This window comes from Notechis scutatus, chromosome 2, assembly GCF_049901735.1.
Source record: "Notechis scutatus isolate UNSWTSFEM ecotype Mainland chromosome 2, rNotScu1.2, whole genome shotgun sequence".
Taxonomy (NCBI): Eukaryota; Metazoa; Chordata; class Lepidosauria; order Squamata; family Elapidae; genus Notechis; species Notechis scutatus.
Genome location: NC_142010.1, coordinates 188238355 through 188526712, shown reverse-complemented (window position 1 = coordinate 188526712; position 288358 = coordinate 188238355). Strand labels below are relative to the sequence as shown.

At 39.8% G+C, this 288358-nt stretch overlaps 1 protein-coding gene, 1 non-coding gene and 1 pseudogene across 8 annotated transcripts; all 3 read right to left on the bottom strand.

Moving 5' to 3' along the window:
• Positions 1–52308: 52308 nt before the first annotated feature.
• Positions 52309–55921, bottom strand: LOC113415032 (proteasome assembly chaperone 2-like; annotated as a pseudogene).
• Positions 55922–116038: 60117 nt separating this feature from the next.
• Positions 116039–274480, bottom strand: ELAVL2 (ELAV like RNA binding protein 2). Of its 7 annotated transcripts, none has more exons than XM_087957623.1 (9): positions 273898–274480; positions 259358–259473; positions 206959–207049; positions 204681–204924; positions 155184–155287; positions 139577–139730; positions 127423–127648; positions 120355–120393; positions 116039–118488 (listed from the first exon to the last, which is right to left on the bottom strand). In XM_087957623.1, the coding sequence occupies exons 3-9, from the start codon at positions 207028–207030 to the stop codon at positions 118161–118163; spliced, it is 1167 nt and encodes a 388-aa protein (XP_087813749.1). In that variant the 5' UTR covers positions 207031–207049; positions 259358–259473; positions 273898–274480; the 3' UTR covers positions 116039–118160. The 7 variants fall into 7 exon arrangements, with proteins under 7 accessions (XP_087813749.1, XP_087813745.1, XP_087813746.1 ...); XM_087957619.1 differs by having other exon boundaries at positions 116039–118491; positions 273898–274479; XM_087957620.1 differs by having other exon boundaries at positions 116039–118491; positions 259358–259470; positions 273898–274479.
• Positions 181695–181801, bottom strand: LOC113429146 (U6 spliceosomal RNA). The gene has a single exon (XR_003371263.2). It is a non-coding gene; the product is annotated as a U6 spliceosomal RNA (small nuclear RNA).
• Positions 274481–288358: the final 13878 nt, after the last annotated feature.

Sequence of the window (288358 nt, the reverse complement as noted above, 5' to 3'; positions counted from 1 at the left end):
CTGGCATACCGGTAGCGAAGATTTTGAGTAGTTCGGAGAACCGGCAAATACCACCTCCGGCTGGCCTCGCCCACCTGCCCCCTCCCTTTCCTGTCCTATATTCCCTTGTTTTTTAGCTCCGCTAATTTGTACAGCAGAGCAGATTGTTGTGCCTTAGCTGAGCTAAAAAAAACAGCTCACCTCACTAGCGCTGACACAGAGGGAGGTTTTTGAGTGTTGTGTGCATGCGTGAAGCGCTCTCTCGTAGAACCACTAGGAAAAAATGTGGAATCCCACCACTGTTCAGGGAGTTATTTATTTATTTAGTATTCCTCCCCCGCTTTATTCTTTTTACAAACAACACAAGATGGTGAACAACCTTCTCCCTGATATTTTCCCCACAACAACATGAGTGGGTTTTATGGCTAAGGCAGGATTTGAACTCACAGTCTCCAGCTTTCTAAAGCTAGTGCTTTAACCACTAGACCAAACTGGTTTTGGAATGTAGTAGGATCTTCTTGTATAAAAAAAAACTCCACCCAGGTCAGAACTATTATATGATGACGCATGGCTCTATAGCCTCACTATGCAAAAACTAATGGCAATCTTTTCAGAGCTTTACTTATAGGTCTTTTGAAAAGACGGGGAGAGCAGGACAGGTCCAGATAAAGGATCTCTACCACCTCCATCTTCCTCTGGATCATTTGCAGTTCTACCTTCTTAGCAATTTGAAGAACCATCTAAAAGGGAATACTTTGTATTTTGATGTGAACATGCTCAAAATCTTCCATATGATGGGAAGAACTTTGCTATCAGATGTTCGACCATTGTGGAAAATTATGGGGTATGACTAACTTTGTGGGGGGATGACTAACTTTTGTGGGGGATGACTAAAATTGTGGGGTATGACTAACTTTTCTGCAGGGGGAGGGGATCCTTCAGATCTTTTTGCCATCCAGGCTGTCCTGAATAATTATCTTATTTCTTGTGTTCAGCTGTAATTCCACTGTCTCTATCAGGCGCTTAGGGTCAGAAATCAGCAATTGTGAGAGCATGCATATTTCTGAGGACTTACTCTAGATTGTGAGGAGGAATTGTGTTCAGAGAGGTACTGGGAAAGAATTGATTGATTGATTGATTGATTAAATTTATATAGTCGATAGTGAGATAGGCAGTATACAAATTAATTAAATAAATTAAATTAAATTAAATTAAATCCAACCAGCAAGCTGTCCAACAAGATTTGGTCAGCAAGGTATTATGGAATTCTGGAAGAAAGGGAATAATTTAAAGTAGTACATTTAAAATGCTGTCTGTGTTTGTACTAAGTCCCTTTTCCTCAATCTTACATTTTAGGAACCTACGCTTCCTCAATTATGGAGAATTACTGATCATATTCTTTGGTGTGTGCTTATGAATTCTGCTCCATAGTTATAGCAATTGCATCCTGCCAAAACTCACCTTATAAGAAGACACAGTCCTGATGCTTCAGCTATGTCAGTCACATCAAGTTGTACATCATAGGTTAAAATCAGGGTAGTTAGCTAAAAGTAAAAACAAACAAACACCAAAACAGGATTTTATAGGTTTATTTCTCCACGGTTAAGGTAAAGGTAAAGGTTCCCCTCACACATACGTGCTAGTCATTTCTGGCTCTAGGGGGGCGGTGCTCATCTCCGTTACAAAGCCAAAGAGCCAGCGCTGTCCGAAGACGTCTTTGCTAGGTTGGCAGAACTGGCACAAGTAACAGGAGTTCACATCGTTACGTGGCGCTAGGGATTTGAACCACCAAACTGCTGAACTTTCTGATGGACAGGGTCAGCGTCTTAAGTCACTGAACCACCGCATCCGTCCATGGTTAAAGGACTGCAATATATTCATCCATATGTACCACAAGCGACCATTAACCTCCAAGCACCGATTCCAACACAGTAACTGCATATATTTCTTTGCAGATTAGTTCTTGTGAGCAAACAACATGGCTGAAAATTACTAGGTACAGATTTCAGCATCTCAAAAATAAAAGTGAATTTGTTTTAAATAGAAGTGGGAGGCTTGGGTGAAGGTTTGGATTGTCACCAATATGGAAGTACTAGGGAGACTATATCAAAATGGGACAATGCACCCAGCAGAATGTCTATGGAGATTTTCAGTCATCCAAGTCATAGTTGTCCCAAAAGCTGCTTTTTCAAGAGACAATTGGACTTTCTTTGGGTCAAAGAGGCCATTTATGTTACAAATGAACAGCCCTCTCTAAATAGAGGGGGAGAGATATGATACCACCTATTTCCTTTCAAGGTTCCACATCCATTTGCACAATTCAGGTGACCCTGAGGGCACTGTTATACCTCCAAGTGGCCTCAATGACTCTCAGAGAGAGTGCTAATGACCAGATGACTGCAAGGAATATAAATCCTTCCATTCTTCGCCATTCAATCAGAACTGAAGAAGTGTCTTGGATGTGAAGCGAAAAGCCTTCAAGGAAAAACAAAGGATGTCCAGTTGCCTTTTGAAAAAGCATGTTTGGGCAGAACTAAGAGTTAATAAAGAATAGATTTAGGGATATCAAAAAAAAATATTCCAATCTGAAATAAAATATCATTGTCTCTAATACAGTCCAACAAGAAACATTTCTTGGCAAAGGTAGATGACAAGAAAACAAAGACAACAAAAATCTGCTATGAGTCTCTCTAAGACTTTGATAGTCACATCTTTGGGGGAAATTTGAGAGTCGTGGTTTTAAATAGCACCAAGCCATTCGTTTTACCATACTTAATGTGTTTTGTTTTTTTCACAGCACTATTTGAGATATTAATCAGTAAAAAATGCAGATCATCTGGCCTCTGAATCAATCATCTGTCTTACACATCTTACACTATCATACAGTGAATATGAATATGAATAAAGATTGACTGCTTTCAGCATTCTGGAAAAGAAAATCCATGCACTCTATTGAATCCCAGAGTAAAATAATGAAGGAGGGGTCAAGAATAAGACAGCCTTTTCTGCTTCTTATTATTTTATTTAGGTTACATAATTTCCATATAACATGAACTTCTGAGCTCATACTTGTTTATTTGTGTTCTGAATCATATTAACTGAATTATAATAGACATCGTGAGCAGTAAATATATCAGTTAGAGAAACTTGGATTCCATCTTTTTCTCAATCTGGTATATCCTGTAGATGAGCTAGTCTTCGATCTCCATAATTTTCCAGTCAACACATTTATTCAAGAAAATATTTAAATAAAGTTTAAGGGGTTCAATTCTGAGAGGCTTTCTTTACCTTTATCCCCTTTTTAATCTGACCATTGTCTAGGCTGTATCTCTTCCTCCTGTCTTCCAAGGTTTTTCTCACAGCCCATTACATTTAGGTGGCCACTATATCAATAATAACCAGATGCTGGGTCCAGCATGTTATACTGAGAGGGATAGATTAATCTAGCACAGATGTATGCAGAGTAAACATTCATCTCCTAACTGTGCCATACATGGATAAACTGATGTCTGGCCCTTGCATGCCACCAGCAATCCATTGGCTGGAAAAGCCAAGTACTAACAAACTTTGCCAGAACTTTAGATACTAGCAATTGCTTGACAATGCTCAAGACTAAATCTGAGAGGACATTTATTTAAATAAATAAACAGATGCCTGGTTTTATGGCAACTCCTCTTCAAATACACACACACACACACACACACACACACACACACACACACACACACACAAAGTTTTCGCGGGTACTTACATGTATGGCCTTCAGCTTTGTTCGGGTATTTTCCCACGTTTTTTACAGTGTAAAAGTCTGACTCACAGACGGACACAATACAGAAGCCTGATGATGGCAGATGAGATTCTGCTGAAACGTTGCTACAACTTTAAAAGCACCACTACTATGACGTGGGAAAATACCTGAAGAGTTTGCACATTCATTTCATCTTTTGGCCATACTATCATATAACTGGAACTTACTGAAATCCGAATTTAAAGTTTAGGTGGAGCTGCAACTAAAATAAATAGTTAACCACTGAATTGTTACTCATGTAGCATATTACAGTTTTATGCAGGGGCTCGATGGCTCAGCAGTTAAAGATACTGAGCTTGTCAAAGCTGACAACCAGGGTTCGAGACCCGAGCGCCACATGACAGGGTGAGATCCTGTTCTTGCCCTCAGTTTCTGCCTACCTTACAGTTTGAAAGCATGCAAATGCATGTAGATAAATAGGTACCACTTCAGTAGGAAGGTAACAGTGCTCCACGTGCCTTGGCATATAGTCATGCTGCCCCCATGACCACAGAAGTATCTTTGGACAAAGCTTAGCTCCCTTGGCTAAGAAACAGAGATGACTACTGTGCTCTAGAGTTGGACATGACTGGACGGGGGAAACCTTTCCCTTTAGTTTTACACATGTCAAAATTTTACTGAAGACGGACTGATTAATTTATATGGTGTATAAATTAACATAAATCACAGTGCCTCTTGAAGTTCACTTAGCCACTCTTCTCTCCTGAAATATGGTTTTTGCATAATATTATTTGCCATTTATAAATTGTAAGGAATATACTACATTTTTTTCCAAAATATGGACAAAGAAGTTCTGTCCTGAAGGGTGGATGAATAACCTAATTTCCCAAACATGATTTCTGGCATATATATAACAACAGAGGACCTCTACTATCTGTGTCACAATAAAAATCACATCATTTCACATTAAAAGAAATCAACCCTCCTGAGATCACTTGTCATAACATTGGGAAAAGTACAAGAAGTGGGAAAGATCAGATCTTACAAGAGCATTTGACACGTTCCCCAGGATTTGTTTTCTAATTAAACTGTTTGTTTAAGTTCAGCATGAGCTCTTGTCAGTGGGTGTGCTCCTGAGTATATACAGATTGCTAAAAGAATACAGGTAGTCCTCAACTTATGACCACAATTGAGTCCAAAACTTATGTTGCTTAGTGAGATTATATTAGTTATATTAGTAACAAGGTTGTTAAGTGAATGGCTTCCCCATTGACTTTGCTTGTCAGAAGGTTGCAAAAGGTTGTTATCACATGACCCTGGGACACTGGATAATGTCATAAATGTGAGTCAGTTGTCAAGCATCCAAATGTAAATCACGTGACCATGAGGATGCTGCAAAGGTCATATGTGTGAGAAATGGCCATAAGTCACTTTTTCCAGTGCTGTTGTAAACTTCAAATGGTCACTAAGTGAACTGTTGTACGACGAGGCGTACCTGTACTGAGAAATTAGGCAGCAGACAATCCCACTGAAAAGGAAAATGTAACCTAGGATAGTTGTCTTGGATGAAGAGTGTGACTTAGTTCAGCTTTCAATGAACGTTAACAGATATTCATTAGAGTAGAAATAAAGAAAGATAGATTGAATAGTAAATGCATTGGATAGGAAATCTTCAAGAGAGGGGAGAAATAGAAAATGCCTTTTTTTGCTGTTATTTTAAATAGGGACTCATTTAATTAACAATAGTCTGAGATAGACATAGAGACATTGTATAATGACTTTCCTTCGTTTATCTCTTGCCATTTGCCCTTGTGACCAAAAGAACATGCACCCACCCACCCTTTATGCCATGCCAGTAAAACTCTTGTGTCATTTACCTTTAATTGGGCAAAACAGTGCTTCATAGGGCTGCAGTTTTTGAACTAAGTACTTCTAATGGGCTAACTTACAGAATGCATCCAAAATCTGCGACCCATGACTCCCAAGGGAATGAAATTTAGGAAAATTGTAGATGCTTCAGTGTTACTAGCTACTGCTGCATTGCTGTGCCTGCTGCTGCAGTCTTGTGAGGTTCTTTTTCAACATTTCATGGCAGTTTTCCAGCCATTCTTGCAATCCCCCACTCCTTCCCTGACTTAGCAGGAGCCCCTTACCTGTCTACTGGGAAGGGAAGGGAAGGTTAGGGAAGGGAAGGGAGATTTCTGATGCTCCCTGCTAGATTCCCAAAAGGAAACTCAATGGGGAAGCCAGGAGGAAATTGAAGAACACTCCTGATTCCACTGCTTTTTTGCCATTGGTCCTTCTGTTTTTCTCTGTAATAAAAATATATCTGAAATGATGACCAAACAGGGTAAAGGATGTCCAGTAGATTTATACAACTGCCCATCTTGCAATAATAATTCTGAGTAACTAACAGAGCATTAAAAACTCACAATACAACATAATATATTTTTAAAAGAACACATAAATGACACTCAAGGACAACATCAATCCTCATTAAACCACAGATTGCCTGATGGGCTCCACTAATCTCTTGACCACCAAGTCTGGGGAAATATCTTTTTTTTTTTTACGACTTTCTGAATTGCCAGCAGAGTTGGAGGCCACCCATTCTCAAATAGACTATATAGTCTTGAATAGAAACTGATACCACAAATACTCAGAGGACGGCTGGAAACAGCTTTTTCAAGGCACTGGATATGCAGAACAAGGGCAGAAAAACAATTCAGGAAAAAAAAACCCAACAGCAGCCTCAAAATAGAAGACTGCAATGATAATGGCAAGGACAGAAATGTGAGCTAAAGTGGAATATGAAACATATCCAGATAAGGTCCCTGGATCAATATTTCCAAATATGTCCCAACTCTTGAAACAGATGGTTGTTTCAGTGAGAAAACACTATTTTCATTCTGTCTGGCCTTGGTCAAAGCTGTTTCTTGCACCCAAAGAGACTATCTCCTGCCATGGTTGATAGACTAGCTAAAGCTCAATGACACCACATTTTATCTAATTAAATGACATTCCAATTAGCTGATTTGTTTGCAGACATCCTTAATTTAGTAGAAATCTAAAAATACTGGGATATTTCTAACAAGAGGCCTTCACTAAAAGTGCTATAATTGATAGGTTTGCTGTTTTCTCTGAAGGGCTCGAGTAAGCTTTTCAATGCTAAATTCCATAATCACATTCATCCTTGGAAATTAGTTTTGCGAAACCACACATTTAGCTCGTGCTGAGAAATCCCATTTTAGTCATTTTAAACATAATTTATAATGCATAAACTAAATTAGCTTTTGTCGCTAAGCTAGCACATTTTCACACACACCCCTTTAATTTTTATCTCTTAATATATTTTTGACCTTGAAAACGGTAATGTCTGTTGGATATTGAAGCCTCCGAACAAAGGAAATCATTTTTATTCCATCACTATGGTTACACTTTTCTTCTGTCTCAGGCGCTGAACCACTCAGAAAGTGTTGAATCTGGATTCCTCAGGAGGCCAAAAGAAATTTCGCATAATATCATTTAGTTCTGATTAAATGGAAACAAACACACACAGTGGAACTTGGAGTATAGCAAATTATCACGATATGGTTCACCCTGCAGATGAGTGGCAATTGACAGCCAAGGCCACCATCCTATGAATTGTGATCCCTTATGAATTGCGTTTTTCCAGCCGCCAGCTTGTGGGCCCGAGTTTGAGTCAACTAGTGCTACCAGGCTGGTGCGTTCCGGGAGGAGGGCTCAACGCATTGTTTAATTTCTTTTCACACAGTGAAAACAGAGAAAATTAAGAAACATGGCTTCTCTTCAAGACCGAGGATCAGTTTATTTACACAGAACAATGGGAGGCACCTATAAATACAAAAAAACCAACCCCAACTTATTTTATTCAATAAACAAAGATAAAGATCCAGCCATTCCTAGCCGACATGAAAAGCGCAGGCTGTTTTCTGATATAAGACACGTCTTTTCAGAAATGGTACAATGTTGATTCAGGTTCTTTTATGGTGGCATCAGTCTGAATACAAAGTACCACATTCTTCCAATCAGTTCTATCAGAGCAACTCCTTCAACTCCATGCATTACATCTGAAGGAAATATGAAATGATTACATCTCTCTCTTAAAACAGACCCTCCTTCACGCTGTTCTTTGCCTGCCTTGAAGAAATCATATCCTGTGGTTTAAGAGGTATCAAATATTTATGCAGGCTTATACAGAAGAAACATTTTGTTTCTCACTCCCCCCTCTATTTTTTTCTTTCTTTTTTTAAGGTCATTGAATCATGGAGGGAAATTATTTGCAAACATTGAGAAGCGTTCGGCAATCTGGATGTGAAGATTTGTTGAAAAGAAGGTGAACAAAGCAGACCAACAGAAAAACACAGATGTAAGTCTGGGTTCACACATAACACCAAACCATAGTTAGCTGTAATGGTCCATTTTTTTAGAAGTACATGGTTTGCTGCATATCATGGTAAGCCATGGTCCATATTTATCAATAAGAATGACATGATTTTTAACAATGTTTTTAATTGTTTTTTCCACCAGTACAAGTCATATTTACATTTTTAACAGCATTTGACATCAACATATGGTATTATTTTGCATCTTCTATCATCAATGCATTTATATATATCAACTCTAATTATTTTCATCATTTATACTTATTATTACACTCTATCTTTATCTATCATATCTACATACCATACTCTTAAGGTCTCTTCTACATAATTTTCACTTTTCATACCTTGTCGTTATTTTGTAACCATTCGTATCATCTATGCCATATTGAGTAATAATCGGATTCTTCTTTTTCCTTCATTTTTAGTGAAAGCATACTCATTTCTGCACAATCTGTTAGTTTTTGTAGAACTAAATCTTCTGTTGGTATATTAGGCCCTTTCCACCTTTGCGCATAAGCTATTCTGGCTGCTGTTAATATGTGTAAAATTAGATATTTTATCTTTTTTTGGTAGTAGTCTTTAATTATTCCCAATAAATAGAGTTCTGGTCTGAGTTCAATTTGGTGTCCAATGATTCCTTGTATCCAATCTTTAATTTTGTTCCAATAGATCTTGGCCTTGGGGCATAGCCACCACATATGGTAGAAGGTACAAGAATGACATGATTTATACAGTATACTAAGCCAAAACTAAACAAATTGGGATATTGCCAATAGCCAAATTATATTGGCAACAAGTAGAAGTGGATTTCCCTTTTTAGCATGGCTGAACAAATCTATATGGCATTTTTTTTTCTACATGCAGCTTTTAAAATTCTTCCCTAGAGAATGTTTGTAATCATAGAATTGTATTTGCTGCAAAGGAAATCAGAAGGTTCTTCTTTCTGTGTCTTTTAATTTTTTCTTTCTGCAATTTCTCTTTTCTTTTTCCCCTTTTCTCTCTTTGTTCTCTTTATACTGTATTTGTTTCTGATAGTTTTTATGGTCTCAGATTTTTTTAATTATAAATTACACACACACATAAACACACATATGTTTATGGTATGTGTGTGTGAATATGTAGACATTCCACTTATTTCAAGTCAAAAATATGAGCCAAACAAAAATCATATTGTGGAAATCAATAGGTATCACTAAATACAGTTATCAATAAATGGATATAATAGCATTACAACTAAGCCCCTTTTGTACAAAGTGCAATACATACACAGAGAGTGCAGGGTTTTGAACATAAAGTTTCTTGCCATCTTGGAAGTTGTAATTCTGCCCCACCGTAGTGATAACAATGGTGCTCAATTGAATACTAAGGGATTTGAACTCTAAAATGTTGAGCTTTTGATGAGAAATAATATGAACGAGACTAATGACATATTGTAGTTCAATTTGTAGATCAATTCACATTTCTTTGGTGTGAGTGTGTTTTGATGCAAAAAGTTATCATTCATTAAAAGAAAATGTGCAGTAGCACTGTGTTTATGATGGGTGATTAATATTGAATTTTAATCTTTAGGGTTATTTGTACTGATCAATTATTATAATAACAATCTGTAAACTATCTAAGTGATGAACACTTTTAGAGATTTTTGAAATGTCCCCATTGTTAAGCTGAACACAAAGAACACTCATTTCAAAAGACCTAAAAAAACATTGGTAACTATTTGTCTATGGAGATTATCAGTCATCCAGTCATTGTTGTCCCAAAGGTGCTTTTTTTCAAGAGGAAACTGGATTTTCTAATTTTTATCTGAAGATGTTTCACTTCTTATTCAAGAAGTTGGATCCATTGGTCACCACTTCAACTTTCATAGTAGGCAGGACATTTAAATTGTATATGTACCTACGCAAGAACAATTTGTGCACACAGCATATTTTTGACCTGGCTTTAGATATGTTAAGATCTAACTCCCAGACAGCACAATCATTGCAATTGTAATCCTAACACATCTCAAGGGCACCCAGTTGGCAAAAACTCATCTACTCTACAGGTAGTCCTTGAACACAATTGAGCCCAAAATTTATGTTGCTCAAGGAGATGCTCATTCAGCAGGTTTTGCCCCATTTTTCACCTTGCTTGCCCTAATTGTTAAGTGAACCTCTGAAGTTGTTAAGTTAGTAACATAGAGTTGTTAAGTAAATCTGGATTCCCCATTTACTTTGTTGGCCAAAAGGTCACAAAAGGTGATTCCAGGATTCTGTAACCATCCTAAACATGAACCTGTTGCCAAGCATCCAAATTTTGATTACAGGACTGTGGGGATGCTGCAATGGTCATAAGTGTGAAAAACAGTCATACTTACTTTTTTCAGTCTGGTTGTAACTTCAAACGAATAATTGTAAATTGAGGACTACCTGTATCTCATTATTTCATTACTATTTGATTATTCATTACACAATGAACAGAGAAACGATGTATTAAAAAGCAAGCCATGAGAATATGTGTGGGGTGTAGCAATAGTGATCAGAGCTGTCATTGCAAGGAAGGAATCACAAACTAGTATATCTCCAAATGAGCAGAGTTAACATCATAACCATAACAGAAGAATGGGAACTAATCCATTTGTTCTCTGGGTGGCTGCTCCTTGCAAGACCTCAGGATAGCTCAGAACTCAAGGAGATTAAGGGAAATCATCCCAGTCTCAAGTGTGGTAGAATCATTTAAAGCAGTGGTTGCCAACCTTTTTTTCACCCCGCACCCCTAAAGAAATTTCACTCGAACCTCGCACCCCCTGAAATTTAGACTTTAGGAACTACTGAACGCGTTAAATATATGGTAGGATTGAATCTTTTCAGCTATGTATGTGACGGCCACTAAATAACGATACTTAACTCTAAAATGAAAACAAAGTTAATCCATTGCATAATAAATAAAAATGCCAACATATAGCCAATATCCTATTATTTACCTGGACTTTTCTCGCACCCCCTGGAATATCGTCTCGCACCCCCAGGGGGTGCGAGGACCCCAGCTTGGGAACCCCTGATTTAAACGATACCCACTTTGCAAAACCCATTTTTAATCACTTTTAGAAATTACTTATTTAACTATCTTAAGGTTAACAGAGATCTTCAATGCAACATGTTTGCAAAGCTACCTGCTGAGTTTTACCTTCATTCCAGAATTTTTAAAAAAATTGACTATAAGCTTAAGAATTTAAAGAGTTTGAAATAAATGGCAAAAAGCTAAATAAGATTTTAATTCAAGAAAGTTGTAAATGAATTAAGGGTCTAGATAAATTTGAAATATAGGATTTTGGGTGTGAAATTTTGGAAATAATTATATAAGCAAACAGCTTCCTTGTGGAAACTAAATTGTTTAGTCTACTTTAAGTCAATATAGAAATCCTAAACTTTGAAAACTACAGGGGATTAAAGAATCCAGTCATAAATGGAAAAAGAAGAGCGAGCAAGAGCGAAGCTTGTTTTTGTCTATGATCAACATGAAGACAAAATGACAAAAAATGGTATGACATTTTAAAGAATGAGGAGAGCAACCAGCAGAGTGTTAGGCAAAATGTCTGCTCGACTAGACTATGTCCAAAAGGTGTAAAATAAAAAATGATACCTTGGAAAGTCTACAAGACTTTTGGAATTTGTTCCAAAGAATTGGAACAAATTTCATGTGATGCATAAATATTAGAATATCAAGAAATTGTTGAAATACTAAAAATAAATAAAAAATGTCCATTATAAGGCAGAGATGACAGTTAAAGTGGAAATAAAATTAATAAACCAAGAGAATGACCTGGATAATGACTTCTTCCTAGCTTTACAAAAGAGATTTGCTAAAGCCTCAAATAACTCTTTGAGATGGAAAAAATAAAAACCAAAAAAAGAACAAATCCTTTTTGAGCATAGATCAAGTTTACTAAAAGCAAAAAGAAGGAATACAAAGTGGGTTTGTTTGACCGGTTAAAATAAGACACATTTCTATAAAAATCTGTGAATTATTCCTGGACTTTTTGCTGACAACAGGACTGAAATGTTAAAAATGTATGGATTGATGGGTTAGGGAAAGAAGAGATACTTGCATGTAACTTTATAGGTTCTTTTTTATTCATTGTAATCCAATGAAATGTCAGAAAGAAATAATATATACAGGGGCTCGGGACTCTGCCTGTCTATCATCCAACTGGAGGAATATTTCTCAAAATAGAAAAGAATGGGACCAAACTGGATGTGGGGAGAGAAATCAACCAAAGAAAGATCAAATGCAAAATTGGCTGGTTCTAGTAGGAGAGAGAAAAATTCAAGGGGGGAGAGAAAAATTCAAGGGGGGAGGAGTTCTTGATGCAAACCTGTGGGAGATGCAGTTGGACCGTCGCTGATTATACTTAAGCCCTCTCCTTCCCAGTCATGTGACCCTGAAATGTCTACCCTCTGATTCGCAGTGCATATGCACAAGCTCTCGTAGATACAATATGAGGGGAGAGCGCAAGCTTAAATGCAACAAATGCACCTGTACCCTGATTTGTTCCTTTCACACATAACACACACAGAGAGAAGTAAGGTATCTGATTTGAAGACCCTGAACATACACACACACACAACAATTTATGTCGCTACTCAAAAGGAACTGCCAACTGCCAGAAAAGAGCCATACACTGCAAAATTTCCCAACATTATCCATTTGATTTTTGTCTGCTTTTTTCTATCTTCTGTCTCTCAAAGAGATGGTTGGTGTCCAACTGCCATGAGAACTCTTTTAATTGCTTTCTTGAAGAGGTTCCCTAAATTTAATATGTAGCTGCCTGACCTATCCTTGTCTCTCCCCCCAGGAATCATTGTTTGAGACACAAACTTTAATTTGGAAATTATGCAATGGACAATATGAATCAACATGAAGTATGACATAAAACGATAGAAAAATCCCTGTATCAAAATTATATCAACTAAAAATGCAATGGGTTCATGAAAATACTACTAAGAAAGTTCCTGGTTCATTTCTGAGAATTATTTAGAGTGTATTAACTAAGAAGAGTTCGACCGAAACAGCTCCTGTTACGTAAGAGGTTGCAACTGGGGAAAGAATTTGATCTAGCAGTTCAAGAGCTAGAGTTGAATTGGGGAGACCTGAGCTGCAACCCTACTTTAAGCGTGATAACCTGCTAAGTGGCACTGGGCTAGCCACTCACTCTCATTCTTCAAAAGAAGGCAAGGGCAAACCACTTCTGAAAATGTTATTAAGAAAAAGGCATGGGCTTGTCCATGGAGTTGCCATGAATCAAGACTGACCAGAGGGCATAAAAATAAAGATACAATGTTAGGAAAGGCTCCTGCTGGAGACCAGGTGAACTGACATTTCTAGGTCAACTTGTATTAGATTAGAAATAAATTACTTTCATTATATATTCTAGTCATGCCTAACCTTGAGCGTTTCCCAATACGATCAGATTGCAACTCTCTATTCTACTCTTGCATAACCTTGAGTGTTCCACATGCTATTAGATTGCAAGTCCTATCACTCTTAGCTAAACTGGCCATTGGCCAGGAGAGATAGAAATCATTAACCAACATCATTTGAGGATGCAAAATTAGAGGAGGCTGTATCCTATAGCTTCATTTTGGCCAATTCTTTCCAAACTGCGCTCAAAATGGAGTCCACAAGATCCCCCCCCACTCTCCACCTGAGAATTATTAGCAAGACTGTCCTAAACAAAATCATTAAACAGACTCATGTGAACTAAATTGAAATCACTGTTAGTTATAACCAGTATGTTAGGTAATAAAATATCACAATGCTCTTGCTCAGACTTTTGTCCAGCTGTGCTTTCCTATTTTTCCATGCCTGCCTACTTCCACCATTTTAGCATTTGGTGTTCATTGAGTAGATTCTTCCTTCCCCAATGTTTTAGCTGTCCCACCATTTTTTGAAGGGGTGGGGGTGAGGTGATGTTCTTCTATAAAGTTTGGTGCTCCACTAGCCCTGCTAGCATTTTCCTCGGTGTCCATTGATATGATTGTCTTTGGGATGAGTCTCCTTCTCATGTTTGAGAAATAAATTTTCAAAGTAGAACCTTCACAGTTTTGTGATGTATCTAATTAGGGTACAGTATTTGGGGTCAAACAATACCATTACAGTATCTCTTTTTATTGAGCTTATCTCATTGAGTTTCTCAAAAATACCTTGTGGGATACTATTGGACTATTAAAGTGTAATCTATATTGCTTTATGTTCATAGATTTTTTGGAGAAAACAGGACTAGAAAGGTATGAATTTTCAACGTATGGAAAAGGAAAACATGTATTCAGGCTCTCTGTAATTAAGCCTTCCCAATATCAACAGTGTAAGTGGTAAACATTCAAAATGTCCAAACTTTAAATTAAAAAAAAAAACCAGCCATCCTCTCATCAGTTACATCTCTTGAGAAATCAGATAGATAGATAAATCAATGAGATAAACTGAGCATGTCCTTTTTAGTGTATTATTTTCCCGCAAATTCTTCATGAACACAGTAGGGAAAAGCTGCATTCCTTAGCCAAAGTTATTGCAACGTGGGCTCATGAGAAATTAAAAAGTAAATAATATTCCTCTTGCAAAACAGAAATCAAATAAAATAGAAAGGCTGTTTAAATGGAAGAAACAACCTACCTTACGCCACTAGCTGTACCTTACAGAAAATAAGCAAAGCTACAAAATAATTTGGCCTATGAAAATAATTACACACAAAATAATTACAATCTGGGTACCTGAGGGTCTACTGTTATGTAAAAAATAATGAAACCATCAATAATCATTTATATCGGATGTGGTTTTAATTGTTTGATCTATTTTTGCAGTTAAAATGTATTTTTCTTTGGTTGTTCTCCTTCAGCTTGATGAAATGAAGCTCACTTTTTCCCCAAAGTGGAGGAGCTTCTGATAAAATCCTGGGTTAGTGGTGCGGCTGTCCAATGGCTGGCAGCTTCTTTGAATTGCCACAGCTAGGTGAAGGCCCCAAAGAAGACATCTTATGAGCACCATATCTACAGGATTTTGTCCAGCTCAGAAGATCTCAGAATGTATGAGCAGCCAGAAAGCTGCAAATGATGGAGCACCATGCAAAAGAGTAAAACAAAACAAAAGCAAAAAAATAAAGTTAAAAAATACAAATATCCTGAAATTCGAAAGGAATGTTTCACTCACCTAGAAATGAAGGCAGAAAAACCTCTTTTCTTTTGTAAGGAAAGAGAATAAGACTAACGCAGAGTTTGTTTTGGGGTAGCCAGTATGTTCAAAATGGTAAGTTTGGGGCCATTGATCTCCACCATGAGAGCTCATGACAATAGCTTGCATTTGTTTGTGAAGAATAACACTGAGGCAGACTCAAGCTAGAGCAATCTTATATCTTCCAATGGGAAATATGATCCCAACTTGGCTGGAGGCATGCAGAAAAGGTGTCATATCACAACTGGCCAAAGGTTCTCCATTTTTGATAGGTAGCATTTATTGTCATTTTTTACTTTTTATATATTATACTAATTTTATATATTAATCACTGTCCATCTTGAATACATATCGGAAGGAAGAAGCTTGAGAATTCACAAGGTTGATACTGTATGGAACAAAACTGTGGCTGAATCTGGATGTTTTGCTTCAGGTACCATGAAGCCTCGTCCCAGAAGGTAACAAGATGTGTAGTGTCCCAGACAATACTGCAGACTCTGGTCAAGCATCGCTTAAATGCCAGACGTGAACTGCCAATAATCTTTTCTGCTGTCCTCACCACTCTGCACCACTTTCCTGTCCGAAGCAGTAACACTTCCAAACCAGACTGTAATGCAATATGACAAGATGGTCTCAAACATCCCTCTATAACAGGGGTGTCAAACTCACAATGTCACGGCAGTGTCACATGATGTATCGGAACTTTTTTCCCCTTCGCTAAAGGGGAGTGTGACATATCTGGCCCGCAGGCCGGGAGTTTGACAGTCCTGCTCTATAGAAAGTGGTAAGGACAGGGGAAGGAAGATGTACTTTTCTCATATGATGTAGAAAATGCAGGCGCAGCTGCGACTGCTTTACCAGTGTCTCACTATTGAGCCACCAAGCCAACCTACTGCACACCCAGAAACTTAATGCTGCTAACCACCTCCACAGGTGTATCATTTTAAGTAAGTAGTCCATCAATCAGGTGTGTGGAGAGGAGCTCCAATCCTATGTATTTACTAAAATGGAACCTGCAGGGATTCAGTACCCAACCTGCAGAAACTTCCTTAGGTAGTTCACTTCAGTTGGAGGAGCTAAGAAACCTGGCCTAGCCAGACAAATTTCTTCAATATCAATAAAAAATATTTGGTGGAATGGAGAAGAATGTATAGTTTTTCCTCTTGATTTCTAATGTGGAAAGGATGATGAGGATTCCCTTAGGCAGAAACATTTAAGGATTGTAATGGAAAGTGACTAAGATTTCTTTTAAAATGAGATAAGGAGATATGGAGCCTATACTATCTGCAAGTGGGCCATTTTTTATTTTTTTTACACTAATCAGAGTTAACTCCTGACAACTGTATGAACAAGTCCATGCAGTCTCCTAGGAAACATTTTCAGAAGTGGGTTTTCCACTGTCTCTTCCTAGGATTGAAAGAGTTTGGTTTTCATGCATAAGAACAACTAGAACTCAGATCTCCTGTTCCCAGTTCAGCATCTTAAACAAACTGATCCCTCCCTCCCTCCCTTCCTTCCTTCCCTCCTTCCTGAAAATGTTGACTTCTGGCAACTGCCTGGCAGTTTTCTTGGCAAGATTTCAGAAGTGGTTTGACATTGCCTCCTTCTGACACCTGGCCCAAAATCACCCAGCTGGCTTCATGTCGAAAATGGGACTAGAATTCACCATCTCCCACTTTTGGCCAGGTGCCTTAATTGCTAAACAGACTCGCTACATTTTCATAAACCCTGAGATGGATGTCTTTTTTATTGCTGCTATCGATCTTCAGAATGGACCCAAGCATTCAACATGTTTTGTCAGATCCACCAAATTCAATTTGGAACTAGCCTTGAACAAGCTATGTTAGCATCGCTGGTTAGGATTCATTCATCAAGCATTAAAACTCCTGACATCCATGTTCAATGGCCTTATCTCCACCTTTCAGGGTAACAGCTGCCAATCAGTGTTGGCTGGATTGGGTTACATTAGTATTGCTAATTAATATGAGACAGCAACAATAGGGTCATGAATTTGGCAATGGATATTCCCCCTGGGATTTATTTCAGAAATACAGGCCAAAATGTGTGACTCTTTTTTCCTATCCAAACTGCAACCCCCTTTCAGGCATATATGATCCAACCAAGAAGCTGAAGACTTTGAATCCATTTCTTTCCCTCATTTTTCCTTCCTTTAAGTTTCTACTCATTATACTGTAAATTAGTTTGAAAATCAGCAGACTTCCTATGTGGGCTGAGAGTGAGAACAGTCTCAAGAGAAACCTTAATGGCAATTAACATAAAGGAAGATTTTTGTTAAAATGTCAGGATATTTTTCCTCCTGTGATGTGGAATAATAATATTTTCTGTCAACATGATTTATCTCTTCATAGACAAGACATTGGGACCAATTCTCATGGCAAAAATGGTCCTATGCAGCCTTAATCAAGGTTGAACAAACCAGGGTTTTTTGCCATTCTTTGTTAGTTTCACATGCATTCCATCTAAGACCATTCTAACCTGCACAAACTGCAAATAATAATATAAATAGCAAAAACGAGTTAATTGATTGGGGTGATTTTGCAAGATGCTTTTTCCCTCAAGCATACAGTTCTGCACACATTCATGAACCAAAGACAAAACTGAAAAATTAGGAAATATGTAAATTACAAACAGCAAAACTTTGCAAAATGTAAAAGTATGAATTAGGTAAGTGTTAAGTTTGGAGAATGAGGAGACCAGACATCTGACCAGTGACTTCAACTCTTTAATAATAACAGGAATCAGAATGGAACAGAGCAATGCTATGGGCAGCAGTAACCCTTTTATAGGGTTAGCTGCTGCCTTATTAACCAATGAAACTGCGAAACAGGTTCCAACTACTGACCAATAAGGACAGTCCCAAAAGTAACCAATCAGGGACTGGTTCTGGCCCAATCCCAAGTTGTTGTATAAGGACCAATCAAATGTGCAGGTTTTCAACCCCTAATTTGCATTTAGGTTATTCACTTTTATTGATTCACAACACCCCTCCCCCTTGGGTTCCGTTTGAGGGGAGCTGTGATAAAATCTCAAGATAGGCAGGCCGCTTGGTCTGCCTGGAAGATTTTCGAGGCTCCACCGGGTTTTGTCCAACGTCCGGTTCCGTGGAGCGTTTGGATGACCATTGTTAATTTCTATTTCGCTGCACGGTGATTCCGTGCTGCATTCACTGTGGATGCCTCTGCTGCTGCGTGTTTCTTCGGGGTTTTGCAGTTCGTTTTCCCTTGTATTAAAGTTCCCTGGCGACATGAACTCCCTCCCCGCTTCACGTTCCGGTGCTTCGCTGGGCTGTAGGGCTCCCGTTGACCCGCTATTAGTTGTATCAAAGTCAATTCCCTCGATACTCCCTCCCCCTTGAGTTGTTGAACTGGGAAGGTCATGGCCGCTGGGTGATAATCTCGATCGGAGTTGGTCTATGTGGCGTTTCCACACCCTCCCATCGTCTGTTAGCAAGCGGTAAGATCTAGGCCCGGTGAGGTGGGTAACGGTTGCGGGTATCCATAACGGGTCGCCGGAAAAGTTTTTGGCAAAGATTAAATCGCCTACCTTAAATTCCCGGCATTTGCTGCTGGAGCCGATAGGTTTTTCTGGTGCGAAAGCGGGTGGAGTCGGTCCAGGTGCGATCGTATTTTCCACCCCATGAGAAGTTCAGCGGGTGTTTTGTTGGTCACGCTGTGAGGCGTGATGTGCTGCAATAAGAGGATTCGATTGATTTTCTCGCCGATGTTGCCAAATTCCATTTTATGCAGGGTCTTTTTCACAAATTGTACCATGCGTTCTGCACGTCCATTCGCCGCAGGGTGCGCGGGCGAGGTCAGCGCATGGCGGATGCCCCGATCAGCCAGATATTGTTCAAAGGGCAATGCAGTGAACTGCGGGCCATTGTCCGAGACCAACACGTCCGGAAACCCGCGTGGCAAAGAGTCTGTTTAATTTATTAATAACTGAGTCGGTTGTAGTTGTGTGCATTCGATGAATCTCGAGCCAGTTGGAATAGGCGCGACAGTAATCAGGAAAGTGTGACCTTTGGTAGGCCCCGCAAAGTCAATATGAATACGGGACCACGGTCCCCTCAGCGCTTCCCATTCGGTTGGGCTTGCTTTCGGGGGCGTTGCTGACGTCCTGGCAGCGTTGGCACGTAGCGACCCAGGCCTCGATTCTTTTGTCGATTCCCGGCCACCAAGCGTAGCTGCGTGGCGAGTGATTTCATCCGCACAATACCCGGATGTCCCTCATGCAATACCGCCAGCACAGTCTGTTGCAATTTGGCAGGGATTACGACTCGATCGCCCCCACAAGATACAGCCTTTTTGGGAAAACAGCTCGGTTTGGCGGGCTTTGAAGGGTGCCCATTCAGGTGCAATTTGGTCCGTCGGCCACCCCCGCTCAACCCAGCGCAGTATGTGTTGCAGAACTGGGTCACGCTTGCTTCAAAAGCAATGTCTCTAGCCGTCAAGGGTGGTGCCTGTAGAGCTTCAATCTGTAGTGTTGAGAGGGTTGGGGCTGGATCCACAACAGCGCCTGGGAGCGGTGTTCTGCTCAATGCATCGGGCATGGAGAATCGATTTCCCGGGCGGTGCTGCAAAGTGTAGTTGTAGGCCGCCAGGAATTCAGACCAACGGGTCATTCTGGGGGACAATATATACGGGTTGGTTTATTACCCGCAATGATCCCCAGTAACAGTTTATGATCAGTGATTATTGTAAAGGCACGGCCATAAACATATTCGTGAAATCTTTAACTGCAGCAACAATAGCTAAAGCTTCTTTGTCCAGCTGACTATAATTGCGCTCAGCTTTAGCTAAGGTTCGCGAAAAAACGCGATGGGGGCTTCCGCTCCGTTTGGTAACACGTGGGCCAGAATTGCCCCAACCCCAAAAGGCGATGCATCACACGTGATAGTAAGCGGCAGAGTCTCGTTGTACTGCATAAGTACTGAATCAGAAGTTAGCAATTTCTTTATCTGTTGGAAAGCATGTTGTTCCCTTTTTCCCCAAACCCACGTTGCTTTTTTGTCTAATAGTCTATGCAATGGTTCAGCTACTGTTGCTTTGTGGGTAAAAACACATTATAGAAATTGATAAGTCCAAGGAACGCCTGTAGGTCTGCCTTGTTCCTCGGAGTGGGTGCCTTTTAATTGCCCGTAATTTGTCTTCGGTGGGATGAATTCCTTGGCTGTCCAGGAGGTATCCCAAAAATTCTACTTTTTCGGTACATAAGTGGCATTTATCTTTTTTTACTCTGAGGCCTGCATTTTGGAATCTTCGTAAAACCTCTCTGAGTCGTTTTTCTAGGGTGTCTTTGTTAGGTGTGGCGATGAGTACATCGTCGAAATATGGGACAACGCCTTTTATCCCTTGTAACAACCTTTCCATTAAACTCTGGAAGATTCCAGGGGCGACGCTTACTCCGAATTGGAGCCGGTTGCATTTAAAGGCGCCCTATGTGTTACGATCGCTTGTGCCTCGGCTGTGGTTGGGTCTACAGGCAATTGTTGATATGCCTGGGCTAAATCTAGTTTGGCTAAAACTTTTCCGCCGCCCAGAGAATGGAGTAAGTGTTGCACTACCGGTACTGGATAAGCACTTTGCTGCAGTGCGTGGTTTAATGTGGCCCGGTAGTCTCCGCAAATTCTTAGGGACCCATCAGGCTTGATTGGTGGCACTATGGGGGTTTCCCAACGGGCGTGGTCGGTGGGTTCCAGTACGCCCTGCGCTATCAGCTTATCGAGTTGTTCGTCGATTTTAGGCTTTAAGCGAACGGCACCCGACGCGCTTAAGGCGGATGGGTGCTATTTCAGGGTTCAAGTTAAACGAGATTGGGGTCCCCTTATACTTGCCTAGTCCGTCGCGAAAACGCCTTTGAATTCTCGCACGAGGTCTTCCTCCCAATCGACGCTTTGGCCTTGTGGACTCCGGCCACAGTGATTCCGAGTGGCCTGAACCATTGGAGGCCTAGAAGACTAGGCCTGTCGCGATCCACGACAGTCAGTGGTAGTGCGACGGTGCGGTCCTTGAATGAGACCTGAATCTGCGGACCCGACGACGGGGATTCGGTTGCCCTGATAGTCTTTGAGTATAACCCTTTGAGGGTTAAGGTCTTGGCGGCGAATCGTTGGAAGGAGCTGTTGGAGCGTTTTCCACGACACCATCGAGAGGGAAGATCCCGAGTCTACCTCCATCACGCAAGGTTTGTTTTCGATGGCAACCTTTACTCGGATTTTCCCAGCATCAAGGGATGTAGCGTGGCCTATGGTGATTGTTTGGTGGGTCTCTTCCCGCAGGGTTTCTTCACGCCTGGTGGAAGTGGTGGACGGTTTGTTTCTGTAGGAGTGGTTTAATTTTTTTCGGTGTGTGCCGAAGAATCCTGAAGATTGGCATTCGCCTGTCGGGGTTTGGAATTTTGTTTACTTCTGCAAACCTTTGCGATGTGACCTCGTCTCCCGCATTTCGGCAGAGCGCGTCGAGGAATTTGCAGCCGGATCGTGGGTGATTGGATCCACAACTGGCACACAGTCGAAAGGAGTGTTGTGTGGACTGGTCTCGCTCCGTTCGCAGTCGGTTGACCTCTTCCTCATCGCTGTCGGACGGGGACTCTAGGTCTTCATGGTGAGTTGATACCAGTTGTCTCTCTGAGCGAGGCGAGGTATCAGTGGTGAGTTTACGTAGCGGTGCGTTGGTGCGGCGCATTCGGGCTGCTGACTTCTTGGTTGCCTCTGCTGCCGAGGCTTCTTTAAGGGCATCGTTGAGACTGATGTCCCCCTTAGTCATAATTTTACTCTGGATCGTGCCGTCTTCTAGGCCCAGAACCAAACAGTCCCCGAGAGCTTCTTCTAAGTCCGCGAATCCGCAGAGGCCTCCAAGGTTTCGGAGGTCCGCGATGTAATCAGCGAGGCTTTTGCCTTTCTGTTGGTCCCTCCGGTAATATTCGTATCTTCTGACGAGGGTTGGCACCGTAGGTGCGTAGTGAGCCCGTAGTAAAGGCTCGAGGACGTCCCAGTCCATCTCTTTTACCTCTGCTGGCCTGGCAAGTGACTTTGCCATCTTAAACACGGTCGGGCCGCAGTGAGTTAGAAAGATAGCTCTTTTTTTCCCCGCTGTTGCATTTTTTAGGTTGTTGGTCTCCAGAAACATCTGGAACCGATCCATGTATGACTCCCAGTCTTCGGTCTCTGGGTCGAATGGAGCGGGTGGTACGACACCGCTGGCCATGCTGCCGTTGATGGTGCGTGATTAACCACGTGCTCTGTAGGTTGCTCTGTAGGTTTAGTCAGCTCTTCGGTCTCCGGATCCCATCCTCGTCGCCAGTGTTAAGTTTGGAGAATGAGGAGACCAGACATCTGACCAGTGACTTCAACTCTTTAATAATAACAGGAATCAGAATGGAACAGAGCAATGCTATGGGCAGCAGTAACCCTTTTATAGGGTTAGCTGCTGCCTTATTAACCAATGAAACTGCGAAACAGGTTCCAACTACTGACCAATAAGGACAGTCCCAAAAGTAACCAATCAGGGACTGGTTCTGGCCCAATCCCAAGTTGTTGTATAAGGACCAATCAAATGTGCAGGTTTTCAACCCCTAATTTGCATTTAGGTTATTCACTTTTATTGATTCACAACAGTAAGCTTGCCCAAAATGTGAGCATGTAGTTAAATAGCAACAGAGTAAGTATATTTTTGCCCAGCGACATAGCAGGATCACATTGACTTTGGCTGATCTTGAAAGCTATGCAAGATTAGCCTGTTTAATGTTGAACAGGAGATAATCAAGAAACCCCAGTCCACCTTGGGAAGTCAAAACAGCATTGCAAATAATTCCACTTTGCTGCAAAGGAGTTGTATGAAGTCACCAGACCACTGACTTAAATTGAAGAAGGATTTAATTTAAATACAGCTCACTGTTGGAATAGCAAACAGGTTGTACCCTGCTGGTTCAGCTTTAGCATTTTTTCAGGGGGGAGGAAGCATGACTGGCTGGGGAATTCTGGGAGTTGAAGTACAAATGTACTGAAGTTGCCAAGGTAGGACACTCTAGTCTATATTGTTCATGCAAATCATGATGAATGGGATTGACTATAATAGCATGGCTGAGTTTGTAGGAACTCAAAGAGATAGTTGGAGGTCTCAGTCTCATCCGCCAAAAACCTTTTTCTTGACCTATCCTGTTTTCCTGAAAATATGACCTACCCTGAAAGTAAGTCCTAGCTTGATTTTTACATGTGCACCCAATATAAACCCTGCATTAAATTCCCACCCACTCCAGGGTGCACAGGTAAAAATTAAGTTAAGGTGGGGATGGGGATGGAGGGGGTGGAACTGTCCTACTACTTATCTTTGGACAGTTGCAGCCAGGCCTCACATACCCCAACACCTGCCTTGCTGGCCCATTTCTTCTGCAGTCAGCAAGGCTTTCCTAAAGGCCTCTGTAGCTAATAACAGAGCCCCAGATCAATCTGGGGTCTGTTATTGGCTGCAGAGGCCTTCAGGAAAGCCTTGCCAGCTGCAGAAGAACAAGTTTTTGAAGGCCTGTGACAGTGAAAAGGAGGCCGGGGGCAATATGTGCAAGTGAGTGGATTACTTCCCCTGAAAATAAGACCAGATGTGTCTCCTGTCTTGGTATGTATAGTGACTTTGTAGTTATTGCCATCACTGTCTTTTTTTCTATGCTCAAATGGATATTAACTATAATTAATAATGGCTTTATTCTAGATGTTTTTGTGATTCATCAAGGCACTCCTGATTCTTGATAACTGCAGAAACAATTCCCATACAATGTTTTCAAAAGTAGTTTGCCATTGCTTTCTTCCTAGGGCTGAGAGAGAAAGAGATTGGTGCCAAATCACCTAGCTAGTTTTTATGAAAACTCATGGTATTCCAGTTTCTAATCTAGCACTTTTAATCACTACCCCAAATTGGGTATCTTTTTCATGTAGATTTTTCAAGATGTTTATTGACCATATTACTATTTACTGACATATCTTATTATTGGAACATCCCCAGATATGGGTGATCCTAAATTCCATAGCTGCTCAGTGTCAAGTGCAGGAAATCAGGAGTTCCAGGCAATACAAATGATGCTTAGTATATGCTAATTGTTCTCTATAAGAATCTGAACTACTAACTGAACTAAGCAAATTGGCGGTAGATAAAGGTCAATGGAGATCAAGGTGGGCTGGACTGAGATCTCTTGTGGACATGAAGGGATTTGAGACTGATGACATGTTTGACCTCTCCCTCAGGCTCTGCCTGGTCATCTATGAGTCTTGCTAAGATTGAGCTGAAAACTGTTTCTCCCACTCCAGACATTGAATAAAACTTACATGGCATCTTTGATCAGCCCAGATCAGAAGAATCTTACAAATGGTCCAAAGAAAATTTTATGCAGTTTGGGGGAGGGGGGGAATCTTATGTCTGTGAAATGGAAGGAAGGGAGGGAGGGAGGGAGGAAGGAAGGAAGGAAGGAAGGAAGGAAGGAAGGAAGGAAGGAAGGAAGGAAGGAAGGAAGGAAGGAAGGAAGGAAGGAAAAAATGACAGGAAAAACCAAATGTATGGCCCTATAAAGGATAAAACAAGACTTCATTCACTATTACTTTGTATAGATAGTATTACATTGAACTTTAAGGTAAGAGCACTCAATTTGTAGATAAATGTCTATATGATAAACAATGAAAATCACTAACCCTGACTCAAGCACAGCATTTGATACTCAGCCAAGCTCCCTATCCTTTTAAACATTGTCTTGGAAATAGCTCTTCCTCCTATCCTTCAAGGCCATTCTTCTTCCCTCTGTGCCTATCATCTATGCATCTAAATACAGTATATAATTCTAGAGATCTATCCTATTCTAGTTCACATTGCTTGGCAAGGATCGAGGTTGTAGAAATGGAACATAGATAGGAACTAGGTGGATATGCATCGATGCTAAAAGATATTGGATTAGAATACACATGTGGTTGGAAAAAATGACAAAACAACATATAGATTTAAAACCAGAGGTATTTTTATTGGGAATTTTGCCTGAAGGTTATAACAGAGAGATAACATATTTGATTATCAATGTATTAACAGCAGTTAGAATTGTATTTGCAAAAAATTGGAAAAATGAGAAAATTCCAATAGAGGAGGAAACAATCAAGAAAATAATGGAATGTGCGGAAATGAGTAGATTAACAATGGCAATTAGAGAACAGGAAGAAAAAGAGTATTGTAAGATTTGGAATTTATTTTATGAATGGTTAGATAAAAGAGTAAGAAACTGAAATATGTGGTAATAGTAATAACATATCATGATTTTGAATGAGTAAGAGAATGAACATAACTTAGTAAGGATGGAATATATTCTTAAAAGATAATAACTATAATGTCAATAATAATACAATTAATTAACTGACCAATATGATATAAAATGTTGATTAGAATGGTTATAAATATAAGTAAGCAAGATATATGTACCCAACCGACACACTGTATAAACTGAAAGATGGTTTTATTTGTTGTTTTTGTTATAAAAATAAAAACATATTTTTAAAAAATGATTATCATAGTGATACCACACTATACGGTATTCCCTAACTATGTACTCTTAATTGTCATCTCCCCTCTCTCTCACAATCCTTTTTAATAGACATTTGATCTTCTGGGGATCATTAGCAACAACATTTGTAAATATAAGCAGTGCAATCAAAATGGTTTGTGGATAAGGGATAGAAAGCAAGTCATCAATAACAACTAAATGATTTCCCCCCTACTTGTCACATTTTATCAAAGCTAAATCACTGAGCAGGTCTCTAACTGAAATGACCCTATATTGTTTTGTCTTTACCTCATGTCTCCACTTTTATTCCTCGTTGTATTTTGTGTTGAATTTTAAATAATGTCTTCTTGCAGGTTGCAAAATACAATGTGTAGTGAAGGGCAAATAACAGCAACTATTAATAAATAAGGAAGTGTATTCCAAAATTTATCCTGCTTTGCCTGCCAACATCTGAAAAAAGTTAAGAAATCCTATGGAAGAGACAGACCTTGAGCTTCCTTTCTATTTTTTCCTTAATTCTTCTCACATTCTAACATATGTATTTATTTCACTATTATCCCAAAGGTGCTTTTTCAAAAGGCAACTGGACTTTCTTTGTTTTTCCTTGAAGATCTGAAAAAGCTTCTTGGATGAGAAGTGAAACATCTTTGGGACAACCATGATCTGGATGACTGAGAATCTCTATAAACATTTCATTATTATGTCACCAGAAGGAATCTATGGTGGTTTCCAAAGTAAAATAAAATAACCCAGCTAAATAAATAATACCATGCTATTACAGATTATGATGGCAGTGGCAATGTTGTGTCTCTAATCAACAGTGATCAACTTGTTTTCATTACTTTCCGAACATCAGAAGATAAGGCACAATTCTGGGGGAAGCTTTCTGAAGATGAGAGCCATAACTGAGAAGGAGCAAGCACTGGTCCCTTTCCCTCAAATTTCCCATAGGGAAGGTTGTGTGGACCAGTGGTGAGATTCAATTTTGTTTTACTACTGATTCTGTGGGCATGGTGGATGTGGCATGGCTTGGTGGGCGTGGTTCAGGAAGGAGCCCTTCCCCACCCACTAACCTGCTTTCCAGCTCTGTTCTCCTGTGCAGGGCAACAAAAGAAGACCCAGCCAATCAGCTGGGACTCAGGAGGCACAGAATAGATGGGAGTGGGGCCAGTCAGAGGTGATATTTGCCAGTTCTACAAACTACTCAAAATTTCCGCTACTGGTTCTCCAGAACTGGTCAGAACCTGCTGAATACCACCTCTGGTGTGGACCAAATGGATGGGTTCTCCTGAAAGCAGATGTCCCTACTTTTTTTCCAGGGATTGCAAGCTCTATAGTGCTTCATAAGTCAACACCAGCTCTCCAGGACCTATTGATAGTTAGCGAAGCACGGTGTGATTCAGAAGCCTTGGCTTTCATCAATCAACAACTGGCTGATGCATTTTGTTCTTCAGAGTATCTGTATAAGTATCAAAGACTTGAGTTACTGCCTCATGGGCCTCTTTTGAGAAGCAACATGGCTCAAACACTAGCCAAAACTGGGGAAGCTCCTCTTTAGCCTCAGCATTCACCTATTTATTTTATTTTATTTATTTATTTTGTCAAGCAATTATAAGATAACAGGTATAAGTATAAACATAGTTATGGATACATGAAATTGATACATATAAGAAAAATAAAACATAAAAATAAACAAGAAACAATAGGACCTATTTTCTAGGAATATCAGGAAATCTAGGACAGCCTCAGTTTCCATAATATAACTCAGGCCCAATCTTTCATCCATTACCAAATCATGGCTAAATGTTACCTTATTATGGAATAGCCTGGCATTGACTAGCAAGTACTTGAGACAAAGGCCAGAAGCTCTTCACCTTTCTACTGGAATTAGAGTTGGATGTAACAGCTCAGTAGTTAAAGATGCTGAGCTTGTCAGCTGGAAAGCTGACAGGTCAGGTTCAAGACCCAAGTGCTGCACAATGGAGTGAGTTCCCATTACTTGCCCCAGTTCCTGCCTACCTAGCAGTTTGAAAACATGCAAATGTGAGTAGATAAATAGGTACCACTTCAGTGGGAAGGTAACAGTGTTCAGTGTGCCTTGGCATATAGTCATGCTGGCTACCTAACCATGGAAGTATCTTCAGACAACACTGGCTCCCTTGGCCAAGAAATGGAGATGAGCACTATTTCAGGGAAACCTTTACTTTTACCATAATGGAATTATCCAACCCATATCTAAAATGTTCCTTCTCTTCCTCAGTACTCCTCCAGATCTTTCCCGGCTCCCTCTATAGCTCCCACATACTCCATAAACAGACCAGGTCCCTTCATTCCTATCACTCATGTGATTGATTATTTGGTAAGTCATTCCAACCACCCATATTCAGTTCCCACATGCCTTCCTCAATATCTCACCTCCTGTTACCCTTTTCTCCATCCCAGACTCATTCCCAGCTGTTTTGGTAATGACAAAATCTCCCTTTCTCTCTCTCTCTCCCTCCCTCTCTGTCTGTCTCTCTTGATTTCTCATCTAATTCTGACAGACTGAGAGTAATACTGAAGCAGTCTTTACATAATTTTGCTGCTAATCACAATCACTCAGAAGTTTGGGATCGTGCAGCTGCCTGGACTTCCCAGCAAGTTATGTGGCTGCCATGAGAAATCTTGATCCATGATCATCATTCTCATGTTATTCCTAAAGCTTGCCTTTTCCAACTACACAACTCACACACCTCTAGCAAGTTTTTTCACCTCCAAGCACCACCAAAGCAAAAGGGAGAGTGGTATCCTTAATCTCCTCTTCTCTGTCCATCAACCAGCCATGCCATCAATCATCTGATATGATGATTGTTCACCTAATTCCTCATCTTCATTTTTCAACACCATGCTTTGTAAACTAGAGGTAAGAAACCAGCCTTCCACATGTTATCAGACTATGATTCCTGAAAGATCTAGCCACTATGGCCAAGGACTTTGGCTCAGAGTACCAAAGTTTCAATGTTTTCAAAACATTCCAGGTGCTATTCTTTGATTTATGGGTAGCTGTACATGGCTGTACACCATAATAGAAGGTAAGATGGAGAAATTAATGTACTGATAGATACATTTGAGTATCATATGGTTTGATGGCCATATGAGTGTTTGAACATTCACACATCAAAGAAAGTTTTATTCCTATATGCATATCAAAGTAACATCCCAGCAGAAACTTGCATTAAATGAAATAAATAAAATTTATTTCATTTGAAATATGAAATAAATATGAAATAAATAAAATAATATTTATTTATTCAAATAAATAATGAATTTATTGCCTTTCATTTCAGAATTCTGAAGTAGAGCTGTTACTGGCTGATTCTGGATTTTTTTTTTAAATTGTGGATTTTTTTTTTTAAATATAGAAGTTAAAGAACATTATTTCAGCTATCATTCCTTTCTTACCCCTTACCAGCAAAAGTAATGAACCATTGTAACACTTCCGTATTTATTTGCTGACACCATACAGTTTGTCAGCTGAATATTATCAGATTGTAATGTTTGCTCATGGAATGCTAAATTGACCTGAGGATAACCCATTTTAGCTCAGAAATACTGACACTCTGCTTATATAAGCCCTTTGTTTATAGAAACTCAAGGCACCTAACCACTTACTCAGCAATAGAAGTTATTTAACTAATAAAAGAGAATCTTTGCATGTCATTACTGTCATTAATTTTTAATTTTTCTCATGCTGCCTATCTTAATGATGTCATAGCAGTAAAATATTATGCCTTGTTAGCGGCAAAAAAACTGAGCCAGTTAAATAACTGGATGCTTTCCCAGGGAACCATAAAAATAAGATGGTCCCTAGATTTTACCAGAAGGATAGGTCCCCAAACTTGAGTCATGGGGGGAAATGCTCCTTGTCACCACATTGTGTCTTGGAGTTGGTTTACCAAGTCAACTGGTGATCTGTTTTTAATTCTGAAAAGTGTATATTTAGGAACAAATTAAATCTGTCAGAGTATATTCATGAACTGGAATAGAGCATGGTAACAAGGTCAGCCAATGAATAGGCATAGCAACTAAGTCAGCCAATGAGGACTGTTTGGAAACTGAAACTAGAAGTAGCCTAGGCGTGGCTCTATATTAAACGTGGCTCTAAATGTTAAGCTCTGAGTCTGTCTATTGAAAATGAAACTGCTTCTCTCCTCTGCTGTGTATAATGCTTGCCTGCTGAACTAAAGTGAAACTGATGTCTGTTTCCGAGCTCCTGAGATGCTGCTAAAGTTGAGTTGCTTGTAACATGTCTACTTCTGTTTGAGTTTGGTCCTTGTTGGAGAAATCTACAACTGGTATTGTAAAATTTACTTTATATGTTTATAAAGAAGTTAAATGAAGCCTCAGCCTTCTGTGTTTACTTTTCTGGTGCTGAATTTATGCTGCAATAGTCTGAACAAAATCTTTTCCTGATTGTGAATGTGTGGTTTAATCTGGAGAAGGTTTTCCAAAGAACAAGTCCTTTCGGAGAGCCAATTTGATGTTTTCCATAAGTTTTGGACCAAACTCTTAACATCCCTTATAATTTGCCCTGCTGCTGGGCAGATAGGAATTGAAAACCCAAAATTTCTAGAAGAAATTAACCAATCTCCAGTTGTATAGGAACTGTTTGCCAAAATGACTTTCCACTCACTGATGCCACCATCCAGTTCAGGAATGTGATGTTGAATGAATACCAGAAAGTGAAGTGGTGCCAATCTACTAGTTATGATGGACAGTGTTTTGGGAATAAGGTTATTTGTTAAAGAGTATCTCAGTAGAGGCTCTTATAGATAATATCAGGCTTGGTCAGCAAGGAAATAACAAGCCATATAACATATAGCTTTGTTCGGGTATTTTCCCACATCATTATAGTTGTGCTTTTAAAGTTGTAGCAACGTTTCGGCAGAATCTCATCTGCCATCATCAGGCTTCTGTATTGTGTTCGTCTGTGAGTCAGACTTTTACAGTTACAGTTACAACTTACAGTTGTTTCAGTTTTAAATTTGGGGCTAGCCTACTGCTGTGCCAGAATGGTTTTTTCTTCATCCTGATTGGTTGGGAGTCTTGGTCTGTATTTACTGGTCTTGGAGTTTGCTGTGTTCTGCTTGATTGGTGTTTCTAATATCTTCTGTCTGTTTTGTGGCTTTTTTTGTGTGTGTCTTGATTGGCTGGCAACATTGTGTTCCTGTATTGGAGGCTTTTAGTGCAGCTTGGCTCCGAGTAAATGGACAGCTATCATTTGTTAGGAAGCTAGGTTTCATCTGGGTGCCTGGTTGGGGTGTGTTTGAGCTGGAGGTATCAGGGGGGATCTGTTTGTGCCCAGGTGTTTGCCTGGCTAGTGGTGTGGAGATTTTTTTGTTTGTTTGTGAGTGCAGGCTTCCAAATAATTGACAGTCTGGTGGAATCATCTCTTCTATTCACCAGACTGTGACTCACAGACGAGCAGAATACAGAAGCCTGATGATGGCAGATGAGATTCTGCCAAAACGTTGCTACAACTTTAAAAGCACAACTATAATGACGTGGGAAAATACCCGAACAAAGCTGAATACCATACATGTAAGTACCCACGAAAACTTAAGAAAACACACACACACATATATATAGTATTTTTTAATTGTCAGCTTAAATCAATTTATTAATCAATTTTATATAGACATCCATCTTGTCCAAAGTGACTCTAGGTGGCATACACTAATTTGTGAATGGGTTGTATGTTTGTTGGCTTACAACAAGAAAAATACATTATCAGGCTTTCGCTTTTTCCAGTTAGGGATAGAAAAGATGTTAATAGTGAAGGCTTTGCTAATTTTCTTATCACACTTTGTATTTATCCACTCAAGAATGAGGAAATCTTTTCTGCCTAATACTTAATTTTCAATAAATGATTTTTTCCCCGTGCCTTTTGTGAAGGAGATCAGTGAAAATGGAGAAGGAATGGTTTGCGCTTGTATGACTTCAGGGTATTCATGGATGAAACTTTTGATAAATCAGGACATTGGCTTGTGAAACTTTACTTTCAATGTTTCCTACCTGTTAGATTTCTGTATCATGCTCAGAGCTCTGCTTTTCTATTAGCTCATTCCTTTTGGAATGCTGATCTCAGACTAGCTTAGCTTTGGCTTCAGAATTAATTCATTAAGTAGTCCTCTGACTGTCAGCCTTGGAAGCCATATTTTACTCAGAAGCTCCGAGGCTACCACTATTAGCGCCTGGGAATTTGGGAGGGTTTTTTCCATAGAGGGGTGGAAGATTAGACTCAACAACATTCTTTCACAGGAAGTCAACTACATGTTACCCTGCATCTGGAGGGGAGCGTTTGGAGGAATGACTCCAGTTGGGATGACGGTTGATTGGGCCATGTGATAAATGGTGGGTGTGGGGGATGGATCTTTGAAACTATAATTTGACAATTATAGTTTTGCCTTTCCTAATCTCATGATTTTGGATTATGGCTAAGCTTATTTTCTTTACTTGGCCTCTCCCATGGTTGGACCCAGGAACCAGGAGTATGGATCAAACTGGTTATCAAGAGCTGTTGAAAAATTAAGTGTGAGTAGATCAGACAAGATAGGATAATATTTGAAATGATTTCTAACTTTATGATTCTATTTGGTACTATAGTAATAGTGTTCTCATACTTATTACTCTGAGAACTCAGCCAGTTCTTACATACAGCCCATTTTTGTTTGATTCCCACCCCCCTTATTTAACGATTGCATAAAGAATACTGAAAAATGGCTGGTGCAGGTAATGATAAAAGCATCCTTCAACTTTCCAGACAATTCTTAACTAAGATAATAAATGTAGAAGAGGATTCAGATGAAAGCTTGGTATTTTATATTACTCTGCATGGTGTGCAAATTAGCACATATTTTCTGAATATGGAACGCCAAAGAATACCTTGAACTTTGCATTAATGACAAGATTTGTCATTATTAAGCACATTACCAATTTTTTAAAAAAAGCAGGGAGAAGAGAGAACATGAATTGAAATTAAGCAAATTGGATCATCTGCTCAACTCAAGGGAAAGGCTGTGAGCTATGTAGGGAAGATTCTGTCTCCATTGGGGGAAACTACAGTAGCACTTACACCAAGAGTAATGTACCATCAGCTGGGGAGGGAGGGATTTTTGACTGGCTAAAATAAATGTAAAAAGTAACATGCACCTTAATGTCACGGTATCAGACCTGAACAATGTCAAAATACTGTCCTAATTGAGAAAAAAAATATTCCCAATTTATTGCTACAACCTTTGCTTGACATAAGATCTTTAGGAAAGTTCAAAGCTTCTCTGCAGCTTTAAATTTTTTCAAATAGAGAACGCTTAACTCTTTAAGCAAAATATCTCAATGATAAATTGGTTTGATTGCCTCCTTTCTCGGTGGCTTCTTATTGTGCTATTTTTATTAAATACACAGAGAGAGGAGGCTAGGACCCCATTCTAAACTTAGAGCACACTTAGCTGCACATGAAACACTATTAGGAATTTTAAAATAAAATGTGTGACATAAATGTAGAAGAATTCACCTTATGAAAAGTTTGTGTGGCACTGTCAGTGCTTTTCTCTCATAGTCACAAGAAACAGAAAAGTATCCCAGGGAATAAATTGAATGTCCATGTTGGCTATGGGCTCTGTGTCTTCTAAAGGCATTTTCCAACATAATGACATCATATTCCACCAGAAAAACCAACAGGGAGTGAGAAAGCAGTTTTGTTAAGTTTCATTTCTTAAACCTCCTGAAAAGCTGCTTTACTCCCCACCATACAACACTTAAAGAATGAAAAAGATGGGATATCATCTTAAGATATAAACCAAGTCACAGACACCATATGTACATTAGTTGCTTCTAAAAATGCAAGCCATAAACTAAGAGCATGACTTGGAAAATGTTCTCTTATTGGATCTATAAAGGATGTTTGTTAAAGCCTTGAAAACATCTGTGTGATGGGAAGAAGAAAAATCAAGAGAAATCAAATCCTATAATATTTAATTGAATTTAAAGATTAAGAGTGTTAGAATAAAAAGGAAGGGACATAAACTTGGCTTATTTGATCAGTGTTAAAATATGTCTTCTTTTGCAAATTTCTGGCAATTATTTATGGACTTTTTGCTGAAACTGACTTTGAAAATTGCTGTTTTATTGTTTGCTTATAGATAAGCCTCGGATAATGGATGACGAGATATCTGTAACCTACAGGAAGTAAAGAGTTACTATATTTGTTTATACTTATAATGAAAATTGGAAGTCTCTTCTTCATATACAGTATTTCTTTTCTTTTTCTTTAGTATATATTTTCTTCTTTTCTCCTAGTCTTTTTATTCTTTTGTTACATTTTCTTCACTTTTATCTATATTTAGTTTATTTCTGCTTTTACTACTGGAATCCAAATTCCTAATTTAAAAAATGGTTCTATACTGTGATGCTATCTGATCTGCACAGCATCCTCAGCTGTTTCCCAGGCAAGGACTCACCTTATCAATGAGAGGCGCAGCCTATCACTTGAATAAATAAATAAATGTATTATTAAATATATTTATTATACATGTATTATCGTATTCTTATGATAGGTAAAACTGCATAGGTTTTAGAGTGGAAGCAGCAAGCAGATTTCCCCTAGTCTTTTTTTTTTTTTGCTTCTTAGAAAAACGTATCTTGTTTGAAAATCAAGTACAAGTTATTGAATGAGAGCTTAGAAATGAATAGGGTTTAACCTTCAGCCTCCAATTTAAACTGGGATTTGCAGGATGGAGGATTTTCCAGGTAACTAATTGACCCCAAAATAACATCTGTTTCAAGACTCATGTAATTTTCACAGAATGGGGTGGGGGGGAATGGCTAGTTTAGAACTGTGCTAAAGGTACTCATCATTTGCGGTGTCTACTTGTTAATGCTTTATTGTGTCTCATATTTATGTTCTCTGTACATGCTCAGTAAAGAGTATGGTTTTATGCAACTTGGAAATCCTTTGTAGCAGAATTTGAATACATTAGGGTCAGACTCAAATGTTATCTTGTGTAATATTATCTTGCTCTGCGCAGGACCTAATGATGATGATTATCTTGTATCTGCCACTTATTGTCACTTAGAGGTTTTCTTAGGGTGATCCTTTTAAGCCACAGTCTCTGAGCAACTCGGCATTTTTAACCTCCTTTGCCAGTTCCATATGGCTATTTCAGATGGTTATGTCTTTTATTTTCTTAAGTTTATTTGTGCAAGATTGGGCTACCTCCCAAAGAGCGGGTAGGGCATTCATTTCAACACAGAAAGTCAGGAGGTCGTACTATGGAATTTAAGGCCTTTTGTTGTTTTTGTTATGTTTGGCTTTACTTGCCAAAAAGGCTGTGAGAACAGAGGTGGTATTCGGCAGGTTCTGACCAGTTCTGGAGAACCGGTAGCAGAAATTTTGAGTAGTTTGGAGAACCTGCAAATACCACCTCTGACTGGCCCCGCCCCCATCTATGTTCTGCCTACCGAGTCCCAGCTGATCAGCTGGGTCTTCTTTTGTTGCCCTGCATAGGAGAACAGAGCTGGAAAGCAGGTTAGTGGGGTGGGGAGGGAATGGGATTTTGCAGTAACCGTCCCCCAGGAGTGGGGAGAAAATGGAGATTTTACAGTATCCTTCCCCTGCCATGCCCAACAAGCCATGCCCAACAAGCCATGCCATGCCCAACAAGCCATGCCATGCCCAACAAGCCATGCCATGCCCAACAAGCCATGCCGTGCCCAACAAGCCATACCCACAGAACTGGTAGTAAAAATGTTTGAATCCCACACGCTTTGTGAGAACCCTTTCTCTCTCACTTGCAAGGTGAACATAGAAGATAGGTGGTGATGGCAGTAATTACAAAGCCACTACACCAAGACAGGAGACAGAGATAGGTTAAGAAATGGGCTTCCAGAGGATGAGGATGATGGTCTTTTTTGAGTTCCTACAAACTCAGCCATGCTGTTACAGTCAATCTCACTTGTCATGATTTGCATGAACAATGTAGACAACGACAACTTTAATACCTTTGTACTTCAACTCCCAGAATTCCCTAGCCAGTTAGGCTGGCTAGGGAATTCTGGGAATCAAAATCCACAAGTCTTAACATTGACAAGGTTAGTTCCCTCTGATGTAGACCATTCCAGCTTTTGTGAGATGTTGTAATATCATAATTATCCACAAACCATGTTCTTACCCTTTGCTCAAAGTCGATATAAATGAATTAAATGATGTGAATGAATTCAGTTAAATTACAATTGGAATTCCTACTGATCTTCCCATAGATTACTTAACTGAGAAATATACTTCTTCTCACTCAGGGCTGAATTTTAGCAAACAGATCTATTTTTTTAGCTATCTTCTACAAGGAACTGAGAATTAGCATCAATTCTTGAAGGATGCATCTGGTTAAGATCCTAGGTTGGACAGGATTACTATTGATCTCCTAGTCCCCTGACTGCTTGTAAAACCCAATATAGTGCATTTTTCATTCTCTATTGATCCTGTGACAGTGGCTTTTAACTAGGACTCTTTTTTAAAAAAAATCAGAAATATCAAAGAAGTTCCTTGAGTTTATATTAGTTGCATAACTATTTCTGATTCAATACAGAGTATAGAATGGATAAGGCTCTGAAAATTGCAAGTGTAACACGGGGATAGAGACAAATATTTCTATTCCACCTTTCATTCAGAAACAAAAAGAAGAATATATCATGTTCCTGCCTCTTATTTTTTCTACATAGTTACAGCCTTGTAAGGCCTACAGCGTTAAAGTAACTGGCTCAAAATCTTCTAGTGACCTTTGGGTGTTGAAGGAGACTAGAATCTGGGTTTCCTTGCTCCTAGTTTAACACCTTAAGCATTGTAATTATAATGCTGATCATTATAACCAACAGGCTCTTTGTTGGATGTATGCACAAGTCCTATCATTTCTACCCCTGACATTTCCTTGTTGAGAGAAATCTATAGCTGAGTCTCTCTACCATCCAAAGTTTTGCCTTATAGTTGCCAAAGGAACAGCCACGTGCAAAATAACATATAGACTCTAAATGACATAGATCTTCCTTCAAACTGAAGCTTGCCCAATTCAAGAGTGATGGGGCAGATGAAGGACCAAACAAATATATGTTTCACGAATGAAGGCAAATATATGGGATAGGATAGCAATAACACTTAGACTTATATACAGCTTTACAGTGCTTTACAGCCTTCTCTAAGCAGTTTACAGAGTTATCATATTGCCCCCAACCATCTGGGTCCTCATTTTACCCACCTCAGAAAGATGGAAGGTTGAGTCAACCTTGAGCCGGTGAGACCTGAACGGCCAAACTGCTGGCAGCCAGTGATCAGCAGAAATAACCTACAGTACTGCACTCTAACCACTGCACCCCTGCAACTCTTAATATACAATAACCAATAGGCAGGCACCTCATAAATACGATGCCTAGAATAACCCAAAGTGTCAGGACTCCAACATGCACCCCCATTCAAATCATAAGTCTCTAGCCGCATCTCTCAGAGTAAAAAAGATTGATTTATTAGGAGTTGACATGTCTGCATTTGACATGTCTGCATTTGCAGCCGACTCTGACACATCATTTGTTTCACCCTTGACCCTGGTCTTCACCTCATCCCCTGGATGTATATTCTCCAATGAAACACATCCATAACCAAGAGTCATCAGTCATGATCTCCAGTAATAATTTTGTGTGCCAGAAGCTTTGGTTGCCAAAGTGATTGTCTGAAGCATTTAAGGAATGCACTGCTTTCCCCCACTCCCTTTCTTCTGGCAACTAAAAAGACCAAAGAAGTATTATTTTTAGTTGACACAAAGCACATATTCCAGTAGACAGAAGTTCCTTGAGGATGGCTCCAAAAGCTCGGAAGAGTAAACCTCTGGTGCTGGTGACCCACCCAGATCGCATCTTGCACATTTGTGTTTCTTCCCTCTCTTTCTGTACAAAAGGAGAGACTTGTAGTTAAGAGACACAACATTACGTTCAATCTAATAAATATGTCATCTAAGTAATAAACTATTTGGTGCAACTGATTTAAATTCTCAGAGTTCCACAAAGAATGCATTCTGAAAACTTGTTAATGACATCTGAAAATCTATATTTTAGGAAGTGCAACTAAATGGACATTATTCAAATATTCTTTTTCTAACCCAGTTTTAAATATTCTTGATAAGAAAAGAGGTCTGGCCTTTGTAGGCTTTGTAGGTTAACATCTTCAGCAAAAATCTCATACAATACATTATACAGACTGGCCACTTGTGGAAATGGCCATGACAGAGCACTTCAAATTCCTGGAATGTTTATATAATCTTCAAGATGGTCTTTCCTTGAGTGACAGACTTATAGTGACCAATTATATTGCAAGACAGTTAGTTGGAATTCCTTGGGAGTTTTAACATTTTTTTTCCTCTAATGCTAAACACTGGACAAAAATATTTTGTAATTGACCTACATGTGTTAAGCAGCCCGCTAACGCAAGAAAAATAAATCTGTCACACCCAATAACTGTATGTGAATGGATGCTATTTATAGGTAATTTTCTCTGCCTGCGTTCTCAGAACTCTGTGTCCTAATGGAGACGAAATGAAAATAACACATTTGTTAATATTTGGGATGCCATCAAATTCTTTGCAACTTCCGAATGCTAATAATACATATATCCAGATAAGTGCCATTTTTTTAAAAAAAGTATATTTTTCTCTGAAATACATGCTTCTTGTTTCTAACAGATCTCCTTGCTTATGATTATATACTTCTGGTTGTGTTATTCATGCAAAGAGGAGCAACTGACAAATTAATTTTGTTAATTTGAGAGGAACTGGGCATGGCTGGTCTAGGGAAGAAAAGGACCAGGGGAGACCTGATAGGAGTGTTCTAATATTTGAGGGGCTGCCATAGACAGGAAGGGGTCAAGTTATTTTCCAAAGCACCTGTAGGCCCAACACCTGTAGGCGACTCGGGAGTAAGGCTGCAGGGTAATGGCCCCTCCCTGAGGAGATAAAAGCCAGCTGAGAAACTGCAGTTCTTTGCAGAAGGCAAAGAAGTTTTACACTCAAGCCTGGTGGACATTAGGAATATCTGAGTTGGTGTTTGGAGACTCTTTGTATTTGAATTATTGCTTAGTCACTTTATCTGGTGTTCTTGGCAGCCTTGCAAAACCTTGGCAAAGCTTTCTTATCAGAGCTAATTGGTTTGAAGCAGCCTTTCACCCATGAAGGAACGGGATTCGTAAAGAAACATTAAAAGGTTGTGCTGTTACCTTTGTCTCGTGTTTGCTTCCTTGGAACCAAGTTTGGGTCAGAACACATGCTTGCTGGCTATGCCTTAAAGTCCACTGGGTGACCTGGCCAGACTTTTGGCCGGTCACTCTGTCACAGCTTCAAGCATCAAAGCATAGCACTTCTGAAAAAAAAAAAACATACGGGACAGAAATTTACCAGGAATTCAGAATGAACTTACAGTAAGAGAATCTTGCAAGATGGAAAGTATTTCTCACCTCCTCTCATTTTATTCTGTGGAAAACGAGAGAGGGTTTTCCATGCCCTTTCTGGATTAACATTTTCCATGCCCTTTCTGATTTAAAAAAAAAATGCTGTTTATCCTCTCCGTCTGCTCTTCCATCTGCCTCCCAAGATCATTTCCACCTACCATCATAACTTTAGAACAGTGTTTCTCAACCTTGGCGACTGGGTGGGTGGACTTCAACTCCCAGAATTCCCCAACCAGCTGTGCAACTGTCCAAACTCCTCCAAGCTACCAATATTTTCTTCTTCAAGAATGCCTATAAAGAGAGAGCAAACCCCACACCTTACTAGCATTGATGAATATTGTCTAGTTGGGTCATGAATGAAACATCCGAAAGCAAATAACCAAGCTCAGAGAGCCCCACAGATTCCACTGTCCAGAGTTTGCTTCAAGCCTCCAGCGGTGAAACCGCCCAATGACTTCAGGAGACAGGCTGTTCCCCTGCTTAGTAGCTGCTCTCTCTTCCTTATTATTTCAAGTTTGGATTATACTCTATACCTCATTAAAATGGTTATGGTGTATTCACAGTAGGATATATGTTTTGAGAGCCTCTAGATCCCTGCATCTAGGGAGTCCCTATTTACTTGTGACAGATACCTTCATGGGGAGAGAATGGAGTAAATATCTAAATATCCAGAAGGGCCAATGGATTCTGCTATGCAGTTCTCAAACTCTGTTGGATACAGCCAATAAATAAGACACATTCAAAAAAAAAATCTGAAGCAACACTCTGATTAAGACCTGCCAGCTGCACTTCTCCTCAAATAATGACATGTTCTGCAGGGAAGAAAGCCTTCACGGGAATCCTAGTTATTCTGGAAAGCAATGCACACGTGCAAGCCACTCATCCTGAACTGGCATCTATTTGCACTGAAAGTAACCAGCTCAATATAACCAATGTGGGTATAACATTAGAGTGTCTGATACTTTGAATAAAAGGGTAGAGATCGCTTTTGTTAAGCCACCTCATCTTGGATTCCTTTCTTATACCCTGTGCTTCCCCGAAAACAAGACCGGCCCCCAGAATAGGCACTAGGGCTTATTTTTGAAGGGTGTCTTATTTTTTTGCCCCTATGTATGGGAGGCCCACTTCTTCTGCTTCCTCGCATCAGGGCAGGAGGCCATGTGGTGTGTCAGTGCTGCCATTGCAAGGCAGGGGGTGTAGCTGCCACACATTGCCACACAGTGATTTCTTCCCCAAACCCCAAAAACTTTAACCTTAGACTGTTTACTATTGACCTCACCCCTTTCCTAAGAGCTCTGTAGGGGGGGGGCGTGCATAAGCACACCAACGTGCCTACCGTCCCTGTCCTATTGTTTCTTTTTATTTTTTTTATTTTTCTTATATGTATCCATGTATTCATAACCATGTTTTTACTTATACCTATTATCTTGTAATTGACAAATTTTTTAAAAAATACATTGCTCCATGCCGACTTATTTCAGGGTCCCTGTAGCCAGGCCATCTATGGCCCAACATCCTCGCCTCATGGTCGTGGCACCACCAAACCACTCAGCCTCCTGCTCCATTGTGGCCATGAGCAAGCAGAGGAAGTGGGCCGCAAGCTATGTGGGCTCCTGCTGCACATGGTTGTTGGTGCTGCTGCTGAGGCAGGTGTTGGGGCATGGATGACCTGGCTGTGAGGGCCCTGAAGTAAGCCTGTGTGGTGAGGGGCAGCTCAACACCCCCACCTCAACTTGTGGCCATAGCACTGTGAGCAACCATACAGAATGAGCAGGAAACTGACTGCTCAGGCTCTTAAGGAGGGCTTATTTTGGAGGTAGGGTTTATATTAGGTGCACACATAAAATGTGCTAGGGCTTATTTTTGGGATAGGGATTATTTTCAGGGAAACAGGGTATCACTTGCACATTCATGCTTTAAAATCACCAACCATTAATGGTTGAAGCTTTCGTGGTTGGTGCTTTCTTTGCAAGTAAGCTCAGAAGTAAAAGTTAAAAGAGAATTGGGAGTTATAGCAATAGCACTTAGGCTTATATCTCTCTTCAATGTAGAAGCATTCTTTGCGTATTGAATCCAACCATCTGGGTCCTCATTTTACCAACCTCAGAAGGATGGAAAGTCAAGTCAACCTTGAGCCCCATCAGGATCGAACTCCAGGATGTGGGCAGAGTTTGCCCGCAATACTGCACTTTAATCACTGTGCCACCAGAAAGTTATACAGAATAGTTTTGGGAGGCATAAGGAGATGGAGAAGAAACATATCCATAAGTTTCTTTGTAGCATTTGGTGGCCAGCCATTATTTCAATAATAAAGTCCTCATCATCAGGCCAATAGGTTTTAATACTTATTTCCATCTGCCTTGTATTCCTGGCAGGATATAAATGCATTTTAGAAGCAAAAAGACTTGGGTCAAAGACCTCTTGGAGTTCATACAAAAAAGAAAAAGACTTTTGATTTCAGTTCTCAAACAATTCAGAAACAAACAAACAAGCAGGCCAATAAGTTTCTTTAAAAAGAAAGACCACATGGAGGACTTTCCAAGCAAGCTCTCGCACAATCAAGTTAAAATTGCTGATTGGCAGCTCTTAGTTCCAAGCTGGAAAGCCATTTGATTCCATTTTCCAATTTTTTTCCTCCTTCTCTGTTAAATACATTTTGGAAATATCACCCTTCGTTTACCTATTCTTTTTCTGTAAAATTAATTTGGGTTGGGATGGAGACCAATATTTCTAAAAGCTGTTGGGGAGGGGGACTGATTACCCCGGGAAAGGGAAAATGATCAACCTAAAAACAAAAACAAAACAAAAAGATAAATAGGAATATGTCGATAGAGAGAGAAAAGTCACCAGGTCTTGGATGACATGGATGGAGACTTTGACTCAAGGGGAGAGCAAAGAGTGGGTCTGAAGGCCAAACAAAACAGCTTTGGCATTTTCTGAAGGAAAAATTAACCCCCAAAGTCTTACGTCTGAAACGTGGATAGGGAATACCCTGTGGTTCTTAATAAACAGTAAGCATGACCATTGGGAAGGGAAACTGGAAGGTGACCTCAACCACAGGCTGCTCACCTCTGCTCGAAGAGAAACATCCAAAAATTACTGCAGCTGATACTATCATGAGGTAGCTTTTTCTGTTTCTGAAAAGGTATTGGGGTGGTGGTGGAATGAACTATTCAAGCCAAAGATGAAATATTTGACAGTTTGTGAATTTGATTACAGCAACGTTGTTCTTTTCCCCCCCCTTAATTATGTTTTAAAATTAAATTTCATTTTATAAAATACAAATGAAAATAAAGATAGGGAAACAGTAAAGGCAAAGGGGGGGGGAAGAAAAGGGGGGCAGCGGGAAAAGAAGAAAAAAGCATGAATTTCCAACTACTTTCAGCAGAATAAAAACAGTAAGCTACAGCCTCCACTTCTTACTTTAACCTATTGAATGTACCAGCCATTTTTACAATAGCAGACTTCTCTACTCAGCAAATCCCAAGTCAAACTTTTCAATTTTGTCCTGTCCTGAGCAGAAAGTCATGGCAACATTACTCTGGCTTAGTTCATAATCATTCCCACTATTAAAGAACGACTATTCAAAATGTTAGAAATTAAGTATAATTTCCAGAAGAAAATTAAAAAAAACATACAGAAAGCGTTTGATTTTTCTTTCTTTTTTTAAAAAAGCGCCAGTCTTTTTATTATACATTGGAATAATTCCATTGAGTTGAATAACTACTGTATTGATAGACAGCTGAAGTGTTTATATATACTTAAAATATTGGTCAAAATAAGAACAATAAGCGAACAGCTGTGCGGTGGGAGGCCTGTCTTTCTCCCTGATTTCCTGGCAAGGGGCTCCTAAGGAAACAAAACGAAAGAGAGAAGTGTGAGTTGCCAAAACCCCGTTTGTGTGTTGGGACAGCTATTCCCTAAAAGGCTGAAACTGCAGTATGTAAGAAAGGGAAATCTTGGGTATGGCCAATGTATCGATCAGCGCGAATCAATATTCTACCCCTCTTTTCACCAGCCAGCCAGCGTTTCTGCTGAGGTAGTAGATGCACTGTGTGTTTCAAGCATTCAATATGAGCAATCAAGTTTTAGATTTAATAGCTGACGGAAATAGCACTCTAGAACAGATTGACCTTCAGGAAGCTCCAACTGGGCTGTTCTGTGCAATTCACAACACATTTCTTGCCACTTGCATTCATTTGGATAAAATTAACACTATTACAAAGAATCAAGGCCCAGCTCTCGGTGGAATAACAAGAGTAAATTAAGAATCGCTGTATTATATCCGCTCCTAGAAATGACATAGGTGAGCCGATGCCTTTGAAACTGTTTTCCTTTCAGCTGCTGGTAAGCTAGTTGTATTGACTAGAAAGTTACCAATTTGGGAGAACTTGTACTTCGGTAAAACTGAAAGGCTCCATGTCTACTTTTTTTTTTTTTTTTAATAGAAAGCAGCAATAAGACCTTTTTTTTTTTTTGCAAAAATTGTGGATTGGGAAGGGATATGTGACTATGGTAACAATTAACCTCAACTAACCAGGCACTGGATTTGAGTGGCATGGTGGCCTAGTGGGAAAATGCTTGCCTCCCACTCGGGAGGTTGAAAGTTCAATTATAGGTAGTGCCAAATGTTTCTTTCCTAGCGTGCAAAGAAAAAAAATCTGCTGTGAACTCTGCATAGGCATCAGGAAGGGCATCTGCCCTGTAAATGCTCACCTTCATTCAGTCGTCCTGACTCTACTCCGAATTAAGGGACTACATGTTGTTTAAAAACAAACAAACACACAGGCACTGGATTGATTCAATGCCTTAAAACAGCTTTAGCAAGAACTAAGGTACAGATGCATCTGAAAGCTCTTACATATTATTAAGAAAGAACCTGGAGTCTTTGGAACATTTTTAGTAAAAAGATCCACTTTGAAAATAAAATATGCCGGACTTCCGGTTTGAAGGGCTTCGGCTATAGACAGAAATCTGCGATCGTGCGTGGTTTCTGTCTGGGCTCACCACTGGAGCGCCCCGAGCCGGCTGGTTTCGGGGCTAAGCCACTCTGTAGAGGTGGTGAAGACGGGGGAGACTGCCTGCAGGGTTGTGGAGAGCCGCATCTCTCCTCCTCAGTTGGCCATTACTCTCTTTCCCGAAGGCGGTTGCAGCGGTGGTCAGAAATGGCCACCACAAAGGAGAACTCGACTGGAAAAGAATGTGCAGGAGGAAGATAAGAAGTGAAAGTTTTGGCTGACTGGGTTAAATTGTAAAAGCAACAACTAAGGTACCCTGGAATTTAAACTTACAAAAAATAACATCGCTCCCAAAGAAGAGTCGGAAGCAGCGAAGGAAAGTGAAAAGGGAAAGGTTTGGCTTTTTTTTCCTTCTCTCTCCTTCCCTATACTGACAACTAAGAGACTTAAATAAGAAATCAGAAAAATCTGCTTTGACATTAATAGGCAATTAAGCTGAAAATAAAACAAAATGCCAAAGGGATAACAAAGATTTCTGGACATTAAAATTTTTCTTTTCATAAGCAGGAAGGGAGAGAAAAAGAATAAGGGCAGGATCTGGAAGAGGGAGGAGACTGCCTGGAATTAAAAAGAATCTACAGTAAAACTTCAACAAGACTTCTAAAAGATACATTTTAACTGAAACTTTGCAACTAAATAGTAACCCCAGGAAGAGAAAGTGAAAAAAAAAAAGAGCAAAAAAGAAACAGCTTGCGTGTATTTGGATTATTTGGTGATCTTTGGATTCTTGGTTATTATATTTGAATGACTAAAATTAATCGGGTGGTTGTTTAAAAATTTATACAATGGCACCACTTCTGGATGAATTGAAAATGGAACTTAAAAAGTACAAAGAAGATGCACAAGAAGGGAAGGGTTCTTTTGGCTTCGTTTTTCAATTCTTAGAAATGGAGATTTGGAACTATGAGAAACAACAAGAAACGACTGCAAAACAAGAAGACTGGGACAAAGAAGAAGCCATCTTTAATGAACAAGCAATTTTATGTGGGGAAGAAAAAGGAAAGGAGGGAAGAGAATGGAGAATTTAAGACTTAAAAAAACAACCAAAGAAAAGAAAAATAATTCAAAAATAAGTATAATACTGGAAAGCAACAGAAAAGGGGAATACAGAAGAGAGAAATAGAAGTAGAGAGACAAGGGGTAAAAAGGGAGAGAGAGAAGAAGAGAGGGAAGAAGAAAGGAAAAGAAGTTACAAAGGACTGGAGCAAGATATAGAGAAACAGGGCCTATTTAGAGATAATGGGTGAAAATCTAACTGAAAAAGGGACTCTGTAAAGGTACATAAGATTGTATTGTTATATTAGTAATAGAAATAACTTTAGAAAATTAGAAACAACGTATGATTAAAATGAGGGATAAAATAGTGTAATTTAGTGAAATGTTTATGAATAAAATAAGTGAAATAAAATAAATGAGAAAATTGAATTAGGAAGGAATGGGAACATTTTAATTAGTTAATGTTTTATAAAATATAAGTGAAGGGGGGGATTAACTATGGAAAGCTTATAATTGTTCCCATAGAAGTATGATATTTAATTGAAAAGTAATGTTAAAATGTTAAGTTTTTAATGAATATTAATATTAATGATAGAATTGAATTGGAATGGAATGTTGTTTTAATTATATACATTTATAATTTTTTCTTTTTTTAAGAATATAGTGTGTATTTTAAGAATGTACCAAGCAGAATCCGAATGGAAGTTATGTATTATATTGAATGTTACAACTTTAGGGAAAAGATATAAAGGCGTCATACTCCAATCAGTAACTACAGGAGAAATTTTGTTTAATGAGAAAAGATAATAGATAATTGAAACAGGACAGACAAAAAATATAAATACAATGATTTGAATTGAGATGAGATAATTAAAATAAAATTGAGAAAATTAAAAGAGAGGAGAAGCTATGCAGAAAATGTAAAATAGTAATAAGATATGGAATAGAATATAAAAATGAGCATGAACCTGAATTTGTGTCTGTACGAAGAAATGTAACCCGGGATTACGCTACTTTCAAAAAAGATGTTTTATTTGTATTTTTTTTCTCTTTGTGAAAACTCAAATAAAATTTACAAAAAAAATTAAAATAAAATAAAATATGCCCATTCATCAGGAGGAAAATCACTGGCATGATTTTGATCTTGAACAGTGCAACCAACAAGTGTTTTCTACCCTGTAAGGTGGAACAACTCAATATTTGAAACAAATTTATCAATGGACTCAACGCTGCTAATACTTAATGTCTGAAGAGAAAAAAAAAGTCTTGTATGCCTTGAGGTATGTGAAAAATCATTCTCTACCAATTCTGGCATGATGAACCAATACTAGGTGGTGCCTTCACGTGGCCAAGCAAGCACAGGATGGCTACCATGGTTTGAGCAATAATAGTGTCTCATTTTCAAAGCTGTCAGAAGTAGCGTCTAAAGCCTGGAAAAAGTCTTCCGTATTCTCCCACCAATAAGCCCCGAGAACATTTCAATCCATTTGGAGGAACTATCAAGTCAACCCTCTTGATCATAATAGTTGGTGTGCTTTTACCACCATCCGTTTTCATCTGTTACCAAGGAGGGCCCCATAAATAGCATCAGACAATTTAGAACACCTTCTCTTTCTCTATTGTGTCTTTGTCTGAGGATGTGCTGGAAACACAGCACATCAGTTTTAAGTGGGCTGCCTCTTCACTTTCTGCTCAAGGGCTCTTCAGTCTTGTACTTGGGCTCAGCAGGGAGCCATCCTTCCAATATGCATTTCAAGTGCATTCATAAAAGCAAACACAACCATCACAAGTCACGGAGAAAAGTCGCTCTTTTCACGGAGTGTTATTTCCTGACCTAAATCAGTCTTTGCTTTGAATCAGTTTATGTTGCTAGTTATTTAGTAGATTGATTGCTGCTATGGCAACTGCACATCCCACTTGGCAGCCACACGCGTTAGTCCTTGATGAGTTCCCAGTGAAACGTTCCTTTTTTTTTTTTTTTTCCAAATGCATATTTTTATTTTATTTTTATTTTGCAGTTGCTCAAAATGAGAAAAATATTTCGGGAATTAATTTGCTTTGACATTGCCAATATCAAGCTCATTTTGTTTGGGGAAGGTAAAAATGAGCCTTGAGGTATTAACAAAATAAATAAATTAATTAATTAAAAATGGTGAATTGTTTTTCTTTCCAAACGGTGGCAAAGCTATCTGGGTGAAATTGAAAACAAGCATGGCCACATCAATACTCCTTATCTCAGGTTTGCAAAAATTCCAACCAACTGCCAAAAACAGAGCAGGATAAAACAGTCTTGTTTCTGAAATACCCTAAGCAAATACATTTTTCTTTACCTTCACACTAGGGAAAGATAATCCGGCTTTTTCTCCACTCCCTACAGCTTGTGCTAATATTTTAGTAAGAAAATACGCACTTTGCACATCAATCCAGTTAAAGCAAGAATGGCTAATTTGCAGCCTTCCAGAAAGCATTAGGCTACTATTCCCATTATAGTTTGGGTCATGAGGCTCCAGCTGATGGGAACTGGAATTCAACTACATCTGGAGTGCCACACATTGACAATTCACGAGTTAAGGTTACTCTGGGAGCAGCAGCATAGAATTGAAGGATTGTAGCCATCAGACCAAACAACACTACATTTCACAAAGAATCAATTTAGTGTAACTTAACAGACATTCCCAAAGAAGAGGTGTTGTTAAAGCATGACACAAATCCTTTCAGTGGGGAAAAAATGTATATTTCTTTAACAAAGCACAATGGTCTAGGTTTTTCCCCCCTCTTTCCAACAAGGCTAGATGGGAGTAGCAGAAGCCAATAAAAACCATGTAGAATTTAATCTTTATTTTTGTTAAGATATAGCAATTTCCCAATAATATACTGTTGAAAGCTACAGTTTCTGAATTCTGAACAGACAAGATGTCCATACATAAGATGAGAAACAAACATATCTAGTGTCTTACTCTGGTGAGATTGAGAAGACATTGGGTGAAGATTAAAGCTGGAGGACACACACCAGCTTTGGGATTCTAGTAGTAGTTCTAGTAGAAGTATCAAGATGCTCAACAGCTAAGACTCAAACAAGCTGAATCTGAAGACAACCCAGAATAACTGCAAGACAGGATTCATGGTTGTTGGAAGGTTAATTTCCAGGGGTATTAAATCCTGAATTTAATGAAGGTTCTAGAATTGTAGCAGCATCACCAGGACTATAAGAGGAATGATACTTTAACGTTGTATTCAGGCTATCCCACCAACCCCATGCAAGTTAATTATTTCTGTATCTTATTGTTAGAACTTATTGCAAGATACCTTAAACGTGTTTTGAGGAACTTTGAAAAGAAAGACCATACCCTTATTATAAAACACAGGTTTTTCATCAAAAACATTCAATACTTCATCTCTAAGTAGGATGAGAAAAGAATCGTACAATTCGGTGTTGACAATATTAAGCTAGATGGACTACAGTAGTTGTCTGATTAGGTATAAATCACTCTACTGTTCTGTGAATACCCAAATCTCACTCTATAGCTAGAAACTAACAGGGATTTAAAGAGATTGAACATTAGGCTGAGAACATCTCTTTACAGCCTCTGGCTTTGTCTTTTCTCCTCTCTTGGGAATATGAAGAAGACTGAAATATTTTTGTTTGTGCTACACTGATATTTGGATCTAAGAGAATTGGAGGATTCACTTATCTAAGAGCTGGGGTAGTTGTAGAGCCCATGAAGAAATATGAACTACAGATTCCATCAGTGGATTCAGAAGTATGTACAAAGGGGGTGTCTTCATGCATTATGCTGTCTCTTAGATAAATCACTCATTTATTATCACCAAAGAGTTTTCTGACCAAGCCAAATTTTATTTTATTTATTTTATTTGCTTGTCAAATATGTACAAGATAACAAGTATAGGTACAAACATAAACATGCACAAAGGAAGTAAATACAGATAAATGGGGAGAGTAAGACAGGGACAGTAGGCACGCTGGTGCGCTTATGCATGCCCTCTTTATGGACCTCTTAGGAACAGAGTGAGGTCCACAGTAGAGAGTTTGAGATTGAAGATGTGAGAGTTTGAGGCTGTAACAACTGAGTCAGGTAGGGGCATTCCAGGCGTTGACCACTCTGTGCCGAAGTCATATTTTCTGCAATTGAGTTTGAAGCAGTTTATCTTGAGTTTGTATCCATGTATTACTGTGTATTATTGTGGTTGAAGCTAAAGACAGGCAAGACGTTGTAACAGACAATTTTGTGTACTGTGCTTAGACTGGACCACAGGCAGCGCTGTTCCAGATTGTCCAAGCCCAAAATTTCAAGCCTGGAGGCATAGGGAAATCAACAAGGTAAAAGATAATGAAGGTACAGTAGAATGCATGAATTATGTATCATTTCAGCCAAGTCTGGTAGCTCAGTAAGGGAGCAGTTGTCACCATGCCTATGGTGGAGGGGCTTCTAACATAAGAGCGTTTAGCCAGTTGAAAACAACTATTAATTGCCAGAAGTGATCTATGCTGGAAAAGTGTGGAGTTGGCAACATAAACACAAAGGCTCATTCAAACCAAAGGTCAAAACTAAGAGCTGTTTTAATGTCTTGAGTATGAAATCTTGTTTCCATTGGAGTAGAGGGCAAAGATAAGAGTTAAGAGCTTCCCCAGATGAAAAGCAAAAACCATTTTAGGAATAAATGTAGTGTCTGCATGTCTATTATACCAGCTTACCATGAAAAGGAGGGGATGTCTAGTTTTTACACAAACTATTACTAATCCTGAGAATGAAAAACATAATATCTAAAAGCAATCCTTAAAATTAATAACTGGAGAAGACAATTTATCGAAAGGTATTCATAAAGGTATTTATTAATGAACCTAGACCAGGGGTGTCCAACCTTTCACCTTCCCTGGGCCACATTAGAAGATGAAAATTTGGTTTGGGCCGCACATAATTAAATTAAATAATTAAATTAAATTAAATTAAATTAAATTAAATTAAATTAAATTAAATTAAATTAAATTATTAATAAAATAATAAAATAAAATAGAATTATTATTTATTATTAATTATTAATTATTTATTAAAAATTATTTATTTTTATTTTATAATTTTCTGGCCAAATTTTGCGGGGGAGGGGGAAAGCCCGCCTCGCGTCTACCTCTCCTCCTGCAAATTATTTATTTTTTATTAATTTTCCGGCCAAATTTTGCGGGGTGGGGGAGGGGGGAAGAAAGCTCGCCCGCCTCACACCTACCTCTCCTCCTGCAAATGCAGCAGCGGCGGCAGCGGGGCGGGGGCAGAAGCAGCGGCGGCGGCGGGGCGGCGGGGGCAGAAGCAGCAGCGGCGGCAGCGGCAATGGGGGCAGAAGCAGCAGCGGCGGGGCAGAAGCAGCAGTGGCGGCGGAGGCGGGGGCAGAAGCGGCAGCGGCGGCAGGGGCAGGGCAGAAGCAGCAGCGGTGGCGGCGGCAACAGCAGGAGGTGGCGGGCGGGACTTTGGGCTGCGGCTGCCCGCCTTTTCTGTTGCTCGCCTCGCCCCACCTCGCGCCTACCTCTCCTCCTGCAAATGCAGCAGTGGTGGCGGCGGCGGCGGCAACAGCAGGTGGCGGGCGGGACTTTGGGCTGCGGCTGCCCGCCTTTTCTGTTGCTCGCCTCGCCCGCCTCGCGCCTACTTCTCTTCCTGCAAATGCAACAGCGGTGGCGGCGGCGGCAACAGCAGGAGGTGGCACGGCGGGACTTTTAGGCTGCGGCTGCCCGCCTTTTCTGTTGCTCGCCTCGCCCGCCTCGCCTGCCTCTCCTCCTCCTCCTCGCTGGATCTTTCATGAAGGTTGGGGTGGGCGTTGGGCCGCATTACGAGGCGACCTGGGCCGCATGCGGCCCGTGGGCCGCGGGTTGGACAAGCCTGACCTAGACAAAGACAAAGATAAGCTTCAGGTAGAAGCCAGGCTCAGTGGGTAAGGGGAGAGAGGTTCACAATACTTTTCAATATTTCTTTGCTAACGTTAGTTAAAATACCTGCGACTAAATGATCGCAAGTTGAATACAAGATATGTATAGATCTGTTAAAATTCATTTCAGATTCCAGAATGCATCTTGGATTGTATACAAGTGGGCTATAAAGAAAAGAATACATGATATAACAAAATAATAGAGAGCTGGAAGGGAACTTGAAGACCATCTAGGTCAACCCCAAGCAAGAAACCCTATACCCGTGATGGCGAACCTATGGCAGACGTGCCACAGGTGGCATGCAGAGCCATTTGTGCCAGCATGCAAGCTGCAGGCAAACTTACCTCACTGCACACGTGCGCACCTCACAGCTGATTTTCGGCCTTTTTCGACCTCCCAAAGGCTTGAGGGAGGCTTCTGCAAGCTTTGTAGGCCGAAAACTAGCCCCATTTCATCACTTCCGGTATTTTCGGAAAAACAGGAAGTGATGAAACGGGGCTAGTTTTCAGCCTACAAAGCTTGCAGAAGCCTGCAGAAGCCTTCCTCAAGCCTTTGGAGGCCAAAAAAGGCCTCAAACCGGCCAAAAATCAGCTGTTAGGCGCAGTGCAGGAAGTGGGTGGCGGGGGGTAGGTGGGGGGGATTGTACGCGCATGCGTAGGGGACATAGGGGGGCGCACATTGCCTTCTGGATGCTGGCACGCGAGCGTGAGCATGAGAGTATGCGCACAATTTTTCGCACAGGAGCCCAAAAAGGTTAGCCACCACTGCCCTATACCATTTCAGACAAATGGCTGTCCAACCTCTTCTTAAAAACCTCCTTTACAATTTCTGGTGGAAAGTCTTTCTACCGACTAATATAAAATATCATATAATATAAAAATAAATAAAATAAAATAAATAACAACAAGAACAATAATAATAATAGAGTCCATTTTTTTTCCATTAGGAAGTTTTGCTTAAGAGCTGCAACTTTGAGATATAATTAGTTGTAGTGGTTCATTAAAGTAATGAGCGAGAACAAATGCATTAGGGATGTTGTCTCTTCAGAGCAAAACTTCCACAAAACTACCAATGGATCTTCTTTTGAACAATTCTCGGTGACCCACAGTTTTGTAATACCGTCTTCTGAAATAAGGAACATTTTATCATCATTTACTGCAGGAAATGCAGATACTTGTTCCAAATCACTACCTATCTGTCTCTCCAAAACATTGCCCATTGTTTTGTTTTGTTTTTAGCAACAGGTGAAATATCGCAATGAGGTATCATGAAACTGTTGGTCACTGCACTCATGGATAACATGCCTGTTTGACAAGAGAACAACTTTGGATAATCCACAGTTCTTCACCTTATTATTTTTTTTTTTTTTGACCAAAAAAGGGCTATATTTGTTCTTTATGAATGGTGATCTAATTTGCAGAATGACCTTTTTTTATGTTGCTGTATATAATTGTGCCTTTATATCGATGTACTGTTCAGTTGCATCCTTTTCTGTGGTTGTACATATTTTTTTTTTAAAAAAGACAAACATAAACAAGCAAAACATAAAAACATCAAGCCATCTTCCATATATGTGTGTCGGTTGGTTTACAAATTGTTTTGTGCTTCCACTTCATAGTCTTCAATTACAATTACATTGTATATATTCTCATATTGTCAATCAAATATTCCTAAATACATTAATATCATTATTAATCAATCATTTGACTATACTATTATTCATTCATGTTTTACAAGATAATCCATATTTTATTTAATTTGTTTTGTGACAGTTCATATTATCATCTCAGATCTATCCTACAATCATTTTGTAAGATATAATAAAAAAATACATTTTTATATATTCATTATGTTCTAAAAATCTACATATTTCATCACCATGTTTTATTGTCTAACCATTGATAGAATAGATCCCAAATTTTATAAAATTGTTTATCATTTTGTTCTCTGATTTCAAATGTCAATCTACTCATTTCAGCACATTCCAATATTTTCTTAATAATTTCCTCCTGTGATGGTACTTTCTCATTTTTCCAGTTTTTCACAAACACAATCCTAGCCGCTGTTAATACATTTACAATCAGGTATTTCAATTCGTTACTATATATTTCAGGTAAAATTCCCAATAAAAATATCTCTGGTTTCAAGTCTATATGCTTTTTTGTCATTTTTTCCAACCATGTGTGGATTTTAGTCCAATATTTTTTGGCATCCGCACAAGTCCATCTGTGGTTGTACATCTTGATTATTTCCCAACTATTGATAAAGGGAATCAGTATAAAAGTAATCAATTTCGGGCATGTCAGGCACAGAAATGACTAAATCAAGAACCAGACTAAATCCATCAATACTGCACAATTGGTAGAGTTGGCACAAGGAACATGAAGCTTTTGAAATCAGAACTCATCTAACCATCAGATGATCATTCTGGCATGTTTAGTTTTTAACCTCCCCTCCCCTGTATCTCTAATCTTAGAGAAGGGGAAAGAAGGGACACAGGGATACGGGATTTTTTTCCCCATTATTTGTTCTTCCTTTTTGCTCATTCTGAAGAATTGGGGATTAGGTATTTCCTTGTGTAATGTCATTGGTCCAGAAAGTAGGACTAAATAATCTCAAGAAGTCTAGTTGAGGTGAAACTAAAACTGCTTGACTAAATTTATCTGAACCACAGAGACAGATGGACACAAGAATTTCTCCATGTCTATGATTCTTTACATATGAGTTATATTTTCCCTTAGGGAAGAAATGGCAACAATCCCCATGGCACCTCTTTATAATAAGGCTTCAGCTGGAAGGATGAATAAACCTTCTCAATAAACCTTTTAGGAAGGCCAACAATGTAGACCAGAGTCTATCTTGTGCTCTCTCTCTCTCTTGTTTTTTAATCAGACCACACAAACACACACACATACATCATGTGCAGAAGAAAGCTTTCTGCTGAACATTACATAGTTTTTATTTGTGTCCTCTAAAACCATCAGCCTTGCAATGAAAAGAAAAAGAAAAAAAAACCTGCCCTCATGGCAAAGGGCTAAGGCTACAATAAGCCAACGATACACAGAAACAAAAATAATATAAAGGTAAGACAACTAGAAAGTGAAAAACCTAGAAGTGTAAAGCAGATCTTGTAGAGATATTGTTGTGATGATCAAGAGGGGAGCCAAATGGAAACCTTTTACAGAATTGGGATTGTTGCCAAAATCTAGCTCTAGAAATCATGGACAGACAGACTGCTCAGGGACAGACTGTGAATCCCAGAGGCCACAATGAAGAATGTTAAACTGTAATCCATGCCTTGCAAATCACAATGATTATTGTGTTTCTCCAAAAGCAAGACCCTTTCTTATATTTTTTTTGCCACCAAAAAAGACACTAGGTTTTATTTTCAGGGGGGTGGGGATGGTCATCCACTGACTCATCTCATCGCCCCTGTCCTTTTTTTCACTGTCAGAGGCCTTCAGGAACTTCTTCAGCTTCAGATAGTTGCAGCCAGGCCTCACACACCTCAGCCCATTTCTTCTGCATTCGGCAAGGCTTTTCTGAAGGTCTCTGTAGCTGATAACAGAGCTCCGGATCAATCCGGAGCTGTAATCACCTAGAGGCCTTCAGGGAAAGGCCTTTAGAAAAGGCCTCTGTAACTGATAACTCCAGATTGATCCAGAGCTCTGTAATCACCTACAGAGGCCTTCAGGGAAAGCCTTTAGGAAAGGCCTCTGTAACTGATAACATAACTCCAGATTGATCCAGAGCTCTGTTATCACCTACAGAGGCCTTCAGGAAAGGTTTTAGGAAAGGCCTCTGTAACTGATAACATAACTCCAGATTGATCCAGAGCTCTGTTATCACCTACAGAGGCCTTCAGGAAAGGCCTTTAGAAAAGGCCTCTGTAACTGATAACTCCAGATTGATCCAGAGCTCTGTAATCACCTACAGAGGCCTTCAGGGAAAGGCCTTTAGGAAAGGCCTCTGTAACTGATAACATAACTCCAGATTGATCCAGAGCTCTGTTATCACCTACAGAGGCCTTCAGGAAAGGTTTTAGGAAAGGCCTCTGTAACTGATAACATAACTCCAGATTGATCCAGAGCTCTGTTATCACCTACAGAGGCCTTCAGGAAAGGCCTTTAGAAAAGGCCTCTGTAACTGATAACTCCAGATTGATCCAGAGCTCTGTAATCTCCACCTACAGAGGCCTTCAGGGAAAGGCCTTTAGGAAAGGCCTCTGTAACTGATAACATAACTCCAGATTGATCCAGAGCTCTGTTATCAACTACAGAGGCCTTCAGGAAAGCCTTACCAAATGCAGAAGAAATGGGTCGAGGTGTGCGAGGCCTGGCTGCAACTATCCAAAGATAAGTAGTAGGGCAGCTCCATACACACCCCATCCCCACCCTAGCTTAATTTTTACTGGTGCACCCTGGAGTGGGCCGGGTCTTAATCAGGGCTTATTTTGGGGGGTAGGGCTTATATTGGGCACATGTGTACAAATCAAGCTAGGACTTACTTTCTGAGTAGGTCATACTTTTGGGGAACATGGTAGGTACCTCTATTTAGTACACCATCCATGCACTAACCCAAACCAAAGACAGCAGACTTTCTGGCTTAGCACAATTTGTGAATCACTGGGGTGATGTTTCACTTTTGATGACCAAATAGCAAAGCTGGCATAAAAAGACCAGAGGTATCAGCATGTCATGGATTACCTGCCTTTCATACGAGAGTGCCAAGGTTTACATCAGATTTCTTGCACTTCGGAAGCCACCATTCATTCATACAATTCTGTACATGCCTACTGTAAGCATATGTGAATTGTCTTTTCATTAAATTCCTATTAAAAACCCACAACTTCACAACAAATGGCACGCTCCCGCTACATTCAGAGATATTGTCCAGTGATTGTATATCAACCGAGAAGACATTTTTTCCCCAGTGTCTTCCTGTAAGAAAACATATCATTGCTTAATATAATCTCTAAACCACAGGATGGGAGGAGAGAAGCAACAATTCCCCAAAGTAAACTGCTTTACTGACTTTTATTTTGATCAAATAAACCGCATAACACAACATACACAGGCACTGAAAACAATCCTTTGGAGAAATGTAATCTCTAAATAAGTACCCCCAGCTTTGCAGCTTGGTTTATGGAGGCAAAAAAGAAAGAAAGAAAGAAAGAAAGTCGGTCATGCAGCTGCCAAGTTATAAATAAGCGATATAGAGAAATGCAGAGATGGAACAGGATGTAGCTGTGACATGTTACTCTGTTACAGCACATTGCACATTGTCACAGCCAACCAGCCGGTATATAAAAAAAAAACGCACACAACAAGCTCAACATGATATTCTCCAGGTGTCAAGGGTTATAGCTCCCTTCCACCAGCCAACATGTGTATGAGAGCTGTAATCCAACATCTCAGAACAACAAGCACCAGGAAGGGAAACTAAACTGAAAATAAAAGAAGCTTGAGCCAGTTGTTCAGGCTCCTGATTTAGAAAGATGGTACAGAGAAGAGGGACAGCCAACGGAGATTGTCAGCCTCTTCGCAAGGCCTCTGCTAGCATGGAGAGAAGGGGAAGAGAGAAAATCATTGAGTCATCCAAGCAACTTGGCTTTTGAGACATGGTCAAAAAAGGGACAATAGGTGAATGCATTTGTGGGTTGGATCCATCTCCTCACCTTTTAATCAGAGGACTTCTGATTGACTTGTTCTCTAGAACCCCTAAGGACGGAAACTAATTAAGGCAGAAGTGGGCTGCACTTATGTTCACAACCGGTTCACTGGTTATGAGCACGTGCTTCTCATGCATGCACCCCTTTGGGACCAAAACAGAGCTTTAAACATGCAGCTAATCAACTCAGCAGCTCTGCCACAGCAGGGTTGGCGCAGAACTCAGCTGGGCAGCAGGGGAGGGGGAAACAAGCAAGAAAGTTAGTTATATATGGAAAGGGTGGCACAAGGGTGGGTGGGCAGGCCCAGCCAGCGATCACAGCTAAGGGTTCACCTGAAGCCACGTGACCAGGCAGCAGCCCACCACTGAATTAAGGAGAGTATCAACCTAGATCTTGGAAGCCCATGGAAGAAGCTTTGCCTTATCGTCAAGGATGTAGGATTCTCCTACCTCAGCTTCTCTTCTTCACCCCAATTCATCATGTTGCTTCTCTCTAAGTGTCCATAGATTCCAGTGTGAATGGTGTAATTGAAGAGGGATACATGCTGTTGAAAGACATAATAATAGTATTCCAATATTTGAGGGGCTTCCAGAAAGAAGAGAGGGTCAGTCTATTCTCCAAAGCACCACACAAGAAGCAATGGATGGAAACCAAAGGTGGTATTCAGCATGTTCTGACCAGTTTTGGAGAACCGATAGTGGAAATTTTGAGTAGTTAGGAGAACCGGCAAATACCACCTCTGATTGGAGATTTTTACAGTATCCTTCCCCTGCCACGCCCATCAAGGCACACCCACAGAACCAGTAGTAAAAAAAAAAATTTGAATCCCACCACTGATGGAAACTAATCAAGACTTCCTAGAACTAAGGTGAAACTTCCTAAGGGTGAGAACAATTAATCAGTTGAACTAGTTGCCACCAGAAGTTCGGGGTGCTGAAACATTGGAGGCTTTTAAAAAAGAGATTAGACAACCATTTGTCTGAAATGGTGTAGGGTTTCTTTGCTGAACAGGGGATTGGACTGGATAGAAGTGTTATTTTGACTTAATTGGGAAATGCTATCTCTTGCTCTCCTGCTGCTGCTGTATGCTGAGTTACCTTAAAATATATTTGATTCTCGTTCATTTTGAAAGGTGAATTGAATTTAGAGTCCAGAGGGCACTCACTTTAGGACTAAAATGAGTGTAGGGTGTATTCAACCACCAGGTGACCTGATAATCTGCACTAAAGGTCTTGAGGACCAATGGAGACAGAAGACCAGGACTCTTCTCAGAGGCCCTGTTGTGTCTGCTCCGTTTATGCTGATTCTAATACTACTTGTGCAATCTTTATGGAGTTTCACATATGCGTAAATGGACTGCACATAAAGAAAATAATGTGGATTTGGAAAAAGCTGTTTAAAAGGAAGAAAGTTCCCATTTACAAGGTGCTGGTGTTTTGTTCCTCTCCAACCAAACCTTTAACAATCCTATAATTGAGAGGGCAGAAAATATTACTTGGAAGAACCAAATGAAACCAAGTCTGCTTAATCCACGGCCCTGTTGGAAGAAACTGTAGGATGCCATGTAAGATGCCTGCAGACTTGAATAGCTTTAGAAAGTCCCTGTAAAAACTATGTACAAACAATTGTTATACATTCAGATGAGTGGCTCAGACGTCCCCAGTTTTATGTAAGGGACCCATCTCTGAATATCTTTGTATAACTTACTATTGTGTTTCTGGACATTGTCTCCCTCTCTCTCTCTCTCTCTCTCTCTCTCTCTCTCTCTCTCTCTCTCTCTCTCCTTTAAAAATGAAATCAGCATGTGAGCAAAATTGTTTTTAAGTGCATGAAGTTTGATTGCATGTAAAAATAAAAAAAAACCAAAAAAAAGCCACATCAAACACCAGAGTGACTGAGAGACGAGCATGTTTATGCAAATTAACGGTGGGATCTGACAGATTCAAGAATGTATGCCAGCAACTTTAAACTCTTTAGAGAAAATAAGAACAATAAATAATAGTTCAATGAAACAATTGCTAAGGGGGCCATCAAAAAAAGAACGGCCGTCTCCCCGCCATCCCTTCAATCTGAGCACTGACGCGGACTGCTCTTCCCTGACAACTTGTCATCTTCCCGAATGCAAGAAATATTCTTTCACAAAAGATGTTTAAATGGGAATACGGGCTGTTTTGAATACTTATGAACACATTGCTGCAGTTATATGCAATTAAATGGAAGATTCTCCCCAATTCCCCTTCCCTGCCCTGAACAATGCATCATTGTCCCATTGGGTTACAACAAGATGTAATTTATCATCTCAATTAAATTATGTTGTCCATTATACCCAGCTCTTTAATTGCTGGGGACTGATAAATCTACGGAGAGAAAAGTGGAAAAATTTCCAGCATGAAATATCCAAGGATTTTCCCACCGTGATTCTTTCAAGAGCGTTAGCCTGAATAATACATCATAGCTTTCAACAAGGTGTCAATGGGAGAAACCCCCTACCTAATAGGCCACACCTACCAGCCTTTATTTTCAATAAACTCTGGTTTATTACATTTTCAATTAGAGCCAGGTAAACTAAATAGCCGTTCTATTTTCGCCATCTTTCAATCATGCAAACGGTGCTCAGAATCACCTAGAGTGATTCTGCTCAACACTTAATGAAATGGCTTGCGGTTGCTAATGAGACACTTTTTCATCGGAGCTCTTTAAATGCAAACAGGATCTGCTGTCCCTTGTATTTCTTTTCAGAGTACCAAACTGACCCGTTTGTTTCAGTGGTGGGATTCAAAAAAATTTACTACCGGTTCTGTGGGCATGGCTTGGTGGGCATAGGGGAAGGGGAAAGATACTGTAAAATCTCCATTCCCACTCCACTTCAGGAGAAAGTTACTGCAAAATCCCCATTCCCTCCCCACCCCACTAACCTGCTTTCCAGCTCTGTTCTCCTATGCAGGGCAACAAAAGAAGACCCAGCTAATCAGCTGGGACTCGGGAGGCAGAGAATAGATGGGGGCGGGACCAATCAGAGATGGTATTTACTGGTTCTCCGAACTACTCAAAATTGCTGCTGCCGGTTCTCCAGAGCTGGTCAGAACCTGCTGAATACCACCTCTGCTTTGCTTTCTGTATTTTGACATCCTAAAAATTACTTTAATGAGTCAAGAAAAACCATGGAGACGTTGAACTTGCTGGAGCCTAGATTGGGAATCTGCAGCCTATATGATATTGCTAAAATAAAATTCCTAGCCTTCTTCACCCTTCCCCACAATGGAGATTAAGTTTCTTTTTCAAAGCCAGTGCAGCCTTTATTTATTTATTTATTTTAAAAAAGAAGCATCTGTAAAAAAGTGCAGCCTTTTCTCAAGAGGTTGGACAGAAAACAGGCAGAAAAGGCCTTCCAAGGCACAGGTGTTTTCAAACCATAGAATGATCGCAGAATAACTGATGAAGCCCTTACACCAACAATTATGTCTCAAATGCAACCAAGGTTTGATTTACTTTTATTTTTGTGTTTGCAGTGAAACTGTCTCAAAATCTCTCTCTTTTTTTAGGCAGAGGAGATGGTGGATCAGAAATAATCTTCCACCACCCAGATGGAAATGAAAGAGAACACCAGAGACTGTGGATTGGTAACAGGATAGCATCTTGTTTGTTTAAATTAAAAGTTCTTCTTCAAACCAGCTGAAACAGGGAGGCAAGTGGGCACAAGCTGCTTACCAATCCCACTGTAAAAGCTTCATCAAGTGGATAATTTCTTCTTTAAAACTGTTATTCTTCCAACATACCCCCAGTCTGTAGTATTAACATTCTGGCCGGAGAATTCAGGGAGTTGAAATCCACACATCTTAAATTTGCCAAGGTTGAAAAACACAGCTACGCCCTATCTGCTTTCCTTCTACTCCTAGTTGCTCCAAATTCCCGGGATATTTGTTCAGGTTGAGACAACTTCTGAAGGAAATTCAAGTGGATCAGATAAAAGTAATCAATTCCGTTGTAAAATGTGAGCCACAACAAATTTTTATTCCACACACCCCTCACCTTACCCCAAGGTGCAATTGCAGTTTTCTCATAAAAATATCTGATTATGAGAAATAGCCCTAGTAACTCAATAAGAAGGCTTTTAATGGCAATCAGAGTGCAAAACTGGACAAGTCTGGACCACATTTTCCAAACTCTCTCAAACTGAAACTTTGATTAAGCATGATAAAACAGAATAAGCCAAAAGCTAAAACATTAATGACATGTTTACAGTCATTTCTATAGAATAATGTTGGCTTGATCTGTTGGCAAAATAGAGTTACTTTACTCTGGACTAGTAGGGGTATAGTCTTTTGGCTGTGGGAGGCAATTGTATTCTAAATGAACAGCAAAATGGAATGCATAGCTAAAATACCTATTATACCTGGCTGTCTAGCTTCCAGAAAATTGCTTATTGCAAAGAGAAGGAAGCATACCAGAGCTTGTTAAATTGCTGGAATTAGCATGTTTAGATTTCATTTACAGTGTTTGCAATATGATTCAGTCTAACAGAGGCCATTAAGAGAAAAAGGTTTTAATGAACACCTTAAATATATTTCTAGATGGGAAGCACTGTCTACTCACCTACCTTGAGTGGAGAAAATCGAAAACTGTAATGCTATCTAAAAAAAAGTAAAAAAGCAAAAAAGAAATGCTACGTATGCAAAAACGGTGCTTTTTTGTTACTCCAAGAATTATAAAATAGCCACTTCTTTAGCAGTGCAAATATTGTTTATATTTCAGGAATAGTGATGTGGACAGACAAATCCACTATTGTGCCAGTTTCATTTAGTTTTTCATTTTTTCCAACCTTGCCTTTGTGTTTTGGTTCTGAAAAATCCCAGCATAACAAAACTAGTTTTGCATTTTGTGTTTCTCCTAGTCTGTACAGTTTTGCCTTTGCAATAATAATCTTTTGTCATATCCTTTCATTCTTGAAATATTTTGGGAGGATTTTGAAGTAGCACCAGAAAAAGAAGAGCACAACTTAATTCAGCAGTAGACTAGGTCTCTACTCCAGTTGAAATGCTTGAACTTTTTAGAATTGACAGCTGCCCTCCAAAACATAGGTAGAATAAATCTGTTTTAGTCAGTACATTTGTTTCTCCTATAGCTGTCTATTTCCCTCTTCTGTTACTTTCAGAATTTTAACTTTGTAAAATTTTATTTTTCCTATTTTTATTTTAACTTCTGAAGGAGTTCTTTCAGGTGATCAGGTTATGTCCAACACTGACTGAAAAGAAACACAATTGCAAGTTACTCTCAACTATTGGACAATGTATGCATGTATAAGGGACGTGGTGGCTCAGTGGATAAGACACTGAGCTTGTCAATCAGAAAGGTCAGCAGTTCAGCAGTTCGAATCCCTAGCACCGCATAACGGTGTGAGCTCCCGTTACTTGTCCCAGCTTCTGCCAACCTAGCAGTTTGAAAGCATGTCAAAAGGCAAGTAGAAAAATAGGGACCACTTTGGTGGGAAGGTAACAGCGTTCTGTGCAGCTTCGGCATTTAGTCATGCCGGCCACATGACCATGGAGACTTATTTGGACAGTGCTGTCTCTTCGGCTTTGTAACAGAGATGAGCACCGCCCCCTAGAGCCCAAAACAACTAGCATGTATGTGCGAGGGGAACCTTTGCCTTTACCTATGTATATAAATGTCTATTTACGCAATTTAGCAATAGCAATAGCACTTAGACTTATATACCACTTTATAGTGGTTTACAGCCCTCTCTAAGCGGTTTGCCTCCCCATATTGCCCCAACAATTTGGGTCCTCATTTTACCCACCATGGAAGGATGGATGGCTGAATCAGCCTTGAGCCTGACGGGATTTGGACAGAAGTGGCCTGCAGTACAGCACTCTAACCACTGCACCACCGAGGCTCTTTGTGCATGACCTAAGTCCAAATGGCGAGGGTTAAGAAGTGGGCTTCCATATATAATGTGCAATCTCCAATGAGCTTGGCCTGCCCCACAAGGATGCTTGTGGATTCTTAGCCAAGGAATTTCAGCTACCAGGATCAAGGAGAAGAGCCATCTCTGTTATGGCTCAACCTCTGGAATATCCTAGAGATCCTCCTTCACTCTTCTGGTCTTCTACAAGAGCCTTAAAATGTTGCTATGCTGGTTTGTTTGGGACCCTGATGGGAGTGTGCTATATTGGAGTTGTTGGCAGAGAGACGAATATCTATCCGCTGTACCATCCACGCTCCTGGTTTTAACTTTTCATTTATTTTGTAAATAAATAAACATTTGTTACTAATGTTCCTAATGCTGTTATATCAATGTTTTTATATTATTGTAAACCACCCAAGTACCTTAAAATGGTGAGGTGGGTAGCATATAAATTTACCAATTAAATAAATGGAGCCATCAATATTAATCCATCTATCAAGTGTGGGAAATCAGGGAATCCAGGCATTTCAAATAAACATAAAAGTTTATTGGAAGCTTAAGCTCTCTACAAGAATCTGAACTACTAACCACCAAAGCAAATCGGCAGTAGATAATAGTTCATGGAATGCAAAGTTGGTTGGGCTTGGATCTCTTGTGGGCATGAAGAGACTTGAGACTAATTATGTGTTTGACCCCTCCCTCAGACTTGCCTTGGTCCTCTCCTACACAGGTGATGGCGAACCTATGGCACATGTGCCACAGGTGGCACGCAGAGCCATTTGTGCAGGTACACGAGCCCCAGCCAAATGTACCTGTACTGCATATGTGCGTACCTCCCAGCTGATTTTTGGCCCGTTTGAGGCCTTTTTCAGCCTCCCAGAGGATCAGGGAAGCCTCTGGAGCCTTTGCAGGCCAAAAAAACATTTCGTATTTCCAGAAATACAGAAGTGATTAAATGGGCCCATTTTTCAGCCTCCAAACACTGCAGAGGCTTCCCTCGAGTCTCTGGGAGACTGAAAAAGGCCTCAAAGTGGCTGAACATCAGCTGGGAGGTGCACAGTGCAGGTAAGGGGGCGGCAGGGGGGATTGCACGTGCATGTGCAGGGGGCGTGGGGGAGGCAGCACACATTGCCTTCTGGATGCTGGCATGTGAGCGTATGCACGCAAGCGCACGCACAATTTTCAGCACAGGAGCCCAAAAGGGTTAGCCACCACTGTCCTACACTATCATAAATCAGAGTAGGATAACATGGCATCAAAATATGTCAAAACTTATCTTTTATATTCATTTAATTAAAAAAATGTTTTTAAAGAAAGAACTTGAAACATGGAGAGTCAATATACCAAGCTTTACAAATCAAGATACAAATCAAAACAAGCATAAGATACTGTTTAAACCAGTGATCCCCAACCTTTTTTATGCCGCGGCCCGGTACCGGCATCAGCTGGGCGCCGCCATCTTTTTTTGATGAAAAAGTGCTTCCGGTGACCTCACCGGAAGCACTTTTCATCAAAAAAGATGGCGCCAAGCGCTCCGGTGAGCTTTCTGGGTAGAAATGGCTTTCTACCTGGAAAAGCTCACCGAGCGCTAGCACCACCATCTTTTGATGAAAAGTGCTTCCGGTGAGCTTTCTACCGGAAAAGCTCACCGGAAGCACTTTTTCATCAAAAAAGATGGCGGCGCCCAGCAAACCAGCGGCCCAGTAGGACTTGTTCCACGGACCGGTACCGGTCCGCGGACCGGTGGTTGGGGACCCCTGGTTTAAACCATGAACTATTTTTATATATTTTCCTAACCTCACCCTAACTACACACAGACACACAACCAAGTCAGAAGTTCCTTCAAAACCTTTAAAACTTGAATGAAAAGTAATGCTTTCAGTGTGCTAGACACCAAGACATGGCAGTACTGAAACACTGATTTTCTTTCAGTTCAGTTTGCAGGACTTGGCTGTGAATGGAGGTTGGATAGGTATTATTTATGAAATGGTAGCTTGCAGTACTCATCAGTGCATCTTAAGCAACACACTGTCATTGGATTTTTTTTTTAAATAAATTTTATTACTTTTAAAATAGTAACAAAAAAAGAAAAAAAAAAGGGGGGGGAGATAAAAATACCTACATTATCCAGAAAGGAAAAAATGCATAACAAGTGCTTAAAAATAAGTGAAAGAAAGACAACAGGAAAAAATACAGAATATAATACATTGTTAGCATAATTAACAGTTGCAATTCTATATATCTAATACAAACATCATTCAAATATATGTGTTTATTTTTAATTTATTTATATGACTATTACTATTATTCTGTTTCTACAGAAGTTTGTTACCAATAAATCAATTTGATTTATCGAAAGGATAGAAGGCTGAGTCAATCTTGAGCCAGTCAGAATCAAACTGTTGGCAGTGGGCAGAGTCAGCCTACAATGCTGCATTCTAACCACTGCACTACTACAGCTCAAATAAAGAATTAGAAGTTCCTATATTGCTTAGATAATAGGAGAGTCTCTTAACTTCTATAACTTCTTAACTTCTATGGTATCAATGGATCTTAATCTATCAATTGTACAACACAAAATAATATTTAGAATTTAATGGATTCCATTACATTTGCATAGGAAATGATTGTCTATTACAATATTAAAGACAATGCTTCTTTAAAACATGCTTTTAAAATGTCTTGTGATTGTGTGACAAGTGTCCTGTGATTCTGTGACAAAAGCTAAAATTTTCAGAGAATAATATTCTCTTGAATTATATACGTAATACCTGAAATTTGACAACTGGACAACATAATGAATTTGCTGTGCCATTATAGTTAAAAAATCTTTGCAACATTGAAAGAATAAATGTATAGCTCCATTTACTCAATGGACTGAAGACATGATTACACTTGTTTCCCATGAGCAGATTATCTACAGATAAAGACTTTGATAGAAAAATATAAAGAAATATGGGATTTGTTTATACAAAATACTATAGGTTAAAAAAAGTATGATACAGTTGCATAACTGTCTTAGAAATCAATATACTGTAACTGAATTTTCGACTGCTGAAGAAGTTATCATTGGAACCCAGAAACAAAGTGTCAGTCTTTGTAAACACCATCACAAAGTTTCACCTTCAACCAATCAATTTCCAGGCTCTGGCAGGAAAGCTACAATTTCTAAGGATATAGATGGTGTTATTCACATAGATTTCTTGCCATTGGCACCAATATTTTTGAATTGAATTGAATTATTTATGGTCATTGTTTGTATATACACAGTATACATACAACGAAATTCACAATTTCAACACTATTAACATAGAGCGATATATTGCAATACTTTGAAACAATGATTAAGCCATTTGGAAGCAGAAGAAGTCAAGTTTGCCACCACATGACAATGTTAGGATTCACATGCCATAAAACACCCAAGTGGGCGGATCCATACCAGGGCGGATCCATACTGCTTCAAAAATTTTAGCAAAGGGTTCTCTGCCCGGTTGATGGGTGGGCGTGGCCTAGGTGGCCTCCTGAACCACAGCAGGGGGAACGTTTTTGCCCTCCCTGGGCTCCAAAGGCTTTCCTCGAGCCTTTGGGAGAGTGAAAATGGCCTCCCCGAGCTCTGGAGGCTCTCTGGAAGCCGAAAATGGGCCCGTTTCCCACCTTCCCAAACTTTTTTGCCCTCCCCGAGCCTCTGTGCATGCCCTGAATCCAAAATGGGCCATGTGGGGGCTCCTGGGAGGGGCAGGGTGGGGTGGGTAGGGTCAGCTAAGACTGGGATTTGTGAGTTCTCTGAACTGCACAGAATCTTAGCTAGGACCTCTCCCAAACCCCCCAGCAACCCACCCCGATCCATACACTTTCTTCCAAAAAGTAAGGAATATATTTGTGGCCATCTTAAAGGAAATCAACCCTGACTGTCCTTTGGAAGGACAGATACTGAAACTAAAGCTCAAGTACTTTGGCCACCTAATGAGAAGGAAAGGACTCATAGGAAAAGGCCCAGATGCTGGGAAAGATTGAAGGCCAAAGGAGAAGGGGACGGCAGAGGATGAAATATGAATTTGGGTTAACTTGGGGAAACAGGAGAGGACAGAGGAGCCTGGTATGGTATGGTTTATGGGGCTGCAAAGAGTCAGAGACAATTTAGCAACTGAACAACAACAATATTGGGGGCAACTGTTTGGCTCAGATAAAATGCTGAAAAAGATTATCCGGTCTTGGTTGAAAAGACATAGTGTGGAGTTCTGTTATTATTGGTAGAAGTGTATAACAAATGGTGGTGATTATATGGAAAACAGAATCAAAGAGCTCATTTCAAGGATTATTCTTGTTTCATTTGTTAAAATATTTTTATTTAAATTAAAACTATTGAGGTGGAAGCATTTGCTTCATTTAGTCTCTCTCTCTCTCACACACACACGCACACACACTATCAATATCTATCTATCTATCTATCTATCTATCTATCTATCTATCTATCTATCATCTATCTATCATCTCTATCTATCTATCTATCTATCTATCTATCTATCTATCTATCTATCTATCTATCTATCTATCTATCCATCTATCTATCTATCTATCTATCTATCTATATCACTATCATTTATCCATCTATTTGTCTATCTCTATCTATCTCTATCTCTCATCTATCTCTCATCTATTTTCGGTATATAATTTATCATTCGCTACTCCTGTGTATTGTGTACTTTTTCTAGAAGCACCTATTTGGAACCCATGGTGCTGAACTCAATCTCTAAGCTATCTAGTGAGATTGTTATAACTTCCAAGAGATCTGTTGGTATTTTAAAATTTTATAAAGTAAATATAAGTAAAATTAAAGTAGGGGACAGGTTTAAGATTTTCTGTCTGTAACTTAAACTCCACCATTAAATAATTGAACAGTGACTTCTGGATTATTACAAACAGATTTTACAAAATGACATTTCCAATGATTTTAATGGGAAAATGTATCTTCCTGTGTATTTAATTTGATTGAACTCAAAGTAGCAAACTCTAACAAACAAAGGGCTCAACTAATAAGTACAAAATAAATTTGCTTGATCAAAAGACAGATCTCTACAAGCTATCACTAACCACTGAATAAACAGAAGTCACTTTATGTGGAATCAAATGCCACCTCTGCAGAATCTTTAAGAACTCTCATTAAGCTTTATGCACTACAGAGACAGAATTGACAAACTGCCAAATCTTTCCAAGAGTTGACTTGAGCTGTTCCGCTCCCTACCTCCCTTTTCCATTTCATCTAATGGCAAATGGTAGTTACATTCAAGTCAAAAGTTATTTGATAGATCTGACTCAGAATATTTTTGCTCTGATATCAAAGGTTGAATTATGCAGTTTCAAAAGACGGGTTTCAAACAAGAAATTATCAACATGCTGTAGACATTCAAATACTAGAAAATGACATGGGACTGAGACTCTTGGTTATTATGCATATGATTCCATTCATTCTTCGGGTACAGTACATATTTTAGCCAAGACATTGCTACATATTTCTAAATAATTTCTTATATTCAAGTTGTCCGTGTAGTCATTCACTGACGGGAGAAATGAATTTCATTTTGATTTAAATGAGAAACAAGCAGGATGTTACATAGACCATGGTTAATACAGAAACACATTTCTCACTCACGTCCTGAATGAACCAGCTCTACAAATGACCCGATATTATTTCATGGAGGCATTAATTAATATATGGAAAAAATTAAAACTAATTGCTCTGTTAATTTACATGCAAGGCTAGATTCTAACCCATGAAATTTTCATAGCTGTACAAACTTGAGAAAAGCCATATCCAAATTTTGAAGTTATAAGGCAGCATAACATTCAGACACAAACTTGGAACTCTTGGTAATATATTTGTTTTCAGATTTATATTTCTAGCTAGACAAAAAAAATAATGTCACTGGATCCATTTGTATTAAAGCTCACTTTCCCAAAGGTTTGTCATGGTTAAATGGCATCTTGCATGGAAGCATCTCCACAAGGAATTTAAGTAGCTTCAGCTAGGCTATCTTTTTGAGTTTTTATCCATGATCAGTCTTATTCATTGACATTTGGTAAAGTTTATTTGTATCCAGAGATGCTGGAGATTTCTTGAAAACTAGATTGATGTTGATAATTCCGGAGCCAGTGCATAATTCAGTGCTCAACAGAGGACTGCAAAAATGTACTGGAGCTGCAAAAACCTTCTGAGCGATGAACACTTTGAATTTTCAGCCGGTTGCCATGAGAAATCCAAAGGACTGTTTTGCTTTACAGACCCATTTTGATACTTTTTTTTTTCTTTTTACTTTGACAACACATGAATTTATGGACGGGAATAGCAAAATGCTTAGTCTGCAGCTCATTTCCCTTGGAAGAATACAGAACTGTGGTATTTCTTATTTGTTCCTTTTTTTTTTAAAAAAAAAATTCTTCCTGCTCAGGAGAAATTGGAAATCACACATTCTATGCATCAAGAAAAGATGCATAGAAAATTGGAGCCCCTTTTGATGGAGGGAAAGATCAGGCTTTAAATAAAAGAATGGCTTGTAAATTACGTAGCTTGCTATACTAAAAAACCCATGGTTAGGGACACTCCTAAAAGAATGAAATGAAGAACTAGTCATGAAGAAGTGATATCCAACTATTCTGAGCCTGAGAGAACCAAGGCTGGAAACAGTGACATGGAAGAAATAAATAAACCAATAAGCCAGTATATAATAAAAAGCTTAATCGTTTAATATACATACATATGCACCTATATGCGGTGATACTCATTTCCTGCATTACATATTGCTTGATTTCTATGTTTGAAATATGTTACATAGTTAAGGGGGAAGAATGATATAGTTGCTTTAAGTATTACATTAATGTGATGTGACTCTGTGAAGCAGCTACATCTTTTTGTCAGGCTTATCTTGAAGCCCAAAAAGGCAACCTCAAGACCAGGCTGTCTTAATGAACTGTAGCAATAAAAGTATACCCAGCCCCATTATTAAGACTTATTTCACCATCCTTGGAACTGACTACTGCCATCTATGGATGTTAAACATTCGTTGGAAGTTGTGTCCTCATAAAAAATTCCTACAATATACGGGAGGAGCTCATTGGTTAGATCTCTTTGCATTCACAAGGAATATATGTACACATTTCCATATTTAAACAAAAGTCCAGATTAATATCAAGTGAACAACTGTTGAAGAAGTAAATTGTAGAGGTTTGCTTATTTTTTATTTATTTAATAAATATTGCCCCCCAACAATCTGGGTCCTTGTTTTACTGAACTCAGAAGGATGGAAGGCTGAGTCAACCTTGAGCCTGGTGAGATTCGAATTGCCAAATTGCAGGCAGATGGCAGACAGCAGAAATAGCCTGCAATATTGCATTCTAACCACTGTGCCACCATGGCTCAGAATATTAGGTAAGTATTATAACAAATGTGAGCATTGTAACATCACTGCCTCCTCAGTGGGATTGTCTAGAATTATTAAATAAGGTAGTTAAAAAAAAACCAATGGGAAAATTGTGGCAATTACTGTGTAAGTAGAAATGAATACATAACTAAGAGAACATTCACCCTACCCTCCAACCCCTACCACCAGTTCCTTTTTCCTTGAACATATTTATTTGAAAACATCGGGTGTGGCCCAAAATACTATACCCAAAGATGTGTTTTTCTAAGGAAAATTTGTGTCTAGAGCTTCTGCATATAAATGGAATTAGTATATACAATATTTAGAGAATATTTAAGATTAGGGTAGACCCCTGTGAGTAACTGCCATATTTCATATTTAACCTACACATACTGTCAACACCAAATGTGATCAGTGATTTCCTCCACCCACAAACCCAGCCATTCTCCAACAAACCATACATTGCAATTATTCCAGACCAATTAAAATGCATCATAGCGCTGGCAGCAGCATGAATTATTGGTCAAGCAGCTAGCATATCGTAAAATTTTATAGTTAAATTCAAGATTACTGTTGTCCATAAATATTCATGATTAAACTATGCTAGTTAATTTTCATGCATAGTCAAGCTTGGAAACATGGCTAAAATTTGTGAATCTTTAAGGATGATGAATGCTATATGACCATGTTGATATTCCACACATCACCTCACTAAAAAGCATGGTAAGAAAATATATTCATTAACTGCAAGGAAGAACAGGCTATCCAAAACCTAAGACAAAGCTTACTTTAAGGGCAGGGATACAGATAGGGAAAATCAGAAGCCTGAACAACCAGGGATTAAAATGGAGGATACAGAAAAGCAAAGATGCGAAATCAGATTTATGGCAGCTGTCAATCACTGCCTTAGAACTTTGATTTCCATTTCTGCTGTGATTTAGCAAATCTCTGGGGGACTTTTTAAAAAAAGAAAATAGTGTTTTGCTATATAACTTCACTTTGTTTTGTAGTTTCTGCTAGCTTAAATTATATAAGTAATGAAAACAGGAACATTAAAGTTGTCTTAAAGGTGAAGATGAAAAGAAGAACCTACCAGGAACGATTTAGTTGAACATTATGGTTCTGTCAGAGCCAGTTTTTTGCGTAGTGGTTAGAAATTGGGGACGGGGAGTTCTAGTTCTGCCTTAAACACAAAGCCAGTTGGGGAAGCTTGGGCCAGCCCTTCTCTCTTAGCCCTAGGAAGGAGACAATGGCAAACCACTTCTGAAATCATGGCAGGAAAGCTTCCAGGACTGTTCAGCAGGAGACGAAAGTGACTTGAGGGCACCCGCTAACCTCCTGAAAACAGGTCCTGGGGATGTGGGAAGGGGGATATTTATCCTACAATGTAAATCATTCCATCAATTTTTTAAAAAGGTCTATTCAAAATCAAAACCAGCCTATTCGAAATCAAAAAAGAAGAAGTCTTATTGGGGTGGGCAGTTTGTTCTGCCCTGTGGAGCCCCTGACCTCCGCCTGGATGATACTACTACCCTGGAACCTACCAAAAATTACCCAAACTGTCCAAAATCACATGAACCCATCAGACCTTCAGGGAAAAAAAATATTCCTCAAGCAGCAGCCGACCCAAGTCCATAACTGCCTACAGCAGTTCAATGATGTAGCATACATACACTCTGGAAGTTTGACCGAGAGGGAAGAGTCATGAAGCTCCATCTTGGAGATTATCATATCTTTGGGTTGTTGTTGTTTTTACTTATCCTCCTTTGTAGATATTGGTGTGCAGATGTCCACTTGATGGAGCCCCTAAACACTATGTCCATTGTTAGCATCCTTCCTATACTAGGGCCACCATAAGGTACAAGTAAAGGTAAAAGTTACCCCTGTCCAGTCATGTCCAACTATAGGGGATGGTGTTCAGTTCCTTTTCTTAAGTGAAGGAGCTAGCATTGTCTGAAGATGCTTTCTGTAATGTGGCCAGCATGACTATACACTGAGGAACACAGAAAGCTGTTATCAAAATGGTACCTATTCCCAATAAAAAAATATCTGGTTTCAAGTCTATGTGTTTCTTTGTCATTTTTTCCAACCACATGCAAATTTTAGTCCAATATTTTCTAGCGTCCTCACAAGTCCACCACATATGGTAATATTAGCCAGGTGTCTGATGACATTTCCAACATTTTTCGGATTTATTCTTGAACATTCTTGCTATTCTTGTTGGGGGAAAATGCCACCTGTAAAACATCTTATACAAATTTTCTTTATATACTGTTGACATTGTCATTTTATAATTTTGAGACCACAATTTTTGCCATTTCTCTAAATCAATCCCATATCCAAAGTTCTTCCCCCAAGCAATCATACTTTCTTTAACTTGTTCTTCCTCTAGTTTAATTTGAATATGAATATGAATGAATAAAATTATAGTCAAATGATTGTTTAATAGTGATACTAGGGTATTTAATCTTTGATTGATAATATGAGATCATGTAATGTAACTGTAATTGAGACTACGAAATGGATGCACAAAAAACTGGTAAACCAACCGACACACTGTTTGTATATTTATGAAAGAAAGCTGGATATTTTTATGTTTTGTTTGTTTTTGTTTGTCTTTAAAAACCAATAAAATTGTTTTTTTTTTTTAAAAAAAAGGTACCTATTTATCTATTCACATTTATATGCTTTTGAGCTGCTAGGTAGGCAGGAGCTGGGGCAAGTAATGGGAGCTCGCCCCATCATGCAGCATTCGGTGCTCAAACCTGGGTATCAGCTTTCCAGCTGGCAAGCTCAGCGTCTTTAACTGCTGAGCCATCACACCATACCTGAGCTGCAAAAGTCCAAACCACCTCTAGGGAGCAGAAAAGAGTCAGGTTCTGCCATCTGATGATAAAATACATCCTTACTTTAGGGCAGGAGAGGCAAATTGCTCTAAAGCGGAGAGAAGCCTCCGAAGAGTTGTTTCTTCAAACAGCTCTCTAACAAATATATAGGCAGTTATTTAGGTTTAATGTACTAAGGTGCCTTTATGTATGTTATGCAGGCCTTCAGTAAACTCTGTTTATATAGCAATACTTCCAGCAGCAATATTTTTAGTCTTTAGAAATAATCATATCTGACAAGTGTAGCAGAAATATGTGTTCTTTAGTATCACACTCCCTGCAGCCTCCTGCAGACAGCTACTTGGGCTCAAGAGTTAAATGTAAGTCCTTTGGAAAACCAAATACAAGCCTAAAGCAGGTGTGGGATGCTACCGGTTCTGCTTGGCTCTGTAGAACCGGTAGCTCTGAAGAGCAGCAGACACAGAACCGGTTCTGTGTCTGCTGCTGTTTGGCCCTCCTGCCCTCCCGGGCTCTTACCTGACCTTTATTTCCTGCTTTTTCAACCTCAGCTGTTTTGCAGTGCTTATCAGCTGTCTGAGAGGCACGGCTTTCATTGTATTACATGCGTAAAATAGAGAACCGGTAGTAACACTGGTTGAATCCCACCCCTGGCCTAGAACCCCTATGTTCCTGCCTTCCAAGAAGCATAAGTAATGTCTTGTGTGAATGATAAATCTGCATTTTATCTCAAGATGCATGCGCACCTAGAGTATCTGATGGAGAGAAGGAATGGACAACTTCATAATGCAAATTCTTATAGAGAACGAGCCTTTTACAGTATGGACCTGCAGGAGATTCCATTTCAGAAAATGAGGAAGTCAAACCATCTTTGGGGAAGAGCCATCAGATTGGTAGAATGTCTGTTTTTCTCTTGCAGGGTGCTTCCGGGTACAAATTAAAACTCCTGTCCAAAATTCAGAGGAGTTTTTCCAGTTAATAAACCAATGGAGAAGGAGAAGAACTAAGACTCTAAAGCAGCCTTCCATCATTACAAGATTACATACAATATACATTGGAATAGAATGGAATGGAATGGAATAGAATAGAATAGAATAGAATAGAATAGAATAGAATAGAATTCTTTATTGGCCAAGTGATGGGACACACAATGAATTCATGTCCCGTGCATAAGGTCTCAGTTGGACAATAAATATATAGGAAGTAATATAAGTGATATAAGTGACTATATTACGAAATAATTGGATAGAACAAAATGCACAGATAACAAATGGTGCCATGTTCCCACTTTAAAATAGTACCAGTCCAACAACAAGAAGACACATTGCCTTCTGGACAGCTGTCAATAAATGTGCAACACTGCAATTTTCCAAGACCACCTTCGACAAAGAAGATACTTCTTCCCGGACTCTCCATGGCAGCATTTCCCAACCTTGACCACTTGAAGATATGTAGACTTCAGCTCCCAGAATTCCCCAGATACTCACGCTGGCTGAGGAATTTTGGGAGTGGAAGTCCACACATCTTCAAATGGCCAAGGCTGGGAAACTTTGCTCTGTGGAATCAAGTATGACATTAAGAACAAGTTCCAAATTAGCACAGATTTGGGCAAGACCTACTTAGTTTCCAAGACTCCCAGTCCACAGAACATTGATCTAAGAAACTTGGGAAACCTGTTTTCCAAATTTCTAGTATGAGGTCATTGCTATAGATTGCTCTTGTATTCCATGGGGCAGGACTCTGTTCAGAGTTCCTAGACCAAGGAAGTATTCGGGTATAGCCCTCCCAAACTACAATTCACCACAAACATAAGGCTCTAGTACCACAAATATAAAAGAGGCCAATGGCCTTTATGTGCAAGGTTAAGTGATCTATATGCTGGTGATGTTTGGCGCTGTATCTCCCTGAACTACCATAGAGTAGGCAAGCAATACTATGAAGTTTTGACCAAGGATTAGGTGAAGCGAAGTAAACCGGGAGTTTCAGTGAGTCCTTCTACTAAACCAGGATGTCAAACTCAAGGCCCGGGGGCTGGATCCAGCCTGTGGGGTGCAGAGGTGGTATTCAGCAGGTTCTGACCAGTTCTGGAGAACCGGTAGCGGAAATTTTAAGTAGTTCAGAGAACTGGCAAATATTGCCTCTGACTGGCCCCGCTGCCATCTATTCTCTGCCTCCCAAGTCCCAGCTGATTGGCTGGGTCTTCTTTTGTTGCCCTGCACAGGAGAACGGAGCTGGAAAGCAGGTTAGTAAGGGGGGAAGGAATGGAATTTTGCAGTAACCTTCCCCCTGGAGTGCGGGGGGAATGGTGATTTTGCAGTATCCTTCCCTTGCCATGCCCGCCAAGCCATATCACACCCATCAAGCCACATCCACAGAACTGGTAGTAAAAATCTTTGAATCCCACCACTAGTGGGGTGGTTAGTTCTGGCCCGCTGGGCCACCCTGGAAACAGCAAAGGACCCACCCATGCTGCTGTGCCAGTGAAAACGGAGCTCTCCATTTTTGCTGGCAGAGGGTTGCAGGAGGCTGTTGCAGGGAGAGCACTTGGGTCATCACAGACCCCCCCCCATGATGCAAGTGATGTCATGCTGGCCATGCCCACCCCAGCCACACTGACCCTGACCCCTCAAGGTCAAACACAACCCTGATATGGCCCTTAATGAAATTGAGTTTGACACCCCCTGTACTAAACTAACAGTCCAAGCAGTGTCTTTCCAAAAGGGAAAATCAGGACAATATTTTGGAGGGGCCTGAAGGGGTCCATTAAAGGACAGTGGGAGCTGCAAAGAGAGTCATTAAGTTGAGTTGCGCTTAAAAGAGAGATTTTGTGCTAAAGGAACCCCTTGCTTCTCTCAGTGGAGATTTCCCAAGATCCATCATCTCTCCACCCAAATTGAGAGAAATCAGGTCTTCATGTAGATTCGCACGTAATATACCCCTTTGGTTCCATTGAACGGACAAATATAAACTGAGATGGGGACTGAAACTTTGCACCTACTGTTCCCTCCCTGTAAGGTTTGTAATGTAATGACGGAAGGTTCCCAATTCACAGCTTACAACTTTGCAGGCTCTAGTCCCCAAAGGAATCCTCTTTCCCACTGCAAATGAGTACGAAACCAGTAGGGATTTAACATAAGCAAATGTGAGAAATTCCGTGAGGCTGTTCAGAAAAGAAGCATAACCAGGAGTTCTAGATCTGTCTTTATTATAAGATGACAATAACAAAGTCTTCTAAGTCGGAAAATACCCCTCTCACCTCTCAATTTAGCACTCCTAAAAACTAGAGAGGATCCCCTTTGAGACACTTTTACCACCCCTGCTCTGTCAGACTCAAATTCTGTTTATCGGGTGGCTGTCTAGATCAGGGCTTTCCAACTTTGGCAACTTTAAAACTTGTGTGGACTTCAACTCCCAGAAGTCTTAAGGTTACCAAGGTTGGAGACCCCTGGTCTAGATCAGGGGTCCCCAACCACCGGTCCCCAGTCCGTGGATAATTTTTTACCGGGCCGCAAAGCTTGGGCGCCGCCATCTTGTTTCGACAGCACTTCCGGGTTTTCGGTTGCTTCCGGGTTTTCGGTTGGAAAATGCTTCCGGGTTTTCAGTTGGAAAGCGGCGTTTGGGTGCTCGCGCCTTAGTTTCGTCGGGGGGGGGCTTATGAACGAAGAGCCGTCCGATTATCCTCTGAATTTGGCGGTGCTGTCTCACATTACTCAGGTACCGGTCTGTGGAAGAATAAATAATCATGAAACTGGTCCCTGGTTTGAAAAAGGTTGGGGGCCACTGGTCTAGATTATGGTCCTATCTCCCAAAGTTATTATCCACATAGAGTGGTGGTATTCTACCAGTTCGGCCCAGTTCTGCAGAGCCGGTAGCAGCGATGAGCAGCAAAGACCAAACCAGTTATCTCTGCCGCTCTGTTGTTGGGCCTACCCGCCCACCCAGGCTTCCGTACTCACCTTTATCCTCTGAATTTGAAGCGCAGCTGCTTTGCGCAGCACAGAATAGCAGCTGCTGAAGCGACCGGGATCGTGCAGCTTTGCAGGAGGTGAGTTAGAATGCCTCTGGGCCTATCAAGCCACGCCCAGCAAACCGGTGGTAAAAATATTTGAATCCCACCATTGCCCACATACCATTACAAGAAGGCAATAGTATCATGTTGGAGCAAATACTTCTGAGATTCAGGAGTTAGTCCATCTAGTTCAGGGGAGAGGAGGATGGTTAATCCAACTTTTTCAGCTGGTTTTTCTTCTCTCCCGTGTTGGAAGAATGGGCATTAACACCTGCTATGTAACTGGCCATAGACTACATTTCCTCTGGAGGACTCATTTTCAAGTGTTCTGATGAGTCCATGTAGGCAGTTTGACCTTCACACTTCACTGCAGGTTCAATCACTAGCAAGATTTGATCGGATCCCAATCACATGTTGTTTATTGACTTGATTCAGCGTGTACCAGCTGCATTCCAGTTGCAACTGTTAAGTGGTTCTTGGCTGTCTGCCCGGAGCTATTCACTGAAAGGGAGAAAGCCTCTCTTGCACTTTTTTTTAAAGCCGGTTTTCCGAACTGCATAAGCAATTAACTAATGGTTTGGGTGAACCGGTGAGAACTGGCTGAATCCCACCTGTGCATGTGATGTCAGGCAATCCTTCCTCTTGCATTTACAGTGGAGAAAATGGTTGAGAACAGGCTTCAGGGAATGATGCACCACTAGTACGCGGAGCTGAAATCCAGCTTTTACCTTTCTGAAAATGGACCAAAATGACATTGCACTGGGCTTTCATCCAGGCTACCAAGGTCCTCCTCTGCAATTTCAAACACAATCTCAAGGGGAGAAAGACTGCTTTTTTTAAAGGCTTGATCCTATAAGAATAGATGGGATGGCCGTTGAGCATTAGAATCAGGACCACCACTGACTTTAGCTAATTGAGTTTTGATGTCTCAGTTCCATCACTCTGTATAAGCAGAACTTTGGATGGGGGGGAATGAGGAATTTGGAATTTTCAATTGGTACTCAGAGCCTGGTTTGAGAACTAGAACTAGAATAGCTTTATTGTCACTTTGAATGTACACTAATTGGCATATATTAAAATCAAATTTCGTTGCATACAGCTCTCAAAGGGCCTCCACCTCTAAATATACACTACATAAACATAACTAAATTTATACAAAATTATGCATATACCCACATATATTATATGACATGGAGAAACAACAGGGTCTAGTATAGATGTATACGTGTACATGGCGAGAAAAGTGAATCTTGCAAATTTACCAGAGGGATGGCATAGGGAACAAAGCTGTTACAGAATCTGCTAGTCCTGCTAGAAATACTTTGAAACCTCCTCCCAGAGAGGAGCAGCAGAAACAGACCATGAGGTGGGTGTGTGGAGTCTCACCTGACTGGTGAAATGGATGTCTTAACAGATAACAGATATCAGAGTTGGAAGGGACCTCATAGGTCATCTGGTCCAACCCGCCACCCAAGCAGGAGACCCTACACCATTTCTGACAAATGGCAGTCCAGTCTCTTCCTGAAAGTCTCAAGTGATGGCGCTTCCACAACTTCCAAGGGCAAGGTGTTCCATTGCTTGATTGTTCTGTCAGAAAGTTTTCTCCTTGTTTCCAGGTTAAATCTCTCCTTGTTCAGTTTCCATCCATTACTCCTTGTTTGGCCTACAGGCGCTTTAGAAAATAGCTTGACCCCCTCCTCCCTGTGGCAGCCCTTCAAATATTGGAAGACTGCTATCATGAGACATGGTCCTTCTCTTCACTAGACTAGCCATGCCCAATCTATGTCACAATCTAATCAAAGTGATAGATGCCACCTGTAAATAAAATAAGTTGGCAATCTCTACCACCATGGTGGCATCAACGTCATGACAGGCACATGCCTATATCCACCTTGAAAATAAATAAATCTATAACCAACCAACAATGAAACCCAATCTTCAGGGAGAAGTCTGTAAACATTATTTATAAGGTGTGGCAGATGGGCTGCCTGTGATCTGACTATGGGAACCCTGGGGGTGTATAATGTAATTTCTAGGGAAAACAGAGAAGCATGGGCATTGAGCTCCTGAGGAACAAAAGGGGTAGACCAGACAGATGATAGACTGAATTGTCCCTCGTTTCTTCATATGAGACATCTGGTGTATTGTCAAACTATCTCAACTAGCTTCTCATGGGGCTTCAGGTCTTTGGGGAATCCATTGCACAATTCCATTGGTGAAGTTTGTGAAGGTGGGCTCTTGCTTGGATAAGTTTGAGGTCCTCTAGAAGGATAAGCCTTCGCACAAAAGCTTGGATTGTACTGCAGCCAAGATTACAGCTGGTCCCTTAGCAAAGCTGCAGTCTACCAATTTGCATTAGCTATCTCCAAGGAGTCTGCGCTATGGGCTTCATACCAGAAAAAGCTAGAAGGCAAGAAAAGAACTCAAGGCAAAGCATGCATGAAAGAAACACGCGGGAGATAAAGATTCCCCTGAGATAACTATCTTTGTTACCAAACAGTACCCCCAAAAAGGCTAACACCAGAAGCGTACATTGAATTTGTGTCAATAGTTGCCGTATGCTGTGCTGCCAGCTTGCACGGAAGCCATCAGAGAAAGGATTAAATTGGAGTTATCATAAATGCTCCAAGCTAAAGAAAAAAGAGCTCAGAGGTAAGAGGTACAGAGCCACACGATCATTTGTAGGAAATGGCTTCTGTTGAGTCCAGCAAAAGAGAAGCCAGATTCGGGGTGGGCACTACACCAAAGTTACATTTTTAACACTAAGAAGGGTTATTTTAAGCGGGTTATATCTTCTAGGAGAAAATAATTGCAGATGCCTATTCTTGAGGAGTGCACGGATTTCATGAGAGACGGCTATAATGAAGGCATCTCACAAACCTGAGCTTGTGGTTTACTTGTTAACAGAACTGTTGCTGAAATAGTGTACAAGCAGGATTTTTCCATTCTCTGTACATGGCAGGAGAAACAGGGAATTAATAGAGGATGGTGTTTTAGAGGACAACCTTTGCCTGAACTCCGGATCCATGAATCTTCTTGCAAATTTTGGACAACAGCCTTTTGGACAAGAGGCCCCATAGCCCAAAATACTGATGGAAACAGTCAGTGGTGAGATTCAAATAATTTAACAACTGTTCTCTGCCCTAATGACCAGCTGGGTGATTGTGGCCATATTGGGCATGGCCAGGGGGTTTGACAGGCAGCACTCGGCCTCCTGCACCCCCCTGGGAGCAAAAATGGGCCACGGGGGGGCATGCCACACCCCCATGCCCCATTTTGGGCCTAGTAGGCCTCCCTGCAGGCCCCTGGGAGCAAAAATGGGATGCGTGAGTATTCCTAGAAGGGGAGGGGAAGGGCCAGACAGCAATTTAAGAAGCAGTTCGCCTGAAGTGGTGTGAACCGGTTGAATCCCACCACTGGAAACAGTGCAGAAACAGGCTTAGTAGTACTGATAAAGGAGAACATTGGTAGCTCAGGGTTGAAATGAAGGGTCCTTGAGGCTCTCTGAGCTTGGCTGTCATCTTGTAGATGTTTCATTACCCAAACTAGGTAAGATCATCAGCGCTAGCAATTTTAGCTTTTCAGTTTTGCTCAAGTCATTCTGGGCAATGAATGACTAGGAGAGATGCAGATAGAAGTGACTTCATCTCATCACTGTACCCATTATCCCAATTCGGGCATCAAATTATAGGAGAAATTTGTCCAGAGAATTGTTCAATAACAGGCTTGAAGCAGATTCTTTTATGGAAACGTAAATTATGACAGCAGAGGCTACCCTAAAAGGAGGTAGGGATGCAAGCCCCATATTTCTTATTTTTGTTTATTGTTATCCCACCTTTATCATTTTTATAACTCAATGAACTCTCTCCTGCTCTTATTTTCCCCCCAACCAACCATGTGAGGTGAAATGGAGAGAAAGAGAATGGATGGCTCAAAGTCACCCAATTTATTTTTTTATATCTAAACTTAAATTTATATGAATTGCAATATGCATGTGATTAGTTCAGCAGACTAATTTATTGGATATAGCACATTTTGGTTGTATGTGCATGTTGATAAAATGATAGGTATATGATAGTGTTGTAAAGACAATAGCTTAAACTAGATTAAAGCAAACCTCTTTGAATAAGTTATTATCAATATATTATTGTTCTAGGAGTTATCTCTCGCTAGCCTTGTTTCCCAGTGCTGTTTCTGTTTGCTAGTGCAACACTATTTGTGTCTAAATGTGTAGAGCCCAGGAGACAATTTATTTTTCTTTGGGAAAGTATATTTGGGAGAAGAGGTAATTTAGTAGCTTTACCTAACCTCTATTTCTTTCAATTACACTGTCAATCAGATTTCACATTTCTCCCAAAAAATTGTGGCATTTCTTCATCCTTTGAAATGACTTTACCATTTAAAAATTACACAAGGTATGTATTTGGATTATATATATTTTCTTTTTAAAAGAACCATTTGCATTTTATATAAGAATAAAGTATGGGGAAGGTTACACAACATTGAAATAGGCAAAAAGAAGATGGTTAATTTATCAGCCTCCATCCTGATAACAGTTTGTTTTTTTATTACTGCATCATCACATATTTATTTCTGCTTTAATGCTACATTCATTATCACATTCTTTACACATCTTCATTGGGCTCTTGAAAACAGAGACCATAGTATGTGTTTCAAGATGCTCTAAATATCTAATGATTGACTAACGTTTTACAGATAGTCCTCAACTTACGACCATAGTTGAGTCCAACATTTCTGTTGTTAAGCGAGACATTTCTTAAGTGAATTTTGTCCCATTTTACAACCTTTCTTGCCACAGTTGTTAAGTGAATCACTGTAATTCTTAAGTCAGTGACACGGCTCTTAAGTTGCTTCCCCATAGACTTTGCTTGTCAGGTCGTAAAATAGGATCACATGACCCCGGGACACTACAACTGTCATAAATATGAGTCAATCTCCAAGCATATGAATTTTGATCACGTGATTATGGAGATGTGATTATGGTTGTGTGAAAAATGGCCATAAGTCACTTTTTTCAGTGATGTTGTAACTTGGAACAGTCACTGAATGAATTGTTGTATGTCGAGGACTGCCTGGATTTAGAAAACGAGCCATCAAATGTAAAACAGGATTATTAATCAAAAATAATATGTTTTGTGGAATAATAGAAAAGAATAGCCTCCCATTCCACAAAACTACGGAGATAACAAGTGACATTGGGAATCAGGCATCCAATTCAATGGATTTATTGTTGCTTGTAGCCAGTTATGGGGGCACTAGAAAGCTAAGTAGGGATCAAATGCAACCCAGGTTGGTGGGGTGCAGAGGTGGCATTCAGCAGGTTCTGACCAGTTCTGGAGAACCGGTAGTGGAAATGTTGAGTAGTTCAGAGAATCGGCAAATCCCACCTCTGACTGGCCCTGCCCACATCTCTTCTCTGCCTCCCGAGTCCCAGCTGATCAGCTGGGTCTTCTATTGTTGCCCTGCACAGGAGAATGGAGCTGGAAAGCAGGTTAGTGGGGTGGGGAGGGAATGGGGATTTTGCAGTAACCTTCCCCCAGAAGTGGGGAAGAATGGAGATTTTACAATATCCTTCCCCTGCCATGCCCACCAAGCCACACCACGCCCACCATGCCACGCCCATAGAATGGGTAGTAAAAAAAATTAGAATCACACCACTGGTGGGGTGGGGTAAAATGTGGTAAGACTTCAAGAAACTGGATGTGTCATCATCAAACAGGCTCTATTTCTTCGACAAGATAGTGAAATAGGGGAATGGGAAGTCACTTATTTTGAACCACTAGAGATGACAGTGTAAATGCTTGGCAGCATTTCTTCTGGAACCATGGCTGAGCAATTAACAGAATACAGAGTTGGAAGGGATCTTGGAGGTCTTCTAGTCCAAACCCCTCCTGATGCAGAAGACCCTATACCAGTGTTGGTGAACCTTTTCACACTGAGTGCCGAAACGGGAGCACGCGGGGAGCACCAGAAACCGGAAGAGCAGCTTCCCTGGCACGCATGCTCATGTTGGGAAGCCGAGCTTTCGGTTTCCGGCACGTGCATGCATTCCAGCCACTTGGTCTTCTGGTTTCTGGCGTGCAGGTGCATGCGAAGACCAGATGGCTGGTGCATGCATGGGCACCGGGGAGCTGCTCTTCCAGTTTCTGGCACTCCTGCGTGCACAAAGACTGGCTGGCTGGCGCCCATGCATGCACCAAAACCCAGAAGAGCAACAGGCGATGGCTGGTGTGCCTGGAGAGATGGCTCTGCGTGCCACCTCTGGCACGTGTGCCATAGGTTCACTATCACGGTCCTATACCATTCCAGGCAAGTGACTGTCCGGTCTCTTCTTAAAAAGGCCTCCAGTGATGGTGTGCCCACAACTTCTGAAGGCACTGATGGATCAATTGATAAACCAGTTTAAGCAAATTAGTTGAGTCTTATGATATTACGAGGACATAGTTAGGCAACATATTTCACACTGGTGAGCCCCCTGAATGCGAAAGGACCTTAGTTAAGAATTATTAACAACATTCTGCCTTCATTCTGATTGGAATTAATGCTCTCTCTGCCCTGTTGCTTCTTTCTCCTTCATGTTATCTTCTCCTAATGATCAGGGTCTTTTTTTAAATAACCCCTTCCCATCTCTGAAAGTAATGAAGTTGTAGCTGTAGTAAAGTTGTAATCCAGACTAGATGTGTAGCGGCGGGGCTATTCCAAATTTCTGAAAACGATGCAATGTTGTGCATGCACGTGCTTGTGGGGACAACCCGGAGCAACTTTTGAAGCAGTAGCACAATCTTTGCAGATGATGGATTGGTTTCAATGATTCGAAAAAAGAGAATGAGCATTGTGAAGCACCCATTTTGAATGCTTTGTGCAGTTGTAATTGCCTTTCTTTGCAAGATATCCTTGTGTTTCTATTTCCTTGCGCATACATTTTCTCTCTAGCAACATATCTTATGTATTTGTTGTAGTTCGCTAGCAGCAGGTGTGGATGGCTGAGGTCTTGGAGAACGAGGACTCAGATGAAGGGCCTGCATGTGATGCAGGGATGGGGCCAGGACCACCAGGGTGTGGAATGCTGCCTTCAGAGATTGTGAAGGCTGGCAGCAATGATGCAGAGGACCCCAAGGAGCCTGTGCGCAGTGCATATGCACGCAGGGCTACTTAAAGGAAAGAGCAGCTGCAGCAGCATGGGTGACTTGGGAGTAAGGCTGCAAGGTAATGACCCCTCCCTCAAGAGATAAAATCCAACTGAGAAACTGGAGTTCTTTGCAGGAAGCAAAGAACTTTTTGCACTCAAGCCTTATGGACATTAGAAATATCTTGGTTGGTGTTTGGAGACTCTTTGCGTTTGAAATATTTCTTAGTAACTTTATCTTGTGTTCTTGGCAAGCCTTTCACAACCTTGGCAAGGCTTGTTCTTATCAGAGACAATTAGTTTGAAACAGCCTTTTAATTGTGAAGGAACATAATTCGTAAAGAATCATTAAAAGGTTTTGCTGTTACCTCTGATTCGTGTTTGTTTCCTTGGAACAAGGTTTGGGTTAGAACAGTATTATATCTGGTAATATGTCTCATATTTTATGACATACTTTCTCTATTATAAAAAAATCGGCATCCGTAAATTATACAAATGGCAATCAAGCCAGTATCCATTCAAAAGAGTGAAGGCTTCACTGTCTTTTTGGAAAACAAGTAAAGAGTAGACCAAATGTGCTACTTGGAAGAGGTAAGCCAGCAACAGACGGATGCTTGCAAGAAAGAACTGCAAATTTCAAATGGTGGCAACCTGAAGAGCAAATTTTCTCAAGAAGATTCCCATCTCAAATGTTTCTGTGGGCTTCACATTCAACAGAGAAGAACGATGTCCAGATTAAGCGGGGAACATCCTCACATACTGAATTCCACACAGCAGTCATTTCTGTTGATAGTTTTCTGTCAAACTATGTGATTGGAGAGAGATGTGTTTGTGTTCTGGTGTGTGTGTGTGTGTGTGTGTGTGTGTGTGCGTGAACATCCTTTTGAAGTTCTTAAATGCATCAGAAGATACTGAAATTGTACTTAACACCTTCCTTTTTAAAAATGTGGGTGTCTAGTTCAGATAGATCCTTAGACAATAACTTCACATCGTCAGTATCTCAAGCAATATGTCTGTGGAAATTCTCAGTCATCCAGGTCATAGTTGTCTCAAAGGTGTTATTTTTCTTCACATTGGCCAGTTCCCTTATGAAGAAAAACAAAAACAAAATATCCCACCCTTGAGATTTCAAGCAAGAGCATCCTGCATCGTATGAAAAAAAAAAAAAAATGCCCTGAAAGAAATCTGAGGATGATTCTGAAGTCCCCTGTAGTCTTTCTCATGCAAGACTCCCAACTTTTTTGGTCTACAGCACAGGTGTCCAACTCGATTGCGTCATGTGACGTATCGTGACGTTTTTTGCCTTTGTGGAGCCAGGGTGGGCGTGGCCTGTGCGTGACGCACCCAGCCCGCGGGCCGCCCATTTGGCAAGCCTGGTCTACAGCTTCCATCAACTGTATCCAAAAGATTTGAGTGGTCAAGCTTTAACAGGAATTATCTATTGTAACTGAAAAAACTCAGTAAATAAGTGAATGATTTTTAAAAAGTACTATGTGATCTTTAAATGTGCAGGTAGTCCTCGACTTATGGCCATTTATTTAATGATCGTGCAAAGTTCCTGAAAAAAAGTGACTTATGACAATTTTTCTCACTTATGACTGTTGCAGCATCCCCCATGGTCACATGATCAAAATTCATATGATTGACAAATGATTCGTGTTTATGACTGCTACAGTGTCCTGGGGTCGTGTGAACAGCTTTTGCGACCTTCTTACAAGCAAAGTCGATGGGGAAGCCCGATTGACTTGACAACGGTGTCGCTAACTTAACAATGGCAGTGATTCACTTTAACAACTGTGGTAGGAAAGATTGTAAACTGGAGCAAAACTCACTTGGTGTTGTAGCCCACCAGTGGCCAGCAGAGCTGTTGGCAGACTCGGACAGTGTTTTGGTCAGCCGGCAGCAGGTGCAGACAGTTGAGGAGAGCGAGGACTCAGATGAGGGGCCAGGACCATTAGGGAGTGGACTGCTGCCTTCAGAGATTGTGGGGCCTGGCAGCAGCAATGAGGAGGTTCCCGAGGAGCCTGTGCCAAGTGCGTGTGCACGCAGATTGCTCGGAGGAAAGAACAGTTACAACAGCACAGGTGACTCGGGAGTAAGGCTGCAAAGTAATGGCTCCTCCTTCAAGAAGATAAAAGCCAGCTGTGAAATTAACCTTCTTTGCAAAAGGCAAAGAAGTTTTGAACTCAGCCTCATGGACATTACAGTTGGCATTTGAAGACTCTTGTAAACTATTTCTTATCTGTTGTTTTTTGTCAGACTTGAAAAAACTTGGCAAGGCTCTTTCTTGTTGGAGCTAATTAGTTTGAAACAGCCTTTTATCTGTGAAGAAACAGGATTCTTAGCTGAAACTTAAACAAATTATACTGCTGCCTTTATCTTGTGTTTGCTTTTTTGGAACCAGGTTTGGGTCAGAACAGACAGTGAGGAGGTTGGGGAGGAACATGGGCCAGTCCTGGAATCTGGGGAAGTCTCTTACAAGTGCTCTGCGTTGGAGGCAGCGATGGGGCCAGGACCATCTGACAGTTATCAGCTGCCTTCGGAGTTGGACATCAGTGAGGCAGAAGAACAGCTGGAGCCTGTTCCCAGTGCCCCGCATGCACAGAGCTGCCAGAAGAAGGCAACAGTTAAGGAACAAGGGTCAACTTGGGAGGAAAGGCACAGGTGGATGGCGAATGGCCCCTCCCATAGGGAATAAAGAGGAGTGAAAGGGGAGTGGTGTTTGCAGAAGACAATTAGTTCGTTTAATTAATGTGAAGATTTGTTTGTGACTCCTTGCCAGGTATTTGCTGGTACAACGTTACGCTTGGAAGCTATCGCCCTGGCAACTCTCCAAGCCTGATAAGGTCTGTGCTTATAAATCACCCTTGAAAGATAGTTTGCCAGGACTTTGCTGGATGTGAATGATAGGAATTCACATTGGCCTAATAAAAAGGGGTTTTGTCAGGACGAGGAGCCTGCATCGTGATTTTGTAAGCCTAGGTCAGAACACTTGGCAACTGTCTTGCTTAGCAACCAAAATTTTGGGCTCAATTGTGGTCATAAGTCGAGGATTACTACTGTATTGTTTTTGTTTTATTGTCAATTATTTTGTTTGCACAACAGGCAAAAAGAGCCAAGGAGGCATTTCCAAAAATTGCAGTGATGGAATTGGGTGGAGGACTATTTCAGAAAGCATGTCAGTCTGATCCTTACAGAATTGTTCTCTTCATCTTGTCTATGTAAAAGAGAAAAGAAAACAATAGGACTTTAAAAAAATCTTTTTTTTAATGGCAGGCATAAAACATTTAACAGACTGGTTCAATTATTCATTAAGCATTGTCTGAATTTACATTTTTACAAATCTGTACGTTAGAACAGCTCAGAGGAGTGAGGTTTTTGTCTCATGTTTTAAAAGGAAGTGGGGGAAACCAGCCATCAGTAATCAGGACAACAAAGTGCTTTCTTCAACAGTGAGATTTCCCATTAAATAGCACTTACTTCAACTGCAAAGCTCGGTTGGAACAAGCAGCAAACAGCAGAGGGTTTACACTGCATACAAAGTGATTTCATCTTTGAACCAGACTTCTAAGAGAAATGAGAGAATTTGCATTTCTTACAAGCGTACGAAGAACCAAACAAAAATCAGATACAGATGGAAAATGTTACTTGCATTGAAAGTCTTTCTGGAAACAAAACGAAGACTTCAGATGCCTTCTTCCTTCCATGAAAAATTAATTGCTCAGAACTCTTTAGACAAGGAACCTCTTGACACTAAATACGGGGAATGAAGAAGATGAAAAATTAGATATTGCAGCAACACTGAATTGTATCCACAATGGGGGAAGGGGGAAACCTCCATTTATTTCATGAAATTTAAATGGACTGACTTCACTTTAAAAAAAGACAATTGTTTAATACACTTAAAAACATACAATGCTGATATTGTTGGTTTACAAGAAACATATATACTTTTCCAAATTAACATAGCACGTTAATTTGTTGAAAAAGAGAAAAAATTAAGAATATCCAGCAGCAGGAAAATGAAGGAATACAACTCCCCCCTCCATTTAATGACTCTGTGAACTTATCGGGGTGGAGCTGAACATTTATTGGCCGGGTGCCCTTCATGACACCAATGTGAAGTTCCCAGCAGATATTTTCTCTTTGCGTCCTGATATAGAAACATCGGGTGCTGCCTAGGATTGAACTCTCAACCTTCTGAGTGGGAGGCGAGCATCTTCAACTCTAGGCCACGGCTCTGCTCAAAGGAGTAAAAGAAATACCTGAACCAAACCTCCAAGATCACTGAAGTCAAGTAAGCCTTCTTAATAGCTTCCTTAGGCATTTGTTGGCTGACAAGTTTAAATGAGAAGTAGGAAGTAACTAACCTCAAAAACTGACTAGGACCAACTTCCACATTATTACAGGTAGTCCTCAACCTACGACCACAACTGACCCCACAATTTTGGTTAAGTGAAACATTTGTTAAGTGAGTTTTGCCCCATTTTACAACCTTTCTTGACTCAGTTGTTAAGTGAATCACTGCAGTTGGTAAGTTAGTAACCTGGTTGTTAAGTGAATCTGGCTTCCCCATTGACTTTGCTTGTCAGAGGTCGCCAAATGTGATTGCATGACTTTGGGACACTTTGGTCATAAATACAAACCAATTGCCAAACATCTGAATTTTGGTCACATGACCATGAGGGATGCTGTAAAGGTTATAACGGTGAAAAACAGTCATAAGTCACTTTTTCAGTGCCATTGTAACTTCAAACGGTCACTAAACAAACTGTTGGAAGTCGAGGACTAACTGTATTGTGCTTATTTCACTGTAAAGAGAAAATCTTAAACCTAACCCATGTGATAATGGGCATTTGGCATCATTACTGATCAATATTTATTGTACGACAGTATTAAAGTTGTATATTTCTTCAGTGGGAAGAACCCTATTTTCTGTCTCCAGTGCTGTTCAAGTATACTTGGCTCAAGGAGAGAGAGAGGGAGGGAGAGAGAGAGAGAGAGAGAAAGAGAAAGAGACAGAGGAGAGAGAGAGAGAGAGAGCTGTCCGTCAGCCCTCAGATGGAGAGTCAACAACCCCCAAGGTCTGGAGGTGGCTGATGAGGAAGAGGAGGAACAGCTGGGTCCAGAGCCTGACACACAGATGCGCAGAAGGCAGAGGAGAGGAGAGCAGTGGAAATCTATGGACCAGTCCTTGAGAAGGAAGAGCCACTGCTGCTAGTGAAGCCCCACCCTAGCTCTGGGATAAAAGGCAGGGGGCAGAGGTGAATAGATGTGGCTGGACAGACTTATTAGCCTGTGGTGAAAGAGAAACTTTTTGCTGCTGACGCTCCTAATAAAGGAATTGTTGTTTCAGCTACAGAGAGCTTGTGTTTGGGAAGCTGGGTCAGAATAGTAGTCCTCAACTTACAACTATTTGTGTAACAATCATTTGAAGTTGCAACAGTGATGGAATAATTATTGCTGGAGACATGAATAGAAAGCTAGACCTACACTTAAATCAAATTTTCTCAAGGGGAAAAAGGAGGAAAGTTCTATAAAAATGTTTTTCAGAATATGGACATATTGGCTTTGACAGGTGCCTGGAGATTACAAAATCCAGATGCAAAAAAACCCCTACACTTTTTTCTCAGCAAAATATTCTAGAATTGACAAGTGTTGGATCTCTAAGGCTCTTACATCACCTATCAAGGAAAAAGAGATTCTCTCAATGATATATGTGGATCAGAAAGCAACGTGATTCCAGGGAGAAAGAACTATCTTTTAAATAAAGCATGAATGACAGGATGTTATTCACTGAAATGCAAAGAAGAATTAAAATGCTTTTTAAAAAATAAATACAGTTCCTGGGATGTTAGTAACAACCATCTGGGAGGTTAGTAAAGCTTATATAAAAGATGTTATTAGAAAGTTTACAAGGAAATAGAAAAAACATGGGAATTACATTAGAAAAAAACAGAGTTAGAACAAATTTGTACCATTAATTCAAAATGATAGGCATTGGAAGAATTAAACAAAGTTAAACAACAATTAGGCTTACCAGAAACAGAAAAACTCCAAAAGGAGATAAAATGCGTGAAACAAACCAGGAAAAATTTTGGCATGTAAAATTAGAAAACAGAAGGAAAGTAAGGCAATAACAGAAACAAAGAAATTGTCATATATAAGACCAGAAATTATAAGAGAAGTTTCAGAATTCTTTAAGAAATTACATGTCAAGAACAATGTTGTTCAAGAAAACTTGAACACCTATATTGGACAGTCAGAATTTAGTGACCAACATAAGAGTAATATTTTTTAAAAAAATCTGCACCAATTCAAGAGATTTAAAGAAATTAAAGATTGTGAAAGTACCAAGCCCAAATGGGTTTATAACCTGATACTACAAAAAGCTAAACTGTTGAAATGAATGCTAATTAGTTATGCAAATTAATTAAATAAAAGTGACAAAAGCAATCCCAAAGATAGGGGGAAAATATATCTATAGTAATTTGATTTACAAGAAGAGAATGATCTGGAGAAACTTCGGTCTTACAGATCCATTTCTTTGCTTGAATGTTGATTATAAGATAGTAAATTTAGCAAATGAGGTGGCGAAAAGTGATTGAGATTGGAGGGCAGATGTGGAGATTTTAGTTTCAGCTCCCAGTGGGGGTGGAGAGAAAATTCAAAAAATTTGTCCCTCCAATTTTTTGTTTTGTTTTGTTTTGTTTTGTTTATTGAAAAAAATGTGTGTTAAGGAAGGAAAAGGTTCTGGGAAGTTCATCTTGAAACTGCCTCCTTTCGACAAAACCTAGCAAGAGCCAGGAGAGGATTTGTAGCAGTGTCGGGATTCAATTTTTTTTACTACTGGTTCTGTGGATGTGGTTTGGTGGGTGTGGCAGAAGGAGACTGTAACATGTCCAGTCAGAGGTTGTATTTGTCGGTTCTTCGAACTACTCATAATTTCCACTACCGGTTCTCCAGAACCTGCTGAATACCACCTCTGGTTTGTAGTCTCCCCAACAGCCAGCTGATCAGGAACAGACAGCTTTGAAACCAGATACCATTTCTGCAAGAAACTGTCAGAGCACAGAAAATGGCGCCTGCTCCCAGGAGGCATGGGAAACAGGCCCAAGCATTGCAAGGCTGGATGGGGGAAGAGAAGTCAGCGATGCTGCAGCGTCCCGTGATCCGTCATAAGGGTGAATGACTGCAGGGGCACTGTAGCTGCCATAAAGGACACATGAAGCTTGCAGGGGGACTGTTATAAGTTCAAATGGCTGCTAACGACCAGTCATATCTTGAGTCATACTTGTATATATCATCTCTTCTTTCATTTTATTGTTCTGATGCTCGGAGTCAGTTGGAATTGGACATCCTTGTAAGCCTATGTAATCAATCATAAATAAGTATTCCTTTTTTTAAAAAAATGCAATGTTACACTACATATTTGTTATTGTTACATAGATATTCACAAAGGAGCACACAGATGTTTTGTTTAAGAAAGCAAAATTAAAAAAAAAATCATTCAAGCAATTGTGTGAAGAGGATTTTTAGATTAACTTCCTTCTCTCCCTCCCCATAGAAAACTGGGCTGTGTTTTAATGGGTGGTGAGAAAGATGTTGGATAGCTTTAACCCTTGCCTTTTGATTCTGTCTCCATCAGTCTCATTCTCCGCCCCCCTCCCTCCCCCCCAAATTTGCTACTTGCATGGAGTCAGTTTCATTCATTGGAAATTTCCTCCCCAAAACAGCAACAGTTGGCCGGAGTTTGAGGATGGAATCAGAGCTATGATTAGGACAACAACATTAATATTCTTCTTCAACCTTAATCATTTGTTGTTAATTCAGATTGGCCCCTGGAGCTTGTGAATTTACTTTGGAAAAAGCCATTCTTACAATTGATCGTGTTATGAGTGATATAGTGTTGGTTTGATCTCCCATAGGAATGGCAATAAATTGAACTCATTTACTCTTGTTCAGGTCAACCAACATGCTTCTGATCAGTGAAGCACAACAATATGGCTCACTGGCATTCTTTCCAGAGTAGATGGAGGAAGAATAACAGAATAGAGTTGGAAGAGACCAACTCCAGTCCCACCCACTGCTCAAACAGGAGACCCTGTACCATTTCTGACAAAATGGCTCTTTTTAAAAGACTCCAGTGATGCAGCACCCACATCTTCTTGAAGGCAAGCTATTCCACTAGTTAATTGTTCTCACTGTTAGTGAATCTCTCCTTAGTTCTAGGTTGCTTCTCTCCTTGATTAGTTTCCATCCATTACTTCTTGTCCTGCCTTCTGATGCTTTGGAGAATAGGTTGACCTCCTCTTCTTTGGGGCACTGCCTTAGATATTGTAATGCTGCTATCATCCCTAGTCCTTCTTTTCATCAAACTAGACATTCCTAATTCCTGCAACCCTTCTTCATGTGTTTTAGCCTCTAGTCTCCTAATAATCTTTGTTGCTCTCAGTTTTTATTTTTACTTTGGGGGGGGGGTATGTGGTTTGGGATGTGAGAGCAAAAAACACTCATTTTTCTCCTTAAAATCTCAAAAGAATCGAGGGTCCCAAACAAAGACATATTTGAAAGCAGCTTTCAATAATCCACCTACTATGACTACTGTAATAATTCACCTTGCACTGATCATTCTGCATTCCGGGCCAAGACTGTTCTCATGAAAAGCTCCCGCAGGGAATTTTGTCTGTAACTTAGGCTGCTCCTGGGCATTGTAGCAGGATTCACAGCTGTTCCTTGATCATTACTCTACCTTTTCCAGCCTCTGTGAATTTGAGAATGGCTCTGCCTATAAGGTTAAAATCCCAGGTTTGCTGACCTGACTGTTATTTTCCCTGCTGGCCATTTTAGAAGACGTGATGGGCTGCTATAACTACACCAGCAATTTCTATGCCTGGCATGATAGCAAGTATCTTCCGGGTGTCTTGAAGCAGCTAATACACACCTGACACAAATAATGTGTGTTTTTAGGTTAGCACTGGAGGCTAAAGGATCCTGTCAGAGCTCTTCATTAGCGAAGACCAACAGGATGTTTTCGTGGCTCTGGAATGGCTTCTACGTGCATTTCAATCAGCCCATTCACAGCTCCTGAAATTATGCAGAAAATGTTAGATGTTGCTCTCTCTGGAATGCCTACAACAAGAATCACACTCATCACCCTTTAGGCACAAAGCAAGTTGAATTTCAGCATGGCTGCTGCATCTGTTAGCAGCACATTTGGTTCCGTCTCCCCTTGTCACCACTCTGAAACAGCCCTGACAAAGAGAAAGCAGGCCCACCGGGCACAACTGAAACCGAAGTGCAAATTAGAATCACACCTCCTTGTCTCATTTTGGTATCACTTCCCCTCTTGATAAACAACACTTAGTTTCACTTTCCAACTCATGGCAAGTAGCCATCACTATCATGCGCATTGGGGATCAGTCACAACAAATTATAACTACGTTTCTATGAATCGGGGCAGACTGAGGAGAGGGGGAAGAAGCATCAGCTGTTCATTAGATTTGGATGAACAATATTTCTTTAGAGACAGGAAACCTGCTCTTAGAAGAAAGAAGTTAAACAAAAGGAGTCTGAAACACGTGGATACTTTTTTCTGGACACTTTTTAAAAATCCAAGATAAATCATGTTATTTAAAATCCTGTTTGTATGTGACAATTCAGTTGTAAATATAAGTCTCTAAGTAAGAGCCCCAAGTTATCATTGGCAGTGTGGGCATCTATCACTTAGATGGTGATAAAGCTCTTCCCTCAGCGATAAAAAGCCAGGCTGGCATAGTGTTTAAGGCACCAGGATAGAAAACAGAAGACTGTGAGTTCAAATCCCACCTCAGGCACAAAGCAAGCTGGATGATCTTAAGCCTACCTCTGTCTCTCAGCCTTAGGAAGCGGGCAAGGGCAAACCCCTTCTGAAAAGTCTTGCCAAGAAAACCACAGTAGAGAACCAACCTGGAAATAAGGAGAAATTTCCCGACAGAACAATTTAAATCAGCAAACAATTTTTGCCTCCAAAAGTTGTGGGTGCTGCAAAAACACTGGACCTTTTTTAGAAGAGATCGGACAGCCATTTGGTATGGGGTTTCCTGCAGCGGGGTGGATTAGAATGGGTCTCCAACGTTGGCTGAGGAATTCTGGGAGTTGAAGTCCAGAAGTCTTAAAGTTGGAGACCTCTGGATTAGGAGACCTCCGAAGTCCCTTCCAACTGTTATTCTGTTACTTGTCAAGGGTGAAAGCTGACTTGAAGCCCCCCACCCACCCGAGAAAACCCTTAGGGATAAGTTTTTATGGACTAGTTGTGACATTAAAGTCCCAGCAGGTCATAAGAGTAATTGGGAGTTAGGCAGTATAATAATCACAATTGCATTTTTCGCAGTGGTTTTACATCCTTTCTCTCAAAGTTGCTACTCCGGAAAGTAAGAGAAGGTCTTTTCCTTGGTTACCAGCTCTTCCTGCTCAAACAGAAATTATCATTTCCATGCCACCAGTAGAATCACCTATTGTCCCCACCTTACCTTCCACATCCTGGTCTGTCCTGTCTTCAAGGCAATCTGCTTTCCACTGTGAGGGAAGGAAAAACCTAAAGTCAACCATTTTCAGGGAGAGGTCAACCATTCCTTAGTTCAGAGGTCTCCAAACTTGGTAGTTTTAAGACTTGTGGACTCCAACTCCGGGAATTCTTGAAGTCTACAAGTCTTAATGTTGCCAAGTTTGGGACCCCTGCCTTAGTTCAACAGGGCAGGTGGAATCCCTGGCTTTTGGAGGCCCATGGAACTCCATTGGAGCCAATTCCTACTGCAGAGTAGCTATTCTGCTCTGTAGCTTTCGGAGGAAGCCTTCTAAAACCGCAATGGCAGCATCTCCTCTGCACCGAGAGCCGAGTAACTTGAGGAGTCAATTAACTCTGCTTTCCAAAGATGCCCAGAAGCCCCACAGCATTGTGGGTACATGCAAGCCTGCTGCTGAAGTGAGATCGTCGTGTTCCTTCCATACGGAAGGCCTTTTGAAGCATTTTAAACAATCCTACTGGCCTGTTTTTTTGTTTTTGTTTACAGGAAGGGGACAACAAATAGGATGTGTTTCCCAGGACTAGCTATTTTAGATTCTTTCACTCTTTGACAATCCATCCCGAGTCTGAAAAGATCTATCTGAACAGTTTTGACAGCTTGAACTGGCATGTAGAAATAAAAAGTGAAAAAATGTGAAGGGATTTTTTGTTTTCTTCCTGCAAGCCATCTATTTGTAATTACTACAATCTTACATATAGGAAACCAGGGAATATTTACTAGGAGGAAGGTATTACTAAATCGTAGAGAGTTAGGATTACTTTGAGCATTCAAGCGATGTGTGCTGTATCAAATAAAAATGGGGCCTGTCATATCTCTCAAGACTATTTGTCAGTCATAGGGCCTACAAGAGTCCATCCAAATCCCCCGTGGCTCTACATTTTAGGCCCCGTTAGCTTTGCCTGGAAGACATTTCTCTTCTGTTATGCTTGTTTGCTAGGCAAAAAGACTGGAATGCAAAATTCTTTTCTGTGCCTTCCCATTGTTAACCTTCTCATGGAATGGAATAGCCTAGAATAGCGGCTGTTCTGACCTAGGCATCCCAAGATCATGAAGCAGACTCCTCATCCAGATAAAACCCCTTTTTTATTTAGGTTTAAGGGAATTCTTCTCCAGCAAAGTCCCGGCAAACAGTCTTTCATGAGATTTCACAACTACAGACCTTTATCAGGCTTGGAGAGTTGCCAGGCTGGTATCTTCCAAACGCCATGCTGTAGCAGCAATTACTTGGCAAGAAGTCAGGAACAGATCTTCACTCTAATGAATTGAACTAATTGTCTCCTGAAAACACCACTCCCCTTTCACTCCTCTTTATTCCCTATGGGAGGGGCCATACCAGAGGTGGTATTCAGCAGGTTCTGACCAGTTCTGGAGAACCAGCAGCGGAAATTTGTAGTAGTTCGGAGAACTGGCAAATACCACCTCTGACTGGAGAATTTACAGTATCCTTCCCCTGCCACACCCACCAAGCCACGCCCACAGAACCGGTAGTAAAAAAATTTGAATCTCACCACTGGGTCATCCACCATCCACCTGAGCCTTTACTCTCGAGTTGACCGTTGTTTCTTAACTGTTCCCTTCTCCAGGCAGTTCTTTGCATGCGCACACTGGGAACAGGCTCCAGCTGTTCTTCTGCCCATCTCCGACTCTGAAGGCAGCTGATGACTGTCAGATGGCCCTGGCCCCATCTCTGCCCCCGATGCAGAGCACTCATCAGAGCCTTCCCCAGGCTCCAGGATTGGCCCATGTTCCTCCCCAACCTCCTCACTGTTTGAGTCTGTCACAAGTGCCTCACCTCCTCAACTTACAACAATTCGTTTAGTGACTGTTCAAAGTTACAACGGCATTGAAAAAAGTGACTTATGACCCTTTTTCACACTTAAATGACCATAGTAGCATCCCCATGGTCATGTGAGTTTACATTTGGATATCTTGACAGATGACTCACATTTATGATGGTTACTTTGTCCCAGAGTCACGTGATCCCCTTTTGAGACCTTATGACAAGCGAAATCAATGGGGGAAGCCAGACTCACTTAACAACTGCGTTACTAATTTTACAACTGCAGTGATTCAATTAACAAATCTGGCAAAAAAAAGTTAACTGTGGCATGAAAGATCATAATGTGGGACAAAACTCACTCAACAAATTTATCATGTAACAACATAAATTTTGGGCTCAACTGTGGCCATAAGTTAAGGACTACCTGTACTGTAAGCGCCGTGGTGGCACAGTGGTCAGAATGCAGTATTTCAGGCTAATTCTACTGACTGCCAGCAGTTTGTTTCTCACCGGCTCGAGGTTGACTCAGTCTTTCATCCTTCCAAGGTCGGTAAAACGAGGATCCAGATCATTGGGGCCAATATGCTGACTCTATAAATTGCTTAGAGCGGGCTGTAAAGCACTGTGAAGCTATATATAGTTTAAGTCTATAGAATACAATAGAGTGGAATGGAATGGAATAATTTATTTGGCCGAGGCAGTGGTGGGCTGTTCCCGGTTTGGACCGGTTCCAACCATCAGCTAGCCCGACCCACCCCTGCCCTATATTTCTGTCTTTTTCAGCTCATCTGATTTGTGCAGCACAGCGGATTTCCGCGCCTCAGCTGTTCTACTTACCTGTGCTGTCCTAAAAGGTAAGCTGTTGAGGTTAAAATCGGTGTTTTTATAGTGCTGTGTGTGTTCACAGAACCAGTCGTTAAACTGGTTGCAGCCCACCTCTGGGCCAAGGGTGTACATGCGTGCAAGTGTTCTCAGTGTATATGCAAATCATCACAGAAAACATAGGTGGGAGTAACACTGTCTTATACTTACCCTGAGTCATGGACACATGTTCTCTCTCTATATGGGAAGACAAGAGTGATGTTTTTATGACAGATTATCCCAAAAATTGCACCTGAAGAAAAAGTCTGAGTTAGAATTCTCTTTCGATACGCAAGGAAATTGTGAAAGCCATTTATTTGGAAAAATCTTATGCTCTGTTACCAAGAGGTTTTTTTTTTTGGGTGTGTGTGTGTGTGTGGTCATTATGGAGATACAGCATGTGAGCTAGTTGATCTTAGATGTAGGTTTTACAAAGGCAATGTGTTTGCAGGCTCCTAGCATGCCATGCATCCCTCTTGCAAACACTAACAATCCTGAAAAACATGCAGGGATGACGCAAGCTAAGTTGACTTTCTATTAGATTCACAAGTAGGCAGACATAACAGTAAATACGTGCTCTGTTGAAGCATTGTAACTGAATAAAATATTGGGACGCTTGCAAAAAAGATACAGGGCTAACTCCTTGTCAGACTTTCCAGCACCAATTATGGAATAACACCTGAACAGACATTGGGCAAATAAGAGCTGTAGGCTTATCTTTCAAATAAGATGCTCAGTTGCAAATGCCATCAATTATTCCAGACTGTAGACTGCTCAAATGTGTGTTTCCCTCTCTCTCCCCCACTCTCCTTTTAAATTTTCAACCTTGAAATCCAGGAGTCACAAGGAAGATTTCTTGTTAGTGCCTAGCCTTTTTCCTGATATCTCAATTTCTCTTTCCCAGCATATGCCTGTGTATACATTTTGATGTGCGAGGGAATCAGAAAGAGCATTCCGTCAAGAGCCCCATTTGCAGTATGAAGTGCTACAGCTCATTAGCAAGGTTTAAACCAGTGGTACTCAACCTGTGGGTCGCGACCCCTTTGGGGGGTCGAATGACCCTTTCACAGGGGTTGCCTAAGACCATAGGAAAACACATATTTTTGATGGTCTTACGAACCGAGCCATAATTTTATGGCTGGGGGGTCACCAGAACATGAGGAACTGCATTAAAGAGTCGCGGCGTTAGGAAGGCTGAGGACCACTGGTTTAAACCATCATGTGATGTGAGGCAGGGAAGGAGAGCCAATCTGAAATTTGACAACAGGGTTCCATAAAGGTCCGTGCTTGCTTTGCTATGTAAGCAAAGCTTTCTTGTATATGTAAGTAGTCCTCAACTTAGGGCCAAAATCGAGCACAAAATTTCTCTCGCTAAGTGAAGCAGTTGTTAAATGAGTTTTGCCTCATTTTACCAGACTTCTTGCCACCATTGTTAAGTGAATCATCATAGTTGTTCAGTTAGTAACACGGTTGTTAAGTGAGTCTAGCTTCCTCATTGACTTTGCTTGTCAGAAGGTCACAAAAGGGGGATCACATGACCCCAGGGCACTGCAACTGTCATAAATACGAGTCAGTTGCCAAGTGTCTGGATTTGGATCACATGACCATTGGAGATGCTGCAAGGGTTGTAAATGTGAAGAATGGTCCTAAATCATTATTATTTTTTTTACAGTGTTGTAACTTTGAACAGTTACTAAACGAATTACCTGTAGTGGAAGCAATACTATTTTCCACATTTCCTCACTCATTGGCTCCACTGTGGGCAGAATATAGTCATGGACATATTGTAGGTGGAAAAGAGAAAAGGAGATATTGTAATTCAAGAGGTGAGCATCCGGCCTGAAGCTATTTTTGGGACAGATGGGAGGAAGAGGATTCCTCTGAATGAAGCCACAAATGAAATTGGTTCTATAAAGATGGGCTTCAAATGCCAGTCATAGCGCCAGAACCAAGCTCTTAGCCAAGCTGCAGGCGTATTTCAAGTGTTGTTGCTGGTTGACAAGCATAGAAAGTTAGCATCCACCCCACCCCCAGAACAATGAAATGTTCTAGGAAATGTTAAAAAGGCAGAACATTATATCTCCCTGGATGAAAAAAGGAGAAACATGTTTGTAAAGACAAAGCAGCTCCCTTCCCCACTTCCCCACTGCCCCATTCATCTCCAGGGTGATGGGATTAAGACATGGGCCTCAGGACATGGTAGGATTAGCCCTCTACCCATCTAACAGCAGGGCTCATTGCATTGTGAAATCTCCTGGGGACATTACATCAGCCCACAGTTCAACCAGACTTATCTCAGACAAACTCCTAGGATTTGCACATGACCCCTTCAGCAACCAATAGGTTACCTGCCATTCCACAGGAACAGGAAGCTCCAATTCAAAGCCCAAAAGAGACTCACTCACTCACTCACTCACTCACTCTATCATCTATCTATCTATCTATCTATCTATCTATCTATCTATCTATCTATCTATCTATCTATCTATCTATCTATCTATCTATCTATCTATCTATCTATCTATCTATCTATCTATCTATCTATCTATCTATCTATCTATCTATCTATCTATCATCTATCTATCTATCATCTATCATCTATCTCCCATGTGGTCATCTACTCAGAATCACATGTGCTTGGTGGTTCTGCTTCACCATTAAACCATCCTTCCAAGCAGCCTCCGTGTTTCCAGTGTCTTTCTTCCCACTTGGAACTGAACCCAGAGGGACATTTCTTCCAACACAAGTGTCTTCCTCCTGCTACTTTGAAAATGGAAGATCTCAGGGCGGGTTGGGGAAAGGGCAGACACATGTCCACATAAGTTCCAGTAGACCATGCCTCTCCTTTTTTAATTGCTCGGCTATGAAACAGCTGCGACCGCAACAGTTCCAGCTAATTGCTCTCAGCTACTAAAAAAAAAAAAAAAATTAGAATAAGGCAGTACCACGGGAAGATGCTTTATCAGTGACATATTAATATATTTTTCAAGCCTCGTGGCCTTCCTCTTTTCAAGCGGTCTGCTGACACAAGGCTTCTCTCAATATTCACTAATGCTTTCCTAAAAAGGGAGGGAGAAGAATAACATCCATTATTTCCAGTCTCGATAGATCCTTGGAGCAGTACTTCAAACTCCAGAGAGGTGACCCTACTAGCCTGTTATAGAAAAGGGGAAAAAAATGAGCAAGAAAGCTGGCAGCGTGTCAAGAGACTGATGGGAGACAGAAGCCAGCTTCACATCTTCACTGACACTGAAGTAAGACTCCCAGATTCATGACAGTTTTCATCGTAATCTGTCTGTCCATCTTTAAATGGGTGCAAAGTCTGAGAGTAAATAACGAAAACAAAGCAACATTGAATATGTTTTCGACTGATGACAGATCGTCCTTTACTTACCAGCAAAACACAGCCCAGAATTGTGGTTGTAAGTCAAAGGTATATGAGCAGACTTGATTTTAGAGCCATTTTTAAACTGCTCACAAAGCAAGTCCCTTTGTCACAAAGCGAGTCACATGTGGTTGTTAAGCAAATTCAGCATATCCAATGGGCATTTTTTTTTTTTTGCCATTTTCTGCTGGGCGATGAAATTAGCAAGAGTTGAAGAGCACAGGTTCCATCTCTGAGCTTATTATCTAACTTGCTGGGGACTTTAGAGCATTTGGCAGCATCTAAACTAAAGGGTCAGAAGTTTCAGCATTAACACTATACAGGTAGTCCTCGCTTTGTGTTCCCCCCTTGTCTCTTATAATTCCTTCCTATCCAATCTCTCCGATTTCAAAGAGTGGGGGGAAGAATAACAACAGTCACACACAGGACAACAGTATGCTCAGAGATGGGCCGTAAGCACCCTATACAAACAGTCCAGTGCATTCCCTATTGTGTACATGCTTACTCTCTTGTGATCCCTTCCCCTCCAATCTTACCACTCTGCAGGAGGTTAAGAAAGAAATGGGTCAGATACAGGAGAGATTGCCTACAGAACTTGCTTTTTTCCCTCACTTTCTCATAGAATGGAAATTGGAGAGGAGGTACATTAATTCCCTTCTGTTAATTATCCTACCACTGAGGTAAGCATTCTGAAAAGCAGGGAGGTTGAGAAATAAATAAAAGCAGAAAATGAAATTAATTAGTCTTGCCAGTTTTGAGCCAGCTATCCCAGCATTCCAAAGACAAGGAACAGGGAGAAAAGGAAAAGCAGTTGTGGTCCTATGATTTTCTACTTAGCAACTACTTCACTTATCACAGAGTTGCTGCTCACGATGATGGTTGCCAACTGAGGACTACCTGTATATACACACATATACATATTCATTTACACACACGCACACAAAATATGTGTGTGTTTGTGTGTGTATAGGTATATGTAAAAGGGATGCGGTGGCCCAGTGGCTAAGATGCAGAGCTTGTCGATCAGAAAGGTCGGCAGTTCGGTGGTTCGAATCCCTAGCACCGCTTAATGGAGTGAGCTCCTGTTACTTGTCCCAGCTTCTGCCAATCTAACAGTTCGAAAGCATATAAAATTGCATAGAAAAAAATAGGAATCACTTTGGTGGGAAGGTAACAGCGTTCCGTGCGCCTTCAGCATTTAGTCATGTTGGCCACATGACCATGGAGACAGCCACATGACCTTCAGACAGCACTGGCTCTTTGGCTTTGTAACGAAGATGACTCCCCTAGAGCCGGAGATGACGAGCATGTATGTGTGAGGGGAATCTTTACCTTACCTATAGGTATATGTACACACGCACACACTCTTCTGAGAATCTTAGGAAACTCTTTGGAAATGTTTATTCCATTTCTGGCCATGCCACTGACACATAATATGGAAATGAGATCTTATGGGCATAGGACTGGACATGCAACTATACAGACACATTCAGGCTTGAGGAGAAGACCGAGATCTAATCAACATTTGGTAATCACCATACATGACTTTTACTTTCAAACATATCCACAGAACTATAGTTTAGAAATTATGCCAATATATGGCTTCTGCCAACCATTATTAAGAAGCCATACATCACTGAAGCTGAACCCAGTTTACAGCATTAAGATAAAATTAGTGTTTTACTTGCTCCTGGCACATGTTCTTCTGCATCTTCTTGTATGTCCCCAAATTTAGCACAACAGAATGCTGGAAGTCCACCCCCACCTCCAAAAAAAATAATAATGAAGAAGTTGCAAGCTTTCAACATTTAAGAATTCTTAAAAGTTAAGCTGAACTTGTTAGTCAGAAAATAGGAAGTAAGAAAAAAAATGTAAAGATGAGGTTGGTATGGAAACCATATCTATACATGGCTTGATGAAAAGTCATTAACTGTATGTTTTAAACAGATTAAAAGTAGTGTCAGCATTCTCCCATTCCTGGCGTGGAAAGAAGCAAGCAAATGTTTGCAATTTCTCCATTTTTGGAAATACATCCTTCAGGATCCAATCTGGATCGGTCACTGGGACCAGAAGTTTTGTCTTCCGAGCTTTCGGACTCATGCTGTGGCTCATCTTCAGGGACCTTCTCTCTAGCAGAGTGTGGGCTGTTCTGTGTGTGATATTTATTTATATGCTGTTAACATGGCTCTGCATTACATCCTACAACACCTTGAATCTCCAAATACCTACGCAAGGGTCCTCTTTGTAGACTTTAGTTCAGCATTCAATACCATCATTCCAGACACTCTTTTAAGTAAATTAAACTAACTAGCGGTACCTGAACACACTTGTGAGTGGATCATAAGCTTCCTAACAGACAGGAAGCAGCAGGTGAAGCTAGGCAGAATCACATCCGATACCTATACAATCAGCACAGGGCCCCCCCAAGGCTGTATGCTATCTCCACTTCTCTTCTCCCTATATACCAATGACTGCATCTCAAACGATCCATCTGTTAAAATACTGAAGTTTGCTGATGACACAACAGTGATTGGTCTCATTCGAGACAACGATGAATCTACCTATAGACAGGAGGTTATACAACTTGCCTCGTGGTGTAACCGGAATAATCTGGAATTGAACACGCTCAAAACCGTAGAAATGGTGGTAGACTTTAGAAGAAACCCTCCCATACTACCACCTCTTACAATACTAGACAACACAGTATCAACAGTAGAGACCTTCAAATTTCTAGGTTTTATCACATGATCTAAAATGGACACCTAACATCAAAAATGTCATCAAAAAAGCACAACAAAGAATGTTCTTTCTGCGCCAACTCAGAAAGCTCAAACTGCCCAAGGAGCTGCTGATACAGTTCTACAGAGGAATCATTGAGTCTGTCATCTGCACCTCTATAACTGTCTGGTTTGGTTCTGCAACCCAACAAGACAGACACAGACTCCAGAGGATAATTAGGACTGCAGAAAAAACAATTACTTACCCACCTGCCTTCAATCGAAGACCTGTATACTGCACGAGTCAAAAAGAGGGCTGTGAAAATATTTACAGACCGCTCACATCCCGGACATAAACTGTTTCAACTCCTTCCCTCAAAACGACGCTATAGAGCACTGCACATCAGAACAACTAGACACAAGAACAGTTTTTCCCAAAAGCCATCACTCTGCTAAACAAATAATTCCCTCAACACTGCTCAACTATTTACAAAGTGTGCACTACTATTCCTATTAATCTTCTCATCATTCCTTATCACCCATCCCCTCCCACTTGTGATTGTAGGACTGTAACTTTGTCACTTGTATCCTTACAATTTATATTGACTGTTTCCTAGTATGATTTGATTGCTGATTGTACCCTACGACTATCATTAAGTGTTGTACGTTATGATTCTTGATTCTTAACGAATGTATCTTTTCTTTTATGTATACTGAGAGTATTTACATCAAGACAAATTCCTTGTATGTCCAATCACACTTGGCCAATAAAGTATTCTATTCTGTTCTGTTCTGTTCTACTCTATTCTAGTGCCTCTGTTGTATGTGGCTTCTTAGAGGTTGAATGGTGTGTGCTGATGGTTAGCTTTTAAGTCATTTGCTTATGCTGCCCAACCCTTGCCTCCTAAGTATTTGACAGGCTGGTGCTAAATCAGCACTCCTGTTGACATCTTTCAATTTATATCCTTCTTCTTGTGCCATATCCGTCATCAGACATTGGCAATCATGTTGGCGATCCTATTTTTATCAACAGCCGCATGAACAAGTGCTGCTGAGTTCTGTCCAAACCAATCCTTTAGATTTTGAAGCCTTGATGTTCTTCTTCTACCTGGACCTCTTTTGCCTTCAATCTTTCCTTGGAGATTAAGTGAAGCATGCTGTATTTTTCTGGGTGTTGCATCACATGTCAATTTATATCAGATAATTTATTACTATTATAGTTTCGGTGGTGGGAGCTTTCCAAAGTTCCTCCAAAAGTCTTTTAAACAGCATGTCCTCTTGCCACATGGACAAAAAAGCAAAACAAGATGAAAAATCAACACCCCAAAACATTTGCTTACCTGGAAGTTAAGTTTCATTTCTTCAGATAGAACTGGAAATCCAGATCCACAGCTAGAGTCCTGAACCCCAATAGGACAAAACTACAGATTGCTTCAAAAATTCCACATAATTATTTGCTTGCAGAAAGTATGAACTAAAGCAGACATTAAAAGCAAGTTTCTAAGACGAATCGTAAATTGTATATGAACAGTCACTGTAGTTGGCATGGATATCAACCTTCATATAATAGGGTTTGTTTTTTTAAAAATATAACACCTACCCAATAAATCAAGTAGTAGTCCTCCTTGTGTCAAGCCTTGGAAGCCATTTTTAATTTGGAAGCTTCAAGGTTGCCACTTTCAGTGCCTGGAAATTTGGGAGGGGGGATTTCATAGCGAGGTAGAAGATTAGGCACAACATCATTCTTTCTCATAGTCAAGGACATGTTGCCCTGCACCTGGAGGGGAGTGTCTGGAGGAATGTCTCCAGTTGGGATGATGGTTTGATTGGACTATGTGATGGACTGATGGATGAACGGGATGGATTTTTGATTTTCTTTTGGGAAGGGAAAACCCGGAACGCTTAGATTCGGGTTTTCTCAGATGTGCCAGTATGACAACCCTAATAAAATGGAACTTTGAGGAAATGCGTGTCTTGAAGTTTATTGGTTTGGAGTTGATTAGTTGGAACACTGACACCTTGGCTTATAACAGTTCATTTAGTGACCTTTCAAGGTTACAATGGAATTTTAAAAAGTGACTTATGGCCATTTTTCCACACTTACAACCGTCGCAGCATCCCTAGGATCATGTGGTCAAAATGGAGACAGTTGTGCCACTGACTTGTATTTATGATGGTTGGAGTATCCTGGCGTCACATGATCACCGTCTCTGACAATCAAAGTCAGTGGGGAAGCCAGATTCACTTAACAAGCGCGTTGACTAACTTAATGACGGCAGTGATTCACATACCAGCTGTGGCAGGAAAGGTTGTAAAATGGGGCAAAATTCACTTAACAAAGGTTTCACTTAGCAACAGAAATGTTGAGCTGGATTGTGGTCATAAGTCAGGGACTACCTGCATATTTCTTTCAGATAATTAGCTACGAATGGGAGGAAGGGGAGAGAGAATTGATTAATAATGATGATGATGACATGATGATGATGATAAAGGGGGCTGTTGAAAGCAAATGGTTGGAATAAAAATGCGAATGACTGCAGTTATCACTGGTGAAAATGTTTTTGAACTTTAGCCAATGCTTAGAAGAAGCTGCTTGCCTGTTAAATTTTAATCCCTGCTTAACACTTAAATATAACTTTTTTTTTTCTTTTTTCCCTGCTCATTTTCCTTTGCCTGTTGCCCTAACTCCATTTTTCATTTTCCCCTATACCTAAAAGGAGGGAGGGGCTTATGTATCTGCGTGTATATGAAAGAGGGCAGTTTGTGTTTGATAGAGATAATAGTTATTTGGATAGGCATGTATTTGATTGCTTTTCTTAACGCTAGGTTTCTGCAGATAAATCTAGAAGAACTGCGTATTCCATTTGGGGAAGGAATTAAAATCTAGCAAAAATTACTTTATCTAAGACTCAGGGAATTTGCATCTCACTCTGATCACTTCTAGAAGGGCCCAAAACCCCACAAAACAACTTTTCGGAAGGCAAGAGTGGAGGAAAAAAATGAAATCAATAAAAATCATTATGGACTTGTTAACAGTGTCCCATGAATATATACAAATTATGGGACTCTAACCCTAGCTGGATTCTATCTGTTTTCATTTCTCTGCTCCTGGGAAGTTCTGAACATTTCCTAAAGGCCATCCAATAGATGACCATCATATCAATGGATATGATGGTTTGGTCTAATGGTTTATAAATTCAGACATGATAGAAAATGAAAGTTACTATACGCCAATGGTTCTCAACCCGTGGTCCATGGACCCTCGGGGGGGGAAGCTATGTTGTCACAGAGGTTCCACAAAAGCTTGAAGAAATGTTATGATTTAAACCTTGAGTTAAGTCTTTGGGGTCCATGGCCACAAAAGGTATTTAATAAAGTGGGTTTATAAGCTATATTTTACCATTTCAAATGGTTGCTTCAAAAGCTTCAAAAACATTTCAATGCAGAGGCAACTTAATGTTTTTAAGCAAACATTGTTTCCTAATGCATATAATGAGACATTATTAGAAATTTTATAGACAAAGTAAATTAAGCAACTTAAAATTACAGTACAAAGCGAGGAATCTAAATCACCAGCTTAGGAAATGTTTTTCAGAAATTTCCATGTGCATTCAACATTCTGCTAATTTTAATAAAAGCTTCCCAGAATGAAGACACTCAACATTTAAATGCATAATATATAATTTAAATTAATACCAGGAAGCCTGCATGAAATATAACTACTCTGAATATGTGCCTGAAAAACATTTTGAAAGATTAGTAATGGCCAATTTAAAGGTCAAATTTGAAATCACATTTGTATCTTGTCAATAGAGTTACAAAATTCTTAATATCATAATTACAGTGGCCTAATTTTTTTCTCTTCGATCCAGAAAATTATCAAGCATATGCAGAATCAACTTATCTTTTCTTAAAAATGAAATGGAACTAACTATAGAAGTTCTCCTTAAAAAAGTGTATTCAGTTACATTCATCTGGTCACAAATCCTCATATTTTAATTTTCTTGAAATATCATATTATTACAATGCCAGCTGCATCTTCTGCTATAACAGCCTGGGATAAATGCAGTGTGTTTTTATATATATATATATATATATATATATATATATATATATATATATATATATATATATGTATATGTATATGTATATGTATATGTATATGTATATGTATATGTATATGTATATGTATATGTATATGTATATGTATATGTATATGTATATGTATATGTATATGTATGTATGTATATGTACATGTACATGTACATGTACATGTACATACTGCTCATGTGATTGAGGGGAAAACTGAGTATAGGAGAACAGACATGAACTAGCAAGAGATAGTGGGTAACTTGGTTGACAGCTGAACTTACAAAAGGCAACTTAGCTTCTCTGTCAAGAAACCTATGAAGGAGCATATTCAATAAAAATAAGAATTGGATATTTTGATTCTGGTTTCCAAGATTTTACTGGCCTGAAAGTAGTGCAGTGCTGGTACAGTATTCTTAATCCTGTTCAGTTTAATGGGGTTAGATAGCTGACTGTTTTGAGAAGTATTCTTCAAAATCTAGAATAGAAAATCTTCAATCTGTATTGAAAACTTTCTTTTGTCAGACATACTAAGGTTGTAAGGGGAGTGTTGCTAAAAAAGTCAGCAGGGTATTTCTCCAAACATTTGACTGTGCAATTTTCCTTCTAATTGTGATGTTATTAAATCATTTCCACCTGCTAAAATATTAAAATGCCCAAAACAGTAGTAAGCAGCTAAACACTGGGGGCAGTTTACACAGATTTGCTTTCCCCCCTTATTCTTCAACCCATAAAATGAATTTAGAATATTATTAATAATGAGCCCAAACCAAAAGGAATAAGCACACACAGTTTGCATATGTGTAAGTTTAGCATGTGGAATACTGTGTATAATACACAGTGAAAGGATCTGTTGAGGATCGCTGCAACATTTCTTATTTCGCTTAGTTTTGGAAAGCAAACTGTTTGTTTTACTATGGCAAAAATAAGAGCCAACCAGTTTAGTCTACTGGTTAAGGCACCTGGCTAGAAGCCAGGAGACTGTGAGTTCATGTCCCATCATAACTATAAAAGCTGGCTGGGTGACTTTGAGCCAGTCACTCTCTCTCATCTGACAGGGTTGTGGGGAAAATAAAAGAAAGTAAGTTATGTTGGATATGTTTGCTGCCTTGAAATATTTGCAAACATAATAAAGGTGGGATATAAATAAATGGCTAAACAAATACCAACCTCATACCTAACACCATTGCTCTTAATTTTAATATAAGTTATTTTAATATTAATAGTTTAATAATAGTGGGAGAAAGGTGTCATCTATGACTTTTTGTCATATTGTAAGCCGCTCAGAGTTGCTGTATTGGGAGATGGGAGGAGATAGAAGATGACTGACATACAAATTTAATAAATATATAAATGGCTGGGTTTTTTTTTTCTTACCTTACATTTATGTTCTATCCTCTGCTTGTAATCTGAGAATGAGCATGCTAGAAATTTAAAAATATAAGACAGAATATAGAAACAAATGATAATTGATTTTCATGCGTAATGAAAATAAATTCCAGGTAGATCCCAGCTCAGTGGTGGAGCATCCACAGCAATAGCACTTAGACTTATATACCGCTTCACAAGTGCTTTACAGCCCTGTCTAAGCAGTTTACAGAATCAGCATCTTGCCCCCAACAATCTGGGTTCTCATTCTACTGATCTCGGAAGGATGGAAGGCTGAGTCAACCTTGAGCCAGTCAAGATTGAACTGCTGGCAGTCAGCAGAGTTAGCCTGCCATACTGCATTCTAACCTCTGTGCCACCATGCTATGCTTGTGTATGTAGAACGGCAACTGACTCTGCTATTTCCTATTCCACTGATTTTAGGAAGTTGCTGCCAAAAGAAAAAGTCTGACAAGATACAAGCACAGTATGATTCTATCCAAAACTCTTTCATATGTCACCTATCAAAAAAAAACACACAAAAAAACGTTCAGTTACAAGAGCCAGGATTTCTATCAAATGAGGGGATCCTTCAGTGGTAAATTCCAAGAAGTGCTCCTCTACCGGTACAGAAAAAGATTGCCAAATTCTTGTAGAAAAACTGTTTCCTTGGCCTTCATTTAAACTTGGCTCTCTTAAGTAAGGTTAAAAAAAAATGCTCTCATCAGTGAAAGCCATTTAGAAAGTGGCATGAGAAACTCTAAGATGTATTAATAAAATACAGAAAAGGGATGATTGCTCAGCATTAGTTAAAGTTGATTATGGTCATAGACTAGCTCAGTGGGAAAGTTTTCTCTTTTGTACTTAGAAATTCCCTGGTATTACCTGGTATTAGGTAGGAGTCCAGTTTCCAACTATAGGGGGCAGTGCTCATCTCCATTTCAAGGCCATTGAGACAGTGCTGTCCAAAGACATTTCCATGGTATGAGGACCACATGACATCACGGAGCGCTGTTATTTTCCCAGCAAAGTGGTACCTAGTTATCTACTTGCATTTGCATGCTTTCAAACTGCTAGTTTGGCAGAAGCTGGGGCGAGGATGGGAGCTCAATCTGTCGCATGGAGTTCCGGTCTCAAACCTGGGATGCCAACTTTCTTGTCGACAAGCCTAGTGTCTTAACCACAGAGCCACTGTGCCACCCCATTAGATAGTGAAAGGGGAAAAACTCAATCTGAAACTCAGGAAAAACTGCATTTTTGTCAACTTTCTTAGTGATCCGGATTTGGAATAATTAAAAACTCAGAATTAATAGTTTATTTACTTTTTATTCAGTGTTTATGCCAAATGTATCCTTCTCCTGAATGTTACTAACAGTCAGGGTCAGAAACAGAAGTCCCACGAACACCTTCCACATTCTTGTTGTCAGGAACACTCCACTGGAGCTCACCCATGCCTCCCTGATGGCAAAGCTTTGTATTGCAATCTGTACTGCAGATTAGGTCATTCCAGATCAAGGTTATAATACGGGGTGAGGAAGTCAGAAGATGATCTTAGTCCTCTCAAAATTACAAGAAAGCAACTTGAAGGGTTGTGTCACTGACTGAAAGTCAAAAGTTGAAGTCCTCTATTTCTAAGCCTTGGGGGGAGGGGGTTGCTTTTCATTTTGGCTGGCATGGAAATTGACCAGGAGAAAACGGAAATGAAGAAAGATTGAAGACAAGAAGACACACAACCTACTGTTTCCATGATGTGTGTAAAGAAGCCCTGCCAATTTTACATAGTTCTGTGTTGGGCAGGAATGGGGACTGGAAGGAGAGGGAATTGAAGAGAATGCGGGATAGGCTGTGTACGTATATACTGTATGTGTGTGTTTATGCACACACACACACAGAGTGTACCAACAAGCTGTATAGGCTCTGGAGACAATTGATTATATAAATCACATTACATGTTTGAATTGGTTGCTGTTCTCTTCTAAATACTTCCTTACTTTATTCATGCATATCTTTGAACTTTCCTACGTACATTAAAATTATCCTTGACATCTGCAAATTCTAATGCGATGGTTTCCTTTAGATTATCAATTTTGTTTATAGGGTATATTCTGTATACTGCTAATTTATTAAGAATCGTCTTCTGTATAATTTATTTTTCCTTTCCTATAACTGCAATATACTGGCAATAGAAATACACTTAATTTACAGGTTAATTAAAAGTTACCCCTACCCATTAATTAGGAAGATTTGAGATACTAACCTACTGATTAAATGTTAAAGTTCTACTTATGCTTACAATAAATAAGCAACAGCAAGGAAGCCATGTAGTTGTGTATGTGTATGTGCAGCTGTTGATGCACATATAAATAAAGAGACAGAAAACATTACAATTTAATCTGGTTTAGAAAGGAAATCCTTTTACACTGTCTGAACCTAACACATTATGGTGAAATTCTCTCTTCATGCAAATGGAAAACCCAGAGGCAGAACAAACTCTAGGCAGAGAGAGAGAGAAAAAAAATAGCTAAGTTCTATTTCTTAAATTTCCAAGCCCATGAGCCAAGAAGCGTGCTAAATGTACCATCACTGCTTGAAGCGGTACATAAAACTTTGTTTTAATAAAGGACAAAAAGCTCAAGTTGAAAGGAGAGAGAGCTGTATGGAAAGTGTGAAGTGTGTAAAAGAAACAAACAAATTGGCAGATAGTCAGCTGTTGACAGGATCTGCAACTTGAATAATCCCAGCAGATTCTGTATTTTACCTCACTTTGATAATCTTACATCAGAGCTGAATATATTTTGATGATTTGATCCAGACCCCTATTCAATTGAGCCTTCTAAAAGAGAATGATAAAATATTTAGAATATTTAGTTTAATATACAAGGTTCCCCACATCAGATGTAACATTTATTCAGCAAATTAGTCAACAAATTTAGAGCATTATACATAATGTGAATTGTCTATGCTTGCCCAGTTAGAATTGTTAACCTACGATCAGAAATGGTTAACATTTCAAAAGTAGTAATTGTACCAGGTCCTATTTAGTTGATTATGTCACTAGCCACTGAGGAACTGACGATTCAGATGAAATATCATTTTCTTAATTAAGGCTTAATGGACACCACCATGCACAATGACTGAATTTGCAATGTGGCTTTTGCAAATTCTCAAAACAGTGACATTTCCAACATTGTAACTCATAACAGTAATGATTTTCAATGCAATTAGATGTTACATGCTTTGCAAAACCCTGGTTAAAAATTACCTGCTCAGCATAAAGAACTGTGTACCTGAACTCCAATCTGAGGCAAGACCAAGGTGGGAAACCTGGAACCAACCTCCCTTGGCATCATAAAGAGGATAGTTCTGAATATTCACTCTTTTTTTAAATGTTGGGGGCATTGAGAAAACTTAAGAGTAAAATTCAATAAAATCTTAGCTATTAACCAGGACCTACCAAATTTCTAGGCATAACAGAAAGTATAACTGTGTCCCTAGGCTGAAAATGATGCCCAAACCTGGTTAAAGCTGATGAAATCAACATGTAGAGTTTAAATAGGATGCTTATATCCATAGTTCATTTCCTTAAAAATTGTGTGTTATTTTATAGCAGGGCATTATAAAGTCTTCTTTGTAAGCTTCTTATTGAAATTGGCAGCAGAAATTCAGTTGATTGGGTCCATGGGTTTGGTTCAGGGAATACCTGTGATGGGGAAAACGTTTGGGACCAGCAAATTCATTAACCAAATAAAAATACAGCCAGATTGCCCTAGGTTCATGCCAAGCCTTATGTTTTTGACGATCCAGATTGTAGAATGTAGTATGGAGAATGCAAGCATTCTCAACTGTTAAGTCAGCCTTTAGCCTAACAGTAGCTTGCAAATTGCTTTCATGGGATATATTTTGCTCGAATGTATTTTCCTCTGAAGGAAAGAAAACAAAAACTTTGATTCCCAGGTTGTACATTACCAGTAGTTCACAACTGTTTAGCGAGTTGTGCATATGGAGGCCTATGATGTAAACATGAGTGAGATACTGAATCAATATGTAGTAAATGAGATTCCACCATTAGAATTTACATGTCGGGGAGAAAAGAATGAAACCTGATCATTTGGAAGTAAATCTTCTCATTCACTCCATTGCTAAAATCTGATTGGTGTCAATTGGGGTCTCTTAACCTTGTATTTCCTAAAAATAACTCCCTCAAACAAGAAATTTAGCTCCTCTTCAGAGAAAATCATTGGGCATCCAAATTATATATATGACATTAGACAAAAGTTGACTGCTTAAAGAAAAAGCTTTCCCCAAACTTTTTGTCCTTTCATTCTTTTAAAAGCTTTCATTTATACTTTTTGATCTTTACTCTGCTGGCAATTATTTTAGCATTCATTTCGTGGTTTTTAAGTGCCATTTAAGGAATCATCTCCATGTCTTTGGGGATTCAGTTACCTGAATTCAGTTCAACCAAATATGTACAGAAATGCAAACTATGACATCAGTACCATTAATTTCATGACAACTGGTGTTTCTGATTAGGTAAAGTTTTTCTTGTCAGTCATGTCTGATTGTAGGACAATGGTGCTCACCTCCCATTTTTGGCTGAGGGAGCCAGGATTTTCCAAAAACAATTTTTGTGGTCATGTGGCCAACATAGCTATATACCAAAGACACAGGGAATGCTGTTACCTTCCCAGTGAAGTGGTACCTATTAATCTACTTGCATTTGCATGCTTTTGAACTGCTAGGTGAGCTGGGACAAGGATGGGAGCTCACTCTGTTATGTGGAGCTCGGGTCTCAAACCCAGGCAGTCAGCTCTGCAGCTGACAAGCTCAGTACCTTTAACCACTGAGCTACTGTGCTTCTGATTATCATGATGCAATTTCATAGATACTTGATTATGTATAATACGTAACCTACCTATAATTTTTAGATTCCTGTATAAAGTATCCTAGAATCTCATTGTAGTTTGTAAGTCTTCTAGCTTTTTGAAATTCCACCATATATTGTCACCTCTAAGAGCTATTAACTTTCTTTTTTGGGGAGAGGACGTGGGGGGGGGAGGCAGAGACATATGACTTTTTTGGATTTTTTGGGGATTGTATGAAGTTAACACACAATTTCACTTTTGGAATGATAACACTGCTCTAAATCATGGAGAGGAGAATGTGCATGCAAAACTGAAGTTAAGGCTTGCCCGTACTTGTTTTAAGTGAAAACCACTATCCTTAATTTTATAGATATGCTGAATACTACGTTGCAAATTTCTACAAAAGCCCAGCTTAATGCCATGACTTCTATCACAATAGGAATTTACCTAGAACAAAATGGCTAGAAAAGAAACTCAAGCTCTTTTATCTCAATCCATCAAAGTTGAATTATGGTGCATTTGACTTTGTACAAAATATCACAGAACAAGGAATAGTAAATGTTTCTGGGATGATTAATTATCCCTATCTCAAATGAATGTCGAATATAATGAATTCTGTTTTAAATTCAGTGCATAGAAAATTCTATTTTATATAATCCTCATTAAGATAATTTACCCCTTTAAGTCTCACTGTATGGAAAGATAATTTCCAGATTTTCATAATTAATTAAAAGTAGATAAAAGTTGGGAGTTAATCCAGGTTGCAGAAATAGGGAAATTCTGGATTCTATCATTTCCCCCATTGGCAGACTCTTTCCAGGTTGAGTTTTCTTACTCTTCTCAGCGGTATACAATGAAAATCTGAAATAGTATTTTTCTCACAAGGGTTAGAGTTACAGCAATCACTTTTTTTTAAAGTATTAGCAATCTATATAAACGGATGCCATCTTCAATAAAAGCTTAATTTCTTAGTGTCATTCATCAACACTGGATGCCAATCAACGAACTTACACTAATGTGCTCTTGGAATGAGGAAAGAGTATATCAGAAAATGAAAAATAAAAAGAACATTTACATTAGTTCAGAGGTCTCCAAACTTGGCATCTTTAAGACTTGTGAACTTTAACTGCCAGAATTCTCCAGCCAGCATGGCTGGAGAATTCTGGGAGTTGAAGTCCACAAGTCTTAAAGTTGCCAAGTTTGGGGACCCCTGCATTAGCTAAACAGTTGAGTTTAAGATTGCTATTTTAATTTTAGCAGCTGCTAAAATGATGCACTTCACCAACTTAATCCACTGACTTTTTCATCGTTGGCTTGCCATTTCATTACAATTTGAAGAAGAGATCATAACCTAGTTCTTTTAGAATAATGTATGTGCATATAAATTAGAGCTGTCTGTTCTAACTGGATCTGATGTTCCTTGAAATGTTCCTCTTTCTTGATACAGAAGTCTCAAGTGCTAATTCTTCACAAAATAAGGCATCCTAGGAAACACAGCTTTTAAAATTTTTCTTCTGCTATGAATAGAAATACTGAGCAGGAAGCTTACCAGGCATGTAGGTATTCAAGACGCGAATTTCACATTGTACTAGGGCACCAAGGTGCTGTGGCATATCTACGCCATTTAGATTTTGAGGGGTGGCTCCTGCACTAGGTAGTTTGAATTTAACTTAAAAACCCAGAGGACAAATAAACCCAGGGAAGTACGCTCAAAAGAAATATGAACTATTAAAAGACCTCTGCACCACAGCGTTCTTTCCCTTCAACTTTTTGTTTATTGATGTACTGAACATGAAAAAGTACAAAGGATCCAAACACAAAAGAAAACATGTACAGCCTCTTTTAAATACTCAACAGAATATATTTTTTCTACTCCAACAGATGTGAATTAAGTCATACTGTACAACTTCAAATAAATACCAGCCTTACATTTTATTAAGTGCTCTGTTAAACAGTGTAAAGTGAAGCCAGATAGACATGCCTTCTCACCAATGCTTCGATCTTGCTACCGTAGAATATAGTAGCAGAGATAATAGCTACGTTTCCTCCCCTCCCCACAATATTATTACTATTGTTCTTTCCCAAAGCAGAGTGTTTGTGGTTAGTACAGAACAATTACTCCTCGCACTTCAAGTGAACGTCTTTCAGAAAAAGTCAATCGATTTGAATAGCATTGAATGGATCTAGCATGAACAATCGCTTTCACTTTCACACTCTTCTTCCAACAGTTTTATGTACTGTACTCTACTGAAAATTTATAACTACGATTTTTTTTTTTTTAAAAAAAGAAATAATCAAAAAAAGCAACTGCAAAGATCATGTACAAGTATGTTATGCATAGCACATTGCTTGTTCTAAGGGGAAGCATGTGAGCATCTCAGTTTATACAAAAAGCAGGACGTAACTATATAGTTGTCAGGGCATCCCGGTGAAGGCACAGCAGCCTTCAGCTTTTTAAAAATTTATTATAAGCTAGATGCTAATCAGAAAATATTTGTACTTTTTGACCTTAAATTTCTTCCATACATGGTAAAGACTTTATTATTTCCCCAAATAAGTGATTTTAAGCATCATACAAAGTTAGATTTCAATAGCATACAGGTATTTATGATTCTGGTATGAAAAATGTAAGGAATTTGTTCAAAACCTATGGTTATACTCATTTTTTTTACCACAAACATATTTATAAACAAAAAAGTAGCATCACCATAAACAGCTGAAGCTAGACTATCTACAGACAAAATTTGCAACGTATCTGATCCACTGTAAATTCAAGTCCTCAGGACAACAAAAATGAATAAGCAGACCTCAAGTAACAATCTTAATGCCATTTACAAAGAAAAAAAAATACAAAAACATTTGAACATCACTTGGCATGTTAAGTAAAGAAAATAAAAAACCAGAAGAAAACTCGAAGTATTTAGCTGAAAAGAGGTTCATCAACAAAAGATCTTATTTACATTACACAAAGCTCAGGTGTTAGCTTTGAACATAACTTTCAAAATACCTTCAAATATATCCAATGCAAGACTGTTTTTTCCTGGTCTGCCACTTTGCAAACCATGTGCAAACATCTTTTTTTTCTTTTCTTTAAGACAAAACAATTCTTCAAACAATACTGCAAGTACATCACTAAACACCATGAGCTCTATCTGAAGGGAATTCTATAGGAAGAACAGATTTTTCCCCCATCTCAGTTAATTTAAATTTCTTGCCTGCTCTTATATACTTTTAAATTTTCTTCTGTTTCAAAATCACAAGTTTAATGTGAGCCATCTATCACATAGTAACCAGGATGTTCAGAGACTGCACCAACGATTACAAAACCAAAACCAGCAGTGCATTCTCCCAGTGATTCCATTTCTTGAGTAACAAAGATCTCTTAAAGAATTTCTACATCATAAATCGCTCTAAAGTGTTTTCCCCCAACCACTGCAAATTTCCTGGTAAGTTTTAAAAGCTCACTAGGTGTCATATGAAGAGATTTCTCAAAGTATTCAAGTCAAAATATTTGTTCCAGGACCTGTAAAAAGTTTCTCCAAATTTTCTCTTTTTTATAAAAATAGATGCTTTGTTTTTTTTTTAAACCCACATCAAAGAGGCTCTTATCTCTTTGGCAAGGTACAGCTTTACGAAAAGTTCTCCATTAATCTTACAATAGGCTTTTATAATGCACCACCCCCCCTTCCCCAACCCAAATCATAATTACAAAATAAATATTCTTAAACTTTATAAATAAAAATGTAAACTTCAAAACACTTCTTGAACAGACTAAACAGCAAGGCATTAAAGTGTAACTGAAACACAACATAAGGTTAACTAACTCAGGAATTTTAACACAAAGCCTCAATATCTACTCACAGGTTCAAGGCAGTCGTGTAAAAAGAAAATTTCTTCCCTTAGCTCAAACATTTTTTAAAAGGTCCACCTTCTTCAAAGAAGGCAATAGAATGCATTGTGACAGGTAAAAACCCTGTACCTCTTGTCCATATTTCAAACATAAGATATTTAAGAAGTTTAATTCAAATACTAGCAATAAAAAAATCTCACAATATTTCTTAGGATGCTAGTCTGTTATTCCCCCCATCTCAACACTGACTTACAAAGACATTTACTAATGTATAAAGATTCTTTTAACTTGCCTTTGTCGAATAGTTTTCAAATATAAATTGGGCTGAGGACACCTCATTAGGCTTTGTGCGTTTTGTTTGTTTTAAAGGAAACCTGCAAGACTCTGTCTCCAAGGCGGTATCCATTCAGGCTGGCTATTGCCATGGCGGCCTCATCATAGTTTGTCATAGTCACAAATCCAAAACCTTTGCACTTGTTTGTGTTGAAGTCGCGGATAACCTTCACATTTGTCACGGCTCCGAAGGGTCCGAACATTTGCCACAGGATGCTCTCGTCTGCATCAGGAGCTAAATTGTACACAAAAATGCACCATCCGGTTCCTGCGTGTCCTGGGATATTGATCCCAGCCAAACTGGTCATTCCATCAATGGTCATTGGAGAAAACCTGCTAATCAACGCAGACGGGTAAAAAAAAAAAAGGAAGAAAGACAAAATTCTTTTTTTAGAAGAAAACTTTTCTCAAGATTAGAATGAAATTGTTTTTATATATCAATATGCTTTAAGAAACTTAAACCAACTGCCTTCCTGCCTAAATCTTATGGATCAATTGTTTCTTCCTTTAAGTGTGCATTTTTGTTACGTTATTTATAGATATGTGCAAAGGCAGTCTGGTGTAGTGATTAAGATGCTGACCTAGAAACCAGGACTCTGAGTTCTAGTTCTACCTTAGGCATAAAAGCCAGCTGGGTGACTTTGGGTGAGTCTCCTTCAGCCCAACCCATCTCACAGGGCACAAAACTGGAAGAGGAAGGATTATTAGGTATGTTTGTCACCTTGAGTTATTGATAAAAACAATAAAGGCAGGATAAACATATTTTTTAAAAAGCACTTGATTAGTGTTATAGTGCCATTTGACCAAAGGCATGTGCCACTTAGGTGACTTTAATACAAATTTACTGTGAACAATACAATATAGTTGCTGTGATGCTCTGTAGTTAAGTCCTTCTCAAGTCAGATTATTCTGCTTTTTGCCTGGGCTGAGGATAAACTGACTAACTCAATTATTTTCAATGCTGATATGACAGAAAAGCAAACTGCAGTCAGCTATCAGAAAGCCTAAGGAATATTGTGATTGCAACTTTTGGAATGCGATGAACCAAGGTTCTTGAGAATTTGCTTTTCATATGTCGGGAATAATATAAACAAAAAGATTATATAAAAACTAAGCTACTTTGAACAAACTACCTTTGTTCAAAACTCTATTGCCCCTCCCCCTCCCTGATGGCTCCAGATACCAGTTCTCCAGAACATGGGCTGTAGAGAGGTGCTGTTGAGAGAACCCATCTACTAAAAATTCATGTTGTGCTTTTAGATAGACACAACCAGACAGAAATCTCTATTATTTTAGCTAAGGACTGGCTAGCAATATCTTCTTTTAAAAAAGAGAAAGGAACACTAAGAGCTTTGCTTATAGTATTAGTATTCGATTTCAGGAATCTTTTGTTTAGTTCCTTTTAAAAACATTAGTAAAATACTAACTCATCTCTATGTAAATTATTTTTCCCCCCTAAAGGACAATTATATTAATAACAGAATGGTGAAAAAAAGTAAAAAGTACAAATGTATTGCCTTCATTTGTTCATATTCAGTCTGTATCGTGTTGTTTCACCATGGATTTAACAAATTATTTAAACACAACTGAAAGCTTTGTTCAACAGAAAAAAATAGCTTCAGATTTCTAATGTTACATCCAGGTTTTGGTTTATTTATTGTTGTGTACCTCCCTGAGTTGCCTTTGGCAAAATGGGTGGCTATATAAATTTGATAAAACAAACAAACAAATCCTATATGAAACATACATTCTTGAAACTCAAGCTCCAAATGACCTTATGGAATTATTATAACCCTTCTTAACTTTTTAGGTAATACAACATACTTGATATAGTATCCTTAATGTTACCCCAAATCTGTACCTGCTTGTTGTACAGATAGATGACTAAAAAAAAAAAAAAAAAAAAACCACACCTGGTGGTGGCCTCTTAATTGTTAAAATGTCCTTTGAGTAGATAAGACGTCCAAATTATCTCAAAGACTGATACAAAAGACTCCCAAATATGTCATTTAAATGGCAGATATTGGGTGCCCTAAACAATGCTAGAAAGCTGATAAATTAAGTGATAAATGGAAACAGATGATTAACTTCTGTACATGCAATGATCACTCAATACAGATCAAGTACCAATACTCTTAGTTCAAACAAGAAGAAATGATTAGTAAAGTTAATTATGGATCTAACACAATTTGTTATTACCTCTTTACTCCGTAAGCCATATTGAGCAGATTGTCCAACCTGCAAAACACATTTAGCAAAAGGTTTATTTAACTTTTCAATCTTTTACTTTGATTATGTTATGTTGCTCAATTTTCTGAACTGTACTGTATGCAAAATTGCAGTTGTGCAAGGATTATACATTGGCATTGCTTGAATTTTGCTGAAGAGATACTGTCCAAGATTTCTCATAAACACAGCTTCAAGTTGAGGTGACATGATGTAATTATGTTTAAAAAAGGCACTCATTCTTTTAATTCTGGATAAGCAAGATCATTAGGAATGTCTAAAGTGATAAGGTATGCACATTAATGCAGAACAGCGATCCTTTTAGAAATATGACCACTAAAGATGAAACAATTTTGCCAATATTTTCATGCCTTTCTCTGAAAACTCGTTGGAATGAACAAATGAAAAGTATGTCTGTGTGAGAAACGTAATATGATTCTGCATAAACTCTAATAGAAATTTTATTTCTCAAGATTTTAATTATGAATATATGATTATAAAATTATCTTGATGCTCTGTACATTTTAAGCTGGTAAGATTTAGCCAGAAACTGTAGCTATGTTAGAAATCTACAATTTCAGCATAAAAGAACAAAGGAATCCCACTTTTTTTTTAGTCTTAACATTTGATTCATAACAAAATATGAATTTCTTACAAACCAAGTAGTTAGTTGTTTGCTCCAATGTAATGCAAATAGGGTAATGCTGGATTTAAATAATTGCTGAGAAACCAAAGAAAGTCAGGCTATAATATTAACTACATTCTATGATATTAACTTTTATAGTATTTACTATATTCCTCAGTTAATTAAAGTGATTGCCATCTTTCAAGACAAGTTATGAGAATAGGACATATGCATTACAAAATTGGCTCCCATTTTGTTTTAAATTTACATTAAGAGGCATTTTAAGATGTCTTTCCCCCACTTCCAGAAAAGCTACAATGTGCAACTTACAAGAAAATGTAAATATACACAGCCTTTCAGAAGGAAAAAAAGCATCTGGTGCTGCAGTGCTTGGTTAGACTAGACTGTGGGCTGTTTAAAGTTGCTGCCAATTTTTCTTTTCTCTAAACTTGTACGCCACAATTATTATTGTCCTTTAAAACACCCATATGGTGGTTATATCAGGTGGAAATGCTAAAGGTTCAACGATCAGTCAGTATCCTGATTCTGAGAATCAGAAAAATTAGTAAGCAATCTAGTTTACTGCAACCGAGTGGGCAATGCCACATTTTTTATCCTATAAACCGAAACCTTTTCTTCAGGAACTCTCACATGGATGCTGAGTCATTATTTTTCAAAACCAGAACAGCTTTAGCAGTGACATAATATATAGTAATTTGAAACTCTTAGGTTATTAGGTAGAGGTTCAGTCAACATGCACACCACAAATTTTGAAAGAAAATATAGTATGCACTCTCAGACAATTCTCCCCACTTAGGAATCTCATCTTGATTTTTATTTCTGGCTACAGCCTTCCAAACAATAAAGAAACTGTATCGAGATCTTAAATATCCTGATATGGCATTGCTCCACCCCAAACTATGCTTTCCATACATACGGTCATTACCATCTTCATCATTCCAGGAAGGAATTCACCTATCTAAGAGATGTAAAATGATTTAAAAATTTGCTTAGGGCTTAATTTTGGGAGGGGGGAAGACTCTAATGACTAAAAACATATTAAACATATTCCATATTATTTATCAACTTATCACTGGAAGCAAACCAAAATTTCCTTTTTTTAAAGAATAATGGGAAGAAACAAATATGGAATATTTTGGCTTGCTTTTCAGTCAGCTTTACATGGCATAGAACAGTCGTGATTTCTGCAGTTAAATCTCCTAATAACAAATTCCAAATTTGGGTATAATTTCAGATATTGATAATTATGTACGATTTGTTTTGCTTAAGTAGATGCAAATGTTGAGCTCAATAAAACATTGTCTTATTTTTACAACAGTTTATTTTGGCCAGTCATTAAAAGTCTTCCATTCCCTAAATCTAAAATATGTTAACTATTAATTAACAATTGCACAAAGGGGATAGAAGACCACTGTTGATGAAGATATTTTTTTCCTTTCCCTTTTTTAAAGTTGATTGAAAAATGTGTGAGATGTACTGATATTCATTAATGGCTTGCGTGTTTTACAGGGTTCTAAACCATATTGTAAATTGTTCTGCTAATACTTGTACATAAACCAGCTCAAAAATGTCCATAAGATGATAAATCAAATTATTTTTGAATGCATAGAAATATGTACTTTACTAGTTTGGGAACAAAGATGCAACTTTTAACAATAAGGTGACTGGCAATATTTATGTTTTAATGCAAAATCTAATAATTATCAATTTCACCTCAGATTGTTGGCATGTGAATTCAAATCTTTCAACCAGTTGAATACAAATTATCACACATTTAGGTTCCTCGAAAGAATAAAGAATGGGAAGACATTCTCAAGAGGGAATACTTCTTTTGGACTGCTGTACTGTCATTCTTTTAAGACCGAGTCTTTTCCTCTTACAATATTTTAGTGAAGATAGAGCATTACTTTGCTTTAACAGTAGCATCGCTTCCATTTAACTACTTCCACTTTCAAGAGTTGTATTGTAAAACACACAGCTTCTAACAAAACTGTCGTTTACATCGATTACCAAGTAGTAAGAATTGTATAGAAGTTTCCATTAAAACCGTCTCCATCTATCTATCTTTGTGAATAACAGTAGCCAATAATTTGAATCCTACCATCTCCATATCCAGGATGTTAAGCAAATAGGAATGACTGAACAGCAAACTAGCACACATGAAATATGAATTGTCATTTAAAAAAACAACATATAATGGTAGTTTCATTAACAAATCATATACTATCTGTAGGTTTCAGTTGCACATTTCCAAAACAGATCCAGGCAGGAAAATATAAGGTCTTTAAAAAAAATGAATTATATTCGTACAAGTTTATATAATAATTTGTTTCCCAATGTGAAATAAGGTACATAAAAACAATGGCATTTTTCAATATTGTCTATTTAGAAGTGGAATCTAGTCGGACATTAAAATGCTATACTTTGGTTACTGTACATAATCTGCTAAGATTAGCTGACATTTTGGCATCTTCTTTAGGCAGCTGCAGGTAGATAGATACCCAATGGCATGAGTTAAAATTACTGATTTAATATTATTGGTTTCTGCAACTCAGAACAAACTTTTCACAGACTGGATTCAGTACTAGCTCTGCTCCTTCTCTTAAACTCCCTAGAAGGAACTTAACATTCTGATCAAAAAGAAAAAAGGATGCAATTTATTCTGTATTTTTGTCAGGAAATAAAAGAAAGCTCCAATAATGAAACATTGGAAAATACCCCCAAAGCAGGGGAAAAGAATAACAAATTTCAGCTGTAACTATGAATTTCATAATCAGTGACAAAAGATTGATTAACTAGAATGTGACCTGCCATCCCTCATTTCTCCCGGCCCAAAGATGAGATTTTTGAAAGAAAGCACCGGCTAGCTGCCAACCATCATTTTATATTTTCAAAGAAACCTGGGTAGCCATCTGGAGCCCAGAGGCATTCTGAGAAATCAAGAGAATACTAAAGCTTGGCATTTAGTGTTGTAACCTATTAACATCCCTTCACCACCTCCCCTCCAAACTTAACTATTTTTTTAAGATCAGCAAACAAGGTCAGCTCAAGAAGTCAGCTGTTCCCCTGTTCATTGTTGTTCTCAATAGTAATTTCCCAAAAAACGTATATCTGCCCACAGAAAAGGTTAGCTCCCCTGCCAGAGCTAACCTGAATCATAGCTTTATTAAACTATCAACACTCTGAACACTATCAACACTATCAACAATGGCAATCCAAGGAATCATTTTTATTTACTAGAAGAGACCAAGCAAGCAATAGATAACAACATATTGGATCAAGCATCATAGTGACTTGTTTTCTCCATGCTGGTGGAAGACCTAGAAGGCCCATATTCTGAAATATTAAAATGATATATGTATTTTAGTAAGGAGGATATCCATTTAAAGCCTCTAGTATAATTCACACACCTTAACGAAAAGATGAAGCATACTTCCAAGCTTCAACCTTTGGAGAAATTTTCTCTGCTTTATCAAGCACCATGCACTGAGATGACCATTCTTAAGGACACTTTTGAAAGAGACAGACAAATTCATATTCTTTGACTCTGCCGTCTCACTTCAATACAAGACATGAAGATTTCACCTTCTGTATGGTTTTATATTACTCGGGAAACTGAAATTGAATTGAATCCTAGAAAGTTTTAATTGAAATGAAGTATTCTAATATATATTAACTCCTAATGATTAGCTTTACAATGCAATCCATCACTGAGGACTGTTTTCTGGAAAAATATCCAAATCAACACATTTAATCTTGTCTGTACACATAGTCATCAATTAACAATAGTTTGTTGAAAAAAACACTGAAAAAAAAATAACATAGCCCTTTTTCACACTTACGATCTTTGCAGCATCTCCATGGTCACATGGTCAAAATTCAGACAGCTGGGAACTGACTCATATTTATGATTGTTGCAGTGTCCCAGGGTCATGTGATCATCTTTTTGTGAACTTCTTGCAAGCAAAGTCAATGGGGAAGCTAGATTCATTTAATAACCATGTTACTAACTTAACAACTGCAGGAGTCCCTTAACAATTGTGGCAAGAAAGATAGTAAAAATGGGGCAAAACCCATTGAACAATTGTGTTCATAAGTTGAGAACTATCTGCAAAACCTTTGCAGTAACTTATAACTTGTGGAGATAACTTTTGAGTGTTCTGAAGATCCAGACTTTAATTTCCAGAATGGCATTAAGAATAAAATCACCTAACTAACAGTTACACAGACTCAAGTTGTGGACTCAAGCTAACATTGCTATTTTATGTGAGATTCTGCTTAAAGTCTGGGACTTATCAGAGCCAGTGACAAATAAAAAGAATTACAAATTACGTATATACTTTTCCAGCTTCCGAGGCCCTCAAGCGTTCTTTAACTGCCTTTAAAACACTTTGACTAACAACAGTAGTAAGAGAATAGCAATGGCAAGCACAATGTACTTGCCTTAGTATACTAGAGCTAGAGCTAGTACACTAGAGAAGAATCAGATACCCATCGAAGACAAATGCAAAGATAAAGCTCTGTAAAATCTATGCAAAAACACACACACACACACACACATTCTGTGTGTGCAGCAATGTCTTCCTAAATTTCAGAGAGGAACCCGAACAATGCCTAAGTTAACATGAACTGAGCAAGCAACACCATTCTCATTTGGAATACATGGCTCTTTTATTCGACAAATCGCCAGAGCCGAACGGATTAAAAACAATCAATCAAGCAATCCTTAACATTCTGTGTTAAAATTGCTCTAGACAACATGATCTAATGTGCAGTTTCAAAAAGAAACTGAAAAGAAATGCAGTGAAATCTATTTCGGTGGAATGGAAAACGCGGTCAAAAACCTTGGGATTCGCTCCTCCACGTCTGAACCTGTAACACACATTTCCAGCATTTGGGGCCTATTCCCTTCAGAGTCATCTACCACCACTGCTGATATAACATGAACATCCTTTAGTTTAGACCAGGAGTCTCCAACCTTGGCTACTTTAAGACTTGTGGACTTCAACTCCCAGAATTCCTCAGCCAGCAAAGCTCCACAAGTCTTAAAGTAAGCCAAGATTGGAGACCTCTGCTTTAGACGAGAGGCCCATGGCATTGTGAGAAAGATCTAGTCAGGGTTTTTTAAGGCCACTGGAGATTGCGTGCCCCAACCCTTGGCACCAGCTATTTCTGCAAAAGTTCATTTACCTCTTTTTCATGTCAGTGCAGCAACAATTCCCCAGTGGCCTTACTTCAGGCACGAGGCAATCTGGAATTCTTCTTCTGACCATTGCTAACTCTGCCCTGGCGCTCAGTTCTGGAGCAGGCAGTCTGCCTATGGAGAAAGGGCAAGTCTACTTTTATTCAATATTCAGCGGCTTCACAGAATATCCTTTGAACAACAAAAACAGAGCAGAAACTGAATACTCCAGAAAACCACTGAATACTGAATAAAAACTTTTGGTTGCTTTTTTTTTTTTCAACTGCTCCAACAGAAGGGTCCACTAGTACGAATGGTAAACAAATTAATAGCACAACATGGCAAAGGAGCTGTTCGGATTAAGTTGTTTAGGTGAGAGTGCCATTGGACAGGTGTTTAAATAAGCACATTGTTGTTCTTTTTTTAAAGTCCCAAGGTTTCTTTAAAACAAAGTTTTTCTCAGCTTTCTGCTGCTCGATAAGCACAACTAATCTCTCTATTGCATTCACACATGAAAACAGCATCAAATTCAAAATAAGCCTGCTTATCATCCCCTCTCTTGATCTCCCCCCTCTCTCACACACAAATCTTTCATAAAACAACACTAAAATAAAAGCCCCGAGCAGTTAGTGAATGTAGATTAATACAGTATTTGTTTCAATTCACGCCATCTGTCTTTTTCGGCACACTAAAATATCATAAAGGAAAAAACGTATGGCTGATAGCACTGTGTGTCATCAGAAGAGAAATCCATAGAAAATAATGGAAAACTACTTGGGGGGGGAGGGGGAAATCAATTTCTAAACATTCCAAAAAAAGATGCAGAATAATTACTGAGATTCCACTGCAGGGGAAAAAAAAGGTTTTCCTTTGAAGTAAAGAAGACTTGTTATAGAAACAGGATTTAGACAGGTTTTCTACTCTGTAGACACGTCTTATTCTAACAGTTTAACAAATATCCCTAAACGCATCTTGCAAACTGAACAACGGATACTTTTCAGTGAAATATTACTACCTGCCTACATAAACCTCTCTTCTTTTTATAGCTACCAACAGATGGCAGTATCTCAAAGTATTTTCTGCGATGTCTGTCAGATATTAAATTGAACAACCAACAGTTCTCATGTGAGGAAAATATATTTCTACAGTGATACTGGTCAGGGGGGGAAATCCAGACTGGTTGACATAAGAAACAACGTACAATTCCACGTACCTAAAACGTTGAGCCTGCTGAGCAAGAGGTCCCGGATACCTCCTATTTGGAGACTGGTACAGCTGGGAGAGGATGGCCTGATTTGTTTTTTGGCTTGGATTGTTGGCAAATTTTACAGTGATGGGCTCCGTGGCCCCGGGAGGTTTCTGCCCATTCAAGCCCTTGATGGCTTCTTCAGCTTCAATCCGCTTGTCAAACCGGATAAACCCCACACCTCTTGAAACTCCTGTGTAAAAGCACAAATGAATCCGACCATTACTTCCAAGTAGCCTCCTCTCCAAAAGAACTCTATTTTTTTTTTCCAGGCGTAAGTAAGAATCATAGAAAGCAAAGCACAAAAAAGAAACAGATTCGACAACTGAAGTGGATTTTTATAAGAAACAATATAACTGTCAACCCTGGAGCTGACCTGACTGAGGCAATTTTGAGGCGTTCGGTGTTGCCACACTGGAGCTGAGGGATAGGGATGGTGGGGAATAGAGATAGTTGGGGTTTGTAGCCAAAACAAAATACCTTCTCCTGGGAACCAAGGACATTCCCACAGGTGTCCAGGGAGAGGAGGAGCAATGTCACCTTACGACCGAACGGGACCTTGATTGGACCATGTGATCGACTGTTTGAGAAAAGGACGGAACTTTCACTTTTAATTAAGTGAACACTGCAGGAATACCCAGAGTCGGTTTTCACCAGTCTGTTCCAATATGATATGCCAAATAAAACTTTGAGGAACCATCCTGCCTCGGAGTTCTGTTTGCTATGGGTGTATTACTTGGAACCCTAACATTAAACCAACTCTCTTAATTTTCAGTTCCAGCCAGAGCCACTCTCTGGCTGCTGAGCCTCAGCTGCTACCAGATCTACCTCTGATAGTAACATATAAATCATTTGCAAGGAAGCAGGAACACAACAGATGGGAACCAACAGGTGGGTAAAACCACATCTCTTTATAAGAGACACAGCAGAATGAAAACCAGGCATCAAAATACAGGCAAAAACTCTCTTATGCCCTCCCATACCTTTACTCCTAGTATTTAAACTTTTTAAAAATAATGGCTTCTTAGATATGCATTTGGTGATTGCGACAAGAATGGGTGATGCATCTGAGTTGGAATGGTTCTAACTGTTTTATTATTACAAGATGCTATATATTTTAATATTACCATGAGTTGAATTTATGCTAATAGTTCCTATTGTTCTTTACTATATTAGATCATTTTTTATTACAAGCTGCCTAGAGTTGCCCGATTGAAACAGCACAGTAACCGCTATAACAAATTAGTATCATACCCACCTTAATATTAAATCTGATTATAAACGTGGCTCAGGATTTAGTGTAATGTGACATATTCACATTAATTTTAATTTAGATACTGTCCGAGTCCAAATAACTTTAGGCAGTTCACAAACAACACGAAAACCGATACAAACCCAAAACAATAAAGGGTCCAGACACAAAATGCAGACAAAATAACTAGAGGGAGTACAACCAGGATTGCAAGGCTTCATGAAATGCAAACCGGCTAGGAGCCCAGATTTCAGGGGAATCTCATTCCAAAGGATGGGTTCTGCAACAGAGAAGCTGGCTTCCTGGTTCTTTATAGCTGACATTGTTTAATTGAAGTGATCCAGAGCATGTCAACTCTGCCAGCATGTACTGGGCATGCAGAAACTACGGGAGCTAGGCAGATCCTTAAAATAATCTGGCCCCATGCTAGGAAGGGCTTTACAGGTAATAACCGGTACCCGGAATTGCACCTGGTAATCAACTAGTGCAGCTCATGGAAGAGATGTACCATATGAACATACTGTCCATCAATGCCCACATCACTGCGTTCTGTGGTTGAAACTTCCAAGTGGTTTTTCAAGGCTAGCCCATGTACAGCGCACTGCAAATCAAACTTTGAGGGGATTAGAGCTTGAGTGACCCACTGAAAAACTTCCTGAACTAGTGCACCAGATGGAACTAAGCAAAGACTCCCTTGGCTAGAGCTGCCACCTGCTATTTTGAACAGGAGCTGTGAGTCCAAGAGTACCCTCACACTGCTCAACACTCTTGATTGGGAAATGCTACTCTATGGATGAAAAGTCCTCACATCCAGGCAGCTTTAACCCAACTAGAAGAGAATTCTTGTAGCGGATAGCGGGATCAGACATTTCTATTTGGCTATTCAACTTGCACAAGAAGCTTTAATTACAGAAAAAAAAAATCCATCAGGAAAATTAATGTTGTTGCAAACAAATATATATGGAGACACCCAGAACAGTGTGTGGAAGTAGATTTTCATGGATTCAAAGTACATCCAGGATTATTAATTGATTGACTGATTGCTAACAGTTAAATGCAACATCAGTCTGTGACATGAAACGTTACAGGAGAATGTGTGTATGTGAGCATGCATGGCTGGGAGCAGGAAAGGGGAATCTATCCTGAAATACCTGTTAAGAACTAGAGACAATACAGCCTAATAGTTACAGCACCATAGGGATCATTATTCAAATCCCAATTGATCACAGAGCTCTGGATAATTTTGCTCTACTCTGTCAGCCCATCTTATTTTGTGTAGCTGAACCAATTCTAATTTAAGGAAAATTCCCTTGACATACTTCTTGAGCTCTCTGGGGGGAAAAAAACTCTGGGTATTGTGCAATTAAAACAAAATATATATATAAATGCACTTGTTCCAAATATTGATATAGATGAAAAGCCTATGGAAACTAAATTCAAGATACTGAAACACAAAAACATCTAGATATATTGTTGATTTGCACCTGTGCTGTAAAATGGCAACTTCTCCCAAACCAGCAGTAAATTTGAAGTGAGAGGACTGAAATGCAGTGAATAAATACACACATGCATAATCAAAAATGTAATTATAGGTGTATTTAAAATAATACAATTGACAGTCCTTGAAAGCTTTTGGAATATTTGCATTTTAACTGTTGCTATTATTACAGGGGGAAAGATAGAGAAAAGATTTAAACATCTAAGGGAGGAAAAGGGCGTTGGTACTTACCTGATACGCCCGTTCTCTGTGAGCTGTGAAGAGCATCCAGAAGTGGGAGGTGCTTCAGTCTCTTCTGGAAAGGCTGGGCTTAAAACTCCGGGACGCTCCTCCTCCTCCACGGGACACCTCCTCAGCGTCCCCCAGTTTTGCGAAGACTGAGTGCCAAAGTCCGTGACTCATCACCTAATCTAGATCCCTGACTGGAATGGAACCCCACCAGACGGAAAGAAATGGGTGGGGCTGGATGCTCTTCACAGCTCACAGAGAACGGGCGTATCAGGTAAGTACCAACGCCCTTTCTCCCATGAGCTGTTCAGAGCATCCAGAAGTGGGACATACCAAAGTTTGGCCTGTCCTTAGGGAGGGACTCCGTCTGGATCGAAATCCACTCCTAAACTCTGTGGACCCTCTGCAGGACTCTTCTGCCAAATGAAGCGTCCGCTGAGGCATAGACATCAATTTTATAATTTCTGACAAAGGGCGATGGTGAAGCCCAAGTTGCCATTCTGCAACACTCTCGTCTATGGAAGCCCGTGTGGCCCATGCTGCTGGTGTTGCCGCACTCCTTGTTGAGTGGGCTGTAATGCCCTTGGGAACTGAGATGGACTGGCATTCGTAACGTTTAGCTATGGTGACTCTCAACCATCTACCGATGGTCGTCGCCGACAGCTTTTGCTCTAAAGTGGATGGGTTGAAGGATAGGAATAGAGCCTCAGGTTTTCGAAATGCCACCGTGCGGTCTAGATAGATGCTTAAGGCCCTTCAAACGTCAAGTCGATGCCATTGATGCTCCAGTCTATGAGATGGTTTCGGACAAAGTTTTTGGAGGCACCAACTCTTGCGCTCTGTGGAAGGCTGATTTTATTTTAGGAGTGAACGATGGATCCAATTGGAGAATCACTCTGTCCGCATGACACATGCACAGGTCTTTTCTCATTGACAATGCCTCCAATTCAGAAATCCTCCTTGCTGATGTGATTGCAATTAGGAAGGCCACCTTATATGTCAGGAATTTAAGACTATCATTTCTTAAAGGCTCGAACGGGCCAGTTGTAAGTGCGGTTAACACCTTGTTGAGGTCCCAGGTGGGATAGCAGTGAATTACAGGAGGTCGTAAATTTGCAGCACCCCTAAGAGAGGTGTGGACATGTGGATGGTGCACTATGGACCGGAGGTCACCCCAGGCTATCACCGAGGCTGAAGCCGCCACCTGTCTGCGTAAAGTATTTGGAGATAGGCCCTTGGTCAACCCTTCCTGTAAAAAGGCCAATAATTGTGGTATTGATGGGGCAGTTGGGTCGATCTTAGACCCCTGGCACCAGCGACAGAAGGTGGACCACGTGGCCTTATATATACGATTTGTTGAGGACCGTCTGGATGCTTGAATGGTGGCAATAGCATCCTCTGAAATCTGTTGGGCTGAAATTGGTTAGACTGAGCCATTGTGGGTTCGGGTGAAGTATCGGCCCTTGGGAGAGGAAAACCTTTGACGGTGGAATTTTCCAAGGTTGTTCTCTCTACAGGTCCTGTAAGCCTACAAACCACGTTCGCCTGGACCCGTAAGGGGTGACCAATATCAATTCCGCTCGTTCCTCCAATAACTTCTGGATCAACCTGGGCATTACCGGGAGTGGAGGAAACGCATATAGAAGTCTGGGAGGCTACTGACAACGCAGGGCATTGACGGTATCCGCCCCGAGTCAGGTACCTTGAAATATACTGGGGCAATTGGGCAATGAGAGAAGAGGCAAGTAGATCGATCACCGGTTGCCCAAACCTCTGCACTGCTTCCTGGAAGACAGACGCGTGTAGGCGCCACTCTGCCTGATCTATCGTGGCCCTGCTGAGCCAGTCCGCCTGTGTGTTTAAGGCCCCTGCTATGTGTTCTGCCTTGAGCGAAAACAGATTGGCCTCAGCCCACTTGAACAACTTGGCCGTCTCCAGCATCAGAAGTTTCGAATGGGTACCCCCCTGTCTGTTTACGTGGGCCTTGGTTGTGATATTGTCTGTCACGACCAGAACGTGGCGTGATTGGAAAAGGGGTAGAAACTGCGTAGGGCCAGGTGAACTGCTTGTAGCTCCAACAGGTTGATGCTTTGTGATTGTTCGGAAATAGTCCAAATTACCTGCACAGTGTGGGATTGGAAGTGAGCTCCCCATCCTACCAGGCTGGCATCGGTAGTGATCGTTGCCCTGTAAGATTCCTTGAAAGGACACCCCTGGTTAATCGTGTTTTCCGACCACCAGCAGAGCGATTGGAGAACATTGTGTGGTACCTTTATCTGGACGTTGTAAAGGTAGCAGGAACCACTGCAGCTCTCTAGAGTGGAATTGAGCCCAAGGCACAATGGAAATACAAGAAATCAGTTTCCCTAACAGTTGAGACAGCACTGCCAGGGAAACCCTCTTTAAGGCTCTGATCTCTCTGGCCCAAGACTGGATACTGTTTAACCTGTCCTGAGAGAGAAAGACCTTGCCCTCCACAGTATCTATCACTGCCCCTAAATGAACTAACCTAGTTGAAGGGATCAAATGGCTTTTATCCCAATTTATGGAAAAGCCATGACCCTGAAGGGTCTCCAGAGTAATCTTGATATACAATTTTGCTTGATGTCTGGAAGATGACAAAATTAAAATATCATCCAGATAACATTGTAAGCGAATAGATTTGATCCTGAGTAAGGCAGCCAAAGCCGCGAGGACCTTGGTAAAAGTCCTGGGGGCTGAAGCCAGACTGAATGGTAGGGCGATATATTCGTAGTGCCGATCACAATGGCAAAATCTAAGATATTTGTAGTGAGCAGGTCTAATTGGTATATGTAGATAGGCCTCTGTGAGATCTATAGAGGTCAGGACATCGTTCTCTCTACTGCTGAGCAGAATGGACTGGAGAGTAGTCATCTTGAATTTTCGATAAACCAATGATCTGTTCAGACGTTTGAGGTCCAGAATTGCCTTCCAGCCTCCCCCCCAACTCTTTGGGACCACAAACAATACAGAGTAACAGCCTTGACCCCACTGTTCAGATAGGACCTCTCTAATGGCCCAAATATGTAGAAGATGATTGATAGCCTCCTGCATCAACGCCCTCTTAATGGGGTCCGTGGACCTAGGGCTCCTAATGAAAAAGTTCGGGGGGGGGGGAGGATTGAAACTCTAGCGCCAAACCAAACCTAATAGTGTCCCTGACCCATGCATCAGAGGTGGAGCTGTCCCATTGATCAGCAAACAATTTTAGCTGCCCTCCAATGGGAACTACTGTGAAGGACTCACTTGGGGTGACGAAAAAATCAGCCTCCAGTGCCTCTGGGGTTTCGTCTGTTTTGGCCTTCCCATGATCTCTATCAGAAGATTCAGACCTATCCTGTCTAAAACTGGGCCTGTAGCCTGATGTTCTCTGAGATCTGGGAATGTATGGGCCTTGATAGTAGGGCCGAAAGGAACCCCTTCGAAACGACTGGGGCGTTCTGTTTTCAGATCTCCGAAAAAGAGGGGGAAGCACTTTTTTCTTGTTTCTATTCTCTATAAGGAGGGGCTCCAAGACACTGCCAAATAATTTATCCCCTGATATTGGGGCTGATGCCAACTTGCATTTATGCTTGGTATCCGCCTGCCAATACCTGAGCCATAGAAGTCTCCGTGCTGATACGTGAGATGCTATGGCACTAGACGAGAATTTGACTGCATTAAATGTGGCATCGGCGGAGAATTCTGCTGCTGCAGTAATTTTAGCTATGTCCTGGTGGGCTCTGACATTTGACGCTGGCAATATATCCCTCAATATAGCCATCGGAGGGAGGACCGTGTAAAAAAGGACGCCGCTGTAGCAGCCCTAATGGCCCAGGCGTCAGAAACGTGTGCCCTATGGAGTGCCAACTCTGCTCTCTTTTCTTTCGGTCTCAGGACTTCCTCGGCCTCGTTGGGAAAGGTTGAAGAAGAGGCCAGTGCCACAATGGGCTCATCCACCTCCGGCGTTTTGAGAAAATTTGAACACTCTGGTGCCAAATTATAATATTGTTTATCGTACGCTGTTGGGGCTGGGTATGATGCTGCTGATGCACATTGATTTTGTACTAATTCAGCAAACATACTAGGGACAGGAATAGTTTCCGCCTCATTAGCCGGTTGTGAGAATATTAGATCCTCAGATTCGTCCAGAGACCCTGTTGACAATGGATGAGGGTTTGATGTGCCTAGTTTAGCAGTGTCCTTTGCCTTGAACAGTAAGGATTTAAAGAGGTGCGGGCGAAAAAGGCCAGAAAAAGTAGGTTGGTCCGAAATTCCCCATTCTAGCGGGTCAGCCTCTGACAACCCCAAGTCCACCTGATGGATCGACCCCCCCTCCATGGCAGCATCCTGATCCTCAAAGTCCACCTCCTCCCGAAGACCCTGGCCTGGTATGTTGGGAATATTGGGGAATACCTGAGATTGATGTTGTCCAATATGCGCAAGGGATCGAGCGGACAGGGATCCCGCATCCGAAGCAGCCAAGAAGTGTCTAGTCCTGATGGTTTGCTGAACTCCAGCCGCAATGCCCCTTTGAATCGCCATCTCCATCCATTGCCTCATTTTGATGGGGATAGTCTCAGGTAATCTCTCCTCCTGTCTTAGGCCGGCGGCCATAGGGGTGAAGGTTGCCTCTGGGATTGGCCGGGCAGTACTCATTGGAGGAGATGTGCCTATGGAGGTTGCCCAGAAACAGCCTGCCTGGGCTGGGTAGATAAGTCCAAGGGCCCCATCAATGGGTTTGGGTTCTGATCAGATTGTTGTGTCATAGCCATCTTGTCTGCCTCCCTGGCTCGTTCCTGCAATTGCCTTTCCAAAGCTAGGTGCCGTCTATGGGCATCCTTATCTGCCGCCTTAGAGAGGCCTTTTTGGGGCCCACTTATTTGACTTGGAGCGGAAAGCATTGTCACCTTCCATTGTGGATGACTGATTGTCTTGCCTCTGAGTTTAATTTTTTTTTACTTATAAATTTAAATTATGATGATGATTATTATTATTGTTAATATTTGTACTTTGGGGTGATGCCTTCCCCTGCGGTTGAAAGTAGAACGCTCCTCCAGGATAGTAATATATATATGTATAACTGTGTATATGGTAAACAGTATCTAAGGGTCCCCAACAAGGGAAACCCCCAAGTGCTCCAAGCGAGAAAAACTCTGGATCCCTGGTCCCCAACAAGGGAAACCAGCTATACAGGCTCTGAGGTGAATCCTTTCCTGTCAAAACCAAACGTCCCGCAATTTAAATGGCACTTGCAGTTCAGTCCAAAGAAATGATCCAAAGGCAATTGCAAAGAAATGCCTGTTTAATGACTAGCCTGCTTTCCAACGTTAGCCAGAGAAGGGAGAGCTAAACCCAGGGAGAACAAAGTGGAAAGGTACTGCCTTGGTCCCCAGCAAGGGAAACCAGCGAGTAATGGCGCCTGTGATAATTAGGCGCGAAGTTGAGCCAGCCGTTGAAAAGGGCGGGAAGCAGAATCCCCATTGCTAATGTCTGAGCCGTCTAATGAGCCGCTGCTGCTGAGGCTCTAACTTGCGAGTTAAATGCTGCTGTCAGACGAAACGGCAAGGCGAAGTGAGCCGTGGCTGCGAGCGCTCCGCTCCGATCGCAGAGAGTGATCGGAAAGTTAGATAAGATAATTGCCTGAGGCGGTAGCCTCAAGCTGCCTGCGGAGTGGCAGGCTCCTCTATTTACAATGAAACTGTTTTTTTTTTTGTTTTTTTGAACTAATAGAGATAACCTAATAGAGGGACAAGCCTGAAAAAGCCAAATTAAATGGTGAAGAATTTTAAAAGCCGAAATAGCCCAGAGCAAACCTGAATCAGAAAACCATTCCAGTCAGGGAGTGCACAACCTCTTACCACGAAGGCTGAGCTAAAACTGGGGGACGCTGAGGAGGTGTCCCGTGAAGGAGGAGGAACGTCCCGGAGTTTTAAGCCCAGCCTTTCCAGAAGAGACTGAAGCACCTCCCACTTCTGGATGCTCTTCACAGCTCATGGGAGAAATAACTATTTTGATGACTTTAGACTTAGAATAACTAACCTTATAACCCCTTCCTAAGAGGCCTGTAGGGGGCGTGCATAAGCGCACCAATCGTGCCTACCATCCCTGTCCTATTGTTTCTTTTTATTTTTCTTCTAAGTATCCATCTCATGTATTCAAAACTATGTTTATTCTTATACCTGTATCTTGTAAGCGATTGACAAATCAAATAAATAAATAAATTATGCTATCACCACATACTTCTGCCAGCCTGTCTCCTGCAGCAAAACACTTTTATTCTCAAGGTAAAGAGATACTATCCTAAGAAGCCTGCAATCTCCAAACAGCCAAATTTCTCTTTTTATTTTCTCTTAGTCAAGGAATATGAAGGTTTGGCTGTTTAATTTGGAATGCAAGAAGGGAGCAAGGCAAAATGGACATAACTTAATTTTTCCTTTTTTCCATACAAGGAGGATATGTGGCTTTCCCCCCACTTTTTCTTGTTGCTTGTAAAGTGCTATTTGCTTTGTTCTGCTAACTTCTGATCTAATCTGGCATTATTAGAGGAAACTATCCTTTATTAGATGCCATTTTGATCTAGTAACAGACCTTTTCATCTCTCCCTTAAAATGATTATGATGAAGGCAGCCGCCGAGAAACCCAGCACAGCAATCCTAGGCTTCCTTACTTAAGAGAAGAAACTCCTGCTGTGTTCAGAGACTTATTCCCATCTATTACACACAAAAGTGTAGCCAAAAGAATTAACACTTTATGAAGCTACAATTCTATGTATATTTACCAGGGATCAATTCCACTGAATTCATTAGGATTTGTGTAGCACTGTGCTATTAGATAGATAAAGGGCACTATTCTATTTATTTATGAATATATCAAATGGTAATTTTGTATTATGACAGAATTTATACTGCTACATTTAATATAGGAATATTTACTACACGACAAAAGTTTATTTTGCAAGAACTATTTTTTCTAAAAATGTAATTTCTTTCCCCAGAGCTTCAAAATTTTGGAGATTTTTTTAATCTTTAAAGAGGCAGCTCATTTAAGTTCAGACAAATAGTTCTGAAAACTGGGCTGTAGCAACGTGTTCCATTAATCAATTCTTTCTATCAACAGTGATGACTAAGAAAGAAATAAGATATAAGCTGAGGTTTCTGAAAACCTCAGAAAACACACACACACACACACACACATATGTATGGTATTCAGCTTTGTTCGGGTATTTTCCCACGTCATTATAGTTGTGCTTTTAAAGTTGTAGCAACGTTTCGGCAGAATCTCATCTGCCATCATCAGGCTTCTATATTGTATTTGTCTGTGAGCCAGGCTTTGCCGAAGACACAAGCCTGAAGATGATGAGACTTCATCAAAACGTCACCTAGATACTTCCAATTTTACGCGGGAGAAAACCCGAATAACCAAAGATCCATATATATATATATATATATATATATATATATATATATATATATATATATATATATATATATATATGTTTTCTAAGTTTTACTACATGTATGGTGTTCAGAAACACATCGCTTTGTTTGTTCCGTCGTGGACACACACACACAGAAAACACACACACAAATATATATATATATATATATATATATACACACACACACACACACACACACACACACACACACACTATCTGTCTCTTTGCTCTGACTATTTTACCAATGTCAATTTGTAAAATCTACTGCTTACAAGGAAAGCTCACAAATTCAACCTCTAATATATGATGCAGGTTTAAGAAAATACTTATTTGAACCTACAAAAATTATTTGTAGTTGTAGGGTTGAAATGAGAGGTCCTTTGATGCACTCTGAGCTTGATTGTTTTTTTGCAGTTGTTTCATTATCCAAACTGAGTAACATCAATGCTAATCATCTGATGATGTTACCTAATTTGACTAATGAAATGTCTGCAAGAAAGCTGAACCATTGGAAACTGAATATCTTCCACTGAGACACAATGATTTTTATCGGGATCAGAATTTGATATGAAAGTTAAAAATATAGTTGATAGATATACTCTCCATAAATTTAATAATTTTTCACTTGGCAATAAGTTTGCTTAAAGCATGGTGGTATAGTTCCAGTAAATACCACATCAACTAACATGTTCCAGAAATTACCGATTACGAATCTGAACTCCAAATTATTGTATTTCAAACTCTATCTAGCTTTTCATCTAAATTTCCTTTTTAAAAAAATTATCTGTGTAGCTCATTTTTGAAAAGCAGATTTGTTTCATCATTCCTGTGGGAAACAAAATGTTGCATGCTATTTTTTTACTAAATGGGATCCAAGTGTTATTTTAAAATCTCCTTGTTTTATTAAAACAAGCCACAGATATACCTTTTTTTTGCTTGAAATTTGGTTTAAACTTTTAAAGGAACCCAATCAAAATTTAAGTGCTTACCTAATGAATATTTTCCTAACATTTTATAATGTCTATGAAAATAAAGCACTCAAATTCTTATATGGAGTATATTCCATAGTATAATCTGCCCAGTTTATTACATTGCTTCATTCATATCACATACAGAAAGATAACAGACCTATGTATTCACTGAGCTGGCAATACCTGGGTAACAAAAATCGAGTTTAATAAAAATGAACTTGTCAATATTTATGTATCAAGTCAATTTTCCTTTCAGTCTTATTTTTTAAAATACAGTGATTTGCTTTTCTTGGGATCTTGCATTATCCTAACATTGAAAAATGGGAATTGTAAGGTTTGTTTTAAAGCCTCAATGATGATTATGAGTTTGTATTTTACGTTTTCTTAGTTTAAGAAACTGCTAAGAAGCTCTACAGTACAAGGCTTTACTCCCCCCCCCTTTTAAAACATACCCTATTTTTTTTAGAATTTTATAAGGAACATTTTCTTCATTCGATGCTTGAGATTACAGCAACTATAAATTTATTACAAGGCATGAAACAGGCTTCAAATATGCAGCTTCAAGGTGGAAATGACTCAGCCTTGCCTGACTACAAACCAGGAGTTATTTTTATCCATGCATATTTATGAACAATTCCAGCAGAAAATTGTATTTTCTGCCCCACATAAACGTTTATATGTTCGATATTTTGGAGGCTGAGAAAGACAGGGCAGCACAGCTTTCTACTTACCAGTGACTTGGTCAACGAGAATGCGGGAAGTAATAATACGTCCATATTGGGAAAACAGCTGCTCTAGCTCTTTCTGAGTCATAGTTTTGGGGAGACCGCTGACGTACAGGTTTGCATCTCTAATAGAAGCTGAGCTTGGCCGTGCATAAGAAACCTGCACAATGAAAAAAAGCAACTTGATCATGCAAATGACCGTATAATTGGACTAGACGGTTGCCTACTTTTAAAAACACATGCGTTGTTAACTCTACTTTCAGATCATGCATCCTTGGCCTGTTTTGCCTATTACTGTGTCATGGAGGGAAGCAGGGCAGAATGCCATTTGTATAGGAACCTAATGGGATTATATTAAGCCATAAGGAGACCCGGTTTGTTTGGGATCAGCACGCTCTCTGTGGCTGTTGTTCTTTGTTGCCCTAGAGCAGGGGTTGGGAACCGTGGCCCTTTTATGACTTGTGGACTTCAACTCCCAGAATGTTCTGTCCTGCCAGCTGCCAGCGGAGATGGTGGCAGAATCGGACGATGAGAAGGAACCTGGGCCAGTTCTGGAGTCTGGGGAAAGTTCTGATGGATGCTCTGTGTCAGTCGCAGAGATAGACCCAGAGCCATCCAACATTTCCCAGCCACCAGAGAGGCAGCTGACTTTGGAGGCTGATATGACTGAGGAGGAAGAACAGCTGGGGCCTGTTCCAGACGCACATATGTGCACAGCTGTTAAGAAAGGGGAACAACTGAGGACAAGGAGTTGACTTGGAAGCAAGGCACATATGGATGCTGAATGGCCCCTCCCTGGCTGGGAAATAAATGGAAGGAAAGGGGAGTGGTTGTCGTAGGCGACAACAGTTCGTCTTTCTGAAGATTTTGTTCATTGTGTTTCATGCCACAGAGACTGCTTGCCAGAACTTAATTTGCAGCCTTTAGGCTGGGAGCTTACAGCCTTGCACTTATCTCAAGGAACTGATAAGGTCTGTTGCTTTGAAGGACTATTGCCCGGACTATTTGGTGAGTGAATGCAATTAATTCACAAGAGGTAAATAAAAAGGGGTTTTTCGTGACAAGGAGTCTGTTTCTTACTTCTGCTAAGGATTGGTCAGAACACAGAATTCCTGAGCCAGCTGGTTGACCACAAGTCATAAAAGGGCCATGGTTCCACATTCATGCCCTAGAGCAGGGGTGTCAAACTCTCGTCATCACAGCATCATCACAACTTTTTCTCCATTCGCTACACTGGGCTTGGGCTTGGGCATGGCCAACGCATGATGCATTTGACAGCCCTGCCCTAGAGTTTCCTAGGAAAATAAAAAAAAGGCAAAAGTAGATAAAAAACTTGGCATGCCACACATTAATGGTGGTACCAAATCCTACTGTGCCCCTACAGGTTTTTTTTTACTCTTTACCAGAAAAAAAGTTAAAAACTAGGAAGTGAGAAGGCAAATGCAAGCCTTGGGCTTGGTAACTGGCAGCAGAGTGAGTTAAAAAGAACTGATGAACAAATATTCAGGATTATATCATCTAGAATGCATAAATGCGCCAAATTATTGCTGGCAAATATGAACAACATGAAGGGACATTTTATCACGCTTGATGAACAAGCTGAAAAGGCTGAAAATTTTTGGATCCCAATATATACTTTGATACACAGAATTTTAAAGATTAATATTCCGTTGAAGCCAGAACTTTCCGATGAATGAACAAGCAGTTAGAAAAAAAAACCACAGATTATTTCAATATATGGTCTAACAGAAAGATTACTGTAGGCACAGAGAAGGAAAGATTCAACACCAGCCACTAAGGAAGAATAGTTGGTGAAGTTGACAGATTTTGCTGAAATGGATAAATTAACTTATTTGATTAGAGAAAAAGCACTGTCTACGTCTACTGCTGAATGGACGCCACTTACGAAAATTTAAATAAAAATGGGGGGGAAAATGAACTTGTGGCTTAGGGTTTTGACAGTTAGACAAGAAAGACTGTAGAAAGAATAATATAATGTAATTTTAGAAAGAGAAGTTAAAATATATTTGCGCTTATAACTGTCATGAAGAATACTGAAGGTTACTTTTTTATACTTCTTTTCTAGTTTAACTTTTTTCTTTTCTTATGGTTTTTGCTTTTCTTTTTCTCTGTTTACTACTAGTTTCCTTAGATTTCATCTACCTGTTTAAAAGTCTTAATAATATTTTTTAAAGGATTATATTGTCATATTCTTGCAGGGCAAAGAGTGGATACAGGGAAGCATACAGTAATATTTAAGTTTAGTTTTGTCACGTGCTATACTGTCAGATTCATCCCACCATAACTCCACTGCACAATCCCTTCCTTCCTTTACCTACTGGTGTTCTGATGCTACACTGAGCAGAGCGCGAGTAAGCAGTGGGATCCTACCTGTTCCACTACTGGTTCGATGATCGCACGCGCGCCCACGCACACCTAACGCACGCAATGTTCCCCAAACCAGCTGAGGCCTGCAGCACCAATCAGCTGAGAGGATAAAGAAGAGAAAAGTGCAGGGGCAGGTGGGAGGGCCGATCCTGCGCTTCTCTCTTCTTTTTCCTCTCAGGGAGGCTTTTTTTGCCTCCTCACAGATGATTGTTGGAGGCTTTTTACTAACGGTTCGGGTGAACCGGTCCGAACCGTTAGCATGCTACCACTGGCCCGAGTAGTGCTATTATTGCATACCCTCAAATGCCATAGCCGTCTTACTCCTTGCTTGCCGGGGAAATCAGCCCAGCCAGCTGGTTTTTTAAATTATCATAATTGCCAATTACCAGCGAAGAGCATAGATAGATAGATAGATAGATAGATAGATAGATAATATCCATTCTTCTGTAACATTGATTATTAGTTACAGCAGCCTTTCCCAAGCTGGCACCAATTTCATAAAGTTTAGGTTACACTTCCTTATTTTTTTTAAAAAAATGTATTTTGAACTGTGTGAAATAACTTCTCTAAATAAAGTCACCTTTTTAAAAATAAGATATAGAACATTTTATGCAATTGCTTTATATATATATATATATATATATATATATATATATATATATATATATATATATATATATATAAATATATATATATATATATATATATATATATATATATATATATATATATATATATATATATATATATATATATATAAATATATATATATATATATATAAATATATATATATATATATATATATATATATATATATATATATATATATATATATATATATATATATATATAAAATATATATATATATATATATATATAAATATATATATATGACTCACAGATACACAATACAGAAGCCTGATGATGGCAGATGAGATTCTGCTGAAACGTTGCTACAACTTTAAAGAACAACTACAATGACGTGGGAAAATACCGAACCAAGCAACACCATACATGTAAGTACCCGAAAACTTAAGAAAACATATATATATATATATATATATATATATATATATATATATATATATATATATATATATATGAATGAAGTTATATCAATTGATTTCACTGGCTATATAGAGGGGACACTCTGCTGATAAATCTACTATTAAGATATCATTAATTTCTGTCTTGTTATGAGTGAAGCTCAGGAAGCCAAAAATATTTTGTTTTAAGCTGAAAACTGAAGTATAAACAGATTTCAGGAAAGCTTTAGTCCCCTGCCCCTTATTGGCGCTTTTCAATTATTATTACAGAAGGTTGGCAACAAAATTACATGTATGTATGACAAATGCAAAAATATAAATAAGTGCTACCCATGTGTTAGCAATTGCATAAAATGTTCTATAGTTTCTTATTTTAAAAAAGGTGACTTTATTTAGAGAAATTATTTCACAGTTTAAAATACATTTTTTTTAAAAAAAAAATAAGGAAGTGTAACCTAAACTGTATGAAACTGGTGCCAGCTTGGGAAAGGCTGCTGTAACTAATAATCAATGTTACAGAAGAATGGATATGATAAATAATAAATATAGCAAATATATAAATCTGCTTTATCACACATTTTTTCCTATGTAGGTCAGATCAATTTTTTTAAAGTATTGCTTTTCACATAAAGGATTTCTAAAAGTCAATGCAACTCCTTAAGATTTTTATCAGTAAGATTTGATAAAGTATCTTTTCATCTATTTTAATCCAATTGAAATACACAATCCTTTTCACTGAAACCCTAACTTTAATTCAGAAGCAGGGCTTGGAACTCCTTAAGTTTGTCTTGAGTCTTCCTTCATCAAAATTTCATTTACAAAGTTATACAACACTCTTACGTGATTCGTTAAGGTACACTAAATTGTCTAAAGAACACTATTTGGCTTGTAAAATTGCTTGGAACTAGGACTGTCAGCTAATTTATTCCCAAGCAAATTGGTGCTTTAGAGCACTTTTCAGTCACTCAAAAAGGATATTCTGTGGCTCTAAGTCAAAATGTCAAAGTAAATAAGAGCTCCAAATACAAAAATATTTCAAAGAAGAAAGAACGCTGACCAAAATAGCACATTGTCTCTGACTATCACTGGACAAGTAATTCAGCAATAACTGCATTGTTTGGGACAATATAATTGAACTCCTTATTTAGCAAAGAGTATTAGTATCCTAAGTAGGAAGCAGGTGGAAATTCATTTCTAGTTTTATTTTGAACTTTTAGGTTTAGTTATGAACTGAAATTTAGCAACCTGAAGTGTATACATTTTTTAAATTTCTATCTTCAGAAATGGAAAAAAATGAATTAGGGTCAGTACTGAAGAAATGTGTATGTCCATGAAAACGGTATTACAGAAATTGTGCCCAACAGAAAACGGCAAAAAAAGAAAAAGAAAAACCAAACATGCACAATGATACAGTATGAATTCAATTAGTTCTTAAAAGATCAAGCAGCCCTGTGTTTAACCATGGCTTTGGAGAGTCACAACACTATTCACAGGAAGTTACAAAAATAAATAATAAAGCTGCTCTAAGTGCACAGGGAAAAAATAAAGTAAAAAATATAGTTTTGAAAACATCTCTTCCGTAAAGAAATGTTGCTTTTGAATTTTGGGATAGGAGCAGTGGTGAGATTCAGCTGGTTCGCATGAACCGGTTGTTAAATACCCCCCTGCTATCAAAATGTATCCTGGACGCTGCAATGGAGAAACAGGCAACAGAGCTGCCAGTGTGAGGGAAGGAGAAGGCCCCTTTCCCTCTTTCTTCTCCCTGCTCCTCCTCCTTCCCTCGTGATGGCCGCTCCATTGCCCATTTCTCTATTGCAGTGCAGCAGGTCCACTTTGACAGTGCCCCGGGGGGGGGGGTAATTTAATGACAGGTTCGCACAGGGTCAGGTTGGCCATTATGAGAGACTCGTCCCACATGTGCGGTAGAGCTGGAGGATGGGCCAGGCCTCCCACAACAGCCAACCTGACCTGGGGCAAACCAGTTGTTAAATTATTTGAATCCCACCATTGGGTAGGAGTCCCCTCAAAAGAAAAAGGGAACCGCTGAACTCTGGATAGCAAAATTACAGTTTTTTGGTGCCCCTGCCTCAGTCCTTCATTTCAATATATTGTCTTCCATTCTAACTAATCAATATCTATTTGTGAAATAAATATATTCCATTATACGCATCCATTATAAGCTAGCATCCAAGAAAACAGAACAATTTGTAATTTAATGATGAAGTTCAACATCATGTCATCATTTCAGAATTGCCATTTAAAGTCTTATTTTAAAAATTGGTTTTCATAATTTTGGTTGTTTGAAAATACATTTACACATAACCACAAATTGTTTCTATTTGAAAAAATATACATCTTCCAAGTAAGATGTACCATCTTTTTTGCACTATAAGACACTCCGGACTATAAGACGCACATTAGCTTTAGAGGAGGAAAACAAGAAAAAAAAAATCTGCCTCTGCCTCCCAGCATCCATCCAGTATTCATCTTGCTAGCGTCCTCGCAGCAAACAGTTTTAGTCAGCTTCAGCATATTATTGCAGCCGCAGCATGTGGCTTGTCAGGGATCCACTCTGTTGCATCCATCACTGGTCAACTGAGCTGAGCTGCTGCCTCCGCCAGGGAACACTGGAGCCTTCGCTGCTGAGCTGCTGATTGGTGGTTGGTTCAGCCTCCCAGAATACCACCACCAATCAACTGTTCTACACAGCGGGAATCGCCACCATCGCCTATTTTTTCCCGTTTGCCACTGATTGAACAGCTGATTGGCAGTATTCCGGGAGGCCGATCCAACTGCCAATTGGCTGTTTGGCAGCAAAGGCTGCAGCATTCCCCAGCGTAGGCATCGCACCAACCCCCCTCCCCCGCTGCAATATTTGCTCTATAAGACAGCCATTTCCACCCACTTTTTTTTTGGGGGGGGGAGTGCATCTTATAGTGCGAAAAATGCAGTAATCGCCTTTGCACATTTCACTACACAAAATTTTAATACATTTCGTGAAATAAGACTAATACCACTGCATAAATAAATATCAGTTATTAAAACAACCTTTTGAAAGTTTGGCAGTTTCAATTTCTTAGTGGATTTACCAATATGCTATTGATTGGAAAATTTTCCAATGCAAACTGAAAATTGTATGGAGTCACACAAATATGTTTAATTCACTGGCAAAAGTTTTTCCTGTTCAACTTTTTTGGGGGGAGGGGAAGAAGAAGAATCCACATTTTATTTAAAAAAGAATCCATGTTAGAAAAAGGATAATTGGATATAGATTTGAGTTTGTTTTAAACCAAATATATTCTAAGTTAAGTATGAAGACTTAAGTTTCATACTCACACCAGCCAAGCCTATGGAGATTCTCAATCATGAAAGTCATGGTTATCAGAACTGAAGAAGCTTCTTGGATGAGAAGCAAATTTTAGGGCAAAAACTAAGAAAAGTACAGCTGACTTTTGAAGAGCACCTTTGGGACACACTAGCCACAATGTAAGTCATAAGGTCAAAGTTGGAAGAACTTTGCCTTCATCATACTCTTAGCTTTGGTCTGCTTGTTAAATTGGAAACTTTCCCCCAATATATAGTAGATGTGCTATCAATATCAGTCTATAATTAATAAATTGTGTTAACCTAAAGATTAGCCAAAGCAACAATTACTGGGCTTCATCTAAGTAAAAATTTTGTTTCATCTTTCCACTATATGAGACAATGTAATCTATATATATATATATAAAAGTGAAATACCACTCACAAAATCATCACAAAATCTCCAAAACTGTAAAGCCTATGAACTTGAAACTCAGCATGTATGTTCTTCTTGGTTTCTACGTGCTCACTAAGAAATGATTTTTCAAAATGACCATCAGAGCATTAGTATTTTGTATATTATTATTAATACACTCTGATGCTAAGGAGTTCTACTCCCCCTCCCCACCTGAAAAGAAATCTCTTCCAAATGCAAAACACAAGCAGGGGAGAGGAGTTTCAGTTTCACAGCAACAACCAGCTTTTAGTACAGAACAGTTGAGCTAAGCCATGCCCAGGCTCCTTGCTGTCTCCTTCTTGTTCACACAGAAAATACTGTTTCAGTTTCCATGTTTTAGTTTCCAAACAGCCCCCAACTCTCTCACACACTGACAGGACGCTAGCCAGATGAATACCAATGGATGCTGGTAGGAAGAGGCAGGATTCCCCCCTCCCTTTATTTTCCTCCCCAAAAACTAAACCCGATCACCTAGTTTCGTAGCACGGGTATAGAGCTAGTGCCTGTTAATCAACAGCTTATAAACTGTGTTTTAATACATGCCTTTCACTTACTCGAGTTGTGAGCTTGGGTGAACGGGAACAAGAATTTGGGATTAAAATTAGCTTTACTAATTTTAAATTTCCCCCAAAGATAAGCTGCCAGTGCAATATTCTCCGTCTTAGTAAGGCTGTTAAGGTTATTCCGTTTATCTGTCTCTTGAAAGCTAATAGACCTGTGTCTAAAAGCAGCCAAGCTGCCAGGTTGATGGGGTGAAAGACAAGCATTCAACAGTCATAGTTAAAGGATCTACGCCTTTATCTGATGCATGAAATTAGCAGGAAAACTAAGTAAGATTTAGTATAACTGAAAAAACCATTGTGACCGATTTCACAATTCCTAAACTTCAGTAAGTAAGCATACCAAAGAAGAAATTTCCTGACAGAACAATTAATCAGTGGAACAATTTGCCTCCAGAAGTTTTAAATGCTCCAACACTGAAAGTTTTTAAGAAGAGATCGGATAACCCTTTGTCTAAAATGGTATAGGGTTTCCTGCCTAAGCAGAGGGTTGGACTAGAAAACCTCCAAGGTCCCTTCCAACTCTGTTATTCTATTCTATTCTATTCTATTCTATTCTATTCTATTCTATTCTATTCTATTCTATTCTATTCTATTCTATTCTATTCTGTTTCTACAAAAAACATGTGCTTTGTAACTTGGTGAGGATTTATAAGCCACCCCTTGTGTAATCAGTGTCTTGAACTCTAAGATAAGGTTGCTTAAAAGTCTGCAATACAGTGTAAACCTGAGGGCAATTGAGGACTCTCCACTAGCTTCTCTAAGTTCTGTACTCCCTCCTTACTTTATTTGGTGACAACACATGACAACTATTCTAAGAAAGGACATCTCTCCCACATTCCATAACAGCTACACACCCACAAGTTCACATAATTCAATATGTGCCTACTGTGGAAACAATCTTGGGGGAAAAAGATTAATATATGTGCAATTGCACCACTATATCCTTCTATATATTCTTCTACAACTTAGTAGCAGGGTAGAGACTTGAAATATGGTGTATTGAAACATTCTGGAAGGAACAAGATTAATTTTTATGTGTTATCAAAATCTAGCAAAAAGAAAAGTCATTGATTTGTGGGCATTACTAAATTTAGTTCAATCTGGAGCAAAATGAGAGATCTCCAGGATTATGTCTGTTAACTTAATTATAATAGGTGTATAGTTAATGTGATATTTTTGTGGGCAGCATACCACTTCAGTTCTTTCAAAATGAAAGAAGAAATGTTATGTAAAAAACTAAGAATGTGCTGTATGCTAAAGGCACCCAAGATATGATAATATAGCAGAAATATGGTACAGAAATTTTGATCAGCACCACAATGCAGGGAAAAAAATACAGATCCATTTTTGAATCTCTCTTTTCTCAGGAAGTAAGTATGTGATCAAAATGACCTGAAACTTTACACATCTCCCAACACCTATTTGGTAGGCAATCTGAATGAAAAAAATATATTCAAGTATACTTAATTTAGCTTTCTTCCCTCACAGTTCCTTGGTCTCAATTCCACACATATAAGCTGCTACCAACAAAGGAATGATATCTTTATTTACCCTTTTCTAGATTAATTTGAGCTTCAGGGAAACGTGGCCACTTGCATCTGGGAAATGACAGAGAAAAGGGATTATAAATCCCTTTCTGTTTTTACAACTGCATGCAAGTGCTTTGAAATTAAAAGACCTAAAGGCACTTAGTTGCATAATACCGTATAAAGATTTTATCTAGTTATAGCACAAACCAAATTATTTTCTTTAAGTTTAACCAATGTCTTTCCACAAAGATTTACTGGCAAAATATGTTTCCTATCTATCAGCAATGGATGAGTTATTAGATTAGACTACTTTTGTTAGCATTAACAATATAATCTATTAGTGGCAGAATCCAATTCTTAATAATAAAATTTCTGGATGAAAATGGATTTGAACATAGTACTAAGCAATGGCATTAAGAATATGGCTGCCTTCCTTAATCCTTATCTACTTCTCTTTCCTTGCTTACATGAAGAGGAAATAGGAAGCCTTAATTTCAATTTCAAATAACTTGCAACTTCCTTCCCGTTAGTACTAATTACAGCAGGCATGTTCAACCTTTGGGCTCACTGGGCGGCACTGAGTGAAGGGATATTATTCTTCACTGTGTATAAAATATATATAATTTAATGTATATAAATGCACATAATATTGTTAAAAGTTTACAATCTTATGGAGATGTTGTCCAGGGCCATATTTGGACTATTGGCTGTGGATTGGACACCTGCATTACAGCATTAAGATGTACTTTAATATGAAAGTATAAAAAGGGCATGTGTGCCTCTATTTTTTCCTATAAACGTGTACATTTATTCTTATAAATTTCTGAGAAAAAGGGTACTGTCAGCCATAATTCTGACAGAAGAGTAGCAAACAAAACTCTGTATTATTACTTCATCTATATTATTTAAAAAAACAAGAGCTTCCTTGCTTATACATACGAGGATCACAAATCTAAGCAAGCAATAATTTAAACCAAGCCTTGGATATATATTTCAAAACTGTTACCACTGTTTAGCATAAACAACTTTAAAACTTGTATTTAAACAAGCAAAATTGTTCATGTCTGCTTCTGTATCATTTTCTTTTCTGGAAATCATTCTGAAATCATTTTCTTTTCTGGACTGATATACCACTATTAGTTGGGATCTCTTTTTGAAGAAGACAAAGACCAACCAGTGTATCTATTACTATCCTTGTGCTAAGGAGGGGTTTAGTTTTTATCAGAGGGTGCTTCTTGAAGTAAGCTGATGGGAGAAGGTGGTTGAATAAAATGATCCTTAAAAGAAGGGCATGTTAGGAGTATATAACAAATAAAAGGCTATAAGAACTTTCTCGGGATACAGAACGATTTAGTATCTTCATTTTGCTCTGGACCATGGAAGCCTTTTGTGTGTTTGTAGTAACTGTTTGTTTGGAATTGGAAAACATTAAAATAAATTCTTACTTTTATTTTCAGGATCCATAGTTGAGTGGAACTATGCAAAACTTTAACATAAGTGGCTGTATATATGTAGTCCCCAACTTACAACAGCTTGTTTAGTGAACATTCAAAATTACAATTCACTGCAATATCTCTAGTCACTCTTGTCTAGGCAAAGAATCTATCGTACCAACCAAATTCACGGTTTCGTTCAATCTTTTTTTTTTTTTTTGCAAAAAGTAGGGAAATCTAGATTTATTATTTTTTAATTTATTAAAAGGAAGATGTGATTTCAGATACCAACAAGAGGATGATCTAACTTTACCCGTATCTTTTTGGTTGAAAATCTACAGTATATCTCAAATGACCAGAAAAACAATGAATTGTTTTAGGAAAGCGAAAAACAATCATGGCTCAAAAGCACTGAAAAAAGTGACTTATGACCTTTGCACCATCCCCATGATCATATGATTAAAATTCAGATGCTTGACAACTGGTTCACATTTACGACCACTGCTGTGTCCCAAGGTCATGTGATTCCCCCTCTGCGACCTTCTGACAACCAAACTCAACGGGGAAGCTAGATTCACTTCACAACCAGGTTATTAACTTATCAACTGCGCTGATTCAATTAACAATTGAGGCAACCGAGATTGTAAAATGAAGCAAACCTCACTTAATAAATGTCTCACTTAACAGAAATTTTGGGCTCAACTGTGGTCGTACGTTGAGGACTACCTGTATGATACAAAATAAAAAGTATTCTCTGGCAAATGATCATAGTGTATGGTTATCAGTCCACCGTAAATGGAGTTACTAATTTTTTTTTTCTCAAGAGGAGAATGGGAGGATATGGTCTTCTGGATGAATTAATAAATTAATTAAAACTCACCAATGTATCAATGTAAGCATTTAATACTGTTTATTTCCTTATTTAAATAAAATGATTATTGTTCTTCAGTTAGAACACTGCTTTAAATCTTCTAGTGTCTTGCTTAAAAAAACACAATCAGCAAAGAAAAGTAGTCATCATTATTCATCCTGAAATAAGGCTGAAAAACAGTCACTTGGCAATGATGTCCCAAAAACCTCATGCCAATGTCTCAATTGGTACCAATGTCTCGGCCAACTTACACAGCCTTGCCAGGTTGGGGATCAAAATAATAATTTGCAGCAATTCAAGCATACAAACAGATGACTCAGAACTTTTATAACAAGAAACAGAGAATGCTGAGTTACCTGCAATAATAACAAAAGCAATTGTCCCGCCCCTGCCAGTCACATTGGGTAACACAAATATTTTCTGTTCTGACATTTCAAGTTGCTGGTTTGAATAATGAAAACTAAATATGAATTAAACTATTTATGAGGTGAATCATCATGCACTACCAGGTTCGGGGGGAGCAAAAGTTTCTCAAATTCTGATGAGTACCTAGTAGTTTTAACATCAACGCTGTTATCAAACCTGCCAGCACAAGATGTCAGAATGAAGAATCCAGTTTTTCTATCCAAAGATTTGAGAGCCAACTTCTGTCACATCCCTATGGGGCAAGACTGAGTCATGAACTGGGAAAGTGACAGTTGACAGATGGGCGTGGTAAAAGTTTAAGGACTCAGTCTCTGGGCAGAAAGGCATGTGTCAACCCATGTGTGGATTCTCCAACTGATGTGCTGGAGAAAAGAATGTTAAAATGTGTACCTTATTTGAAGAATTCACGGTTCAGGCATTCAATATATTTCCTTCCTTAGCATTCCATAAATCCAGTTCAACAGACTTCAGTGCTTTACTGGACCTATAGCTTTCTATAGCCCAGTTAGGTAAAAGGCATTCAAGATTCTGATTCCTGCTGTTCTGATCATCAGGTAGTTTTCTGTCTCGATTTTGTGCTCTATGTCTGATTTATTTGCATTGTTTTTCCATTCAAGTCCAACTGACCTGTTCCAACAGACTCTGATATGCTCTGGGCCTGCACACCACTGAGGACGGCAGCTTGGTGGCTCAATTCCCATGAGTGAATAAACTGCAGAGGAACAGGAAAGGAGCCTCCCCCAACTGCCTACCGGCATTCAGGCGTCACACCAGTAAAGATAACACCACCCCAAAAAAAACCACCACCCTCCTTTCACAGAGGCAGCCAGCTACCTTGGTAATCCCTGGCTAACACATGCCATATGCTAAATAAAATAAATGCCACATCTGACAACTCTAGTGTTCTCTGTAAGCCTCATAGAACGACAGAATATTCAACAATCAGATTAACTAGAAAAATCGGAAGCAGATAATACTTAATGAAAGTTCTTAGAAATTATGCATTTTTGGAGTTTTAGCTGGTGAGGTTTAATATTTTTATGGGTTTTTTTTTCCAAAAGGCTTGAGTTTAACTGAAAAAACAAACAAACCCAATTTTAAATTACCCTGCATTCTAAAAGTGTTTTTATTTAAAAAAAATATTTTTATCCAAGTATTTTATGTGAACCCTTCAAAAATGCAAGCTGACAAAATCAACCAATTTGTATACAAGAAAGAAATAACAAGCGGCCATTTTTTAAAAGTCTCCCTATATACTATTTAGGAAGGGAAAACACCTTTCTTTTGACCCAACAAAAGAATCACATTTGCAAAAGGCTCTTCACTTTATCTTGAGACAACAGTCCTGTGGTATTTAATTACTCTGTCAAGAGCACTAAATGGTTTGGCACCAGGCCCTTTCACTCAATCTTTGCTGATTGATAGCATCAATAAAACTCACTCACTTTAATTAAACTTCCAAATAGGATCTCATTTTGCCACTTGCTAGGATCAATGTTCTATGATATAGAAAGAACAGAACACAAAGGTTGTGAAGGTGCTTCTTCCTCACCTTCACACTTCATTTCCTTCAGATATTCTAAAGGGGTTTTATCAATACATACATATTTTACAGCTCTCTTGACACAGTCGCTAATCAAAAAATATCATCACTGAATACTCTCATCTACCTATGATTATGTGACACATATGAGTACACACATGCATCTATGCAAATATATACATTAAGAGTATAGTATTAATTTTCTTGCAAATCTGTCTTATCGATCCAAGTAATAGTTCTATTTTAAGCAATTAACTCATTGAAAAAGGAATGCATATCTTTTAAAAATTATAATAAATATAGAATTCGCTTCAACAGGATATGAAATTGGTATATTTATTTTGAAAAAAATGTCGTTGCAAGTGCTAGTAAAATAGACTGCATCATGTTGAAATTCATTAAGTCATGATAGTTTTTAGGGTTTTTAGGCATGTATTGTATTGTGTTTGCCAATATATTTAACTTTCCTTAAAATACAATCCACGTTTTAGGGAATTAGCTCCCAAAGAAGCAAATAACTCTTTAACTCATTTCATTGAACAATAAAAATTGCTGCAATGAGAACCCAACAAGATAATGTTTTAAAAATCTTTGGATTAGAGGGAGTGGGATGAACTTTTCAAATTCTTCTTACTCATTCCTTCACGATAATGCGTTTATAACTTTTAAATACCAGGAAGTGGGAAGAAAACCTACTTAATTAATTTGATTAAAAATAACCATATTACTCTGACAAGTAACAATGTTACATAAACATTAATGGTGGTCAGTTCTAAAATAAAACTTTGAAAAGAATTATCTGACCAGCCTTAGCCCTATAGAAAACTAACGTGCTTTATAGATTAAGGCAGGAATGGATTACTTTACGGTCCTTAGATTAATTTTAAAAGTTCCCTGCAGGAAATCAGTTTTTGCCAAGAGCCATTTTTTTCTTCCCTGGAACTTGCTGTTTGGGAGATCGAGATACCAAGAACAAGGAAAACTGTATCTGAAAAGGGAACAGGTATTATGTACCCATTCCTTACGTAAGTTCCACCCACGACATGCTTCCCCGTTGATTTTGCTTTTGCTTGCAAAAGGTGGTCATGAGACCCAGGGATACAGCAATGGTCATTAAGTATGAACCAGCTGCCAAACATCTGAATTTTGATCACATTGATCATGGGGATGCTAAAAGGTCATAAGTGTGAAAAATGATCATAAGTCACTTTTTTCAGTGTCATCGTAACTTTGAATGGTCACTAAATGAACTCTGGTAAGTGGAGGACTACCTGTACTTGCACCTGATGTTTCCCCAATATATCGCTATTCACTCTTGCCTAAGTAAAGAACCTATGCCAACCAAATTCAGTGTTTCATTCAATCTTTTTTTAAAAAATGTGCAAAGACCAGGGACTCCAAAATCCAGATTTATTAACCCAGAAGAAGGAAGATATAGCCAGCTGTGATTTCAGATACCAATGAGATAACTTTCCCCACATCTTTTTCGCTTAAAATCTACGGTGTATCTCAAATGAGAAGAAAATCAATGTATTATTTTAGGAAAGCAGAGAACAATTGTGGCTCATAGGCTAGAAGTCTCCCGAAGCACCCCATTTGTCACCTCCAAACCTCTCTCACCGCAACAAGCACATTTCAATGACTGTTCCAAAGACATAATCAGCTGTGCCTCCTGCAGCCCTCAGGCAAGGCAAAAAATGAATTTATTTAGAACTCTTCTGTCTATGAAAACCATGAGACAATGCACAAGGGAATTCAAGAAGGAAAATTCAGCTGCTGGGAACATTTATCAGGGAAAATCTTAAATATAGTGCTTTATATTTTATATTATTGTCAATATTAATACAGTATCACGTAACTTGATAGATACTGGGATTTACTTTTGATATGGTTGCAAATAGATGCAAACTGCCTGTGTAAGCTCCAGCAAAGGCAATAACTTATGAACAAATTATAATTAGTTCCCAAACTATATAGCTTCTAGAAATACATAGGACAGGTTACTCAAGCTATTTTATTCTAGCATTAATTTTACTCTCAAAAGTTTACATACTTTTATAGTTTTGGTTTGAAGTCTCAATCCATTCAGAGTATTGATTGCTTTTTCAGCATCCTTAGGGTCAATGTAATTCACAAATCCATATCCCAAACTCTGTCCTGGAGATTAAGAAAAGATGAGAAAGAAAAAAACATTACATGAGTACATAAAGAACTTTCATTTGAATTTTGTACTAATAAAAATCATCTAAAGCTACACCACATGAGAAAAAACTTCAACAATATGAGTAGCACACTCACTGAAACAGGAAAAATGAAAACATTTAAAAGATAAATATGCTATAATCTTATATTTAACAATTAGTAAGCAAGTTTATGAACAAGTTAAAGATATTGCTTGCATTTCTATTTTTTATTATTCCAATTCATCCAAAGTCCATAATTTGCTGAAGCAGTAGCTATCCACAAACCAAGAGGAGGACTGACAAAAACAAAAAGAAAACACTAGTTCACCTTCTGCCGGTAACAAGATTCTGAGGGGTCTATAACAACTTGCCACACAGCCAACTTGCTGAGGCCAACTCACCATGCCCAATTTGCCACAGTCAACTTGCCGCAAAACAACTCGCCACGGGTTCAGAGTTACACTAATATCAAAGAAATGGTGGAATAGAATAATTAAAGAAAGGCTGCAAAAGGAAAGACCAAATGAAATGTGAATGACACAAGTTTTTATTTATTTTAAATAATGAAAGTGAATTGTTAAATTGTCTTGCAGTGAAGTGTCCCCCCTGGTGAGTTGGCCATGGTAAGTTGTCTCGCAGTGAGTTGGCTGCTGCAAGTTGGCCATGCGAGTTGGCCACAGTCAGTTAGCTGTGGCAAGTTGTCACATTCTGATTCTGAGGACTAGAGGCCCTTACAATCATAGAAAAACAGGAATATAGTCAGTATCTTAATTTTGTGAGTCATTATCCATTAGAAAAGGCAGCTAAAGTATTTTAATAGCAGGATCAGCAAACCTTTTCAGGTAGCGGGCCACATCACATTATTTATTTTGTTTGCTGTATGGTCATAGACCCCAAAAAATCAGGGTAAAATTTAAAAAAGGCTACTTGAAATTAAGTTGACAAAGAACAACAATTACAAAGTAATCACACTTTAAAGTCAGCATGTAGAGCAAAAACTGCTACTCTACAGAGATCAAATCTAACATCTGCAATGGCTGCAGTTGAATTGCAATCAAAATCTCACTATTTTCACATGGATCACTTGGTAGGAAAGTCATTCTTAAAATTACATGATTTCACCTAATTTCATAGGGACAAAGTAACAATTTTAAAAATGATTTAATTTAAAAATGCCCAGAGGTTCGATAAAACATATGGTTTTTAGATTTGCATTCTACATTTCCAACAAATGGTGGCAGACAAGAATAATACATTTAAATATAAATCAAAGGCAGAGTAAACTAAAGCAAGCTAAGGAAAGATTCATGAAAGAAAATACAGTCAATATGTCCAGCTATACAAACAAATTGCCTTATATTTCTGCATCACCTCAGGAAGCAAACAGCTACTCTGAGCAACACTGCATTGTCTAGCTACTTAGGCCTCTTCTACAAAAGATTCATCTTTTAAGATGTTTAGTGAAGAATATTTAAACCAAAAAAAGAAAAAAAATCTCATAAAATGTCTTAAAACCCAGATAGAACTTAATGGGGAAAATATACACTTTGCTAAACCAAAACCTACTGCTTGAAAAAAAAAAAGTATCTAGTGAAGTTGCTGGGTGTTATATCCTTTTCAATAATCCCTGCTAATCTGGTGCAGTTTTCTAAATAACCTATGAAAACATTTTCACACATAAGAGAATGCTAACACAGAATATATTAGAATTTTCAGTCTTTTTGATCTGGAAACTTTCAAATTCAATTTTCTCAATAATGGAAAATTACAGAATACCCAGGCACAAGCAAACTTTTTGGCTCTATTTTGAATCATCCTCCCCCTGCCCTTTTACAGGATAATACCTTTAAGGGTTTAACAAAAACTGATTAAAGTCAATGAAAGGCAACCTCATAATAAATAAGCTAATCTTTAAAGGATCAGAGGAACTCTACTTTAGTGCAATATACTACTATTCTCACTTCTGTGGAAGCTGATTATAAGCAGACAGAATTAAGACATATGTGGTTCACATCTATACATGAAAAAAAAGATGGCACAATATGTAAATAAGATGCAAGAATGATGTATAGAAAGTAGAAGCAAAAGCTATAATCTAAAAAATAGCCAGCGTATGCATTGTCTAATGATAAGTAATAATAACAAAGATGTAATATCCAAGAAAATAGTAGGTGTTGTAAGCAGAATTCAATTAAGGAAACAACAAAGCAAGGATACAATCCTTAATAAGCCCCAGGCAGACATCAAAGCATTAAAACAAGGAAGCTGTTGAACCACCAAGGTATCAGTGACATTGGAGGTTCTTGAAATAATAAAATATTGGGCCCTTGGACTCAACTTGGAAGATCAACAAGGGGCAGATATTTTAGAAATGAGTCAATTTTTGTGTGAACTGAACATGTGCCATATTACTGAAACAGATCAAATTAGTACTATGCTGACAGAAAACTGATATATTCTCCTCAGCAGCTGGCTTGTCAAGTTCCTAAAGAATCTATACCAGTAGAAAAACCTCAACTAACTACTTCAACAGCTTGCTTACAAGTAGAAACGGAAATGGTTTAATAATTTACTGAACAGGATTGACATCCTGCCCCAATTCATGGTGAAGGAACCCTTTACCCCCACTTAGGTATTCCAGCTAAACTAATTCTCAATTTATGACCATAACTGAGCCCAACAATTGCTGTTGCTAAGCGAGACAGTTGTTAAGTGGATTTTGCCACAGTTGTTAAGGGAATCACTGCCTTAAGTTACTAACACAGTTGGTTAAGTGAATCTGGCTTCCCCATTGACTTTGCTTGTTAAAAGGTCGCAAAAGGGGATCACATGATCCCAGGACACTGCAATGGTCATAAATGTGAGTCAGTTGTCAAGTATCTGAATTGTGATCATGTGACCATGGAAATGCTGCAACAGTTGTAAGTGTGAAAAACAGTCATGTCACTGTTTTCAGTGCCGTTGTAACTTTGAACAGTCACTAAACGAACTGCAAGAACTATTTGTACATTGTACACGGGGAGGCTTATTTCCCCATACATTCAGTCTCAAAATAAAGATGCTGGACAAGTAGTATAGCGGGGTGTCAAACTCATTTTCACTGAGGGCCACATCAGGGTTGTGTTCAACCTCAGATGGGGGTGGGAATGGCCAGGGTACGCATGGTCAGGGTGGGTGTGGCCAGCTTGACATCACTCATGTGCGGGCGCCTGTTGTGGCCCAAGCGCTCTGCCAGTGAAAATGGGCTCCTGAGCTCCGTTCTGGCTGTGACTGCCTCTTGCAACCCTCTGCCAGCAAAAACGGAGCTTGTGAGGGCCACATGTGGCCCTCCCAAGCTCAGTTTTTGCTGGTAGAGGCACCGCGGGCTGGTCCTTTGCCATTTCCAGAGTGGCCCCACGGGCAAGATCTAAGCACCCCACTGGCCAGATGCAGCCCGCTGGCTTTGAGTTTGACACCCCTGTAGTATAGGATACACACAGTGAATGTTCTGACCCAGCCTTAGCATAACCAACAAACAGACTCCTGGCCCCCAAAATCCCCCCTTTATTTAGCTACTGTGAATTACTGTCATTCACACACCGAAAAGTCCAAGCAATAAGGCAATAATCCTTCCAAGGTTTAACTGAAGTATAGACCTTATCAGTTCCTTGGGATAATTGCCAAGCTGGGAGCTTCCAGCTGCAAAGCTGTAAATTAAATTCCTGCAGTCTGAGGCAAGAACCACAATTAGCAAATCTTCTGACATAAATCCTAACGGTTGTCTCCCACAACCACCACTCCCCTTTTCCTTCTATTTATTCCCCAGCCAGGGAGGGGCCATTCAGCATCCACATGTGCCTTGCTTCCCAAGTTGACCCCTGGTCCTTGGTTGTTCTTCTCTACCCAAAGCTCTGCGCATACGCGCATGCGGAACAGGCCTCAGCTGTTCTTCCTCCCCACTTATCTCAGCCTCCAAAGGCAGCTGCCTCTCCGGTGGCTGGGAAATGTTGGACGGCCCTGGCTCTATCTCTGCTTCCGATGCAGAGCATCCTTCAGAGCCTTCTTCAGACTCCAGAACTGGCCCAAGTTCCTCCCCAGCTGCTCATCGTCCGAGTTTGCTGGCAGGTCACAACAGAGAGGAAGAAATAATGACAAAAAACAGCCAACAATAATTATAATTAAATATGCCTCAGAAGGGACCCAAGAGACTTCTGATTCAAACTTGATAATATGAGAACTGCTAACAAGCAAAACCGGAGAAATGCAGTGTGATCTTATTACAGGTTGGATGTTTGTATAGCTCTAGACTGTTTTGCTTTCCAGCAGGAAAATATTTCAATATGTTAAAGAAAGCATGTGATAAAGTAAATAGGCTTGAGTTGCAAAATGCCTTACAAGTTTCTGGATGCAAGAAGAGCATTCATGAGAATACATATCATGTTTAGCCAATGGTTTGATTTTGAGCAGGGAATGTAGGATAATCTCCTCAGTTCTTCAATGCGTTTTTGTTTACACAGAATGAGAATCATATTGCAAACAAATATGCAAAGGAAGAATGACTGGGTTGAAAGGAAGGGGAAGATAGAGACAATTGTAAGTGGATGAAAAGCATGGATTTTCAAAAATATGCCTGTGAAATGTTTAAAGAACAAAGCCAATAGATGAAGCAAGGTATGGATGTGATAAAAAAATAATGGTGAGCTCCAAAAACATACAAAAACATCTTCTTGTATCTTTCTGATTTGGTAACCATGTAATTTTAATAAATAGGCATTGAGAAATGCACTAAAAGGTATACATTAGATTTAGTTGCACTTTCTTCTCTTCCACTCTGTCTCGTGCTTTTAATTTTGTTTCTGTTTCTTACACTTTTTCTGTGCTTTGCACGTTATTGCTTACTCTTGAAAAGGAGCAGAGTGGCGGCTATGTAAGTATGTCCAATCATTAAAAAAAATACAGAGATATACAGATTTAAAAATCAGAAGAACATTAAAATAATCCAAAGCAGGAAGGAAAATATGTATACCTAATAGATTAATCCACCTAATCTAATCTACTTTAGATTAAAGCCTAGAATGGTAAACCCAAGCACACTTTATAAAGAAAGTTCTGTTAACATTCCTGAATTGGTTCTGTTCTTTTCCAAAATAACATTGTCTCGAAGCACAGCAGAACAAGCCCTCAAGTTGACCATGGTAAAGAAAGGACTTGTTCATGAAACACAAAACATAATGGGAAAGCCAGTTCTTCTATCCACCTGTATCTAACTGGAAAGCTACTTCAGAGAGCTGATGCACTGCTAAATGAAACAGGTAACAGAAGTATGGGACCCTGAAGGAAAATTATTTCTTCATCCTGCCAATAGATGGTCAGGCCCTTCCATAAAATGTTTTATTTATATCAAAATAACATTAATAGTAACATATTTACAGTATTAGAAAATCAAGGTGGACCTCTGATGACCCTTTGGAAATGAAGACAACTTTCCAAGAGTTGACCCAAAATATTTGCAAGTCTTTAGAAGACTTGAAGTATCAGTTACATATCACCTGCCAATATGCCATCTGAGCATGACATGTCTTCTTCTCCTCCATGCTGCATCGAGAGCCCAGGATGGGTTGACTCCTTCCTATGACGCCGTGGCTGAGTCTGTACTAAGATATAAAAGCCAGCCCCCGGGAGAGATCCCAGCTTTTGACTCAGCTCCTTTCAGTCAGTAGCTGTGTCTCTGAAAGTGTTCTGTTAGATAGCAATCACCAGCTATCTTCAGTACTTTTTTCCTCTCTTCAAACCCCATGGATCTGGGCAGCTGCTCTTCCAGAAAGCAGGGCTCTCTCTCTCTCTCCTGCAACGTTGGGAGCAGCTTTACAGAGCTCTGTGCAGGCAAGCTGGGCAGCGTCTGCAGACCTCCCCCACGCCTGCAGTTTGGAGCGATCGTAAACACGATCGGCAAACTGATAAGAGCTCAAGCCAGCTGATCGTGTAGCTGGTTGCTGTGTTTTTCCCTTGCTGACTTCGCTCGTATAGCCTAAGAAACGATTCTTCAATCTTGGAGCCTGTTTTCCTGTAGTCCGCGGCCATCTTGGATTCAAGCCTTCCACAAGGTGAGCGGCCATTTTGTAAGCCCGGCGGCCATTTATACCCTAAGGGGCTTAATAGAAAAATTTCTAAACAGCTTCTTTCCAACGCAAGAGCCTTTATTTTACAAATGGAGCAAGATAAGGCTCAGGCAGAGCTTCCCCCCCCAGTGGAACAGTCTCTTAAGCCCAATAGGAGAAAAAGACGTAGGCAACGCACCCAATCAGTCCAGAGGGAGGTGGCTGCTAAAATCAAAGCTAAGGCTCTAGCCCCTAAGAAGGCAACTCAGGCTGAATTGAGGGCAGAGAAGCGCAGACATGCAGCTCTAGAGAGGCAGTTCAACAGAACTATTCAACAGAAGTGAGTGCAACTACAGCATGTTTCAGGTGATACTCATGGGCCCCAACCAAGCCCTCCCAGGGGAGGAGAAGTTATCTATGAGCCTTTCCATTCTCCATCCTGGTCTCCTGAGGCTCTTGCTGTACAGTCAGATCCTCAGGATTTAAGCAGATCTGGGCCTTATTTCCAACAGGCTTCTGTGCCCTATGCTCCTCCCCCTCCCTCCAGGCCTCGGACCTCTCCTCAATCTAGGCCTGAAGCCACCTTTACTCCCACAGCAGCGGGCCTTCTGCCTCTACCTTTGAGCATAGACCAAGGGATATCCAAGATGTAGTCTCATCAGCCATTAGGAAGGGATTGGCTGAAGGCTTCAAGCAAATTCTTCAACCTCTGGAAAGGGTTCAGGCCCTTCTCCCTTCTCAATCTATAAGTTCCTTGCCTCATCATCCTGATTTACACAGGCCTCTGGACCTCAGGGTCCATTCTTCTCTACCAGAATGGGAGGAGGTTGATGAGGAAGGCAGGCCTTCACCATCTGAACACAGTTACTCTTCTCATTCAGAGGGTGAAGAGGGTGAGATTTTTGACCAAAATCTTTCAGAGGAAGTGGATTCTTGCCCAGAGCAGACATTCTCTGCATTGGTCTTCAAACCTACTCTCTTCAGACCATTACTCAGCAAGGCCTTGGTCACTGCCAAGCTGTCGCCAGAGGAAGTGGCTCCCGAGCCACAAGGAAATCCCTCTGGCCAAGGGGATTCACTCTTCTCCAAGCCTGTAGTGCATGCAGAGGTTTTGCCTTCTCCCATTTTGTTCCTGGACATGGTCAAGGAACAGTGCGCTTCTCCTTCGGCAGGTCCTCGCCCATCTTCTCTAGATAAGCGTTTCTACAATGTCAGCGCAGCTCTGGACAATGCCCTGGCAGTGCCTTCTGTTGACATTCCGGTTCTGGCCTCGTTCTCATCTTCTGGCACGCCCACGGAGCCAGAAGATATCCTGAAACCGGATGATAAACATTCCGAACAGACCCTCAAGCGCAATCACTTGGGCTGTTCGGGCTTCAACAGCAGCAGCCTTCTTCACCAGGGCATCCATACGGTGGCTGCGCCAACTCCAGAATAGATTGCCTGCTTCTGACCTTCGGTTTCACCCTTAATAAGATTATTGCAGCGGCGGAATTCACTGAGGATGCCACTCTCAGTTCCGCCAAATTTGCATCCAAGGCCATGGCATCTTCTATAGCAGCAAGAAGACTTTTATGGCTCTGAAATTGGCAGGCGGAGTCACGCCGAAAATGGAAGCTGGCTTCAGTTCCTTTCGCAGGCGATAAGCTTTTTGGCGATGCTTGGATCCTTATCTCATCGAAACCAGAGACAAACATAAAATTTTCTCTTCTTCTGGAAAGAAAGCCGACTATCGCCCTGCTCCTTATCGCCCTCCTGCCTTCTAAACAGAGACCTCATCTAGCTTCCCCCGTTCTCACAGGCCATACTCCCAACGCCAAGACCAACGGGCGGAAACATCTGGCAGGCAACAACCTTCTACTGGTAAACGGCCTTTTGGGGGGGGTCATTCCTTCCGTCGCTCTAAGTAATCCCTCGTTCTCCCCACCCATCGGAGGTCGCCTAGCCTTCTTTGCCTCCAAATGGGAGGAGTCAACAACGGACGCCTGGGTGCTCCGCACTATTAGGTCAGGGTTACAATTGGACTTCCTAACCCCACCCCCCTAAAAAATTTTTATCTGTCCTGTGTCTCGGGACATTTCCAGGCAAGCCCTCATGAATCAGGCCATTCAGCACCTTCTTGAAATCAGGGCTATTCAACCTGTTCGCCCGTCTCAATGGGGACATGGGCTTTACTCTCGCCTTTTCATCGTTCCCAAAGCCTCAGGGGGATGGTGAGTCATCCTTGATCTAAAATTTCTCAACCAATTTGTAAAATACAGGCGATTTAAAATGCAGACTCTGCATTCTATTTTAGAGGGCATTCGGGAGGGCGACCTCCTCTCTTCCATTGATCTCACTGAGGCTTACCTCCAATTCCAATTTGGCCTCATCATCACCAGTTTCTCCATTTCTGTTATCAGAATACCCATTACCAGTATTGAGCACTTCCCTTCAGCCTCTCATCAGCTCCAAGGGTCTTCACAAAGGTTCTGGCAGCATTGGTGGCATCTCTGCATTCTATTCCAGTGAGGATCCAATGCTACTTGGACGACATTTTGATTCTTTCCTCTTCCATCCTTGCGGCCCATTGGGATCTGCAAATTACCCTGTGATGTCTCCAGAGCCACGGATTTTCCATCAACACCAAAAAGAGCCAGCTCTCTCCTACAACCAAATTGCAACACTTGGGAGCAGTCATCGATACCATGTCGTGCCAGGTTTTCCTGTCCCCAGCTCGTGGAAAGAGCCTTGCAGAGATCATCAGCCAGATCCAGCAACATCAAATTGTCCCGTCGCTGCTGTCCAAACTTCTGGGGAAGATGGTTTCCTGTATTGGCATCGTCCCCTGGGCTCGGCTCCACTCCCGAGCCCTCCAATGGTTCCTGCTTCCCTACCAACGAGCAGGAACCAGCCACTCATCCATCAAGGTCCCACTCCCGCCACAAATTGGGAGATCTCTCAATTGGTGGCATTCCCCATCTATCTGGAGGGGACTCCTGTTCAGGGACCCAGGCAGGCTAGTGATAACCACTGATGCCAGCTTCCTGGGTTGGGGTTCCCATATGCAGGGCCAGGGCATTTGGTCCAGATCGGAACAGACCCTTCCCATAAATTGGCTAGAGCTCAGAGCCATTTTTCTGGCTCTCAACCATTTCAGGCAATCAGTGACTGGCTCTCATGTTCTAGTCCTTACGGACAACATGGCCGCAAAGGCTCATGTCAACTGGCAAGGGGGGATGAGGTCCAAAACCCTCATGAGAGAGGCTCTAAGGCTGGGGTTACGGGCAGAGAAACAGCTGTTATCGATCTCGGCGGACCACATCTCCGGTGTCGACAACTCCCAGGCCGACTGGCTCAGCAGGAGCCTAGTTAACCAAGCAGAATGGTCCATTCCTCCATCTCTATTCAGGGATCTTTCCCTCAGAGGTGGATTTTTTCTCCAGTCCTCAAAACGCCCAAGTCACCAGATTCTTCACCAGGTTTCCTTGCCAGGGAGCGGAGGGGACCAATGCTCTTCGGTGCAGATGGCCCAAGGGTCTCCTCTACGCCTTTCCCCCGCTTCCCATCATTCCGGCAGTAATTCGGAAGATGTTGGAGGAACGTGCGGAGCTCCTCCTCCTGGCACCCTATTGGCCAAGGAGGCCCTGGTTTGCAGACCTGGTCAACCTATCAGTGGGTTCTCCTTGGAGGATCCCTGCCCATCTATCTCCCTTCACCAGGGGGCCCTGCTCCACCCAGAGCCCCAGTGGTTCAAGCTGACCGTGTGGCACTTGAGCGGCAGCGGCTAGAGGAGGCTGATCTTCCAGAAAGGGTCATCCTCACTATCCTGGCTTCTCGCAAACCTTCTACAAGGTGCATCTATGATGCCACCTGGAAGGCTTTTTCCCGATGGTGCCTCAGGGAGGGTCTTTCTCCTGCTTCAGCATAGTTGGCAGAAGTTCTTAGCTTCCTTCAGCATGGGCTGGAGAAAGGCTTGGCCCCCAACACCTTACGCAGGCGGGTTGCGGCCCTCTCCTCAGTCCTTTCATGGGGTTCGCTTCCTTCCTTATCCCATCACACTTCAGCCAGGAGGTTTTTGAAAGGGCTTCCAACCTGCACCCTCCGGTGGTTCACAGGTATCCTTCCTGGGACCTTCATTTGGTCCTTAATGCCCTTACAAAGTCCCTCCTTTGAACCCCTTAGAACAGTCTCTCTGTTTCCTGACTCTGAAGGTAGTGTTCCTTGTTGCCATCACTTCTGCCAGGAGGGTTTCCGAGCTTGCTGCTCTTTCCATCAGACAGGACCTTTGTTCCTTTCATGATGATAGGGTTGTTCTTCGTCTAGACCCCTCATTTATTCCGAAGGTTAACACCTGGTTTCACAGGTCCCAGGACATTGTTTTGCCTGACTTCTGTCCTCTCCCGCACCATGACTTAGAGCGGCAGTGGCACACGCTAGAAGTAAGAAGGGCTCTTAGAATATACATTAAGCGCACTTGCTCCTTCAGGAAGTCGGAAGCCATGTTTGTTTCCTTTTCCCCCTCTCACTTGGGGCACAAGGCCTCTTCTCCTACTATTAGCAGGTGGGTCAGGTCTTGCATTGAGCAGGCCTACAAAGCTGCGGCCCTTCCGGTTCCCTGAGGTCTGACGGCACACTCTACCAGAAGTGCGGCCACTTCTGCTGCCTGGGCAACCCAAGCATCCTTGGAGGAGATTTGTTGTGTGGTCACGTGGACATCCCCGTCTCCTTTCATCAGACACTACCGTCTGGATGCCTTTGCCTCAGCGACTGCAGCCTTCGGCAGACAGGTGCTTCAACGAGTGGTTCCACAGTCACTGTGATGAGCCAGACGAGGACCCGTCCATGGACATGCAAGCTTTGGTATGTCCCATCCTGGGCTCTTGATGCAGCATGGAGGAGAATGGGCATTGGTAGAAGTTACCGTGAACGCCCTTTCTATCTATGCTGTGAGAGAGCCCAGCCCCTCCCTTGATTCATCCGGAGAGGGTAAGACATATTTCTGTATTTATTTTGGGCTTTCAGAGACACCTTTCAGTCTGTCAAGTATCTTCGCCAAAGCTGGGGTCTCTCCTGGGGGTTGGCTTTTATATCTTAGTACAGATTCAGCTATGATGTCATGGGAAGGAGTCAACCCATCCTGGGCTCTCTCGCAGCATAGATAGAAAGGGCATTCACGGTAACTTCTACCAACGCCCATTTTAGTTAAGGTTTTAAAACATTACAGAGTGCATCTCACAACCATTTTGTCATCTTATGTCAATTAAAACAAATAAAATAATGTGGCACAAATGTAATGTCATTAACTCCTGAGATCCTCAGTAAAACCCACCATCTCTATAAAGATGGTACATACAAGGACTTTCAAGACCACCCTTGTTACCTGCTCAGAAATATCCTAGTTGTTTTTCATCAAATACATAATTTTCTTGATCCCAATCTAACTGCCTGTATTATACTTTTGGCCTTCAAGATGCAGTGTTTATTCTATTATTCATCTCATGATTCATCAAGATAATCTCTATCTTTCCTAATAAAACAACATATTAAAATAGATTTATCTAATTTCACACTGACCAACAAATATTGTCAGGGAAGGAGATTAGTATTTCCCTTGATTAAGCTATCGCTTAATCAAGATGCTATCGCTTAAATACAGCATCACTGATGAACAATTTAAACTCCCCTGTTAAAACAACAATTTGAAACCATCTTACTCAATATGTTTAGATTTTATTATTTCTATTACATTATTCTATTTCTATCTTATTTGTCTTTCCTTTTTTTGCAAGATGCATTTTATCACAAAGTCTTGACTTTGCCATAACTCGTTATTCAGCAAGGTGATTCTCATATCAATTAAACAAAATACAATGGACAATAAAAATAAAGGTTAAAATATGGGTTATTATACACAATCGAACCCATTCCTAGAGAGTTATGGTAATGAGATTTACTTTTACGAGCTATAGCTGTGATCAAGTGTTAGGTAATAATAGCAGTAGAATTTAGATTTATATACTGCTTCACAGTGCTTTAACAGCCTTCTCTAAGCAGTTTACAGAGTCAGCATATTGCTCCCAACAATTTGAGTCCTCATTTTACTGACCTCAGAAGGATGGAAGGCTGAATCAACCTTGAGCCTGCTGAGATTTAAACTGCCAAATTACAGGCAGCAGTAGCTTTGCAGTACTGCACTCTAACCACTGCGCCACCGCAGTAGTGAAAGCTCCGAAGCCATTATGCCTACTAGCTTAAAATTGTGACATGACATAGCTACTAAATTTCAGAGGGTTTAGTAAGTTTGAAGTGACAGTCCAAAGATCCGTTTATATTACAACTGTAGTAAGTACTGCTGCTACAGATCAAATCAATCTCTTAATCATGGTTTTTTAAAATTTTTGATAGCTGCCTATCTCACGAAACATATGAATTTGCGTTGTCTGCAACAAAGTTAAAAAACAATAGTTAGCAAATTATAGGAGGCGAGTAGGCAGAGCTGGGGACAGAGTTAGGTGTCATCAGTTTAGAGTTGTTACGTTCATACAAATGACCTAAGTCAGCCCCTCTTGAATTCTGTTGACCTTTATTTGGCGCCAATTTAATCCTGAACATTAATTGACTAGATTCTTGTATATATAGGCTTTAGCAATAAATCTTTTGAACAACAACTATAAACTATGGTCCTGATCCTTTGTGCCTGGCACAAATACCAACAATTATTATAATTGTTATAAAAAAAAACTATAAAACACAGTTACATGATAACAACAGGCAAAGGGATATTGATAATATTGGAATCATATTTTTGAGCAGCGTCCTAATGTTTAGGAAATTCAACAGAACTGTTTACGCTGTGCAACATAGTGAAAAGTTATCTACATCAGAGGTCCCCAACCCCCGGATCTGTGGACCAATGGGAACCGGACCATGCAAGCAGTGAGGGAGCGTGCAAAGCTTCATTTATGCATGCATGGAATTAGGTTGAGCACACAAACCCACCATCTCCCCCCGCCCCCCCGCCCGTCTGTGTAGTCAAAAAGGTTGGGGACCGTTGGTCTAGATAAAATGGATACAAGCATCCCTACATTAAGAGAAAAATTGCATTAACGTCATTAAGAGTTCCTTGCTCAGCATAGCTGCAGATCTTATAGCTATTCTACAAGCTAAACTCAAATTAAAAAATACATAAGGTCATACTGAAGTTACTGTTATGATGTAGTTCAAATATTCCTGAAGGGGCTTTAGAAAATTGCTAAGGCCTAAAAATCAACCTTGGCAATGACAGGCTAATGCTGTTAGTAAAAACCAATTTTTATAATGTCAGATTAGTTTACAAAAGAGTATAACAACCCAGGAAGGGGGGAAAATGATGTATTCAGTTAATTTTTAAAAATGCAGGAAATGTAATCTACAAGGCACTAAGTAAATTACAAGTTAGACCCAAAATCCAGGTTTTGCTACCCAAAAAACAAAGAGAAAGAGAAAGCAACTGAGTAGATGGTATTTCCACAAGGGATCAGATCATTTTATAGCAGTTTCATTCTGAGGACATTTAGGGTTTTTTTGCAACACAAAAATGGATTAAGGATTTCTTGAAGAGACAAAAATCAGATGTCTCAAATTAGACCTGAATCACCTATGAAAGTACAAAAACCTTGTTTCTTCAGTTTTACATTTCAAGGACAGAAGGATAATTCAGCATCTCTGTTTACCACTTCTAGAATTTCACTTCTTCTTTAAGAAAAAAAACCTGTACATGCATGTTATCTGAAGTACTGTGAATATGCACGCCACACAGTATACAACAACTTCATGCCAATTATCTCAGAGTAATAATTATAAAAATATCAAACTTTGACAACTAAAAGATAGGGACATCATTAGGAATGTCAGCTGTCATGAATCAAATATGATTGCTGTATACCAGAGTTTGAACACAATATAAAAGTTCAGACATGGCTAAAGTCACCATTGGCAAACTATTTGAACTTCAATGCTGAATTGTCACCTTCATAAACGAGACTTCGAAATTGAATTCCTGAATCCAATGAAGTTACACACATCGTAGAACTCCTCTTAATATTGTGTCAATATCTAAGGCAATGTATTTTTATTCTAAGGGAAAAGCAGAGAACTATTTGGATACAAGCCACAGATGCACAAAATCAAGGCATTAAAAATCTACAAGCAAGAAGTTAAGTAGGATGATCCAACTATCTTCCTGATTCCATGCTATACTTTTTCTATGAATAAATGACAACAGCTTTGGTGGTGCAGTGGTTAGAGTGCAGTACTGCAGGCTACTTCTGCTGACAGCCAGTTGCCTGCAATTTGGCAGATCGAATCCCACCAGGCTCAAGGTTGACTCAGTCGTCCATCCTTCCAAGGTAGGTAAAATGAGGACCCAGATTGTTGGGGGCAATATACTGACTTTGTAAACTGTGGTATATAAGTGCTATTGCTATTGCCAAAGGAAATACAACTTAAGAAAATAATAGTGCAAAGGTAATGAGGTCAAGGAAAAACTGATGTCACCACCAGTCATGTTTCTCAAATGTCCAATGGTCAAGTCTGTCTTGAATCTTTATGTAAACATCCTATATTTCTTCTAAGCTTAGAAAACAAAACCTTTTCCTGATAAACACATAAAAGCCAAGCTAATCATACACCTTTTATATTTAAATTAAAAAGCATTCAAGTTTCTGACTTTATAACGTCAACATGAAAAGTTATAGTCATAAACCAAAATAATGTTAAGAGTCTAACCAGTTTTCAAAAAAAAAAAAAAAAAAAAAGGCTGAAAGCAAATCTTCTGGTTCATTAATATCTTTAAAGATGGATGTTTAAAAATTAAAAACAATTGTTGTATTTCTTAGAATTTTTAAAAATATTCTACCCACCAAACTTGCCATGCTTACATTAACAATTTTTAGAATAGAAGAAATTATACTATACCAAATCCACTCAGAAAATTATAATGCAATACTATGGTATGGTAAAAACAATGAACCTATTATTAATCTATTACTGAAGTTATTATATGGTGTTTGAACAAAGGAATGATCCTGTCTTACAAAATGAACATTTATTTACTGAAATAAAGTTTTTCATTGTACAATCATCATGCCTTCATGTTCATGAAATGTCAGGTATAATGAACCAGGATAACATATTAAGTTTCAATTAAGCTGATTTATTGCTCATGCCTGTACAAGAAAATCTAGTCAACTAATGGTCAGCACTAAATTGGTACTAGATAAGAGTTAGTGGAATTCAAGAGGGGTTGGACTTAGACCGCTTGTGGAAGCATAACAGTTCCAGACTGATTCCTCTTTTGACTCCACCTCTAAGTTCTGCCTCTCCTTCTCCTACATGAAATTATATTTGGAAAGGGGCAGTTAGATGGCTGCACTTTATTTTCTCCTTGTAATCTTCTGATGCTTTGCCACTGTTCATAATCTTTGTGTTACTACTTATAAGAAAAAATCAAGAAAAATATGCAGTTGGAACTGTATTTTCATTAGTAACTTTACTAGCTATCTAAGCTTCCTTATATTTAAGAGTAGCATGTGTATATGAATGGGTGGCCAGTGCAAAATTAAACCTGATATAATTTAAAAGTGAGCCAACTTGCATTAAATACAGTCTATATCAATGTTTCCCATATATTTAATAATTTTCTTTTTGTCTCATTACAAATATAACTTAGTACCAACTTTCTGAGGGTCTCTGGTTGCACAACTCAAGTTGTGTATGATATGCATGACTGTTTAGTCAATGATTGTTTCAAATGAGTAATATCACTTTTTAAAAAATATGGTTTGAATTCTAAGCCCATTTCAAGGAAATAGGCTGTTAAGACCTTTCTCACCAGGCCTTATATTAAACCCAATATAAGTGTGTCTGATTTGCAGCTTTGTTATATGGTGCCCCGCTCTTTCTGGATTATATTTATATTGATTATTGAGTTCTTTTATGCTGCTGTTTGCAAATGGGCTCTTCACTGTGTAGAAGAGAGGTAGCCACATAAATGTTTAAATAAATTGAATTATTTGAAGTTGTGAATAGCCAAGAACATCTTTATCTCTCTTTGACTATAGGTAAGGTATTTACTAAATTTGAAAGAAATGTAGGAAAAAATGTACATATTTGATAAAGTAACACCAATTGTTATAAACTATTTTTACCACTATAAAGACCATGAAATACTAATTTACAACTTAACAGTTGGTGGGGAAAATAGGACTGTGCCTTTAAATCTGTGACTATTCTGGTGACTTGGGATGAACATGAAGCTATTTAAGGAAAGTTGATATTTAAGTGTTCTCTGTTCTTGCTGGAACACTTATACCTGGGAATTGTTTGGAATGCTATTTTAAATACTTCAAAAGAAAAATATATGTTTACTGAATTTACATCAAGTGACAAAAGGCTTGGTATTAAGGCATGAAGGATTTTAAGGATCACCCAGAATTTCTTTTTTAAATAGCTTCTTCCCTGCCTTCCTATAATTAAAATCACTTAATCTGTCATTCAATATTCATTTAAGAGAGAAGAAAAATTAGCAGCCAAGTATTGGAAAACTATTGGCAGCATTACAGTATTTCCTTCCATTTTATGCTACTATAGCTTTTCATTTTTTTTTTAATCTTGGTTCAAATGTGTCCAAGTTAGCAATGAAAAATTTAAGACACACCACCATTGCAAACAGACAATGAGAAATTAGTAATATACTATATTGTTCTGTAGTTCAGCGGTTCTTAAAATATGCTCTGGGGACCCAAGATCATTTCAGGGTATCCATAGTCAATTTAAAAAAAAAAAACATTTCTCAGTTTTAATTTTTAGTACAGTAAATATTGATAGGTACAATTTGATGTATCAACAGATACATATTGAAACCAAAATGTTTTGAGAACTATTGCTCTAGATGAGTGGTTCTCCATCTTTTCTTCACTACAGATACCCTTTTAAATAACTTATGCGGTCACGGACCCCCAAGACTTAAGATCCAAATCATATCCCATTGCTCTAAGCCAGAGGTCTCCAACCTCAGTTGCCTGGAAAATTCTGGGAGTTGAAGTCCACAAGTCCTAAAGTTACCAAGTTTGGGGACCCCTGCACTAAGATCTTAACATGCAAACATATGAAGTTATCTTGAACTGAATTATGATTTACCAAGGCTAGCTACTCTATTAGAGAAGTGATCATCAAAGTTTGTTCAAGTTCTGTTATCTCAATCCTTTTTTAACTGAAATAACATAGACCTAGAATATATGTGATTGTAATTCTTCTGTCATTGTGTTTTATTTTCCCATCCCAAAAGCAGAAGGAACTAGATGCATTATAAAAATCCAACTTCTTATGCTGGAGGCATAAGGTACTTCATGAAAAGTAGGAAAGGTTACTTTGCCTTGTTTACCCCTAGCTGCCATACAAGGGTTGATGAGTCCAGTGAAGGAAGCACAGAAATTAGTATGCAATAGAATAATGTAAGAGAACGGTTATGATTTTTAATTCTTGGACTTTGCAACTTATGGCAAAAAAATTTCTTAGTAAATCTTTGGGGAAGATCAATCACTGCCATCCTTCAATCAGAGGATGTAGCATGGCCATTATTTTCAGAGGAGAACCTTTTGAAAGAAAGAGACAATTCTATACATTACATTATGCCATTGGCCCATCAATATGAGGATAGATGAAGATAAAGATTCCCCTTGCACATGCGTGCTAGTCAGTGGTGGTATTTAGCCAGTTCACACCAGATCGGGCGTACTGGTAGCAAGAATTTGGTGTGGGTCGCCAAACCGGTAGCAAGTTCTGGCTGGCAACGCCCCACCACCCAGTTGCCCTCCTGCCCGATGCTTGCTCACCCCGCCCGCCTGGCTGACATTTGCCTAAGGTATTTCTTTCTTTTTTTCCCTCCCAACAATCAGCTGTAGATATGATCAGCTGTGCCGGGATTCCCTTTGCTGAGGAGCCCAGGAAGGCAAAAATGGAGGAGGAGCTCAGGGGAGCAAAAACGCCCCCAAGGCTCCTCTGAGGCTAGGAAGCTTCCAAAATGGAGCTTGCAGGGGTGCTGTGTGCCCCTCCCATGCTCTGTTCCTTTTCTTCCAGAGCCCCAGAGGAGCCTTAGGGAAGCAAAAACGCCCCCAAGGCTCCTCTGAGGCTAGGAAGCTTCCAAAATGGAGCTTGCAGGGGTGCTGTGTGCCCTCCCATGCTCCCCTTGCTCTGTTCCTTTTCTTACAGAGCCCCAGAGGAGCCTTAGGGAGCAAGCTCCCCAAAATGGGTGGGGGATGCAAAAAAAAGCCACACCCACCCAGTCACATGGCCATGCCCACCAAGCCACGCCCACAGAACCAGTAGTAAAAGTTTTTGAATCCCACCACTGGTTCTAGTCGTTTCCGGCTCTAGGGGCTGGTGCTCATCTCTGTTACAAAGCCGAAGAGCCAGCGCTGTCCAAAGACGCTCCGTGGTCTTGTGGCCGGCATGACTAATCTGAGGATGGACTAATTAAGAGCTGATCTCCTAACTCTTTTAAAACAGAGTTGGAAGGAAGTTAACTGATGAGATTAGCATACACTGAAAGCCTACATTCACACAACACTTGTGAAGCCAATTAAGCAGAACATCAAGCTTCGCTGGTGATAATTTCTCTAGGAAAAAAAAAATGTTTAAAACAGATTCTTTCATAAAATGGAATGAATACCTATAGGGGGGTGGGAATGCAAAATAAGCGTTGGGGAGTTCAGCAACAACATCCTTCAACTATTCTAACCGAGAAAAAGCTGAGCCATCACAGCTGATTTGGATGCCTCAAAAGTCCTGTTCCAGTAACCTCATCATTAAGAAGCCTGACCTTGCCAGTTGTTCTTCTCTTCACTGTAATTTCTGATTTTTCATGCCAGGTCCAATTTCTTCAAACAGCCTCATACGGATAACAAAATGACTGGACAACATATGAGATTCATGGAAGCAAAGATTTTTTCCAGAAGGGAAAAATACCACAGAACAAGTAAAAAAAAAAAAGGCAAGATCGCAATATAAATGGCTAAGAATTTAAAGAAGGAAGAGGATGAAAGACGAACGCACACTGATGTGAAGGGGAGCAAAAAATTCTACTGGTATAAAGAGGCTTCAGTCCCAAAGACAACAAGAGAAACAGGGTTAACTTAGAATCATAGGGTTGGAAGCACTTTTAGTCCACACCCTGCTCAAGGCAGGCATCTTTATTTAATAAATGTTTGGTTTTTTTAATTTTAAGGTATTTAATAAGTGTTCATTGGACCACCATTTCTCCTCAAGCCAGGAGTTTCAAAATACCTAAGGTGCATGCCAGCTCTTTTAAAATCCAGGTTGCTCTCCTCAGCTTTAGCCTTCTAGAAATGTTGGGAAAACAAGAGTTATTTTCTGAGAGCTCACTGTGAAGGACAAGGCACCCATGTATGCCTTTTATGTTTAGCCTCTATTGTACTTTAAACATGGGCATGTTTTAATTCTGAGTGCCTTGTCTGGTTGCTCTTAATTACCATAATCCCAGCCTCTTTGATTGCATCAGGCAGGAATGTGATAAACAAGTAAGAGCAGTTAACTGTCTCCAAGACAGAGGCAACCAATTGGTAGGAAAATAAGAATTTACTTCCCTGGACTACGTGGGGAATGCTCAAGATGAGTCTATTTCCCTATTAAATGGAAGGTCATACAACTACTGATAGCTCTTCACAGCCCACCTGATCTATTGTACAATGCTATCCTGATTGTATTAAGAAAAGACTTGCCTTTAGTAAATTCCAGATTTCCAAGGCCAGATTAGAACACATAAAATACCTAATTTCTACAGGATTGCACAAGCAATGTTACCTTCACTTCTTAGTCTTCTCTGCTGTATTCCAGTTGAAAAAAAGCTAGCAAATAGGCTGATGCTCCTTCTTTTCCATTTTAATTCCAAACATAATTCAATTTTAAGACCTTCCATAGAATCATGTCGAAAATCTCGTGAAGCAAATAAAGACCATGCCACCATATTTCATTTTTAATTTGGTCCTCCTTATTCTCTGCATTTTGAAAAAAAATTATGAACATAATAGACATCTTTGAGAGAAGCGGCACCTGAATGGAGTGAGGCCTATGCAATTAAGAGACCAAAGTCAAATTAGACCATTACTTTCCACGTGGAATCGCCAGCAATCCAAGGTGTCCCTAATGAGCTAGTTACATTTCAAGTTAGTCTATGTGTTTGCCTGTTAAGTCACTGCTACATCTTTAGTAAAAGCAAAGTCAGGAAACGAATCTACTCTTACATCTAAGCACCATTCATGCTATACTTGTAAGTTTTTACATTAGCCTGTACCTGCTGAATCTCCGCCAATGGAACTCAATGAAACTCCAATAACAAATATGAAATGTTAAGTGTTATTTGGACTTTCATCCATTTAAATCTATTAGGATTATTCAATGGGATTTTGAGAGAGAAGAAAAGGCACATTCAAGGAGTTTATACTGAAAGAACAAAAGTTGGTTCTGTTATCAAAAACCTCCACTGAATAAAACAGCTTCATTAAAGGAAAAGATAAAAGGCATATAAGACATCACATAGCATCTTTGAGATTCTACCATTATATTGCCCATTGCTTTTGGTAAATGCCCAGTGTTTACATCAATATAACATTGGGGTTTTGCATCGGAAAAAGCTGTAATATGCATTTTTTGTTTGTATTGGTCTTGTTTGGGGGATGTGTATGTGCACATATACTTACATTCCCTGATCTCTTTCAATTTGAAATGCACAGCCACGATTGGAACTATTTAACAGATGTTAAGTTTTGAAGAAACTGATGAATAACCAAAAAAATCCTGTTTGTTAACAGAACCAACTTAATACTTTGTTCATGTTGTTGAAACACTTGAAATCTCTGACAGTCTTGATAATATTTTTTATTTCAGATCATCACTAAAAATGGAAAAGGACATGGAGTCAAAATTTGAAGGTGCTTTGTATAGCTCTTTTTTTATCTCTAATAAAATCTTATTTTTTTCTGAAACTGAAAAAATCAAAACTAGTGAAGTTTATAATTGTGAGTTTTAACTCTGGCCTAGTAACTCAAAGGCACTTTTATGTGGCATACAGTTAAAAACCAGAACAAAGCCTGAATCGGTTTAATGAGAAAGAACATCATGTGGGAGGGAAAAACACATATCACAAACAAAACTAACAGTGCACATCAAATAGGGATATTATCAATTGCACTATATCCCTTCTTGCTCCAAGTCTTCAGCTATAACACAGTGAAAAGCAGGAAGGTAAAAGAAAAAGCGGTCAAGCCAAGCATTTGGAAGAAATGCTTCATAAAGTTTCTTCATAAACTATGGCAGAAGAACTAAAGCTTCATTTCTATTTTGCAGCTTTAAAGCAACTGCATTCTATGGAATGCTTAGTGAAGCTTCATTTCTATTTTGCAGCTTTAAAGCAACTGCATCCTATGGAATGCTTAGTGACTGCTTCAAAGGTTTTTCTGCAAGCATGTTATTTATGGTCACACTTACTGATCCAGCCCAATTTGCAGTGCATACCTGGTAGAAGAAGATGCTTTAATACTTAAAAGGGAATCATTTCTTTTAAATATTTTTCATGACCCCAGAAAATTAAGAGTTTGGATTCTTAAGAGATGCCACCTTGACATAATCTCTCTGCTCATCAAGCAGGACAACTTTATTCTCTTATGAAAAATGAAACGATTGAACCTGTTTATCTTCTAGAGTAGAATCAGCCGTGCCATGCTCAAGCCGCAGGAATTATCCATAGAAAATTAATTATTATTGCCATCTATATCTAGTATATGCAGATCAGAATGCTAAGTGGACGACTTTAGCTATAAAGAAAACAAATGTGCTTTCCAATCAACTCTCAACGGACTACTTATTTTATCAAACTGGACTAGTAAAATGAAACCACAAAGTTAAATGGTGTCTTAATTCTATTTGTTGGGGTTGAGCAGCCAAACCATTCTACTTAGTAACGGGGACTTCTGTGTATGTCCCAAGGCCATTTCCAGTGCAAAATGGGATAGACGTATCATGTTGTAACCAACTGCGGTTAACTTGCCACAAAACACAAACCACCATACACTATGTGACTTATTGTACAACTCCCAATAACCTATACTGAGTTGTTGGGAGTTGAGCAGCGTAAAAAAATAATAATCACAATCATGTTGATGCCAAAGATTCCTTTATAGTCTAGTATATAGTAAGATGGTGCTGAAATCCCTTGAGAAGGCATCAGCCTTCAAAATCTGCTCTAGAAAACACTCTAGAGGTGCTGTGTCAACCTTCTCAAGACAAGCCTGAGCAAGAAGAAACAACTAAATCTTCACTGTAACTCAGGAATGGTCACCATTACAGACAGCTATTTAGGTTGTAGTGGTCTCTTTTTCCAGGCCTTCCCCTAAGTAACAAAGCTTTGACTTCGCTTTTATCACGTTCATTTGCTGATCTCCATTGCATGGATACATTCTCTGCACTGCTGCTCTGAGGATTTTTTTCTAACAGAATGCTATAATAAAGCTCTAAGTAGAACTGTCCATCTTAGCAATAGCACATATAGACTTATATACCACTTCACAATGCTTTACAGTCCTAAGCAGTTTACAGAGTCAGAATATTGTCCCCAACAATCTGGGTCCTCATTTTTACCAACCTCCTAAGGATGGAAGGCTGAGTCAAGCTTGAGCCGGTAAGACTCGAACTGCCGGCAGTCGGCAGAATTAGCCTGCACTACTGCATTCTAACCACTGTGCCACCACAGCTCTATCCAACTGTAATCTTGCAATTACACAGGATGGAACTTTGGCAATTTCCAGGTGTGTGAACTTCAAATCCCTGAATTCCACAGCCAACAGGATAATGATAGCGGTGGCACCAGACCCATTGCATGTTACTGAATGTATGAATGGTACACCATTGAAGAGTTTCTATTCATGCAAATTAATTTCCTCTGTGCATAAAAAGTCACGATTCCACAAGCAACCAAGAAAACATCAAGAAAAATCCCTACAAAGTGATTTAGTAATAATTCAGTGAGGAATGAAAAGGGGCGTTGGTACTAACCTGACACACCCTTTCTCTGTCAGCTGTGAAGAGCATCCATTGTTTGGGATGATGCTTCTGTTGCTCATCTGATAGGCTGGGCTTTAATTGAGAGGACGTTCCTCCTCCTCCACGGGACTCCTCCCTAGCATCCCCAGTTTTGGCGAAGTCGAACTGATGAAATATTTCTTCTCCGTCACCCTTTCTAATACTTGGCTGGAATAGCATCCCACCAGATGAATAAGGGTGGGGATGGATGCTCTTCACAGTTCACAGAGAAAGGGCGTGTCAGGTAAGTACCAACGCCCCTTCTCCAGATGAGCTGTTCAGAGCATCCATTGTTTGGGACATACCAAAGCTTGGCATGTCTATGGGAGGGCTTCCATCTGGTTCGGATTCCCCTTTTTCTTGGTCCCTATGGACCCTTTGTAACACTCTGTCAAAGGCAGCCTCCGTAGAGGCGAAGACATCATTCTAATAGTTTCTAAATAAAAGGCGATGGTGAGACCCATGTTGTCGCCTTGTAAATTTCCTCTATTGGTGCTTGTGGCCCATGTTGTCTAGGTCGAATGAGCAGTGATGCCCCTAGGTACAGGATGAGACTGTGTCTCATAGGACCTGGGAATTGTGCTCTCAGCCACTTACTGGTCATTGAGGAAGAGGTCTTGTACCCAATGGTGAGTGGTTGAAAAGAAACGAAGAGAACCTTCGTTTCCTAACACACATCGTGCGGTTGAAATATATACAGAAAGCTCGCCTTACATCTAGATTGTGGCATTGTCCTGCCAGGTTTTATGTCGGTTTCAGACAAACATACAGGAGTATCAGTTCCTATGGTCTGTGGAAACCCAAATTTATCTATGGGTGAAAGATGGATCTGGACTAAGGATCACTCTGTCTGTGTGAAAAAAACAGAGCTCCTGTCTAACTGACAAGGCTACTAGATCCAAGATGTAACTGGCCGATGTAATGGCAACCAAGAGAACCACCTTGTACGTTAGGAATGGAGACTCATGGTCTACATGGGCTCAAAGGGAGTTTTCTTGAGTGCGGTAAGAACCTTGTTGAGGTCCCACGTGTGATATCAATGCACTACAGGAGACCGTAAAATTGTAGCCCCACGCAAGAAACTTGCATATGCATGGGTGATGAGAAATGAACTGCAAGTCTCTCCTAGTGATGACCAATGCTAAGGCCTCCGCTTTGCCTGTTTATATGAACAAGATAATAATGAAATGTCATTTAAATAACCCTGCCATCTAACAGGTGTTCCCCTGAGATGAACAGCCAGAGCCATCAGAACCTTTTTAAGAACCTTGGGCAGATGACAACCCAAAGGACAGTGCAACGTATTCAAAACGTTGAGTATTATAACAAAAACTAAGAGGTTTGCTATGTGAGGATCTAATTAGAATGTGGGGATGGGCCTCCATTAAGTCAATGGAGGGTAGAAAGTCGCCCCTTCTGAAGCTCAGAAGTATGGAGTTCAGTATACTCATCTTAACCTCCTATAAACTAGGGACCGATTAAGTGATTTTAAAACTAAAATTGCCCCTGCTGATCCGGTGCCACAGGTCGGTTGCCTGGATCTCCAATAAATGAACAATAGCTGTCTCCATCATGCTCCATCATAACAGGATCCCCAGAGAGAGGACAAGTAATGCAAAGGTTCCAGGGAGAGGATGGAAATTCTATAGCCAGGCCTAATCTTCTGATATCTCTAACCCAAGAAACAGAGGCAGAGGCATCCCGTCTGTCCGTGAAAGGTTGAGCCTTCCACCAATAGGGGCACAGTCGTGAGGCCTATGTTGTGCCTCGGAGACCTCTATTTCATGTTCCTCAAGAGATTCTTTTGCTCTGCCCTCCCCTTCAGTATCTATCTCCAGATCAGAAACTATCCGACTGTTGGTGATTCATGCATCCAGACGGTCCCTGGAGTCTGGAGAGAAAAAGTCCCTGGTAGAGGGAACGAAGGAACCCTCCAAAAAGCTGGGAAGGACTATTTTGGGGTCTATGAAAAGAGAGGAACTTATTTTCTGCTTCTAGTCTCTATCAGAGATAGGTCAGGGGCACCACCAACCAAATTATCTCCCTATATTGGGGAGGAAGCAAGCTTCCATTAGTTATCTGCTTGCCAATGTCTGAGCCATAGCAGTAGGTGAGGAGTAACCTGAGATGCCCTGGCTCGAGCAGATAATTTAATAGAATTTTGTGGCGTCCTTGTGAGCCCTGATATTGGAATTTGAGATAATCTCCCTCAGATGCCGGAGCTACCTGAGAGACGATCTAGTAGAAAAAAGGGATGCAGCCGACTTCACTCTGATGGCCCCCACATCAGATCGACATGCCCTACACGGAGACAACTCAACCCTGTATATCCTTTAACTTGAGAGCCTCTTCTGCTTCTGTTGGAATTGCAGAGGAGGATGATAATTGCCATTATTGTTTTATTTACTATTGTGGTGATGAGAAATTTAGCAGAATCAGAAAACCAAATTAAAAATTTTCTATCATATCCTGTAAGAGGGGTATACGCCACTGCCCCTTGTTTCTGGATGAGGTCCAAGAACCTCTGTGGGACAGTTATGACTTCCTCTTACATTATTGGTTGGGAGAAGATTAAATCGTCTGACCCCCCCTTACAGTAACGATTGTTGGGCTGAGAGGAATGGAATATCAAGGCAGGCAGTAGGTGTTTTTTTTTTTTTTTAAACAACACAGACTTGAAAAAAGTCTGAGGGTGAAACAGTCCTGAAGGTCGGTGGTCTGGCTTAATGCCTTCAATGTCTGACATGCCCCTCCCTTTTTTAGGGGATCTGCCTCTGACAGATTTTGGTCACTGTCGTGAGTAGACCCTTCCTCAACCTGTTCCATCTGGTCTCTAGTTCTCCCTCATCCTGTGCATCATGTGAATGTGTAACTGGATTATATAATACTCCTCTGAAGGACTGCTGGTAATGAAGGTCCGTTCTGCATAGTAATTAAATCGAGTTAGAATCAAGGTCAGATTGTGGAGGCCGCCTAGCCATCAACTTCTACTGTACCTTGGCTGCGCCTCTTCAAGTTGCCATGTTCCTCCAGGCCTCCAATTTGTCAGGGATATCCTCTGGGAGGAGGAATTCTGGCGTGGTCCCACAACTGTCTGTCAGGCAAGTAGCGCTGCTGAAGGCCTGGGTGGAACCAGTCCCTCTGAGGCTCTCCTGGATGGCGTTGAGAGATGCAGGGATGGAGGCAAGGTGAAATATGGAACACTTCATAAATTTGTGTGTCATCCTTGCGCAGGGGCCATGCTAATCTTCTCTGTATCATTCCAATTTTAGTATATGTGCTGCTGAAGTGAGCACTCTGGAACTGGGACCAGCCTGGCTGGGGAAGGACTGAGACTTCTGTTCAACCTCCCTCATGCATTTTTTTTAAAGATACGCTTATCCAACGCATTTTGGCGTCTCTTGGCATCCTTTGTTGCCTTAGATGTCTCTCTAGGACGTTTTGACCTACTTTGAGTTGGTTTATTGTCCTCTGGGGTATTTTTGGTAGCCCTTGAAGATTCTGACCTAAAGCCCACGTGGTGAGATATCTATATCTATATATCTATATGTGTATGTGATATTAATGGACCGTTGACTGGTCCAGAGGCCTGATGTAAAGGCAGGGAATCCTCTTGATATTTGCTCCCTCCCTTTTTTTGGTAAATTCAATTTATTATTATGTTATTATTCATAATATTGATATCATTAACCTTAGATATCATTAACCTTAGACTGTCTACTATTGACCTCACCCTTTCCTAAGAGGTCTGTAGGGGCGTGCATAAGCGCACCAACGTGCCTACCGTCCCTGTCCTATTGTTTCTCTTATTCTTCTTTTATTTTTCTTATATGTACCCATTTCATGTATTCACAACTATGTATACACTTATACTTATTATCTTGTAAACAATTGGCAAATCAAATAAATAAATAAAATAAATAAATAAATAAATAAAAATAAAATAAATAAATTAATATTATATTATTGATAATATTTTTGTTATATCTGTGCACAGCTACTAACATAAATTGTTGTTCTGTTATCAAACTCATAATTAGATGACTGAATATGAAATCAAATTGTGAAGTCAAATAGAGAACACCTTTCAGGACCTGTATTGCAATTGGGTGATCCTGCAGTCACTGGCCCTCAACAGCTTCCTGCCCAGGCGGACACAGGCCTTGGCGCTCACTGTTACCGTGCTGCTATATTCTGTGAAGGCTGTCAACTTAAAAAGGAAGCCCGATATAAAGAGGTCCGCATAAATGTCCCCTGGACCCTCACGGAGATCCTTGTGAGGGGAAGTTGCCTCTCAACAGATAATGCCATGGAATTCTTATAAACAAAATGATGCCGGCGTTGTTTTAGTCGTCAAGATATAGCATCAACCACCACCTCTTATTGTGAGCCGATGCGAATCTAACTAGAATTTGAGAATTTGAACAGGAGATCAATAGCCCTTGCTTCTTCTATATACCTTGTGGGAGTATATCTGAAACTACAGAATCTCCTATGGAGAGATACCTGAGGGTAAGGATGCTCTGTCCTGCTTAGTGACCGGAAGGAGTGCTCTGTTTTTGGCCAGAGCATTATGCTGCATCCCTGCAGAGATACATTGGCTTATTGCTAATTCCATCCACAGTCTCATCTTTGCGGGGATCTTTTCCGGTAAGTCATCATCTTGACAGAATCTGGCCACTGTTGGAGCAATGTGGCCACAGACGCACTTCGTGTCACTTGAACTGATCTAGATGGGCTACCTGATCATGTGCAGCTGCGCTGCGTCTGGATTACACAGACAGATCCAGGGGTGGTTGCAGAGGGGGATTGGAGCCAAAGTAGGCCCGGAGGAGATGAGGTTTGAGAATTTTCTTCATCCTCCCACATGAACTTCTTCATGTGCTTTTCTAGTACCTTATGGCGCTTGTTAGCGTCTTTTTCTGCTGCTTAGGAGGTACCCTTAAAATGCTTCAATTTGTTTTGAGAATTTGACATGGCTCTTGAGCTACTGCCGTTTGCCATTGTGACCGCTTATTAAATTTTACTGTTAATGAGGCGGAAATGTTGGGCGGTTGGCACGCCCAGGGGCCTGAACCAGCAATGGCCAGGGAACCCTAAAACTATGCTCCCCAGTTTTGTATAATCTTATGTAAGAATATTGAATTCTTATTCTTGTTCCTATTATTATTTTTATTATTATTTTGTTATTAATATTATTTCCAAATTAGCCAAATTTGGAACACCTCATAGGCCTAGAGAGAAGGAATTGTTGAAATAAGATGTAGGCCTGCGACAGCTTCCTGCACAGGCGGACACGAGCCTTGTTGCTCGCTGTGGTGCTGCTGTTTAATTCTGTGAGGGTATAAGCCAACAGTTTCCTCCTTAACGAATAAGGGTCCAAAATAGAATAATTATATCTGAATATCTATATACATACATGCATGCATGCATATACACATATGTATTAGGGTGATTTCCCCCGGGTTCCAGGAAGGAGACCCCTGCTTGGGGAAAGAAAAGCCTCTCATAGTTCCAGAAATAAAATGCAGATCACTATCACATGGTTAGTGAGTCTGCAATGGCACCAGCCATTATCTCTTTAGGCGCGTAATGAGTTAAATCGGCTCAGCAGCACTTCCACGCCTTGTGGTGAGTCGATACTGCAGTTTTCCCTTGAATAAAAAGGTGCGGTGGGGCAGATGGGTGCTGATGCCCCCACCCCAGACAGTGTTCCCAGGGGAGAGAAAGAAACCTCGGACCCTTTTAAAATGGAGCTTCTCCCGTCGGGTGCGGGCGGCGGCGATCGTAGCAGCTCGGCTTGAAAAGATGGTAATGGTACGGGCTAAGAAATGTGAGTTGTTAGCCATGCGGCTGAAGCGTTATCACCTCCGATCGTCCTGGGGGCGAGAAATCATTATCTGAAGCTAAGGTGAGCTCCCTCGGCTCGAGTTATATGCCAAAGGGAGCTGCTTGACTCATTGAAACTAAAAGCCTTAAAGGATTCGTTTAGAGTTTAAAAGCAAACCTTTTTGTTGTCTCCTTTTGAAGCCTTTGCTATTCTGGCCAAGGGAAAGGAAATTAAGCTGCCTATATCCACGAAGGCTGAGCAAAAAACTGGGGACGCTAGGGAGGAGTCCCGTGGAGGAGGAGGAGCGTCCTCTCAATTAAAGCCCAGCCTATCAGATGAGCGACAGAAGCATCATCCCAAACAATGGATGCTCTGAACAGCTTATCTGGAGAATGTACAGTACTTCTACTTTTCCACTCTTATAATAATAGCCAGCAGATGGCTAGGCCGAAGGAACTGGTGTGTGCGTGCATGTGTAGAGGAGAAACAAACCCAAGCCTTCATGTTAGCTTTTATATTTGTGAAAAATACTATATCTTGTTTGTATTTGCAACTCAAAGTCCAAACAATTGCTAGAAGACTGCCAGTCTTCAGTAGTGTGCCATTCACCATTACTAAATCAGCCTTGCAAAGACATATCCCATATCCCAAGGAAAATACACTTGTTACCTATCCCTCGGCAGGTAAGAACAGTGAACTGTGAAGAATTTTCTAGTAGATAGTAGGAAGTAAATCTTACTATCAGCAACTTATCATTCAGAAATCTGCTTTAATTAGTTATGCTCTATGGTTTGTTCAGAGTTAACTAACATGCCATATAAGGATTCAATCATATGCTGCACTAAGCTATGGTTTATTTCCAAGTAAAGGCATTGTTCAGTGCTTCAAGATTAATATACTAATATTTACAAAAACAGGGAGAAAGAAGAAACTTAATTATCCAATTTTATCAATCCTCTAAATCCTCTGCATGAAAAAAGCATGAAAAATAAAATTTTAGATGGCTATATACTGCATATTAAGAAAACAGGTTATTGTCAAAGTATTGATATCCTTTGTAGGGGGAAAAAAGATTTCACCCAAGATGTTATGGTATCAGAATTTGAAATGAGAAAAAAGACACTTTAAGCAACAGAACTGAGTTTTCCCCTTGTCATATAATTTACTTAAATAATGGTGGTGCCAATTTATTAACACCACCATCAAATCAATCAATCAACAAATCCAAAATACAGTGAAAGATTAATTCGTTTCCAGCAGATACTGGGTAGTAAATTAGCTCCCTCTAGTGGTTTATGTAAGTAACCCATTCAAAACAAAAATCGACAGGTTTCTTTACAACAGAGATGGAGATTTCTTGTTACATAAAATTTAGACTCATCCTTTTTGGAGAAAATGTAAAAAAACATGTTTTACAAAGAGAAAAATATTTTGAAACAATTTATAACACTTAGCTTATTTATAGCACTCTATTCCCTTCGTATCTTTTATAAAGATACACTTATTTACAAATTAGCAGTTTCTGACTATTCTAAGATAGTGCTTCCTAATTTTTTCCCTTCATTATCCAAAACGATTTTCAGGGTTCAGCAAACAGCTGAAAGGTTGTTTTTAAAGGTAAGACTGGAAAATCTTACTTTCACATGTAGGTGTTTGCAAATAACCTCTCCAGTTCCCACAAGATGTTCCTTGTGAATTGTTAAATCAGAAAGATTCTACAGATTCTTTTCTTCAAATAACATTTTGCATTGATTGTTTATCCTAAGTTAGATCATTAACCTAAACTGGTTCATGTGTTGTTACCCAAAGAAAAACCACTTTTATCCAATTTTGGATCATTTATTACCCAGGTTTGGGAAGCACTAATCTAAATAGTTTATAATATTTTTTTAAAACTAGAAGAAAATAAAAAGAGATCATATTTACAAAGTTAAGAATGTCCCAGGGACTGGACAGTATTTAAACGTATCTAAACACAATATCTACATGGACATAAAGCTGTTTAGATTGGAACCAGAGAAGTTTATACAATACATATCTATCACTAGAGTAAACATTTGAAAAGGACAAGAAGGCTGCAAAACATAGTAAGTCAAAGAAATTAAAGTGATGGAAGATAAGAAAAAGAGCTAAATTTGGTTCATGTGAGCAATATCGATAATAAACTTACACCTTTTTATCTCTACCAACCATTCTTTTTTCCACCACATTTCTATGTCCCTTCCTACAATGCCTTCCTTCCTTTTTTTTCATTTTAAGAATCTTACCTAGGCACAATTTTTCCTCTTCCATTTGACCCATTCATTCTTTCATATACTTGTTTTGTGATTTGTGACATTCATTCTCTCTGTATGACTAAACCATTTCAGCTTACTTTGCATTCAATCACATTCAATCAGCATCTGTTTTTGGTCCGACCAAAACACCACTGTAATGTCACTGCAAGCATTCCTGGTACACCGATGACTAAATATAATGCATAATCTAGTAGACATCACTTGTTTTTGTCTTGTTCTTCCTTTGGTCAATGTTGAACTACTCATTAAGCATTTTGCTTTTTCCCTTGCATGCTTTACTTTCTTCATATCCTATCTTTCTCACATTTTTCAAGTGCATTTTCATATAAAACATGTTACAGTACAAGTCGATGCACTGTGTCTATCATAAGCTTCCTCTACATCATTAAATGTACAATAAACTTGATTTCTCACATTCATACATTTCTCAATGATCTGCAGAAGAATAACATCTGGTCTCTATTTTTCTTTTATTACTTTGCATAATTTTTTTTTAAATGAATTCCATCTGGATAGCTCTCTTCACAAACTTTGAAAACAATATAAATCATTCTGCATTTTCTTTCTGTCTTTTAATCTTCACCATTCCTCAATCTCTTTGACTGTATTCGTTACCATTATCTTCTATGATACCACTTAGAATACAATCTTATCTTCCTTGTTAGTCGCAAATATTCTCTTGCATACATTTTCTCATTCACAGCCTCATTTCATCATTGTCCATGTATCCCATTTCACTCTTCCCGTTAACATAGCTTCCCACGCCACGATTTTGCTCCACAATTCTTTCCACTGTGTGTTTTCTTCCACATCCTCCCCCCCCTTACATCCACTTTCGATTCATTGTCTTTGGGACACGGATCTATCTTTTTAATATTTTTTTCTATATACAATTCACAAATTCTATTCCTTCAGCATTCCTCTTTTCACCTAGAATAGGGATATCAAACTCGGGGCATCACGTCATCACGTGACATGACTTTTTCCCCCTTCGCTAAACTGGAGGTGGGGTTAGAGATGTTAAACTCGCGGCCCACAGGTCAGTGCGTGACGTGCGTGGCCCATGGGCCACGAGTTTAACACCCCTGACCTAGAATGTATTCTTATTTTTACTTTTCTTCCATGTCCATTTTCCAAAGTTCCACTCGATACTATCAAAAAAAATTCTCTCTTACACTCAACACCTATCACCCCCATGCGTCCTTCACTGTTTCCATTTTATCATAAAATGAAACCAATCTTAAAACATACATTCAAAACAAAGGTAACTTTTTTTGCACAAATATTTACCAGTCACCATTCTCATTCACACTTGGGATTTCTAAATGATTCAATCACTTTTTATGAACTCTCTTATTTTATTCATGTCATTTAACAGAAGAATCCCATTCCCTTCCCTGATCACATTTTGTTGTACATTTTTCTTGAAAATGTATCTCTCATTCTTCTTTATCAGCATTCAGGGGAATCATCATTTTAGCCATTGTCTATCCACTGCAGGATGAAGTATGAAGTGGAATATGCATCTACTAATAACGTGCAGATTTCTATATTAAAATGCCCTCAGATTAATCTGCATATACCAACTCATGTCTTCTAACACACTTTTTACTCATTGATTCATAATTAAACTTAGCCCTTCAGTTCTGTGCATATATTAACTCCACTCCATCTTCATTCAGAATTATTAAATCTTTCCCATTTCTGTTAACTTCAGATATACAACATAACTTCTGGGTTGTTTTTTCTTTAGCTTATTTCCTAAGCATTACCATTTATTCCTCTTATGTGTCACATAATAATCTTTCATATGATTATCATGATATGTGCCTAGAGTATTGACCTCCACCACTAACACTTTCACATTTTAGTGTGGGGGGGCAGAGTAGGTTACTAGCCATAGTTGTACCTATGTCATGTTGCATTTCTTGTTAAGAGAATGGACAATTATGACTCATTCTTGCCGATATGCCATAAACATAACCAAAGCTCGTATTATTCCAAGAATGTTCATCCTGTTCTTTGTAAGCAGTATCTCTAATCCCGTAACAGCATGTGTGAATGACCTTGGGAGACAGAGTGAGATCCAGCCAATGAAATGGTCAAATAAAAGGCAACTTAGCTTGCAGTAGAAATATGGACAAGGCTTAGGCAAGAGACTTGGAAGAAATCCTCCCTACTTCTTGGGCTGTAAAGGGGATGGAGGAAAGAAATATTTCAGACTTGCAAGATTCTGTTAATGTAACATTATAATAAAGCAGAAGTAGTTCATCTAGACATGTTTCCTGTCTGGCCTACATAGCAATAGCGTTTAGACTTATATTGTGCTGTTCAGCACACTCTTAAGCGGTTTACAGAATCAACATATTGCCCCCAACAATCTGGGTCCTCATTTTACCGACCTCAAAGGATGGAAGGCTGAATCAACCTTGAGCCACTCAGAATCAAACTCCTGGCTATGGGCAGAGTCAGCTTGCAATACTGCATTCTAATCACTGCGCCACCACGGCTACTCCATAATAAGGCTAACAAATCTAGAGATTATTTTTCTAACCAGGACAGCGTGTCTTGCATTCCACTGACTTGGAGATATACATAGTGGAGATTGATACACTGAGAAAGCAGAATTTTTCCCTTTTTTCAACATTTCATCCAGAATTAGGTTTGGCAATTCTCTAAATAAATGGCCCAAAATGTGACATTCCTGAATAAGGTATTTCTTAGTGTAACTTGGCTATTGGAAAAATAAAATATTAACCTCTATACACTCAGCATTTTAATATACATAATCATACTGGAAAACATGATGCCACACTAAAAAGACTGAAACCTAAGATATTATTAAATATTCTTCTGTTATGGACCCAGGATTATGAAACAGCCTCCCTATAGATACTAGAGTTGCATATAGTCTGACAGCCTTTCAGAAGCATTGAAAATCAAATTATTCCAGAGGGCCTTTGGTGTGTGAATGTTTTCTTGCTGGTGATTGCTATTGTAAGATTGATATAATTATGACTTCCATATTAATCATCCATTCTGGATGTTATAGGTTGTTCATCACATACATTTTATTGTAACAGCCGTAGATGCTGTTCCTAGTTTATATATATTTATATTTAATATGTATGTATGTATGTATGTATGTATGTATGTATGTATGTATGTATGTATGTATGTAACAGAAATAGAAGTGTGTGTGTGTGTGTGTGTGTGTGTGTGTGTGTACAAATAGAAGCATATATACATATACATATAGACCAGAGGTGGTATTCAGCAGGTTCTTACCAGTTCTGGAGAACTGGTAGCAGAAATTTTGAGTAGTTCGGAGAATCGGCAAATACCGCCTCTGACTGGCCCCACCCCCATCTATTCTCTCCCTCCCGAGTCCCAGCTGATTGGCTGGGTCTTCTTTTGTTGCCCTGCATAGGAGAACAGAGCTGGAAAGCAGGTTAGTGGGGTGGGGAGGAAATAGATTTTTGCAGTAACCTTCCCCTGCCACACCCACCAAGCCACACTCACCAAGCTACACCACGCCCACCAAACCGGTAGTAAAAAAGTTGAACAACACCAGATATATACATATATACATGCATACACACGTGTGTGTGTGCCTGCTTCTATTTGTGTTATACTGAGAACATTTTGAACTGTTACCCATAAGCCAACATGAATCTAAAAAAGCAGTGACATTTTTAAGAAGTTGGCATAGCATCCCTTCACTCCCTAAGTGTAAATAGACAAGAGACTAGCAGAAAATTAAATTATATTGTTACCCGTTTATCCCCTATTCAGAACACATTGTATTTGTTTACTCACATATATTACTCCATTGCCCTGGTTATTAGTAACACACACCCACACACAATCAACACAGTTCACTTCCTACATTCAGACCTGAAGATTTCCAGAAATGTTGCCAAGTTTCCCCTAAATCCCTATTATCATTTACTTTAAAGGGTCTTATGTATAATCTCAACTAGGCTGGCTCATTTTTCTTCAACTTTTCTTCATTACATTGCTTCGTTATGCATTACACGTTTTATTATATTGCTTCTTACTTTTTAAAGGAAGCAGAATAAGCACCACATTGTAGGACACTATAAAATGAATCCTCCTAGCTAGGGAGCAGCATGAAAGATTCTGCCACCAATATAGGTAATCCTTGACTTACAACCATTTGTTTAGTGACAATTCAAAGTTCCAATGGCACCGGAGGTCATGTGATCACCTTTTGCGACTTTCTGGCAATGGGGAACCCAGATTTACTTAACAACCTTGTTACTAAGTTGACAACTGAAGTGATTTACTTTACAGATGTGGCAAGAAAGGTTGTAAAATGGGGCAAAGCTCACTTAACAACTGTCTCATTCAGCATCAGAAAATTTCCGCTCAATTGTGGTTGTAAGTCGAGGACTACCTGTACAACAAAGTCAGTAAAAGAGAACACCACAGAAATCGGCAAATAAAGCTTACATGATTCTCAAACCTATTTTGCAGTTGCCCAGAGGATCTCCGGTTGTGTGTACCTCCAACTTGTTATTCAGGGATTGAGGGGCTTAGGGGAAATAAATGATGCCCAATAATTCCCTCAACAACAGTCATTTTCTCCATTAAGGAGCTTCCTTCCCTCAGAATGACGCTATAGAACACTGCACACCAGAACAACTAGACACAAGTACTGTTTTTTCCCGAACGCCATCACTCTGCAGAACAAATAATTCCCTCAACACTGTCCAACTATTTACAACATCTGCACTACTGTTACTATTAACCTTCTCATCACTCCTTATCACCCATCCCCTTCCACTTTTGACTGTATGACTGTAACTTTATTACTTATGTCCTTATGATGTATACTGACTGTTTCCGAGTATCATTTGATTGCTTATTGTACCCTATGACTATTATTGTCGTACCTTATGATTCTCGACTCTTGACGAATGTATCTTTTCTTTTATGTATACTGACAGTATTTACACCAAGACAAATTCCTTGTGTGCCCAATCACACTTGGCCAATAACGTAATCTATCTATCTATCTATCTATCTATCTATCTATCTATCTATCTATCTATCTATTATCATCTATCTATCATCTATCATCTATCTATCTATCTATTATCTATCTATCTATCTATCTATCTATCTTCATCATCTATCAATCATCTATCATCTATCTATCTATCTATCTATCTATCTATCTATCTATCATCTATCTATCTATCATCTATCTATCTATCCATCCATCCATCCATCCATCCATCCATCCATCCTTCCATCCTTCCTTCCTTCCTTCCTTCTTTAAGAACAAGATGGAAGACTTTTGATTATACAAAAGAAATAGAACAAAGCTATGCAGACAGCAACTCGGTTATCTATAGCAAGATCTCTATCTCAGGCCTTGTTCTTTCTACTGATCTTCAAATTTGTTAGGATTACAATATTCAGAAAACTGGTTAGAATTTCTGGAAGATGGAACCCCCAAAATACAGAGAGTACCAGGTTAATGAAGGATATTTTAAAGCTCAGAATAATCTCCAGGATTTAGATCCTGAAACAAGATTTTTCAGGAGATGCTCTACTACAGGGGTGTTAAACTCAAGGCCTGGGGGCTGGATCTGGCTCACAGGGTGCTTAGATCTGGCCCGTGGGGCCACCTTGGAAATAGCGAAGGATTGGCCCATGGTGCTTCTGCTAATGAAAATGGATCTCGTGAGGGCCACATGAGACCCTCCTGCATTTTCGCTGGCAGAGGGTTGCAGGAGGCCATTGAAGCCAAAAGTGGAGCTCGGGAGCTGTTTTCCCTGGCAGAGCGCTCGGGCCACCACAGGCACGTAACATCAGGCTGGCCACACCCACCCTGGTCACACCCACCCCAGTCCCCCAAGGTCAAACACAACGCTGATGCGGCCCTCAATGAAATCAAGTTTGACAACCCTACTCTACTACAATATTATGAAATACACCTTTGTGGAATTAAAAAAATAGTCATAATAAAGTGAACATGCTTAAGAACGTTTCAGAGAACCATAAAACAATTAATTATACTTATCTTAATTACAAAACACAAAAAGGTTCCAAGCCAATTACATTAATGTTATTCCTATTCCTCTAATAAGTTTTTTTTTAACTAGACTAATTTATTCCTTGAAGAGCTGTCAACATTTACTTGATTGGAAGTAGATATTTTGATCTTTAATTAATATTAATGTAACGTATCATTCATTGTGGTTTTTTTTTTTTTAGGCTGAGGCAATTTTAAAATGAAGTATCAAGATAAAGTATCAAGCTTGGTGGACTTAGTGGAGGAAAGTAATCACTCCAATTCTCAAAGTCTTCCCCACTTCAAAAACATGTCACAGGGCAATGATGGCTAACCTTTTTGTCGTCGCGTGCCAAAAGTGTGTGTGTGCGCTTACGAGAGCACGCACACATGCCTGCACCCATAATGCAATGCATGCACTCCCCCGACCCCCTTGCGCATGTGTGGCAGATACCTGAAAATCACCTGGCTGGTGGGAGCCACACGCGCATGTGCAGTGGAACTGAGCTGGAGCGACGGCTCAAGTGCCCACAGAGATGGCTCTGTGTACCACTTTCGGTACACACCACCATGCTATCAACTTCATTGTAGCTGCTAAAACAATTCTCTCCTACCAAAAAAAAAGGAGGGAAGCATTGTTGTTTTTTAAGGGGAAAAAGTAAGTTCTTATTTGGGGATTAAGCTTTGATGTCAGGCGAGAGGTAGACCAGATAGGAAACATGACCAGATAAGCTTTTTTTTTTTTTTTTCAAGGTTACATTAACAAAATCTTGCAAGTCTGAAAGTACTTGTCTCAGTCACATTTCCTTTAAAGCTCCCAAATTCTATCCAATCCACATTGGTCTTGCAGGTTAAGTTGCCTTTTATCAAGATCAGGAGTGTCAAACTTGCATCATCACGACAGCATCATATGACCTATTGGGACTTTTTCCCCCTTTGCTAAACCAGGTGTTGGCGTGGCCAATGCGTGATGCATCCAGCCCATGGGCCACGAGTTTGACAGCCCTGATCTAAATGTTTTTATCGGTCGTCTTTCATTGCCCTGTTTCGCCAGGTCATTGCCACATACCATGACACTTGTGGAACATCCTCTCTTCCTCCCACAGGCCCTCTATTCTTTTAGCCTTCTAGAAGGCCATCAAGACCTGCCTTTTAAAACCAAGCATTGGGGTAAATTGCTGGAGCCTTGGAGGGGGCTGTGGATGTATCCCAGGGAAATGAGTTAGTGCTGGATGTTTGTTTCTCTGTTGTTGTTGTGAGCCACCCAGAATTGAACTGTAAGAATGGATGATATGGAAATATTTTAAATAAATGAATAAATATTACCATATATACTGGGAGGTAAGCCAAGGAGTTGAAGGACAAAAACACACCATAAATATTGGATTTGGCTTATCCATGAATATACATACCTTAGTTTTTCCCCTCAGCTTTTTAAAAATACCTATACTCATATATATTCAATGATAAGCAACCTAATAAGCCAACCCCTAAAATAGTCATGTTTTAATTTTCACAATTTTTCATATTTTAATTAACATTTTGAAGGTTGGCTTATCCACAGATGGGCTTATATACAAGTGTATCTTAAACTCCTGTAGGAAAAGTGGGATATAGATCTTACAAATAAGTAACTAAGACAATACTAGAGTGGCTAATAAATTGCATATGGATGAGCTAAGAGGCTTTTAAAACATCAAATAATTTGTTTCCCTGTAGCTGAGCAATAGAATAACAATGGCAATAAAGATAGCAACAAAAACTACAATCCTATATCCAAGGAACAAGAAGAAAAAAACACCACTGAATTTAATCTGTAGGATTATATTAAGAATGAAATTGTCCTAGGGGGACAGAATAAAAATGTGTTTGTCCAGCATTTTATTCCTACAATGCCCAACCAATGGAACCAATATGCAGAATACTCCCACTTGTGCTAATTTCAGAGCAAACTCAAAACATAACACGTTTCAAATATTCTTTCTGATTCTTCTTTCCTCTAGATTTGAGCTTCAGAATGCTTTACAAGCAGGCTGATTTTTTTTAAAAAAAGAATTGAAATCAATTTTAATTTAATCAATGAAGTTGAAATTAATTAAAGCAATAGTTATAATTAAATTCCTCCATAAATATTTAACACTAATAATCACATAAAAACAAATTAATGGCTCTATCACAAAGGCGTAGGTACCCCGGACCCCCCCCCAAAAAACAAAACCCCCCCCACCACCCCCCCCCCCACCCCCCCCCCCCCAACCCAAAAAAACCCCCCCACCAGCCCAAAGCCGGGGGCCCCAACAAGCCCCCCGCCCGGGCGGCACCCCCCCGAAAACCCAGCGAAGGCCCCCCCAACCACACCCCCCCCAAAAGGCCAAGGGGGACCAAGCCCCCCCAACCAAAAAAAAACGAAACAGGGCCAAGGGACCCCCCCCGCCCCCACCGGGGCCCCAAGGACCCCCCACGGGGGGGGGGGAAGGGGGGGGCGCCCCCCCCCCCCCCCAAACCCCCCCCCCCCCGGGGGGGGGCCCCCGCGCCCGGGGCCCCCCCCCCCCCCCCCCCCCCCCCCCCCCGCCCCCCCCGCCGGGCCCCCGGGGCCCGGGGCCGGCCCCCCCCCCCCCCCCCCCCCCCCCCCCCCCCCCCCCCCCGGCCCCCCCCCCCCCCCCCCCCCCCCCCCCAATATGCAAATCACCTATCAAATCCCTAAATTCATCAGTTTTTCATCTCATGAAAATGTTCATTTTCATCTCAGTTGTCTGCTTTCCTTCAACCAGAGGTTCTGAGCTTTCCAAGTCTGCTAATCTGAGTACAGTTTACATGTGCAAAGATGGATTTTTTTAAAAAAATATATATCTGTGCTTATGTGTGAAGCAAAACAAGAGGGGAGAGCTTTATGGCCCTGCCATCTAGTAACAAATGGCTATTTGGTATTCCCTCAATTTAAAATTTAAATTTAAAATGGCTATTGGTATTCTCTCAATTTAAAATATTACACTCAAAAATTTAAAACATTACACTCAAGTCCCACTTCAGTGAAAAATGTTTGCTCATTGTAAATTGATGTGTTTTCATTATTAAACTTTCAGCATGCAAGAAATGTCAGAAATGTGAACAAATCTCAGTGGCTCATTTGATTTAAATCAGGGATGAGCAACGTTATTGCCTGCAGGCATCAGTCTGTTGCCAAGTGTGTTGCTTGCTGCTAACCAGGTTCCTATCTCACGCAACCTTTTCTTTAAATATATATATATACAGAATATAACTTTAATTTTTAAAAAAAGTACAGGGAACCACAATCCTCCTAGAAGTACAACTATGAGGCAATACTTTGAGGGCCTCCACAAATCTCCCATTAAAATGAGAAAGAACAATTGGGAAGGGTGTTAAGGGAATAAGTTTCGTCCTTTAGAAAATGGGTTAAGTGTAGGTTGAATCCCTTTTGCAAGCACCTATTTGAAACTGCATACACATAGTCCTTTCTTAGCAACCCTCCAAAGTCAAGACAGATCTTGCCAGAGCTATTTATAACCTGATTTCTAAGATCCGAAGAACTTAGCAGCAGTCACACAATTGCATTTTAGGTGCTTGGCAACCTGTTTGCATTTACACTCATTTGTAACATCTCACCATCACGTGACTGTGATTTTTGGAAAAATTGCCGGTTTCTGGCATTTACTTCTGGTTTCCAGCAAAACAAAAAACAAAAAAACCAAAGCATAATGGCTTTGTTTAATGACTGTTGTATTCATTTAGTGACCACTGGAAAAAAATAAAATCAGGTGTGGTCACTTGTTCAATGACCACCATAATTTATCTGTACAGGGTATATAATGTTGCCCTAATACAGAACACACCCACCAGAAAGATGTAAAACAAGGCATGTCTTGATGTTCTTCAAATTCTATAGAATGCCATTCCAGGATTGCATTTTTTCTACAGTGTCCATATGCCTAAAATTTCTAATAAACCACTTAACATATAATTCCCTCAACACTGTCCAACTATTACAAAGTCTGCACTGCAGATTACTGTTAATCTTCTCATCACTCCTTATCACCCATTCCCTCCCACTTGTGACTGTATGGCTGTAACTTTGTCGCTTGTATCCTTATGATTTATATTGACTGTTTCCTAGTATGATTTGATTGCTTACTGTACCCTATGACTATCATTAAGTGTCGTACCTTATGATTCTTGACGAATGTATCTTTTCTTTTATGTATACTGAGAGTATTTGCACCAAGACAAATTCCTTGTGTGTCCAACCACACTTGGCCAATAAAGTATTTTATTCTACTCTATTCTATTAACATTCCTTCATACACAGTGATGACATGGTTCTGAAGGCAACTTCTCATGGTTGGCCTCAGAAGGCTTCTCCTAAAACTATCTAACTATTGAGTTGTTAGCATATGACCAAGTTCACAATGGTAATATAGGGCAAGAGACCTTTGAAATATGCTTCGCATCTAGATGGCGACTAAGACATCCTTTTTCATACTTTGGTATAATTTCTACATGGGATCATAGGTAGGCATTAAACATTCTGGCTTTCTGACTCTATACCAAAGACAGATAACATCAATCTTTGCTGTACTATCCCGTGGAGCAGAGCTGTAGGGCTTATGAAAAATCTCCCTACTTGTACAGAAACAGCTTTTCTTAAGACATAATGTAGGAACTTTTTCTTTATAATGAAAAGCCCTAATCAAAACCTCTAATTATCAGTGGAAGACCTATAGATGGATCCCAACTTATCCCAACTCTTACTAAAAGAACAGCTAAGCATATCTCTGTACTGCGCTTGTGTAAACTACCTTTTTAAAGTTATGGCATTGCATGAATCAAGAGCAACAGTGGTGCAGTGATTAGACTGCAGTATTGCAGGCTAATTCTGCTTACTGTCAGCAGTTCGATTCTCACCGGTTCAAGGTTGATTTAGCCTTCCATCCTTCCAACATCAGTAAAATAAGGACCCAGAAGGTTGGGGATAATATGCTGACTCTGTAAACCGCTTAGAGAGGGCTGTAAAGCACTGTGAAGCGGTATATAAGTCTAAGTGCTACTGCTATTAGAAGTCACTGTGGCACTGCATGAGTTTGTACTCATAATTGTCCATGCTGCTATTTTCTAGACAACTTAGAGCTTCAGGATGGTCTTCAAGGTCAGCACTGTGTATGGCACACTGCAATAGTCTAAGTAGGAGGTGACCAAGATATAAGTATACATTTTTTTTAGATTTTTTAGATTAGGAAACTCCATCAGAAGATTAGAATTAGTCCTTATATTAGTAGAATTTAGGAGGTCCATTTATGTTTTTTCTTTCCTTCCTTTTTGTTTCTCTAATAGTTTCTGAATATTTTCCTCAAGACCATCTCCGAGGCTGTTGATATGTGTAGATAACATGAACGTGCCCAAAATTGTCTCGGCTACCGCATTCTAGATCAGTTAAAGCTTCTAAATGTCCATCAGTGGTAGACAGCACACTACAGTAATCCAGATAGGTGATGACTAGGGCATGAGTAACCATGGGTAGCCCCCCCAATCCAGAAATGGGCACAACTGGTTGTTGTGGTCCGCTGGCAGCCTACGGAGCTGGTAGCAGAGTCAGACAGTGGAGAGGAACATGGGCCAGTCCTGGAGTCTGGGGAGGACTCAGACAAGGGATCTGTGTCCGACACAGAGATGGGGTCAGGGCCATCTGAGAGTTATGTGCTGATTCCGGAGCCTCCAGAATCTGATATCAGTGAGGCAGAGGAACAGGGGGAGCCTGTTATCATTGTGCGCTTGTGCAAAGCTGCCAGAAGGCAAGAACAGTTAAGACAAAAGGGGTGAGTCGGGAGTAAGGCTTGGAGATGATTAGCCCCTCCCATAAGACATAAAAGAGGAGCAAAGGGACATAAGCCTTTGCAGGAAGCAACTTTGTTCATTCTGGTCGATTTAAAATCTGAAGCTCCGTGTTGACTTTGTGATCCATTTGGCCATGTACATTTAATTGGCAATTTAGTTGTTGGCAGCATTTCAAGGGATATAAAGGTGGGTGTTTATCAGCCTTATCCCGAAAGACTGTGGCAGTCTTCTGTTGGACTATTCATAAATTGTTTGGGACTCATTATGGGCTGTGAATGCATATAATTCACAGCTGTTGAAATAAAAACAAAGGTTTTGGGGAACAGTGTGGGATTGTTACTGTCTCAGGAAGCCTTGGTCAGAATACTGGTACATAAGATGAACCCATGTAAAGATTCTTCCAGCCATGGCTGCCACATGTTTTTCAAGCAGGGGCTGTGCGCCCAGAAGTACCCCAAATTTGGCATCAACTCTGAAGTGTTAGAGATTAAGATGAAAACTCACTGGATGTGGTGGGTGGGTCAAAACTCAAGAGTAACCAAATCTTACCAAGGTTGAGTTGAAGCCTGTTCTTTCTCATCCAGATCCCCAAAGCCTCCAGATATCTGGGCAGAACCTCAACAGCATCATTTGGGTCAGTCTAGGGCAGAGAGGTATATCTATGTGTACTGATGATATGTTGCCCCAGATTAATGGATGACATTCCCCAGAGCTTTATACAGATGTTAAAGAGAAATAGAGAGAGAGACTCGAGGCACCTTGTAAAGCAGAGGCCTCAGGCATAATCTCTCCACAACAACCAATAATGATAAGAACCAGCTCTGAAAGAAGGAGGAATACCACTGTAGCACGTGTCCTCTGCTTAACCTTCTGAGTCAGCCCAGAAGGATACCACAACTGATGCAGAGAGGTCAACGAGGACCAGGATGGATGCGCTATTTCCATCCTGCACCTGCCAAAGGTCGATAAGTCAATCAGTGCTGTGTCAGTGCTGTAACAAGGTCTCAAACTTGACAGAAAATAGCCCAGATAAAAAGGTTTGGCTACTCACACATACAATCTACCAGCCACCCAAAGCAGAATGGAAAATAATGGGATTTCAATAGAAGGATATGCTACGCGTTCGTTCTGCTGACCCAACCATTTACCTATTTAAACAAACACTTGAGCAAATTCCATGCCCCGATTTAGAATTTATTTACGAAATAAAAGTACAATTAAGTGCTCAACATGACCCTAAATGAAGTGAGAGAAAGCAAAGAAAATTGTGCATCTAAAGAACAAAATTACCTCTCTGCAAAAAGAAATAAAACTCAAAGCACCGGTTTAAACTATTTTGAAGAGGGAGGGAAAAAGTAGCATTTTAGAAGGTAAGGTCTAAGTAGACAAGAAGTAGGTATATGAAGAAACAAAACAGTAATCCAGTGTAGATTTCAAAGTCATCTTTTTCCCCCCTGCCATGTTTGAGAAGTAGCTTTAATTTCTTTCCATCTTATACTTCACTTGCAAAGTCAACAATGGTAAGCCCATATCGTTGTCAAGAAAACAACATGAACATATTCATAAAATGACCAGAAGCTTGACATGTTTACTTTCTATTTAAAATTGTGACTAGCGTTTAAGAAACAAAATGAAAAGGGGGCAAGAAGAGAAGAGACCTTAAATACTAAAAATATATATCAGATTCAGATCCTTTTAGGCATTGCAAAATTTAGTCTAAAACTCAAGTACGGGAAAACTCATGAAAAATTAAACCAGACAGGATGTGATCATGCGACATAGCGAACCATTTGGCACAGAAATATTATACATTAAACATGGTATCTCTGGAATGACACTTTTTATACCTCACTATGGATTGCCTGCCTCTCATACATACAGGTGACTTCCATCCAGGATTGTGCAGATTTAACCTGTAGCTTAGCAGGTACCAGACGTTATTTACTTTAAGCCAGGTAAAAATAAAATAAACATTGGGATGAAAAATAAAGCTGAGAGAAAAAGAAGTTTTGGTCTAAATAGATGGTCAGATTAACCGTCTTTTATTAGGTTCTCATTCCATCAATGCATGGCAGTATACAAGGCTAGATATCCTGTTTCCTCAAAAATACAACCTACCTTGAAAGTAAGTCCTAGAGTGATTTTTACATATGCGCCCAATATAAGCCGTACCCCCAAAATAAGCCCTAATTAAGATCCCGCCCACTCCAGAGTTAGGGTGGGGATGGGGGGGTGAAACTGCCCTACTACTTACCTTTGGACAGTTGTAGCCAGACCTCGCACACCACGACACCTGCCTTCCCAGCTCATGTCTTCTGCAGCTGGTAAGGCTGGCAAGGCTTTCCTGAAGGCCTCTGTAGCTGATAACAAAGCTCCAGATAGATCCAGAGCTCTGTTATCAACTGCAAAGGCCTTCAGGAAAGCCTTGCCGACTGCAGAAGTTCCTGAAAGCCTCTGACAGCAAAAAGGAGGCCGGGGGTGACGCGCACAATTGAGGTTAATTGGTAGATGACATTCCCCCCAAAATAAGACCTGGTGCCTTTTTTGGTGGCAAAAAATATATATAAGGGTCTTATTTGGGGGGAAACACGATAGAAAAAAAATGGGGTTTTCCTCACTGAAAACCATGGGACAAGGCATAAGGCCAGAGGTGGGCTGCACTTACGTTAACAACTGGTTTGCTGGTTGTAAGCTTGCACGCGCCCCTTGGGGAGTGAAACGCTGCTTCAAACATGCAGCTAATCACTTTTTGCAACCTTCTGACAAGCAAAGTCAATGGGGAAGCCAGATCCACTTAAGATGAGTCCAGGAGGGGTGGGCGGAACTCAGCTGGGCAGCATGGGCAGGGAGACCGAGACAGAAAATGAGTTATAAATGGAAAGGATAGCGCAGGGATGGGTGGGCGGCCGCAGCCAGTGATCACAACTACCAGTTTGCCCAAACTGGTGCGACCAGGCAGCAGCCCACCCCTGCATAAGGCCAGGCAATTAAGGTATCAATATGGGTGGTCCTCCTTCAAAATTACAGCGGCACTGAAAAAAAGTGGCTAATGACCGTTTTTCACACTTGCACTGTTGCAGCATCTCTGTGGTCACGTGATTGAAATTCAGGACTCTTTGGAACTGGTTCGAACAGGATGCAGTGTCCCAGGGTCATGTGATCACTTCTGACAAGTAAAGTCAACGGGGAAGCCAGATCCACTTAAATTTCAGTGATCCACTTAACTGTGGCAAGAAAAGTCGTGAAATTGGGGCACAACTCACTTAACTGTCTTCTTAGCAATGGAATTTTTGGCTCAACTGTGGTCATACATTGAGGACTACCTATATATTTCATGTAAAATGTGCAGACACTATCTGATCATTCTAACTTGATTTTTGTTACCTTCTGGTGATTGGGACTGGGCCCTGTGTATGATAGCAGTATGTCTGAAATACTTTTTCATCCACTCTGGTATTTTAATGGCAGCAGCATTTTATTTGGGGCATCTTTTAAACATTCATATCTTTCACATAATGTCTTCAACATTATGTCTTAGTTATGAATGAGTCCACAGGAGTGTGGAACGCTAAATGTTTAAGTGCCCTTAAACATTTTAAAGCATTACAAGTAAATCTATATCATACTAAAACTCTTGTGTCTATTTGTCACCTTCAATTGGAAGGTAAAGAAAAAAGAAAAAGCCAGATATGTAGGAACAAAATTCAATTTTGCTCTGAGGTCTTTGTTCTATTTTCTGTTCTATGTTACATATTGCATGACCTCCTATTTTGAATGGGTAACGCAAGGTCGACATCACTATATTAAAACGTTTAATTATTAAGAGGGAAACCCATATCATCGTATTAAAGTAAGGGACCTAGGCCATAATGAAATAGAGTGGGGCAAACAGATTTACATTATTTCTAGACTTAAAATATATTAAACAAAATGCTTTTAAAGCATCACCTAATTAGAAGAGCCACCAGTTTATTCAAGCCAGTTTTCAGTCATAAAGTGTATGTCTTATGAAGTATTAGATTTTTGCAACCTATCAGATTCCTAGACTGATTCTCGAGTCTGAAATTTCAGGAGTTTTGCCAAAATACAAAAAAAAAAAAAAAATCGAAGTATCATCTCGCCAAGATTCCAATGTGGAAATGAGTGAGAATAAATCCTGGACAAAATGAAATGCAGTCCTAGAAGATGCCAAGAAAATTCTGCAAATTCAGAACATTGAAACTAAGAGAGGCATCTACTCCTTGTTACTCTGAAACACAACATTCAAATTTTGAGAAAATGACCCAGATGAATAGTGCAACAATAGTAAACTACGGCCAACTGGAAACCACACAGAGAATTTGACAGATTGTGTAGGATCTGAAGGCTTAAGAATTCGTGATTTCACAATGTGAAAATCACATGAACAATCTATGCTTATGTCCAGAATAAAGTTAAAAGGGGAAGGGGAGGGGAGGGGAGGGGAGGGGAGGAGAGGAGAGGAGAGGAAAGGAGAGGAAAGGAGAGGAAAGGAATAGCAACTAACACAAATACTGCAACAGGAGTATGCAAAGTATTTCAGTCTTTCCAATGATGTATTGATCATTCATAACTCAAATCAAAATGTACAAATAAAACTTGGCTACTTTCAGTGATGTCCCTTACAGTATACTAGTGAGTATTACGGTATTGATTTGTGGCTTTTAACTAAATTGCTTTTCCTCCCACTTTTCCAGCTTAACTATTACAGCAAAAGGGAACAGTCATGTTATAGATACTGTTGGTTTAGACTGGATGGGGGATGCTTGGTATCAAAAGCCAATGGTAAAAAGCTGCTTTGATGGCATGGGATGTGCCTCCTCTCAGGACGTGACTCTCAGGATTGAGTCTCTCAGATAGGCTAGAAGATACAGAAGGATTTTGACAACTTGAATACTGGGCCCTATCTAACAAAATTCAATTCAATGGGGAAAAAAGTAAAGTTCTACATTTAGGCGAGAAAAACCAATAGAACAGGTGATATCTGACTCCATAGTAGTAACTGTCAGAAGTATCTTTGAGTCCTAATGAACAATTACTTAAATATGAGCCAGCAGTCTGCTGCAGCTGTCCAAAAAGTCAACACAATCCTAAACTGCATTAACAAAGGGATAGAATCAAGATCACATGAAGTGTTAGTACCACTTTATAAGGCCTTGGTAAGAACACACTTGGAATACTGAACCCAGTTTTGGTCACAATATAGAAAAGATGTTGAAACTCTGGAAAGAATGCAGAGAAGGCCGACAAAGATGGCTTAGGGGACAGGAGGCATTTGAAACATATGAAAAATGGTTGCAGGAATTGGGTATGCCTAGTTTAATGAAAAGAAGGATTGGGGTGACATGATGATAACAACAAAGTTCAAATATCTAAGAGGCTGGGAGCATCTGTTACTCCCAAATGCTCGTTAAAATGCAAATTATGTCATTCATGACAATTTACAACATTTGTGCAATGATATCATTCCACAAATTATGTAATGTGCATCAATCTGCATAATGATGTCATTACAAAAATGGAATGAGTTAACATAAATGTAACTATCTCATCAAGACAACAACTTCAAAGAAAATGGATTTATCCATTATTTGGGGAGAGGGTCAGGGAAGGAGGATATCTAGATTTTATCTAGGTCTAAATATTACAAGTTCAATTGCTTTTATTTTGTTGTTTTGTAGCAAATTTAAGAATGCTGACAAAGATAGAAAATAATCTTAACATTTAAAGTTACCCAGAGTTACTTTGTATAGAGATGGGTGGCATGTACATAAATGAAATAAATAAATGAATGAAACATCTTGCAAATAAATGAAACATCTTGTTAACCAATTCACCTCAACTGTACAACAAATCATCTACATATAGGCACTTTTACACTCCTTTATTTCCTATTCCTTTAAGAAGCAGGCAAATATTGTGTTGTCTTTGCAACTAGGTAATTTTATGCGAAAGACACTGTCAGCCCATACAACTATTTTTTGAATATATATTTAAAGCTCATTTCTCATATTGTAGCTCACAAGAGATATTAATCCACCTTCTAAGGTAATGTGCCATTCACAAGCAATGCTATTAGAAATGTTCAATAGAGGGCATATATTACATAAAATTGCAAATGCCTGTTGTTTACATACCTGTGATTTTGTCCCTTACAAGTTTGCAGGATTCTATTTCACCAATGCTCCCAAACAGACTTTTGAGCTCTTCTTGTGTCATATTCTGAGGGAGATAGTTGACTATTAAATTGGTTTTGCTGTCCTCTGTGTTCCCAGAATCAACTGGTGATGAGCAGTTGTTGTTTATGGTAGTAGGGCCATTGGCTGTGTTATTGCAAGTTGGCCCATTAGACAGTTGTGTTTCCATGGCAGCAATTACTTGCTAAAAACAGAGAAAATAGGAACTGTCAGAATTCATATTTCACCATCTATTAGTGATTCTAGCTATGAATTTAAAGCTTTGACATTATGCAAGAGTGCCCAATTGCCAAGACTGCAATTATTGTTCTATAATAAAAACAAAGCTGTTGTAATTCTCTAACAATAAAGCCGATTCAGAAAAAATAAAGCTACAAAGGCTTACTGAAATGTTTTTTTCTAAGCCAAAGCTAATTCAGTAAACCCCAAGAAATAACTGGTTAAATATTAAATTCTGATAAAATTTCAACGTTGTTCAAATAACTCCACATAAAGCTTTCAATAATTATTGCAAATGATGAACTGGCAATGACAATCAACAGTAGATTTCATAAAAGACATTATTAAAAATAAATGTACTGTTTTGGTTACTTTTCAAATATTAAAGTGGATTGGCCACATTAGTTATATTGCTGGCAAAATAAAGAGTTTTTCTCTTCCAAACTTTGTGATTGACAAGGATTAAGAAGTACTAAATGCTGGAATAACCACATGTACACTTCCTTGCCTCATCACCAATTATTATCAACTACTTTTGACCTCTATTGTTTCTCACAGTGCCCCCCCCCCCCAAGCAGTATAACTATGTCTTCAGTGAAACTGAGCTAATAGAAAACTGAAGTTATTGATAGAAGAGTAAAAGATTTTGTCATTTTAAGCAAGAGCTTTCCTAAATATAGAAAAACTTTTTTTATTTTAGGAATGCTACCACAGAATACCTGTTAGCTATCATTTCCAGATAAGAATGGAATTTAAATTTTAATCAAATCTGAAAAGACAGAACTCATTTTAGAAGTGAAGAACTAGTTTAGTGTGCCCATAATACTGCTTCAAGAAGGAACTCAGCCTCAGATTTCTCCTCAAGTGGCCTTTTGATAATCCATTTATTTTCAATCTTAGGTAGTTTAATGAAGTCCAAATTATTATATTGGTAAAGAAAATGGAATGACAGTACTTGGAAATTATAAATATTTCCCTTGAAAAAAAGGAAGGTAGGAGATTATGATCTATCAACCCGAGAATGACCAATTCTGGGATAATGAGGTATGCCTGCAATGTTTGTTTTAAGAGGTCCAAATGTCTCCTAATGAACACTTCTTTCAGTTCCTCTAACATATGCTCACTTATGAACCTCTTTCCTCTGATTTCAAAACAGAACTAAATTGTTCATGTACAAACTATCCAAAGGTATTTTAAGCAGTTTGTTATTTCAAATGTTCCTCCTGTATCATGCAGAACATATGGGCCACAATATTGCAGAGTGAAGCTTTCTAGAAAGTTATTTTAAGCATTATTAAACTGATCTTTTCTTAAAGGATAACTAACCATCTTCACATATCTGCATATTTATTTTTGTGCTTAGATGGCAAGAATGAAATCCAAAAGCAACATTCAAATGAACAGCTGTAATGGCCTATATAATCTGAAATTACAGTGTCTCAGTTACAGAACCATCTGCTCCTCAAAATAAAACCATACCAAATATTCTATCTTTTAAAGAAATTATACCCTATCCGTAAATAATGTTTTCACCTGTTGGAAAACAGGGTTTTTCAGCAGCTTTGAATTTTTTGTTTTTATTTTCCAGCCAAGAAAATGTATGACTCAAATGGAATTCTGTAATTTCTTTAGTAACCAAAAAAATACACAATGTAAGTCATTTCCAGAGTTATGGTTATTCAGCATTCAGACCATACCAAAGCATCTTTAATATCAACTCTGCTCTTTTTAATTAGAAAATTGTACTGGAGCAAAACTCAAAAGTTATGATGAGGGAAGATATAACATTAGAAGAAGAAAAATTGTATCGATATTTACATGTTTCAAGTATGCCATGAACCTTGCCCCAAGCCAGGATATAGTCTAATATCTATGCCAGAACTTATAAGCGAGCGTACAAAATGAATTCAAATATAATTTTAAAGTGTTTGGTATGGCCTCAGCACTAGTGCAACATGTTAATAATAAGCCTACAGAATTTAAGAAAAATCCCACAGACCCCAGTCCAAGGCTCTGCTGCCCACGAACCACTTCTAAGCAGAGAAGCCACATCACACAGTCTGACTGCCATGTTAGTTTGGAGTTGCCGTCTGCAATATGGACACAAAAAGTACCATATGTTAGATTAGCAAGATAATGCAACAAATCAGTTCGTACAAATTTTACATTGATGGTATTGATATTCCCAGCACGTCCATGCAGTGTGGCTTAATAGAATTTCAGGCAATTCCAATCTAATCTTTTCAAATTCTTTTTCTTTCAGGAATTAAGGTATTTTTAGAAGCCGGGTTTAAAAGAGCAGAACAAACTAATTACTTTGCATCCATCTTTATAAACCTATCTTAAATGCATATACACCGACATATGGCTACAAGAACTCTTATCTCTCAGCTTAACAAAGATCTTGGTGCTGAAAAACAAATGGGTTGGGTGAGGTATAAATAATGGCAAAAGTATTCAGCCGGATTATTTAAATTTTTTTGTGCCAGAGATTGCTTTCATTGTAACCTTTTATGAAGTTTGTGGCATTATGTCAGTTGATGTCCAGCTCTGTAGACTAATCTGTTTGCACAGTTATGCCATCAACATCATTTATAGTATGAACTCAGTTCAGTTTAAAGACTCAAGCAGTATTACTGAAATAATTGAGCTGATAAACATATAGAAATGTCTTCGATAATATGCTGTCCCGCACAAATTGTAAAACCAGACATCTGAATTTTGCAGAGCTAGAAAAGGACTAATGCATCAATCAGTATGCCACTTACAACATGTCATGATTTTAACATAACCTTCTAAAATGGGAAATTAACACGGATTATCTACAGTAATTCCATGAAGTTTCTGAGGCACCACTGTTCTGAAAACCAGTCACTAGGCCACATCTTAAATTCACATGGCTCATTTGATGGATTTATAAATTTATATGGTTTTTTATAATAAGTAAGTTATTTATAGTAAGAAATAAAATGACTGATTAAGGCAGACCTTCATATTGATCCACCCAAAAATACCACCCATTTTCTTTGGCCAAAACAAAATCTGCCAGATCCAAAGCTTGAATAATGTGTGCTTTATTACAAATTTATTTTAAGATTAAAGCATTACTTGCAACAGCACTGTATATTGATTCATTCAAGCAGTTAGATATTAGCAAGAGGGGTTTTTTTCTTCTTCTAAATGCAGAAATGCACGCACATTACTGTAAAACAGTGACTCTCTAAGGACGGAAGTTCCATGTGGAGTATGAATTAGATAAACTGAGAAAAATCCAGCCTGAAATGGAATACATTCCAACCAAAACTGAATTTATTAGTTGATTGTATAATACCTTGACAAGTTCTAATAAAATAGCAGTACAGGATAAATTTGTGTTCTATCATTGGCCATGTTATCTGGTCAATAAATCTAACTTCTCTGTATCATTCTCTCAATCCTCCAAAGAAGTAAATGTTATTGCCAATTTTCTTTGCCCACATGGGCCTCAGTGTTACAGCAAGAGAAGTTTAAATTTAGCACAGGATTGCTGTTCAAAGACATAAAAAATGCTGCAGAGTATTTTTTTTTTCTCATTAGGAATTAAGAGTTTTGTTTCGGGGGCTTTCAAGTCAGTTTTTGACAACTGGTGACTGCCTGGATGACTGCCTGCATTTTTCTTAGCAAAGTTTTTTGGAAGTGATTTGCCATTGCCTCTTTCCCAGGGCTGAGAGCATGAAACTGGCAAAAGGGCACCCAGCTAGCTTTGTGCCTGTCACAGCATTAGAACTCCCAGTTTCTAGCAGGGTGCCTGAAACATCACATCAAACCAGGGTTACCCAGATGTTGCCCAGGTAAAATCCACTTGTAATTAACCGGGGGAGTTAAAAATAGTTCACATGATTCAATAGGGAAAGCAAAAAAGTTTTTATAATTGGAAAAAGTTCACTTGGTAAGATTCTGTATTAGACCAATTTGCAACACCTTCTGTTACTTTGGTGCCATATAATTCTTTCCTATAAATGTAAAAGTAATATTCTAGAAGAGCAGCATGCTTCTTTAACATGCTCTCTTTTTAAATAAAGCCTAATCCTTGAAAACTGCAGGGAATTTTTTTCTAAAACAGAAGAGATAATTCAAAACTTCAATAGGCCTAATCTTCAATTCAGTCTATATGCATAGAAACAACACTAGTTATAACATAAGATTAAGAAAATTCATCTGGGCAATTAGCTGCTTTCAAAAAATACATTCTTTCACAACTAATTATTACACAAACACATATACAAACACACAACAAACTAAGAACTAAAGAGTTTAAGTTTGACTAATACTGAATTGGAATATATAGTTGGGAGAGAATGGGAGATATACCAAACATCTATAGAAGAAAGGATAAAAATGCCAACATCAAATAAAAATTTCTTCTTGAAATCAGCATGACAGTTACTTCTTACATCCTGGAAACCTGGATCACAAACTGTTAACTCTCCCTTTGAAATCTGATAAACATTTAAGAAACAAAGATATATTAGATCTGTAGTAGGAAGACAACAACATGTTAGGCAAGGTCAAGAATTCAAAAAAAAAATATCTATCACAATGGTAGAAGTGGGGGATTTGGTAGTATTTCCAAAAGAGAGGAGAAGAAAAGCTGGCACTGTCCTTTGGGTGATATATCTTAATATTTGAAAACACCAATAGTATCATTTTTATCATCCTATTTATAAAGCTTTAATACCAAAGTAGGGAAGGATGGATTTTGTCCAAATAGAAATTTAGCTGGATAGGAAATTAATACTATATAGCCAATAGTATATGACTCTCATAAATAAAAACCAAATTAAATATTTTGCAACTAACATACAAGCTAAGGATTAAGAACAAGGAGTCTCAGGACTCACTCTTAGCCCAAACTAAAGAAGCTCTATGTAGGATACCACCTTGAACTCCTGGATATCAACCCAATAAATAAATAAATTATACAATAATCTAAATCTTCTGACCATTTTATGTATCTGTGTATTTGCTTGAGGCACCTAAACAAAATGAAATTCAAACTTAAAGGAACATTAATCTTCAAGTCAGCATTAAAGACCCACCAGAGTCAAGGTTAATTTATAAGTCTTCAATTTATAATAAATTTTATTAATCTGCATTGTTGAAGCTCAGGGGTAATGCTCATACTTCCAGCAGAAAAACTGAATCCTTAATGTGCAAAAGAGGCTAAAAATAGGTTAGAAATCCAGGAAAACTACTGTTATCCAATATGTATAATACTAAGCAACTTGGATCAAATCTTGGATAAGCCTTATAACGGTGGCAAACTTATAATAGTTACCAAGAACATGCATGTAGAACTACAAGAATGCTGTGCTCTATCATTATCATCACCATAAATCAGAAATGGAAAACAATGGCTGGTTTCATATATAGGTGTGCATGATTAGACCAAAAACTTCAGCACAATATTCTATTATAGATATGATGTCCAGTTGTGATAAATCCACAAATATGCTGCAAAACAGCAATCTTTACCATTACATTGCCTTGGGTATCTCCATATTTTAATATTTTTTAGAAAGATGATATTCATCCTCTACATAATAATTCTATCCACATTTCTCTCCTGTGCAAGTTCACTTCCTATTTGCCATTTCCTCCTCTAACTTAGAATCTCAAAGACTGTAATCCTTTTTAGCATGCAAAAGTGACTTAATAAATCTGATTCTCCATTTCAATATATTTTCCAGTTCTACACTACTTGAGGTATGATAAGAACATACTGCATTGCAAAGGTGGGTGTTGTATGCATTTTAATGTAGGTAACAGTTTCATTTGTAATAAATGACTTTATTTTTAATGATTCTCCATATGGAACTAAAATGTCTTCAGTCACTAAACCCCAAGTGACTGTTTCATAGAGATATGCTACAAAACACTTCAAGTCAATCAGCAGCATTACCATTAAGATTTGCTTTTCGCATCAATAAACATCTATTTATATATGTCCTTGGAAAACGTTCAAAATCTTTGCTTTGTCTGTTTCCTTCCTCTATATATTTGATAACATCAGCAGATTTGAACCCCTTATTGCTCAACCTAACACCAAGTCATTTATCAGTAAGTTAAAAACAGCAATCCCAGTAACATACTGCTGTTTATAATCTTTTATAAAACTGTATAGTTATTCCACCTTTACTTTCTGTTAAACACTTAGAAATCAGTTAAAAATACCATCACCTGTTGCTGTAGGCTACCAGCATTTTTCAACAATTCTTGAAAAGTAATAACCAAAGACCTTTTGAAAAATCCAAATAGATAGTGACGAGAGGACATTATTTTTATTCACTGTATGCTGCCATATTCCAAAAAATATTTTAAAAAATTACTTAAGCAAGTCTTACATCTGCAGAACAGGTTTCTTCTGCATTCTTCAAAAAGACATGCTATACACTATGTGCTACAATTTGAAAAGCTAGCATTTTACAATACCTGCATATCTCCATTTTAAAATCAGCATTTATATAGGGAAATCCTCATTTCTCTAATAAAAAAACTTTCATTACATTGGATAGAAAGTTTTCTCACTTTTTAATTAAGAAATTTCAGAAGGATACCATTTAGACTTGGTGAATTGAGAACCATTTGTTAGCAAGATCTAGAATCACTTTTCATTATTACTACTTCAGTTTAACACAATTCTATTCAGTATTTCCCTCAGGCTGTTTTCTTACTATCTTTTTCTACCCTGTAGGATCTGGAGTGAAAACGGAACTCCAGAGATTTCTCCGAAGACTTCTTTAAAATCCAAGAGATCAACATTATTGCTTCATTTCTGTGCACTGGATATATTTTAAGATTCTTGATGTTAGTATCATTAGCAACTGCTGCTCTGCACTATTTACTTTCTTTTTCTTTTTAAATTCCCTGTGTTAAGGACTATGTCACTTTTTGTTCTCTTTGAGGAATATTTTATTTTTCTTCTAACAAAATCCTTGGCACCACACAAGAGTCATACTGATGATTTCTGGGTTTCCAGATACCTATTTATTGTATCCATTCTAATTGATCATCCATTCATTTGTGGCATTTCTTTTTGCGTTAAATGTGCCTTTCTTGATCCTTCTTCCCATGCTTAAATTTATCAGTATCAGAGTTATATAACCAATCCCTACAGGAGCAAACATCTTGCATAATGTGTTTTAAAGTCATAGAAAGGCAATTTGAGGTTTAACTCTGTTATCAGCAGTAATACGTCCAAAATTCAACAAATACATTTTTCTGCATTTTGAAACATTAGATGTAAAAACTGTAAATACTAAGACATGCTTCATGATAGAAACATTCTTTAGAGAAAAAAATCTGGAAAAGCCCTAGCCATATACCCAATACTGCTTAATTAAATTCCTTGCCTGCTAAAGTAAGTAGTCAGCTACTAAGAGACTACCCATTATTGATCTGGGGCACCTAGAAATGTAATCCCTTTAATTGTGACTAGATTACATATTGGTAATTCAATTGGTAATGCATGGTAATGGTAATTTAAGAAAATAAATTAATTCATTTTGTCCTTGTGATTTCTTGATGTATTTTGTAAAATTCTTGGACATGGTACCAAGTGCCCCGATGATAGTTATTCCACCATTACATGTTTCATCCATAATCACGTGGCCAGGTCGTAGTATTTCGTGATTTTTTCCAGTTCATTTTCTTTGATTCTGGCATCTCCTGGTATAGCGATATCAATAAATTGCATGCTAAATTGCATGTTTTTGTGAACTTTTGTCAACTGTGATACCTGGCGTGTTGTTCCAAATGATGATCTGTCTGTATTTGAAAGTCCCACAAAATCTTCACCTTCTCATTTTTGACAAATTATTACTAGTATCTCTTTTATTCATTAAAAATGAAACTCAAGTCAACTGAACATTTAAAAATGTATAACAAATATCACTGACTGGCGCTGATGGTTAATAGCAGGTTGCTGCCAGCATTATTATATACTTTATTCATTAAACATGAAACTCAAATTATTATTATTATTGATCATTGCAGAGTCAGCCAGATGTTCAGACTGGCATTTTTGTCTACCTATTGAGTCCTTACCAAGGACCTGGGATAGGCGAATCTGAATGTTTGACAGTGTTAGATATCGTCGCAGGATGGAAGCTGTTCCAAGTAAAGCTGCCTTCTGCAATTGACTGATGGCAAATTTGTCAATGCCGATGGTATTTAAGTGGTGCTCCAATTGTTTGGGGATTGCACCCAAGGTGCCTATTACTATTGTACTACCCTTGCTTGACTTTGCCATAATTGTTCTATTTCTATTTGTAGGTCTTTTGTTTTTTATTATCTTCTCCAGTTATTTCTCTTCTATTCTGTTGTCTCTATCTCTAGGCACTGTGTCACATCAACTATCCAGATTTTTTTTGTCTTTCTTATCAATAACTGTTAAGTCCGGGGTGTTATGTGGCAGATTCTTGTTATTATTGTGGTTCTTAATGTACATGATTGTGCATTCTTACTTTTTAAAGCAATATAAAAAGATTATAATCCACTGTATCTTTTTATTCAACTGTTCTTGTATTATAGGTTTATATACCCATTCCCACATTAATACAATTCATTCCACTGTCCATAGATGAATAATCCCAAAATAGGAATAAAACTTATTTAAAATAAATAAATACAATATCAATTTTTTTAAAAAAAATAAAATAATATACCATATGCTTAGAACCATAAACCATGTTAAAGTTCTATAACACAGGACATCGGGAGGAAACTGAACAGAAGGCACAACAGCACAGACTTAACCACAGTTATGGGTGAACAGATACATCATAAACTGGCACCAAATATGCACAAGGCTTGATGCCAACTGAAACTAAACAAAGAAAAAAAATTGTTTCACTTGGTGTTTCAACAAAGAATACCTTCTGGCTACCACATAACCAAAGCCTGGAAAACTTAGTATGCTCAAGAAGGAATCTCCACTAAATATACTTGCAAATCAGGCACACAGAGAAAATGTATATAATCTCAAACTGAAGTTGCATCATTTAATATATCGTTACAAGGAGTTGCAGGCATTTTCCTCTTTTAGGACATTACTCTAAACCTGTCATCTTGGAGCACTTCAAATGTAGTCTGTTTTGGCTTGGGGGTTTCTAACACTAACCCAAATACAATTTATTCCTTTCCAAAGTTCTTCGCCATGTGCATTAACCACCTTGAATCATCAACCTTGTTCTATACCTTACCTTTTTGGACAACCGGACAGATTTCCTTGAATCCCTTTCAACTTAAACATGTTTCTTGGTTTCTATCAGTGTCTCTAGGATTCATTTTAAAAGAATCTCCACTGTTGTTTTGATGCGAAAGGCCAGACGTGCTGTTCAACAGTAAATTACTACATAGTACAGGTAATCCTCAACTTACGACCCCAACTGAGCCCAAAACTTCTATTGCTCAGTGAGTCATTTGTTAAGTAAGTTTTGCCCCATTTTACGATTTTCCTAGCCAGAGTGGTTAAGTTAGTCACACAGTTGTCAAAATGAATCTGGCTTCCCCACTGACTTTGCTGGTCAGGTGGTCACAAAAGGTGATCACATGACCCACTGCAACCATCATAAATCTGGAAAAAAGATTTGGGTCAGCAATATCCAGAAATAAAGTTAGCCAAGGCTATTAAATTTGCTATCGATTTTGCAATGAATGAAGGAATGTGCATCCACTTTATTTCAATGGTGGTTTTTTTGTATTTTATACACACACACACTCACACACACTGTGCTAACACCAAAGTATCACTTAGCACAGCTTACATTTAAAATGTAAGAAAAAGAGGAAAAGGGCAAGTCTTAAACCCAATTTATATATTGTAGATATTTAACCAATCTGACTTAGCGAAAAATATACATATGTATACAGGTAGCCTTTGACCTATGACAACAATTGAGCCCAAAAGTTTTGTTTCTAAGTAAGACATTTGTTAAATGAATTTTGCCCCATTTTACGAGCTTTTCCTGCCACAGTTAAGTGAATCTCACTGCAGTTATTAAGTTAGTAATACAGCAGCTTTAAGTCAATCTGGCCTTCCGAGTGACATTTTTTGTCAGAAGGTTGCAAAAGGTGATCACATGACCCCAGAACAGAGGTAGTATTCAGCCAGTTCTGACAGATTCTTCAGAATCAGTAGCAGAAATTTTGAGTAGTTCAGAGAACCAGCAAATACCACCTCTGACTGGCCCCGCCCCATCTATTCTCTGCTTCCTGAGTCTCAGCTGATCAGCTGGGTCTTTTTTTCTTGCCCTGCACAGGAGAACGGAGCTGGAAAGCAGGTTAGTGGGGTGGGGAGGGAATGGAGATTTTACAGTATCTTTGCCCTGCCACACCCACCAAGCCACGCCCACAGAACCAGTAGTTAAAAAAAAAATGAATACCACCACTGCCTCAGGACATTGCAACAGTCATAAATACTATAATCACCCCTTTCCTAAGAGGTCTCTAGGGGGCGTGCATAAGCGCACCAACGTGCCTACCGTCCCTGTCCTATTGTTTCTTTTATTTTTCTTATATGTACCCATTTCGTGTATTCATAACTATGTATACACTTATACTTATTATCTTGTAAACAATTGACAAATCAAATCAAATCAAATCAAATAAATAATGGTAATCAGTGTGGAAAATGGTCATAAGTCTTTTCAATGCCACTGTAACTTTGGTCACTAAATGAACTGTTGTAAGTCAAGGACTACTGTGCATAAATTGTATGTTCCACTCAAATGAAGACGTTTCTAAAAACAAAAGACTTGACCCATCAGCAAATCGTCAAGAGAAATTTTTAGTGTTAGTATGTTTCTATTTAAAACATTTCAACTGAAAAACGCTTCTACAACTTAAAACATCTATTTTGAATGCAAAAAAAAGATGTTTTAAGCCCTTTATTAATGTATTATGCTTAAAGTAGCTTGTTCTAAGTACGGTATATTGTTTTGAGCTCAAAACACTTCCAAGATGTTCAGAATACCCCATTTCCCCACTCAAAACACATCCTTTCAAAATAGGACATTTTGTATTTAGGGCATTTTAAATGCTGAGTGATTCTGTTTTAAATATTCTGCGCATCTCCAGGTAGCCACTGGAAGCAACGATTTCTACAGTCGGGAGAACAGCTTGTCTTTTTATTCCAAGCAAATATATCTCCATCACAATGGAGACATAAAGGACTTTGAGTTCGTATGAAATGATGGCATCTCATAAGTGGGACATCATCAGAAAAGAGAGAGATTACATCAGTCACATCAGTACAATACAAGCGGGATCTCAACATTAGTTTTGGATAAATAATTAAATTATTTCTGTGTTTTACATTTAAATTCTATCAATAAAATTTCCATCTTGAATTAAACTGTGCACTGTACTGTTACATTAAGATCTACTGGGGGAAGCGCAAATGAACTTAGCTAAATTTAACCCGCTGAATCACACCTAGCTTCTTGGTGAATTTCAGAAAACTACAGTATAGAGAAAGTTAAAAACATTATAAAAGATAACAAATTTTCAACAAATAACAAATAAAATATAGCATTAAACCAAGGAAAATGTCTACCTTATTCTTAGGACAACAGAGAAACTTTGACAACAGGTTTTTTTTAATCGAATGAAATGAAGAACAAAAAAATAAATGTTTCACAAAGTAAGTCCTCGATTTACAATCACAACCGAGCCCATGTTGCTAAGTGAGACAGTTGCCAAGTGAATTTTGCCCATTTGACGACTTTCCTTGCCGAAGTTATTTGAATCATTGTAGTTTTTAAGTTAGTAACATGGTTGTTAAGTGAATCTGGCTTCCCCCGACTTTTCTTGTTGGTAGGTCACAAAAGGGGATCACGTGACCCCGGGACACTGCAACAATCACAAATATGAGACAGTTGCTAAATGGATGACTTTTGATTATGTGACCAATCAGGATGCTGCAATGTTTGTAAGTGTGGTCACGAGTCACTTTTTCCAGTGCCATTCTAATTTCGAATGGTCACTAAATGAACTGTTGTAAGTCAAGAACTATATGTACTACTTCAACAATGGAATATGAAATGCCACAAACGTGGCATCAATGGCTCGGTGGCGCAGAGGTTAGAGTGCAGTACTGCAGGCTACTTCTGCTGACTATCAGTTGCCTGCAATTTGGCAGATCGAATCCCTTAACAGATAACAGAAAACCACAGTTGGAAGGGACCTTGTAGGTCATCTAGTGTAACCCCCCAAGCGGGAGACCCTACACCAGTTCTGACAAATGGCAGTCCAATCTCTTCTTGAAAGTCTCAAGTGATGACGCTCCCACAACTTCCGAGGGCAAGCTATTCCATTGGTTGATTGTTCTCATTGTCAGAAAGTTTCTCCTTATTTCCAGGTTAAATCTCTCCTTGTTCAGTTTCCATCCATTATTCCTTGTCTGGCCTACAGGCGCTTTAGAAAATAGCTTGACCCCCTCCTCCCTGTGGCAACCCCTCAAATATTGGAAGACTGCTATCATGTCTCCCCTGGTCCTTCTCTTCACTAGACTAGCCAAGCCCAGTTCCTGTAACCATTCTTCATATGTTTAAGTCTCCAATCCTGGTTGCTCTTCTCTGTACTTTTTCTAGAGTCTCAACAACTTTTTTATAGTGTGGTGACCAAAACTGGATGCAGTATTCTAGGTGTGGTCTTACTAAGGCTTTATAGAGTGGTATTAGTACCTCACTTGATCTTGATTGTATCCCTCTGTTAATGCAATTTAGGATTGTGCTCATCAAGATCAGACAGGTGCTCTCTTACTATTTTTTTTGCTTATTTTAACTTTTATTTCTGGTCTGTCTTTTACAGTTATGTTTTTGATGGGTTGAGCTGTAGTTTCTTTTTGCATGAAGACCTATGCAAAGAATGAGTTAAGTAGTTCTACTTTCTTTCTTTTGCCTGTTACTGGTGGGGAGGTTGGCTGTGTTGTCATTTCTTGATTGGCTGATGGAGTTGATGTTTGCAGATTGGCTGGCTTTTTCGTAAGAACCTGTGTGGCTGAGGTATTGGCTGTGTGTCTCTCAGCCTCCTGTGTTGTAACAACCTGGGTACACACACCCCGACCCCCAAAGCAAGCAAACGGACACACACCATGAACACATAGCCAGGCCTCAAACTCGGAGCCAAACCAAAACCTGGAACATCACATCACAACCACCCGCTCAGGATATCACATCACGGAACTCAGGAGGTTACACCACAAAACCTCAGGATGTTACAACACAGCCAACGACCCAGGAGATTACGGCACAAGACCCAGGATGTCATAACAATAGAACTCAGAAGGTCATCACACAGCCCATGACCCAGGTCATTACAACCCAGATTACAGCACAAGACCCAGGATGTCACAACAATAGAACTCAGAAGGTCATCATACAGCCCATGACCCAGGTCGTTACAACATAGGAGGCTGATAAGACACACGGCCAATACCTCAGCCACATAGGTTCTTACGAAAAAGCCAGCCAATCTGCAAACATCAACTCCATCAACCAATCAAGAAATGACAACACAGCCAACATCCCCACCAGTATTTATAGAGAGACGGCAGCTCAGATCATGCTCAATCTTACACGGGAAAAGACCCGAACACACCAAGACCTGCGTGTGTGTGTGTGTGTGTGTGTGTGTGTGTGTATGATATATATGTAGGGTTACAATCCAAAAATAAATTGACATTGCTAGGCTAGGAAAAACTGTTGTAATATAATTGGACTCTTCCCCCCCCCCTCCCTTACACTGATTATGTAACTGCAATATCCTTTTGAAGTACCAAGTACTCCTTTGATAGAATGGGCTTTTAAATGCATCTCTAAAAAATAGCAAGTCATCATGCACTTTGCATAAGATGTGCTCGCTCAGCCTAATTTGGGGGGGGGGGAGAGAAATCCTTCAAATTCTTCATCTACTATCCCTTGTCATCTCCTATATTTAAGAACCAGATCCAGTTTTTCCTATCTCCTTTTTGCAGATATAAGCCATATCTCTTTTTTTCCTCTAAGCCAGAGTGCATCAATAAATAAAATGCCTTTGAATTGATAAAAACTAAAATGCAAAGTGTTCAGTAATAGAACTTATGAGCAACATTCACAATAAGATATTCTTTTAGCTTTCCAAGAAAAAACCTTTTGACTGCTATGACAAACAGTTCAAAGCAGCTGGCTGCTATATGGGAATAAAACGTTTTCAAAAGCCTGACAGAATTCTGTTAATACTAAAATGAAACAACGTAAGCCTCTGAATGAAAGAACTCTCTCCCCAGCAGGAAAAAAAAATGCAAATTGCATTATTTTTCCACTGGGAATTCTGCAACTAGTACATGAAATCACAAACCCACAGCACGAAAAAGGGTCATTTGTCAAATACCTTGGAATACCTGATATGTTATTCTCCAAGCTTTGGGATAAGAAGCAGCAAAGAGTTCATAAAGGACTCAAACGGAGTGCTTTAAGACACCACTTTATTTTCAAGATAACGGTAAGACACCTGTATAACTTTAAACTGGGCAGCAAAAATTAAAAGAATGTGAAAAATGGCTGAAGATTTTAAAAAATAGGCAAGTTATTTTATCAGTGAAAAGCTGCAATCTTCTTCCCCTCCAGCATTCTACTATTTAGAGGCTACTTGTATAAGCAATTAAATAAACTAGAACACTAGCTGTCATAATTATGCATCAATTCAGAGCCAAGAAAAACAAAAATATGAGGCCTACTCATCAGAAGGCATTCACCCTTGAAAGACTGTTTGCTGGGACTTTGCTGGATGTGAATGATAGAAATTCACATTAGCCAAATAAAAAGGGGTTTTGTCAGGACAAGGAGTCTGTTTCGTGATTTGGTGAAGCCTAGGTCAGAACATCTGATTCAAAGCCTACGATTTGGTTTGACAATGAAATATTGGCTAAAATGCACGGGGAAATGCTGTATGTTACAGAGAAACCATGATAGCCTCCAGTTTTTCAGACTACAGGTTTCATAAGTTAGACCCCGTATTGTTGCATATTTCGACTGCAGGACCTATAAAATAAACAGCTTAACATAACCTAGATGAATGCAGAAATCAGTAGTGTTTTGGATTAATCAAATTCCCTCATTAAAACAATGGCAAACAACTACTTGAATATCAACTTGCAGGGTTAATTTAGTATGTAGATCAGGAAAAAAAAAAAGAAACATCAAGTAATGGTGAAATTTTCACTTGTAATTGAAAATTAGTACTTCAGTCAAGATCTCATTTAGAGTTCTATGCTTATGTCAGATTTTCAAAATGGGTAACAGAGTCATTAAGAACTCCTAGAGCAAACTGTGTAAATTTCTACCTCTAACTATCCCATATGCCAGGGATAATTCTTTAAATTTTCTACCATTTTGAAATTTTCTTTACATTAAAAAAATATAAAGAGACATTGAATGATGTATGGAACTCAAAATAATGACGAAATAAAAATCTTATTATCTTATTATCTCAAATCATTTACTTGAGTTCTTTCTGACTTACATTTTAAAGCTAGTTTATAGCCCAATTTTTGTGCAAAAATCCCCGTTAATCTTGTAAGATTCTCTAAAAAACCAACTCGGGAAAGCAAAACTCCCCGGCGGGCGAACGCGCCCCCCCGCGGGCCGGTGCCTCGCCGGGGGGCCGCCGGGGGGGGGGGGGGGGGGGCCCCCCCCCCCCCCTTCTTCTTCTTTTTTTTGGTTTTAGTAATATATTTTTTCTTCCTTTAAAATAAGTTTCTACTCCCCATTATTTTTTTTTTTTTTTTTTTTTTTTTTCCCCCTCCTCCCCCCCCCCCCCCCCCTACTCCCCATACCCAATTTTTTTCTTAAATTTGTGAAATAATTTTTTCCTCCCCATTATCCTCCCAATTTACCCCCAAAAAAAAAAAAAAAAATTAAAATAAAAATAAGAGGTTATATTGAACAGATTGGGGTATACTGTAAATACGATGTATTTATCTGAATGTTGATTTAACATATGTATTACTATGTTTCCTTTTTATCCATTTTACCCTGGACTTATATCCTGCATTTTATTTATTTTCTATTTTGGATATAGTTGTAAGACTAATCAATCAATAAACTACCTATATATAAGAAAATATCTATCAGATGTATTGTTGAATATGTGAACAAAATTTAATAATAAAGTACGCAATCCCCCAGAAAGGCCTACTACAGAAAAACATGACTAACCAACATCAATTAGACCCCGTATTGTTGCATAATTCTGTTCTTCGATACCTTGTGAGCTTTCAAGAACCACACAATCAAGAAGGGACTATTTATACAATGTGGATAGAGGTGGTATTCAGCCGGTTCGAATCGGTTCTGGCAAACTTGTAAGAGAAATTTTGAGTAATTCGGAGAACCGGCAAATACTACTTCTGGATGGCCCCTCTCACCCACCCTTGCCATTACCTCTTCTATATTCCCTTGTTTTTTTAGCTCAGCTGATTCACACAGCAGAGCAGATTGCCACACCTCAGCTGAGCTAAATAACCCTTCCAGGTACCTTAACAACACCTGCTATTTTGAACAGATAAATAATGTTGCAAACGTGATCTCCTCATACAGTGGTGGGTTTCCAAATTTTTTCCTACTGGTTCTGAGAGAGCACTTTGCGCGCATGCATGAAGGGCTCAAAGACCGCCCTTTGTATCAACACTGGTGAGCTATGCTGTTTTTCTCACAGGTTTAAAAAAATAATTACAGTCCATCCAATTTCAATATATTTTCTGCAAAACTCTTAGTCACTATTTTCCATTTTATCCATTTTAGATTTCTTATAGTTTTTTTTATATAAACAATTAATGTATCACATATAACAAGGAGCATCAACTTAACAAAATACAGTGGCTACCTTTCACACAAATAGTCATTTATAGCTTGTGCTACTAAATTGTAAACCCAAGCAAGAGCTACTTCAGTTTTGTACCAGTTAAATGCAATAGTGCAGATCTACTATTGGAACCTAATCATTTTTTAAACCTATTGGTTTATTGAAATTGATCAGTGCCAAAAATTACTTAGATATTAATATAATGGACGAAAGTGTGCACTTAAAGGGATGACAAATATTCCAAACTAGTTGAGGGAAAGAGTAGATAGCAGTGAGGAAGAATCAATTAAATTCATTATCAGAGAATCAAAAATACCCTGTGGCAGAATACTCAAAATGTTTCAAGTTTGTTCTTCTGGGACATGAAATATTTATACTACTCCAAAATAATTTTCTAAGTAGGGATGTTTGATTCTTTTAGAAGTTTTTTTTTTAATCAAGCATATCCTTAGCAAACAGGATAGGGACTTTATCCACTTGACAGAAGATACTGGTTCTGCAAATATTTGGAAAACTTTTCATAGCTACCCAGTGCCAAAAATAAAAGCACAAATCTTTTATAGTGATTTGAGTTACTATTGATGGATCTGGCAATTATTAAAACCATACAAATAGGAGGGAAAAAAGGAGGAACACAATCCAGGAATTGTAACATGATGTCATTAAATCTTAATTATAAAGATAGTAATAGTTTGTATCAACAAGGAAAGGGTTTTGTATGGTTACTTGGAGCTTAATCATAGTAAACCACCTATCCCATTTTTCTGTCTGGAGGAAGGCATGTATTTTAAGATTCCGTCTGAGACAGAATGGACTAATGTTTTGAGATTTTTCAAAAAGCAACCAGGACTAAATTTAACACCTACTTTGGATTAAAGCTACTTAATTAGGAACATGTGTTGAACTATTAGTCAGTATATGTGGATCTTAAATGTTGTATTTGTATTCAATACCAAAATTCGAAAAGCAACAAAATAAGTTAGTAATACTCTCATGAGATACCAAATGGTCATTTCTCCAATCTTGCTTAATGCTGTATTTTTGAAATAACTAGGCCTTTGTTCTGGCAAGGATTGACATTTTGCCCTCTTTCTAGAAGATTCCACAAAATGCCAAGTTTCCATTGTTTATTGTTATGTGGAATAGGTAGTATGGACACTTTTAGGCGCGTAGTAATGTTCATCATATGTTTGGCTGATTCATCCTATTCTTCAGAATTTTTGACCAAAGAGCTGGAATACAATTCTGTATTATTACTATTCTCATTATTACCTATAGAGTTAACTTAGTTTTGCACCTCTGTATGCTATTAAACTGTTCACTGATCTGCAAAATCTCTATTATATGGTATTGTAGTATTTTAGCTTAATTGTATAAGCTGGTTGTTTAGCACAGGGATGGGATTCAATCGGTGTTACTACCGGTTTGGTGTAAAAAAGTAATTAAGCTGTGCCGTCCGGACAGCTGAAAAGCCCTGCGCGTAGGCGCGCAGCGTTTGGAAAGCCTCTTTTTTCCTGCTTTTTCAACCTCAGCTATGCTGCGCAAAACAGCTGAGGTTGAAAAAGCAGGAAATAAAGGACAAGAGCCCAGGCGGGTGGGTGGGCCAAACAGCATCAGACACAGAACCGGTTCAGTGTCTGCTACTCTTCAGAGCTACCAGTTCTATAGAGCCGGGCAGAACCGGTAGTATCCCATCCCTGGTTTAGCATAATGAATTATCTGTCTATCAATCTGTTATCCAGATTTTCACTATAAGGTTTGTTCAAATTAAAGACAACAAAAAATCACAGAAAACTAAAAAAAAAAATCTTCAACAGAAGGACTCTGGATACTAAACAGAATCGACAGAAAAACTGTGATTTTTTTTTTAAAATTACATATGCCTCAAACTGGGGAAATCAACAAAATTTCAAGCCAAGCCTCACTTGAACACATATTAAATAATTTCTAATTTTTAAAAGATATTGGGGGGGAAAACAACAACCAGATAGTTTGAGTCAAAAGAACCCAATGAGAATACTGCTCAATTTGAATACGTGTTCAATTTGAAACTTTTGTGCCCAATTAAATATCAAGCAATAATTTTGATAAGTTGCATATTTCTGTTAAGGCATTATTTTCCTTGCTTTAAAAAAATTAAGACAGGTTGCAACACAAATATTGCTACAGTGCAACATTAATAGAAAAGCAAAGGGTTAAGCAAAAAATTCCTTATTCCAATACACTAGCAAGTGAACAAACAAGCTTGCTTTTAAAAACATATTTAACAATAGAACCAAACTACTGTATTATTCTAGATTTCTCGAAGTCTTATTCCCATACACATACAAACTAAGTAATTTCACTTGGAAAAAATACATATTTCTATACATACTTTCATTATGCTCCATTTTGCTTGCTAGTCATCAGTTCTGAAATATTCACTAGAAGCTTTAGTCATATCAAAAGGCATTTTGGGGGGGAAACTGAGGAAACTGTTAACACTTAACAAGTTGAAGCACTTGAAGCACTTTCATGCCAGAAGAAATATTATATAAGTTCTACTACTGTATAGTTTGGTGTTAACAACAACTATATTGTTGCACAGATAAAAAGAATTACATCTACTTGTTAAAGAATGTCTACGTATACCTTGACTTATTTAATATTGGAAGCGGAGTGCAAAAATAAATTAGCACCGAGTCCCCAGAACAGGTAATTTGACAATATCATATATTGTTCTAAAATACATTTATGGCAACAATTAAGCAAACCCATTGTTTGCTATGGGGGATTTTTGCCCAAAACCAGAATGTCATTTTTAGTAAAAAAATAAATAAATCATAAATGATGGTCACATGATTGCAGAACAATGCAAACGGTCATAAATGCAGGGCAGTTACTAAGTGTCCGAAATGCAGACGGGGAGGTACAGGGAGGGGGGACACGAAGTAGAGCCATCAGAACTTCAGAACTGGGTTATAAAAATCTTTTGGGAATCCATCATAACTTTAAACAGTCACTAAGCGACCACTCATAAGTAAAGGACTACTTATATTAAAATTGGCTGGGGGAATTGATCTGTGCATATTGTTGGACATTATACATCAGAAGCCTCTCTTTACCCTAAACATCGATACCACTTATGAATTGCCTACACTAGGGGTGTCAAACTCCAGGGGCCGGATCCAGCCCTCAAGGTGCTTAGATCTAGCCCGCAGGCCACCCTAGAAACAGCAGAGAAACACAGTGCCTCTCCCAGTGAAAAAACTGTGCACAGCCCCCAGCCCTATCCCCGAGCTCCATTTTCGCTGACAGAGGGCAGCAGAAGGCCGTCACTGCTGAAAACAGAGCTCGGGAGCCCGTTTTCTCTGGCAGAGAACTGTCAGATGCCCCCAACATGATGTCAAGCGGGCCACATCCAGCCCCCCAAGGTCAAAGACAACTCTGATTGTCTTTGGTCCTCAATGAAATTGAGTTTGACACCCCTGACCTACACTGTTGCCAGGAACTGCACTTTTGCTGAGAACCTTGAGAATGTTACCAATCATCACACCTGGCCTCACTTCCCTAGTTTAACCTAATTTTTTAGCAAATAAATCTAACAAATACTTTCCTGTCATCTAAATACCTATGTTTTTAATCATCTAATATTTAAACCATAGACATAAGATGAATTTTTCCAAGCATCACCAACAGGATTCTGAAGCCCATCTTACAGTATCTACATACCTGTGCAATTTTGAAGGGAGCAGGAAGATTAAACCAACCAAGTTGAAAACAACAGTTGATGTCTACCCAATATATATATATAGTGTTCTTAACAGAGATATGAGAATTGAAGCAACTCAAATCATTTAAGATTTCTCTTTGCTAAATTAATTGTGAGATCTCTGCAAACAACCACACTCGGATTACCCAAGCTGACTTGCCCCGAGGCCAACACATTTAATACATACACAAGCTATAAAGATGCATGATAACTAGTGATTACTAATTACATTTTAAGATGTTAACTGCAACTGATTGGAACACTTTCAGCATCATAGGAAGAAGTTTACTGGCATATATTCAAAGCATTCTACTATTTTAATCTTCTTAAGGTAGACCAAGTTAGTTTCTGAAAATTATGAAAAGAAATAAATACATAGATTAATTCACTTTCAGCTGAATTCTGCTCCTTACCTTCTTTTTGTGAAGGCATATCAACTTCTTGGCCATTTAGAATATGGTAAAAACTTATCAGCAATAGTGAATGTACCACTGCTTAATTCTAATGTTTTAGAACAAGGGTCTTCAAACTTGACAAGTTTAAGACTTGTGGACTTCAATTCCCAGAATTCCTGAGCTAACATGACTAGAGGAGGAATTCTGGGAGTTGAAGTCCACAAGTCTTAAAGCTGTCAAGTTTGAAGACCCCTGCTTTAGAATAAAAAGTTGAGGGTGCTGCTAAATCTGATTTCCATCAATTATTTCACCATTTTCTGAGTCTATAAAAGGGTATGATTAGCTGTTTAATTATCTAGGGATATAAACAGCAAAACCACCTCAGCATGATTTATTCTATTTTTATTTGTAGATCAATTTGTATACTACTTTAATCACAACTGTAGGCAGTTACATAACGGAATTACAATATAACCAAAAAAAAGAAAGAAAGAAGGATAAAATCAATAGAAAAAAAATGCATTTGGGAAGACTAACCCACACAAGTATATTCCCAATAAATCCATACTAGGCAGCTGAACCCACACAGAAAGATAATTAAATTGCAAGATAATCCTTTGGGATAATCTTTTGATAGGCTGAGTGTCAAAACCATTATGATCCTGGCATGAAAATTCTGGACAGAAATTGTTTATGATATCAACAAGGACATGGGAATATAGTAGTTCTTTTCCAAGAAAACCTAATATGTTAGTGGAAAACAAACTACATGCATTACTTTTTCAGTTATGAGCCAGCAATCAGAATACATCAGCTAGAGTTGGGTTCATGCCTTAATGCATAATGCCCTGATAATGCCCCTCTCAAGACAAATAGAAATTCAGCCATAATGGGGGATTGCTGTTTAGACTACAAAATTCATTGTTAGGAAGAATTTCGAAATACAGGTAGTCCTGAACTTACAACCACAATTGAGCCCAAAATTGGTATTATTAAGTGAGACTTTTGTTGAGATTTGCCCCATTTTACAACCTTTCTTGCCCCAATTATTAAGTGAATCATTGCAGTTGATAAGTTAGTAACCTGGTTGTTGTTAAGTGAATCTGGCTTCTCCTGGCTTGTCAAAAGGTCACAAAAGAGGATCCCATGACGAGTGGACACAGCAATGGTCATAAGTATGAATCGGTTGCCAAACATCTGAATTTTGATTATATGATCAGGAGGTTGCAAGGTTTGTAATTCTGAAAAATGGTCATAAGTCATTTTTTTTCAATGCCATTGTAATCTTGTACAGTCACTAACTGAACTGTTGTAAGTTGAGGACTATCTGTAATCTACAATAAATTAAAAAATAAAAGCATCTTTCTCTCTCAAATTAAAGTCCTGAAGAAACAGAGCTTAGCTACATTCAATATTTAAGTTTTAGTTGTATTCAAAATATTGCTGCTCTGGAATGTCAAGCAAAATTCAGATTCCCAATATTAAAATAGAAAATCATGTACCAGTCAGCTCCTGAGAACAAAAAAAATAATGAATCCTTTTATTACATTACCTAAAAGAATAGTTTGCTTCAATTATTAATTTGTAGATCACACAGAACGAAGTAAAAAATAAATCCTAACTAACTACAATTCTAATTCCACAGTACTTTTTACTTGTATTTATAGGCACCAAAGCAGCTCATATCTAAACAAAGTTGCTATAACTCATCCTATAAGCAATTCTACATTTCTTACACCAGCAGTTGCATTCGTATCACATATCTTCTTTCGAGAAGGGCTGGCCTAGCTAGTAAACCCTAGCTGGTAAAATCCCCAAAAGGCTGTAAAAACACAAAACAAAAGGAAAGCTAGCAAAGGACAGTTCAGAATGCCTGAAAAGTTGGTTTGAATGAAAACAGGATATGAATATAAAGTTCAAAACACAGACCTCATGCGAAGTACACAAGGTTTCAATATAAATGGTGGGGAAGTAGTGTAATACAGGTAGTCCTTAACTTACAACAGTTCTCTTACTGACCGGCACTGAAAAATGGCACTGAAGAGACTTATGACCATTTTCATACTTGTGACCATTGCAGAAGCCCCACAGTCACATGATTTACGTCTTCAGAAATTGTGGTGCTCCATCACTGGAGATTTTTAAGAAGAGAATGGACAGCCACTTGTCTGGAATGGTATAGGGCCGTGATGGCAAACCTGTGGCAGAACTAGCACGCAGAGCCATCTCTCCAGGCACGCCAGCTGTTGCCAATTACTCTTCGTTCTGGCGCGCTGGCCAGCGGGACTTCAAATGCACATGTGCACAAAAACAAGAACAGCCGCCAAGTTCACATGTGCGTGCTGGGAAGATGATCTTCCAATTCCCAGAGCACACATGTACGCTGGCCACCTGGTCTTTTGGTTTCTGCGTACCTGTGTACTACGTACCTGTGTACGTTTCTGCGTACATGTGTACGCGAAGACTTGCTGGTGCCAGAAACCAGATCATCTTCCCAGAAGCACTGCCAGCCAGATGTTCTAGACTGTGGACGCACGTCAGTGCCGCGGGCTTGAGCCATGCAAGAAACCTGTCAGGCAGGGAGGAAGGAAAGCCCAGGCCTGGCCATCCTGGCCAGCAGCACTGCTCCCCTTGCGCACTGGCCAGCTCGAGCATGGGACAGTTGACCGCCCAGCCAGCAAATGCTGCCCTGTCCACTGCTCCTGCTGCCGCTGGGTGCGAGAGCGCGCAGTGGTTCACTCACGCAGCCCTGCCTCCCCAAATGAGCAGCGGTGGCAAGCACAGGGCGAGAGACAGGAGCGAGAACTGCTGTCACCCTTTAGCTCCTGGCGATGGAAGGAGCAGCAGGCAGGGCAGCATTTGCTGGTTGGGCAGTCAATTGCTCCGCCTGCTGCTCCTGCTGCCGCACGTGTGCACCACCACCGCCCCTTCGGCCCCAGCAGTGACAGTTCTCCTGTCTCTCCCCCTGTGCCTGCCCCTGCTGCTCTATTGGGGAGATGGGGCTGCACGTATGCACCACCGCCGCCCCACTGGCCTTGACAGTGGCAGTTCTTGCTCCAGTCTCTCATCCTGTTGTGGCTACTGTTGCTGCTCTTCTGGGGAGGCAGAACTGCGCAGGAGCTGACTCCACACGGGAGGAACGTCTGTCCGGCGCCAGGGTAAGAGGCGGCATGCTGGCCAGGAAGCAATCACACTCCCTTGGCAGAAGTAGGGGGTGAGTTCTGTTGGCTTGTTCTCGGTGGCAGGCTGGATAGGGGTGCTTCATCCTGGCCAGAGTTGGGGCGAAGCTCTCCAACTCAAGCCCCAGAAACACCGACGCCCTTTTCCTTCAAGGCCAGGAACGAGCTCCAAGTTCCCAGGAGTTGCGGAACAGGGTTATAGATGGGGATGTCCCACCATCCCAACGGGAATCGGGGGGCAGGCAGGCAGGCCTAAGGACACCCATAAGGCCAGGCAGAGCCAGCACATATGCACCAGAAACCAGAAGATCAGGCGCACCGGAAACCAGAAGACCATCTGTTCTTTTGGTTTCTGGCATGCGGGTGCACATGCGTTCCCATTTTGGCACTCGGTGCCGAAAAGGTTAGCCATCACTGGTATAGGGTCTCCTGCTTGAGCAGAGGTTTGGACTAGAAGACCTCCAAGGTCCCTTTCAGCTCTATTCTGATTAAATAAGATTAGCTATAGTTTACTCTGAAATGTCTTCCTCTAATGTCTAAAAAAAGCCATACAGCTGGAAATTCTGTGCAAATCCTATAGTTTGTACCCAACGTTATGCCATAAAGTGATTTATTTTGAGGTTCCATGAAAACCAGGACTTTTAACCAATCATTCCATTTATCCATGTATGGGTTATGTGGTTTGAGTTCTATCTATAACACCTACATTGTAAAAGAATTGGGATGAAGCTGTAAGAAGTAATTTTTCTTCCTATCTCAGAGAAGATCTATCACCTCTTCAGAAGTGAAGATAGCAAAACGCTGTTCATATTTTCACATGGTAAGGTATAGGTATCTGGAAATCTTCTGGCTAGTCCACACACTTCCTGTGTTAAAGATGGACATCAGTGTTAGGGAAGCAGAATTTGACCAACCTGCCAATGCAGCCCTACACTTAATTGGCATAATGTCAGAAACATGGACTTGTTCAATTTAATTTCTGGAAGAGAAATCTCCATCTTCTCTCCTTGGTACTTTTCTGGAGACTCACTTGAAAATTAAGAGTGGTTTTCTTCACCATCAATCAAGGTCAGCTTGAAGCAGTCTTTATTTTCATCTGTAACACTACTCTAGTTCACATATAAATCTAGTCTTTCTTCTAGCCTTTCAAAGCTCAAAGTGTAACACACACACACATACACACAATCCGTTTTGGAAGCAGCTTTGGGTGCCCTTAATGGAGGGAAAAATTAGAATTGCTAAGAGATTTGAATTCATGTTAGGAAATTATCTGGTTAAGATATACAGCACAGTGGTTAGAATGCAGTATTGTAGGTTAACTCTGCTGACTGGTAGCATTCCGATCTTAACTGACTCAAGGTTGATTCAGCCTCCCATCCTTCCGAGGTTGGTAAAAGGGGGGACCCAGATTGTTGGAGACAATATGCTGACTCCGTAAACCACTTACAGAGGGCTGGAAAACACTGTGAAGCAGTATATAAGTCTAAGTACCATTGCTATAATGCATGTTGCACTCACAATGCATTCTAGACTGAGCAGTAGCATAACTATTTTGTTTACTTTTCTGGCCCATCTTTCCCTTCTTAAGGAAGGCTTTCATGTTTATCTAGTATTAATAACGAATCTTTTTTTTTTCTTGGCCTACTACAAAGATTCACTTCAATGAACCTAAAGAACACCCATGCACTATTCTGATCAAACACTTTTTCTTCCATACACTCGTCTTCCTGAGGCGGTTCTTCTGTGGCAGCTTCCTTATCAGAAGGCGGCAGACATAACATACAATGTCTCTCCTGAAAAAAATCTGAGGTAGATTTTTATTACAGGTAATAGCTAAAGGATTCGGTTAAAAAGAACAGCGAAGCAGCAAAAATTCCCCTTTGTTGAATTTGGCACTGTATAGGCAGTCCCCACCTTACAACCAAAATTGGGCCCAAAATTTCTGTTGCTAAGTGAGACATTTCTTAAGTGAATTTTTCCCCTTTTTATGACCTTTCATCAACAATTGTTAAGTAAATCATTGCATTTGTTAAGTCAGTAACATGGTTGTTAAGTGAATCTGGCTTCCTCTTTGACTTTGCTTGTCAGCAGCTCACAAAAGGTAAACACATGACCCCAGGACACTGCAACCATCCTAAATGTGAGTCAGTTGCCAAGCATTTGAATTTTGATCAGTTGACCATGGGGATGCTGCAATGGTAACTTTGAAGTTGATGACCTGTTGTAAGTCAAGGACTATCTGTATTGGGAGAGATTAATTATGGAGTTCTTCTCTTCTACCTGAATATCTAATATTGGGAGATCAGGAGATACAATGAATATTCTAAAATGTAGAAGCAAAAAAAGCAAATAGGTAGGATTGAGAAAGTCAGGAAGGTCAGACAAGACTTTTTTAGAGACACAAAACCTGCACTGAAAATATGTAAAGAAGATGTTTCTGTAGGAAATCTGGTTGTTGGACAGAAAATAATAAATATTGCTTCTCTTCTTAAATATTGCATTTTTTGAAACTTTTTTCTTTTTTTTCTGTGAAGAGAATAAAGCTGCCTTTGCCCAAGCAAAGGAGGAGAGGCAATCGATTGCGTCCATCCTGGCTGAGAACTGAGTCTAAAGCTCGGAGTGGCCACCCACGGTTGGTGGAGCTAAGCTAATTAGCTTTTGACAAGACTCAGTCCAATCAACTAGGAAAAGAGCAACTCATGCCTGACCTATCGCAGCCTTACAAGGGAGAAAGCCGTGGTGTTCCATTGCTCACTCTAAAACAGGGATGTCAAACTCGCAGCCCGCTGGCCAGATGTGTCATGCGCTGGACATGCCACCTCCATTTTAGTGAAGGGAGAAAAAGTCATGATACATCACGCAACAATGAGAGTTTGACACCCTTGCTCTACACTCTACACTCTTTGAAAGAGCTTTATAGCTCCCACTGCCTTAAGAAAGTTCAAAACATTCTCAAAGATCCATCTCATCCTGGGCACCCTTTTTTTTGAACTATTACCATCTGGCAGACGGTACAGAATAATAAAAACAAGGACAAATAGGCTGAAAAACAGCTTCTATCCCAGGGCAGTAGCTCTTTTGAATTCTGCTGTATAGTGCAGTGTTGGCGTGGTGTCAGGGGTTTCCGGTTCAATGTGTGAAGGGTAAAGGATGTGTGTTTGTGTTTATTTTCATGGTCATGGTCATGATTTCCAATATATAGTGGACTTTCCAACAAAATCTCTAGGATAAGCCTTTAACTTACAGTTTATATTAGATTGTGGGAGGAAATTGCTAAAAAGGAAACTTGGAATATGATCCCTTAATTATTCATTGTTGCTATTTTTATTTGTCCTTCATTATGCATGTCACTTGGCCAAGTGCGAGAGAACATAATCTAAAATTGAAGACAAAAAAGACTGAAGAAAAGAAGTAAAATCACAAGACAAAAAGCAGTATATGGCTATTTCAGTTGTATGCATGATTAGAGATATAGCTTCAGTCCAGAATAAAAAAAATAGAAAACTTGATGGAAAAAATGGAACAGAAGACTTCAAAATAAAGGTTGAGTAAAAAATATTGCTCCTGGGGAGGAAATCTATGGCAAATCTAGACTGCATACTAAAAAGCAGAGACATCACCCTGCCAACAAAAGTGTGTATAGTCAAGGCTATGGTTTTTCCAGTTGCAATGTATGGCTGTGAAAGTTGGACCATAAGAAAGGCTGACCACCTGGTTTACCAAAGTGGAAAAAAGACCCGAAATGACGAAAGAAGTTTGACACCCCTGCATTATAGAGACCTCTAGACTTTGCTACTGATGACCTAGGTGTACCTTTTTCCTAAAAAAGAAAGAAATCTATGTAGATATTGGAAGAAAATTGATGTTACCATCAGAATCACCATTGTAGGAAAATAATATAAGCATTCCGTTCCATTCTATACCATTCTGTGAACTTTGGTAATTACTGATTGACACTGTCCATCATAATTGAATAGGACAGATGGACAATGGAATTAAGCTGTTTTCTTTTCTTGTGGGGTCCTTGAGCCTCATGTCTGTTGCACAGACCAGGTAAGACGTGGTTTATTTTGAAGTAAATATGAAAAAAGATATCAGAACCTGAAATATTGAAAATAGCAAGTTCTGAATACTTGACCCAATATTAGACGATTTTTAGATCCACTCAGACATGCCTTTTATATTCTTTAATGATCCTCAGAAATTTGAAGAATATTCCTTTAGTCTGATGCATTAAGAATCTCTTATCAAGAAATATTACAGAATTGCCATGGCTACTGAGCATCAGAAACAATGCTTAAATCAGGGCTACCAAGTAATGAAGTTTGCAAATAATTGAGTCTTGAAGATGGATTTTCACTTTACATCATATGAATTTTTATTTATGAATTGAGTGGTTTTACCCTAAGCTTTTATCTCATTTGCAATTTCCTAAACGAAATACAAAGTGCCAGTGATCGTTTGCTGCAGCCTTAAATGATTTAGATCTGGATCACATACAGGCAGCTTGACTTATGGATATTATCAATAATTGCTCTTCATGGTTTGAGGTCAGATATTTTCCAGTTGCTACCTCAAACGTTTTGGAATCTGCGTTCTTTCTTTGGGAATTTGGGCAGTTTAGAAAAGAGTAGGGAAAATATTCCCCATTACCACAAATTTTTAAATAGGAAATGTGACTGTTTAAATCAAGGGTCTTCAAACTTGGCAAGTTTCAGACTTGTAGACTTCAACTCCCAGAATTCCTAAGCTAACATGACTGGAGGAGGAATTCTGGCAGTTGAAGTCCACAAGTCTTAAAGCTGTCAAGTTTGAAGACCCCCGGTTTAAATGGTTTTGCTGTCTTATTTACTTAGGGCGTACAACTGTTGTAAGTCGAGGACTACAATAGAAAACACTGATGTCACCAAAGTCATTCTGACTTAGACTCCAAATGGAAACTTACCTCAAAGGTTAACTGTCTAATAAAGATGCATACTTGATTTAGCCTGGGATAAAATTAGTACTGGAAAAGAACTTGTGCTCATCATTTAAAAAAAAAATCCAAAAGAACCATTAACAATAGATATCAAACTATCAACAGACATTTCTGTTTTGGGCTATAGATTTTGTCCTCCATTACTGTATTGGTTTATTTTCTTCATGTTTTGTGTTGATGCTCCCTGAATTAGGCTCTCACATGTTAAGTATGCAAGTGGCCCATGAATATAAACATTTTTTCTGTCGTGTTACATCTCTCTTAGTTTTCAGGAGGCCAGGTAATATGTTTTAATAACTATATAACAACTTGGAGGGGGGAGAGTTCCAGTTCGATCTGTTGATGCAAGACAGCCTATGGCCTTCTGAATATTTAGTGCTAGAACATTATATAAATACCTCTTTATTCATTATTAATTTGTTTTATAACCCACTATTTTCCAAGTAGGAAACAGAGGAAACTCCCTTCCATAGTAGCAAATCTTATGAAGCAAGTTAGTCTGAAAATGACTGATTCAAAATCACCCAGTGAACTTCTATGGATAATAGTGAACCTAAATCTGTATTTTCACATTTTACTACATATTAACCAATATGCCATGTAGGCTAGCAACTATTTCTGTTACATGGTCAACCAGAAACATAATTGTGTGTGAACCAAAAAAACAAAAGCTTTGGAAATAAAACAAGAAATCTACTAAACCCCAAGGGTTCAACTTACTGAGAAAAAACAGACATGATTTAAACAGTTTTAAGATTCCTAGTTATTTCTAGATTGGATTGGTATTGTTATGTTCCCTATCTGGAGCTGCCTTTGAAAAGTATACAGGAATTTTGATTTACTAGGGTGAGAATATCTAATTATACAATTTGTTTCATTTACATTGACTTCCAAATTCAAACCCAAATTATGCCTTAAATGCTCTGAATAGCCTTATGCTAATAATATCTTAATAATCATCTAAAAATTACTTATTATCACAGAACGTTTTTATATGTTATGAACCACCTTCATCCATGTTAAATCTGCTAAAACTTTTTAATTCTTACTGAAGCTCTGTTCTCGACTTATGTTGAGGGACAGCAGGTCTACATGACAAATGTACAAATAGATCAACGTTAACCAACAAGATCAGGTGAGAAATCAACAGCACAACATTTCTTTGGGGGTAACTATCCCATTTTAGCCACGAACATTTCCAGATTAACTAGAGGAACTTCTCTAATAACTTCATCTGATTTACTCCATGACTTATACACACTTTCTGTATTAACCATAATATTCAATGAAGCCCAGAATCCTACAAATCCCAAAAATACCATTCAAAACTTGATTCTACACTCAATGCAAACATATTAGCTGCAAAATGATAAACTTAAACCTCTAAGTCAGGGCTGTGGGCCAGATGCATCACGCACTGGCCATGCCCACACCTGGTTTAGCGAAGAGGAAAAAAGTCCCAATATGTCACGTGATACCGCCATGACATGAGTTTAACACCCCTGCTCTAAGTTATGTTACAGATATTTTAAATTTTTATAAGGAATTCTTTGTACCATCTGTATTATCTTATCCTGAACGTATAAGACAATAGCCATGGTTGTCTGTCACCTGATATTTACCCCTTAAAGCCTATATTTTAAAAAAAGATTTCTCCTGTCATCTGGGCAAACTAGAATTGCATCTGCAAAGTCCTTGAAAAAAAGATGTAAATAACTTATTCCTGTTCCAGCCTAATCAGATTATTGAACTGCAGAGGCAACTTTTCACAAGCTTTATTAAAGATATTCTATCACAACTATGACACTATCTCTGTAAGGTATGTATTATCTCTGTAGGGCACGTACTATACTTCTTACTGAAAGCAAGTCTTTAATGAAAAGAAGAAACTATTTGAACATTTGACATCCATACACTTGCTAGAGTGGTCCAAGTTCTACTATTATAATAACAATCACTAGCCAATGAAGCTAATGAAGATTAATTTGAATCTGAACTATAGTGGAGTTGCATTAGTATAACTAAGCCCAAACAGCAGTAATTCTGGTGTTAATACGCTCTGTTTCAACAACATTTAATGGGGTCAGCAGAGAGTTATATAGATAACCAGAGTAATCAATAATAATTTACACAGAAGCTATCATGTGTTCTTAGTGGAGGAAGAAAGCAAAAACTCTACGCTACTTGAGATTCTTTCTCCATAGCAAGAAGTCTGAGCCTGAATTGGAATATTTACTACATCAGAAAAAGTATTATATAACTTAAATCTTGAAGACTCTCTATTTTGGTTGTGGTTGTTTACCACTCAGTGTCTAAGATCAGCAGACAATAGAATGAGGTGTGTGTGTGTGTGTGTTACACATATACATACACAGTGGTGGGATTCAGTTAGTTTGCACCAGTTCAGGCGAACCAGTTGTTAAATTACCCATACACCTTGCTATCAAAGAGGATCCTGGGAGCTGCACTGCAATGGAGAAATAGAGGCGACAGAGTAGCCAGCACGAGGGAAGGAGAAAGCTGCTTTTCCTCTTTCTTCTCCCTGCTCCTCCTCCTCTTCTCGTGCCGGCCACTCCCTAGCCTGTTTCTTCATTGCACCACAGTGCCCAGGATCCACTTTGGTAGCGGGGTAGTGGTGGTGGTTATTTAACAACCAGTTCGCCCAGGGTCATGTTGGCCATCACGGGAGCTCGTCCCACATGTGCAGTGGAGCTGGAGGACAGGGATGGGCCACACCTCCCATGACAGCCAACCTGACCCTGGGCAAACTAGTTGTTGAATTACTTGACTCTCACCACTGCACGTACATATATACATACATACATATAAGCTTGTCATTCGCCAAAGAGCTTCTTCACAAACTGATCACAAACTAAGTTTTCTTCTTCCTGTAAGAGACTAATACAAGTAAGTTGTACTTTTAAGATACACATTTTAAACAAATTATTCTATGCTCTATTGTACTGTATCACCGTTCTTCACTGAACTAGTTTTGTATCTCCGAGCAAAAGGAACACAATTCATATTGTCCTATTTTTTCAATCACAATTCAACTTTGCCAGCCCATGACTGAAACACTTAGATGTTCTAACGAGAAGGCTATGGACAAAAATACATAGCTTGCCCGTGAATATTCGGAGTCTACTATCAGAACAATTAATTCTTGTAACATCATTACTGTGCTCCAAGGCACAGTAAGAGAACACGTCAAATCAAAGTAAGTAAGACAAAGCAACTTGATGACTTTTCAATAAAAAAAAAAAATGTTTCTCACAATGCCATTATATATTTGCCATTGATGCAGTGAAAGTCTTAACTGGCAATGCGTGTAAAAAAATAAAACTTCTCACCAAAAACATCTCTGAAATGGGCGTTGGTATAATTACCAGAGAACACCCTTTCTATCTATGCTGCAAGAGAGCCCAGGAATGGGATATAACTCCTCCCTCTGATGTCATAAGCTAAGTCTGCCACTACATAAAAAGCCAGCCCCTAGCTGGCTCTCAGCTTTTAGGTGAAGATTCTTGACAGACATAATATGTCTCTGGAAGATAGTGAAATTAATTCACTCACTCACACACACACACCAAGACCAGATGCGCAAGGGTGGGGCTGGACTCTTGCAGCGTAGATAGAAAGGGTATTCTCAGGTAATTATACCAATGCCCATTCTCATCCACGCTGCGCTGAGAGTCCAGGAATGGGACATACCAAAGCCTGCATGTCCACCGGAGGGCCATCGTCTGGTCCACTCACTCCAACTGTGGGACAACCTTTTGAAGTACCCTTCTTCCAAACGTGGCATCAGCAGAGGCAAAGGAATCCAGGCGATAGTGCCATATAAACGGCGAAGGAGATGCCCAGGTAGCTGCACTGTAGATTTCTTCAAGGTTCACCTGGGTAGTCCAGGCGCCAGAAGTCGCAGCACTTCTAGTGAAATGTGCTGTTAGGCACTGGCAGGGACAAAATCTGGTAGGCCTTGGAGACACATGCTCTGATCCATCTACCAATAGTAGATGGCGAAGCCTTGTTCCCCAAAGAATTAGGATGAAATGATACAAACATGGCCTTGGACTTCCAAAAAACCACAGTACGTTTGATGTAGATGCTCGTCTTACATCCAACGTATGCATGCCACTTGTCCTCCAACTCATGGTGTGGGGCTTGGGGCAGAAATCTGGTAACACTATGTCTTGTGCCCGATGGAACCAAGAATTTACTTTAGGAACAAACACAGGATCTAGCCTCAGAACCACCTTGTTTTCATGGAAAATGCACAGATCCTGTCTAACTGAGAGTGCCGCAAGTTCCAATACTCTCCTGGCTGAAGTAATGGCCATTACAAAGGCCACTTTGATGGTCATAAATTGAAGCGATACAGATTTGAGAGGTTCAAATGGGGGTCCCGCAAGGGCCTGCAAAACTCTAGGGAGATCCCAGGTGGGATACCTGTGAACTACAGGGGGGAGCCTAGATTAGAAGCCCCCTTCAAAAACCTTCAAACTGAAGGATGATGAGATGAAGATGAATAATTGTCCCAGGACAACACTGATGACAGAGCCGCCACCTGACAGCAGAGGATGTTAGGTGCCAGCCCTTGCTCTAGCCATCTTGAAGGAATACTAACACATCTGTGACAGATGCCGAAGTGGGATCATGGGCTGATTTTGAACACCAAATGGAAAAGACCCTCCAGGTAGCATCGTAGATGAGAGTAGTAGAAGGCCTGCGAGAAGCCTGGATGGTCTCTATCACCCTGTCAGGGAGATTAGAATCCCTCAGAGATTGCCCCTCAAGCGCTAAATGGCTAAGCAGAACCACTGAGGATCTGGGTGTAATAAGGCTCCTTGATGGCGAGAGATCCTGCTGGCCGGGATCTTCCACAGCTGGGCTACAGACAGATTCACCAGATCAGCAAACCAGGGTCTCCTGGGCCAATGGGGTGCCAGGAGTATGAGCTCCACTTTTCCTCCAACATCTTCCGAATGACTGCCAGAATGATAGGAAGAGGGGGAAAGGCATAGAGGAGACTTGGAGGCCATTTGCTCCAAAGTGCATTGGTCCCCTCCATCCTCTGGGTCAGAAATCTGGTGAAGAATCTGCTTACCTGTGTGTTTTGAGGGGTGGTGAAGAGTTCTACTGCAAGAGTTCCGAACCTGTGGGACAGATGGATGGAGACTCCATTCCGACTGATCGACTCTGGATCGACTCAACCAGTCAGCCTGGGTGTTGTCGACCCTTGAAATGTGGTCCACCCTGATGGAAAGGTGTCTCTCCCCCCGCCGCCCCAGGCATTCTGCTTCCCTCATCAAGGCCCTGGACCTGGTCCTCCCGTCTGTTGACATGTGCCTTTGCGGCCACATTGTCCATCGTGACCAACACGTGGCGACCTGTCACTCTGTTCTGGAAATGCTTCAGGGCTAGGAAGATCGCCTTGAGCTCTGGCCATCTTATGGGGCAGGCCCTATCTACCCGAGACCAACTTCCCTGGGCTATCTAGCCAGCTAGATGAGCCCTCCAACCCTGAAGACTGGCATCTATGATGAGCAGGACTCTGTCTGGTTTCTTGAATGGATATCCTCTCTAGACTGCTGGAGATTGCCACCATCTGAGGAGCAGAGGATCTGTGGTGGAACCTGAACCTAATGGAAGTGTGGCTGGTCCCTGCCTGTTGAAATGGCAGCAGGAACCATTGAAGAGCTCAAACATAGAGCTGTGCCCACGGGACGATGTGCCAATGCAGGAAATCATTTTCCCGAGGAGTTTGGACAGGTGAGACAAGGGGACTGTGCACTGCCTTCGAATCTGAAAGATGAACTCGTTGAGGCTCTCCCTGCGATCCGGGAAGAGAAATACCTCGCAGAGAGACTTATCTATGATCGCATCGAGATGAAGTAGTCTAGTTGTGGGAGAGAGATGGGTTTTCTTGAAGTTGATAGAAAACCCGTGGTCTTGTAGGAACTGCAACGTAGTGTGGAGGTCGCGATGGGCAGAGTAGATCGATGCCAACTGAATCAGGATGTTGTCCAGGTAACATTGGACCCTCACTGGAACAACCTGAAGCGAAGCTGCCAAAGCTGCCAGGACCTTGGTGATGACCCTTAGGCCGATAAGAAGCTGAATAGAAGGGCCTGATATTGGAAATAGTTGTTCTGGTAACAGCAATGAAGAAACTGGCGGTGATGGAGCCAGATGGGAATATGGAGGTCTATGGAAGAGAGAAGATCGCCCTCCCGAACGCTCTCTAGGATTGAATGCAAAGTCTGAATCTTAAAATGCCTGTATGGGATGAACCTGTTCAAAAACTTGAAAGTCGAGAATGGCTCGCCACCCTCCCGAGGCTTTTGGGATCACAAAGAGATGAGTAGAAGCCTAGCCCTCGTTGATCCACTGGAACCAGCTACATGGCTCTTATGTCCACAAGGTGTTGAATGGCTGATTACATGAGGGCCCATTAGGAGCTGTCCCTAGAAAACAAGCAGGAGACAAAAAAAACATGTGGGTGGGGAGAGGAACTCAAGCTGGAGACCCAACCTCACCGTCCTGAGCACCCAAGAGTCCAATGTCAACTCCTCCCATCTGGAGGTGAAGAAGGCCAAACGACCTCCGATGGGTGGGAAGAAAGGGCATTCATTTGGAGCATCAGAAACAACGACCTCCTCCTCTTCGAAAGGGTCTGTTGCTGCCTGCCTGCAGCCTCAGGTTGTTGCTTCTGATGAGGAGGGAAGTTCTCTGGCCCCGAGAGAAACGAGCGGAAGACTTGGGATGAAAGGAAGGTCGATAGTATGGTGCTAGACAATACTCTGACTTCTTCTCCACTGAGGCGAGAACCTTTCTCTTGTCCCTGGTTTCCACCAAGTATGCCTCCAGGGCGACGCCAAACAGTTTTTTTCTCCAACGCAGGGAGTGGAGGCCAGCTTCCATTTTTGCTGGGAATCATACTGCCAATTTCGCAGCCAGAGGAGCCTCCTGGCCATCACTGATGATGCCATGGCCCATGATGCAAATTTTGCCGAATTCAGTGTACCATCCGCCATGAATTCTGACGCCGCAATGATTTTATTTAGGTATTGATGTGACCTAAAATTGGTGGTAGGAAGCCGATCTTGCAGTTGGCGCAGCCATCGCAGAGATGCCCTCATAAAAAACGAGGATGCTGTGGAGCCCCGGACCACCCAGGTCACTGCCTGGTGGGTGTGCTTAAGAGTTTGCTCTGACCTTTTGTCCTCCACCTTGAGCACATCCTCTGGCTTAGTGGGAGAGTGCCTGATGTTGAAAACGAGGCAACCACTGGGGCATCCACAGCTGGAACCAGGAGAGCATTGACCAAGGAAGGGCCCATGTTGTAAAAAACGCCTGTCGTGTGAAGAAGGCTGAGGCCCTGTCCCAGGGGAGGCACACTTCTCCTTGAACAAATCCAGAAATAACAGCAGGGATGGAAGAACCTCTGTATGGACCACTGACTTTGAGAAGAGAGAGTCCCCGTGGATAGTAGAAGCTGCTAGAAGTTCTGGAGCCACGTCCTCCGGGCTTAATTGGGCTGTGACCAAGGCCTTGTGTAGGAGCAGTTTAAACAGGGAAGGTTTAAAACCACTGCTGATGGGGATTGATCAGACCTAAGCCCTTCCTCCTCTGATAAGTTAGGATCCCTGATCTCACCTTCCTCTTCCTCTGACATGGAAGAGTGACTGTGTAATCCCTCTCCTCATACTCGCCCCAATCAGATTGGGTAGATGGGCATCTGAACTGATGTTGCCTGGGAAAACCCCTCTGAGATGGGGCTCCTTGGAAGAAAGCAGAGAACAGGGACTGATACCCCCCCCCCAAGGAGCGGGGTGCTGGGAGCTTCCCCTATGAGAGTGCCACCCATTACGTGGGCCAGTTGAGCAAATTCAGCTGTGAGGCCCCTTTTTGGTAGTGGCTGCTCCTCCAACAAAATGTCTGACTTCCACCCAAAATGGCCACCCACCATGTGTGCCGGCTCTAGGAAGGCTTTGTTGCCTCACTCGCTCCCTAGGCTCTCTAACAGCCCTGAGGGATCAAACAAACACTTATCTTCTATCAGCTGAGAGGTGGCAAAATGAAGCTCTGAAAATCAGCTGTGAAGTGGTAAGGTGGAAGGAACTGCGTGGGAGGCTTGCAGAGTGTTCCCTGGGTTCGCAGGTCCCTCGATGGCAGCGCCAAAGCCTTGATGCTGCAGGAGAACGGATTCCCGCTCCCCTTGGGCACAGCTCAACTGGGGCCCCAGGAGCTGTGTCGAAGCTTTGAAACTGCTTCTCTTCTGAAACTGCTTCTCTACTGTTTTTGCTAATGATTTTTTGCGTTTAGCTCTTTCTCCTACACTAGCTCTTTAGAAGTAAAAGCTGGGGAGCCAACTAGGGGCTGGCTTTTTATTTAGTGGCAGACTCAGCTCTATGACATCAGAGGGAGGAGTCATATCCCATTTCTGGACTCTCGGCGCAGCATGGATGAGAATGTACTGTACAGCATTCTAAAGTGGTCAACAAAAAATACTACTCAAAATACATCTAGTAATCATTGTTATCCAATGTTCAGAGATTTTAAGTGCGGAATCCAAAGCAACCAAGGGATATTAGGCATACTGAAATAACCAGGTTACTTCATATTTACTGATGGTTAAAAACTAGAATTATAAAATTACCAAAAATTTATTTTGAAGCAACATGGAAAGTTTTGAAGACAGGGAAGTATAAAAACGGAGACAACCGAAATAGTTAATATTTTACAACTTTTTATAGAAATAAAATCACTGTTAATTTGGTTGATAGCACTACTAACAAAGATACCCAATATTTATACAAATTATTCAATTACTATTATTCATTTGAGCAAATTTGTTATAAATGAAACAAAAAGCTAGTGATCTAAGAAACATAATTTCTTTCAATTCTGCCTGTTTAGGAAAATTAAACAAAAAGATAACATTAAAACCAAAATAAGCCTCCAAAACTGAAGCCTGTTAGCAGTTACAAAGGCTTCTGAATTCTCTTAATAATTTCCATGGAATTCAGAAAATTTTAATTTTTCGGAATGAAGATGACTTTAGCATGCTGTTCAGTTCTTAAGTTAGCATGAATATTTCAATAGATTATGCTGCTTAGTAGATTTTGTGATACTATTTTTATTTCTTTAAAAAAATTGGAAATATTTAGTAGCTTTTTTCAACTTTTTGAAAAAAAGGGGGGAGGGAAATTCTTTTTCTAGATGCTTCCATTTTCCCTAGAATTTTAATCCTACAATTGTTAATATTAAGTGGAACAGCAAACCCAACCACAAAATCATTCTTTTCCCCAAAAAATGTAATAGATGTTAATTACTGAATTTCCAAACCTTATTCCTGAAACTTTAATTTTTTCCTGAAGCTAGCTAAAATAGAATAATATAGTTTTTATATAGCTATAAGGGTTCAAGTGTTAGAGAAAAAGTACACCCGTTCTTATATTTGACTTCATTAACATCTCTCAGAAGTCTTACATTCTTTTCCTTTGTGTTTTTCCCACATGCGCAGAGTGCGCTTTTCAAAGCGACTGAATGTTGAACGTTGTGACAGGAACTGACTGTCCAGCTTCTTGCCTGAGCCTGACATCGTGAGCTGAGTGAGAGCGAGTGGCTCAAACTCACCCAGCTGACTTTCATGCCTAAGATAAAGCTAGAACTCACAGTCTCCTGGTTTCTAGCCTGCTGCCTTAACTACTGGATCTTTGGCTCTGTATTATAAAAAGGCTTACATACACATTGTATAGTATGTTTAATAATTTAAAGCAGCCGCTCCCCAACCTTTCGGGCACCAGGGACCGTGGAGAAAAGTTTTTCCACGGACCAGAGGCGGGAGGGCATGATTTTGTATGCTGCCTGCATCCCTGGGGCTTCCCTTGTTTGCGCGACCCGCTTGCTGGCATGCCGCAGACCGGTGCTGGTTCGTGGACCAAGGATTGGGGGATTCTGGTTTAACAGACACATAATAGAATTCTATTCATTTAGGTAGTGACTAAGTTAGTCCATTAAAGTGCTCGAGAAGTACATTTTAGTAATTAAAGCTTGCTTTCAAAAAACAAATTAGTATGAATGCTTCATTGAAGCTTTTGTTTTATTGGGCCGTTAAAGCCTACAAGTACACCTATGACAGTAAAAGCAGCCCAAATATAGCCAGTGTTTAACTTCAGTTCACCACTGAATAATCTGCTTAAGCTAAAACAAATTTAGTATACATAAAAGTGATATTGCCTTCCACTGAGGACAGCCAAATCCAGAAGGGTGAACCCAACTGCATACATATCCTACGCTGAGCTACATAAGCACTTATGTTGTCCCTTCCAATTCACTTCACAATGTTCTTTAATGCTACAAACTTGTGAGGAATATTAATATCTTTTTTTAAAAAAATGCCATGAAGCTAGAAATCAGGAGATTAGGAATTCTAGTTCTGCCTTAGGTATGAAAGCCGGTTGGGTAATTTTGGGTCAGTGTCTCTCTCTCAGCCCAATCTACCTCACAGGATGGTTGCTATAGGGAACATAGGAGAAGGAAGGAGTATTATGTTCGCACTTCAGTTATTTATAAAAAGTAATAAAGGCAGGATAAAAATAAATTAATACAAAATAAAATAAACATCAGATGTCATAGAAATCAAAACCTTCGAACAGTAGCAAAAAAGAAAACAAGCACTTTCCAATTGTCATACTGTTGTCACGCTGAAGACTATTATATAGTAAGTCATTCCAGGCAAACTTCTAACATGCCATCTCTGGGAAAAAAGCAGGGGTGGTCAAACTCGCGGTCCACCGGATGCATCACACACTGGCTACGCCCACCCTGATTTAACAAAGGGGGGAAAGTTGCAATACGTCACATAACAACAACATGATGCCACGAGTTTGACACCCTCGGCATAGAGAATAGTTTGGATAATAAGGAGAAACCAATATCAGAACTAATTTTAGAAGAGTTTGGAGAATCAACTGTTTACTTTACTTTATTATTTATTACTATTTTTATGCCACCCACCTCCCTTACAAGGAGATTCTGGGTGGGTTTCACCTTACTTTGCATAGACACAGTCAAACCCAAACAAGCAACATGTCCAGTTATGACTTGTGAAATCCATTCCAGGAGAATCTAAACTAGTTCATTAGTTAGTAGTATGATTACCATACTTCCAAATGATGCTGAAGTAGTAGTTACACAAAGAATACACAGAAAATGGAAAAATAATCTAAACATTCAGAATTAATTCTCTTATTTGCTACACTAAGATATATATATATATACCTGTTCAATAATCAATGCTATATTTCATTCTGAAAGTAAGAGTTATAAATAGGTTTAAATAAACTGAGATTCTCTAGAACCACCTAAATTATGGCTCAGGAGCGTCTCTGCGGTCATCTTCAAAATAAAAATATACCTTGAATGACCAAATTGCCTTCTTGTACAAAGTCTCACAATATTTCAAATATGAATACCAAAAGCTGAAAATAAATTTTGATGTTGTAATCTCACAAATGCTATCTGGAGGACTGGTATTACAATACTCACATGTCTCATATTAGCAACAGGGCCTACATAGGGCATTGAGAGGTGGGATCCTCAAAAGCTTTTGATCATATTGAGGTCCACATAAAAAGTTTGGAAAACAGTGGCCTGAAACTTGTGTGTGTGTGTAAATGAGGTATAATTGAAATTAAGCAACTCTAAAATACATAATCATCACTTGGTAAAGGAAGTTACCTCTCTCATTTTGGGAAATATTAAAAAGGCAGAATATTATATTTCTCCAAAAAGAGAAATGGAAATCTTAAAAGAGACAGAAACTCAAGAGGCTCAGCTCCCTGTCCCATCCCTCCACCCCTGGCCAAGCAGATACTGAGCTTGGCAGCTTTAGAAACGCAGATTGGGTAATCCATTACTGCTTGCAGCAAGTTCTGGCTCTGAACAAAGATAGAGTTAGCCTTCAGCCACAATAGGAATTGCACAACAAGGCCCTTCATTGCATCAGCACACTACAACCAACCAAACTTATCTCAGACAAACTCCTAGGATAGGAGTCTGACAACAGTCAATAGAATACATGCCCTTGCACAGGAACAGAAAACTCAAGTTCACTCTCCACTCCATGTAGTCAGCTGCCCAGGCCATGTGGTCCTGTCCATCAATAAACCACCTTTCAGCCTCCATGTTTCCAGTGTCTTTCTCCCTGCTTGGAACTGAACCTGATGGATATTTCTTCAAACACTAGGTTAGTCACCAAAACGGTGTTGAGATCCTAAATGTATCCACTGGAATGTTAAAATTCACTTCACATAAAGAGAAATAGCATGCAAAACACATCTAATCATGATTTTTAGAATTAACCACAATATTGGCTTTCACAAAACATGCTATCAGCTATGGTGTTCAAGTGATAATGGTTGGGCTCACTAAAAACATGTTAACCCCCAACTACTTACAAACAAACCAACATTATTACTTTAGTGCCGTGTTTCTCTTGGTAAGTTTAAGAGAAGGGGACTTCAACTCCCAGAAATCCCCAGCCAGCATGCTAAGGTTGAGAAACATTGCTTTGGTGCAAAGGGTGAATCCAAACTACTCCATGCAAATATCTGCAGAAATGCAACAGAGAACTTCAAATGTGTAGCGGCACAAGAAATCTCCCAATTTCTTCAAGATGAAGAGAAAGTAAATTTTGGTCACACATAGTCCTCAACTTCCAATCAAAATTGGGATCAGAAGTTCTGTCATAAGAAATGCGGACATGAAGTGAATCACATGGCTGTTGAGTAAACCTGATTCCCCCCGAAGGTCACTAATAATGGTCATGTCATCTTGGGAGGTTGCAACCATCGTAAATACATTCTGGTTGCCAAATTCCAAATCACAATCGTGTGACCACCAGGATGCTACGAAGTTCATAAGTGCAAACACTGGTCACAAGTCACTTTTTTCAGGACCACTGTTAACTTTGAACAGTCACTAAACAAAGAGTTAACTGCATTTTACATTTTTGTTATTGTTATTCTAAGCAAACTATGGTTAATAGTATGGAAGATTGATTGAAACAAGCTCACAGTAACAATATAACTGGAACTTATTTCAGTGAGCCACTAATTTATCCAGTTTAAAGCCAACAAAAAAATCAGAGTTATCAACAAAATGTTTCTTTGCAACTGTGCCAAAGGAGAAAAGACAAGGAAGTATAAGCTACTAATTCATGTAATACTAAACTTGTGATGACCCAGAGTGTAACAGAAATATAACAAAATCCAAAACATAAATAAATGTCCTTTAATGCCTCCAACTTGGCACCACTGTTCAGTAATTCTCAGTTGGAGATAAAACGTACTCAAAAATAGTCTCAAAAGAAAGCAAATACAGTCCGAACTTAATGAGCAGATAGAGGTGAAATAAAAAACTAAAATAAACTACAATGAAGGAATTTCCACAACGGACCAGGATAAGTAAATTACCAACTTCAAGGAGAAAGCACAGTCTGTTGGAAGCATGCCAAGCAAGATAACTTCAGCCCAAAATAACACACGCTTTGCTTCTGGCAATACCCGTCTCTCTTATATATTCTCCCCAGCTGCAACCAATGAGGGGGATCATGGCCGCTTCCTCTCTCAAAAGCCAAGTTGTTGCCTTCTCCGTTCCTCCCTGCGTGTCCTAGGATGAAGAGGGGATGGGCCTGGTACTTCCTCTGACTGTTCAGCCAGCCTCTGCCCCTCCCCAGCCTCTTCCATAACCTCCGGAGCCATACCTCCACTCCGTTAGCTGTTCCTTCTCTCCCTCAGAGTCTGACTCTAACAAGGGCATGACAAAACCCATCTTGTTCAAACCGCTTGCCTTCTAAATCTACTTAAGCATGCCCATCATAACCATTAAATCTTTTTTTGCTGAGGTTGATAGTAATTGTACTCTAATGACTCTGGAAAGAACACAGACCGTTAATTATGATTTTAATATTAGAAAAAAGTACGAAAAGGGGCTGTGAACAAGAGCTATGTCAGCTTCTCCTTTAAGGAGAGCCTATAGAAATAGGGCGTTGGTACTTACCTGATACACACATTCTCTTTGAGTTGTGAAGAGCATCCAGTAGTGGGAGGTGCTTCAGTCTCTGCACGTCTAGGCTGGGCTTAATTTCTGGAACGCTCCTCCTCCTCCATGGGATTCCTCCCCAGCGTTCCCCAGTTTTGCCGAAGACGAGAGAATAAAAACCACTCACTCTGAACGCCTTAATTCGTTGGCCGAAATGGGACCCCACCAGACGGGAAAAAAGGGGGGGTGGGACTGGATGCTCTTCACAGCTCAAAGAGAACGGGCGTATCAGGTAAGTACCAACGCCCTTTCTCCTATGAGCTGTTCAGAGCATCCAGTAGTGAGATATACCAAAGCTGGTAGGAATGCGTACAGAAGACCCTGGGGCCAATGGCAGCGGAGCACACTGAAGTTCTCCGCTCCTTGCGAGGGGTACCTGGAAATGAATCTGGGGATCTGAGAGTTGAGGGGGGAAGCAAACAAGTCTACCAGCGGCTGCCCGAATCTCCTGACCGCCTCTTGAAACAGGGTCCCAACGACACAAGCGCTCCGCTTCCCGCATGAGGTGTTTCGACTGTTTGCCCCCGTTTATGTGAGCTTTGGCTGTTACGTTGTCGGTCAATATTAGTATGTGTTGATTGCATACCTGTGGAAGGAAGCTGCGGAGAGCCAGGTGTACTGCTCGAAGCTCCAGCCAGTTTATGCTGCACAGCTGTTCTATGGCTGACCAGCGGCCTTGGGTTGTGAGCGATTGAACGTGAGCTCCCCATCCAAACAGGCTGGCATCGGTGGTGATGATAAGTCTGTGTAGCTCTTTGAAGAGGCAGCCTCTGTTGATGACTGGTCTGGTCCACCAGAGAAGAGATATGAGGACCTTTGATGGTACCTTGACCTTGTATTTGGAGTTGCTTCGGCCGGAGCACTGGTACGGGAGCAGGAACTACTGGAGGGATCTAGTGTGGAGCCAGGCCCAAGGGATGATAGATATACATGAGATCATCTTGCCTAACAATTTTGATAGTTCAGCTAGGGACACCCTCTTAAGACCCCTGATCTCCTTAACTAATTGCTGAATGCTAGTCTATCTGGTGACAGGTAAACTTTGTCTTCCACCATATCTATGACTGCCCCCAGATGGATTAACCGAGTCGATGGTGTTAAATGACTCTTTTTTCAATTTATTGAGAACCCGTGTTGTTGTAGGGATTTTAATGCGTTCTACGTATCTCTGACTGCTTGATGATTGGAAGATGACAAAATTGTCATCAAGGTAACACTGGAGTCGTACAGGGATATCACGGAGATGAGCAGCTAGAGCTGCGAGAACCTTCGTGAAAGTCCTGGGGACAGAAGCTAGTCCGAAAGGAAGGGCCACATATTCGAAATGGTGGTTATTATAACAGAATCTCAGAAATTTATAGTGGGAAGGCCGAATAGCAATATGTAGGTACGCCTCCGTCAGATCTATAGACGTAAGGACGTCACCTTTTCTGATACCAAGTAAGATAGATTGCAGAGTGTGCATTTTAAACTTGCGATATACTAAGAAACGGTTGAGACGTTTCAGATCTAATATTGCTCTCCCCCCCCCTGAACTTTTGGGAACAAAAAGTTGTGAATAGAAACCCCGTCCTCGTTGGTTGGAGGCTACTGGTTAGATGGCTCGTATATCCAGTAGATGTTGGATAGCTGTTTCCATGAGATTACGTTTAACCGGATCTCTGGAAAGAGGGCATGACATGAAAAAATCTGGGGGAGAGAATTGAAACTTCAGCGCAAGACCAAATCTGATCATGTCTCTGACCCAGGAATCAGACGTTGAGGAGTCCCATTGGTCCACAAATAATTTAAGGCATCCGCCAATGGGAGTCAGGTCCAGGGAGTTATCTTGGACGCTGAAAAGACCTGTTTCCTGCTCCCCGAAAGGATCTCTTGGATTGACCACCCCTTCTGCTCCTATCCCCGAAGTCGGACCTGTCTGGCTGCTGCCCTGGTCTGAATGATGGGGGTCTTTGGTATCTGGGTGAAAAGGGTCCCTGGTAAAAGGTCCGAAAGGATCCCCTCCGAAAGGACTGAGGGTTTCTAGAATCTGACTTCCAAAAAAGGGAAGGTAGAATTTTCTTTTTGTTTCGGGTTTCAATTAGTAGCGGATCAAGAGAAGGGCCAAACAGTCTGTCTCCCACAATAGGAGATGAAGCCAGCTTGCATTTGTGCTTAAGGTCCGCTTGCCAATGTTTTAACCATAGTAAGCGTCGCGCTGTGACATGTGAATGGCCCTGGCTGAAAACTTGACCGCATGATAAGTTGCGTCAGCTGAGAATTCTGCGGCTGCTATAAGTTTAGCAATATCTTGTTGTGCTCTAATGTTGGAATTAGGGACATGTTCCCATAAGAGGCGGAGCCATCTGAGAGAAGAACGGGTAAAGAAGGAGGCGGCCGTGGCTGCTCTGATGGCCCATGCATCAGACTGATGGGCCCTGTGTAAGGCTAGCTCAGCCCTTTTTTCCTCCGGCTTTAATGCCTCCAGCACTTCACTGGGAATGGAGGACGCTAATCCCACTATAGGTTCATCTACCTCAGGAATATTCAACAATTTTGAGAAATCAGGGGCCAAATTGAAATATTTCCTGTCATATCCAGTAGGGGCCAGGTACGCTGCTGCAGACGCCCACTGTTTCTGTACCAGGTCCGAAAACATGGGAGGAACTCGGATCACCTCTGCCTCGACTACTGGTTGGTTGAAAATTAGATCTTCTGGTCCCTCTTCTGAAGGAGCTGGAGTGGTAGAAGGGGTCGACTTGTTCAGGCGTGCAATGTTTTTTGCCTTAAACAAGAGAGATCTGAAAAGTTGTGGGCAGAATAAGCCTGTAAATACAGATTGATCAGGAACAAGGCCCTCATCCTCAGACATCCCCCTTTCTAAGGGGTCCACTTCCAACAGGGGCTCGCTGTCATGTATTGATCTTGATTCAATCTGTTCCATTTGCTCAATTTGATCCACTTCTTCCTCCTCCTCCTCAGTCGGCCCTTGGAGGGGCACTTCCCCTTGTAAATGTACCTGGGTATAGTGTTGCTCCGACCTGATCAATGACCTCAGCGATTGGGAATCATAATCAGAGGTTACATGATGTTCCCTGGTCAGAATTGCATGTTGAAGACCTGTTGTGATTCCCTGGCGGATTGCCAGCTCCATCCAGGCCTCCATCCTCTCTGGAACTTCCTCTGGAAGAATGTCGTCCTGTTGAAGATCGGCAGCCGTTGGAGTGAATGTAGCTTCAGGAGCCCTTCGCGTGGTCGGTGTTCCAGGTAACTGGGCCTGTTGGCTTTGGGGAGCCAAGCTGCGCCTGGATGAGGAGAAGAGATCTAGGGGAGGAGGGAGGGAAGAGGTAGACGGACCTGGACTGGAGGAGGGAAAGTCCTGTGAGGCCCTGTGCGCCTCCCGTGTGCACTTATCTATCTGCTTTTCTAATGCTTTATGGCGCCTGTTGGCATCCTTTTCTGAAGCTTTAGAATTCCCTTTAGCCTGCTTAGGTTTGTGTTGAGATTTGTCTTTGACCTTCAAGGATGACGCCTGAGAGCTGCTACCACCTGCCATTTCGATTGAAGGAATTACAGCATGCTTGTTATTCAATGCAATACTGTGAAGGCAGTTGGCACGCCCAGGGGACTGATCTAAGGACAGACCAGTTGCCCTGGTGATGTTTTTATTCCCCTTTTCTCTCTCTCTCTCTTTTTTAATACCTATCTATAATGAGTCATATCTCAGTAATAATATTTTATTGATATTAAAATATTATATCGAATAATATTATTGTTCTTGTTTTGTTGTTGTTGCTGTTATATAATCACTAATATATATAGCTATATGAATATGAATATCAATTAAATAGCACGAGGCTAAAATGTTGAAAACCAAACAGCCAAATTGAGAATACCTAAAGGCCCAAATTGATAAAGGTAGAGGCCTTCAACAGCTTCCCTGCACAAGCGGACAAGGCCTAGGTGCTCGCTGTTGTGCCACTGGGTTGATTGGGCTGTGAGGGTTAAGCCAACAATTTAAATGTAAGAATAGCCTCAAATGTAGAAAAAACAAGACGAGGGTATAATGATGCCAAGTGTTCCTGAGAGAAACCTCTGCTCAGGACAGAAAGTACCTCATGCAGCACGAAATAAAATACAGTCAGCATGGCCACGAGGTCTTTGTAAGAAAAAATGGCCTCCGGACGTTAACTTTTTTGGCACGCTCCACAGCAGCAAACTCCCGCCATGTGAAGGAGTAGCCTCCGAGGGCTCTTCCTATAAGGCTAAATGGCAGGGAAGGGTAGAAGGCACTAAGCGTTTGAATCTTCCACCCCCAAGCGGCGTTCAGAGGAGGGAAGGAAAGCGATACGACTCCGTTGTGAGCAAATAGCTCATGCCGCTGTTCAGAAGAAAGAAACTCTGCGGCTATCTGTCGGAATGGCAGGGGTAGAAAGAGCGGTTGTGGGGAGGGGCGTGGAGCAGCGCCGAAGCCTCCCTCTGCTTTGGGGCGCGAATCAGCGCTTCCCTGTAATGCGAGCAATCTCCGACTGCCTGATGTTAAAGAGCCAACGTCGAGATATTGTAATGCGATTAGAAGGCCAAAGAGTTCTAAAGACAAGCTGATCAATTTTCAAACCTGCTAGTAAAGAAATGAATTTTTCTGTTTCGGCCAAGGAAGAATCACAAGCACTGCCTATCCCTCACGAGGCTGAGCCAAAACTGGGGAACGCTGGGGAGGAGTCCCGTGGAGGAGGAGGAGCGTTCCAGAAATTAAGCCCAGCCTAGACATGCAGAGACTGAAGCACCTCCCACTACTGGATGCTCTGAACAGCTCATAGGAGAACAAGGATCTTTACATAGAGTGAAGGAGGGTAAAAGAGGCATGATAAAGGCCTGGAAAACCATTCAATAACAAAGAAACTTTTTTTAGTCTTTCTCATGAGGCTAGAACTTGAGATCATCCACTGCAACTAAATGCAGGGAGATTCAGGACTAAGTATTTTTTCATATAACTATACTACGGAGTTTGCTGCCAGCAGCTATGGTAAAAATAGAGAACTGGAATAGGCTTAAAAGCTGATTGTCCAAATTAATGAGAGATCAGGCAAACAAAAGCTACTATGGCAGAGAAAGGTTTACTGTCAAGGAGGAAGCCAGATTCACTTAACAATGGTATTATAGCTTAAAACAACTGTGGCTAAGAAGGTTGTAAAAATGAGGCAAAACTCACTTAACGATCTTGCTTAGCCATGGAAATTTTGGGCTCAACTGCGGTCATAAGTCAAGGACTACATGCAGTCATGGAAAATATAGTATGGAAAATAAGATAATCCAGCTTTTAAATGAAATAATTACATGTCTTTACTTATGAACACAGCTTGGAAACCTGATTTAGAGATACAGGACCAACTTTGTGGTAACAGGCATTAGAATCAACACAACTTTTTTTTTTAATTTTACAAAAACTTCTATTAAATATTAAAAAGATAAATACAAAATATAAAATACAAAACTTTTTGTTAAAAATGAAAAACACTATATGGTGCTTATATAGCAAACATTATTCTAATACTTATTTTATATATCTGATTATTATTCGTACTTTAACCTGCGTTGAAATGGATAAACTTACTCTAAAATTAAAAGAAAAGGAAGACTCAAAGTACTATACAGTCTGGGAAAACTAGTACAAATAGATAAACAATAGAAACCAGCAAGTAAATAAATAAGAAAGGAATAGTATTGAGAGGTCAAAACCACAACTTAAGGTGCTGAATTAGGACATAGAAGAGTCAGGTTCAAGTCCACTCTCGGCCATGAAAACTTGGTGACTTTTTGACAATTATTCTGCCTTACTTACTACCTTACTTCAGAAAGTGATTGTTATTGTCATGATTAAAAATTACAGGAGCGTGTGTTATTTATGCCAGCGTGAGATGTTGGGATAAAAACAAGATTGATATTGAACAAATAAACCGTATCAGTTTATAATAGCAAGCTCCTTTTACATTCTCCCATGACCAATATTGGACTCCAATTTAACTTTGATCACTTTTGGATGGGGCCGCTGAGAATTGTAATCTCAATGGTTAGAACAGCAGCAAAATAACTTGGGAAAGTCCAAATAACAGGGGTCCCTAACCTCTGATCCAAGGACTGGCACCAGTCAGCGCATGCCAAAAACTGGGCCACACTAACAAGCGAAGCCCCATCTGTGAGATGCAGACAGCACATAAAACCACACCCCCTCCGGTCCACGGAAAAATTTCTCTCCGTGGAACTGGTCTCCAGTGCCCAAAAGGTTGGGAGGCACTGCTCTAGGAAATGCCACAAAGCAACACTATAGAAAACGTTTTATTTCTACAACCTGCAAAGTAAATATTTTAACAGCACATTAATATTTATTGGGTTACTGCACAGAATACAAAGTTAAACCCACAAGTCAGGTTTAACTCTTAATGAGTGAAAGCAGTTTTGTTGATGGTATTATGGAACTGGTTTATCACTATCTTCTTTTCCGGGATATTTTTTCTACTTTCCAAGCTAGTCTAGGCCAGTGGTGGGATTCAAAAAATTTTACTACCGGTTCTGTGAGCATGGCTTGGTGGGGGTGGCAGGGGAAGGATACTGTAAAATCTCCAGTCAAAAGTGGTATTTGCCGGTTCTCCGAACTACTCAAAATTTCCACTACCGGTTCTTCAGAACTGGTCAGAACCTGCTGAATACCACCTCTGGTCTAGACCCTTAACATTTCAGATGAGTACAAAGCAAGATTAACTTGCACACTATCAAATTTGCACAAGTCTACAAATAAATCACTTCAATTTCTCTTATTTTAAACCACCTAGAGTAAGGGTTATTTGGGGACTTCTTTCAATATTTAGATTGGGTTGCAAATAGTCAACCTAATTTGGGGGATAAGGCGATAATTCCAGAATTTTAAAAAATGGCTAAACATTAAAAAAAAAAAACCTCAGGGAAAACAACTGACTTCTGATGTTTTTGAACAGACTAGGGAACAATACAATCATGGACACAAGATATCAACCTCAAGTACAGTAGATGGGTCATATTCTATGCTAGAGATAAATAGGCAAGATAGTGATATCTATTTGGATAAAATCCTTCTGATTGTGGCTGTTATATTTTTATTCCCATTATGAGAAATATTGTATAGTTCTTGTCCCACATCTCAGAAAAGGTGGAATTGCAAAAGATACATGTTACTACTAAGATAATCCAGAAGTAGAATGTCCTCTCTAAACAAAGGTATAGTGTTTAGGCCTTTTCAATTTCGGAAAAAAATACAATATTAATGGAATAGGTTTTGTCTCCTCTACCAATCAGATTTAGTCAAAGAAGTTAGATAGTAGGCAAGAATAGAGATAACACTAGTATAGTTTAGACACTTTCAACATATGGAATTTACTAAATGAAAATGAATTGTTCTGCTGATTTTTAAACGATGATCAATCTAAGTTTGATAATTAGCAGGTAATTCAATGTCACTTCAATGTGTCTCAACAAAGAGAATTTAACACTTCTAAGCAAGCCAACCGAAAATGCAATAAACATGTTAATTTTTAAAATGCCACTTGATTATGAGTCAGAAGCAGGCCGCTCTGGGGGAGAAGGTGGCATACTTGGAATTACGAAGACAGGTTAAGTACACTTATCGAGTATTTTAAAGATGGATTGGCTGTCACAATCAGCACATTGGGATATAAGGCATCACATTAATAGAAGTTAAATTTAGCCTCCGCCATCACTTTCTTCTACCATACTGGATTATTTGTGGAGGCCAAACTACATTGTTGCAAATAAAGGCTAGACATTAGTACTCTACTGGATATCACTTCTCAGTTTATTATTACAGGAATTTTTTAAAATATAGCTGGGGAAGGAGCAAAGTTTCTTGATTCACTATGTTGCCTACTGTAGGTCTGGGTTGCTTTTCACTCAACATATTTTTGAGACATTAACTACTTTATATTACCATAGCTCCACACAGCAAAAGAGCAAGATATTAGCCATAAAGTTGCATGCTCTTTTCACTACTCATCCTATAGCCTGGCTTTAAAACCAGCTTATTTACTTTAAAACTTTAATGCCAAAGTCTAGAATCTATATTATACAAGCACATCTGAATTAAATGGTTCTATTTTCAACCATTTTAAAAATAATATTTACTGAAGATAAATTGCAATTTAGGATTCAAATATGATACTGAACAGCAGCTAATAAAACTTGAAACGTAACAATTATAATCTGTCCCAGATATGCTAGGAGAGGTTGGTTATGTAAGACAAATACTTCTAAGCTTTGCAAAGGCCCTTTCACTTTTCTAATCTACAGTTTGTCCCTTCTTCTGAATGTGTTTCCTACACTTAAAGATAAAAGCTCTAAAATAAAATCCGTCAACCAACAACTAGTTTCTCCAATGGAGCCCAAGAAAAGCAATATTTAAGGGGCTCTTGGTGTTCTGAGCTTGGTTGTTTTCTTGCATATGTTTCACGACCCAAACCATATCATATCCAGGGGTGGGACTGGTTCGGGGGAACCGGTAGCTCCAAGGATCAGGTGTGAGCGAACTGTTCACTCCAACGATCAGCTGTTGGGCTCACACGCCAGTCCAGTCTATGCTTTGTATCTTGTTTTTCAAGCTCAGCTGATTCGCGCAGCACAGCGGATTGCCACACATCAGCTGTTTAACACAGATTGCTGCAGAAGGTCAGTAGCAAATGCTCTGCGTGTGTGCAAAGCGCATGTTGCACGGGTTTAATTGCACCCCTGGTCACATCATCATTGCTAATGAAGATGCTGTCTAGCACGGATGATGTGACCTAGTCTGGGTCATGAAATGTCTGCAAGAAAACAACCAAGTTCAGAGAGCATCAATTAGGACCCCTCATTTCAACCCTGAGCTACAAATATTCTCCTTTATGGAAAGCAACATAGAACTTATTTTTCTTGCAAAAAATTAATGGATTTTTCAACTGGACATCTGCTCATTACCATAAATGCAAAGTGTAAATTAGTTACACTACAAGGCCAAATCAGTTTCTCTAACATTTTCGACATGAGGCAATCATATTTGTACAGTGTTTGTTTTTTAACAAAAGCAAAAGCACTGCAGCCAAGGTGTTGACAAGTTTTTAGAATTATATGGCTTATAATATATCCAAACTCTTCCATCCATAAACACACTTCCACAAAGCAGTAATCTCAAACCATTCTATCTAATAGAAACTCGGCCTCCACTATGATTCAGCCTGAACTTTATGATTTTCATTAAGGGCCTTTTATATGCCCTGCCAATAATCCAAATATATTTCATGGAAATATACCAGGAATCCTCTCAGAATTGTTTTGTTTGGTTATGCAACTTGTACAAAAGTGTTCACCCTTTTCTTAGCATGGTGGCAGCATATTTTCTCTTTCTATTTAGTCAGCTTTTGCTACTTGGGGATCATTTGTGCTGCTACTTTTTAGATGCTTGCTCTTTTAAAAGAAAACTTTTTTTAAAAAAAAAAACTGATTTCCATTTATATTTATCCTTCTATTTATAAATTTTCTTTCATTATTTATTCTTGCTGGTGGCCACTTGGATTGACAATAATGGGAAAATGCAATGAGAACCCAATAAATAAATACAAATTTCACATAATAGTAATTTAGTCTTTTCTTCATAAATCAAGAAAATGCAAGCGAAAGTTAACTATTTGGGCACAGAATATGCTAAAGCAAATGTGGGTGGGAGGGTTGAAGGATTTTGCTGCTTCTTTCCTTCTTAAAACATTAAAGGGCATTAAAATTGTTGGGGTTTGTTTTCAAAATATGAACTCGTATTGAAGACCTTCATTACAGATGGAGCTATGTTTCTATCATCAATATAACAGAAAAGAATTCAGTCATTTCTTAGCAATCGCAGAACTTAAAATTCAGCAGTAAGATTGCAGGGGGCTTTTGGGAAAAAAAAAACAATTCCAGAACTGAACAAATCTGGAGCATTTTAGCCTTGGGGGCCACAGATTAATCATACACATACTGGTAACTCCTGAATTTACAATCACAATTGAGACCGGAACTTCCATTGCTAAGTGGTGAATCATGCCCAATTTTAGGACTTCTGCCTCAGTCATTAAGTGAATCGCACATCGTATCACATAATCATTAAGGAAATCCAGTTTGGTCCCCAATTGTGATCATGTGACCCTGGTACACTAAATCTGTAGTAAATAAATGCCACAGTTGTCACATGCCCAAATTTTTAATCACATGACTGTGATGGCAACATTGTTACCCTTGTAAATGCAAGGACCAGTTTTAAGTCACTTTTTTTCAGTGCTATTACAATTCTGGTCATTAAACCAATATAAAACCTGTATCAAGGTCTACCTGTACCTAAAAATCCATTCTCGTACACTGCAGACCTATCTCTTGCAATGTTAAAAGCATAATTCTAAATTTACAATATCGATACACCTTAAGGTATTTACATTGTCTGCATATACAACATTTTAACCATAATGCTTACTGCAGTTGCTTTTACTTTACACGGTAAAGCAGCACCAACAATAAAGGACAACAATAATGGTGAGCATCAATAATACATTTAAAGATGAAAACAACCTACCTTTCCAGAACTGTAACAAACTATTTTTGGAGTGATTTTCCAAAAATAGTTAAAAGTACAATGCTACAAAATTTAGATGTTTGTGTATTTTGGCTTTATTATGGGCTTGGTTATACTATACCGAATTGCATTTTTAATTTACACAACACACTTATCAGGAATATTTAATTTCTTAATATAGACAGGTTATAAAAAACAAAACCTATAACTCTTTTCATGTTTCTCAGATCAAAAATATAGTTGATTATTTAGTGTGGGAAAGCAGAGGGACCTTTATAATGACTAACGGATGTTTTTCGATATGTGTCTACACCACTAATTAGAGAGCATCCATAATAGCACTTCCTATCATTGGGGTGCAAGTAAACAGCAAAGAAATATATTTTCATATAATACTTGTAAATGAATAGCAGATATAAACTATTAATTTGATCCTACTGTGATTTTAAGACTCAAGGAAAACAATCTAGTTAGAGAAACGATAACAGTGCTTGCCTCCTACCTTTTAATTGGTTATGTTTGCAGATTCAAGATTGGAAGTGTGTGGTACATACAGAAATGCAAGTCAGTCTCAAAAATCCTGCTCAGAGTTGTAACTGGAGCATATGGAACGTTCTGCTATTAAATGAACAAACAAATCAGATTATTAGTCTAGTTGATTTTTTTAACAGAAAATTATTAATACAGGGGCCACGCTGGTTACACTAACGTAAACCTTGTGCAAATACATACAGCAAGCAGTTCTTCTGTAAAACCACCACATGGTACACAATTCAACTGAAACAGCAATTAATTCTACAATTTCTTAATTCTGGAGTCAAGTTCAACTAAATATCGGATTCCTGACCAACGAGACACATTTTGACCCAACTATTAATTTGTCAATTTTCTTAGCCAGAATTTCAGCTTGTTTTTAATGTGTTTTTTTTACTATAGTTGAGCAAGCAACCAAACAACATCCAACACACCAACCATCCAGAACTTTATCATACTGAAATCTAAATCTTTTCAGAGTTCAAGCACACTGATGAGCTTCTGAATGATTTCCTGAGAATAGCACGAAAACATACGTGTAATTCATTCATCAGAACAGAGGTCCTATCCAAACTGATTTAAAAGTTGCAAAATAGAATTCTAATATTCTATTAAAATACTTCTCCCCATGCATGCACAATGTTACTGAAGAAAGTGTTTGGGCCTAAGCTATTATGGGGTGCATTCTTATTTCAGGAAAAAGAGCTATTTTAAACCGACACTGATGTTCATAGCTGTTTGGCTTCTTGGGAAGGGAGCAAAATTGAAATAAAAATAAATAGTTTGAACAGTTCAGTAGACCACAAACTTTGGCAAGAAATAAGATGTATTCATTATTTAGAAGGATTCTTTTACTACAGTCCGGTGATAGGTTTGACAGCACCACATGTCATATATGACTTAGGCAGATGTGAATCTAATTTTCCATCATGTGGGAGGCAACTGGGAAGCTATGTAAAATCAATATATAATTTAAATTTTTGAGTATGTATGACAATTTAAAAGTTAAAATCATTCCTCGACTAAAGTATCTCCAGTTAAGTTTGATTAAACTCAGAAATAAAACATTTTGGTAGGGAACATTAGCACTTTACAAAATCCTCACATACATCAATCTTTGAGATGTCAATCTTTGAGATGCTTTCCCCAACTTGTCACAATCCAGATGTACAGCGATCTCACTCCCAAAATTACCTGCCAAAGCAGCTATTTGTAACAGAGAGCACTTTGTTTATACAGATGTTTTTAGAACTGGCATCTTTTAGCTTTTCCTATTATATTCACTGATATACCTTTTCACAATAACACCTAGCATAGTACTACGTGGGATTTTGCAACACTTAAGTTTAATCTTAACACCAATTATAACTTTCACAAGCTCAAGTGTTAAACTGCTTTTAACACCTCTACAATCCTGTACTTGATATGACAAGGGAAAGGAGACAGCAGTGGAATGAGGGGTTATCTAGGTATTTAAGAAAAATACCATCTTGAAACATTCAGAAGTACACCTTTTAAACATCTAACCACTTCTAGAACTACATCAGTTTTATATTAGATACTATAAGCTTCTATCATCCATCTAAAGTCAGTCACCCAACAATATTCCCTACTTCATCTGTTCAGACTCATACAACAAATTAAGAGATTCCTGTTTGGATCTAACATTTACTCATCTGCAACAGGTGACAAAATAAAACAAGCCACTTGCCTTAATGACTTTTTCTAGATTACAGAAAGAATTTAAGATAACATGAAAAGGTTAAAAAAAAGAACATCCCAATTTCTGAAAAGGTCAATGACCTTTATAGATTTTAAGAATGCCCACAAACAGGTATTTAAATGTCAGCACAGATATTATTTCCTTACACTTCCCAAAATACTGTGTTCTTTTTAAAAAGTCACTCAGCAAATATCCCAGAGAAACTTGTTAAAAGTAATGGGATAAGCATACAGCTAAAACCACAGGAAACATAGGCTCCAAAAAGCATCTGTAGGTGGGTTGATATTAGGTTGCTCATAAATGGCCTATACCAGAAGGGTGTAAGTTTGCCAGTGACATCCCATTATTTAAAGTAGTTAAAAAGAAGACAGGGAGGGCACAGAAGAGCTACAAAATGGATGGAGGACCACAACTAAAATTATAGTTCAAGGAAAGAGAAAACACAGTAGGTAAAAAAACACCTGTAACTTCACACATGACTTGATGGGTTCCAAGCTTGTATTGATAGACAACAGAAGGAACATTAGAAGGATGGAGTTTAGAAAGTTAAAATGCTCAGTTAAAATCTTCAATAGTAGATGCTAATTGCTAAGTAATGAAATAAAGAAATAGTGTCTGGAAATTTGGCTGTTGCAAAAACAGGTTTCTAAATTGTTCTTATAAATGTCAAGCTCAATACTAGTTATTTGCTTCTGATCAAATCCCTGGAAAAATGAAAGTCTCTATTCCAAGCCTCAAAGGTTTTAGCTACGTACCATAACCCAAATATACCTGCCATTATTGTGTCATAGCAATTGCCATGTGAACTTGAAAAGCATTTTTGATTATTAAAGAACTAAGGTGGCATTCCCAAATGTTTCACTAGAAATTCTGAATTGTGGTCTTAGTAGGAATACATCTAGAAAAACACAGAAACCAGAGCATTTGGGGTTATTTTCTTCTTTCCCTGTCTCCCAACATGTAAACTAACTATAATCTTGTTCTGACTCAAACCTTGTTCCAAGGAAACAAACACGAAACAGAGGTAACAGCAAAACCTTTTAATGATTCTTTACAAATCCCGTTCCTTCATGGTTAAAAGGCTGTTTCAAATTAATTGTCTCTGATAAGAACGAGCCTTGCCAAGGTTGTGCAAGGCTGCCAAGAATACTAGATAAAGTTACTAAGAAATATTTCAAACACAAAGTCTCCAAACACCAACCAAGATACTCCTAACGTCCACAAGGCTTGAGTGCTAAAACTTCTTTGCTTCCTGCAAAGAACTTTGGTTTCTTAGCTGGCTTTTATCACTTAAGGGAGGGGCCATTACTTTGCAGCCTTACTCCTGAGTCACCCATGCTGCTGCAGCTGCTCTTTCCTTTGAGCAGCCCTGCATGCACACGCACTGGGCACAGGCTCCTTGGGGTCCTCTGCATCACTGCTGCCAGCCTCCACAATCTCTGAAGGCAGCATTCCACTCCCTGGTGGTCCTGGCCCCATCCCTGTATCACGCGCAGGCCCCTCATCTGAGTCCTCGCTCTCCGAGACCTCAGCCATCCGCACCTGCTGCTGACATACCACAACAAATCTGTTTAGACCAGGGGTATCAAACTCGCGTCACGGCATCATCATGTGACATATTGTGACTTTTCCCCCCTTTGTTAAACTGAGTGTGGGCGTGGCCAATGCATGATGCATCTGGCCCATAGGCCGTGAGTTTGACAACCCTGATTTAGACATAGACCTATTTACATCAGCAAAACACCATCCACTTTACTGTAGCACCAATAAGCACCTATTTAGTAGGCCTGCAAAACTAAGTTCTAAGATGTAACAAACAAAAGCTGTACTACTTAACATAAGAACATTTTTAATCTGTATCTACACTAGTACTATAAAACACTAGTAGTTCTCTTTAGCTAGGTTTTGATTGCAAAGTGGAAGTGCTTCCACTAAACCAGTTTATATTCTCTCAATTATATTCCTCTTCAAAGAGAGGACTTTGATAACATTTCTTCTGCAGGTCCTATATAAACCAATCTGACCAATTGCTAACAGTTATAATCCCTCTGCTGGAATTAGCTTCTTGCAATTAAATACAACATATGCAGAAATGTTTTCAAGCATTTTACACCCTGCAAATAAGAGAACATGCTTGGAATCCCCAAAATATTTGTAATGCTTCATGGCTCAACAGCTCCCCCACCATTCCTGGGCTGACAGTGTAATTCCAATCAAATATTTACTAAGAATAAAGCCCTGCTGAGTTCAATGGGGCTTATTCCAAATATGCATTCTTCAAATTGCAATCCAAATCTCAGCAGCCCTTACTAAAAATCAGCCGAATCAAGCAAGGCAACTCTGTAAAGCTACAGTTGCTCTCTATCTGTATAATTTGGCACATAATATAGAAACACAGCTCTAGTTGTAATCCATTAGATGTTGGAATCCCCACAATTTGACAACAAAGCCTGCTGAGCTAGTAACATGGGCTGATCTTCAAATACTGGCAGCATTTTCCAGTTCTTTTCTCTGCAGAAAGGGATAAAACAAACCCACCTGCTGCATTCTTCTACATTCCCTTTTGTTTGGTATTTTATTTCACATGCTCGTTTACTTTTTTTTTTTAAGAAAAAAGAAAGAAAGAAATAGGCTTATGCTTTCTAAAAGGTGTTTCTTGTTCTTTTCTTTGCAAGAATGTCATCAGAGTCACAAGTTTTAACGTAAAGTAATGTGGGAGATAATCCAGTGCACCAAACTGTATAATCTAGACCCCTGGCTGGGGAATTCTGGGAGTTCAAGTCCACCAGGCTTAAAGTTGCCAAGATTGGAGACCCCCGATCTAGATGTTAACTTTCACAAACCAAATTCAAAATGCACATTTTGAGACCCTTTTATTTGAACCCAAAATAAAAAGATTCGGTGCCTAGACATTTAAGCAACAAGCATTAAAAAACAAGCCCTGAGGAATAATATTCACATTTAAAAGATCGAACTATTTGGCTCAAACTAAAATATTGGGAAATTCCATTCATGCGCATTCTTAACATGAAAGCAAGGTCAGCAAAGAGTGGGGGGGGGAAATCATCAGCAGCAGATAAGCAAAGTGATGGATAGTGCCAAATGCATGGCTAACTACTAAGGAATTGCTCTGAGAAGAAACCACAGCTCAAATAAAATGTAAACAAAACTATCACCTGCTCTGATGGCTTGGTCAGCGTTTTAGGTGTGACAATAAGCCTCTGGCTTATCAGTCAACATACAGTATTCTTGCTCAGAGCCAAACACCAAGAAGAAAACAGACGAATAAGAAAGGAGTTTCACAATTCATCTGGTAATTAAATGTCGTGGGCAATGTTTCACTACAATGGCATCAATGTTCATCCAGAAACCATAACCTAATAATGAATATATACAAAAGGTAAAACGTGACATTGGATTTTGTTCAGGCACTGCAAGGGACAAATTCTGCAGAAGTGGAACAAGCAACTGGCCCACTTTTCCATCGCTAAGGACTATTTCCCAAAATATTTCCCTAACTTAAAAGCATAATACTTAAGTATTTCAGTTTATTCTAATTGGAAGCCCAAACCAGCATTCTTCACCCGGTGGTCTGTAACAAAAATGGACCTAATGAAAAACTATCCTTTTCAAATGTAGGTCTATTTTTATACAAGACAATTTCCATCTTTGCTCACCATGATGCAATAAGCCATCTTCTGTGATTCATTCTTTAAAACCAAGGCTGTAGGAGCATTTGAAAGTAATGACTCAGTATCTATTTAACCGAGGGACAAGTTTTAGTCAAGTAATAAGCAAAAGATGATGCTGATCTGTTCTTCAGATAAAGTTTTTCCCCTTGGTTTGCAATTTAGAATCATTACATACACACGTTCATTCTCATGTTCATTTTGGAATTCTAATTTCATACAAACATTCATGAGGTTCTGCTTAAGCTGTTTTTAATCATAACATTCAGCATTTCTTATACTACACTTACACAGTCCAGATGGCTTATTTTTTATAACCTTTTACATTATAGGTCTCTACAATTTTTGCTACTTCAAACCAAATGTAGACCAATCACTTTATATTAATAGCTTTTCAGATCAATGTCCACTTTAGATCCAGAATCAACCATTTCTATTACACTGACAGCTGTATTTTGTTTGTACATCACAATGCAGGCTCAATGTTAAATATGGTGGACTCAGTTTGAAAGTATACCTTTACCACACTCAGCAAAACATGAACTTTCAAGATTAATTAGGGAGCAATAATTACTATACACAATTACTATAATTACCAGTTCAGGATGTAGGACAGTCTAATCTTGTGCTGAAATTTTATTTAAGGATGCACAAGGTACAGAGGTCTTAGCTTTCCCAGAGCCCCAAAATAGGTCAGTGAGTTAAAGAAGAAAAGGGACTAATAAGAGAACATTTTTACTAAAAACAGCTAGAAAGGCCAGGAAAGTAAAGAAATATAATAAAAGCAATTTTTAATTATTAGTTTGCATAGAACATTGTTTAAAATAAGCATTACAAGAATCTGGTCAATGGCCCAATCCAGTTTGTGTAATTGCCATTCATTTAATGAGATGAAAACCTCTGCCATTTCCAATCAAAAGGCCTTAGATATAGCCATAATTTATACTTACCTAATTTAGAAAATGCAATGGTGTCAATGTTTTTAATATTTATGTATGCACTACAGATTATTTCTGAGATGCTTGCATGTGTATGCACCTAGATACCTATGCATATAGCTAATTGCTGGTTTTGGCCTGCCTCACTTTTTCCTTACTTGTATTCAATTTGCTGCATCTGCATTTAGCTTTCAATTACACTGAATGCTATTATACTTCACTGAGAATAATCACCACTCTATCTAATCCACCAAGTTGAGAAATTCCCCTCCAGCCCACTTATAAGAACTCATGGTCCCGAACTTTCACTATTTTCAACTAGTCATTTTCCCCCTCCTAAAAAAATGAAGTAAGACTCATCAACTCCATTTGTGGCCTTCAGCAACTCAAGATTCCTTCTAGCATCAATTTGGTTGGAAAACCAATTTGGATTCTACAGTAATTTAGCAAAATGGTATACAGGGAATAAAATAGCTCACACTTGTATTCCCAAAAGTAATTGTGCATACTCATAAGAACCCCACAGGGGGCTGCTTTGGGCCCCTATAACTGCTTCCCCCAGGTTCAATTTTTATTTAAGAAAAGAGTCACTAACTTAACTGAATTGGCAGAATTCAAGTTTACCAGCAAGATTTAATCCAGGTTTGTTTCCAATATTTCAACAAACAAATGCAAAAGGTGACTATAAGGGTATTGACTTTAAAAAGCTTCAGCTAAACATGGGGTTTACTCCAACACAAGACTGCAATGGTTTGTAGTTTTAACATTATAGTCAGCATACTAATATAAAGAATTTTTTAACTGGAAGTGCTACAGCCACAATTGCACAACCTGATCAAAGAACTGTGTTGAAACCTACCTGCCTTCCACCCAAACCTATCAAGTCTTCCTGGTTCTAGAATATCCTTAACTCTGCTGCTCAGTGCTTTTCTGGAAACTCATTCAGTTTCTTGTCCTAGAGCAGGGGTCTCCAATCTTGGCCAACTTTTAAGGCTTGTGCACTTCAACTCCCAGAATTCCAAGCTGGCTGAGGAATTCTGGGAGTTGAAGTCCACAAGTCTTAAAGTTGCCAAGGTTTGAGGCCCTTGTTCTAGAGCAGCATTTCTCCAACCTTGGCCAACTTTAATGTTCATAGACTTCAACTCCCATAAATCCCCAGCCACTTTTGCTGGGAATTCTGGAAACTGAAGTCCATACAAACACAGCTTTAAGTAGCCAAGATTGAGAAACCCTGCTTTACAACACATCCTATTCCAAACTAGTGGTTAGAATGCAGTACTGCAGGGATACTTCTGTTGGCTGGCTGAAGAGTCTCACCCAAGATTGATAAACTTTCTATCCTTCTGAGGTAGGTAAAATGAAGACCCAGTTTGTTTTGGGGACAATTATATGCTGACTCTGTAAATTGCTCTGAGAGGGCTGTAAGGCAGTATATAAGTAAATGCTATTGGTATCCCAGCTCCTCAAGCTGTGCAGCTGCTAGTCCAACCAACTATGGGCCTGTGAGAGTTACAACCCAGTTTAACTGGCCAAAAGCCCAAAGAAGGCAATACACAAAGAGCATTTTGCAAACATGGCTGTGCCTATGGCTACCTACACATACCATACCCAAACATGCCTACAGTCCTTGCTTTAGCATAAGATAAGCATAAGATATCTAACACAACATTTAAGGGGTTGTGGGGTTTTTTTTTGGTACTGGAACCCTGGAAAAAAAGTATAAAAAGTCAAAACTATACTGCGGTTAAAAGGGCACAGCAAGAAAAATGTGAAAAACCGACTTTCATTCCTATCTTGGCTAACTCAGAACCTACTTCAAGGCGGTGGCAACCCGGTTTCCCCTTCCCAGCCCCACGAGGCTCTAACCTGATATAAACCCCCAAAGCTTGAACTCGACTGGGTCTCAGACGATCCCTTTCCAAGCGAGTTGAAGGCAAAGCAACCACTCCCGCGCACGCCTTTTTCACCCCGGCCGACAATCACGCCACACCTGCGCTCCTCGCACCGGCGCAGGGAATTTAGAAGCACGCGGCCGCCTTCTCATCTACTGACATCTCGCACACCTGGCCGGGCTTCCCGCCCATGGAACCCCGCCCACCTCTTCGTTCCCCTTGCAAGCCGGGCAAGCGCTCTTCCTCGAGTGCAAAAAATAAACAATGATCGCGGCTTGCAACGAGCCATCTGGGGGTTGTTGTTTTTTTTCCTTTTTTTTTTCTGCTTTTATTTCCCTAGCAAATGGCACTTTTTTTTTTTTTTGCAAAGCCCTTAAAGGTCTCCAGGGATTTTTATTATTATTATATTATTTTTTTGCTTTTTTTCCCCTTAGCAAATTTGCTCTTAGTTTTGCAAACCCCTCAAAAGTCGCCCGGGATTTATTTTTTTGTACACAACAATTACCCAGGGGGGGGAGCGCCGCTCGGTGCAAATCCCATATATCCATCTATCTCCTCCTTGGCCCTCTCCCCACCTAATGCCGAAGCAAGTCTTGCCCTTTTCCTCCCCTGCCCTCATTCCGATTAGTTCCCTCGCCCCGAAGGAGCTGCGCTTCTGGGGCAACGGCCTTACTTTAGGCTGCCATTCCAACCAGGTGTGTGACTCTTCTATGCAACTCGGGTGTTTATACAGTGGAGCTTTTGGGGTGGGAAGCTCGTCAAAAGGGCGGCCGCTTTTGCTCGGAGAAGCCTACCTGCCTGGGAATTTCTAAATTTGGCTTTTAAAAAAAGGAAAAGCGCTGGGTAGGAGACGCACTTTCGGTTTTTCAACTTTTACTTTGCCCGGGTGGGAAGGCGTCAGCGCCACGCCTAAGAAGTCAACCGATAGTTTCCCCCCCACACACACACACACAAACTTTGCCGCCAGGTTCAGTGGCAATTCTTAGTAAATCTTACATCTAGTGCGGAAGTTACTCAAGAGTATTATAACGCAGAGAGCAAGTACCGGGACGCACCGTCTTAAAAATACAAAATAAAAACACCCTTGAAATGCCGAGTACCCTTTTTGGCACGTGTATAAACCAATTGCAAAGGACCTCATCTGTATTTTCTAAGGGGGGGGGGGGGACGGCAATATTTTAAATATATATTTTAAAAAGTAACTGGTGGGTTTGCACCACCTTTGCAACAGCCGTGGAGGGCTAAATAGCCAGTTCTGCCCGCCCTCCCCTTTGCAAGAAAAATCATATCTGACCTTTTTTTTTTTTTTTTTTGCAATTTTCAGTGCAAAAAAAGAAAAGACTTGGCGTTTAAGTCTTTTGCACAAAACGCTTCGCAGGCGCGGGCGGGAAAAAAAAGTAAAAAACGGCCCCTCCAAGTCTTCACCAAAAGGTGGCACCCCTGAAATGCGCCTGCGCCGAAATGGCGGAGTCAACTCAAATTTTTTTTAAAAAAAATTAAAAAACCCCAAGACTTCCTTATCAAGACCACCTGCTTCGAGGTTTTCTTAGCATCCTGCGGTAATAAGTTTTAAATCCCAGAAGTCTTAGCTTTCAATTTCCGGTTAAAAAAAAAAACCAGCTTTACTATCCAATGGGGTTTCCTCGAACAATGATTTGCGCGAAGCCTTCATTTATATTGCTGTTTATTTTTCTAACTACGTTTGTGCGACTACTGGGTTTTCAGGAATGGGATCTTTGCCTCGAGTAATTCTTCTAAATCCATGGTTTTAAGTGCCCCTTATTGGGGGAGGGAGGCATCCCTGCTCTTGGTAGTAAATCCAAAAAGTGATCAGAGGAGCAGTTACTTCCAATTGTAAACGTGGAAGGCCACACATGTTATGGGTACTTCTTAAGCAAAATCAACTCTATTTACATTAAAGGGGTTAAAATTCAGCCTACAGAGGAGGCCTCAACCACAATAAACTCCCTCGTTTTTCTCCAGAATTCCCTTCAAAGGGAACAGGAGTGAGCAGGGTTGCCAATAGGCCCGAGTCAAACATGGGATTTATCCCCTAAATAGAAGCAGGTTGTCCGAGGTAGTGTAAAGTCACAGGTCTCCCTCGAGTATTTTCTAAGAACAGAGGATTGCAAAATTACAGCAGGCTTACCCTTAGTTATAGGTGCCTAGGATTACATCTGCAAACCAAAGTGCATGCTTACTAAGAAGTTAATCCTAGTAAGTTAATAATTTTACATGAAATGAGCATGCAAGCTCAGTCCTAAACCTGCCCAGCTGTGAGGAGACATATTTGGGAGTAGATCCCTTTTAGCTCAGTAGTTCCTTCCTTTACCTAATGAGTAGAATGGAGCTGTGTGTTGATGTTTACCAAAAAATTCAGTGCCATTTACATTTTTTAAAAGGGGGGACCCATGTGCAGTGAGAAGTCCCTGTTGAATTCCCCACTTACTTCAAAGTAACCTTAGAAAGTGAGCAAGCAGTTCAAGCTGTAATCTACTTTAAAATAATTCTATGGGTCAGCTCGATGACTATGGAATAAAGTCTTTCGAATTAGCAATTTTTTGGCTGTAATCCATAAAGCCTCTTAACTGCAGCGCATATAGTTAAAGATTAATGTTTGGCTATGGAGCTCTGTGAGGGAAATCATTTGTGGCTCCCATCCATAAAGCACTTAAGCCGTCATGCCAAGGGTGGTGGTTTTCAGATTTGAACAGAAAGTCCTGTTCTCTAAATGAACAAGGAGGAGAAGGCTTGTTGGCCAAAAATCCCATTGGATCCAAACTGACTTAAATGCTTTCCAGATAGCTGTACTTTTGGTTGTGCAGGGCCGGAGCTAGTATTGTTCCCGGTATCTCTTAAGGACTTGGGGAATGCACTTAGGATATTTTTCCATAGGAGCTCGGTCTTGCCAGTTTCTGGCATCTCTCAAATCCTGAAAAGCACAATTACAGCCTGGCCACCTTGATGCCCTTCACCAGTTCACCAGGTGCACTGGGATCACAACTTCCCAAAACCTGAGAGTCATAGCCCCACCAACTGGAAAGGGTTCCAATGCTCATTCTTTCTGCAGGAAGTCCCACTGATCAAATTGGGACTTACAACTAGGTAAAGATTTCTGGATTCCTCATCGTGCCAATGCTGGCCTGGCTCCTTTTAGCTCCAAGGGGCCTAAAGCCCTTGGAAAAGGAACGTGTCTGGATAGAGGTGGCTTTGGAACCATGGTTTTCCTGCCAGCTAGATGAGATTTGCAATCCTTCAACTCCCAAAATAGGGAGGTAAGGAAAGCGGTAAAGAATGCAATCTCACACTGAAGGCTTGAGGGTCATCCATAAAAGGGAAACAGAGCTCAACACCTACCTTCAAGCTTTCTCATCTGAGTCCTGTCCGTAAGGCACCTCTAAATCCTATCACCCACAGCCCCGTTTTCTGTTCTGGCTCTTGGCCAGATCAATCTGATGGCATCGTTGTTTTCCACTTCCCTAAAGTCTCTCACTAGGAAGCTCTTTACGGACAACCTTGTGGGGAGAATTTGGCTGAGTTCTCTATTCCTTCCAGGGGACCTTTACATTCCCTGCTGCAGGGTCATTTAAAGGCTAGTGCCCTTGGGTTCCTAAGTGGTGTGGGGGGTGGGATCTGCACAGGCCTGCGACCTTTTTAAATTCACAAGCTGACCCACCAAGGCAGCTTCAGCAATAATGTTCCGCATCACCTTGGCCATATTCGCTTGGCAAGCGTCTCAACAGCCCACTTTGTTGAGTAAGGAGGACATACAAGGTCAGGGCACTGAAAAGGCATATTTTGTTATGAGTTACGATATGATATTGCGATACTAGCAATATTTGATAGAGCTCACTTGATATCTCCCTCCCCTGATGGTACCTAAAAATAGTAGAGGTACCTAACCCTCCTCAGACGGTGACCGTTTGGGGCTACACCCCTTTCACAAACAGCTGTAGTGGCTTGCTGCGCTCCTCAATACTCCCCATATGAAATACCTATAGGTTGTAAGTGTGGTGCAGATCGAGTTTGCTGCTTCTCTTTTAAGTGGGCCCTCCACTGAGAGTGTAACAACTTTCCAGCATTTCATCACCTGGCCTCCCTGATTGACAACATGGCCTGGAAAAGCCAACATTTCAAACCATTCCTACCTAGTAGCCCATAAAGATGGAAACCATGCCATGTTTCCACTGGTTCAGCTAAAGGCTCATTAAGTAGCACCACCATGTGCAAAGTGAAAATGGGCTTGGCTCTTGGAGGTTGTGTGTGTGTGTGTGTGTGTGTGTATGAAAACTGAATAAACCCTTGCCCTCCAGATGATCCCACAAACACCACTCCCTTCCTATAGGTGTCTTACATACTTGAATGCAGCTGGATGGTAGAACTTATTAACATGGGGTCGTATTTTATTCACACTTGCACATGGGGCACGATAGAAGCTTAGCCTATCAAGAGATCATCATGTGCTCAGATGTCTAACACTCCTTCTAGTTCGGAATATGAAGGTTATGCTGGTAAGCCACCTGCCCCCGCAACCCCAGCCCATTGAAATCCTCGATGGCTAATTCAATGGCAACTACTTGCTCCTTTGCTTCCCTCTTATTTTTTTAAAGAAACTGGAGAGGAAAAGCAGCTAAAGGCCCCGGACTAAGCACTACAACGGAGACCCTAGCTCTTCCTGTGAAAGAGAGATGGTTGTATGCATGCATTGCACAGTAACGTGCTGGGCATAAATTAAGCGACAACAGCATAGCCTGAGGCTGGTCCTTGATAGAACCGCAACCTCCGTAATTTCAGCCACAAGAGACGGCAGATCTCTTCCTTTCAAGCCATCTTGTTCAAATGCCTGGCTTGCTACCTATCCAGAATCACCGCCTTTCTCCGCCACCAACTTCTTTCCTCCAAAAGCCAACCGCGTCCGAGTGAGGAGCGAGGGAGATGAGACAGAGAGGGTTTTTGTGTGACATCTTTCTTTATTAAACAACAGGAGGAGATGCTTTCTTTTTTCTTTTTTTCCCCCCACTCCTCCTCCCGAGATGCTGACACCAGGCGAAATGAAAGCAGGGTTTGGAACCGGGAACGCCTCGCACTGTCTCTCTCTCTCTCTCTCTCTCTCTCTGGAATGGTGTCAATTTCACAACCGAAGCATTCATGGGTCGGTATTGGGCTGACTCTACGGACTTTCGCTTTACACACACACACACACACACATCTATATATATATTCCCAGGGAATGCCTTTGTTATTCCCAGGGCTGGAACGCAGCTGCCCCGGCCGCACCCCCCTCCCCAATCAGGACCAAGGACAGCGGCTTGAAGAAATGGCTTGCCCGCACCTAATGAGGAATACACACCCCAGCAGAGCTCCTGAGCCAAACGCCTTTCGGCTGTATCCAGAACTGAAGCGGGTCTCTCTCTCTCTCTCCCGCCCCCCCAACCTTCTTCAGAACAAAGAAAATCGTGGCTCCCGGATATAAAAGCTGAACCCTCCCTACAGAGCGCTGTAACTGACATTAGAAGGGTTTTAAAGAGCCTGGTTCTCCCATCCAGTCCCTTTATACCCGCACATGCATTTATATATATTTCACATGCGCACACACATACACGCACACAACCTGGCATATCTCGAGGCATCCGCTTTGAGAGCTAACAAACCAAGGTCTGCAGATTCCCCACCACCACCCGCCCCCGTTTCAAATCCCCGCTACACGCATCCTTTTTCCGTTTCTCTCTCTGTCTCCCCTTAGCCAAGCCAATGCTATTCGGCTAATACAATTAGAGTTGGAAGCTTAATCCCGTCTGATCTGCAAACGCCGGTTTAAGCCCTTCACAGCCCTTCCTTCCATTCATTCATTCAGTCAGCCACTTACACACACCCCAGCCGAGCGTTGAGCACTTTCCGCTGATCCAAGGCGAAGGTCAGCGGTTCTGCTTTGAGGCAACTTCACACCTCCAAGCTAGCGAGCTAACACAGTTTCTGCGTGCGGGTTCCTAAATGTGTATGCACACCACACAACAAAACGTAACAAAAAAAACTGTACACCGTCTACCCCTTTTGCCACTCTACATGGTACGGAGTAGCTAACCCTGTTCAACCGATGGTGCTGAAGCTGCTGGAAACCAGGCGGCAGACTGTGAGCAATAAACTTAATTGGATCTCGTGCACTTTTTATCCTCTCTCAAGGCAGCCTAGCCAACCTGACACCTCCGAAACTTAAAAATCGTCTCTATGTGGCAATAATAATGTGAATAAAATAAAGCACAACTTACCTTGTTTCGCTTCAGGTTTTTTTTTTTATTTAAAAAAAAAAAACAAAGAGAATACTGTAAGGTCTCCCAATTAAAAAAAAAAAATCAAATGGGTAGGTCTCAAGACAACACCCAAAACCTAAATTGCGGACAGTTGCAAACAGAAGATTTTTTAAAAAAAAATGGAGGATTTTTTTTTTAAAATCAACGCTTCTTTTTTTTTTTCCACTCCCAGAACACGAAAAGAAATTGGGAAAGGGGGGGGTTAAAAAAAGGGGGGGAACTTTTAAAAAAAAAGGAGGGTGGCAAAATCGAATGGTTTCCCGTTACAACACAACTAAACAAAAAAGGGGGGAGGGGAGGAGAAATAAAAGGTAAGAACAAAGGAAAGAAGGGATGAAAAGGAGGGTTTCTTAAAATACAGCCTCCCTCTCTCTTCCTCCTTCTTTCTAGCAGCTCCCAATCGAAGTCAGCTGCTGCAGCATCTCTTATCTGAGAACAGGCTGAAGGGGGGAGGTCGCCTTAAATGGGAGGTGGACTACAGCACAGATTTATAGGGACCGGATCACCCGGCGCTCCTCTGCTTCCGCACGAGTGTGCGCGTGTATGTGTCTCTGCAGCCGTGCCAGGCTCTCCCACCTATCCCGGGGGCCACGCGCGGAAGCATACGCCGAATCCAGAGACAACGGAACTTGCTCGCAGGGCAGCTTCGGCCTCCGATTGGTCCGAGACGTTGCGTCTGGCGCCGCCCCCGGCCAACGGACGGTTCTGATTGGCTGCCTCCCGGTGCCACTCCGGCGGGCTCGATGGAGTCCCGTTTTTCATTTTTATTTTTCCCACCCCCCCACCCCTTCAAGGTGCGTTGGACTGAGCGATGGTACCACCCTGCTGCTCGGCGTGAGGGCGGACGGGCGGCGAGCGGAGCGAACGTGTCTTTTGCGTTTGTTCTTCTCGCTGTAAATTTATTTTTATTTTTTTGCACCCCCCGCTTTCCACTCCCACCTTTTCCTCTCCTAAACGAGACCATTGCAAGCCTGAGGAATCCTTGCACCATCTTTCCCCCACCCTTTTGGTGTGGGGGGGGGGGGCGGGCGGGGAGACGGGAGGGGGGCTTGGTATGTTTCGACCCTCCGCTGGGATGCTTCCCCGCTTCGGGCACCCAAACCTGTTGTCCAAGCGCGTTGCGCGAGGGCTGAGATCCCGCGGCAAAGAAAGAAAAGAAAGTCGCGCCTGTACCCACACGCCTTCAAGCCCTTTTCTTGCCTGCCTGTCTGGTTAAGAGCCACCGAGCTGCCAAAGGTTCAGGGAAGAAAACTTTAAGAAGCCAAAAAGACTTCCCTCTCCGAACTTGTCCATAAAAAAGGAACCACGTCCGATTTAACAACAACAACAACAACAACAACAACAACAACACAACGCACGGCAACTTCTCAAGCCAAAGGAAAACAAAAGCTGGGCCTGCTTCTTCCTTTGTATTGACTAACTTTGCGGCTTCCACAACTACCCGGTTCTCCATGAACTTGCCTCAAAAAATCAAAGTAGCACGTTTCGCTACTTAAACTTTGAGGAGGTGTTGGAAGAGCTGAGTTTGGGGAAGAAAATACTTTCACGTACCTCCCGTATGGGGAGAAAGAGGGAAGGGGGGGAGAAAGAGAAGGAGGGAATAAGGGAGAAAGAGAGAGTGAGAAAGAGATGGGGAAGGAGGGAGGGAGGGGGAAAGAGAGAGGGAGGGGGGAAAGAAAGAGAGGGAGGGGGAAAGAAAGAGGGAAGGAGAAAGAAAGAGAGGGAGGGGGAAAGAGGGATGGAGAAAGAGGGGAGAGAGAAAGGGAGGGAGGGAGGGAGGGAGAAAGAGAGGGAGGGAAGGAGAAAGAGAAGGAGGAGAGAGAGATCCCCTATACTTCAGCACATTCTCCCAATTATTTCTAATTCTCATTGAGGATTTTGGTTCTTTGGCGGCCATCAACACAACAGAGAGTATATTTTCACGCCTCTGCCCTTCCGCGTCCTTCTCCCTAAGTCAACCCGCTTCCTCTCCAAGAAGAACAGCTTTCTAGATAGCCCACATCTGCTGAGAGAAAGGCGGCGGCGGGCGGGGTGGGGTGTCTGCCTAGCGCACTTGGAGTTGCACAGATCAAGCACTGCTTGTACCCTTCCCTTATCTCTTTAGTCCAACTTGAAACCTTTTGCATGGGGGAGATTCAAGAAGAGGAGCGGTGCCACGCAAGTTAGTGTTCCGTGATCTGCATGCCCTTGAATGTTCAGCAGAGAGGAATGCCACGGATGAGAGCTTGCGAGGACCCGACTGTTTGGCCGACACACTCTGCAGAGAAGGAAGCTTTGCTTTTTGCTTTTTTTTTTTTTTAACTTCAAGTATACCAACACAACAGAGGAAACCAAAGCGACCCTTCCCATCCACGTAAGGCTAACCGAAGGCTGGCTCCAGCAGGAACTCCTTGAAAGTTGAATCTTAGTGGGCATCCCCAGTTGATGTCAGAGACAAATCGACCTCCAAATTAGAGCAATGGAAGATCAGGGACATCACTTTCCTAAGAAGTCCTGCAGTGCTTTAAAACAAATATCCCCCTTTAGGAAAAGGGTGGGTTAGATTTCCAAGCTTGATACCCTATATGTATTTGGGGGGGGGGAGAGAAAAAGAGAGATGGTGCATTCATTTATTTATTCTAATTCCAACTCTGATGTTGGGAGGGCGTGAAAAAAGATACCCACACATCCATCCTTTTGGGTTCAGTCATGCCCAACAATGCCAACGTTTGAAGAAAAGCACAGCAACTTGTGGGGTGGGGGTTGGGGAGGAGGTTTGAAACAATGTATCCTTGCATAAAGACACGCCCCTCCTTCCTTATTGTCCCTCTGATGAAGCCCGACCATTGTCTGGGAAAATCGGCATTTGAAGAATGAGTTAGAAGAGAAGAGAAGGTAAGAGGCTCCTCATCCTGGGCTATCAATAGGCAAAAAACCAAGGCAAGCATCTTGCTAGTTCTAACCCGAAGTCAGGACTCCGGGAGATATATTAACAACAGTAGCAATGCTATAGAAGCAGTAAAAGGAATGTAGCTTTCTGTAAAGATTAGGATGCTTATTAAGCTGATTTTCTATCTTCTGTTCAACCCATGGGGGACAAAATCTGAAGAGCAAAACTACAAAGTTTGCATAATCAAATCTCGGAAGGTTCAGAAGCATCTCCTCTTCCTCCTCCTCCTCCTCCTCCCCTTCTCCACCCGCCCATCCCCACCCCACTACATGTCTTCCTCCTCGTTATTTTACTTAAAAAGTGAGATTTTGTCAAACTTCCTCTAGGATTATTAAATGAGGTTTATAGAAGAAGGTGCCACAACCTATATATAGGATAAGTGCTATGATACTCATTTGTCAATTAGATGGATCGAATTTTCCTTTCATATAGAAAACTTTTCGGCATGTATGAACTTGACAGTGCAACAAATATTATTAAGCAGGAATAAAGACCAGTGTCACTCTAGGTATTTATCCCCCCTTTTTTTTCATTTTTTAAAATGTGTACTTGGCCTTGTGCAAAAATCACTTTCCCAAAGAAATTTAGCTTTCCAACATCAACTCTTCACACATACAAATCGAGGGAAAGTCTATCCCACACACTAGCTAAATCTAAAAATGCACACATACACACATGCACACACGCACACTTCCTCTTGACAAACAGCAATGGGAGCATCTTTGTTGAAAGCAGAATATTTCCTCTCTTCTTAGGTGCACTTAAACAGGTAGAAGCCTACTTTGGACAGCAATAACAACATAACCGAACTCAAGAATCCAAGATAGCGTGATGGGAAAACAAAACAAGCTCTCGATCACAACTGTGAAAGATTTGCGAAAGAAAGAAACCGCTTCCAATGCTTTGTCCTTTCAAACTTCGGGATGGTGGGGTTTTTCTTTCTTTTCAGAACCATGGACAGAGGTGCCGCGCGGTTCGACTCCTCGCTAAACCGCCCCGTTCTCGCCTCCCACGATCGTTGCAGAAAGAAAGAAAACGGGTTCAAAGAAGAGGAGTAATAATTTTCAAAGGTGCTAGGAGTCCAAAGCAACACGGTTGCTTGTGGGAGTTTTTTGTTTGTTTTTTAAGCTTCCTTTTGAAGAGGCATTGTTTTATATAAGTCGTAACATACGAGAGAGAGAGAGAGAGAAATAATTTCAATTAAAATATCTCCAGTGTCTAAGAATGCGCTTAAGGCCAAGTTATCACAGAAAGTGGGTGGGGGCACGCAGACACAGAGATCAGCCTTTAGAGCACTTTATTTTTCAATAGGAGCCCTTCATGTTTCTCGTCAGGAGAGATTCTAGCACCCGCACATCCAGAAGGGCTGCAGTTCCAAGTGTTGCGTCGCGTAACAACCCCGTCTACAATAACTTTTCAACTCTCTCCTTCTTTGGCTTCCCCTGCTTTTGATTGAAACGTTCGGCCATCGTCGGCTTGCGCGTTCTTCTTAGGTGGTTCGTTCCGCTTTCTCGCCAACAGAAGCACACCGTAGTAGTTCCCAGAGAATGCCTTTAGGAGTCATTACAACAGCCGGGACTGCAAAGGGACGTTTGGCTTGGAAGAAAAGCCTTCTTAAAATAATCTAAAGCCTCTCGCTATAAGGACAAGGGTCTGAATGAAACTCTTCCGCCGAAACAATGCCCAAGATCGCGCTGCACGTGTTGAAATCAAACTGAGAGGTTACGGGCTTCAGTAAGTTACTTCTTTCCCTTCTCTCGCCAAGCATACATGCACGCTCTCTCACACACACGCGCGCGCGCCCTTTACGCGCGCAAATTCAAGGCAACCTTAATAGTGACAATCCTTTTTTTTTCTCTCTCTCTCTCTCTCGCACCGCTCAAGAAACTACCAACGAAGAGTATATTGTGTGTTACTCTTGTGCGAGTTGGGAGTGGGAGGAATTTAAAATATTCGTTCCAGGCAAGGACAGCAGCCACCCTTTAACTTCTTGAAAGGTAAGATAAATGGTGGTTATTTGGATTCAGCTTGGAGGAAGCCATCTGTCTGCATTGAGGGCGAGAGAAACCGTGCTACTTCACTTCCAGCTGCTGAAAATAGAAGGAGAAGGGAGCAACGCCGGGGCTTTGAGCTAAAGCGTTTAGGTGCTATGGGCCTTTATCCCCTGTCTTCTATGCCATTTGGGTGCAATGCATGTTTAAGAGGAGGAGGAGGAGGAGGCCACGACTATCAACCAGACGATCAGCTCCACAGCCGCCTCCCCTCTCCACCCCCTTTTGTGCTCGGATCAAACGCCTGCACAACAGAGAAAGTGACAGCACCAGGCCATAGTAACAAAGCCACAGTTTGTACCGAAAGGCAGACCGAGGCCCAGGGAGACAAGGCGGCAGAGAAGCAGCTGCCTTATCAGCACGCTGCAGAGATGAGGATGGATCCAGAGGTCTTCGATAGATAATCACTTTAATAGTGGGGTGGGAAGCTTTGCAATGAGCCAAACTTTAGCTTCGATAAAAACTATCCCAGTATGAATGGAAGCAACCAGACCTGTATCCATCTTTGCTCTCACTCTCTCTCTCTCTCTCTCTCTCTCCTCCCTCCCCCCTCCCTCCCTCCTCTCTCTCTCTCTCTCTCTCTCTCTCTCTCTCTCCTCCCTCCCTCCCCCTCCCTCCCTCCTCTCTCTCTCTCTCTCTCTCTCTCTCTCTCTCTCTCAATAATCCTTGCTGTTGTTTTGATTGTAAATTCTCAAAGTTGCACCAAATTCTGCCAAGTTTTAGAAAGCCTATGAAATTGCATTTTTTGTAGGTTGGATGCTTCATGTTGCCTCTCTTAGAGGGCTTTCTAAGTAGGGGTGTGGAAAAATGACTTATATGTGTCCAAAGTTAAAAAAAAAAAAACTTTGACACCAGGCTGAGTCCTATTATTTTGGTAACAATACTTGCCACTACCTTCTTCCAACCTTAGCTGGACTCAGAAGCTAACAGAATCCAGCTTGTTAAATTGTGGGAGGGAGCCTATTACTATATAGCAGGGCAGGAAGCTAGAATGTTTGATTGAGGGTGGGACGGATCTCAGAAGGAGATAATGGCAAATCCACTTCCTTAGTGTTTCAAAACAAGCTACAGGGATCCATCTTTGAACTGAGCTCAAATATTACCTGACCTCTCCATGTGTACATATGTAAATATGTCTGGGTGGGGGAGGGGAGAGAAAGAGAGCCACAGAGGCAAGAGACTCTGCCCCTTAGGGATCATAAATTAGCAAAGTCATTTCTGAAAAGGGAAGAGGGAGCCAGACTAATGAGTTTTGGAAGAATGAATGGATATACAAAAAAAAAAAAAAAACCCCGAGCCATATGTTTGTGTAAGCAACAAATCCTGCCCAAAAGGCTAATGGTGTCAGGGGCTAGGATCCTATCTCCTTCAATAAGAAACTGGCTCTGGTGGAAATCAGATTTTGTTTAGTTAGCTGAAGACAGAATGGGTTTGTGGAAAATTTCTTGGACCTTTTAAGTGTATTCGTATCCCTTGTGGTTCTAAACCAGATTCTACAAGCTTGGTAACATGCACAGTCAATGTTTATTCATTTGACATATATTTATACACTGCCTTTCTTCCCAAACAGCTTCAAATAGCAATTTAACAGCGGTTAAAACAACAAGGATAAAAGACAATGACTTAAATTTTCATAAAACAACAAAAAGTACACACACACACACACATCTATATCTTTATATCTATCTATATAAAGGTGATTGGAAGCTAGCAATCAATATAGCTTAAGGTGTCAAATTAATATTTAAAAAGCATTTTTAAATCAGCAATTTAAAACATTCACTGTCTCAGAACACTTTTGTAAATAGAAAAACAAGCACCCTTCAAGTGAATGTTTCGCGTTGAAATAGCCAATTCATTGATCCTGAGAAGGCCATCTTATTGATGTCATCAATATTTTTGTGGCTTTAGAAATACATGAATCTGACATGGGTCATGTAACTTCTGGCTTTGTAACTATGGTTTACTGGCACGTAGGATCCTGTAATCAAAAATATGGATTTTATAATGGCTATTGGCATCAGTGGGCTGCAGGCTTATGCTCAGACAATTACTCTGTTTCTAACCATCTGATTCACCATTGCAGTTAGCACTCAGAATTCTAGTTAGCATTGTGGAAAATGGTGTAGAAATAAAGTAAATTAAAATGTCACTCTGGATCACAATCTAGAACAATATTGAAGGTAGCCATTATATTGTCTATATCTACAGCCACAGCTCTTTTCCTTGTTGGAGCTGCATGTTCTCTAGATACTGTTCCCATCACCACAGACCATTAACCATGCTGGCTGGACTTGATAAAAGTGGTGGCTCAAAATACCTGAGGAATACCAGACTGGACTCCTAACCACAGAGAGATAAGAAGGATAACAATCCATCACTTTGAAAGAGAAGCATTTGTAATACCAATATTTGTTTACAATGAGCTGACAGTACCAAATAACATTATCCCATTTGCTTTCTTGTTCATTTGATATTTGCCTTTTGCTTTCAACTCATTTGTATCCCAAGAGTGATATAGTTATACTCTGGGCTAGTTTTCATAAAAGCTGTTGTCTTATAGAAGAAACACACGTCCTGGACTTTAAAAAATGTAATCCTTAAGAGATTTCTGAACTTGGAGGGCGAGGGAGTGCAGCCCTATCTTCGCTCATCGGAGAACCATAACTTTTTTGGGTGGGAGAGAAAGCCTAGATGTGGGTTGCATTTGAGCTGCGTATGTGGTAAGGACCAGGAGAAAAACTCAATTGGATTTGAAAGTGAAAGGCAATTCACCTTAAATGAAATAAATGGCATGCATTTGCTAAGATACTTCTCTATGCATGTAATACTTTCCCCCCTTTTATTACATTCAGTATTGCAGCAGTTTATGAAGTTACTTAGCGGGCTCAGCTCAAAGCTTTCAGAAGCTGAATATCGTCCTGGAGTCTTAGATTGGGCACCCTTATTGCACAGGCAGTGCAATTATTTAAGATCAGGGCAGTTTTTTTTATTTCTTTTCCCCCTTTTTCCTGACTTTTCGGCACTTCCACGAGGCATCCTTTCTCCTTGCCAAAGTATTTTGAACCAGCCTTTCAATCACCTTCACTCCTGCTGACCTTGGAAAGCTGAAAGCAGGTAGGAACACCTTGAGCAATCAGTGTGCTCTCCAACTAATTAACAGAAGAATGCAAAAAAAAAAAAAGCCCAACAATTTTTCCATGCAAATCCTACCCCTTTTGGCATAACAAACCCTCATCGCCCAAATACTACACAGTAAAGATGGGGGGGGGGGCGAAATGACTGGCTCCTACCCATTTTTTTTCAATACATGTTATGTGCACTTTGGGGGTGGGGAACCCACACAAAAAAAAACCCCGACCTATTGTTACAAGGGGAAAGCTGTCCGGTTGTCAAGCCATCATTCTTAATCCATGGTAGAAGCCCCTGGTTTTGCAGCCAGGCCCTTCCTTCTCCGACATTCTCAACCACAGTTCAGGGTTGCAGTTGACAAATCACTAAAGGTAGGTCTGTGTAGGGTTCACACAAAAGGGCTCACTTGAGCCCAGGGGCTGGGAAGGGGGTTGAGGTAGAAGAGTTAGAGTTAGCTAAGCCTGTTATTTATTCTAAACAGGGAATATTAAGGCTTGCAGGTGTTGTTGTTGTTGTTGTTGTTTTGAAGGCTTGTGAAAATGACTAGAAACTGAATAGGAGGATAAAATCTGGCACATTGATAAATCTACCAGATAGTTTTAAATTCAAGCGATTAGGAAGTGAAAGGAGGCAAGAGGAGGGGGAAATGAAGTACACCAGAACCTGCCATTTTTTCAATCTGAGCTGTACTAGTTAGTACTATTAGTTTCAATTGCCCAGGTTCGGTATGAAAACACAATGGCACAACTGATATGGGATGCAAATGCCAGATATGGAAGGACTTTGAGAAAATAGAGTATCGGTCTATCTGTCTGTCTGTCTGTCTGTCCGTCCGTCCATCCATCATCTATCATCTATCATCTGTCATCTATCATCTATCTATCTATCTATCTATCTATCTATCTATCTATCTATCTATCTATCTATCTATCTATCTATTTATCTATCTATCTATCTATCTATCTATCTATCTATCTATCTATCTAATTAGCTATCTAGCTATCTAATTATACATAGCTATGGCTCTTACACACAAACACACACATATGATAAGGAATATACAATGTATATTAGCTAGGAAATATATTTTCCATTTTTGAATACATCTATATATACATATATTCAAAAACTGCAAATATATTCTCTAGTTAATAAGGTACGTTATGCGTTCTTCATACTTTAAGAGAACATCAGGTAAGTTCCTTCCCAAGCTCTTCAGGCATTCCAACAAGTAAGATCTATGTACTGTATCTTAACCGTTTTTATGAACTTTTTCAAAGCTCCTTTGAGAAGAAGGAAATGCCAGCTAATTTAATGATGAGTGTGCACCTACTGTATGACAAGTTAAAATAAGCTACAAATGAGTTCTGCTTTCAGGAACAGGGGCTTTATGTTTTCATGCAATTAGCTAAGGCAGGAAAAAAAAAAGGCGGATGCATTGCACTAAAATATCTCTCTTCTACAGTAATTGTTCTGCTAATGATATAGTGCTGTAAAATAATGGCTATTGCCCATTACTAGTTACTACCTTTTTTTAAGGGGGGGGGGGATGTTCTATATTCTTGATGGTTAGAGTACTATATAATTAGATCTTCAGATAATAAGATCACATGTACAAGAGACAGATTTGTACCATGGATGGAGGCATATTTAAAATACATCTAAAGTAATGTGAGGAACTGACTACTAGACTAATGGGTCTACATTCTCATACGAGAAAATGCAGCCCTAGGAATCAATGGTACTCACTCCCAAGCGTTACATTCAGGACTACAATCGGTGTCATTTAGGATGACAACATATGTCATTTATATTATTTTATTATCCCTTGTTCTGTCTGAAAACTGGAGGTTCACTCTGATTATAGCAGTAAAGGTACTTGTGTAGCAGCCATATGACCTTTTGGAAGCAAATACCCTTGTCTGAGTAAATATACAAACACTAGCAATACCTGCTATTTACTGATGCATGCATGTATAATGTACAGAGTGCTTCACACACATGTAATCTCTGTTATTTTTACATAACGTTGGCAAAATAGACTGCTGTCCTCATTCCCCCCCCCCCAAAAAAAAAAACAGGAAAAGGGAAGAAATAGCAGCACACACAGAATCTCAGGCTTTGAAAAGCCTTAAGTTGCATCCCCAAGAGTTCCTCTAAACATGTTATCAAAGATTATTTTTAATTAGGCAGAATGGAAGAACGATTAAATACATCAGGGGTACTTAAGTATTATCAGTAGTTAATAATTGAAACGTAAAGTTAAATTAAATCAAATTTCATTTTGGTCCAGGCCATTCCTATTTTTAGAATAACCTTTCCCCCTTTCACATCATTCAATTAAGCCAGTCTGATAATCCACCAATTGAGGGCCAATACTGAAGGTGGGATATGATGTTTATTTATTTGGGTGTAAGACCCACTGAATTCAAAGAGTCTTAATTCTTACATATAGGATCTCACCAATACTGCAAGCTATAAATCTGTGCCTGTCTGCAGGGTTTCTTTTAAAAAAAACAAACGGTGCACACTACGATTTCTTAATATGCCACCTGATCCTATTCAGGATTAAACTGCCTTGCATTTTGTAAAATTTCACCTCTGGATTTGCAAAGATCAGTCAAAATCCAAAGACTGTAGCGCAAAACTCCATTAATGAAAAAAGTTCATGATTCTGTTAAGGCCCTTTTGCAATAATTACATGCCTCTTTCTTTTTCTGTTCCCAATGATTGCCGCGATTAGACATTTCTATTTAATTCTAAGAATGCCATAGGAAATATTGTGTTCTCTCTTCTACAGCTTTCATTGTAACTCCAGCCCAAACCCTATCAAAAGTGGAGGACTTCAAAAATAGAATGCAACATATCTGCTTGGTTCTCAATATAGCTTTAAGAACTATATTTGAGAAATTTATGGGTATTTGTTGGGACTGTTAAGCACATTTGAAGAAACATTTCTAGATCAAATTGCTCTGTTTACAATGATGATCCTTTCTGAACATAAAGTCTACCCATAACATCATGGTCATTAAAGACCATAGGTTGTTGATTGAAAGTTGATAATGACTTAGTGAAAATGTTTGGGGTGACATTTCCCTAAAACGTTTATTTTTGTAATTATATATTTCATCATATTGCTTCACTGAACTGAATGTTGGCACAGGAAACTTAACCCCAAGATTGGCAACCTTGTCTGTAGCTCAGTAGTGCAACAAGAGTTCTAAATATTTAATGAGATCCACAAAATGGCCTTGCTTTGACTAAGTTACTCATCGTTATTGAATATCTTTGCAGATGGACAGCAGTAGCACCTGACACTTTCTAGATGAAACTTCCTAAAAGCAGCATCGATAAACCTCTTAAAGTCAAGCTTCAAATTTTCCTGTCTAGGAAACAACATTCCACTGTCCGATAATAAGGCATTCATACATTGACATTTCTAGCATCTTTGAAAAATCTAAGCCAATCTTGCAAAAATCTCCTAAGAGCAACATTATCAAAAACATTTTCACCCCACCCAGTATCATTTATACTGACAGCTTCCTATTGCATTTGCGTGCGTGTGTGTGTGTGTGTGTGTGTGTGTGTGTAAGCCATACTAAGACACTGTTTTCTTAATCATCAGTAAGTCGAGGTAACTGACTTCACATGATAAAACAAACCACCATTTATCACTTGCGTATTATGTTCACCAGCAACAGTAGCTGGGTTCATAAAAGTGTACTAGATCAAACTTAAACAATTGCAGTATATGAACTTGGCCAACGTATGCAAGAAAGACATGGAGATATAAGGGATCGTCTAGAACAGGACTCTTCAATTTGGCAACTTTAAGACTCGTGGACTTCAACTCCCAGAATTCCCCAGCTGGTGGCTGGGGAATTCTGGGAGTTGAAATCCACGAGTCTTAAAGTTGCCAAGGTTGGACAGCCCAGTTCTAGAACTTAGACCTTTGGGCAAAACATTCAATAATATCTCCCACATCTTTTTCGCTTTCTGCTACCTAAGAATAGGTACTTGACACTTTTCAGATGTCTAGGATTTTGATTTCCATAACCCCTAGTCAGCATGGTCACTGGCCAAAAATTATGGAAATTATATTTCAAAAGAGCTGGAGGGTACCATGTTGTCTACTTGATTTGACTTGAAAAATAATTTCTAATAAGTATAGCTCAGCCCTGTTACCCAGGGATCTTCTGTGTTAATCTACAGGCAGATTAAGCTAAAATGTGGTTTGTTTAGCTTTGGCTTAGCATGTAGTTTGAACCACGCTATTGTAGATCATATATCATGGTTTGTGATTTAGTGTCTTCTATAAACTAAGACAAATGTGGTTTATTCTGTAACTATGGATTAATGCAAGATAAAAATCCAATTTATTTTTCCATTTAATTTTGGTGCTATCTGATTTGCAGTGATCCCCAAAATTCCAGGCAGAGATCTTCTAAATGGTCTGCTTTCTTGAGACTTTAACAATGGAATGTTGGTCCTTTTACCTTTCTGGGTTTTTGATCTATTTCTATCCCTTCTAAATATCTTTAGAGAAAAAGCTCTCCCACTCCCACTATTTAATCCATCTAAAGCATATCTGTCATCGCAAAATCTTAAATGTCAGTTGGGACATGGGAAAAGAAAAGGGAAGGGGATGTTCCGGTTTTCTGAAATACCTGGCTAGGTGGAACAAGTGCTGAACATAGTGTGGGAAGCTCCCCCGCCCTCCAGAGAATGAAATATTTTGGGGAATATGAAAAGGAGAAAAATCTTAACAAAGCAGAAAGCAGCCCTCCATCTTCCGTCTTCCTACCATGGCCTCAAGGAGAAGCCTCGAGTCTTTAGAGATGGATATTTTGTACCTATTAAGAAAGACTGGGCCAATCTATTAATACATAAAACCTTTAGCCACAGCTCCCACAGAAGGCTGGAGCTGATGGGATGTACCCACCACCATTAGAATAGCAAAAGACACAAGGCTCACTACATTACTCAACCCCCTGGAACATCTCAAACCCCAGAACCCTACAAAAATCCATCCACTCGCTCAACCATTTTGTCAGCCACCTCAGAAACATGCTGCTGTCACTGAAGTTTCTGGAAACCAAATAAACTTGCACCAAGCCTCCATTTTATTTCCAGCGTCTTTCTCTTAGGTTGGAATCTGACCAGATTTTTCTTCCTACAGTAGGCATGTTAAATTCCTACATTGTGATTTGTTGGCTTGTTATATTGTATGAATTCAGTCATTAAAGTTTGTTGAACATGTTTTATGACAGTGTAATAAGTGACTAAACATAAACATGGCTTTGTGCAAAATGGGAACCATGCCCAGTGCTCAGAATTTCTAAAGCAGGGGTCTTCAAACTTGACAGCTTTAAGACTTGTGCACTTGAACTCCCAGAATTCCTCCCCCAGTCATGTTAGCTCAGGAATTCTGGGAGTTGAAGTCCACAAGTCTTAAACTTGCCCAGTTTGAAGACCCTTGTTCTAAAGGTATGTGGAATGACCTTGGGAGACAGGTGGAAGAGCCACAGACTAGACCAGGGGTTGCCAACCTTTTAGACTACAGGGACCACCAAACTCATAATTTTAAATCCCGCGGACCAGAGATTCTGGGAAAATCTCCAAAAAAGTCTGCAGGAAAATTCCCCACCCCGTTTTCCTACCGGTCAATCATTCTTTATTTGGGATTGCAGGATACCATCTCCAGCTCTGTTCTCAGGGGGGGAGAGAGAGAGAGAGAGAAACTTTTGGCTTCATGCAAGGAAAGCAGCAGAAGCAGAAGTCTTTCTTTCTCTCCCCCAAACTCTGTCAGAAATGAGCCTTTGCTGGCGCAGCCTCTTGGAGCAGGATGCCTTGCAGGGTCCCAAAGACTCATTTCTGGCAGAGTTTGAGGGAGAGAAAGAAAGACTTTGGCTGCTTTCCTTGCGTGCAGTCAAAAGCAGAAGAAGGAAGAAGCAGAAAGAAGCAGACTGATGGCCAGGCAAGGTGGATGGGGCAAGTGGGGCAAGTCCCCCCCCTGCCCTTTCCCCCCTCCCCTCAGTATCTCATGTTGTTCGCAATGCAAGCGACACAAGCCGTGTGTTCCTGGATTAATTGCTTTGGGGGGTGACATTTCTCTGCGGACCACCAAAATTTTCTCACGGACCACCAGTGGTCCCCGGCCCAGTGGTTGGTGACCACTGGACTAGACAACTTACATCTGAGCCTGCAGAAGGAATCCTGGCGTGGCAAATATCTCAGAAAGGATCCTCCCTCGTTTCTTGGACTGTAAAGATCTCAGGGAGGGAGGCGGGAATTAGTTTCAGCTTTG

What these genes read in the sequence shown, in the direction of transcription:
- ELAVL2 (XM_087957619.1), bottom strand. Translation starts at nt 207,030, where the DNA reads ATGGCAGTCAGACTGTGTGATGTGGCTTCTCTGCTTAGAAGTGGTTCG. An exon ending in CAGCAGAGCCTTGGACTGGG is followed by an intron (nt 204,925 to 206,958) that starts GTCTGTGGGATT and finishes CTCTGTTTTTAG; the next exon opens with CAAGTAATTGCTGCCATGGA. An exon ending in TGTAAGGGACAAAATCACAG is followed by an intron (nt 155,288 to 204,680) that starts GTATGTAAACAA and finishes CTTAATCTCCAG; the next exon opens with GACAGAGTTTGGGATATGGA.